This window comes from Rhineura floridana, chromosome 3 (genome assembly GCF_030035675.1).
Source record: "Rhineura floridana isolate rRhiFlo1 chromosome 3, rRhiFlo1.hap2, whole genome shotgun sequence".
Lineage (NCBI taxonomy): Eukaryota > Metazoa > Chordata > Lepidosauria > Squamata > Rhineuridae > Rhineura > Rhineura floridana.
Genome location: NC_084482.1, coordinates 110546359 through 110834716, shown reverse-complemented (window position 1 = coordinate 110834716; position 288358 = coordinate 110546359). Strand labels below are relative to the sequence as shown.

The following is a 288358-nucleotide window of genomic DNA, read 5'->3' as shown; positions in this document are numbered from 1 at the left end:
GGTAGTATTTGAATGATTGGGGGTGGGAGGTACTGTTAATGACCTCAACAAGCCTGGATATTCCCCAACACTGCCCCCCAATTTTAACCAAATTCTGGCACCCTCTTCTTCTTTATTGATAATTTTTATTAACATTTTTTGTTTTCCAGAAGTTGCATGATTGCCAGCAACATGCAGTGAGAAGATTGTTCTTGATTCAGTTCTTGCATCTTAACAACGGCAGTGCTATACTGCAAAGGCAGCGAGCTGTCCACAAACCTACATCCACAAGGGCCTGCCGGAGAGCTGCTTTTCCCGGCTGTCCCTGAATAAGGATAGAAAGAAATAAGATCACTTCAGCAGTTTGAATTTTTTCACATACTGGTGTACGTGCTCCTTAGGGCATGGGCGGAGAGCAATGCAAGTGGCAATGTTGTCTGGCTGTTCTGTCCACACTTTGTGATCAATGCTGTTCTGCTGCAGTGTCTCTGCTAATGCAGTCAAGGCGCACTCATCTGGGGCCTCGAGCACGACAGTTCTCATGCTGCTGCCCTGGGCCAGGTACTCCTCCGTGTCCGGGTGCTCATAGTGCGCATGCACCACGGCCAGGGCCACGTGGCAGGCCTGAACCACCAAGGCCCCCAGTGGCCATGAGAGGGGCTCCCGCTGCAGGTCTCCCTGCAGCACCATGTACTGCACCAGTGCCCGAGAGGCCAACGTCATCACCATCTCAAGATCTCTCCAAAACCTGACCAAAGTCAGTCCGGCTGCTGCCAGTAAATGTCTAATCATCTCTGTATACTTTAAATCTGCATTTTTGCCATCCAACAGGTTAAGGAAAGCCTATCTTTTCTTATAAAAACAATAACAAAGGGGCTATCACAAAAGATGGGAGAGGTGGGCCCTCTCTGCCCCCTGTAATTTGGCACTGAATCCAGGCACACAGGCCTCTAACCAATTAATTTTTAAAAAGAAAAATTTAAATGTTTGAAAATCAAACTTCAAGAATCCTGGAGTGAAGAACTATAGGAAATCTGAAGCCTATTCTTTCAAAGATCTGTTTTTTGCTGCCCTTGAATACCTTTAGTCACTGCCCTTGCTGATCAAATTACTTATCTGATCAAGCTCTTTCATTAAATCTTGGCTTATATATTCAAAGAAGTCCTGGATTCTAGCCAGGAAAGAAATCATAAGACAGTTCCTTGATTACATGTAACACTCCTATGCATATATAATTTGTACACACGTAGATTCTTTTAGAAGTTATGCTGAATGCATGCAGGGATCTAGCTATCGAATGTATATATCTATAGGTTGGGATGAGCAGTACCAAATTATGGGGGAGGTAGGGGCCCATAATGAAATCCATATGCTTCTCGGACTCTTTCCCCACCCTTAATTTTAGCCAAATCATGACACCATCATTTTTTCAAACCAGTAACTAAAGGGGCCATCACAAAAGGTATGGGGGGATGGTTTAAATAATACATTTGAAGCACATTACCACCCCCAAGGATCCCGAAAATTGTGTTTACACTTCACAGAGCTACAAATCTCAGCACCCTTAACAAACTACAATTCCTAGGATTCTTATGGGGAGGGAATGGGCTTTAAATGTATGGTGTATGTACACAGCCTTTGACCTCTCTGTAATTTGAGCAATGGGTGCAGGCCAGCACACATGATTCCACTTTCCCCTACTCTGGATATATCCAGTAAGCAACTGGTAACATCCATACATCCATGGGGCTCCTCCAGATTATCTGTTTATTGAACATTCATCCTGGTTTGCTTGCACCAAGTTCATGTGGAGGTCATACAATGTCCACTCTTTACTCAGCATTTGTTTCTGATTTGTTTTCAGGAGGGTATACAACAATGAACATTCACCCTGATTTGCTTGCACGGTGTTTTATGGATCTTCTCTTCAAGTGTTTATACCATTCTTAGTGCATTTCCCTGTCACTTTCCTATCAGTAAAAAACCTGCTTTTAAGAAAAGTGAATTTGTTGCACGAGAGCACTTTAATTGCACGTACCTAAATTTCCAGTATCTAATTGAATGCCTCCCACCAAATACTAAAGGAGAGTGTTCTCTCAGTACAAGGATTACTGCTTATGCAAATTAACTTCCCCACATACCCCTAAATCACGGGCTTGTGCAGGGGGGGTAAGAGGGAGGAAATCCCACTGCACTAGTGCTAATCCTTGCATTAGTACAACTATTTAGTTCAAGACTGCCCTGACAGTCTGGAAGCGACTCTGGTATGTGTAAAGTATAAATCTTGAACAAGAAGTTTATAGAAGATGCATGGCAGTTCAGGTAAACATGTAGCATTACATTATGAAGCTATGGAATGCTGCAGTCTGATACTACATAAGAACATCTAGTCCAGCATCCTGTTCTCACAATGGCCAACTAGATGCTAATGGAACACTCACAAGCAGGGCCCAGTGCAAGAGCACTCTCCTCTCCTGCAGTTTTCAGCAACCAGTATTCAGAAGTATACTGACTCCAATCATGGATGCAGAGCATAGCCATCATGGCTAGTAGCCACTGATAGCCTTATCCTCCATGCATTTGTCTGATCCTCTTTTAAAGCTATCGCAGTTGGTGGCCATCATTGCCCCCTATGGGAGTGAATTCCCACAGGAATGGGAATACTAAACTCTTCAAGCTAGAAATATATATCAAAATTCACTCTGGATTTACCTCCCCTTTTTTTTACAGTTATAAAATGGTAAATTCACCATATTTATAAAGAGAACATGCTAATAGAGAACCAGGCCATTTCTACACCATGATAATGGAATATATGCTTGAAATTCAAAATACTTAGAGGAGTTTCTTTTTTCCTTAGCAAAGAAAGTCAGTGAGTTTGTTTGGTTTGGAAAGTTCCCTTTAAAGCTTCTTCAAGTGGAAGAGAGAAGCCACCTTTTCTTTGCATGTATAATAGTTGCAACATCATCATCTTCATTACCATTATTATAATTGAATTTATAAAATGAACAAAGTGCAAAACAAGATAAATCATTACATCCTCAACTGCAAACTATGAAAATTTCCCTACCTAATGTTTTTGGTACCCCAAACATTAACTGAGGGTTAGTGTCAAGTTTAAAGCTGAATTAATACATATCTGGCCAATGGTACTTGCACTATAAATGTCTTGGAAATGGTGTATTGCAGGAGCATCTTGGGTTGGCCCAGTTCAATTTGGGGGAGGGGCAAATCTCTGCTGCAGCTTATTGCAGTGGGCTAGGCACAGTATCTGAAGAGTCTTCAAAGCCATATGGAAAGCTCATTGCAATACTGGCTAACCTATAGCCCTCTAGATGTTGTTGAACTCCAACTCCCATCAGCCTCTGCCAGCATGGCCAATGGTCAGGGATGATGGGAACTGTAGTCCAGCAACATCTGAAACATTAAAGTTTAGCCACCCATGCAATAGTTTATTCTTTGGATTACAAATGTCCATGGGCTTAGATTGTTAAAAAGTATTAGCACATCCTGGCTGTCACACTCACTGCAGCTGATGCACCCCTATCTATCAAGTCCCCTAGGGCAACCAATGATCTGGGACAAACATTACTACTATCACTTCACAAGACACTCAAACAGTGATGGATAACAGGTTTCTGCTCACAAGTCAGTGTTTATATGTAAAAGTCTCTGACTTGAACGCCTTTCTCAATGTTGCCGTGTAGCTTATTTCAGTAGGTGGATTTGCATATAGATTACTCAAGCATTCACCCAACGCCTCTAAATCTTTGATTGGCTATAGACAGAGAGATATAGATATTGAAATAGTGGAGGCTGATGGCTCCATGTCAGTGGAGCAGTGGAATCCGCTCTGGGTTTTAGTCCAAATGTTCAAGTGTTTCACTCTTTTTATCATGATTCTTTATTGTATACTGATTAACTGTAATTTGTGTTTCTTAAAAATATATGACTTTTTAAAAAGAACATAAGAAACCTGCTGGATCAGACCAAAATGCCCACCTACTCCTATGTACTGTTCTCAGTGACCAGCTAGATGTCTATGAGAAGCCAGCAAGCAGCACCTGAGCAATAGTACTCTCTCCACTTGTGATTCCCAGCAACTGGTATTCAGATTCATAGCAGCCACTGATAGCCTTATCCTTCATAAATTTGTCCAATCCACTTTTAAATCTATCCAAGTTGGTGACCATCACTATGGCCACATTTGCACCATACTTTTAAAGCACTATTATACCACTTTCACACCCATGGCTTCCACCAAAGAATCCTGGGAAATGCAGTTTATTAAGGGATCAGAGAATAGTTAGGAGACCCCTATTCACTTCACAGAACTACAGCCCCCAGAGTTCCCTGGGAAGAGGAGTTGATTGTTAAACCACTCTGGGAATTGTAGCGCGTCTCAGGCTTTCAGCTAAGATCAAGTCTAGTAGTATCTACTAATTCCCCCCTTTTTTCTGTCATGTAGGTTAGAACAGTGGTTTCCAAACTTTTCAGCCTATGGACAGCTTGAAAATTGCTGGTGTTTTTGGTGGACTACTTAGAGTACTTGTTAGACTACGACCTGGGAGACCAGGGTTTGATTCCCTACACAGCCATGAAGCTCACTAGGTGATCTTGGGCCAGTCACTGCCTCTCAGCCTCAGAGGAAGACAATGGTAAACCCCCTCTGAATACCACTTAACATGAAAACCCTATTCATAAGGTCACCATAAGTCAGAATGGACTTGAAGGCAGTCCATTTCCATTTTGTAGGAATTGTAATGCGCAGTGCTAGAGGCTGTATGATTGTTAATTGTATTTGTATTGCTTTTTGTTACTTTTATTAAATTTTATTACATTACAATTTGCATTCCACAGAACTCAGCTTGTAATAATAAAAGATATAAAAGAAAAAAGAAAAATACAATTAAAAATCAATATGAATTTTTAATGCGGACATGCTGCAGACCACTGGTGACCCACGGACCATCATTTGGGGAAACCCTTAGCTTAGAAGTCTTTGGCATTTATAGGCCCATCTGAGCTTTATTGCGCAGGGTGAGAGGAAGATGCCATGGAAGGCAGTTCAAAATTTCAACTGGCAAATTCAAAACTGTTTGACCAGGGCAGGCCACAGAGTATGTATTTTAAGGCAAATGCAGTGATTGATAGTTTCCCCCCCCAAAAAAACAACAAAGAGCTAGTCTGGGGGTCCTGTGGCTGGGGCCAATGAGAGCTGGCGTACAACATATGGAGGGCACCATGTTGACTACCTCTTTTTCAAAACCTTAACCGCTGCACATATTAGAGAAAGACTCCTCCCACCCCTCCCCACCCCTTCAGATCAACACTGAGTCCTAGCTCAGTTGGAAGCATGAGAAAACAAAAATGGACTTCCACAGACTATTCCAAGAAAGACTCCTGGCCCCATCCTTGTACTTTTTAAATCAGAAAATTAAAATATTTTTATTCCAGAAAACTTTTTAAAAAATATTACTGGAAGGCCAAATTGTTTAAAACTCAACAATAAAACAAGTATTTTAGTGCTATTGGTTTTCAGCTGCTGCTGGTTTAAAATGTTTTTATCAACATTTGTTTTTAATTTTCTGTTCTCTTGCCTGCCACTTTGGGTATTTTTATACAGAAGCAGACTACCAAGCTTTATAATGAAATATTGACTCACGTAGTATTCTCTGGTTCCCATGGCTACTGCAGCCATTCCCAGAGTTCACTAGTGTCTGAAGCCAAGTGTTGGCACATCTGACTTTCCAGATTTTTTTCCTTTGAGGATGAACACAAATGTGCCTTTAATTAAGGCACTTGCTAAGGTTTGCTCTCCAGTTCCACAATGCATTTGACAGATGTGCTTATCAATAATTCTAATAGTAATATACTGCATAATCCTATAATGTTTACTCAGTCAGAAGTAAGACCCAGTGGGACATCGTCAAGTAAGTTTATATAGGATTGTAGCTCCTAGTTGTCTGTTTGGCACCTCCTACCATGTTTCAGATGGTCAGTCCACCTTTTGTTCCTTCCTTCAGGAGGAAGGGTAGGATAGAAATGTAATTAAATAAATAAATGTCATATCTTCTCTCTTTTTTAGTTCATTTGCCATCATCACCGCCATCATTATTCGGATTTACCCAAATCTATTTTAAGAGTTACAAAGCTACTGCAGGAATTGGAGGTAGGGTTGTGATACTGCAAGTGGCAACCAATTATTGCTGTGCACAGTTGACCTCTCCTGGAAAGTGGCAAAGCTGGTTTTCTCTAAGCTTCATCTTGGACAGAACATTGTTCAGCATTTTATACACAGCAACACAGTTGGTGCACTGTTCTCCCCGATGTAACCAATTCTAACCCCTTTTCAAATGACAACTCACAACAACTCTGAAAACAAAAAAATAACAACAGAGTAATCCTTAACCACACGTCCTTATAGGTGGGCCAAGTTAAAAGCACATAGCCTACACCCCCCCCCATAACCGAATGGGGCAGCACAAAATCAGACCAGGCCGAATGGATGAGGTTGAAAGTGACTGAAAAGGAAAAGGAATAAAATAAAGAAAATTAGGCAGCAACTTTGTCCCCCTCACCCCAGGATCTAATATGAGTACGTCCAGGACCAGTATGGCCCTTTCTTAGCCAGTACCTCCCAAACTTCCACACAGTTGTTATTGCTTGTTAAAGACTGCAAAGGTTTGCCAAAAAAGGTCACTGATGTTATAATAGCGAGAGGTAAAGGTGTTTAGGGACTAGGAGAGATCCCTTTATGTTATTTGATAACTATTGATGGCTGAAAACTTAAAGGAGCTAACACTAAATGTTAAACGGCTGGGAAATGTCATTAAAAGCAGAACTGGCTCCAGGAATGCTGGGGCACTTGGGTATCAGCTTGCCCTGGGCCCCGGTGCATGTGTGTGCGCACGCACACACGGCCCACCCCCACCTACCTGTCTGTTGTCTTTTACCATTGCCCTTAACGAAGATGGTGGCCACGGTTTCCCTAAGGGGATGACGCCTTCACCACCATCTTTGTTGATGGCACGCGTGCATGCTACACACGTGCATCTTGGCCATCAACTAAGATGGCAGCAGGGGCTTCAGTACCTTAGGGAAACCGCAGCCGCCATCTTCATTCAGGGCAATGGTAAAAGACAACAGACAGGTAGGTGGGGGCGTGGGGGGCCCACGGATCACGGAATTGGACCAGAGGGGTGACTGAGGGGCCCCCTGTAGCTCCAGGGGCCATCAGGCCAGTGCCTCACCTGGCTGCCCTTTAGAACCGGCTTTGATCAGGGGACTGGAAACAAAGCCCTATGAGGAGAGACTGAAAGAACTGGGTATGTTTAGCCTGGAGAAGAGAAGACTGAGGGGAAATATGATAGCACTCTTCAAGTACATGAAAGGTTGTCACATAGAGGAGGGCCGGGATCTCTTCTTGATTGTCCCGGAGTGCATGACACGGAATGATGGGCTCAAGTTGCAGGAAGCCAGATTTTGACTGGACATCAGGAAAAACGTCCTAACTGTTAGAGCCATACAACAATGGAATCAATTACCTAGAGAGGTAGTGGGGTCTCCAACACTGGAGACATTCAAGAGGCAGCTGGACAGCCATCTGTTGGGAATGCTTTGATTTGGATTCCTGCATTGAGCAGGGGGTTGGACTTGATGGCCTTAAAGGCCCCTTCCAACTCTACTATTCTATGATTCTAGGATTCTATGACCCTTTAAGAATCAAAAAGAGGGAAAGGGAGTGTAGCATAGGTGTCCTCAGCAGGTAGGCCTTATGCACAGTGAGCCTTCCTTGTGGTAATCTTCCTGACAATACTGCTAACTAGGTCTAATTTAGAACAGGGTTGTGAAAGAAATGCTATATGACCTGGTTCTGTGCAACTTTAATGAGAAAAGGGGTGGCACAGGGTTGTTGATGCCCTTTCAGGATACTTATAGCATCTTAGGGACATACTTGGTCCTTGTGACAAGACTGGTGGTAGGGTTTTAACCCTGGAAATGTAGTGTGGATGGCTAATTTAAAAATCCTGACCAACCCTACACCAGAGTTCAACCCTGTAGCCAGAGTGGGGCAAATGAGTGCACCACCCTCCTAGAGCTGTGCTTTGCGCCCCTGGGTTGTTGTTTTTGGAAAATTGTATTTTTAATTTGTGACATGACATACCATGACAGCCTCCATTTAAAGAATGACAGCTTTTTTTTAAAGAACAGGAACAATGTAAGAATAGGACCTTCTGAAAAATTCAGTGAATAAGGCATGGCAAGTGTACAACTTAAAGCCTCATCTGGAAGAGCTTCCAAAAGTCTGCTCACTCAAGATTTTCCCTGACTGAGAGTGGATTTTTCATTATCACAATCACTATAAAATTACTTAAGTGATTCTGGAAAAAACAGCCTGTAAGAAGACTTAAATATTAGCAATTGGGCTAAAATTAGACTCACCCCTTGGACTTTCCTTTGCTCTGATTTTTGGTTCAGTTTCAGTTGTGTTCTCTACCCAGCCAGAAATAAAAAAGTGTGTTTGTTTGCCTAGAATAAGAAGTAAGGGTTTATTTATTCTGAGTTATTATGATGAGTAGAGGAAGATTGGGTACTAAAGGGTGAAATAAAGAGATAACTTAAAGTGATCTGAAAAATATCTACCTTAAGTTACCCTTTACTCTGTTAAAGCACTCGATACTCACAATCGTAGTGGCTATATTTTCTTCTTTTTCTTGAGTACTTGATCACAAAAGATGAAAACAGCCCCAGAGGATTAGAAACACTGCTGTGCACCCTATAGTTAGCTGGTTGGTTGGCCACCTAGCCTATAACAGGCTTCATTTCTGATTTTCCAGTGTGCAGCTCAGCATGAAGCATTTTATTTTTATATTTATTTATTTAAAATATTTCTATCCTGCCCTCCTACCCTACAATAGGGGAGTCAGGGTGGCTCACAATAAAATCATACACAATAAAAACATTAAAATACATTAAATACTGTTGAGAAATGTAGGGGAGTGATATTAAAAGGGACTAAACAGGTAAAACTAAAAAGGGGGGAAATAACATCAGAAAACATAAACCAAGCAACCAGTTAAAAAAAACTCCAATTGCTTCCTACAATTAGTTTCCAGTTAGTTTATTATATAGCAAGAGTTGAATAGTTTCCCTTTGATTGTCCAATAAGAAGGAAAATCTGAAGATCAGGAATAAGACTGGAAGGAGGGACTTCAAGGAGGAATTAACAAACACACACTGAAATATTTATTTTCTCTCTGCCCTTCACTTGTAGTATGGACAAGTTTGTTTTTTGGGTGGAATCTAAAACTGAGGTACCTAAGACACCCTCAAAGCCAACCTCAGGAGCTCACTGTCATTACCAAAGTAGTTCAGTTTGTTAAGAATCAGAATACAGTGACAGACCACAGGTGAAAGAGGACCGTAGGTATAGGCAAAGTCAGGTTTTTGAGTCTTTTCTGGAGATCTCTTGAAAAAGAGTGAGTCAATTCAACTTCTTAGCTATAGCATAAACTATTTTGTTTCGTTTACACCTTTTGGTATCCCCTTGTTCTAGGGTTGCCAAGTCAGAAACATCCCAAACCCTGAGATTGCGGGGGGGGGCTAGCCATGTCACAGCAGCAGGCCCTAGTGATGTCACACTAGTTGCTTGGAGCATACCAGTCAAACAAAAACATTTCTCTGATTGGAAATTAAGATAGAAATCTTAGCTAAAAGAGGGTGTTCCCAGGTCCAGTTGAAGTGATAGGATCATTCCTTCTCACCTGCTTAGGGAGCCTGGATAGGGAACATTTAATTTAGCCTACTTGCTTCTGGCAAGAAAGGTTTAAGCGCCCTCAGGGCAGGCGAGTCACCAGCAGGCCACTGTAGAAGAAGGGAGCCTAGTGTTGTGGAGATGTTAGATGAGAGCACTTGGGAGTAAAGATGAATAATCCTGAAGGGTGAAATTCTAAACACACTTAATAAGGAATTAAGCCTCATAGAACTCAATAGAACTGAGTAGATAAGGTTAGGATTATGCTGTTGGTAAGACTTGACTATGGATCCTCTGCAAATATATCCATATTCAAACTGGGTTGGCAATCCCCTGCCTGGAATGCCCTGCCCCAGCCTTTTAACATAGCTGCTCCAAACTTCTTTACAGACTTGACCCTTCACTTCAGAAAGAGGTTTGAGAAATGAGTAAGAGTAAGAAGATTCTCCCTTTCCTGCCTACCCTGTGGACTGCTATGAACTCACTTTGACAGTCAACCCAATTCCAGTGGGTAATAATTGACAGAGAGAAAGCACATATGGTTTGGTCTACCTTCATAGGCAGTAGCTTAGGAACATCAGCAATTGCAGTCTCACTTCCTAGTATGTGAATTCTCTTTTACCACTATTGGGCAAGAAACAAATCATCTTGCAACCAACAAGGTGCATCATCAGTGGGTTTAAGGGGGTGCTGAGCACATGGAACCACTCTTGTTTCTATGGATGTAAGGGAGTGAGGTCAGAGGTAAATAAAATGGAAATAGCAAAAGAAAAACAAAAGACAGTGATGATTTCCTAAAAGCAATACCATACCAACCACAACTCAGCATCCCACAACCACTCAGGATTCCTAACTAAAAACCAAAACTAAAAAACTCCTGCAGCCAGCCAAGGTCACAGAAATGCCCATGCAGCACAACCTGACCCAGAGGCTGCAGTTAGTGCAGAATCCATGGCAAGATTGCTGACCTGAGTGAGACCCTATCAGAACATAATACCTCTGCTCTGAAATCTACACTGGTTGTCAATTTGCTACCAGGCCAAGTTCAAGGTGTGATTTCCATGTTATGTTTGCCATATAGTACTTGTTCTGCTCTTGTAAGAAATCAGTCCTTTAGTGTGGCAGCCAGTACCAGTGCCAGAAGGCGGCCACGTCTGGCCCTGGCCAAGGGCCTCTGAAGGGCCTCTCCTTAAGGTGGGTGGGTAGAGCTTCTTTCCATGATCCATGGCAGCATCGGCGTCCGACCCTGCTGGGGATCATGAGAGGGAGCTCCCAGGCACCCCCCTAATACCACGCAGGCCCACAATGCCCACCTGCATGCCCCACCTACCTCTCCCTTGGTGTAAATGCTGGTTGCGCTGCGGGTGGAAGCCTGCCATCAGACAAGATGGTGGCCGAGGTTTCCCTAAGGGGCTGATGCCCATGCCGCCATCTTGGTTAATTGTAGGAATGTGCGTGCGATCAACCAAGATGGTGGCAGAGGCATCAGCCCCTTAGGGAAGCCTCAGCCGCCATCTTGGTTGATGGCAGACATGCATGCACAGCACGGGCAACATTCACCAAAGGAAAGGTAGGTAGGTGGGGCGTGTATGCATGCGGGTGCTGGGGCAGGCTGGTGCCCAAGGGCCCCAGCATACCTGGTCCCAGCCCTGGTGGCAGCACCTATGCTTTAGAACTCCCTGCCCATTGACATTAGGCAGACACCTTTTTGTTTAGGCAAGCCTACCCAAGCATGTAGAAGCTATTATGTTTTTTATCTGTTTCTAACTCATTGTAGGTTTTATTATTTTGAATGTTTTTAAATACGTGTCTAACTGTTTTTGCCAATAAATTTAAGGTTTTAATTACTTCTCTAAACTGCTTTGAAGTTTTTTTTTACAATAAAGTGATGTCTAAATGTTGTAAATAAAATACTTAAATAAATTTTGGAGTCACTGTGGCTCTTGGGTCTTTTTCCTCTTTTAGGAACAAAGGAATCTGCCTTATACTGACTCAGGCCATTTAGTACCATCCAGCTCAGTACTAATGACATGGCCTAGCATTGGGTCTCCAGGATTCTAGGCAATAGTCTTTTCCAGAGATTGGATTTTGGACCTTTGCATGCCAAGCAAGCACCCTACCACTGAGCTACAGCCTTTCGCATGTTTAAAAAAGTATATTTTAACATCATTTTTTTCAATTCACTAATGAATGAACACATATCTAGGGGAGAACCACACCATGCATGTAAAGCACATTCAACACCTGTTTGAAGCACATCAATCCTACATGAATCATGAAAAATGTAGTTTATTAAGGGTGGTGGGAACTGTGTGAGGGGGAAACTATGCTTCCCAGGATTCTTTGGGGGAAGTCATGAGCTTTAAATGCAAGTTGGATGTGCCTTACATGTATTGTATAAACATTGCCTGCATGTAAATCATTTTAATTATTTTTTTTTAACGGAAATGAGCTACAAAGTTTATTGGATGACCATGGGTTAATCCCCATCTCTCAGCCTAATCTGCCCCTCAGGAAGAAAACAACAGAGGGGAACTATGACAACCCCAAGGAAGAAGGGCACACTTAAAATGTAGAGGAAGTGATAATGTACAATGACAGTGTGAAATCAGATACTTATCGGGACATAGTATGAAAAAATATTTATATAAGCATGACTGTCAAAGATGTTTATTTTTACAAACTGTAAATATATTTATAGTGCAATCCTATGCATGTTTACTCAGAAGCAACTCCCAATGTATTAAATGTGGCTTACTCAAACAGAGAGGTGGGCACAGAACTGCAACCTCAAGTGATAAGGAACTTCACTCACCCAACCCAAAATTCAGAATCATGCCACTTTAAACTGTTTTGCAACTGTTTTATACTTAATGTTTTTATGGTTATTGGATTTTAAATGGATTTATTTCTTCTTGTGAGCTGCTTGGTTTCCAGTCGGCAACACTAACTTACAGAGATGTTGGAAAGTCTCCATACACACACACTGGAGATGTAAAATACATCCCCCCCATATAATAGTTTGTTGTCAAAATTACTTGGTCTTGCAGAACATTTTTTTTAAAAAAGTAAGATCAGTATTAGTTTCCTACAAATAAAAGCAGTGACACCTAAGGAAGCCCTGCCTAATTGCTTTTAAAATAGGATTGGAGAGGGAGAGAAAGATTTACAACACAATCACAATCCTTTGCTATGTTCACTCAAAAATCCCATTAATTTACATCACAATCCTAACAGTGTCTACTCAAATGTAAGTCCTACTGAATTCAATGAGGTTTACTCCTGGTATGTGGGATTAGCATTGCAGCTTTGCTCCCAGAAATGCGAGTATGGGATTAAAACTTCATATTGGGAAGGTTTTCAAAACACTGCCCTCTTCAACAGCCCAGGAAAATTTAAAGTTTGACTCCTCACAATTAGAAAAGCATAACACATTGTAATGGCATTTAGACCTCCTGCGCACAAGAGAGAAAGAGACTTTTGCTATTGCTGAAAGCTATAAACCCAATGCCTCGTCCAGAAATTTGGCTGCCCCACCTAACAAGGAAGGGTGACTACAGGGCTTCCAGAGTAGGAATTGCATTTTGTGTGTGCCATATGTTTGCCAGTGATGCAACAATTATTATTATTATTATAATCTTTATATCCCACCCTTTTCCCAAAACTGGAACTCAGGGCGGCTTACAACTAAAAATGGGTGCATATAATTTGGACATATAAAAATCTACATTTAAAATAGAATTAAACTCATTACAGCATTAAAGCAATTAAACATCACCTAAAAATACCTAAAACTAATTTAAGAATGATGTGATCAAACCGTAAAACAATACGGGATACCTCTAGAAGTCCTGTCCTAAACAACTTCTACTCGAAAAGCCTGCTGGAATAAATAAGTCTTCACCTGTGGACGAAAGGACAGTAAAGAGGGGGCCATTCTTGCCTCCCTCTGAAAAGAGTTCCAAACCCTAGAGGCAGCCGCCAAAAAGGCCCTATCTTGTGTCCCCACCAATTGCACTTGTGACGGTGGTGGGACTGAGAGGAGGGCCTCTCCCGAAGATCTCAGGGCCCAGGTACGTTCATATAGGGAGATACGGTCTGACAAATAGCCTGGCCCTAAGCCATGTAGGGCTTTACAGGTCAAAACCAGCACTTTAAATTGTGCCCGGAAACAAACTGGCAGCCAGTGGAGCTGTTGCAACAAGGGAGTTGTATGATCTCTGTAGCCAGCCCCAGTTAGTATCCTAGCTGCTGCTTGTTGTACTAATTGAAGTTTCCGAACAGTCTTCAAAGGCAGCCCCACGTAGAGCGCGTTACAGTAATCTAAACGGGATGTAACTAAGGCATGTATCACCGTAGCCAGATCAGGCATCTCCAAGTTATTGTAAATGGAGATTTGTAAAGTTATATAGAATAGCTGGCATTTTGCAATTACTTCTAGTTTCTTCTCAATAACTCTAAACATTCCCACATTTCAGAATACTGGTTGGGGGGGGAATCATCAATTGGTATAGCTCATTAGACACACTAAACATCATTTTGTTTGTGTCAGCAGCATGCTGTGGGAGTGAAGTATGGAATTGGAACACCAATTCTAATGGGCTCTCTTTTCATTCCTCTCTCTCCCTCTGGCTAACTATTATATCAGTAGGTGTGTACACCAACTGTATGTATAGGTTTCTTGCTTCCATAGCTGGCAAACCTTACTGTATAGCTTATTTAGGAGTGAATCCAAAACTGCATAACAAAGACACCTGCTAACCAAGAGCTACTATAGATCTCGCCGCCTGGCACTCCAAGGACACTTATTTGGTCACATTTTTGCAGAGACTGTTAATAACTTGGAGCACAGTGAACATCTCTGTTGTAATCCTCCAAAGACAAAACAAGTTCCATTATAGAGCTGGGGCATTAATTTTCTAAACTAGAAAGCATAACCAAGCACTATGCTCAACTTTTCCCATGAGCAAAACCAACAAAAAGTGTTGTGGTATATTAAAGACTAACAGATTTATTGCAGCCCAAGCTTTTGTGCACTAGAACCCGCTTCATGAGATTTATTAAGTATTACCCTATGTTTGCAGATTATACACATGTATAATACGCAACATTGGTATAAAGGAAAAAAATAAATAATGGAACCAAAAGGATATAAAAGGCAAGAGCTGTACTGTTTCTGATTCAGTGATATTTCTATGCAAAGCTAAAATATATAAAAAATAAGGCAGTGACCATTCACAACAGCGGTAATTGGCAATAACACAGCCTTCCTAGTGTTTATGTTCTCATTTAATGCTTGCAGTGGGAAAAAGGCCTTCATCTCAACTGAGTCCTAAATGAATACAATTAAAAATGCTAGTGATAAATTCTACTTCAGCAACTTCATCCTGGACTCTCCCTTTGTCTTGTCGAAGAATAATGGCATTAAGGTCAGCAACAGAGTGTTCAGGGAGAATGAAATGTTCTCCCACTGGTTTCTGAATTTTGCCAATTTTCATATCAGGTTTGTTAAGCCTCTAGTCTGTTTATCCTATACAGAGAGTAGAAGATGGTTGGCAGGTGACAGCATAAATTATGTCAGAGTTGCCACAAAGTGTTTTGTTGTTTTTGCATAAAATCTGGTCCCAGCTCCAGAGCTGATCCACGTTAGACCTGGTTTGGTCCATGTAAAATGAAATTACTTTTCTTTCTTCATGGGCAAAGTGCTCAGGATGCCTAAAATGAGGTCTGAAAGCAGCAGCACCCTTAACTGAAAGAAAAGATGGAGCGTCAACCTGAGTATAGAAAGATTTGACTAAATGTGGATGGGTTTCATCCAATATCCTTAAGAATTGTTTGCCCTTTGTTGTGAACAGTATCATAGCAGCTGAAGAATTCAACTCCACACAGACCAGAACATAAACAGAACTGCTTTTGCCTTATAAAAATAACACTGGTGGCATAATTCTAATGTTTCCATAAATTGTTATTAGAGCTGCATATGAGTGAGTGATGGATTTGCTTAGCTCTCCTAACACCACCATTCCAAAGTCAGAACCACACTGTGAACAGTTAAAGCCTTTTATCCTTTGTAGAACTTCACTTAGAATAAAGTAAATACTAAAACCTCACTGCTCAGTTCCATTGAGCTGTGACACACCTGTATTAGTGCAAGCTGAAGCATTTGGAAGTGTAGTTGCTACGGAATTTATAAGAGTATATAGAGAGCTTTGCTGGATCTGAAAAAGGGTCCATCTAAGCCAGCATCCTTTCTCCTACAATGGCCAACCAGGCGCCTCCAAAAAAGCTGGGCAGGAAGGCAATAGCTCTCTAAGGCTGTTGCCCACCAGCAACTGATATTTGGAGGCATGCTGAATATGGGTAACAGCCATTGATGTATCCATCCTCCATGAATTTGTCTAATAAATGAAACACTGGAGATGCAGGACTGTATTTCTGACATTTGTTGTTGTTGTTAAAGCTTACCCTCCCTCCTCTCTCTCTGCTGATTTGGATCAGGGGCATGGCTATGGTTCAGAGAAGAGGTTTAACCCTCCCCTCCTCCATTCCATGATCCCAATTTACAGTCAGACTCCCCAGAGCTATTAGCCACTAAGGCAGCCTTTCCCAACCAGTGTGCCTCCAGATGTTGTTGGACCACAACTCCCATCAGCCTCAGTCAGGATTGCCAATGGTCAGGAAACATGGGAATTGTGGTCCAACAACATCTGGAGGTACACTGGTTGGGAAAGGCTGCACTAAGGTGTAAACATAAAAACCCAGTGCAGGAGTAGGGATGTAGCTTGCTTGTTTGTGCTAGTTTGGTTCCCATTTCACTGAACTATTACCTAGTTCCGTTTCATGTCAGCTCACTTCTTGTTCTCTTCTGCTTTTACTACCCACACGGATAACATTCTTGTTCTTGTTCTTTCATCTAATGTTTTCATTCTTTCTACTGATGATCTATGTGTTTTTTGATTCAAATGTAAATGATGCAGGTAATTGCCTATTAAGTCTTTGCCTCAGGCTTACTGCTTGTCCTAGGACAGTCAATTAACTCCTCCCTCCAATTAAAGCAGGCTTGTCCAGTTGATTTCCCCCCCCCAGCTATGTGATGCAAATATGAAAATTGTAAACTTACCCATTCACTGGCTGCTGTTTTCATGTCATATTTAGCCTGTTTGCCAACCAAAAAATTGTTGGGGGAAAAAAAGGTGTTGGGAAAAGCCACAGAAACTCATAGCAAATGAGATCAGTCTGCAAAGATAATGAATGTGTGAACTATAGGGTAGTCTGGTGCCAAGTTTGAATTTAGCAAAATTCTCCCCCATCCCTACGCAGGAGCCTGTGTGTTTTCCTCTCCTTGACTTTGTGGAGGGGGGGAAATAGGTGTAAGTGTATGTGAAGGTTTACCCCCTCCTTCTTATCCAATGACCCCAATCCAAATTTCTCCACCTCCTAGTTGTGTTAACAAAGAGAAAAAAATATTGTGGAGAAGTATTCTGTACCTAGTTTGGCTATTAGAAAAGACATTACTTGTATCCTAAGTTGCACTAATGATGGGAGAAGGAACTTGATGACAAATGGCTGCCGTCTGAAGTAGCAGCCCCTGTGATTTTTGTAATGTGCCTTGCCACCCTTAGTGCTGCTTTGCCTGTTTACCTATGAAGAGATACACTTGACAGATGTAGAACTTTTGTCTTGCTTGGCCTCCTTCCTGCAAAGATCACAAGCTGGCCTGTCAAGGACTTTGTCATTTTAATGAGAGAGATTTACCATACCAGCTCTTTCCTGGACAGCTCGGAATCCATGTGGCATTCCATGTAGAATCCCAGTGCTGCTTGGTTCTTGGCTACAAAGTCAATATTTAGTAGGAGTATGACATGAAATAACCTGCCTGTTGTTTGTTTTATATATTATTTATACCAAATTTTGCATGTATTTCTCTGGCATTAGACAAGGCATAGACATTGCATAGATGTTGTATGTCAGGCAATGCCAGCCTCAAGCAGGGAAACCTGTAGATGAGGCATTGATTTCCTTGCACCCCCAGAGCTGTAAATAGCGTTACCAGCAATCTCATTTTCATGTAGCCAAGGGTTCTCTTGCCTGCCCTTTAAAAACCAATTCTCAAATGTAAACAGGGGAATTCTAAAAAGGTTAACTGAAAAACCATATATACAATTAGGAAACTGCTAATGTTTTTTTTTCCATGCCTTTTGGCAAGTTAGCAAGTACCTCTACTGCAATGTCTTCATGGCCACATCGTTATTGGAAGAGCAAGGGAGATGAAGAAACATATAAGGACAAGAGTAAACATAAAAATGACAAAAAGGTGAATTCGTGCAGTTTTATTTCTCACATAAGTCCTCAAGTTCTTCTTCTTTTAAATACAGGTTCCACCAGAAGCGATAAGATCCACATAATATCCCTCTATTTGGGAACTCTCTGTTGATCTGTTTGCTTTCCCTTATCCCCAAACAGTGCATGTTGAAGGAGGTAAGTGTATTTTGCTGCTTTGTCTACGGGTCTAACAGAGTAGAGACAAGTCTTTGCACTTCTCTTGGTTTCTCCCCATTTCATCTCTCATTGCCTGATTATCAACAAAATGTATGAACTGATTGCACTGGAAATTACTGTGTTTGAAATGAGCAGATTATATGAAAATCTCATCTGCAGGGTTTGATCTATGGACAGCTCATTCCTATGTGCAAGTCACTACTTGATGCTGCAATAAATGAGAAGTATATGGATGTGTAACTTGTGGCACTAATCTAGGGTTCATCCATACCTAACCACAAAATCCATATTTTCCATACTTGGTTGGTGGCCTTGAGATCCATACATGTCTTGTTTGTGGTCAGATTTATATTGTGAAAACCTGATTTTCAAGCATCCATACGTGTGGGCTTTTTTTTTTCTAAATTGCTTTAGCATTGGCCACTCCCCTAAGTCCACCCCTTTTCAGTGATTGGTCTGTTGCAGTCATTTGCTTTTTGTGCACTTTTTTGGAAGAAAGCAGAAACATATATCTTTTTTAAAATTCCCATGCATGTGCAGGTTGTGGATGTGCGCAAGGGCAAAGTTAATGGACCCCCCACCAAGTGCAAGCAAAATAAACCTCTGGGCTGTTACATATAACATAGTGCATACTAAGGATGGGAGCCGCTGGTTACTCCTGATTCCATTGAATTTGTCGAACTGAAGAGTCAAATCCCTTTCTGCGTTCGATTGTTTCCCTCTGTCTCCTGCTGTTACTGTTTTGAAAGGGCTTTCCTTCGGCCCAGTTTATGCACCAAATCTCCTCTTCATGCCTCCTCCTCTCAAATTGTATTAGTTGCTCCACTGTCCGCCATGAGAGAAAGCAAGAGATTACCTGTCATTCAGTTTCAAGTGAGCAAAGGGAGGACCTAGATTAGTCAATTTCAGGCTAGGAGCAAAATAATACAACTTACAGTGTGTGAGTGTGCACATGCATGCACGCACACACACTGTGTGTGAGGGAGATCTGGCTGCCTGGCTCTTGGCTTGGCTTCCCCTCCCATCCCCATCAGCTGTTGGGCAGGAAATGACAGGCTTTGCCTGCTGTTGGATCGGCTGCAAGATCAATGTCACATTAAAGTACTAGAACTTGTTCCTCTTCCCCCCCCCCTTTTCCCCTATCAGCCCAAGGAAGCTCAGTTAAAAACCTTCTTCTTTAAATTCCATATTTTTCAATGAATTGTTTGCATAATATCGCAAAATATCTTTTAAGTGGAAATATTATTCATGAAACATTTGATTGTACGTTTGATCGCAAAATAGTAGTTTTTATAAAAAAGCAATGTGATACAGTTAAGCCAGAAGAAGGAAGTATCTCAGTTCAGTACCAGAAGCAGGAATGAACTGTAAGAAAGGAGGAGGAGGTATAGACAGAGGGTGGATCCAACTTTAGTACCAGAAATGCAACTGGCTATTAGAGGGGAAGGAGACAGGGGACTTGGCATATGATGTAGGAATGCCCATGGACTGCCTATTGCAGGAAAGTCTCTGGCATTGCATCTGAGCATATGGACGTTAATGCGATTGATTATCGATACAGGAAAGCATATCTTTTTTTGGTGGTATTTCTAATGTGAAATTGTGAATGAGAAAATCCATACTAGCTTGCAACATCATATGGACGACGGTGAATGTCCTCATTAGGACACAAAGCAATAATATTGCAGATTACACAGTTGTATGGACGGGCCCTTAAACCGATCTCAAATCATAATTTGCTTTGAACTGTGGCTTAGGTAAATTTTCAGAAGGCTTTCTTGCTTATTATGTAAACATGGAAGTATTATTACTTTTTAAAATGTTGAGCAGATGTTTTAGTTTTGCAGCTTGTGCATCATAGCAAAGATATTGTTAGGATCCTCAATACAAGTTGCAGACAATGGTAAGAAAGAAAAAGGTCAGATATAGGGAGCAAAGATAATGGTATCCTCTTTCAGCAAGGTAATTATAATAACAACATGACAATAAAATCCCCAGAATGATGCTGTGAAGGCTCCCTACTGGAGTTATCACCATAACAACAAATCTTTGCAAAGATGGAATGAAAGCTAATAAAATAAAATAAAACAAAAACAAAGACAGCTTCAGTTAAAATGTTAGATACCCATGTCTTGTAATACCAATACACATTTGAAACAATCTGACACAATTTGTAGTCTTCCAGTCATCATATGATGATCAGCAGAGCTTGGAAAAGTTACTTTTTTTGAACTACATTTCCCATCAGCCCCAGCCAGCATGGCCACTGGATTGGGCTGGTGGGAGTTGTAGTTCAAAAAAGTAACGTTTCCAAGCTCTGATGATCAGATGAGGTGTCTCTCTGGATAAATTTAGGACCTTTGATTCAGGCCATGATACAAAGGTTCAGCCTAAGGTTTACCTTAAACAGGTTTGGGGCAGAAAATGCTCATTTATGGTGCATACAAATGAACATTTTTTGAAAGATAAACCTGCTGTGGAAGTGCACCAACTGCTTTTTAAAAAACTTTTTTATTTTTTACAGAAAAGGAAAGATCTACACTGACTCCAGAAAAATATACAGCAATCACAACAAAAGAAGAAATTTAACAGGATATACTGCTAACAAGTAATGGAGTATACTATTTTTTTACACTTATTGCTGTCAATAATCTGAATCCCTCTCTATTCCTTCCATATATTAACAAGAAATTAAACAACTAAACTAATTAACTGACTAACTGAACCCTGCAAAGGAAACCATAGGGGTAAGTATTAAAGAGACATTAAAGTTGTCAAATGCTGAGTGGGACATAACATTATCAAATTCCATTCATTTCTTAATGGCACCAAGCAAAGATTGATACCATAATACAGTAAAGGTAATCAAGCATTCCATAGCCGCACATATTGTGCTGGAGGAATCATATTATTAGCTTCATCATTAACAAAACAAATGAAATTATACCATTCTCCTATAAAATAGTCAGTTTTTACTTGCCCTCTCAATACCTTTAATTTATCAGTGATTTTTTCCACCACAGCCAGTTGCCAGATTTTTCTATGCTAATAATCAGCTGGGGCCCTGATAAGGTCCCTCCAGAACCTGGCTAGGGTTAATTGATCAGCTGTCAACAGATGCCTGACTAATTCTTTGCATTTTAAGTCTGCATTATTTCCATCAAACAGATTAAATAATGCCAGTTGAGGGGTCATGTCCAATGGCCCATTTAACTATAACTTTAATCTGGGTAAAAACCGTTTCCCAAAATTTCATTGCCCTGGGGCATGACCACCACATGTGATAATACGTACCCTTCATTTGGCATCCTCTCCAACAAATTGGAGAAGCCGACACTGTTATTCTAAACAGCAGAGTTGGAGTAGTTTACCACAGGTATGCTAATTTAAGTATTTGTTCTTTAACGTGTTGCAGGGATATCCAAGGCTGGCCTATTCCACAATTTTATCCAATCCTGATCTTCTATAGTCATACCTATGTCATTTTCCCATTGCTGTTTAAGGCCTGTAAGATTGCACATATCTTTATCTATTAATAGTGTATTAATGTTAGAGATTTGACCTTTAGCTTCAGATGTTGTGTTAACCACTATCATTTCAAAAGCTGGTAGCTTTTTCAATGCTTGCATCTTAGTTTTTTCCTTTGTTAGAAAAGCTGTCAGTTGTTGCCTTTGAAACCATCCTAAGGAAACTTCATTTAAGATTACCCCAATTTCTTCCTCAGATAACATCCTGCCATCTTTGTAAAAATCCCTTACTTTGTAAAGGCCTTTAGACTTCCAGTCTTGCCACAGAAATATTCTGTATTTATTAAAAAATTGTGGATGAAAGAACAAAGGCGTCAATGGAGAGCCCCATGAGGAAAATGATTTTACTGTGCGAGACCAACATTGATGTAAGGCTGCTGTGAAGGGATTGTCCTGTATTTGAGCTATGGTTTGTTTATTTTGCTGTGTATAAAATAAAGAGCTTATAGTATACCCTTTAAAAAGTCAGCATTCCTATACCTTTAATAGTGGTGCAGGAGAGAACCTTCCAGGTGATGCATTTTCACACCATGCAGATGAAGAGACAGGAAAAGCTTACCCTACTGGATCGCTGCCTCTCATGCAGCTGTTAAAAGGCAAAATGTGCTCTGCTTAAAAAAAGTTTCCAAAACACCACACCATTGGCAACCCTATTTTAAAATATTTCAAATTTAACATGGCATCATGCTAGCATTGAAATTACCAACATTTGTGGCATCTGCATTTGAGGAAACTGGAAAGCCTTTTCTCTCCCTCATTTCATTATTTAGGGTTATGATTTATTTTTCCTCGTGTAGTTCTCTGTACTTTATCAGCTCAATCTCTTTTAAACCTTTACCACAATATATCTACACTTTGGCACACATACAACTTTTTGTGTATAAAAATAAATTACAGTAATTTACATATCTGCCCTACAGAGTATGGCTGCCAACCCCAACATAATCCCAAACTGGTCAAACTACTGACTCATTACAAATAAAAATCACAATATCTTCAATAATCAAAATTATTTAATGTTTGTGTACAGCCAGAAATAATAAACAGAAGGTGGGCTTCATCCCTAACCAACTGTCCTACTCTGCTCCAATTTTTATTTGCATTTTGAATGAACCAGGAGGTCATCACTCAGCCCCATTTCTTTCTCTTCAATGCACAAATTAGAGTAATGAGGTGCCCCTTTGCATCTATGCTGCTGGGTCCTCTACTTTTTTCTGCTGTTCAAAAGCACATAAGGTCATGCTGCTTGTATGTGATTGCATGTGTGCAGCACAATTACATCAATTTATTTAGAGTTTGTACATAGTGGTGTTACCTTTAGTTTTCTTTTTTGTCTGCTTTAAACTATATTCAAATTGGAATCTATTTCAGTTTTGTATGCCTCTCCACCATACGATAATGGCACATGAATAACAAACAGAGGATTAGATCCTAATTGAGACCCTGAAGCACAACCACAGCACTTCCCAGCAAGAATGCAGCTTTTAGATACAAAACACAAATAAATAAAAAGGGATAAATACATTCATTTAGCCCACTCCTGAGTTATACAAGATTATCAGTAAGTACTGCATATATTATAGTGCTAATAAAAGCAAGGAGAAGCAAGCCATGTTACTATGGGACACAAAGAGGATTGCCAGGTCTCCAATTTTTGCCCAGAGACTCTAGATTTTTGGGAACCTCTCCGGGTCTCCAGGTGAGTCACTCCAATCTTCAGATTCTCCACTTTAATTTTTTTACAAAAATTAAGTTTCTAGGTGGTCTGGTTCAAGAGATATACACCAAGAGGCCAGGTGCTCCTCTGCACCTATTGTTAAATGAGCCCGTAGCTGGCTGCTCTAGCCCCGCCCTTTCAGGTTTGTAACCAATAAGTGAAGTCAGGGTTGTGATTGACAAGGGATTTGTTGACCTTCAGGCAATAGCTAGAACACATTGCAAGACCAGAAAACTGTTGTCTTTTCCTGCTGGTCTGAAAATCTCATAAATTGAGTAAATTGGTTTCGCAGTAGCAAAAGTCCCTTTCTCTGTGTGTACAGGTCAGGAGATGCAGAACAAAAAATCACAGCAGGATCTTGGTAGGCAATTGTTTACTGTAAACAATTTCAGTTATGATTATAATAAAAGTGTATATGCAGGGATTTTTAAATTACTTGCAAAAATAGCATATTATACATTTCATCTTTCAAATGATTTTTAAACTAAATTTAAGAGAAGTGTACATGCATCTTATGATTAAAATGTGTTATACTATTCTAATTATGAGGAGTCAAACAAGTTTAATTTCTTCTGGGCTGTTAAAGGGGGCAGTTTATTTGTCTAATTCATAGCCTGTTTTGAAAACTTTCCCAATATTAAGCTTTAATCCTATGCTCACTTTTCTGGGAGTAAAGCAGCAATGCTAACCCCACATACTGGGAGTAAACTTTTTTAAGCAGGGGAAAGGCTGTAGCTCAGTGGTAGGATGCTTGCTTGGCATGCAAAGGTCCAAAATCCAATCTCTGGAAAAGACTATTGCCTAGAATCCTGGAGACCCAATGCTAGGCCATGTCATCAGTACTGAGCTGGCCTAAATGGCCTGAGGCGGTGTAAGGCAGATTCCTTTGTTCCTAAAAGCGGAAAAAGGCCCAAGGGCCACAGTGACTCCAAAATTTATTTAAGTATTTTATTTACAACATTTAGATATCACTTTATTGTAAAAAACTTCAAAGCAGTTTAGAGAAGTAATTAAAACCTTAAATTTATTGGCAAAAACAGTTAGACACGTATTTAAAAACATTCAAAATAATAAAACCTACAATGAGTTAGAAACAGATAAAAAACATAATAGCTTCTACATGCTTGGGTAGGTTTGCCTAAACAAAAAGGTGTCTGCCTAATGTCAATAGGCAGGGAGTTCTAAAGCATAGGTGCTACCACCAGGGCCGGCGCCAAGTATGCCGGGGCCCTTGGGCACCAGCCTGCCCCAGCACCCGCATGCATACACGACCTATCTACCTACCTTTCCTTTGGTGAATGCTGCCCATGCTGTGCATGCATGTCTGCCATCAACCAAGATGGCGGCTGAGGCTTCCCTAAGGGGCTGATGCCTCTGCCACCATCTTGGTTGATCGCACGCACATTCCTGCAATTAACCAAGATGGCGGCATGGGCATCAGCCCCTTAGGGAAACCTTGGCCATAGTCTTGTATGATGGCAGGCTTGCGCCCGCAGCGCAACCAACTTTTATGTCAAGGGAGAGGTAGGCATTGCGGGCCTGCATGATAGTGGAGGGGTACCTGGGAACTCCCTCTCGCAATCCCCAGCACGGTCAGGAGCCAATGCTGCTGCAGATTGTGGAACGGAGCGCTACCCTTCCATACTAATGAGGGGCCCTTCAAGGGCTCTCAGCCAGGGCCAGACGTGGCCGTCCTCTGGCACCAGCCCTGGTTGCCACTTTAAAGGACTGATTTCTTACAAGAGCAGAACAAGTACTATGTGGCAAACATAACATGGAAATTACACCTTGAACTTGGCCTGGTAGCAAATTGACAACCAGTGTAGATTTCAGAGCAGAGGTATTATGTTCTGATAGGGTCTCACTCAGGTCAGCAATCTTGCCATGGATTCTGCACTAACTGCAGCCTCTGGGTCAGGTTGTGCTGCATGGGCATTTCTGTGACCTTGGCCAACTGGTTGCAGACGTTTTTTAGTTTTGGTTTTTAGTTAGGAATCCTGAGTGGTAGCGGGATGCTGAGTTTTATGCCTTACTCATAGGAATCTTGTTGTGATTGGTATGGTATTGCATTGAGGAAATTATCACTGTCTTTTTTCTTTTTCTATTTGCATTTCATTTACCTCTGACCTTACTCCCTTATACATCCATAGAAGCAACAACAGTGGGTCCATGTGGGAAGCTCAACCTCCTTAAATCCACTGATGATGCACCCTGTTGTTGTTTGCATGATAGTTTGTTTCTTGCTCAATAGGGGTAAAAGAGAATTCACATACTGGGAAGTATGGCTTCAACTGCTATTGTTCCCAATCTACTGCCTGTGAAGGTAGATGAAACCATGTGTGTTTCTCTCTGTCAGTTATTACTCACTGGAATTGGGTTGGCTGTCAAAGTGAGTTTATAGCAGCCCACAGGCTGGGAAGGAAAGGGTAGAGAATCTTAACTCTTCTCAAACCTTAATCTGCAGTGAAGGGTCAAGTCTGTAAATAAGTTTGGAGCAGCTACATTAAAAGGCAGGCAGGGTATTCCAGGGAGGCCAGGGCTCACCAACCCTGCTTGGATATGTATATATTTGCAGTGGATCCCTAGTCAAGCCTCACCAACAGCACAATCTTAACCATTTCTAGTCAGAAGTAAGTCCTGTTGAGTTCTATGGGGCTTAGTCCCTTAGTAAGTGTGTTTAGGGGCATCCACCATTACTCCTAAGTGTTCATATCTAACATCTCCACAACACTAGGCTTCCTTTTCCGTACAATGGCCTTCTGGTGACTGGCCTGGCTTGAGGACACTTAAAACCTTCTTGCCAGAAGCAAGCAGGCAGGGCCGGTTCTAAAGGGCGGCCAGGTTGGGCACTGGCCCAACAGCCCCTGGAGCTACAGGGGGGCCCTCAGCCGCCCCTCCGCTCTCTTCCCGCGATCCGCAGGGCCCCCACGCACCTCCACCTACCAGTCTGCTGTTTTGTACTATTGCCCTTAACGAAGATGGCGGCCACGGTTTCCCTAAGGTCCCCTGAAGCCCCTGCCGCCATCTTAGTTGATGGCAGAGATGTGCATGTGTGCCATCAACAAAGATGGCGGCAGAGGTGACATCCCCTTAGGGAAACTGCGGCCGCCATCTTCGTTAAGGGCAATGGTAAAAGACAGCAGACAGGTAGGTAAGGGTGTGGGGGGGCTGCCCAAGTGCCCCGGCATTCCTGGAGCCCATCTTGCAAGTAGGCTAGATGAAATGTATAAAATTCTTTTATATATGTACCAGTTCAAATACATGTCCACCCTCCACCCTTAACAATCACAGATTCATCCTAGGGTCCTATACGCTTTTCTAATTTTGTAAGGTACAGAATTGTTTCTGAATTCATGCAAGATCTTTGACATCTAGAATTCTCAACTATCTCAAGAGATTGTGAGGCTTCTTTGGAGAGGCACCTTTTCAAGACAGATGTGATTTTCCTTCAAAGCACTCAACATTTGAAAGATAACTGAGTTGTTATAACATGGATTCATATTTTAAATCAAAATGAGTTTGTGATTCTAACTAGTTATTCCAACACTTTTCAATTTGTGCTTCAACCTGGCTCAGCAAATCAACTTTTTCTGCAGTTAAAATGGTGGTATCAAAATATAGTTCGCAAATATTGGGTGAACATTTGGAAATGGAGTCAATATCCAGTCTTAACTGATTTTATGCCTGATTTCCCTGCTCTGCTTAATGAAAAGACGTCAAATTTCTTGCTAATTCTATCAATAAATCATTGAAAACGTGTATTTTTCTACCCTCAAAAACAGTTTTTTTTGGTCATGTGGTGAAAATACTAACACATTCGCCACAATTTTGGTGAATATGAAAAAAATGCTGGACAACACGGGCCTAAGAGTATCCTAGAAGAGGGGGAGATTAGAGTCTGCAATATACAGATGTATCTCGAAGAGGGTGGGGAAGTATACTTAGCGCCTACACTGAAACTTAGCAGGCTGTTCAACAGATGGCCTCTGGGCTTGGCTTCAGGATTTTCAAAGACACAAGAGCTGACTTTGGATTCTAAACTTTCTAATAATCTTCCTGTTTTGAAAATGTATTTGTATCAGTCGTTGCACAGCATTGGCCGTATCGAAAATCACGAACCGGCAACATTACTCGTAACTGAGAATCACAGGTCTAGCCATAAATAACAGGTACTGAATTTCTAGGGTGAAGAGAGAAACGTGCCGAGGGCAGCAACAGGCCATCTCTCCGCCCTGCTAGAAGGCGCTTCCAGACTCCCGCAGGCAACATTACGCAGGTGACCCACCGTTATGGCCTCGCGTTAAGTCACACGCTTAGGATCCGAGGGGCCCAGCAGAGGGGTCGGCATGACCAATAGAAGCCGAGATCGCCTTTCGGGGCTCTGCCCCGATTGGAATAAGCGGTTGTCGCTCAATCGCAGTGGGGCGGGTGCATCTTGCAGTGAAAGTGGAAGTTCGAGGGCGTTAGCAAGAAGTTCTTTTCCGGGAGACAAAGCGCAAAAGGGGGTTCAGTGGAGAAGATCGACTGCTGCGTAAGGTGCTGATGCAAAATGGGTTTGGTTCCAGGAAACCCCAGCGCAGCTCTACCCTTTGCCCGCAGCCTGTAGGGAAGGGGGACCCTAGAGAAAAGTTGGGATCCTCCTCCCGACTCAGCCTGGATCACGGACGTCTCCTCCCCGATCCGCTGTCCTGGCTACAGCGTATGGATTGACTGGGGACAGTCTGGATGTCTCTGTTTTCTCCTAGCTTCGCGTCCTCCATAGGACTGCCACTGTTTTCTGACTTGGCTCTCCTGTGCCTTAAACGGTGGCACGATGGGGAGAAGTTCAACAGGTGTTGCTTTCCTTGTGGAGATGTATTTAGGGAAAGTATTTCACGGGCTGAATTTCTGTCTGTCAGGCAACTGTTAACATGACAACTCTAGTCTAGTTATCTCTGTGAGGACTGCACTAAACAGCATTGCTGCCTCTTTTTTCTAGCAAGGTTTCTCCTGTGCTTTTGCCTGTAGGCAGAAAAACATCAGGTGCTGCTTTTCTCCTTGGAGCATCTGCTGAGTTTGCGGGGATCATTCTAAAACGGTTTTTAATGTTAATGAAGGCATAAAAGAGGGCAGCTTTGGTACAGAAGGGATAGGCATGTACATTCCAAGGGCAGCAGCTTTCTGTACCTGTCACTCTGCCTTTAGTCCAAGTGTGGAATACAACCATGCATGGAGCTGGCTTATTTGTCTCGCTCATTGTGTTCCTACTGTGGAGTTTCATGAGTGTGGAGGATAGGATTGGAACTCGGGCTGTGGGTTCAAAAGCAACACAATAACAACTACACCATCCTCTGTGGCCTGTGATTTGTGGTGGATTGAGGAATGTGTTTTGTGTCTGCGCAGGAATGGCCCACAGAAGCCAGGAGCAGAGCCTTCGGGAGGAACTGACCTGTGCCATATGCTATGATCTGTTCCAGGACCCAGTCATGCTGGAATGCATGCACCATTTTTGTAGGGAGTGCATCCAGAGCTATTGGGACAGAAGCTCAAAAGTTGCCACCTGCCCCCAGTGTCGGCAAGAGTTCCCCACCCGGTCCTTCCGCTCCCAGTACCTTGTTTCTGGAGTAGTGGAGACAGTTCGGAGGTGCACCTCTGAGGAGCACAAGGAAAAAATGCAGGTGAGCAGCTTGCTGTCAAGATTACTATTACTTCCCCTTTCCCCTGGCAGCTTGAGGTTTCGGTTGATTCATGGGTGGCGTGCCTTCCCCAGTTAATTGATCATCTCTCTCAGATGATCAAGTGCTTATCAGTTTGGAAACAAAATGGGATGGCCAGATCTGAACGAGACAGGGGCACCTTATAGAGTGGTATGAGGCTGTAAGTTTCTTGGAACTGTATAGTACCACAAAAGAATTAAAGGAAATGTGAGATGGACATGTTTGTTTTTTTTTTTTTTTTAATAATTTTTATTCAAATTTTTCCAAAAACAAACAAAACAAAGTCAAAAAAACATAACAATACATCAACAAAAAATGAAAATAAAATAGTTGACTTCCGATTTGTCGCAGATCAGCTATAAGTATATAATATACATCAAACCTGTCCCTTAATGTATACATACAGAGTCCCTTTTCTCCATAGGCTGTCTTAATTAATCGTCAAATCCCAGTATCATCATTTTATTTTGATCTTTCAACAAAAAGTCTAAGAGAGGTTTCCATTCCTTAAGAAATGTATCTGTCGATTTTTCTCTAAGTAAACATGTCAATTTATCCATTTCTACTAAGTCCATTAATTTCAATAACCATTCTTCCATTGTTGGTGTTGATTCCATTTTCCACTTTTGTGCATATAATAATCTTGCTGCCGTAATCATATATAATATTATTCTTCCATATTTCTTTTCTATTTGTTTATCCATAAAACCCAATAAAAAAAATTCTGGTTTTGACTGAATATTTATCTTTAGAATTTTTTGCATCTTCCTACCTATCTGTGCCCAAAATGATTTTGCCTTTTTACATAACCACCACATATGATAAAATGATCCTTCTTGTTGTTTACATTTCCAACAAACATTAGAAACATTACTATACATTTTTGACAACTTTTCTGGAGTCATGTACCAACGGTACATCATTTTATAAAAATTTTCTTTAAGATTATAGCATAGTGTAAATTTCAAACCTTTTTTCCACATATTTTTCCATTGATCCATTTGTATGTTATGACCAAAATTTTTTGCCCACTTTACCATACACTCTTTTACTTGTTCTTCCTCCATATCCATTTTCAATAAGAGTTTATACATTTTCGCAATTATATTTTCATCATTTGTACACAATCCTATTTCAAAATCAGATTTACTTATTTCAAACCCATACATTTTCTTGTCCATTTTATATCTTTCTAACAATTGTAAATAGGCAAACCATTGAAAACTATATCCTTCCTTTGTCAGTTGTTCTCTCTCTTTCATTGTATATTCTCCATGTACATTTTCTAATAGTTCTTGATAAGTTAACCATTTCTCTTTTCCAGCCATTTCTCTTCTATAAAACGCTTCTTGACTTGAGACACATAATGGTATTTTCGAATAAAACCTTGGTTTATATCTATTCCATATTTTCAACAGAGGACATCTTATAAAATGATTGTTAAAGTCTACATTTATTTTTACTTTGTCATACCATAGATATCCATGCCATCCCCACTTCAAATTATGGCCCTCCAAATCCAATAGTCTTTTATTCCTCAATAAAATCCATTCCTTTATCCAGACTAGACAGCAGGCAGCAAAATAAAGTCTCAGATTTGGTAATCCCAGTGAGATGGACATGTTTGGAACAGTAGATGAATTATGAACAAGTAGAAAATTCCAATAGAATAACATTGGAGAGGGGCCATAGCTCAGTGGCAGAGCATCTACTTTGCATGCAGAAGATCCCAGGGTCATCTCTGGCATCTCCAGGTAGGGCTGGGAGAGACGCCTGTCTGAAACCCTGGAGAGCCACTGCCAGTCAGTGTAGACAATACTGAGCTAGATGGACCAATAGTCTGACTCAGTGTAAAACAGCTTCCTATGTTCCCATGTATCATTTTATTATTAAAATATTTAGGAGACATTTAGCTGGAGCAAAAAGCCTCTTCCAATTCTGACAGAATCTCCTATCAAGCAAGAATCCCCTGCAGCTTCTGAAGCAAAGACAAATTGCCCTTTGGCAAAGATATATAATGTGTTTTTAAATCACGTTTCCCTGATTCCAATTCATTTTGCCAACAGATGGCCTTGCTTGTCATTTGGCTGTGCAGAGACCAGTGGGCTTCCTCTTCCCTGTATAATTTACCTACTTCCACTCCAGCCTCTAACTCCCTGGCAGCTTCAGTCTATTGGCTAATTATATTCTTCTGTAGTTGCTCTTCATTGCTTTTCTATGTCATTACAACATCGCTGTTTGTGTTGAACTATCACATCATGTGAGGTTAAGGATTTCATACTCTGCTGAAACTACATAAACAAAGTCTAAGAGACATGTTGATTCTTCTGGGAAGGCAAATTCCTGGCATAGGTGAGTCTGGGATTTACAGCTTTGTGTGTTCAAAATTTAACAATTCATGCTTTCTTAGCCTAACTTACTTTACAGGTGGGATGAATGGAGAGAGTGAGTTTGGGATTGGCAAGTGAGTAGAAAAGGATTAGGTAGCAGATGATCAGGTAGGAGTGGAAGCACAGGCAAAGTGAGGCTGAAAAAGGAAAAGAAGAACATGGCATGGCATTTAGTAGTAGTAGTAGTAGTAGTAGTAGTAACCTCCAGGCTAGATTACTGTAATGCGCTCTATGTGGGGCTACCCTTGAGGTTGGCCTGGAAGCTGCAGCTGGTGCAAAATGCGGCAGCGAGACTGCTCACTGGGGCAGGGTATCGCCAACATGTCACCCCACTGCTGAAAGAATTGCACTGGCTACCTATTAGGTACCAGGCTAAGTTCAAAGTTCAAGTTTTGGTGTACAAAGCCCTACACAGCTTGGGACCAGGATACCTGAATGATCATCTTATCTCTTATATACCCAGTTGATCATTGTGCTCTGCAGGTGAGGGCCTCTTGCAGATACCATCTTATCAGGAGGTCCATTCCGCACAACATAGGAAGTGGACCTTTAGTGTAGTGGAATTCCCTCCCCTTAAATATTAGACAGGTGCCATAAGAACATAAGAAGAGCCTGTTGGATCAGGCCAGTGGCCCTTCTAGTCCAGCATCCTGTTCTCACAGTGGCCAACCAGGTGTCTGGGGGAAGCCCGCAAGCAGGACCCGAGTGCAAGAACACTCTCCCCTCCTGAGGCTTCCGGCAACTGGTTTTCAGAAGCATGCTGCCTCTGACTAGGGTGGCAGAGCACAGCCATCACGGCTAGTAGCCATTGATAGCCCTGTCCTCCATGAATTTGTCTAATCTTCTTTTAAAGCCATCCAAGCTGGTGGCCATTACTGCATCTTGTGGGAGCAAATTCCATAGTTTAACTATGCACTGAGTAAAGAAGTACTTCCTTTTGTCTGTCCTGAATCTTCCAACATTCAGCTTCTTTGAATGTCCACGAGTTCTAGTATTATGAGAGAGGGAGAAAAACTTTTCTCTATCCACTTTCTCAATGCCATGCATAATTTTATACACTTCTATCATGTCTCCTCTGACCCGCCTTTTCTCTAAACTAAAAAGCCCCAAATGCTGCAACCTTTCCTCATAAGGGAGTCGCTCCATCCCCTTGATCATTCTGGTTGCCCTCTTCTGAACCTTTTCCAACCCTATAATATCCTTTTTGAGATGAGGTGCCTACTGAAGACCTTCTTTCAGCAAGCCTTTTAAGTAGAGACCTTGTCAGGGTCTGTGTCTGTTTGATTTATATCCTGCCCTTCATCCCAGCAGGAGCCCAGGGCTGCAAACCAAAGCGCTAAAAACACATCCAAATGATAAAAACAGACCTAAAAATATATTAACACAAAACAACTTTAATAACATTTTTTTAAAAAGCTTTAAAAACATCTTTAAAAAAGGATTAAAACATATTGTTTTTTAAAAAAACATATTAAAAGCAATTCCAATGCAGACTGCAATAGGTCTCATAATTCTTGTTGAAAGAGGAAAGTCTTCAAAAGGCGCCGAAAAGATAACAGAGATGGCGCTTGCCTAATATTTAAGGGGAGGGAATTCCACAGGGTAGGTGCTGCCACACTAAAGGTCTGTTTCCTATGTTGTGCAGAACAGACCTCCTGATAAGATGGCATCTGCAGGAGGCCCTCACCTGCAGAGCGCAGTGATCGACTGGGCATATAAGGGGTATGATGGTCTTTCAGGTATCCTGGTCCCGAGCTGTATAGGGCTTTGTACACCAAAACTAGAACCTTGAACTTGGCCCGGTAGCAATTGGGCAGCCAGTGCAATTCTTTCAGCAGTGGGGTGACATGTTGGCAGTGAGCAGTCTCGCTGCCTCATTTTGCACCAGCTGCAACTTCTGGACCAACCTCAAGGGCAGCCCCACATAGAGCTCATTACAGTAATCCAGCCTGGAGGTTACCAGTGTGTGGACAACAGTGGTCAGGCTATCCCGGTCCAGAAATGGCCACAGCTGTCTAACCAGCCGAAGCTGGTAAAAGGCACTCCTAGCCACGGAGGTCACCTAGGCCTCTAGCAACAAAGATGGATCCAGGAGCACCCCTAGACTACGGACCTGCTCTTTCAGAGGGAGTATGACCCCATCCAAAGCAGGCAACTGACCAATTATCCAAACTCGGGAACCACCAACCCACAGTTCCTCCATCTTGCTAGGATTCAGACTCAATTTATTGGCCCTCATCCAGCCCACCACTGAGTTCAGGCAGCAGTCCAGGGCTTGCAAGGGCCTGGAATTGCTTGTTAATATGTTTTTTAACCTTTTTTTAAAAAGATGGTTTTAAAGCTTTTTTAAAAAATGTTTTAAAGATGTTTTGTTTTAATATGTTTTACAGTCTGTTTTTATGATGTTTTAAAGGAGTTTTAGTGCTTTTGTTTGCCGCCCTGGGGAGGAAGGGTGGGATATAAATCCAGTCCAGTCCAGTCCAATCCAATAATTTCTCCAAGGGAGAGAGAAAGGAATTAACCATCAATCTATCAGCCAGTGATCAGTTCCCCTTGAAGATGGTCCACCTGTCTATTCCAGGAGTGGGGAAACCTTTTTGGCCAAGCAGGCCAGATTCTGATCTTCCGCAACCCTGCAGAGTTGTTAGAAACTCACCTGTCAATCATCTGACATTATAATGATTGATGTCACACAGCAGATACTCAGCACTCTTTTGGTTCTTGGACAGCTTGCGCAGCACTTCCCAAATGCCCAGCAAACAGCTGGTTGTTGGATACATCAGAAGCACTGTGCAAAGGCTTTGCAAAGCCTGTGCTCAGCACTTGCAAAATGTTTTGCACGGACAACCAGCTGTCAGGCACTTGGGAAGCGCTGTGAAAAAGGATTTTGCAGACACTGCCAACTGCCAATGACTCCAAAGCCCCTTTTAGCCAAGCCCTGCCTTTACCTGTCCCATATCTGATGTCATATATGGTGTCAGGTGTAGGGCAGGTGGTCATGGCTTGCCTGAAACAGCCTGGCAGGCCAAATGCAAAGGGCTAGTGGTTCCTTACCCCTGCTCTGTTCACTATATACGATCCTGGCTCGAAAATGGCTAGGCAGAGGCTGTTTATTTATTCTTTTTATAAAAGTATTTATATACCATCCTCTCGCAAAACATCAGGGCGGGGTGCAACAGCATAAACACATTTAAACGTATGGAAGCTCCAGACAGAATGATTCAAAGTTGCATTCATTTGTTTGTTTCATTCTTAGAAACATCTCCAAGAGGCATTTCAGTCTTACCAGGTAGAGTGTGAGAAACTGATGGGGATGAAGCATGAAGCTGAGGAAAATATCTGCAGTCTGCTGGTACGGATACATTACCTGCTTTTCCTTCTGTGTTAGCTTTGTTTTGAGGTGGCTTGCTTAGATGAGAAACGGCTGGGCTGCTAAAAACAGAGGCGGCCCACAAAGGATGTGTGGTGGGTGTTCTTTTGTCTTGCAGTCGAGAAAGGATTGGAAGAGTTGAATCAGAGAGTCTTAACTGGAGAAAAGAATGGACGAAAATAGAAAATGGCCAAAAGTCTGGACCTCGAAAGGCAGGGCCTCAGTTGGGGCATCTTGCTGTTTGTGAGCGCCCATCTTAATGGCTGCTTTAAATCACAGGCAAAAAGATAAAACCGCCAAATAAATGACAGTTCCTTTGGGGTTGGCGCAAACCAATTATCTCCCAGATAACCATTGATCTGCTGAGGCACCTCAGCAGAAGAGAAGATTAATACCTCTAATTGCAGCACTTGCACAGAGGGAGCTGATCAGTAGGGGAATGGCCTGAAAGTGTATACAGAGAGACAACTTGAAGCCACTAAGCCTCAGCAAAGTACCTCAAATCTACCCCCCTCCGTCAAGAGGCTCCACAAGTCAGACTTCACTTGGTGAAATCCAACCTGTTTTTCTTGTAAAAGCCAGCAGAATGCCTCTTGAACAATAAAAGGAGGAGGGGAGAGGGAAACTTTTGTATACCAGGGGTTTAATTATCAATCCTGCCCATACTGATTACAGAGAAATAAACATGACAAGTTAATTTTCTTCAGGCTTCTCACAGTCACAGGCAAGGAGAGAGGTCTTACTCTAAGCACCTTCAAACAAAAATGGCCAGCATCATTCCCATCAGTCTTTCCCAAGCTTCTTTGGACAGCGGCATCCAAGCACCTTTGGCCTTTTGTGGACCAGAATAGGAAAGGTCAGTGATAGGAGTTGCCTTAGCCACGCAGCTACCAAACAGCTCTCAGCCAGAGAGGTGGCAGGGATTGCCAAACAACTGCTTGGACAATCCACGCCCACCTCCACAGCTTCAGATATCAATAGCCAACAACCACAATAGCTAAATGGAAGCTTTCACGTTCAGAGATGTTTATCTCTGAATGCAAGATGCTGGTGATTGGAGAAGGCTGTTGGCTTCTTGTCCTGCTTGTGGACTTCCCAGAGATATCTGGTTAACCGTTGTATGAAATGAGATATTGGACTGGATGGAACTTTGGTCTGATCCAGTAGGACTCTTCTTAACGTTCTTATCTATTTGTTTCTGGAATGCTAAAAACATGGACAGGGAGAATAATTAGTAATTGTCAAGGGGGCAGATGCAATGTGATGAAGAGACATAAATCAATAGTCTTGTACCGGCTACTGTAACATGCGAGTATTGAAGATGGGGCAAACATACCCCACTGCAAGCTGAATTGTGTAGTATTAAGGGCAAGTGGAAGAGCTGTATGCTGGCCGAACTTGTGAGAGACATAATATTGTGTGCTTTAGTTGAGGCTGTTTTAGTGTGTTTTAGTTGATGTCTAGACAGCATTGACAGTGGCAAGTCACAAGTAATGTGCGCTTCAGAAGGAATGATTTGAATTCAAAATTAACTCTAATCACTCATAATACATACTGAGGTTCACTATGGAAACCCTCACATTCAGTGTGCAGCAAAAGCTCTCCCTTTTTTTTAAAGACAAACCAAATAATGAAAGCGAGACTGATATTAAGGCTCTTTCGATGCCATTGTGCATCAGTGATGTGTCCTTACCTGGGCCCTTTATTTAGTACTGGTCATATCATCTGAGCTGAAATAAAATTGGTCTGGAAATAAGAGGTCGGAGATGGACAATGTGAATGATTAGTTCTTTGATAAATGTTTCTGCCAGCCTGCAGCAAAAAGATCTGAATTGCTGGGTTTACAGGGAAGATGTAAACTAGAGAAAGACAATGGAATAAAGGGTGTAACAGAAAATAATAGACAATAAATAACCCAGTGTTGTCACAGATACAAAAGAGGGGAGGGGGCTTCTGTTTGTTCTTCTCTAACCACCAATGAAGCTGAAAAGCCAGTTCATTTCAACCTGGTGGGCGCTGGGTAGAACATTCCATCTTGTGAAATAGTCCTTCGAATGGAATTCACAGTTTGCAAGGGCTCCCACTGCTGAGGAGCTAGACGCTCTGCTTCAGATTCAAGGCCGTTTTGCTGAGAGGCTGCTTGCAGGGTTTGCACTGCATCTGATCTCCACAAGCTTCCCATGGGCAGAGCTTATCCTGAACTGGAATCCTATGCATCTGAATAACGGGAGATGGGCATTGATGGTGCCACTCACCAGGACAGGAGTGAGTATCGCTTGCCTCCTAGTGAGAGGGGCTCGTGGAGCCTGCAGCAGACTCTCACCCATGCAGCAGTATAGATCAGAAAAGGAAACAGCTGGCATTTTTTCTGCTCTTTTTGTCCTTATCCAAGCTTCTGTGGAAGTGAGACAAGACTCTCTCTCTCTCTCTCTCTCTCTCTCTCTCTCTCTCTCTCTCTCTCTCTCTCTCTCCTCTGCGCTTAATAAGAGGGCCCAAGGGATAGTAGGGGTCTTCTGTCACTTACAAGGACTTTGGGAAAGAGGACGAAACAGCAGGAGAAACTGTCTCCCCTTCCAGCATTCTGTGTTGGTTAGAGGGCTTGAGAGAGAGGCAAAGTCTTTTCTTGTTTGGAGAAGGAAACCTGCCTTCTCTAAAACTTCCTGCAATTCAGAAAATACTTTGTCTCTTTGAGTCCTCTATCAAGCACGGAGGAAGAGGCAGGATCTTGCTTTGGAGAAGGACAGAAACAGCAGGCATGTCTGGAACTGATTGCCTAAGGACCAGGCAAGGGGCAGTTTGTTAAAAATGTCACAGCAGCACTGAACAAGAAGCAATTAGAGAAAGAAGCCACAAAGGGGAAACTTCTAACTAAAACTGTAGTAACTCTGAAAAGCTTCATCCACACTGAAAAGACTGGCAATGCAATTGTGTTTTAGGTGAGAAACAATTGCCACCAATCAGGCCTGAAAAAAGACAGCACAACAAAACAGAATATTGTAATGTAATGAAACAACATCAGCAGTCTCTTGTAAACAATTCGTGAATGATGGATGGCAGTCCCAGATTAAATAACTAGTATGGAAGCAACCTAGTTCTGTGGCAGCACACATTGCTAAGGAGGCAGTGAGCACTGATGTGAATGTTTTGCATAAGAAGTGCTGCAGACTGCTCTCCTCTCGGCCAAGACCTTGTGTTTCCTGTCACACAGATGTACTGGCTCTTTTGAAATGTCCTGTGGATGTGCTTGAATGTGTTGCCTTCATACTCTTTCACTCTTTCTTGCGGTTTTGACATCTTCTCAGAAAACATCGGGTGAACTTAACTCCGGGATCCGGGCAGAATTTGAGTATCTTCATCGGATCCTGGAAGAGGAGGAAAGAACTGTGCTGATGGAGCTGGCCAGACAAGAGGAACAGTGGATGATGAGGCTGGAAGGAGATGCTGCACGACTCGAGATGGCAATATCTGAGTTAAAGAAGAACATGGAGCACATTCAGCAAAACCTTGACAAGCCAGGGAGCTTGTTACTGCTGGAGGTGAGACTTCTTGGGTTTCAAATGAGAGGGGGCAGAATCTAGGCAATGGGTGTGGGAGGCAGAGTTGCATTTTCTCGCTTGCTTTCTCAGTCATGTCCTTCATCTTCTCCACACTGTCAGACACACCACTTACTGACAGTACTATAGTTTTCTGTGAGTTTATTTACCAAGCAAAGTATCATCTCGTACTTCATTCTATGTTCATTAGGGAAGTGGAGCAATGCTTGTAAAAGAAAACAACACCCTGAAGTTATAGACTTGGAAGGTACCTCAAAGGTCATCTAGTCCAACCCCCTGACAGTGCAGCAGGAAGTCCACTGCTACACCATCCCTGTCAGGTAGCCATCCAACCACTTTATGAAGAGCCAATAGGACCTGGGAATGGGTCGTGTGTGTTTGTGTGTGTGTGTGAGAGAATTACGCACTTTCTTTTTTTTTTCAATAATTTTTATTCAGATTTTCATAAAACATACAAGACAAAATCATAAAACATTCAAAGACAAAAAACAAAATCAAAAATAGTTAAACAAAAAGAAAAAAAGAAAAAAAAAACAAAAATAAAAAATAAAGAGTAAAATATTGACTTCCCATTTGTCAAAGATCAAATCAGTTATAAGTCTATAATATATAACAATCCTGTCTCTTAAGTCATATTATAAAATCACTTTCCTCCAGTAGTTATCTTACTTAATCATCAAATCTCATAAACATTACTTTATTCTTTCCACAAAAAGTCAAAGAGAGGTTTCAATTCTTTAAGAAATATATCTATCAATTTTTTTTTCCAGATAAGCATATCGATTAATCCATCTCATTACTAATTATGATAATCTTATTGTCATAACCATAGTCAAAATAAACATTTCAATTAATCCATCACATCAGAATCTGTTAGGTTCAATAATTTCAGTAGCCATTGTTCTATTATCTCTATTAGTTCCATTTTCCATCTTCCATCTTCAGTAGTCTTGTTAAGTCCAGTAATTTCAATATCCAATCTTCCATTATCAGTATTCCATAATAATCTTGCTGTCAAAGCCATAGTCATATAGTAAGAGTCTGATGGGAATTACCTCTATCCCAAATATTTTCTTGCCATCCATTCTGAATAGGTTGCTGAAATACTGCTGTAAAATCATATCTCTGTTCTTTTTTTCAAAATACACTGGGTCATCTCTTAAAAGTTTTTCCATTGTCACATGGCTGCAGTTAATTCCATAGATTTTCTCTATATTGGGCTCCATCACATCATTCCAGTCCAGAAGATTATCCATGCCATTGATAACTTTATCTCTAGAATCTTCATTCATTTCTTCAGAGATAACATTGAGTTCCAAACAATAGATTTTATTTCTAAAGTCCATAGACTCCAAATCTTGTTCCTGTTCCACGTTGGTTCCAATCTCCGGGATCTCCTCTCTCACAGGGACCCCTATTCCAGTCTCCAGGGTCTCCTCTCTCACAGGGACCCCTGTTCCAATCTCCGGGGTCTCCTCTCTCACAGGGACCCCTTCCAGGGTCACCTCTCTCACAGGGACCCTTATATCTTTAATCTCCTGCTTCATTTTACTCAATTCAATTTTCATTATCTCAATCTCATCCATTATTTTCTGAAACATAGTTATTTCCAGATTTTCAGCCACTTTCTTAATTGCCATTTTAAAAGAAAAATATAGGAAAACCACTTCTTATTTCAGCAACAATTGGGTTAATTCTCCAAACTTGGTGACATCACAGTATAAACAGAGCAGACAGCCTTATCTCTCCAATAGTTAAGTAAACAAAATGCAGTTCCCAGGATCGAAACAATTAATGGCAATCGTCAAGAAACAGATTCGTCAAAATAAAATAGACCAAAAAGAGAGTAGTCTCAAAACAGTATAATATTTTTCAAAATAAAAATCTGGAATAGAAATCCCTCTTCTGTGTATATCTTTAGAATGCAAATCCAGGACAGCTTTTTGCAACAAAAACAGAGATAAGCTATTAATTAGTGCGTAGCAGAGAGAAGTTATGGCTCCCCAGTGAGATGTCAAAAACTGATCAATCTGGCAAATCTCTTTTAAACAGCAACAATTTAAGTCAAGTAAAAGAAAAATATAGAAAGAAGGGTGCTTGCCTGTTAGTGCGTTCTCTCTTAGAAGATAAGATGAACGTTCGCTTTTCCAGATAGAGCTTGCTGTTGAAAATCCGTCCCACCTTCGTCGGCTGGACCTCGTCCCATAAATTAATGAGATCTGGTCGTCCCAACAAAAATAGGCTTTGAGGTTAATCTCTTCGTTTCTCCCTACCCGGGAGAAGTTTAATCAGTCAAAAAAAAAAGAAAAAACTGACTGATATATCTGAATAAGCTTCTTTTGAGGCAGGAGCCCGTCTCAAAAGCAGGCACAGGCTAAGTCACCCTTCCCGGAAGTCCCGAGAATTACGCACTTTCAAAGAAATCTTTCCATATTTGAACTTCAGTTTGAAATTTGTCTCTATTAATAATACATTTTACTACCCTTGTAACATTGTCTAGACCAGAATAAGCCCTTGTCAATTTCTTCTAAATAACATTGTCACAGAAAGCAAATGTCTGTCTGCCTCTATAATGAGAGCTATTGTTTTATATATCATTGAAAATTTGGCCTCCTATTCCCTCTATTTTTCACAGAGGTGAGGTGTGGCCAGAACCCTTGCCTTCCCACAAAACCCCTTGCATCTTTCTGTTTCCCACTTCTGGCATAAAGGAAAATTTACAGGTGCCATTCCCCGCAACCCCCCCATGGTAAGACCCCTTTGTTTAAGATGGAACTATTACTGGTTGCTTGATACGATGTTTTTATGTAGTTGGTTGCCATGGTAGCCGCAGCATGCTTGTTCCATGAATTGACCGAGGAGCCTTTGTCAGGAGGTTTGCGAGTGTTTCTCCCGCAGGATCCTTTGGTGCATAGTCTGGGATAGGCGTGAAGAGGCAGTTCCGACAGGGATACTGGTTCGAACAATGTGGTCTTAAGAACTCACTGCTGTTGACAATGTGAGTGTAGCTCCGTAGGCATGGAGTCTGCTTCAGAAACCTGTAACAGCAATCGTGGCAGGGCCCACAGCGTTTCCTTGATATTTTGTGCCTTTCTCTTTTTGTGCTGTCGTATACACCAAAATCCTATGTTCGTTTTTCCTGCTGCCTTTTTTGAGCTTGGTGGTGAACATCCTAGACCTGTTTTGCTATTTGCATATGGTACTAAGACCACAGAAATTGCTTGCATATGGAGAGGGGAAGAGATGGAGCTGTGCATGTGGAGAGGGGAAGGGCTGGAGCTCAGTGGGTGAAAGCACAGGCTTTGCATGCAGAAGGTCCCAAGTCCAATCTCTGGCATTCACCAGGCAGAACTGGAGAAGGGTTCAGAGAGGTCTGACCCTCTGGGAGCTGCTTCCAGGCAGCGTAGGCCAAGGGTGAGTAAGCTGTGGCCCTCCAGATGTTGTTGGGCCCAGCTCCCATCACCTGGTGCCATTACGGCCAATGATTTTCTCAAACAGCCTCAGCTAATTTCATTTCAGTATGTTATGATCTTATCAATTATATAAATCTACAAGATATAAGGATCTCTGGATATGGCACTATTATTAAATGGTCCAGTAAATGAAAGAGGATAGGAATGATATTCAACAGTCCTGCAGGAAAGGGAACAGTATTAATGTATAAATTAAAATTGTGTTAATAATTCACTATGGATAATCAAAATGTAATCTTTAGAAGCAATATGATTATTATCTACATAGTGTAATATTTTGTGTTTATTTTGTTGGTTATGTTTATATTTTGTTTATTTTGAAAATTAAAAAAACTTTAAAAAAACATACTTCATTTATATCATTTCTCTTTTTCCATGGAAGTTAAGGTGGCATTCATAGAATTCCCAGGCAATCTTGAATCAAGACACTGACCAGATGCAGAGCTGCTTAGTTTAAGCAAGGTTACTGTATTATGTGCCTTCAGATCATTTCCTGTTTTGCAGGTCTGCATTAAAAAGTTACTGTTTCCTCTCCGCTATAGAACTGCCAACCCACTCTAATGACACAACTGGGAAAGATCTCATATATTCTTTTCCTTGTCTGTCTCCTTCCATCATCAGACTTCTACATGGTGGAAGATGATGGTGATATTGTATCAGCTTTTATTGTACTGATTGTAGAATTTTGAAAGTTAAAGCCGCCTTAGGGTCAATTGCTAGAGCCAAAAAGTGGATTATATTTTTTATATAAGCATAATATATTTAAGCCCTCATTTTTCAGTGAAGAATGGACCCCAGAGTGACTGAAAATTGAATTGCACAAAGTACAGAATAACTAGGGTTATGTTGCTATGTGTGTATGGCATTTTCTCCTGACCTCTGTCAGTGATCCAGTCTAGGTTCTAGCCTTTCAGTCTTGGATGATAAAAGGAATGAAGAATCTGCCTTCTCTTGAACCTCTCCTCCTTTTCACTTGCAGAAACTTGTATATATGCACCAGCACTAGCCCCCAAACCTTCAGGATTAGCTGCCTCTTCATTTGCTCATTTTCTTATGTTTATATCCCACCTTTCTTGCATCATGGTGCTCAAGGCAGTATACATGTCATTCCCAGGTGGCCACTTGAAATTGTGCTTTTAACATTTTGTTTTTAATTGTCTGTCTTTCCATACAGAGGCAGGATACAGGACAGTAGAATTTTATGTGAGCAGCTGTAATAAGGATTAAGTGAGGTGTTTTATTAATGTTCTGTGTTTTCTTGTTGCAGGTGGAAAATGTGGCTATTAGGTATGTGTCAGGAAAGGGGAAAAAGCAGTTTTTCTTTTCATGAGCCTCTTATCTCACCTTCTCAGCTGGGAGGGGGGATGTTTTAAGGTGGGGTGTTATTAAAGAGCGTTAGTTTTTAAAGCACTGAGAAATAAAGCACTGGAGAGAGGCTGACACGACACCCGAGGGAATATAGGTAGATCTGTCCCCGTGTGAACACTGACATTGTTGCATAGGTGTGCCAGGCTCAGCATTGACGATGTAAAACTAAAGGCACAGAGATGGGCTCCCCAGATTTAACTGCTTTAGTGGGGTTCTCCCACATTACCTCAAGGAAATGCTCAGAATGGACTTCTGTGGTCTACTAGCCACGATGGTTATGTTATACCTCGGCAATTAACCTCTAAACACCAGTTGCTGGCAGTTACAAGTGGGGAGAGGGCTGTTGCACTCAGGTACTGATTATGGGCTTCCCGCAGGCATCTGGTTGGGCACTGTGAGAATGGGGTGCTGGATTAGATGGGCCACTGGCCTGAACTGACAGGACTCCTATGTTCTGTAAAGAGAGATGGTGATGTAAATAAGCCTACAGCAGGCCTGCAAATTTTGCAAGTCAAGCTGGATGAACCCTGCCAGCCATATAATATTGTTTGTCAGCTGCTTGACAAACTTTCTGTTTTGGTTTGGGTTTTTGTAGGTCAGGTAGGCTGGGGGGTGAGGGTGGGGGCACAAATTTAATCAGCCATCCCATGTGGCTGGTGGGCTGCCTTAAAATCATTGTTGCTCTGTCTAATTGTGGAACTGCCAAGCTGCTTTAATAACTAAAGTTGGACAAAGCACACACATACTCCATCCCCCCCCTTGATTGATGGCACTGAAAGATCGCCAAGGCAAGTCATTTTGCCAGCTCACTCTGCTGGGGAGAGAAGAAAGCAGACTCATGGAAGACAGGGTTAAGACTGCTCTTGGGCTGCCATCAAAATTTAAGGAGAATTGGTTTCAGAGTATTTGGCTCATGCTTCTGTTGAGTACATCACAGAAACTGTTATCATGCATGTCTCCATTCTGGAATTTGGCCTTCATGGGACTTGTGGCTGCTTTTTTCTGGCTCTCTAGCCAGTAGATGCCAATAAGCCCCTCAGGCAGAGGGAAGCCAGTGGCTTGCTCAGGCCAGAATTTCCCCTGTGATGTACTAGATAACAGGAACCCTAGAAACTGCATCCTTTACCAAGGATGACTCACTCTTGAAATGCCTGCAAACGGGCCATTCACTAGATAGCATGTTGCCCTTCGACCTGGGGTCTCAGGTAAGGCTCTAAGTATGTGGGGGGGGACAGAAGAGGCCCACTGCTCTTACCTTTTGTGATGGCCCCTAATTAAAAGGCTATAAGGAAGAAGGGCATGCTTTGGCTAAATATGATGAGAGTCAAGGTGGGGCTTGTGGGTTTCATTAAGGCTCCCCCCTCAAAAAAAAAGACCACATTCCCCAATAATTTGAGCATGCTGCCTGCAGTTATGTGGACTAAACAAATTGCTCTGGCCAAGTTGCACACACAAACCAACTTATTGCCCTATCCTCATGAAACTGGGAGTTCAGTAGTCTGCTGCACAGAGCTAATGTAAAGTACATTGTGGGTATACAATTAAATGTGAACTGGCTGAAGTACTTTCAGATCTGTTGTGATTCATGTTACAAATTTGGAAGTATCTGGAAGCTTGTCTTGCTTAGCAGACTTTTTCTTTCTTTCTTCTCCAGGCCTGCAGTGCAGGTGAAAGAGTTAACTGCCTTTAATATAGAGCAGCACAAGGACTTGTATGATGGACCTATGCAGTATGTAGTTTGGAGAAGGGTGCTGAAATCCATCTGCCCAGGTGAGTTGCCCCCATTGCAAGAGGATAAAGGGACCAAACAGAGTTCATGAACTCGGGTGCACTTGGCAACACCCTACTTGGGTTTGTTGTTGTTATTGTTATTATTTATTAGATTAATCATATATTCATTAAATTCCAATATATTCTCTTCCTACAGCTCCTGCTACTCTGACCTTGGACCCAGAATCGGCTCATCCTAACCTCATCCTTTCCAAAGACCTGACTGCAGTGACAGAGAGAAAGATGCCCCAGTCTGTGCCCAGAAGTCCCAGCCGTTTCCTGCAGTGTGTGAATGTGCTAACAAAAGAGTCCTTTCAGAGTGGGAGGCATTACTGGGAGGTCTGGGTGGGCACCAAGACCAAGTGGGATCTGGGAGTGGCAGCAGACTCGGTGGACAGGGCAGCAAAAGTCAAACTGTGCCCAAAGAATGGCTACTGGGCTATACGACTGCGGGAGAAGTCTCAGTATTGGGCTGCAGATGCTCCCTGGGTGCACCTGAATCCTGGATGCTTGCTAAGAAAAGTGGGCATCCTGTTGGACTGCAGGGCAAGGAAGGTGGCCTTTTATAATGCTGAGGACATGTCCCATCTCTTCACCTTCCACCAGGTTAGGGCACGCAGGTTCTACCCTTTCTTCAGCACTTGCTTCAGCGATGGCGAGAAGAATGCAGAGCCCATGAGGATCTGCCATCTGAACGTGTAGGAATGTTGCCGAACGTGTCGACAAGACCTGGCGGAACCCTCTTGTCTGCTGGGGTAGTGTAGATTCCATCCTGTGTCTCTCAGCTATGATTAACAAAATATTGACTGGTTTAGCAAAGTAACAAAATATTGACTGGTTTAGCAAAGAGATTCCAATTATATGTATGTTTTTAAAACCTTTTTCTCATAGGAACAATGCATGTCAAATAAGCTTCGACCAAGCAGACACATAAAACAATAAAAATATAATGGTATATATTAACAGAAAAATTATTAAATTGATTATTAAAATAAATGATCCAGCTCCTGGTTCATTTTTCTAAATGTAATTACATCTTCTTTTCCAGGTCGTTTCTGCCATCGGCGAAAGATAGGAATGGGCCCAAACCCCTGGGGTCAGTCACACACACATGTACAATCACTGTGCATTTTTGACCTGTATTCTGACTTCAAAACAAAATAAACTGGAGTGGTAGAAAAGCTAGTGCTAAAAATGATAAAGGCATGGAGAAGATATTGTTCTTTAACCTGCCCCCAGGCCCTGCAAGTCACGTATGCACACAAACAGTAATATAGGACACTATAATCCTTTGCACTGTTTGTGCAGGAAATCAAGATGCAGGTTCAGTGAGGCAGGATACGTGGTGCTGAATAAACAGTGCAGGCTAATTGTGGCAATAATAATGGCAGATTGCAGGTGGCAGAGTTGGGATCGGTGCACCTTACTGGACTAAATTCATGCTGGTAGAGCTACGCTGCATAGAGGAACCACTGGATGATACAATTGAATGATGTCAAAAAGCTGGAGCATCGGAGATAGTTGTTCAGAGCAGCAGTGTGCTTGGCAGAGATGTGTAAAAGACCCTTGCCGGTGTCAGCCTGTACCAGGATGCACAATTTATTTTCATTATAATATGATTTACATCCTCTTTTGCCATTCCACATTTTTTAAAAAAGCTTGCTTCTGCCCATTCTTCTCCAAGAGTTTTCAGTTTCACAAGCTGTCATTCTATTTCCACTGTTTTTGTAGCTGTGCACTAAATGGTCAATAAATCAGTCTTTCATCTAGCGTTGACACTAAAGAATTTCTTCATAGGAGGAGTGGAATTTCCTTCTATAGCAATATTGTTTTTTCAGAAGGTATAAGGAGTTCCTGTTCTTGGTGCAGGTCCACAGTTTGCCAACAGAGGGCTCTGTGTGCTAACAGAATATGCTGACTGAAGGTGTGTGGAAAATGTGTTTCATTTTTGGCATTATAAATCAGTTGTTTGCAAGATTGTTCTACCATGCAACAGCCTGTCTTTATCAAGTTCTTTAGCAGGCTGAGTTGTAGTATGTATGTTTGTTAGTTTAGCACAGGTTAGTTTAGCAGACAGTTGGAGAGAGAGAGAGAATGAGTGTTCCACACACAGATTATTTTTCCTTCTGCTCTAGAGAGTGAGCTGTGAACCAGGGAGTCTCATTTTCAAATATCTCCCTATATCCTGAACTAAATAGGTTGCATTAGGAAAGGCTCTCTTTCTCTGGCTACTTCCTTGCAAAAAAAGATAAGGTGGTAACCCTGTGTCTCATAAAATAATAGAGTTGGAAGGAGCCTATACCCCCTGCTCAGAGCAGGAAAAAGTAAACGGTAAAAAGTAAGAGAGCCCTCTGATACACCCCTAGCAACTGAAACACTGTTTGAAAATTGGTCATTTAACCCAGCTCCAGCAGGTAAAGTCATTCCAGCATGCATCCTTATTAAGGAGGTTAATAGTTTTGAATTTATCCACTGACTGCAACTTCCTCCAAAAGCATTAGCAAGGGTTAGAGTCAAAGTTTGCTTCCAAGTCAATGAACGCCACAAAAATGCTTATCTGTGCCTGCAAGGTATTTGTTGATAAGATGCTTCTCAGAAAGAAACAGTTCTCTTAAGCTGAATGGCCATGACTCTTCCACTCTGGGTGATTAAGAGTCTGTCCCATGGAATACATCTGCATGTGCCTACCAGACACATAGATGTTGATGTGTTTAAATCTTTTTAATTTACTGTTATTTTAATTGTCTTTTTTAATGCTTTCTTGTTTTTAACTGTTTTTATTGGTAATTTTAATGTTTCTTGTAAACCCCTTAGAGGTGGGTTTTTTTCCCCCACAATCTAGCAGTTTCTAAATTTTGTAAAATAAATGTTGTTGTTGTTTGCCTTCAAGTCGACTATGACTTATGGCGACCCTATGAATCAGCGACCTCCAAGAGCATCTGTCGTTCAGCTGTAGTTCTGCTTTTGTGCTCTCCACTTTAACTTTCATCAGCATTCGTTTTAAATCATGACTGGTTTCTGCTAGTAGTATGGTATCGTCTGCATATCTTAAATAAAAATAAAATAAAATAAAGCCATTGCAGAACTGCTCTGTGTTAAGCATAGAACTGCACTAGTAAGGCTGAGAATTAATACCAAATGTGATAGTCTAAACAGCTTTAAATGAGGGCAGTGGCAATTTGAAGAAGGGACCAGAATGGGTACCAGGCCATTCCCCTAATATCTCATTATGACCCTGCAGCTGTTGCTGGACTTCATTTCCCATCATCCTTGACCAGTGGCCATGGTGTCTGGTGCTGATGAGAGCTGGAATTCACCACTGACACACAGGTGGTTTTTCTCCTAGCAGGGTTTATTTCCAGTCTTGGAACTTGGCTAGGAGAAATGTGAATGGACAGGGGGAAAGGCAGCACATGGATCAGCCAGCTTCCTACCTACCTCTTCTCTGCTTGAAATTGCCCCCACACCTGCTTTTACAACTGTTTGGTGCAGCCCATACTTGAAGACTTGAGGATGCAGCCATGACATCTAGTTCATGCAGCCTTCTTAGTTCAGCTTTGGTGACTGTATGCACAGAAGCACTGCAATTTTGCCAGTCAGCTGCTTGCTCAGGGTCAATTGTTTCTTGGTGTTTTAGAACTTTTATCCACATTTTTTGGGTTAAAAATACATGTGCTTAAAATGAAAGATAAGAGTCCCATAATTCTGAGGAATGTAATAAACGGTGCCTGATTCTGTAATTTGTTTAGATTCTTAAAACTGGGATTGAAGTGACAGGTTTGGACACTTTTTTAGAGCTGTTTTAAGACTTGGGGGTACTGGGTGTATCACCTGGCCACGAAATTCTTGTCTGTCACCAACCTTTCTAAAGGGTAAGATTATATGGAGCCTTTCTGTAGCTTCAGGCTTTCAACAAGCCTGGTGGATCCAGGCCCAGCAGGCAAGACAAACATCTTCATTGGCAGAAGCCAGCAGCTTTGAGGGATAAAACACTGGTTGAAGATACTTGAGTTGATGGATTTGTCAGTTATCTAATCTTACAGCAGCCAGGGATGGCCTGTGTCCTATTATTATGCCCTGGCATTGAATGAAGCATATCTCTTCTTTCCCAGAAGCTCAGCTCTCTGATTTAAAAGTGTTCCAGGAAGGCTAAAAGGCTTTGTGAAAATGGTCCCCTTCCATTTTCCCAGTGCATAAGTATAGCCTAAAAGGAAATATATACACATATCCCAAATAAATCATGTAAAAAGTATATGAACTTCAGCTTGATCACTCAGTGTGAACAAAAACCAAAAAACAATGGGATAGACAAAAAATGGGTTTCTTGATCCAAGGATCCTAGTGAGTCTTCAGGGAAATTCAGGGAACAGTGTTTCAAAAATCAGATGTACTACCCCTTCTATTTCTGATGGCAGCATAAGAAATAGAAGAGGTAGCACATCCAGATTTTGAATTCCTGAATTTCTGGAAGGTCTGAAACATATTGTATCAATAAACCCCCTTTTTGTCTACCCCATTGGGTTTTTTTCTTTCCAATTGCTTTTTTGGAGTTCCCATTTTTGTTGTACTCTGATCACTCCAATTTTTTTGTTAGAGGGACCAAACATTGCTGATCTTCTCTTCTCTCTCCACTGTCGCTTCCTGGGGACGCTTGAAAACATCCACCAGTTGCTGCTATATGGAGAGTAACTTTGAAGATGCAGTAACGTGAATAGAACTAGATTAATGGACACTGATTAAAGGTACAATTGGTCTGCTCCACCAGTAGGTAGTGCTGGTTAGTTGTTTAGAACTTGTTTGCTTCTCTTTCTCTGTCTGGTCCAAGCACCTTTCCCTTAAAGTTTTGCTTAAGTCAGGGGTTCCCAAACTGTGGTCCGTGAACTTTATTCAGGTGTTCCATGGCATGTCTGCATTAAATATTCGTATTGATTTTTAATTGTATTTGTATCATTGTACAGTAAAACCTTGTTATACTGTGGAGGACAGGGAACAAAGGATGCACCCTTCTTATAGGGCTTCTGCATTATAATGAAAAGCACTTAGAATGATTTTTTTTTAATAAAATGGATGAGAGGATCAGGGCAAAAGCAGAAGATGCTACTAAAACAAAAACAGTAACTGGGAGCAGAAAGAGGAAACCGGGAACAGATATAGGGTGGTGAAGGAAAAAAGAGGGGGGGAGTTTGCAAAAGGCAAACTGCCAGGACGCTGAAGTTGGTTCCTAGTTCCCAGTTCCTTATTTGCTTGAAAGTTCAAAACACTAAAAAAGGAGAAAAGTTGACAGCTACAGCAACTTCAAGCCAAACTTCACATGTCTCTGAACCCCAAAATATATGTTGGGGTACCCTGTATGATATATCACTGTGATCGGGGGACTCTCCCCGTCAAGAATAACAATATATTTATGCAATCAAAATCATCAGGCTTCTGATATAAATACATAATGATGTCATAAAATCATAAAAAATAAGTAACTGGGGGTGCCCACCCCACTCTCTGCTCTGGGCCAGGACAACTCAAATACCCCAGGAAAGGGGAGGGTGTCCTCTATGAGATGCCACTGCATCCTGCCTGGCCCAGAGCTTATGCTGGGCGCAGGGCATGGAGGAGGACATCTATGCAAAACCATAGCAGAGAAAAACAGGAAAAAATAAGTAACTGGGAGTGCCCACCCCAAAATCTGCTCTGGGCCAGGACAACTCATATACCCCATGAAAGGGGAGGGTGTCCTCTACGAGATGCCACTGTGTCCTGCCTGGCCCAGAGCTTCTGTTGGTCACAGGGCATGGAGGAGGGCATCAATGCAAAACCAAAGCAGACAAAAACATACAGGAAAAAATAAGAAACTGGGGGTGCCCACCCCAAAATCTGCTCTGAGCCAGGACAAATCATACAGCCCAGGAAAGGGGAGGGTGTCCTCTATGAGATGCCAGTGCGTCCCACCTGGCCCAGAGCTTCTGCTGGGCGCAGGGCACGGAGGAGGGCATCTATGCAAAATCAAAGCAGACAAGCATAGAGGAAAAATAAGTAACTAGGGGTGCCTACCCCAAAATCTGCTTTGGGTCAGGACAAATCATATACCCCAGGAAAGGGGAGGGTGTCCTCTGCAGTGGCATCTTGTAGAGGACACTCTCCCCTTTCATGGGGTGTATGATTTGTCCTGGCCCAGAGCAGATTTTGGGGTGGGCACCCCCAGTTACCTATTTTTTATGATTTTATGACATTATGTATTTATGATAATATCAGAAGCCTGATGATTTTGATTGCACAGATATATTGTTATTTTGATGGGGAGAGTCCCCCGATCACAGTGATATATCATACAGGGTACCCCAACATATATTTCGGGGTTCAGAGACATGTGAAGTTTGGCTTGAAGTTGCTATAGCTGTCAACTTTTCTCCTTTTTTAGTGTTTTGAACTTTCAAGCAAATAAGGAACTGGGAACTAGGAACCAACTTCAGCGTCATTCTTACTTCTTAGTAGATATGGTTTGGATTGTGCTGTTGGTAAACCTTGACTAGGGATCCTCTGCAAAGACATCCATATCCCAGCAGCGTTGGCTACTGACATTAGGCACCTGCTGAAAACATTATTGTTTAGGCAAGCCTACCCAGGTAGGTAGAAGTTATTGTGTTTTTTTATCTGTTTATAACTCATTGTTGGATTTATTATTTTGAATGTTTTTAAATACCTGTCTTTAACTGTTATTGTCAATAATTTTATTGTTTTGATTCCTTCTATAAACCGCTTTCAGGTGTTTTTTTTACAATAAAGCGGTATATAAATGTTGTAAATAAAATCACGGTGGCCCTTGCGTCTCTCCTCTTTTATACCAACTCAGGCAGTTTGATACCATCTAGCTCAGAACTGATGACATGGACTAGCATTGGCTTTCCAGGATTCCAGGCAATAGTCTCTTCCAGAGATTGCATTTTGGACCTTTGCATGCAAAGCATGTGCCCTACCACTGAGCTACAGCCCTGTTTTAAAGGGTATCTTTTAAAATTGTTCTATCCAACTCACTAGTGAATGCACAACATACCTAGGGCAGATCCACACCATGCGTTTAAAGCACATTCAACATACATCTGAAGCACATGAATCCCGCTACGGAATATTGGGACCTATAGTTTGTTAAGGGTAGTGGGAACTATCACTGTGAGGGAGAAACTACACTTCCCAGGATGCAAGTGGGACGTGTTTTGAATGTATTATGTGGATCTGCATTACATCATAAACTTTGTCTGCATATAAATCATTTCGATTAATTTTTAAAATGGAAATAAGCTACAAAGTTTACTGGGTGACCATAGGCTATGCACCATCTCAACCTAATCTGCCCCTCAGGGTGAAAACAACAGAGGGGGACCATGACCACCCCAACAATAAAAGGCACACAAAATGTAGAGGAAATATCATTTGTAAGTAATAATATCCAACCACAATGTGAAATCAGATATTTATTGGGGCACAATATGAAGAAATCTTTACATACGCATGATTGTTTATTATTTACGTAACCTGTAAAGATATTTATAGTGCAATCCTGTGCATGTTTACTCAGAAGCCAGTCCCAATGTATTCAATGGGGCTTACTCAGACAGGGAAGCATACACAAGACTGCAATTCAGTGATAAGGAACTTCACTCACCCAATCCAAAATTCAGAGTCAGGCCACTTTAAGCTGTTTTGCAACTGTTTTATACTTGTTTTATGGTTATTGGATTTTAAATGGTTTTATTTCTTGTTGTGAGCTGCCTTGTCTTGGTTTCCAACCCTACCTCACAGGGTTGTTGGAAAGATTCCATATACAAACACACTGGAGATGTAAAAATTCATAGTTTATTGTCAAAATCAGTTTGCCATTGCAGATTTTTTTTAAGTATTAGTTTCCTGCCAAATAAAAGCAGTAACACCTAAGTAAGCCCTGCCTAACTGCTTAAAAAAAAAAAGTATCGGAGACGGAGAGAAAGATTTACAACACAATCCTTTTCTATGTTCACTCAAAAGTCCCATTAATTTTCAGCACAATCCTAACCATGTCTACTCAAAAGAAGTTCTACTGAATTCAAGGCGGTTAACTCCCAGGTATGTGGAATTAGCATTGCAGCTTTACTTCCAGAAAAGCATCATATTGAGAAGGTTTTCAAAACAGATTATCACTAAGACAAATAAACTGTCCTCTTCTACAGTCCAGTAAAATTTACACTTGTTTGACTCCTTAATTAGAAAAATATAACACTGCAGCGTGTTTGTTGTTACATGCTTTCAAGTCGACTACGACTTATGGCGACCCTATGAATCAGCAGCCTCCAACAGCCTCTGTTGTGAACCACCCTGTTCAGATCTTGTAAGTTCAGGTCTGTGGTTTCCTTCATGGAATCAATCCATCTCTTGTTTGGCCTTCCTCTTTTTCTACTCCCTTCTGTTTTTCCCAGCATTATTGTCTTTTCTAGTGAATCATGGCTTCTCATGATGTGTCCAAAGTGTGATAACCTCAGTTTCATCATTTTAGCTTCTAGTGATAGTTCTGGTTTAATTTGATCTAACACCCAATTATTTGTCTTTTTCACAGACCATGGCATGAGCAAAGCGCTCCACTAGCACCACATTTCAAATGAGTTTATTTTTCTCTTATCCGCTTTTTTCACTGTCCCACTTTCACATCCATACATAGAGATCAGGAATACCATGGTCTGAATGAACCTGACTTAAGTGTTCAGTGATGCATCTTTGCATTTGAGGACCTTTTCTAGTTCTCTCATAGCTGCCCTCCCCAGTCCTAGCCGCCTTCTGATTTCTTGACTATTGTCTCCATTTTGTTAATGACTGTGCCGAGGTATTGATAACCCTTGACAAGTGCAATGTCCTCATTGTCAACTTTGAAGTTACATAAATCTTCTGTTGTCATTACTTTAGTCTTTTTGACGTTCAGCTGTAGTCCTGCTTTTGTGCTTTCCTCTTTAACTTTCATCAGCATTAGTTTCAGATGATTACTGGTTCCTGCTAATAGTATGGCATCGTCTGCATATCTTAAATTATTGATATTTGTCCCTCCAATCATCTTCACACCTCCTTCATCTTGGTCCAATCCCATTTTCCGTATGATATGTTCAGCGTATAGATTAAACAACCAGGGTGATAAAATACACCCCTGTCTCACGTCCTTTCTCATAAGGAACCAATCGGTTTCTCCATATTCTATCCTTATAGTAGCCTCTTGTCCAGAGTATAGGTTGCGCATCAGGACAATCAGATGCTGTGGCACCCCCATTTCTTTTAAAGGATTCCATAGTTTTTCATGATCTACACAGTCAAAGGCTTTGCTGTAATCTATAATGCACAGGGTGATTTCCTTCTGAAATTCCTTGGTCCATTCCATTATCCAACGTATGTTTGCAATATGATCTCTGGTACCTCTTCCATTTCTAAATCAAGCTTGGACATGTGGCATTTCTCACTACATACACAGTAAGAGCCTTTGTTGTAGAATCTTGAGCATTATTTACTTGCATGGGATATTAAGACGATAGTTTGATGATTACTGCATCGCCTGGGATCCCCTTTTTTTGGAATTGGGATGTATATTGAAGGCTTCCAGTCTGTGGGCCATTGTTTAGTTTTCCATTTGTTGTTATTATGTGCCTTCAAGTCGATTACGTCTTATGGCGACCCAATCAGTGACCTCCAAGAGCGTCTGTCATGAACCACCCTGTTCAGTTCTTGTAAGTTTAGGTCTGTGGCTTCCTTGATGGAGTCAATCCATCTCTTGTTTGGCCTTCCTCCTTTTCTACTCCCTTCTGTTTTTCCCAGCATTATTGTCTTTTCTAGTGAATCATCTCATTATGTGTCCAAAGTACGATAATCTCAGTTTCATCATTTTAGCTTCTAGTGACAGTTCTGGTTTAATTTGTTCTAACACCCAATTATTTGTCTTTTTTGCAGACCATGGTATGCGCAAAGCTTTCCTCCAACACCACATTTCAAATGAGTTGATTGTTCTCTTACCCGCTTTTTTCACTGTCCAACTTTCACATCCATACATAGAAATCGGGAATACCATGGTCTGAATGATCCTGACTTTAGTGTTCAGTGATACATCTTTGCATTTGAGGACCTTTTATAGTTCTCTCATAGCTGCCCTCCCCAGTCCTAGCCCTAGCCTTCTTCTGATTTCTTGACTATTGTCTTCATTTTGGTTAATGACTGTGCCGAGGTATTGATAATCCTTGACCAGTTCAATGTCCTCATTGTCAACTGTAAAGTTACATAAATCTTCTGTTGTCATTACTTTAGTGTTTTTGACGTTGAGCTGTAGTCCTGCTTTTGTGCTTTCCTCTTTAACTTTCATCAGCATTCTTTTCAAATCATTACTGGTTTCTGCTAATAGTTAGGTATTGTCTGCATATCTTAAATTATTGATATTTCTCCCTCCAATTTTCACACCTTCATCTTGGTCTGATCCTGCTTTCCGTATGATATATGTTCTGCATACAGATTAAACACCTTTTCCGATTGGGAACCATATTCTGTCCTTAAAGTAACCTCTTGTCCAGAGTATAGGTTGCGCATCAGGACAATCAGATGCTGTGGCACCCCCGTTTCTTTCAAAGCATTCCATAGTTTTTCATGATCTACACAGTCAAAGGCTATAAAGCACAGGGTGATTTTCTTCAGAAATTCCTTGCTCCTTTCCATTATCCAATGTATGTTTGCGATATGATCTCTGGTACCTCTTCCCTTTCTCAATCCAGCTTGGACATCTGGCATTTCTTGTAGAATCGTGAGCATTACTTTACTTGCATGGGATATTAAGGCAACAGTTTGATGATTACTGCATTCTCTGGGATCCCCTTCCTTTGGAATTGGGATATATATTGAACACGTCCAGTCTGTGGGCCATTGTTCAGTTTTCCATATTTCTTGCCAAGTTTTTGACAAGATTTGGACAGATTCTGTCTCAGTAGCTTGTAGCAACTCAGTCGGTATGCAATCTGTTCCTGGTGATTTGTTTCTTCCAGGTATTTTAAGAGCAGCTTTCACCTCACATTCTAAAATTTCTGGTTCTTCATCATATGGTTCCTCTGTAAATGAATCTGTCATCCTTGCATCTCTTTTATAGAGTTCTTCAGTGTATTGCTTCCATCTTCCTTTTATTTCATCTTGGTCAGTCGGTGTGTTCCCCTGTTGATTATTCAACATCCTTACTCTTAGTTTAAATTTCCCTTTCATTTCTCTAATATTTTGGAACAGGACTCTTGTTCTACCTTTTTTGTTGTCCTCTTCTATTTCTATACAATAATTATTGTAATAGTTCTCTTTGTCCTACATACTAGTCGTTGTATTGTTGCATTTAGGGTTCTAGCTGTGTTTTTATCTCCTGTTGCTTTTGCTTTCCTTCTCGCTCTAACTATTTTAAGAGTTTCTTCAGTCATCTGTTGAGGTCTTTCTCTCTTTTTAACTAGAGGTATTGTCTTTTTGCATTCTTCCCTGATAATGTCTCTGACCTCAATCCATGGGTCTTTTGGTTCTCCGTCAACTAAGTTTAAAACCTCAAATCTGTTCCTTATTTGATCTTTATATTCTTCTGGGATGTTATTTAAAATGTATTTTGGCATTATGATTGCTTTGTTCTTCTTCTTTAGCTTTACTCTGATTTTTGATATGACCAGTTCATAATCTGTACCACAGTCTGTTCCTGGTCTTGTTTTCGCAGAAAGTATGGAACTTCTCCATCGTCTGCTACCAATTATGTAATCAATTTGATTCCCATATTGACCATTTCGTGATGTCCACGTGTACAGTCATCTTTTCGGTTGTTTAAAAAATGTGTTTGCAAGAAACAAATTATTTATTTATTTATTTATTTTATTTTGTTTCATTTTTAAACCGCCCATAGCGAGTAGCTCTCTGGGCGGTGAACAAAACAGGATTAAAATACAATATACAATAAAATCAATGACGAACAACAGCAAATTAAACAAAAACATTAAATAGAACATATTGACATTAAAATTGAACATTATAATAACATTAAAATGCCTCACATTGGCTTCACAGAATTCAGTAAGTCTTTCTCCTGCTTCATTTCTGTCCTAGGCCGCATTTCCCCACAATTCCTGTTTCTTCTCTGTTCCCTACTTTTGCATTCCAGTCCCACATGATTATCAGCACATCCTGTTTTGGTATGTGATCAATATCTTCCTGTAGTTCTGCATAAAACCTCTCCAGTTCCTCTTCTTCTGCATTTGCCGTTGGAGCTTAGACTTGGATGATGGTTATGTTAATAGGTTTCCTATTAAATTTCATTGATATAACTCGCTCAGACCTTGCATTATAGCTCTGAATTGTTTTTGCTGCATCACTTCTCACTATTAAAGCAACCCCGTTTCTTCTTAATTTCTCATTTCCTGCATAAAATATTTTGTAGTTGCCTGATAGGAAATGTCCCATTCCCGTCCATTTTAGTTTGCTCACACCAAGTATTGTGATGTTGATGCGTTCCATTTCTTGCTTGAAAATTTCTAACTTTCCCTGGTTCATGCTTCTCACATTCCATGTTCCTATTGTGTGCGTCATACAACTCCGGACTCTCCTTTCTCATCTGTGCACATCAGTCTCTGGGCTTCCTTTCGGCTTTGACCCAGCCACATCATTAGTCACAGCGTTACTCATACTTGCCCTTTGTTCTTCCCCAGTAGCTCGTTGAGTGCCTTCTGACCTTGGGGTCTCATCTTCCAGCACTATCTCGTGTTGCATTTTGGATACTCTGTTCATAGGGTTTTCGTGGTAAGAGGTATTCAGGGGTAGATTACCATTGCCTTCCTCTGAGTTTGGGTGCATCTTAGTCTGGTGTCTCAGCTTTGACCATTCCGCCTTGTCCTGTCCCAGAGCAGATTTTAGGGTGGGCACCCCCAGTTACTTATTTTGTATGATTTTATGACATCATTATGTATTTATGATAATATCAGAAGCCTGATGATTTTGATTGCATAAATATATTGTTATTCTTGATGGGGAGAGTCCCCCGATCACAGTGATATATCATACAGGGTACCCCAACATATATTTTGGGGTTCAGAGACATGTGAAGTTTGGCTTGAAGTTGCTGTAGCTGTCAACTTTTCTCCTTTTTTAGTGTTTTGAACTTTCAAGCAAATAAGGAACTGGGACCTAGGAACCAACTTCAGCGTCGAGGCAAAACCACTGCTGCTGAGGCTGAGGGACTGAACAGGAGCGGAAGAAGCAGGAAGGGTAACACAGAGGGAAGAATAAGCTGTCAAATTAAACTCCAGATAATAACAAAAGGGCTTGAGAACTAACCAAACCTGAGAAGACTTGAGTGATAGACCTCTAGAAAAAAGCCACCAAGAAGGGGAAAGGGCAGGAAATGGGGTTGAGAGAGAATGTCAGGAGAAAAAGTAAATGAATGCTGCTGATGGGAAAAAATGGTTCAAAAACATCCAGGGAAGCAAATGGAAGGACTCACCATAGAGGACTCACCATAAAAAGGAACACTGAGGATGAATAACAAGGTAGAACAAACAGAAAAAATAAAGTAGAAAGTGAGGCTGATATAAGAGTGAAACCTCCCTCCATTGCATTTCAGCTCAGGCTCACCCTTAAGGGTTAAAGCCAGCGAGTACAGTACTGGTTCTTAACAGGCACTGAAGTGAGGAAAGTTGTTTGGAAGGACAGGAACTTTCAATAGTTTTTGATCTTGTGAGTTAAAAGATCTGTGAACTAATGTGAAAAGTATCATGAAGGAAGAGGCCACACAGAGGATCTAAACAATAACAAGAACTTTACTATGACTAATTATATACAGGCGGGCCCTGCTTATATGGCAGGTTCCGTTCCGGACTGCCACCGTAAAGCGGAAATTGCCATAAAGCGGAACCCATTGACAATAATGGGTGCGCGAAAATGACACGAAAATGCTGCAAAATGCTGCAAAAGTGCAAAACTGGCTTTAAAGTGGGGAATTGAAAGCCGCCGCATTAGCGGAACACCGGAAAGCAAAGCGCCGGTAAGCACAGCCCTACTGTACAGAGAAAAAGGCCTACAACGAAACTGCCACAGCCTGGGGCTAACTCAGCAGTTCCTGGTATGGCAAGCCTGGAGGACCAATACACTACATCCCTCCCCCCTAGATCTCATAGTCCTGAAGATACTTGGGACGAGCCCTGGTGCAGGTCGATCGATGACAGTTTTGCATTGAAGTTGATAGTGCATCCCCTAGTTCCCCATTTGGCTCTGGTTGATGCTGGTCCACTTCAAGGTCCTGGTGCAACTGCTCTTGTCAGGAGCAGCCACTGGCTCATTTTCTCTCCACTTGAGTATTTCCAGCATCCTCAGAGAGAACTGAAGGAGGTGGGCTTTGACCTCTCATCTGGTCCACATGTCGACATAACACATGGCCATCTGGTGTTTGAGCCCTGTAGGACAATGGGCCCATGCCTTGGGTCACAGTGGCAGGAGTCCACATTTTACCAGCACCGTAGTTCCTGACATACACCGGGTCACCTGGGGTGAACACCTATGCAGGTTCTTGAACTGCAATGGACTTCCTTGGTCAGTCCTCGGTCAAGTCAGGATGCAACCAATCAAGCACAGTCGTTAGTCATCTGTTCATTAATAGCTTGGCTGGGCTCCTTCCAGTTGTGGTACAAGGTGTGATGTGTCAGGAGAAAACTTGCAAGGTGTCGGTCCCAGTCACCTTCTACAATCTGTTTCAATGCATCCTTTGTTGTCCTGACCATCCTCTCGGCCTGGCCATTGGTTGCTGGATGAAAAGGGGATGAAGTGACATGCCACATCAGTCCATTATCCAGGAATGTGTGGAATTCCACAGATGTGAACTGGGCCCCATTGTCTGAGACAATGGTGTTTGGCAACCCATGTGTTGTGAAAAGCCTGCGTAAAGTCTTGAAAACAATACGAGATGTCATTGACAATACCGGAACCATTTGGAGTATGAATCAACAACAATCAAGAAAGTTCACACCCAATTGAGAACACAGGCAAGAACTGGGTCCTTGGACGACGCAGTGGCAATATTCCCAGCATGGAGGGGTGGTTCCAGTAACGACTCTAACAACAGCTTGTCCGGCAAAGGGGTTTCATCAACCCCAGCATAAGGGAGAGGAAGGCCGCTCAAAGCATCACCATAGGCAATGCTCCTGCCAGGCCTTTGTTGCAATGTGTAATTGTCCACATTCAGGAAAATCACCCACCACAACATGCATGGAGATAATATTTGTGGCATCTGCTGGTTAGGGGCAAACAATCCCAATAATGTGGTCAGTAGCAATAGTGAATGGTCAACCATAGACATAGTCATGGAATTTTTTTACGCTAGCCACAATAGCCAGGGCCTCCTTATCAATTTGGGCATAATTCCGATCTGTTGAAGACATTGTTCTGGAGTAGAAAGCGATAGGCACCTCACGAGAGTCCTCAAGTTGATGGCTCAGCTCCAATACCATATGGAGATGCATCATACGTGAGAATCAAGGGCTTCCGTTCATCATAGTGCACCAAGACACTGTCAGACAATAACAGGTGTTTTACATCATGGAAAGCCTTATCATGCCGGGCTGTCCACTGCCATGCAGCATGCTTGTCAAGAAGGCGATGCAATGGTTCAGCCACTGTGGCCTTATGTTTCAAGAATGTGTGATAGAAATTCAAGAGTCCCAAGAAGGCTTGGAGTTCCTGTTTATTACAAAGCACTGGAGCTTCATGAATTGCTTTAAATTTTTCTGGGGTAGGCCAAATACCAATGGCATCAATACTGTAGCCAAGGAATTCAATTTGGGAAACACCAAATACACATTTCTCATGCTTGACCCGGAGACCAGCAAAAGCAAAACGATGCAGTACATCCCGCACCTGTGAGGCAAGTTCAGCAATGGAGTTGCCAGCAACCAAGACATCATCAAAATACAGTATGGCACCTGGTACTCATTTGAGAATGTCCTTCATTAAGCTCTGAAAAATTCTAGGGGCCACAGAAACACCATACTGGAGGTGTTTTACTCTGAATGCTCCACGATGAGTGGTGATAGTCTGAGCATCAGCAGTAGCATCATCCACAGACAGTTGCTGATAGGCCTGGGCCAGGTCAAACTTCACAAAAACTTTTCCTTGTGAAGGTGATGCCAAAAGATGACTCACCACTGGGATTGGATATGGATGCTGATGCAGGGCTTTATTGATAGTGCACTTGTTGTCACCACAAATGTGGATGTCGTCATTGGCCTTCAATGGGGTGACAATGGGTGTCTCCCATGTAGGGTGTGTCACTGGCTCCAAGATGCCTTGCTCTATGAGGTGATCAAGTTCAGCATAAATCTTTGCTTGCAGTGCAACGGAACATGACGGCATTTCATACAGATGGGGGCCACAGTAGGATCCAAGACCTTTATCAAAAACAGCTTTGAAATCATTTAGGATGCTATCCCATAATGATTCACCAATCTGGTGGATCCCCGTGAGAGCAATGCCCAATGGCTCAAACCAGTCTAAGCCAAGGAGACTGGTACGATGCCCATGAGCAGCCAATAACTGTAAAGTTGCATGGAAAGTTTGGTAATGTACCTCAACTTCACAGACGCCCTTTATTGGAACCTGATTTTCCTGGTAATCAGTAAGTTTGGAGTGGAAAGGGACAATTTGTGGGGCCCCACAAGGAAATAATGTGGTTAATCACATCCTCTGCATTGTCATATGTGGAAAACTTCTGTACAGTGTGTGTGGTACTGCTTTGTGTCCTTGATGGTGTTTTCCCTTCCCCCGCACCTGGGGGTGGCTGCTTCTGCTTTGTCTTGGCATACTCGCTCAATATGCCCAACTTTTTGACAATACCAACACTGTGCACCTCTGAAATGGCAGGCACACTGTTCATGGGATCCACCACAGCTCTTACATTTCACTGGAGAAACTTGTCTGGATCTTGGAGGTCCTGCAGCACCTACTCTGGTTGATGAGCATTTGCACTGCAGCCTGTGGATCTCTAGAAGTTGTTGATTTGAATCTTAAGCCAGCTGGTTTTCTGAACAGGGTGAGTTTCTTGCCAAGTGCACTTCTCGGGTGCTGCTTCTTAGCCAGAGCTTCCTCTAATGCAGTCTTGAACGTGAGCTATCCTTTTGCAAACCCTTTTGCAGGTCCTCATCATGCAACCCACAGACCAGGTGATCACGCAGCATCTCCTCAAGGTTTGGGAAATTGCAATGTTTTGCCATGCATCTAAGTTCAGCAACATACAGTGACACACTCTCTGTTGGGCCCTGATTTCGTTTGTAGAAAGAATTATGTTGTGCTATTTCAAACAGTTTTGGAGAGAAATGCATTCAGGATATCCTCGCAAGATGTATTAGCAAGTTTTGCTGGTGGTAGGAGGGCCTGGGCTAAGTCAAAAGTGTCTGGCCCACAGACACTAACACAGCACGCTTCTTCTCTGACTCTGTGATGCCATTTGCTGCCAAGTAGACCTCCAGCCTGGCTGCATAACTTTCCCACTTGCTGGGATGTGCAGGGTTAAATTCTTCAAGATGCCCTTGGGTGGCCATATTCCACAAGATACACACTGACCTGGAGTGCTTTGCAGTGATTTCCACAAGGCCCAAGCTGATGTCCTAATCCAGTCTAAGGAGAAATGTTCTCTCCCTTTCAGCCTCTAATGCATGAAGAAAACACTCTGTGTGCCTCACAGAATCCCATCCTCGTCGCCAGTGAAAAGTATCATGAAGGAAGAAGCCACACAGAGGATCTAACAATAACAAGAACTTTACTATAACTAATTATATACAGAGAACAAGGCCCACAGGATGGTGCTGCTTGTTAGGCAGGCCTGGAACTGAAACTGCAACAGCTTGGGGCTGACTCAGCAGTTTGGGAGACATGATCATAATTGCAATATATCCGATTCCACAGTACATTGAGATGAGTTACATCAAAGTTCTACTGTATTCCAATTTGAAGTCTATGGAATGGAAATTGTAATATAATAAAATACAATATAAGCAATAAAAGGAGCAATAAAACTACAATTGTAGTTTTTAATTGTTTTTTTTAAGTGTTTTTAAATTTGTATATTTGTTTTTAATGTTTTTAATTGTTGTAAACCGCCCAGAGAGCTTCAGCTATGGGGCGGTATACAAATGTAATAATAATAATAATAATACAATTAAAAATCATACAGCATCTAGCACAGCATGTTACAATGACTGCGACAAGCAGAATAAATTAAGTGGTCCACCAGGGTCCGTGGGTAAAAAAGTTTGGTAACCTCTGGCTTAAGTCAAGCTATATAATGTTGTTTGCAGTCCTGTTGCTGCTGCAGTAAATAACAGTTCTGCAGTGCATGAAGCTGACTGATCTCTTCAGCTCTGTAATGTCTGCTCACAGTAGCACCATCAGTTTGTTCTGCTCAAGGAACAAAAATGGTTCTAACACTAGGGCATATCTGATACTATGAATGTGAAGTGATAATTTGCACATCATGAGATGGACCAATCACTGAGTCATGCAATCTTTGTGGCTGGCTCTCTAAACTGTTCAATATGGGCTTTATATAATCTCATGTACTGCCTTCACAAGAAAAGTCACAGAGACACAGCCATCAAACAGACCCATCAAACTGCAATTTGTTTGACTGGTTTCCATAGCAAAAAAAGTTGGGAAATCATGAGGACGCTCACCTGCTTCCTTTGTGATACACCATTGCAGAACTATCCCTTCACTCACAGATCTCTGAAGCTTAGATACGGAAACTCACTAATGCAATGCCCTGGTAATGATATTGAAAGAGGTTCTTACTGGAATATGTTAGGATTAGTAGGCTTTTTAAATAAGTTATATCTGCTTATAGAGGACAAAATGTGCTTTTGCTAGATAACAATAGCCAATCAGTACACAGCATACTGAATAGCATTCTCTGACGCATCTGGAACTGATGTACTGATGAGACATGATACTGGGCTACATACATGGTACTGGGCTATATACATGATATGAGACATGATACTAGGCTATAACGCATTATGGCTTTCCTGTTCTGAGTAACCCATCTGTTTTTTACTCCCACATGGGTAGAAAAGTCAGCCATTCAGCATTACAGCTCCCATTGGTCTATGCACACATTTCTTATTTTATTCAGGTGGTTTCCACGTTACTGTTTAACCTACCTCTGTAACTGCTGTATCCGAAAGGATATGTTTAATACCATTAGTTAACAATAGGTTTGAAGAAATTAGGGGAAATTTTAAAAAACAGTTAATAATGTTAATATTAATGTTAATAAAAACAGAAAATATATTTAGGCATGTATGTGTACTCTCATTATTTTTTTCATTTCTATATCACCGTCCTTCTCGTGGAAGCCCAGGGCAGTGAACGGATCTTTTTTTAATCTATGCAATAAATATGTCTAAAACATACATTTCTAAAATCAGAAAATCCAAAGCAATTTATTAGCCACTGAAATTTCCGAAGACATTCATGGCTCAAAGGCCTGGGTGAAAAAAAAGTCTGTCATTCACATTTAAACACAATCACATAGGGGACAGAGTCACCTCCTCGAGGAAGTTTCATAAATGCAGCATTGTCATGGAAAAGGGCCATGGGCCACACCCATTGGTGACACTACCAACAAGGACTCCCCCACTTTGTACATCAGTTCCAAAACCTTAAACTGGGCCAGGTAGCTCGCAGGCAGGCAGTGCAAAGCTTTTAGGACAGGTGACATATGGTTTCATTTTGTTGCCTTGATCAATGCCTTGTTGCCATTCTGCATTAGCTGCAGCTTCTGGACAATTTTCAAGGGTAGCCCCAATCGACTGCATTGCAGTAATCCAATTGTGAGGTTACCAGCATGATGAACTACCATGGTCAGGCTATCTTGGTCCAGGAACCGCCATAGCTGGTGAACCTGCCCAAGCTGGGCATAAGCACTCCTCACTACTGAAGCCAGCTGGGCCTCAACTGACAGTGTGGAATGAAGATATATCTCCAAGGTATGTGCTTGCTCATTCAGAGGGAGTGCAATGCAACCCAGAACAAGTTGTCACCCTAATTCCTGTACATGAGAACCTCCTACCAACAGTACTTCTATCTTATCAGGATTTAGTTTCTGTTTATGGGCCCTCTTCCAGCCCATCACTGTTTCCAAACACTGATCCAGCAGAACCTGCACAGCCTCTCCTGATTCAGGTGGAACTGAGAGATAGAGCTGAGTGTCATCAGTGTACTGATGACTTTGCACTATAAATCTCTGAATGACAGTTCCCAATGGTTTCATATAGATATTAAATAGCAGGGGGGACAGAATAGGCCCCTACAGGACCCCACAGCATGAGTGCCATGGGCTACTGTCTAGTAGAAACCCTTCAGGTAGAAGCAGAACCGCTATACTATTGTGCCCTAAATCTCAACCGTCAAGATGCTCCAACAAGATATTCAGTGATTTTGAATACGACGGAGAGAGCAAGGAGAACCAAGAGGGCTGTGTTCCTGCTCTTCCTCTTCCAAAAAAGGTCATCAACTAAGGTAACCAAGGCTGTTTCACGGCCAAAGCCAGACTGAAATGGGCCCAGATCTCCAATTTCTCCAGATATGCCTGCACCTGCAAGACCTCCATTCTCTCTATCATCATGCCTAGGAAGGGGACATTTGTAACCATACAATAATTGTCTAATACCTCAGGATCCAGAAGTGCCTCTTTAGGAGGGGCTACAGCGCTGCCTCTTTTAAAGTGATGGGTGTCATGCTCTAGCAGCAAAGCATTAGCCACTCCCTGGACCCACCCATGTGGTAAGCACCATTATGTGCTCTAATGTGTGTTTGGTCATATTTGCCAAGAAACTTGTGCCAGCTTTTCATCACCCAGAGTTTCTCCAAAAACCAAAGTGCCGCCTGAACTCCTTGTGGCCATACAGGGTGATCAGAAATTATTGTGTTCCACCATTCCACAGTAACACAAGGGCCTTGACAGAAACATCTGCCATGTTGCCTGCAAAATCCTCCAGAGCACTTAAGAATCCTTCAGATTTCATAAGCCTCCAGGGGGTGGACCATCCCAACTGGTCCTCCTACTCCTGCAAGCGGGGGGGGGGGGTAGTTGCAGCCAAACCAAATCTCACCAGGGAATAATCCATTTGTGACAACAGGGTAACAATCACCCCTCCCACCAGTTCCAGTCTTCTCTGTAGCAATGAACAGATGAAGACTATAACATGCAATATTGTTGGGTACATGATGGATTTAGACATTCCCATTGTTGTCATGGTGGTCATGAAGTCCTGAGCTGGACCAGATAAGGTGGGCTACTGATCTGGAGATACCCAAGACTATGTCAGAGACTGCCTCTTTAGAGAGGGAGGTTGTTGGGCAACAGAGTGGGTACAACAACAAGATCCACATCCCCTTGCATCCAACTCCCAGGCAGATTGTTTTCCTAGTGCGACAGATAAGACTCCCCAAACTGCTTATGCTGCACTGAGTACCCAAGCAGGCAAAGCTGAGCAAAATCCAGACCACCCAACTTGCCAGCCCAATGCATGGGTGTTTCACTCTAGCTTTCTGTTTGCCTAATTAGCTAGATCTGCTTTCCTAAATGACAGTCATTGCTACAATTTCATTCATTGGCTGAAAACACTGAAAGGTGGGAACAGGCTAGCTTCCCACAAAACAAATGCCTGCAAATTTTGCCTCATATCTCTGGTTCTGCACATACTAGAAACTTACTCTTTTTTAATGAAGGCTGAGAATGAGGCATTATGGTTCATTGAGGGTGGGGCAACTGTTCCCCCATACACACAGATCCTCATTATGGCCCCTGGACCTGTTTTGGTCTGCCTCTATCAAATGTGTGCTATTTCTAAATGTTCTAACAATACAGAAGAGTGGTTTTGGTGAGACTCTTAAACATTTTACCCACCAAGATCCTACGTGGCAGATTTGCCAAAATTCAGTTCAAGGACAGGTGGTGTCCTTGCAACTATCTAGAGCAGCCTTTCCCAACCAGTGTGCCTCCGGATGTTGTTGGACCACAACTCCCATCAGCCTCAGCTAGCATTGCCAATAGTCAGGAAGATGGGAGTTGTAGTCCAACAACATCTGGAGGCACACTGGTTGGGAAAGGCTGATCTAGAGCTAGAAACAGCTATCATGTGTTCTACTGTAGATTTTATCAAGAGATTAGAGAATGCAAAATTTACTCCATTATGAGGCAGTTTCCTGTTGGATCCTTAGAGACCCTTTTGAATATTTTCCTTGAGGGGTCTAATAAATCTGTGACTAAACAGGTGGCATTCAATATCTGATGTTGTAATTAAATATATCTTAAATCTCCTATGAGTGTTAGTTCCAAACTTGTCACTTTTATTAATTAATAATTGGTTCCACTGAGGCTGTGATTTTATACTACTTTGTATCTCATACATTGTTTAATGGTTGGTTGACCCATTCTTACGAAGCAAAGTCTCTTGTCTGTCTCTGAGCAGACAGAGACTGGGTGTGGGGATCTTACATGTGGAATAATTCTTTTGATGAATAGTAAATGATGTCAGCAAACTTGGAATAAGGCACTACTATCACCATCTTTTCAGGGCTGCTAGCTAATGATGAATTACTGCTACTAGGGTCAACAAGGAGCCCAAAGAGACTTTAGATAGCATGCCACACCTTCTTTCAAATGGAGGGAGGTTTCAAAAGCAGTGAAAGAAGAAACAGCCATCAAAAATTCTACTGGGCTAGGCCTAACAGGTCTTTGGATGCCAGCTTATGCGTCTTGAATTCGAGACAGATCATCTACACCAAAAAGAAACGATCAGCACTGTGAATGAGCTTGGAGCTCTCTTTTCAAATTAGCATACATGTGTGTAGCTAGGGATGAGCAAAACTGTCAATTTTGGTTCCTCTCAGTTTCTAATTTTTCCAATCTTAAGTTAAATTCTCCGTATTTCCACATCAGTTTGCATTTTGTTAAGTCCTCATGAAAATTTGATAGTGAATTTCTTCTAACATATACATATCTGTATGCTGTTTTACCTTTTTTTTTGCAAAGCAAATAGAATCTTTTCACCAGAAAGGCTCCAGGATGTCTGTGAGAAACCAGCCATGCAGATTACACTACCAGTGCTGATTCTGTGATCATCGCCACCATGAAAGGGAATGGATATGCAAGGGACCAGTTCAGGCTGAATCCTTAAAGATGTAAGGGCAAGATACACTGCAACAGCACAGCCTAGCCCCAAAATAACCACATGCACATCTCAGAGATAAGAACAAGGAGCATAGCAGCTTGATAAAAGGAGCCAAGACACTCTTTTACTGCTTCTTATTTTTATTGTATTTTATGTATATTTATATCCCACCTTACTGAATGGAACCCAAGATGGCATACATATAATTCTCAGGCAGTCACCCATCCAGGTACTGACCATCCCCAGACCTACTTAGCCTCAGCAAGGTGGTGGCCTCATGTGCCTTCAGACCATATCCCCTCTAAGGAAGTAAAAACAGTTGACTAGTATGCCATGGGTGCTGCTTCAAAACATCTTACATGAGGAGCTGATTGACTCTGTATTAGCATAAGTACATGGTAACATTCAGGCCATGCAATATGTTGTCATCTGTTTTCTGTTATGTCTGTTGTCTGCTGGGGGGGAGTAATCGAGTTACAAAAATCATAGAAGGAGCTGCTTTTGGATAGAAAAAAATACTCTTGGAGGCAGAGTCTCTGCTGAGCGTTTATTTGATTTTTCATCTATTCAGGCTGTATGTTAGTTTCTCTTCTTCCAAGAATCAGTTTCTTATGTGTTAAACAACAGCTCTGAGTCTTGGCCTGATCCTTCCAATGCCTCAAGCCATTTTTAGCTCCTAAGCTCTCCACCACTCAGCACTGCTTGCGTAGGACCCAGGGAGTTTATTCAACCAATTTTTGTCTGTGGATGTCCTGGAACAGAGCTAGCTCCCTTAAAGCCTGCTGGCCACAGATAAAATGAAAACAGAATAGCAAAGGGGTTGTTTGTTTGAAATCTCCTGTCGGGAAGGGAAAAATAAAGTTCCTGGGGATGTTTTGTCCATGTGCAGGCTATAAGTAAAGGTGAAGACAGTTTAATTCAATGAAGAAGCTGGCTGACCCACATGTATGCTGCAGTGGGACTAAATAACAAACCTAATCTCTCTGGAACAGGAAAATAAATCCCGTTTGTCTTTTCTTTTATTTCTTGTAAGGTTTCCTGGCTGTACCATCCCAACAGTGATACAGGTTTTTGTTGTTGTTATGTGCCTTCAAGTTGATTACAATCTATAGCGACCCTATGAATCAGCGACCCCAAATAGCATCTGTCATGAACCACCCTGTTCAGATCTTGTACATTCAGGTCTGTGGCTTCCTTTATGGAATCAATACATCTCTTGTTTGGCCTTCCTCTTTTTCTACTCCCTTCTGTTTTTCCCAGCATTATTGTCTAGTTAGGTTAGCTTCTGGCTATTGCAGATGCTGCAGCTCACTGAGAACTCTGAGCTGTATTTTGCAGACAGATTATACAGCCACAAGAGTATCTATATAGTGTTATGGGTTTGGGGCTGAGATGGATGATTTCTATGAGTCCTCTTCCAGCCTCTGCTTGGATTTGATTACATTCCACCCTGTACCTAGAGGTGATAAATCTGCTCTGCTGGCCAGATTTCCCTTTGTTAGTCTAATAGAGGGGCCAGGTGAGTTAATGGGCCTGTTGTTGTTGTTATGTTCCTTCAAGTCGATTACGACTTATGGTGACTTCCAATATCAGTGACCTCCAATAGCATCTGTCTCCTCCCCTGTGGTCAGTTTCACCTATACTAAGCATGATTGCATGGGAGTAAATCCCACTGAATTCAAAAAGCATGCAAATAATGAAACATGCCTCCTCCTCCCCTCCCGTTCTACCTGTTTCCCTCCCTCATTTTCCCCTCTGCCTTCCCCCTCTCCTCCTCCCCCATGGTAAATTTCACCTATCCTAAGAATGATTGCAGGGGAGTATATCCCACTGAACTCAGTAAGAATGCAAATTATCAATCCATTCTTAGTACACTTGCACAGGATCCAATTTCTTACCTCCTGGATTAAAAAGCAGATAAATTCACTAATTGTCAGCTTCAACGGGGTGAAAGCTGGGCCATAAACTCATTAGCCAGCAACTGGCTGGGTTGTAAATCTACCAAGGCCAGGAAGATAACGGGGAAGAGACGAGGGAAGATCAGAGGAGTCTTTCCAAGTGCACGTACCGAGTCAGTGTCCAAGAAGCAAAGTCAAGGGGAAATTCCAGGTCCAGTTAGCCAAGAGACCAGGCCAATGGTCTGGGTTCTGGAATCTGGGTCTAGCGTGGAGGTCACAACCAACTTTGTAGTCCGCAGCCCACTGAACTGAAGAACTGCCTTTTAAATCTCACTCCGTAAGACAGGTGCAGGTAATCAGCCCTCCGGGTCCCAAGAGCTTGCTATCTTAAACAACCACACTGGTGGCATTGTTGCATTACTCGCTGGTGTCTTCACTCTGCAGAGGGGAGGGGAGCCCACTGTTCACTCTCTGAATCTGACTGAGGTGCTTTAGCTGTGTCTTGAACACTCTCCAGCTGAGGGAGAGCTGGAGCTGCGTCCTCAGAGATTCCACTTGTTCCTTCTTCTGGGTCTGCTGCTCCTGCCCCCCAGTCTTCCTCATCTTCCTCCTCTGAGGACTCATCCGAAGGGCGCATGACACTAATAGGCAAAAAACCCTTGTGGCTTAAGAACGTACCTATAGTCAACAGATGAGTGAGTGGTGAATGGTGGCAACACCGCAATCAGGACTTCATCTCCAAAGATGGAGAATTACATTTTTGCATGTTTGTTGGTGTTCTTCTTATTTTGCTTCTTTCCTGTGTTACTACTGTTTCTACAGAGAATATAACCTAGAAAATTATATTTCATTCATTATTCATTTTAGAAATCTCTGTCAAATTTATTTTAATTAATTTCAAAGCCTTTTCATTGGTCAGTGTCATATTATGATGAAGACAGCCTGCTGTGTTCAGCCTGCTGTGCTTAATTCACTCCACTTAAGAAAGGGTTGGCATGAAAACATAAAGCACACCTAGAAATTTGCTAGAATATATTTCACCTCTCACTGTTTTATCTTGTGCAAACTGAGACACCTCATGTCCATTGGAAACTATTCTGCACAATAGTCAACCCTTTATTCCACAATTGATTTTGGAATTTTTTAGTGTAAATTATGCATAGTGTTGCTGTACTTCACATATTCACGGAAACAGAAGCAAAAGAAAATAATTTATCATAGGAAATGTCACTAAAATTGCAAAGTAAATCAAACATATTTAAACTGAATATCTGAACTATATCAACTGTCTTAATACTGTTGCTTCCTCCCTGTGAAAACAAGATCAGCACAGCACATGTCCTGTTTCTGTTATTTGGGCTGATTGCAGGTGTTGCCACCACTCACCATACGCTCAGAGGCATGTTACCAAATTTTTCCAAGCTGCATAGGAAGCGGATTGGACTGCGAAAGACCACCCAAATTGTGTTTGCATTTTGACAAATTTTGTAGGGCAGTACAATATCTCAGAGAGGAGGTTAGGTCTCCTGCTACCCTGGTGCATTCACTATAACTGTCCAATTTCCCTGTTTTTTAAAGTTTGATAGAAATATCTGTTGTCTATAGGTATCTTCTTAAACCACAGGTGTTTTTTGCCTGTTAGTGAATCAGTTCTATAAACAGTAAGAGTATGACTACAGAGCAGATTTGTGTAACTTTACCTTTTCAAAATACTTTACAAAACACTTTTAATTTATTTCATTTCTTTTTAAAAACCAGATTATTTCAATCTCTGCTTTAAAAAGAGATGGGATTGGAAACAGGGCCGGCTCAAGACTCCGGGCTGCCCAAAACAGAAAAGCAAATGATACACACACACCATCCTTAAATCAACATACAAAATACATGCAAGGCTGATTAGAAAATCCCACATGCACTTCTCCCTAGGAGTAAAAATACAAAATAACAATCATAATAATTTAAATAGCTAACCATTTGCTGTCCTTTCATAACACCTACAATCAGTTGTCTGAAGTGTCCACCTTACTCTGCCTAGTGGTAGAGCTGGTTCTGAATGAAAAGATGCAAAATGCTTTGTAGAATTACACTAAGTTCTGATTTATACTTGCCCATCACTTCATGACCTGCCTTTGTGGATATCCCATTGAATAGTGCAGGCAGAACTCTCATGTGACCTTATGAAATTGCTCAGACAACTTCATGGGCTTCCATTTGAATTTCTAGACACAGTTCTATGAGCTGCTGTTGACCTTTAATTTCCTACAGGAGCTGGGCCCAGGGTACTTGTATGTGGGATCACTTTCTCTCATGTGAATCTTTTCCATCAGTTTGAGATGATATTGTTGTTAAATTTATTACCCGCCCTTCACCAGTAGGTATGTTTTCTGTAGTCATCTGAGCTTAAATGAATGGTAATGAGAAGCAGGGCCTTTTTGTGCTAGCACCCTAGAGGAGCCCATCAGGCAGGGCCCGCACCAGAGGGCGGCCAGTTTGGGCCCTGGCTGAGGGCCTCTGCGGCCCAGAGGACTCCCTGAAGGGTCCCTCCTTAGGGTGGGAGGGTAGCGCTGCTGTTCTATGAGACGTAGCAGTGTCAACTCCCAAACCTGCCACAGATCACAGAAAGGGAGTTCCCAAGCCCCCCCCATATAGACTGTGCAGGCCTGCAATGCCCATCCGCATGCCCCACCTACATCTCCCGTTGTGGTGAATGCTGTGTGCACTGTGCACGCATACCAACCATCAACCAAGATGGCAGTGGAGGCTTCCCTAAGGGGCTGACATCCCTGCTGACTTCTTGATCGATGGCAGGCATGTGCGTGCATAGCATAGCACACACTCGTGCCATCAACCAAGATGGCGGTGGGGGCATCAACCCCTTAGGGAAGCCCCAGCTGCCATCTTGGTTGATGGCAACCTTGCACTCACAGCGCGCAGGGCATTCACATGAAGCAAACGTTCCATTTTGGGGCAAGGTCCTTGAAAGAGTGGTTGCGGGCCAGCTCCAGACACTCTTGGATGAGACCGATTATCTGGATCCATTTCAATCGGGTTTCAGGCCCGGTTTTGGCACAGAGACGGCCTTGGTCGCCCTGTATGATGACCTTTGTCGGGAGAATGACAGGGGGAGTGTAACTCTGTTGGTTCTCCTTGACCTCTCAGTGGCTTTTGATACCATCGACCATGGTATTCTTCTGGGGAGACTTGCGGATTTGGGAGTTGGAGGTACTGCTTGGCAGTGGTTCTGCTCCTACCTGGCGGGTCGTCTCCAGAAGGTAGTGCTTGGGGAGCATTGCTCGGCACCCTGGGCTCTCCAATATGGAGTTCCGCAGGGTTCAGTTCTGTCCCCCATGCTCTTTAACATCTATATGAAGCCGCTGGGTGCCGTCATCAGGAGTTTTGGAGTGCGTTGCCACCAGTATGCTGATGACACTCAGCTCTACTTCTCCTTTTCATCTTGTTCAGGTGAGGCTATCAAGGTGCTGAACCGATGCCTGGCTGCGATAATGGACTGGATGAGAGCGAATAAATTGAAGCTCAATCCAGACAAGACTGAGACGCTGTTAATAGGTGGTTCTTCTGACCAGATGGTGGATGTTCAACCTGTCCTGGATGGGGTTGCACTCCCCCTGAAGGAGCAGGTTCGTAGCTTGGGAGTTCTTTTAGAACCATCCCTGTCACTGGAGGCCCAGGTAGCCTCGGTGGCACGGAGTGCTTTCTACCAACTTCGGCTGGTGGCCCAGCTACGCCCCTATCTGGACAGGGAAAACCTTGCTTCAGTTGTTCATGCTCTGGTAACCTCTAAATTAGACTACTGCAATGCACTCTACATGGGGCTGCCCTTGAAGACGGTTCGGAAACTACAGCTTGTGCAGAATGCAGCGGCCAGACTGATAACTGGGACCAGGTGGTCCGAACATATAACACCGATTCTGGCCCGCTTGCACTGGTTGCCTATATGTTTCCGGGCTCGATTCAAGGTGCTGGTTTTAACCTATAAAGCCTTGCATGGCACGGGGCCACAATATCTGATGGAACGTCTCTCCCGATACAAACCTACCCATGCACTCCGCTCCACATCGAAGGCCCTCCTCTGGGTGCCTACTCAGAGAGAAGCCCGGAAGGTGATAACAAGAAAAAGGGCCTTCTCAGTGGTGGCCCCCGAACTATGGAATATTCTTCCTGATGAGGTACGCCTGGCGCCAACATTACTATCTTTTTGGCGCCAGGTAAAAACCTTCCTCTTCTCCCAGGCATTTTAGTTTCAGTTTTTAGCTTTTTAGCATCTTAGTATTTTTAGTATTTCAGCTTTTAATATTTAATATGCATTTGTATGTGTATACATACGTTTTAATTTTTTTGATATTATTAATGTATGTTTAAATTGCTTGATATGTGGTTTTAATTGTATATCAGATGTTTTACTTGTTGTGAACCGCCCAGAGAGTTTCGGCTATGGGGTGGTATATAAATTGAATAAATAAATAAATAAACAGGAGTGGTTGGTGGGGCAGGCAGGCACCATGGGCCCAGGGTAGGCTGGTGCCCAAGGACCCAGTCATCCCTGGGTCTGGCCCTGCCATCAGGCCCATCTGTTTTAGCTTCTAGGAGTGTGGTGGAAACCTGGTTATTTAGAGTTGTAAGCATTGAAAAGCACCTCAAATACAATGCTTTTCAGTGGAGTTATTTCACACACACATAGCTGCTAATCGTTCTATTTAAAAAAGCAAGTTATATTTATGCATATGTGAACCCACTTTTAAGGCCAAGCTACTTATTTGAAAATGTGGACGTTTGAACCCAGTGGCTGCTTCTTAAAGTGAAAAACAGCTTCAGGGGTGAAGATGTTTTTCATTGGAGAAATGGCAGGGGATGCCTTTCCCTCCCTGCCATGTTATCCCTGTATATCTGTGGCCCTCCAGATGTCGCTGGACTGTAGCTCCCATTATCCCTGACCAACGGCCATGCTGGCTGAGGCTGATGGAAGTTGGGGTCCAACAATATCTGGAGGGTAACAGGTTCCCCATCCCTGATGTATGGGATTGCAGGCACACTTTTTAAGGTAAAACATCTGGAACACCTTGTGGGGGAAAAAGCAGTCTGGGGAGGAAGCTGCAACAGAGAAAGGGTTACAGAAACATAGGAAGCTGCCTTATACTGAGTCAGACCAGAGGCCCATCTAGTTCAGTATTATGTACACTGACTGGCAGTGACTCTCCAGGGCTTCAGACAGGTCTCTCCCAACCTTACCTGAAGATTCCAGGGATTGAACCTGGGACCTTCTGCATGGAAAGAAGATGCTCTACCACTGAGCTATGGCTCTTCCACAAAGTACCTCCTCACTCTGAACTTCTTCACTGAAAATTGCCCTCTTCCCTGAAGCTGCCACCAAGTTTAAACACACATTTTTGTTTTTAGCATGTCACTTGACCCTTAGAAAGCAGTAAAACAGAATCTCATGGTGTTTGTTATTGTTGCATTACTCAGGTGCCATGTCAATCTCACTAATGATGTGCAAGGGTGTACCGATTTCCCAGTCCAGTGGTAAATGCCATGCCCAACAGATGTAAGATCATTATTATTATTTGTTTGATTTATTAGTCGCTTGCTACCCAAAGGTCTCCAAGAAACTTACAACATAATTAAAAGCCAAAATAATATATCATACATAAAACAAAACAAAAAATAAAATAAAGCAATAAATAACAACCCCCATACAGCCACAGAAAGCTTTGGCAGCAGACTAATACAACAACATCATCTCAGTCTATCATCCTGGGGAAAAGATAGGTCTTTACCTGGTGCCAAAAAGATGTCAATGAAGGTGCCAGGTAGACCTCACTGGGGAATGTATTCCACAGACAGAGCCACAAGTGAAAACATCCTCTCCCTTGTCATCATACTCTGAGGCTCCCTCAGAGGGGTGATCTGGAGAAGGACCTCGGAAGAAGAGCTAAGAATCTAGGCAGGTTCATATTGGGAGAGGAGTTCCAAAATATATTTGGGTCCTGAGCCATAAAGAGGTTTATGGGTCAAAACCAGCACTTTGAATTGGGCTTGGAAGTGTACAGGCAGCCAGTGTAACTGGACTGGTGTTATATGCTCTGCTTACCTTGAACCCATCAACAGGTAGCAGAAAATCTATATTTGAGTTGTATTGTGTGTTGCGATTTTTATCGTATTGTTCTATTTATTGTATTGAGTTTTTCTTGGTATGCTTTTGTACTGTTATCTTTATTCTGTATATGCTTTTGAGATATTCCTTTTCTTTTTTATGTCGCTTTGAGTTTCATTTTGGAAAAAAAGCGACTAATAAATATCATTAATTAATAAATAATAAATAAACAGGCCACACACCACTCCTCCAGTCAGAGGACCCACCCACCAACAACATCTCAGTCTTGTCTGGATAAAGCTTCAGTTTATTGGCCCTCATCCAGACCATTATTGCAACCAAGCACTGATTCAGCACATCCACTGCCTCACCAGCAGAAGATGAAAAGGAGAAACAGAGCTGTCAGCATACTGATGACAACACACTCCAAAACTCCATCTGACCCCATTCAGCAGTTTCATGTAGATGATAAACAACATGGGGACAAAACCAACTGCTGTGGGACTCCCTGCTGGAGAACCCACAGAGCCAAGCAATGCTCCCCAAGAACCACCTTCTGGAGCCAGGCATCCACGTAGAAACATAACCACCACAATATGTTGCCCCCAACACCCAACTCAGACAGTCACCCCAGAAGGATACCATGATCGATGGTACTGAAAACTGCTGAAAGATCAAGGGGGATCAACTGAATCACACTCCCCCCCCCATCTCTCTCCTACCCCAGGTCATCATACAGGGCGACCAAGGCTGTTTCTGTTCCAAACCCAGGCCTGAATCCTGAGTGAAATGGATCTAGAAAATCTGTCTCCTTCAAGAGTACCTGGGTGTGGTAGGCAACCACCCTCTCAAGAACCTTGTCCACAAAGGGAATGTTTGTCACCAGTCTAAATTAATTAGGATCTTCTGGGCAAAGCTTCCAGAGAAGAAAGACTGTAACAATTTCCGTACATAGTGACGTTTTGTTGCTGTCCCAATTCTGAGCAAATCTGATAAAAGAAATAAAATCCAGCCTTTTCATATGCTTCTCTAGTCCCATTTACCTGATATTTTCTGCTCCCCCTCACCTCTCTTCCTTAACCTCTTATTTTCTGTTCCTCTTTGCTTCGCTGATTCCTCTCTCAGCCATCCCAGCACTCTAAGGTTGCCTGAAGAAGGACTGGGCTTAAAAGAAATATCTATGGAGCAGGGACATGATGATTAGATACCTCTGTCTATGCCATGCAGCACACCAGCTCACCATTAGGATGGAAAGAATACAAAACAAGTTTTCAAATGTCAAATAATCAAGGGGCAGTTTTAAAGAGTTAAAAATGTTTATTTTTCTTCTACTACTGAACTTAGATAATTCTGGAAGAATGTTCTGGACTCAAATGACAAATTGTGATGCTGGGATACTGTCTAAAACTTTTTTTTAAAGTGTGACATACTTTATGCACATTCCCTGTGTGATGGACTTAGAAGGACTAGTTTCAACTCCCAGCATGCATTTCTTCTTTGCTCCATGGGATATGGCCTTGACCCATTTGCCTCCTGGATGAGGAAGAAACTTGTATTAGGAGAGAATGCACTTTGGGTCAGGAGGGGAGGAAGCACATTGAAGCCCCTGCTGGGGTCACTGTCAGGAAATGGATTGCTGACAAGCATTTTTTAAAAAAACTCTAACATGTCAAAATATCCATGTATTAATTTGTTGACCCCAGGTGATAACCATAATTCGAACCGTCTAGCCTGTTTGAGAGCTCGCAATGTGGATGAAACAAATAGATTGTGCTGTGTGTGTGGATTGTGCATGTCAAATGCTGTATGTGCAGCTGAAATTCTGATAAGGCAATCATATAATCTAATAACACATAGAGAAACAAACATCATTCACAAACTTTTAAGAACCAGTCCTATACTAAACAGATTTTAAAAATAACCCAACCCTTTTCTGTTTTTCCATGATATTAGCTCACTCTTTTTTTCTTCTGTTAAGCATGAGATTCACATTAGGTATCATGCAAGTCTTTTTTTTTCAGAACACTGGGTTGCCATGCAGCTCTGTGGGTTCATATACTTAAGCTAGCAGAGACAGCATAAATATGAAAAGAAAAGGACTTTTGTAAAAAAAAAATTAAAAATAATTTTTTTGAACATTTACGATTTTGCAGCTTTGAATTTCCAGTTTGGAATGATGACCGTGTCAAAACTACAGTGGAAACATCACTAAATGCTAAGGAGTCTGTGAAGAGATTTACTGTGATATTTGAAAGGATGCACTATTATGATTTATGTCAAAAATGTAAGTACTGTAAGATGATTGCTAGCAGAGGAAGAGAAAATGCAAACAGACAACGCTTGTACGGATGTTATTACTGCAAAACAACTTTAGGATTGAGTATGTTGCTCTGCTGTCCATCAGCAACAGCATTAATCACACAGCATTATCGTATAGTACTATGCACACAGGCATCCTTGGTATTTATTTGTGTTAAGATAGGAGGAACCAGGATGGTGGTACAAAGATTCTGCAGAACAGCCTTTGCTAACCTGGTGCCTGCAAGATGTTTTGGAGTACAACGTCCATCAGTCCCTGTCAGCACAGAGCTGGCTGAGGCTGATGGGAGTTGCATTCCAAAACATCTGAAGGGCACCAGGTTGGTGAAGTCTGCTTTAGAACTGCCTTTTAAAATGACTGAGGGCAATCATAATTCATCACAACATCTCCTTTGGGAGATCACCTAGAAGGATAAGTTATAAACATCTCAGCACTCTTCAGTACCTGAAGGTCTGCTAAACTGAAGAGTTCAGAGACTTGTTCTTGCCTGCCCCACAGGACAGGGCTAGATCTAACAGGCTTGTCACAGGAGAGTAGATTTTGGTAAACGTTAGGAAGAACTTCTTGATGGGAACTGTTTGACAATGGAACCAATCAGTTAGGTGGTTGTGAGCTTCAAGCATTTAGAAGGGGCAGGAATAGATGGCTGACAAAAACCCTCTGTAGCAATATGATTCTGTGATTCTAGACAGGGCAGGATGGAGCTGTTTTCAAGGGTTTTTTACACCTGAAAAACCTTGTATTATATCCATTATAAAAATTAAAAATGCTTTGGTGCATTTTGACAATGTTCTCCTTTCAAATTATTCAGAAAGAAATTGTACTGTATTTTACCAAAAATGTTTAAATATTTTCTTTTCTTCACTTTATTTGCATGCATTTTGTACATTAACAAAATTAAAAATAAATCCTGCTTACACATTTTTCTACTTTTCTCTCCAAGCTGTTTTGCCACCTTGCTTTCAGTATTAAGCCAGCCTCTTTTTTCTTAACCGGCTACTTCAAAAAGCCTGAAAGACAGCAAGGATATTATTCATCTCAGGTCCCGTGTATGGTCCAAAAGACATGAGGCACTTTGCTGAAGCTAAGTAAGTCTGGTTCTGATCAGTGCCTGGATAAGTGTGCCTGGGAACCACATGTATGCTGCTGTCTCAGGTTTCATGACTGAAGAAAGGCAGTATATAAATGTAAGAAAATAAATAAATCTAATCTCTCAAAACCCTGAACCTTAAGAGACAGCAAGAAATCAATATGCACTTTCATTCCTTTGGCTTGTGTTATTCACTGGCCATATTTGGCTATTTGTCATGGGCGGTATCCTCCAGACTATAACAATGAAGAGTTCCTGTTGTTCACTAATAGCCATTTATCTGTGATGGAAAGTTCTCATTGTACAGTTTCTGTGTAAATAAAGTCATATTCATTTCCCACCATTAGATGGCAGTGTGGTAAAGGCTGGACATAGAGAGACCTTGGCGAATGCTTGCATGGCATGCGATCCCGCTGTAGTATATAACAGATTGTAGTGCCAGGTGACAAACAGGGTCATAAGTCATGCTGTCCCTGTTCTTCAGGTAGAACAGAAACTTCTCTCCCCCCACCCTATTGAGAGTTAGATGTTACTCACCCCCCAAGGGAACAGATAAATATGTGGAACTGAAGCCAAGGTCTCATGATTCCCACCCTGCGCTTTCCACTGCTATCAACACTCTTCAATGAAATGACTCTCTGTTTCCTTCTGAGTTTAATATATGTCAGTGCCATCTCTCAGTCTGTTTATCTCTCTGCCACCACGGTGAGTAAAGTACTCACTGTAGAATCAGACTACTCACTGACAGGGTATCAGCCAACATCCAGCCTCACAAAGAAAGATTCATATTGGTGCCACTAACATAGCCATGAAGGAACTTCAGTCCCTTTACTCTTTGTCCTCACATCAACTCAAAGTGACGGGAAGTATAAAAGGGATCAGGTAGCAGGGAAGAAGTCTTTCACATCAAAAGACTTCTTCCTGAGGCCCTGGAGAGCCACTGCCAATCAGAGTAGATTGTTCTGGGGTAGGTGGACAAAGTGACTTTGTTTGTACGTAACGCTAAGCCAAATGGCTTAGTGCAAACAAGCACATGTGCAGGCTCCTGGAGAGGAGATTGAAGCTACTTTCCTCCTCCTCTGCTGCTATGCTGTGCTAAACTATGGTTTGGTGTAGCGCATTGTTAGAACCTGGGCTCATGGTTTAGCTCTCTCAGACAAACCACAAGCAGCAAACAATAGAACAAACGTTGATGACAGCTTGTGGTCTGGACTTGAAAGCTGAAAGGTTGCAGAAGGAACAAGGCTGCTGCAATCCTCTCCCTGGGAGCCCACACGTTTGCCCATTTGGCTTAGCGCTACATGCGAACAAGAATAAGGCAGCTTCTTATGTATTACAACCTGTGTGAAACAGATCAAATCCATTTTATAATTACAAGGCTAAGGCTAAGAGCTCTTCCACATGACAAAGAATTCTTTGGTCTCTATATTTGTCTCTATATTACGCGTAATGCTAAGGCTCCCCTTAAGAGAGGAAAGCCACTGCACATCTTTTGAAACATGTGTACATTTTCCTAACAGCTTTAAGGGTATTTTCCAAATAATATTCACAGTATTTATTTATTTATTTATTTATTAGATTTATATGCCGCCCTTTCTCCTAGTAGGAGTCCAGGAAGAGTTGGAACTTGCCCTAAGATACATGGACAACATTGCAAAGGGCACAGTGGGAATTAGAAGGTAGAAGTTAATTAGCTGCATTCTGTGCAAACTGGCTAACCCTGTGTTAGAATTACCATTGGGGTGGGTGTGTCTGTCTGTCTGGGCAATCGGTTTCTTTTTTAAGGAAAGCATGGACAGGACACTGATGGTCATGTTTCAGCTGTAAAACATTTTCCATTATGTATGCTTTAAGTTGGATTTCTGCATTGAGCAGGGGGTTAGACTTGATGGCCTTATAGACCCCTTCCAACTCTACTATTCTATGATTCGATGAAAGAGATTGAAGTAATCTATATGATGCAGTGACTAAAATTGGACCATGACCTAGGAGAAAAGGGTGGGGATGTCAAATCCAATCTCAGTCATAGACACAGGACCCTTTCAGTTCTTACTTCTAACAGAAGTGATTGTTTTGTGGCTTAGAAAAAAATGTAATCTACAAACCAGTTTTACACCCATGATCTAGTCTGTGTTCTCAAATGAATTCTGGAGCATCACAGATTGGGCTATGGGTGAAACCAATGGTCCAGTGATGAGTGAGGTCCTTTTTTAGGAGGTTTTCAGAGATATGAATGGTTCTTATATCTGCCATTATCTTCTAATGCTCAGATGGGCTTTTATTAGCTGGTCTTGGGCAAATAATGACCAAACTTCCCCCAACTATAAAATGGAAGTAAAGTGAACAGGCCCTTTTGGAACATAGGAAGCTACCCCATCCTAAGCCAGACCATTGATCCATCTACTCTACACTGACTGGCAGTGGCTCTCCAGGATTTCAAGCAGGAGTCTCTCCCAATCCCAGCCCTTCCTGGAGATGCCAGGGGTTGAACAAGGGACCTTCTACATGCAAGGCAGATGCTCTACCACTGAGCTATGCCCCTTCCCTGCAGACATGTCTCGGACAAGGCTCGGAGCTATTTTATGTCCATGCTTTACAGGGGTATGAATTTATGTTCCTCGATAAATGGCTGATCCATAGGTCTGTGGCTTTTCCCTACCTTCTTTTCAGCTCTCACAGCCCTGTTTTAAGCTGGCCTAGCCAGGGCTTCCTTTTCCCTGCATTATTCTTTTTCTCTACTGGCTTACTACGCCAGTAAGTATAAACTATAAAAGAAAATGCTTATAGCTTTGTACTACTTTTCCTCCATTACCTTCCTCTTCTCAAGCTTGTTAGTGACTAAACACAACAGGATTACTATGGGGATGAATACTGTAAAGCACTTTACCCATTAAATATTGAGTGTTAATAGGAAGTGTTGGTCTTATAGCAAGAGTGGGGAACCAGTGTTCAGCCCTTAGTCCACATTCCCTCATGGGCAACCTTCTGGGGTCTGGAGTAAAAAACTTGGTGGGTGGGTCCAGAGGCAAAAGTGGGTGCAACAGACGCAACCCATCTCTTTCTACAGCAGGATGCATTCCAGCTGTGCAAATGTCAGGTTCCCACACACACCTAGGCAAGCAGGAGGCATTCTCACAGTTTAAGGGTGCATTCCAGCTAGGCAACTGTAGTTAAAGAAGGTGCATAACAGGAGGACCCATGAAAGGCAATGCCTGATGAGAGGGGGTATGGCCTGGGGAGAGTTCCAAGGCCTGGATAGAGAGGCCAGAGGGCCACATTTGGCCCCCAAGTCTCGGGTTCCCCACCCCTGTCTTATATTAAGCCTTCCAAGCCTGTGCCTCCTTTATGACTAGTGTGTGTCAAAGCACTGTCCTGTCTAGCTCCTGAGCCTGCGGGAGTAGCCAAGACTATAGCTATATCTGATCTGCTATGTGAGGAATGGCAATATTGGAATGACTCAACATGGAAATGAAATCAAATAAGTTTCCTTCTACTAAATCAGAAAGGTAACTAGCATACTGGTTCATCTGGGCATGAACATCTTTTTGTGAGAGAGCGATAAGCTGAACTCATGTTTCCTAAATTCTACAGATGTATAGTGTCCTTTCCACTGTTTGTGAAATTCATATTGTTTCTTTGATCATGTTGCCTGTTGAATGGCTGTTTTTGTTTTTGTGCAAGAAACATCCCAAGAGACTCATGGCAGTCAAGTGACCTTTGTGCTGTTCTTTAATGAAGCTTGTTAGAGCAGTTGCCTGCTGACAGGCACCCTTCTAGATTGCAGAACTCCACTGTCATCTCGATTGGCACAACTGAAACCCAGCAGTGGCATACTGAATGAATATAGGTGTTGAAGAAATGTACTATCTTGTCTCTGAAGGTTTGCCTGACTAATGGCCTGGAAAGGAAATGAATAGCAAAGTGATGAAAATGTGCACAGAAGGATCTCTTAAGATTGGGAGAATGGGTAATAAAATGCAATGCTTAACAAGTGCAGAACTATATACTAAAGAAACTCCAGACTTAACTGTCTTTAACACAATTCTAGGTTCTAAAGTCAGTATTGACATGGAAGATTCTTATTTAATTGTGAATAGCTCCCTGAAGACTTGGATGTAATGGGTTGCAGCTGTCAAATAAGTAGGCAGGCCATTAGGAGAAAATATTATAATGCACAGTCCTACCAGCTATCTCACTTCAAAAAAGATATAAAAATATTGTACCAAAGAATATTTGGTATATGAGGCAGCTGCTTAGAAATGTGATGGGGGGGGTACCATAGAACAGGGACTGGGAACCTGTGGCCTTCCAGATGTTCTCCAGTTCCCATCAGCCCCAGCAAGCAAAGATAATGGTCTGGGACGATGGGAGCTGCAGTCTAGCAACATCTAGAAGGCCACAGGTTCTCCACCCATGCCATAGAGGCAGATAAGAAAGATGAAGGAAAAAGCAAATATGGAAATATTTTTAATATCTTGTGATATTGTTGTTGTTATGTGCCTTCAAGTCGATTTCATTCATAGGTGACCCTATGAATTAGCGACCTCAAATAGCATAAACCAGATCTTGTAAGTTCAGGGCTGTGGCTTCCTTTATGGAATCAATCCATCTCTTGTTTGGTCTTCCTGTTTTTCTTCTCCCTTCTGTTTTTCCCAGCATTATTGTCTTTTCTAGTGAATCATGTCTTCTCATTATATGTCCAAAGTATGATATCCTCAGTTTCATCATTTTAGCTTCTAGCGAAAGTTCTGGTTTAATTTGTCCTAACACACAACTATATGTCTTTTTCACAGTCCATGGTATCTGCAAAGCTCTCCTCCGACACCATATTTTAAATGAGTTGATTTTTCTCTTATCCACTTTTTCACTGTCCAACTTCCACATCCATACATAGAGATCGGGAATACCATGGTCTGAATGATCCTGACTTTGGTGTTCAGTGATACATCTTTGCATTTGAGGACATTTTCTAGTTCTCTCATAGCCACCCTTGCTAGTCCTAGCCTTCTTCTAATTTCTTGACTATTGTCTCCATTTTAGTTAAAGACTGTGCCAAGGTATTCATTATCCTTGACAAGTTCAATGTCCTCATTGTCGACTTTTGTGCTTTCCTCTTTAACTTTCATCAGCATTCGTCAGAATTCATCAGAAAGGCCGGGGAAGAAACTGGCAATCCCACACCATATATATGGTCTGCCTAGTAAATGTTGCAAGATGTCACCCTAAGAGTCGGAAATGACTCGCACTACAAGTGCGGGGACACCTTTACCTTTTTTAATTATATGGAAAAATAGCATACAAATTTAAATAATAAATAAATACATTGCAGTAGATTGGCCAGTATTTTTTACTCTAAGGTTGTTTCCAGATGACTTTTTTATTCAGCATTCAACCTGATTTCGTTGCAGGGAGATTAGGGCTGTAAACACACTAGTGGCCAGATCAAAGCATTTCCATTAGCCACACTGTGAGGGGAAATGGATTAATCTGCCAATCAGTTGCAAAATCTCTTTGAAGCTGAATTTTTAAAAAATGCACTCAAGCTGCTCCCAACACTCTTTACAGTAAAAAGGGGAAGGGTTTGACTAGCCTCATGTGCCCGTTTTCAGAAGAGAGAGGTGGAACTGGCAGAACAGTGAATGTGTTTCTACCCTAGGTGATGTTGGTTAATTGGGCTCCTGCTGGAAGGAAAGGCATGATATAAATAAATAAATAAATAAAATGAGCATTCATTCTGATTTGTTTGCAGATAGGCCAGGTGACTTTATGTTGAATTAAGCATTATTTCACACTTTCCACTAGGGCTGTGCACAGACACACACACTTCAATCCACAATGGCTTCAATCCAATCCAACCCATAGTGATCCCTGACTGTCTGAGCCCAACTCAGCCAAAGCCCGAAAACAGCCAAATGGGTCTCATTTGGCTCAGGACTCGGCCAAACACAGTGCTCAGCCCTACTTTCCAGTGCATTTTCTTGTCACTTTCCTTAGAGCAAAAAGTCCAATCTTTGGGGGAAGTGAGTTTATTGTGCAAGAGCTCCACATCAACTTTAATTGTGCAACCTGAATTTGCTGGTATGTGATTGAATCTGACTTGAAAATACCGACAGTCTGGAACTGCCTTCAGGTGGTTAACAATAGCAACAACAAAATGACTCTGCTTGTCCTAAATTATCTGGCTGAAATAAAGAATGCTGGGAGTGGAGGGTAACCAGGAGTGGATTTTTGTGTGGAAGGACTGCAAGCACTAGTCAGTCCTAGTACTTAAAACAAATTCCAGGGCTTGGAATTATTTCATTCTAAAGTCCTGTTCATATATTACTCACATATAGGGCATCATTGTGCTCAATCTGAAGTGGGGCCATGCTTTCAGCACTCACCCCAACATTGCATCATCTTTCTGCAACTGCATGTTGTGTACAGTTGTCTGTAAAGAAGCCCCCTATGTCAAAGCTCATGTTTACACATAGGGGCTCCGTGCAGTTGGGACATCTGGTTGTACTGGTGTACAAAGCCTGTACAAGGTGAGACCCAATACCTAAAAGAGTGTCTCGTTCCATATTATACCCAACTGATCACTGCACTCTGCAGGAGAGGGCATCCAGTAGATACCATCTTATCAGAAGATCTGTTTTGCATGATATTGCAATTAGGCCTTTAGTGTTGTGGCACCCACCTGTTAGAACTCCCTCCAAGTTACATATCAGAGGTTTCTTTCCAGCACTTGTTGAAGACTTTCCTTTTTCAACAAGCCTTCTAAGCATAGATTTTTACCCCAGTCAGTATCTGTATTGGATTTGACATTGTTTTTATATATGCAATTGTTTGATTTATGTTTTTATTGTATTGTGAAATCACTTCGAGATGCTTCCTAGGAAGCGATTTATAAATCAAGTAAACAACAGCAACCACTACCTTGGTTCCATGAGAATAATAGCAACCTGAGAGAGATCTTGTGAGCATAAACGTAAAACTCTTGTATGCACTGGGGGCAATCCTGTTTCAGTTACATGGGCTTAGGTCCTGCTGAATTCAGTCAAACAAACATACTTAAATGAGACTAGAAACTGTGCAAACAGATACAGAACTGATGCCTTACCAATAATAAAAATGGGGAAATCCTGTTTAGTCAGTTCTAACTAGTTGATAGATTTGATGAAACTCAAAGGCTTTTGAAAGAAACAAATTCCAACAGACATTATAAATATACTCATAATAGCTGTTGAAAACAGTTCCCATGTCTCTCAGACTCACTTCACTCATACTGGTTGCATAACAAGGCTGTTATCCTGAACTCAACTCGCCTGTGTAAATTGAGCTACAGGGCTGGCACCAGAGGGCGACAAGATTGAGCCTTGGCCGAGGGCCCCTGTGTCCCAGAAAGGTCCCTGGAGGATGCCTCCTTAAGATGAGATGGTGGCACTCCCATCTGGTGATCGGCGGCAAAGTCGGATCCTGCAACCCAACCCTGCCACAGATCACAGGAAGGGAGCTCCCAGGCACCCCCCGAAACAGACACCCACCTACGTCTCTCATCAGTGTGAATGCCATGCGCACTGCTCTCATGCCTACCATCACCCAAGATGGTGGTGGAGGCTTTCCTAAGGGGCTGGCACCTCCACCGCCACTTTGGTTGATGGCAGGCATACACACTATTCACGCACGTAAATCACACGACATGAGAAGTAGGTGGGGTGCATGGGCAGGCTAATTAGCCCTGCACTGTCTGTATTGGGGGGTTGGGCTATAGCACTGCTGGTCCAGGGCAGGCTGGTGCCCAAGGGCCCAATCATGCCTGGCTCTGGCCCTGTTGAGCCACCAGGATCACTTAAGTTTAAATGATATGAGTGCAAAGTGTCAGGATTGTGTCCCTTCAATGGATAACATCCTATAGGTCAGCCTTCCACAATTTGGTGCCCAGCTGTTGTTGGATTCCAAGTCTCATTGATTCCAGGCAGCATGGCAAGTGGTCAGGGACAATGGGAATTGCAAGTCAAACATCTGGAGGGGAAGACTGCGGTAGACAATGACAAAAGTAAATGAAGTTTTGTCTCTAGCATAGCCCATGAAGTCAACTGATTAGTGAATAAATTCATTGTCCACTATTATGTACCATAACAAATATAGACCATCTTTCACCAAGACCCTGTAAAATGCATTTAAGCTTTTCTTTTTCAATTTGTCCTAAGTTTTAGTATTATTCATTTGGGGCAGACTGTGGTAGAGGAATTAAGGGCGTAATGTAACTAATTCAAGTTTTACTTTCGCATTATAACACAGACCAATTAAAGAACAGCTTTAAATAAGTCCTACTCCTAAAAACAAATGCAGGAAAATAGTTTTGTTCAAGTGTGTAACTATAGAAAATGCACAGAAACCCATTGTCTTCAGTACTGTAATGACAATGGAACCAGTCTTCCCACTTCCTATTTCCATTTTGTCTAATGAATTCCTCCATCTGCATGAGAACTACCTATGCAGAGTACAGCAGGAAGGCTTCCTATGTCTATCCATCATCTAGAAAATTACTTTAAGATTCTGACACCACACATGGACAAAATCCTAAATTCAGGTAGAAATAACTAACCATTTTAATCCATTAGTCAGAGTTAAATGATTACTTACACACACACACTGTGAGAGAGAGAGAGAGAGAACATAAAGGGTGGAATCAAATTGATTGTTCTGCCGGTTCCAGTGCATCTCCACCTCTCTTTTCTGAAAACAGGGGCACACGAGGCTAATCAGAACCCATCCATTTTTACTGTAAAACCTGGCAGGATAAGCTTGAGTTTTTTAAAAAAATTCTGCTTCACACAGATTTTGCAACTGATCGGCAGATCATCCTGTTGCCCCTTCAGGTGTGGCCAAGGGAAATGCTTTGCTGTAGTCAAACTCCAGAGATGGCTAAATTGGTAGATCACCCAAGGAACAAGCAGTGGTGGCTGGTACCCACTAGACCTGGTACAGCTGCTTTGAAGGTGTGGCCAATGAGATCATGAGGAGTGGCCAAGTTTTGACTTTCTCCTCATCCTTGTCTCTTGCAAACATACTGTGGATGCTAAGCATTGCAGTTTTGTATATATCACCTAATTGAACTGTAAAGTTTCTTACTTTGGTTCAGAACGGATTCCTGCTGTCACAATTGTTTCTCTGATGGGGGACAAATTCTGTGGCCTCTTTTCCCTATCCTCCTCCTTTGCAAAGAAATAGTGGACACTTAATGCAGTTTTAGGAATACTGTGTAACAGCTAACACAGCTTTAGTCCTATGCTTGCTCTCATGAATGTACACACAGTTAAGACATATATTTTCAGCCGTAACAGAAAACCAGATGTCTGCTCATTCAGTAATATTCTGTCCTGTTTTTTTTAAAACACACAAACACACACGGGAAAAACAAGAAGCCAAAATGTTAGAAAAAGGAGTCTTACACATCAAATGATCAGTTCTAAATACTGTAGCAGGATGTTCCATAAGTTCCTCCACTATTCCACTGGTGTGGGGACTCAGACATTCACACGAAGTATATTTAAGTCTCTTGGTTGTTATAAAAGCAGGGATTTGCTTAACTCAAAACGTCTTCTCCTTTTGATCATCCATATTCACACAGGTTCTACCTCCCCTCTCAAAGTGAAATTGGAGCAGGAAGTGTGCAACAACCTGATGCATGGATTACCAATGCCAGGGTATCTGTGTTATCAGCTACTCTCCTCCTTCCCCAGCCCTCATCATGAAAGATGCACTCCTGGGTTCAGAAAGAAAATAAACATCTGGTCTTCTTCAAAGTACTCCTAAGCTTTTTGTTTTAATTACAAGAATGATAATGTCTTCTTGCTCTTATCCCTATGGAGGTTAATTATCTTGTAATAAGCCAATAGCAAAGTTTCAGATACTTTAAAGGAATAAAAATAAATAAAAAGGTCCAGTCCAACCCAGTCCATTCTTGGAGCAGTTTGCTACCAATATTTTTCTTTCCCACCCTGACAATAAAAAGGTCCAGTCTAGATCCAGCCCATGATTCCAGATTCTACACACACAGTTATGATGCCAGCCACATTTGGGGAGGGGGGGTGGACAGTTTGCCACCAAGAAGCTCCTTCCTTCACCCTGACAATAAAAAGGCCCATGTTTAGCCCATGAAGAAACCAGCTTTCCCCATCCCACCCCCTTAGGATGCCAACCAAACTTGTTTAGGGTTAATTTGCCACATAGGATCTCCCTTCCCAACCTCCTACAATTAATAGGGCCCAAACCAAATATGCTTCAGGGTACTTTACCACCACTGCCCTCATTGATGTGACTATATATGTCCATTGGCTCAGAGTATGCTCAGAACCAATGTATGATTCTGAAATAGGCTAAGGCTACCAAGCGGGCTATTCTTGAAGCAGCCTTGACTCCTTCCTGACTCCTCCCTAATATGCTGTAGTGGCTGTGTTTGGCCATATTCACACTGTACATTTATTCCACTATTATTCCACTTTAAACAGCCATGGCTGTCCCCAAAGAATCCTGGCAAGTGTAGTTTGTGAAGGGTGCTGAAAGTTGTTAGGAGACCCCTATTCCTGCCACAGAGCTACAGTTGTCAGAGTTCTCTGGGAAGAGGGGCTGACTGCTTAAAGCACTCTGATATTTGTAGCTCTGTGAGGAGAACAGGGGTCTCCTAATAACTTTCAGCACCCTTCACAAATTACACTTCCCAGATTCTTTGGGGGGAGGCATGACTGTTTGAAGTGGAACAATAGAGGAATGAATGTATAGTGTGAATGTGGCCTCAGATGTGGTTGCACATTTGCTACTGGGCCAAGTTCAAAGTTCTAGTTTTGGTGTACAAAGTCCTATACAGCTTGAGACCAGAATACCTAAAAGACCATCTTATCCCTTATATATCCAGTCGATCACTGCACTCTGCAGGTGAGGGCCTCCTGCAGATACCATCTTATCAGGAGGTCCATTCTGCACAACATAGGAAACGGACCTTTAGTGTGGCAGCACCTACCCTGTGGAACTCCCTACCCTTAAATATTTGACAGGCAACATCTCTGTTATCTTTTTGGCGCCTATTGAAGACCTTTCTCTTTCAACAAGTCTTTTAAGTAGAGACCTTATCCCAGTTTGCATCTGTGTTGGAATTGCTTTATAATATGTTTTTAAACCTTTTTTTAAAAAACCAATATGTTTTTAACCTTTTTAAAAAAAAAAAGATGTCTTGGAAGCTTTTTTAAAAAATGCTTTTAAATTTGTTTTGCTTTAATGTATTTTAAAGTCTGTTTTTATGATGTTTTAAAGTGTTTTTAGTGCTTTCGTCTGCCACCCTGGGCTCCTGTTGGGAGGAAGGGCAGGATATAAATCAAATAATAAACAAAATAAAATAAATAGATAGATAGGCCTCATAACAACAGATGGAGTAGAACTGGGGTTGCCAGGTCTACAGTTTCACCTGGAGACTATGGGTTTTGAGGGGCCTCTCCAGGTCTCTATGTCAGTAACCTTAATCTCCGGACTCTCAGCTTTCATTATAAAAAAAAAAAAAGTTTCTAGGTGGTCTGGTTCATGAGATATACACCAAAATGTCAGCCACCACCCCTGCAACTCCTGTTAAATTAGCTTGTAGCTGGCTGCTCTAATCCCACCCTTTCAGTAGCCAATAAGTGAAGTCAGGGTTGTGATTGACAACAGGTTTGTTGACTTCCATGCAGTAGCTAGACCCATTGCAAGGCCAGAAAATAGTTGTTTTTTCATGCTTATCTGAAAATCTCATAAATTGAGTAAGTATATGGATTTCAGTCTTTTCCTCTCTTGTATGCAGGAGTCAAAACCTGGGAGACCAGGGTTTGAATCCCCACACAGCCACGAAGCTCACTGGGTGACTGATTTGATTTGATTTTTATTTACGGTCATAGACCAAACTGAACATATACAAATACACAAATGCACAACAGTATTTAAAAGAAGCATTAAACATAATCACTCTTACTGCATATTAAAACAGTAAAATTAAAATATTAAAATTAAAAAGAGCATTGTTTAATCATTATTTTTCAACAGTCAATAGCTGCTGCAAAAAAGCTGGCTACTTTTATTGTGACCTGGGGGTTCTGGTCAGATAACAAATACTCCAAATAAAATATATCCGATCTACCTGGGATTTTTATTAAAATCGGAGTAATAAAAATAACTCTAAAATCACGGTAAAAAGAACAATAAAACAACATGTGACAAATTGTTTCCACCTCCCCCAACCCACAAGGGCACAGATGCTTCTGGAAGGGCACGCTCTTAAATCTGCCTTCAAGGAGGGCAGAAGGTAGGACATTAAGCTTGGCTAACATAAAGGCCTTCCTATATTTTGGAACTGATAAATTAATTAAATAATGTGCCAGTGCAAATGTCACCAACTTGTCCCTGAAATCTGGATAAGCTGTGGCCAAGCCTACATGCTCTTGAAGATCAGTGTCCCAGATACTTTGCTTAATAGCTGCTTTGGCCTTAGGGTATCCTAGGGCCAATAAGCCCAGCCTCTGTAATTTTGCTATTAACATTTTTTTCCACTTGGACTGGAAGGCATATGTAAGAGTCAAGGGGCCAATCCCACCGGGAAAAATAGCAGCTTCAGCCAATAATTTAACTTAAGCAGCCATGCTCGGGCCTCTATGGAAGTTTGACCTGTCTCTAAATGAAGAATTACATTAGGCGTACAACTTGGCACTCCCAGGATAGCTCTCAGAAATTTGGTTTGGATCTTTTCAAATGGCGCAAAATTGCTATAAACGCATAACTGAGAGCCATATAGCATTTGTGCTATGATATTGACTACAATTACCTGAACAGTTGATGGTACGTGTTGGCCCCCTCTGGTAAAAAAGAAAGGAGTGCCTTTGTATTCCTCTGGGCGTTCTTAATTGCGTTGTTAATTTGGGCATTCCAGAAACCTGAAGATTGAAATGTTACTCCAAGATATCTATATGATGTAACCTGTTCAATTATATGACCATTGATCTGCCATTTATGCCTTATTTTTTTCTTAGTGAAGATCAGTATCTTGGTCTTAGTGTAATTGATATGTAGCAGTTCCCTTTTACAGTGTGAATCCAAAGCCCTTAAGAGGCGCCTCAAACCTATTGATGTTAGAGATAAAAGAACAGTATCATCTGCATAAAGCAGAATTGACACTGGTCTAAAGGCCAATTTGGGAGGGTGGAAATTAGTGCCTACTAGATTTTCAGCCAGGGAATTGATGTAGAAGTTAAACAGGGTTGGGGCCAAAATACAGCCCTGTTTAACTCCATTAAAAGTAGATATAGGACCAGACATATACCCCAGTCAGTCACATTTTACCTGCAAGCAAGTGTTTTCATAGAGTCTGTGGATAAGTATTAGTAAACACCTGTCAATTGTAGAGGCCTCAAATTTTTCCCAAAGTCTATCCCGTGGGATCAGGTCAAAAGCTGACTTAAAATTTATAAAAGCTGCATATAGGGTATCTCCTGGTGATGATATATATTTTTCAGCCAGGTATTGGAGTATGAGAGCCTGATCAATTGTAGAGCACCCTGCCCTGAACCCAGTCTGTTCGACTGGGTGACTTTGGGCCAGTCACTGCCTCTCAGCCTCAGAGGAAGGCAATGGTAAACCACCTCTCAATACTGCTTACCATAAAAACCCTGTTCATAGAGTTGCCATAAGTCGGAATCGACTTGAAGGCAGTACGTATACATATATATATGAAGGAGTCAAACAAGTTTACATTTTCCTGGGCTGTTGAAGAGGGCACTGTTTTGAAAACCTTCCCAATATGAAACTTTAATCTAATATTCGCTTTTTCTGGAAGTGAAGCTGCAATGCTAATCCCACATACCCGGAGTAAACCCCATTGAATTCAATAGGACTGACTTTTGAGTAGACATGGTTAAGTTTGTGTTGTAAGTTAATGGGGCTTTTGAGTGAACATAGCAAAGAATTCTGTTTGTGTTGTAAATCTTTCCTCCTCCAATCCTAATCCAAATCATTTAGGCTTTACCTTCCTTAGGTATCACTGCTTTTATTATGTAGGAAACTAATACTGATTTTATTTTTTTTAAAAAATGTTCTTCAATGACCAATTGGTTTTGACAATAAACTATTATATGGGGGATATGTATTTTTACATCCCCAGTGTGTGTGTATATATGGAGTCTTTTCAACAACCCTGTGAAGTAGGGTTGCCAGTTGGAAACCAAGGCAGCTCACAATAAGAAATAAATCCCTTTAAAGTCCAATAACCATAAAAGAAGCACAAACAGTTACAAAACAACTTAAAGTGACATGATTCTGAATTTTGGGTTAGGTGAGTGTAGTTCCTTATCACTTGAGATTGCAGTCTTGTGCATGCTTCCTGTTTGTGTAAGCCCCATTTAATACTTTGGGACGTGCTTCTGAGTAAACAAACATAGGATTGCACTATAAATATATTTACAGGTTGTGTAAATAATAAACATCTTTGACAGTCATGTTTATATAAATATTTCTTCATACTATGTCCCAATAAGTATCTTATTTCACACTATGATTGTACATTATTATTCGCTAATAGGCAAAAAACTTAAGAACGTACCTATAGATAACAGATATTTCTATCAAACTTTAAAAAGCAGGGAAATTGGGCAGCTATAGTGAATGCACCAGGGGAGCAGGAGACCTGACCTCCTCTCTGAGATATTGGACTGCCCTACAAATTTGTCAAAAAGCAAACACAATTTGGGTTGGTCTTTCACAGTCCAATCCACTTCCTATGTAGCTTGGAAGAATTTGGTAACGTGTGCCTTTGAGCATATGGTGAGTGGTGGCAACACCTGCCATCTCCAAAGATGGAGAATTGTATTTTTGTATGTTTGTTGGTGTTCTTCTTACTTTGCTTCTTTTCTGTGTTACTACTGTTTCTACAAAGAATCTAACCTAGAAAATTATATATATCTCATTATTCATCCTACAAATCTGTGTCAAAATTATTTCTATTCATTTCGAAGCCTTTTTATTGGTCATAGGATGTCATATGATGATGAAGACAGCCTTTTGTGTTTCAGACTGGAGGTTATGCTCTGTTTCTATTTTGGGTGCATTAACAGTTGAATCTGAAACTGCAATTTGATGTAAAATCAGATTGATTACAATATGTTGCTACTTAAGCAATTACTCTAGCTGTTGGGAAAAACCAACTTAGCCTGCCCAAGATGCATATTTTCAGCCTGCTATGCTTAAACTATTCCACTTAAGGAAAGGTGGGCATGGTCAATTAAAAACATAGAGCACACCTAGAATTTTGCTAGAATATATTTCACCTCCCACTGTTTTATCTTGTGCAAACTGAGACACTCCTGATGTTCACTGGAGACTATTCTGCAGAATATCATATGATTGTGAAGACAGCCTTTTGAGTGGGTGTGGAGGAGGAAGAAGGAATAGGGGATGAAAGGAAGAAGGGAGCAGGAAGGGAGAGGAGAGGGAAAGGAGCAGAAAGGCAAGTCTGATTATTTGCATGCTTATTGAGTTCAATGGGATTTACTCCTGTGCAATCATGGCTAGGATAGGTAAAACTGACCGTGAGGAAGGAGGAGGGGGAGGGAAAATAGAGGGAAGGAAGAAGGGGGGAGAAGGGAGAGGGGAGCAGAAGGAGGGGGAGGGGAAGGAGGGGATTGGAAGGGGGAGGGATAAGGGAGGTGATGGGAGGGAGGAGGAGGGGAGGGCAGGTTTGATGATTTGCATGCTTGTTGAGTTCAATGGCATTTACTCTTGTGCAATCATGCTTGAAAATGAAATGGAGTGCCTTCAAGTTGATTCCGCCTTATGGCAACCCTATGAATAGGGTTTTCTAAGCGGTATTCAGAGGTGGTTTACCATTGCTGTCATCTGAGGCTGAGGGGCAGTGACTGGCCCAAGGTCACCCAGTGAGCTTCGTGGCTGTGTGCGGTTTCAAACCCTGGTCTCCTAGGTCGTAGTCCTAGGATAGGTATAATTGACCATGGGGGAGGAGGAGGGGGAGAGGAGGGGGATGGGAGGAGGGAATTGGAGGGGAAGGGAGGGGTGAAGGAAGGGGGAGGGAAGGGGCAAGAGGGAGGGTATGGGAGAGGAGGAGAGGAGTTCAGGTTTGATCATTTGCATGCTTTTTGAATTCAGTGGGATTTACTCCTGTACAATCATGCTTAGGATAGGTGAAACTGACCAGGGGGAGGAGTGGGGGGAGGAGGAGGAAGGGGAGGGGGAGGGAGGGGAGGAGATTGGGCACTGGGCAGAGGGGAAGCCCCTTTTCTTTCCAAAAGGAAAACATTGTAAACAGTATCATTCTTTTTCAGGGTTTTCCCCACCTTTTTATTCTATAGCAGGCGCACGTAGCCTCCCACCCAAATTTAGACCAAAGCTGTCCCTGGCCACATCCACACCAGACCTTTATTTCACTTTAGACAATCATGGCTTCTCTCAAAGAATCCTGGGAAGTGTAGTTAGTGAAGGGTGCTGAGAGTTGCTAGGAGATGCCCTCTTCCCCTCACAGAGCTTCAATCACTGCAGCTGACTGTTAAACCACTCTGGCCACTGGAGCTCTGTCAGGGAAATTGGAGTCTCCTCTCAGCACCCTTCACAAACTACACTTTCCAGGATTCTCTGGGGGAAGCCATGACTATCTCAAGTGAAATCAAAATCTGGTGTGGGTGTGGCCCTCTGATTAGCCAAGCCAAGCAGCTGTGAGTCTGGCTTTTAGAACACTGACAGTTGGTTCTTACTGAGCATGCCCAACATGATCACTGAGTTCAATGTTAAATTTCTTAAATTAATTAAAAATCAGCCAGGCATTTTTTAATCTTTTCAGCTGCAGAAGATGAAGGTCAGAGTGTGGGGCAAGATCAGTAATGGGATTACAGGTACTCTGTGAACATGGGTGATTTTTAATGAATTTCAACAAATTATGAGAACTCTGACAGAAAAAAGTCCAAAAGGGGTCTGATTTTTTCTCTCTCTCTTTTTACACTTTGAACTCTATTGTCTCTGACTGTTTTGTGTAACACCACGAAAATTTAGAGGGTTGTTAAGGAAGCATTTCTGAACTCAGGACTGTAAGTGTTGTAAGGTTTCGTTTTGACAGGAGCTTATGGGAAGCCTCAGAATGGCATGGGGGTTATTTTCAATTTAACATTACGGAATGCAAAAATTCCATGCTGACTACAGTATACAGCCACTCTTGTGGCTGTATAATTTCCTCTACATTCTAAGTGTGCCCTTCTTCCTTGGGCTGGTGGTCATGGTTCCCCTCTGTTGTTTTCATCCTGAGGGGAATGGTAGCAAAATTTTGTGCAGCCGCCATTGCTCGCAGGAAGATGGTTTAAAGATTTTAAAAACATTTTTATGGGTTTTATTAGTTTTGGCCAATCGTCTATTTAGTTCTAACGATACAAATTTGTAAATTATAAGTTTTTTGGGTTTTTTTGTAAACATGCATTTTATGACTATGACCTAATTATTTTGTACTTGCTGGTCTTTGACCGAAATAAACTTATTCATTCATCCTGAGGGGCCAATCAGGCTGAGAGATGGTAAGTAGCCCATGGTCACCCAGTAAACTTTATAGCTCATTTCCATTTTAAAAAGTTAATTAAAACGATCTACATGCCGGCAAAGTTTATTAAGTTTGTTTCTTGCCCAATAGTGTTAAAAGAGAATTCACATACTGGGAAGTGTGGCTGCAATTGTTGTTGTTTCCAAGCAGCTGCCTGTGAAGGTAGAGCAAACCATGTGTGTTTTCTCTCTGTCAATTATTACTCACAGGAAATAGGTTGGCTGTCAAAATGAGTTTATAGCAACCCACAGGTCATTAACTTCTGTCTGCAGTGAAGGGTCGAGTCTGTAAAGAAGTTTGGAGCAGCAGGGCATTCCAGGCTAGGGGTTGGCAACCCTGCTTGGATATGGATATCACCGTAGAGGATCCGTAGTCAAGCTTTACCAACAGCACAATCCTAACTATATCCACTCAGAAGTAAGTCCTATTGAGTTCTATGGGGCTTAGTCCCTTAGTAAGTGTGTTTAGAATTGCAGCCTTCAGGAGCATCCATCTCTACTCCTGAGTGTTCCCATCTAACATCTCCACCACACTAGGCTTCCTTTTCCCTACAATGGCCTTCTGGTGACTGGCCTGGCCTGAGGACACTTAAACCCTTCTTGCCAGAAGCAAGTAAGCTAGATTAAATATTCCCTACCCAGGCTCCATCTTTTAGCAAAGATTTCTATCATAATTTCCAACCAGAGAAATGTTTTTGTTTGAATTGTATGCTCCATACAACTGTGGTTGATGCTTAATGTATCATGCTTAATGACATCACTGGGGCCTGCCCCTATGACATCACTAGGGCCCACCCCTGAAATCTCAGAGTATGGGTTGCTTCTGACCTGGCAACCCTATGAGAATGCATGCTGTTCATACCATTTGGAAAAACTGAGCACATGGCTCTCATTCCCAGCCTCTTTTTCAATGCCCACACCGTTGTACAATTGATAAATCTGTGTAGCCCAAGCCACCCACCCACCCTCACCTCCATCCTGTGAAGGATACACACTGCAATGCAAGGGCTGGTGTCCAGATTGCCCAGGCCTGCTTGTAACTTTAGTCTGGAAATAATGACACTGTGTCCATTGATACAAAGCCATATTTAACATTTACAGACTGATAATTTGATGATATTTGTGTACAGTTCTTTGTCTTTGATTTGTAAGATTTGCTTTTGTATTGTCTCTCCTATTTAAAAAGAAATCCAGTTTTCTTCTCCTATAAACTCCATTAATTCTTTTGAGGTATCTGATACAAGACTCTGTCCTGAAAAAAAAGCTCACTTAGAGCTAGTCTTCACTGTGGGTGGTCCAGTGTAGTCAGGAGCACTGCTGTCTTTTGCAGTGGCATACAGTCTTTTAAACACTGCAGGGTCACTGGTACACTGGCTGAGTGGTGCTGTTCTACACTGCTATGTAGGGCTAAAGCACACCAGCAAGACATTTACTGGGTGCAGGACTAGCTGTGCCTCCCTGATTAAACATTTATTTGCAGTGGCAGAGAACACGCACAGGATCAGGCTGTTTGTATGCTTAAGGCTTTGTGGGGGCTAAGGTGCAAACTCAACATGATGCTAAATATGCCATTGACAACCACATCTGTGTCTTTAAAAAACTTAACAGCAGATGCAGGGGAAAGTATTTTTGTCAGAGCTGCAGGGAGGGGAAATTTAACCTTTTCCTCTCCTGCCAGGCAAACAAAAACCACTACTTCAACCTGCTTTTAGACTTAGGAGGAAAATTCCCACTAGTGCCAAGAGAAACTTCCCTTCTAGGCCAAACAGCAGCTTGTGGGGATTTAGTCAGAACTGTGGTGGGAACACAAGGGTTAACCCTCCCCTCCCTGCATTTTGCAGTCCCAGCAAAAATGCACACACACCGTGTGCCTGCTATTAATTTTTTTAAAAAACCACAGATGAGGTTGCTATAATGCGTTTAATGTAATATCTAGCTGGCACAAAATGGATCAGTCAGTTGTTTAAATTGTAAGAAACCTGCTGCAGAGTCAAGTCAGACGTAAATATAGTGTGTCAAATACAACTAATTCAGTCCATACAATTTCATATTAATAGTTTGACACATTTCTCAAGTAGCTTTCTTTCAAACTGAAGAAAGACCAACATAACGTAGGGGTTAGTGAAGTGCTACTAATGCTGAGCTTCACCAAAAGTATGTGCATACATTGTTTTACAAATAACATTTTAAGAAAACTATTTGTAAATGTAGACGTGGTTTGATGCTGCACAGCACTCAAGATTTGAAGAGACAAAAGCCTTTTAAGTAGAGTCCTTATCCCAGTCTGCATCTGTGTTGGAATTGTTTTTAAGATTTTTTAAATGCTTTTCTAAACTTTTTTTTTTAAAAGACGTTTTTAAAGAGGTTTTGCTTTTAAGATGTTTTATAGATGTTTTTAGTATTTTGTCGCTTGCTTGCCACCCTGGGCTCCTTCTGGGAGGGAGGGCAGAATACAAAGTTAATAAATAAATAAATGCCATTTCCTCAATCCCTCTACCTGAGTGCTGCTTCTTTCCGACAGAAGAGAATATACTTCAAAAAGTTTATCCACATATTAGGAGCTGTATAGGCAGCTAATTTTCTAAGAGTTTCTGAAAACTGGGAAGAAACTCTCAGAGATATGAACATATGAAAATGAAGGACACTTTCGTTGTTTTCTTAATTATAGAATCATAGAATAGTAGAGTTGGAAGGGGCCTATGAGGCCATCGAATCCAACCTCAGTGCAGGAATCCAACTTAAAGCATATCCAAGTTTGATCTTCCACTGTATACATAAAATTCAGAAATGGTAATTCTATGTGGTCAGTGGGTAAGGATATTGCAAATCTCATGGTGACACAAAACAGCTACAAGCTAAAGGCTACTTCACACTCGTTTTGCCATCTCATGTTCATGCTGCAATCACCGATATGCCTGAAAAGCCTTGTACCTGCAAAGATGTATTTATTTATTTATTATTTGATTTATATCCTGCTCTTCCTCCCAGCAGGAGCCCATATCAGGATGCTCTAGATATGCATGGGAGAGTGGAGCCAATCACTGCTCCTCCCTACAGAACCCCAGTACAGTATCCTCATGTGTTTACAGAGACATAGTTGCAAGACACATGGAGGGCACATGGGGAAACATGCCTTCCATGTAAAGTGTGAAACAGCCTTTAATCCTTTAAGCTTCTAAAAAGCCAGCATTCTGTTATCTGCCATCAGGGAATTACTTAAGAGTGATTGTCTTCTCTGCAGGGCAACCACATAAGAACGTGACAAAGCCAGCACTTCACAGGCTGTCAGCACCTGTAAGACAAAAACAAAAATCAGGAATAAACTTCCCTGCCAGAATAAGACGGCTGTATTCTTTCCATTCCAGCTGGAGCAAAAGGCTATGGGGCTCCTTGCTCGTTTCCCAGCACAACTGCTCCTAAGCAGTTACAGCCCAAGAGCAGCTTGGCTGCAGATGCCAACAAGTGGTGCTGGACCTTGGCACAGCCTGGCTACCTTTGTCCTAACTGTGCTTTGAAAGGTTAGTGGTGCACTTATTAATGTGGGCTTTGCTAAATAAGAGGGGGGGGAACAGGATAGGAAACAAAACAAAACAACAAACAGCTGGAGGAGGAAATAGCAGGTCAAGTCCCTGAGGTGCTGATTTTTGCAGATGGACAGAGATCTTTCAGTGGCTGCCATGTGTTTAAAACCTTCTTTTGTAGTGTGAGAGCTAGTGTGTGCCTATCTCTCTGTGCATGCAGACACACATATGAATCCATTTTTGTGTACTTGGGCATGCAGTGGTGATGTGGTTTACGTACTGTGTACAGCTTTGGATATGTTTGTACTGATTTGTACATAGGTATGCATGATCATATGTCTGCTCATCCATTTCTGTAGCAGGCAGTCTGTATGTGCATGTGCATGGCAATTACGTTTATTAATATGGAATGCACGCCAGGAAGCATAATTTTATAGGATCACTATGCGCCCCTGTCCAACTCCACAAGTATATGCATTCATATCTGTGCACTTGATGTGTGTTACTATTCCTACTGCATTGCAATCACATTCTTCCCTTCCTGCAAGGAAGTGAGAGTAGTCTGCAGTTGATTTTATCTTCACAGCAACCCTGAAGGTAGGTTAGGCTGAGGGATCATGACTTGCCCAAGCGCCACACACTGAGAAAAAAGGCAGAGCGGAGATTTGACATCAGCTCTACCCAATATTAATGTATCTGTATGTGTTTTATGTTGCCTTTGTTTTATTGACATTGCATTTTATATAGCAGGTGTGGGGAAACCTCAGGCCCCGGAGCCAAATGCACCTCTGCTGGCCTCTCTGTTTAACCTTCAGGACTCTCCCTAGGCCACAGCCTCCTCCGCTGCTTTTGGCTGGCTGGAAAGTGTCCTTGAAGTGTCATAATGCCTCTTGCCTGCCTGGAAAAAGGATGGAAAGGTGTGTGTGTGTGCATAGAAACCTCGGCTCTGACTTTTATGTGACTGGAATGAAAAGTACTGTGCCGAACGTACAAGTCACATTCACCGCTCTGCCTTCTTTTGCATTGGGCCCCACCCATCACTGGCATGTGGGCTCCAGAAGGTTGTCCACAAGGGAATGTAGCTCGTGGGCTAGAAAAGCTTTCCCATCCCTGATATGCAACATCTACACAAGCGTTGAAGGGCTCTTTGTGCAATGCATTCACGCCCTACAAGCAACAGTGCCCTACACGTAGGCTATCCACATAGAAAGCCACAGAATCAAAAAAGCCTGCACACAAGTTGCAGACAACCCCCACAAAAGAAAGTCCCATGTCCCACTGTACCATGGAGGAGGCTACTTCTTGTGCTTGTGAATTTACACAGTAGCAAGAGCATGTTCCAGGAGTGAAATGGATGTGAGGAAAGAAGCTTTTTATTCCATGGTTGCCACTATTGTTCTAGCAGAGTTCCTGTGCCTCGAACATTGAAGGAATTGTCAAAATTCAACAGGTGAAGCTTTCCTATCACTGAATGTCCATGTCAGGAAAAAACCTCATTTATTGCCTTTCTCTTTGCCTAGCACATTTAAAAATAAAAAAGGAGCACAAGGAGCTCTCCAAAAAGAAGCCAGACTTATCTGTTTGCCTAAGCAAGCAATTTGCCTTTATAAAGTATGGAAACTGCATTGGTCACCCTGTACGATGACCTATGTTGGTAGAGAGACAGGGGGAGTATGCCTGCTGATCCTCCTTGATCTTTCAGTGGCATTCGATACCATTGACCATGGTATCCTTATGAGATAACTGTTGGATATTGGGGACAACACACTGATTTGGTTCTGTTCCTATATGGACAGCTGGCTCCAGAAGGTGGGCTTTGGGGAGCATAGCTTGGCTCTGTAGGTTCTCCAAAATGGGGTCCCACAGGGGTTGGTTCTGCCCCCATGTTGTTTTACATGAAACCACTGAGTGGGTCATATGGAGTTTGGGAGTGCATTGTCATCAGTATGCTGATGACACACTGCTCTGTTTCTCCTTTTCATCTTCTGCAGTTGAGGCAGGGAATGTGCTGAATCAGTGCTTGGTTATAATAATGGACTCAATGAGGGCCAATAAACTGAAGTTTAATTCTGACAAGACTGAGTTGCTGTTGGTGGTTGGTTCCTCCGATTACCCAAACAGTGTGTGACCTGCTCTAGATGGGGTCACACTCTCTCTGAAAGAGCAGGTTCATAGTTTGGTGATTCTCCTGGCTCCAGTGCTGTTACTTGAGGCACAGATGGCCTCAGTGGCATGGAATGCCTTCCATCAGCTTAGGCTGGTAGCCCAACTATGACCCTATCTGGACAGGGATAACCTGGCCACAGCAACCTATGCTCTGGTAACCTTACGGTTTGGTTATTGTAATGACCTTTACATGGGGCTTCCTTTGAAAATGGCTTGGAAGCTTCAGTTCATGCAACTATGGATGGGATCAAGGCGAACAGATCATAGAACGCCTATTGTATTCCAATTACACTGGATGCCTGTACATTTCTGAGCGCAATTCAAAGTGCTGGTTTTGGCTTAGGCTGTGAACACATTAGACGCCAGATCAAAGCATTTTCATGAGCCACTTCTGGAGGGGGAATGGGTTGATCAGCCAATCAACTGCAAAATCTTTGAAGCTGAATTTTTTTAAAAAATGCACTCAAGCTGCTCCCACCAGGTTTCATAGTAAAAAGGGGTGGGGTTCAGCTAGCATTGTGTGCCCCCATTTTCAGGAGAGGTGAAGTTGCACTGGAACTGGCAGAACAGTAAGTGTGTTTTTAACCTTATAAAGCTCTTTATAGCTGAGGACCTGATATCTTTTGGAACTCCTCTCCTGATATGAACCTACCCAGACCCTTCAATCTCCTTCTGAGGCCCTTCTCCAGGTCCTCTCTCTGAGGGAAGCTCGGAAGGCGGTGATGAGAGGGCCTTTTCAGTTGTGGCTCTCCATCTGTTGAATATATTCCCCAGTGAGGTCTGCCTGGCGCTTTCACTGACATTTTTTCAGCGGCAGATAAAGACCTTTTCTCCCAGACATTTGATAGCCTGAGATGAAGTTGTTTTATTACTAGTGTGCTGCCAAAGTTTTCTGTGGGGTTGTTGTTGTTTTATTCTTATAGCTGATGCATGCTTTGCTTTTAACAATGTTGTAAGTTGTCTGGAGACTTCTGGGTCACAAGCAACTAACAAATCTAATAAATGCTTCTTCCCCCGTTTTCCCCATCCCACAACCCTACCCACTATGGCTGCCCATCACCTCCCTCAGTCATTTCTCACCCTCAATCTTCCAGGATGAGTCCATTATTCAGTCTTATTCTTGACGCGATTCCCCCTTCACCCCCCCACCTTTTCCAGCTTTGATGCAAACTTCAATCCAACAGCCGCCCCCAAGGCAACACACCTTAATGCTCCTCTCTCACCTTCCGTCGAGGAGTACCGCCAACCCAACCCTTTCTTCCATCGCAAACCGAGGGGGGGGCTGAACTTCAAGCCCCACCCCGCACTCTGTGACCGCGTCCATCCCTCCTTTACACTTTCCTTCTCTTTGCCCTCCTTGCCCCTCTCCACGCAGTTCGCCCACCAGCCCGCCCGTGGCCACCACCTTCCCTCTCCTCCTCCCTCTCCCCCCCCACCCCGCCGGCGAGTTTCCCGCCTTCCTTCCGCTCCTCGCACCGGCTCGGCTCGGCTCTTTCGCGCAGACCCGCCACCGGCCGAGCTCCTGCCCCAAGGCGAACTTGGCCAAGCTGCCCAAACGGGACTTGCTGGCAGCGGCAGCAACAGCGAAAGGCAGCGGGAGGAAAAGGAAAGGGAAGCGGGGCTGAGCCATCCCCCTGCGCCGAGAGCGCGTCCGCTCTGCTGGAGCAGGGCAGAGGGAGCCTTGCGCCACGCGGTAGGGAGAAGCCCCGGCCGCCACGGAGCGAGCGCAGAAGCAGCCGCAGCCTGCTTGCCAGGCGTAGCTTGGTCTGCCGCCGCCCCTTCCCGACGGGCCCTCGTCCTGGCGCTGGAAATGAAGGGAGTTTGCGCGCTCGCCCTCTGGCTCTGGCTCAGCATCGTCTCCGAAGCAGGTGAGCGAGCGCAGGCGCGCCTTCCGACGGAGCGCACACTTGCGCCAGTCCAGCCGAGGAGCTGCTGTCGGCAAGGGGATAGGACGGGAAGGGTGGGCATCGCTTGGCTGCAGGAGACAGGTCATCTGTACCCTGGATGAACCGGAGCGGGAAGCAGGATCCTAGTAATACCATTTCCTCTGCCGTCGTGTCTCCCATTTCCCCACCCGCCTCCCAATCCTTTGGCGCTGGCAAGCACAGGCACCCGCTGCCATTGGTTTCCCTCGCCCGTTTGCTTTGCCTCTGCAGGTTCGCCATGCCCTAAGCCCGTTTCTCTGGCATCTGCCGCACCTCTTCTCTCGTCAGCATCTCCCACCGACCTTCTGTGCTCTTTGCCTCCCTTCCTCGCTGCAGTGACTGACTTGCCACTTTTCAGCCCTTCCCCACTTTACCACTTCTTTGGATTCTGAGATCCAGTTTTGCCCTCTTCCTTTGCTGTTTTCCCTGTTCCCTTTCTCCTCCATTTCCCCCTTTTGTTCAGTCCCACCACTCTGGGCATAGCATCTGCCAGCTACCCGCTTCCTTCAGCAACTACATCTTTTTCGACTTTAGAGCGTCATTCTACCACCAGAGGGCGCTCTTAGGTGACTAATCTTTTCCTCCAGCTGCACGCAACCAAGTTATGGCAGGAAAGGGGGCTTAGACCTCCCTCTGGGTTAACCCCACAACAGGTATCAAACCTGCCCCGGTTCCTCAGGAAGTGCCTTCTGGTGTGATCCTGTACAGTTTATCCTTTGTGTTGCTGTTGTTTTTTAAAAAATGCATTGCCTGTTGCTTGTAATTGCTGCTGTTAGTGAACTCAATGGAGCTTACTTGTGTGTAAACAGAAGTATAAAGAGTGGGGAACAAAGGGAACTGCCTTATGTGAAGTCAGCCCAGTGGTCCATCTAGCTCACTGTTGTCCACACTGATGGGCAGAGTTTCAGACAGGGAGCATTCTCAGACCTACCTGTGACCTTTGGCATGCAAAGCCTGTGCTCTGCCACTGAGCAACAGCCCTTGATGCAAGAAAGATAACAAATATTTATAACACAACATCCATAACACAAACATTCATTAATGCCACCCTGGGCTCCTTTGGGAAGAAAGATGGGATATAAATTTAATGAATAACAATAATTAATCAGAGTCACTGGCTATGTAATATTTCTGAATACTGAAAGCACCACGTAAGCACTACTGTTTTTAAATCGCAACTCCAATCCAATTTCCTAGGACATTCACTTTTGCATATGGACTTTCTGGACTAATTTTAATTCTGGACAAAAGTGGATCTGCCTTAGTATGTTGGTGAAAGTAGCAGCCATCACAGATGCTGGGATGGTCTATGCAGACACAGATGCATTTCTTGGTTGAAGTGATTGAATTTGATAGCAGAGCATACTGACTGGCTCAACACAGAGAGTAAATAAAAGGCAAGTAGGGCTGCAGTCCTACACACATTCATTTGGAAGAGAGTGCCAGTGAACAAAGTGGGATATATATCGGATCAAACCGCATGAGATGCCAGTCAGACTTGAGAGTGGGAGGTGGTCTGCACGTATGTAGGAACAACTAATACAATTAAGCTGTAGGTCACATTTGCTGAGATGCAAAAAATGTTTCTGTGGAGAACTATCATGCACGGTTTGCTAGACTTCAGATGGGAGGTCATAAAGAACCCGACAGACCACAGCAAAAATCTTAGTGCAGGAAGCTTTACATGTGGTAAGATCAATTTTTGCAGCATAAGACCATTTTCTATAATCCCAGCTCCATAATTCATCATTGTTGTGGTATACTGTTTACTGCACCAAAAAGTGATGTAAAAGCAGGATATTAAGTGAGCAGCAGTTGAGAGGTATAGAGTGCAGCACCGTGGCAGTGCAAGTCCAAAGCACTGCTGCTCAGGAGTGATGCTTTTAATGCATAGTGCTTTGCAGCTGGAATTGGACATTGCAATTAATTGTATATGGGTGATGTTACCTTTTTTTCATACTAGCCTAATGGGTCTAATGCTACCTCTGAGATGGAGAGACCCAGCTGCAGTGTACAAGTGCAGGTTTTTATGCACACTTACAAAGAGAACTGAGTCAATATGATGCTTCCTTCATAAGGGCCAGAGTTTCTGTGAGGTAGGCAGTGTGAGGTGAGACTAACACATTTCCTGAACAAATAGCTAGAAGGGAATGAAGAAGCACAGGAGCATAAGCAGGTGTGATAAATGAACAGCGTGGCATGGAGGCTTGAATGGGATTAGGAAATTGGTGGTGGAGTTGGTATAGCTGTTTACCTATTAAGCTCACGAGGTGAGCTTGGGCGATGTTAGTTTCCATGGAACCTGCTTTCAAGGAAGTGTGTGTAAGATATGGATGTCTAGCACACCGATGCTTTTGACGGAAGTTGGCAGTCTACCAATCTGTTATCCTATCATGAATGTCTCATGATCAGGTCTCACTATTAGCATACATAGATCTGATTTGTAAAGATTTCCCCCCACAACCAAACAATACTAAGCAGTAATTCAGGGGTGGGGAACATTTGGCCCTCCAAATGTTGTTGAACTTCAACTCCCATACTCCCTAACCATTGGCCATGATGGCTGGGGGTAATCTGAAGGGACACTGGTTGCCCATCCCTGCAGTAGTTAAAACTGACTGAGCATTGGAATATTTCAACACTGGGGTGTAGCTGGTGGGATTGACTGCTCAGCCACAAAGCTCGTTAGGTGATTTTAGCCAGCCTGCCCTATTTCACCAAGTTATTGGGAGGATAAAATGGGGGTGAAGAGGATTTCTATGTATATTCCCTTGAACTCCCTGGAAGAATTGTGTGTGTGTGTGGGGAATATAATGAATGATCACACATTCTATTAAGAAGTGTTGTCTTGTGATTTCAAAAGAGGTGAGCTGGTTTACAGATGCCTTGTTCTTCTGTAACTGGGCTCTTTAGACTACAGGTGGCTGCAGCTCCTATAAGCCCCTGCCAGCAGGGGACAAAGCCCATTCCCTGATGCCTCCTTAATTTGTATGATTCAGCATATTGATGTGTTATATATAAACAAGGAGAAAATAATGAGATTTGCAGTAGTCAGGCCTCTTGGTTAAGGGTACACCGATTTCTCTGGCCCGCAGATCATAGTGAGTTGCCCAGCTCCATGGATCAAGTCTCCATTTACAATGAGAGTGCTAAAAGCATCCTTTTGGCACAAGGCCAAGTAAAACTCAAACCTACCGCTTCCAGGAATGTAGCTGAGGGAGGCAGACAAATCCTTGTAGCAGACGTAGCGGAGCATGCTGACATGACTGCAGAGGGCATATGGAATATATTATTGCCACACTTTTCCCGATAGATCCCCAATTGCTGCAGCACCTGCTGCAATGAGGACGCTTAACACAATGTGTTAAACAGATACGCCCCCCGCCCCCTTTCTTGCTCCCTGCAGCTTGGGACTTGGTGCTAGGCATTCCAATGGATTGCAGTGCAGTCAGAATTTCTCCTTTGTGGGCACAGAAATGCTTCTGCAGCTGCTCTGCTATCCAGTGACTGTTTAAATTAATCCCAGGATTTTTATTGCCTCTGGCTATCTTAAACCTTTGTTTCTTATTTCAAGCTGTTAATGAGGTGGGTTACATTGGTCCCATCGGTGGATTGCTCCTAAGGTTAAAACCATAATGGTGCTTAATGAATGTAGGGGAATATTATTGTTTCTCTAAAGTGCACCGTCATTAAAGGAACACAGCCAGGCTTAATGGCTAAGCTAAGTCAAGGTAGTCAACTGATCCTGTGTTTTAAGGCTGGGTCCACCCCCTCATAAAAATGGTCTTCCACAGCTTGCCAGATATCCTTAGAATTTAAGGAATCTAAGGGATGGGGAGAGAGCCAGTGTGGTGTAGTGGTTAAGGTGTTGGACTACGATCTGGGAGACCAGGGTTCGAATCCCCACACAGCCATGAAGCTCACTGGGTGACCTTGGGCCAGTCACTGCCTCTCAGCCTCATGAAAACCCTATTCGTCGACTTGAAGGCAGTACATTTACATTTTTAAGGGATGGGGAACCTTTTTCAGCCTGGGACCACATGCTCTTCGACCAACCGTCCAAGGGCCGCATGCCAGTGCCAGGCAGGGCCAGAGGCAAGAGAGGGCAGAATAACAAATATATAGTATGCTAGTTTCTACACAAACTTACACACCCCTCTCCACACTCCATCCAGTCAAGCAAGAGGCCTTATCCGAGTTCAAGGACACATTCCTTCTAGGCAAAAATACTCACACTGTGAGGTAGGGCCAGTGAAGGGTGTGGCTAGTGGAGACAGGGATAATTCTGAGGGTCAGACAGGCCTAGAGGGCTGCTGGGCACGAGATTCCCCACCTCATGGACCAATGGGCTAGACAGACACATGGACTGACTTAGTATATAGCAGACACAGTCTGGCTCAGCTCAGCTTTCAGATGCAGGAGGTTCCAGGTTCAAATCCAGGATGTCACTTCCCACTAGAAGAGGCACATTTCAGGCTCCTCTAAGCAAATTAGAACTTAAAGAGTACTGCATGGACCAATAGGTTGGCTCTTGCATGGGCCAAGTAGCCATTTGCGGAAGGGCCATAGCTCAGTGGCAGAGCACATAGTTTGCATCCTTAAGGTCGAAGATTCAATCCCTAGCATCTCCAAGGAAGGCTAGCAAAAGTCAGAAATTCTGGAGAACCGTTATTAGTCAGTGTAGACAATACAGGGTTATAAAGGTCTGGCTCAGTATAAGGCAGGTTCCTGTTGTGAGTACACATATCTTACACATATCTTACATGGTTACAAAGGAAGATTTCCAGTTCACCTTACTGTATACTTTCTTAGTCCAGCTAGTTTTTTCTTCTCCTTGCAACCCTCTTCTCATGTGCCACTTGACCAAGATATTCAAAGCCAGGACAGCACAGTTGTAGCTACTTGGAAGTAAGACTTATCAATGGACCAAATCAAGAGAAGATGGAAAATCCAAAACGGTGAAGATTCAGTTATTATGCTATAACCCATGAACACCCCTTATAAAGCACACAAAGATAATACTGCTGCAAAATCACAAGGATATCATGAATCTCCAGCTGCTGGGCTGGAGAGACAAGAAAGAATGTACAGTTGTGTAACACACAGGGCAGAGTATGATGTATTAAGTTCTTGAATCTGGTCCTCACACTCTGCAACTGCTATCATCAAGTTGCCCTTCTATCTATTTCAAATATTTTTTAACAGTATTGCTTTTTCACAGTTACTCCTCCTATATAATAATGATTCTCCGCTTATCTATGTCTGTATTATGAATTTACAACAAAGATTTAAAACAAAACAAAAAACACATAAACAAGTTATCTGATCAGACAGGAATAATAACCCAACATGTTATTCACAGGAAAGAGAAGTGAAGAGATGTGGACCTTCTGGAATTTATGTTTAGACATTAGGAAGTTTCTGAAATGCAGAGGCGATTGGCAGGGATTACCTGTTCACAGCAGTAAACCTTGGGTTGGCCAGATGCCAGTTTAGTCCCTCAATGGTTTCATAATAAGAGAGATCTTGTTCAGCATCTCGGAAGTGTATGAGAAGCTGTCAGGTAAACCAACTGTAAACATGTCTGTAAGGAGATAAAATAACCAGCTCATGTTTCTAAGACATGCATATGTTTAGATTCCTTGCCTAAACTTGATAGGTGAACACAATCAACAGTCTGCTGGTACGAATAGGTTACAGTTATGCACTGCTGAGATATGCATATGCAGAACTGAAGACACGAACCTTCACCCAATTAAACCAGGTATCTCCAGGTTTCCACCTTTTAATAGGTAGCTTGCAAAGAGTTAAGTGAAGATGCTTAGCTATGATGCCAGGCACATTGTCTTGCTGGTAGAGGTCAGCAGTGGTTCATGGGAAAGGAAAAATTGGCAGCTGGGCCGGATGTCCTGCATTTCCTCTCTTCCTGCAGCCGCCTGAACTACAGTCCTTATTTAGCTTTCCTGATGGGCAGGAGGAATCTGATGGCGGAAACTGTCATAGCCTGATAACAGCTCAGAGACCCCTTTATGATGGGTGTCAGGGTAGGCAATGGGTTAGTTTTCATTTTGGTGAGGCTTTGGCCTGCCCTCCACCCCTTCTCTTGGGCATGGTTGGCACTGGTAATTGAATAAACAACATTTTTCAGGGGAGAAGGTATTTGTGCTTCACTGTGTTGGTCTGCTTGTTTGTTTGTACACAACTTACGCTGCATTCTAGTCTGAAAATAATGACGTCATTCAGGGAGGTGGTTTTGGTTTTTTTATGTGGGTGGTTGAGCCAGCTGATTCAGGGAGGAGTTCACAGGGAGAGAGCAGAGGAGGATCCTGGAGTAGAGCCTCCTGGCTGGTGTCCAGGCCTGGGCAGAGTTTTCCACTGCACTGACTTATGGTGACAATGTGTCAGCAAGGCCAGCAATAACAATGGCATGGTACGTGGTGACGCAGGGATTGTCAAAAATGGGAGGCAGTCAAGCAGGAATCTCTGTGCAAGCAGCATTAACAAAACATTTGGACATGCATTTTCACCAAACATAGTGCTCTGACATGATCTATGTACTAAGATCTATGTTTATGGTTAGCCATATGCAAAACAAATCTATATGAGAACTAATGAAGTTCCAAAAAGTAACTCTACTATTTTTGGGTTGACTTCCACCATTTTCTTATGGAGCCACATGCCTCATGGAGTCAAGAGCCAAACAGTCATTAGTCATCATATGCACACTTTGCTATTTCCCCCCGTATTTCAGTCATAGCCATCCCAATAATCACCAGTGTTTGCCTTAACTCTGCCCAATAGTTTAAGCTTTTTTGTATTGATGGTTTCAGTTTCCATGTGGAGATTGATACATGGAAAAAAACCAATAGCTCTAAAGAAAGGCAGTTTGAAATAAAAAATAGGAAACTTGAAACATAAGTGCTTTAATTTCTATACCACTGAAGAGGGTAATGTTGCTCTGGATTCAAAACATGACAAAAAGAGGCATGCAGTTTTGCAAACATATTCAATTAGCATAATTTATGCTTTTCACCAAATGTTAGTTTTCTGGCTGCAGAACTGTAAACTGTACAGGTTTCCAATGTCATATTTGCTTAGTTCCACTAATGCAGCCTTTCCCAACCAGTGTGCCTCCAGATGTTGTTGGACCACAATTCCCATCTCTCCTGACCATTGGCACTGCTGGCTGAGGCTGATGGGAGTTGTGGTCCAACAACATCTGGAGGCACACTGGTTGGGAAAGGCTGCACTAATGCATGGAAGGGAAGGGTTTTAGCAGGGGAGTATTACTGGGCGAGAGTGTTTAAACCTTTCCAGGTCACAATTGTTTCCCTATAACCCTTCCCACACACACTTCTCTCTGTCTCTCTCTCTCTCCCTTCTTGCCCATTTGCCCCAAGACCACAAATCAGCCCAGCAGTCAAGCAAGAAGTCTAGGAAAGGGATTGGAGGGAAGGGTTAAGCCGCCTCTAATTCTCTCCTATAAATACCCACGGTTGCATCAGTGTTAACTGGCATATTTTGTTTGCTGAGTTAAACTATATATATGCATCCTGACCATATGTATTAATAGTGAACAGGATTGTTTTGGTTGCTTCAAGAAACCTAAACAAAAGGGATGTGAAGATAAGTGGGTGTTATGTCAGGCTATGTATGTGTCTTTGGAAAAGCCTACTGCCCATTTGGGTACGCTTATTTACTTCAACTGCTGACTTCTGTTTTCCTTGCTGATAAGGTTTGAAGCTTTCCTGATTTCCACCACAGCAGTTAGCATTTGCAGGAAGGAATAAGGATGATCTACCAGAATAGCTGATGGTTCTTGTCTCAGGAGATATGGACAGAACAGAAAGGAACATAGTGCCCTGCATAATGTGCCTCAGAAAGAAGGAAGGAAGTTTTTATTACTACGCTAAATCCTAAATTTGTTGTTCTGCATTCAATGACTTCCGAGGGAATGTTGCCTGATTAAAATTGGGAATAAAAATTCCAGGAATCACTCCAAGGTACTTCTTTCTAAAAACGGCCTGGCATATGTACAATACTTGGCACCAAAGGTTTGCAGAAATTGTAATCCTGTTTCCGCTTAGGTAGGTAGGTGGGTAGATCTGGGGTGCACCATGGTGAATGTGAATAATGAAGTGAGTGTGGAACTGAGATTTGTGGATAGCAGAGGCTCCTGTTGAATATATTTAAGGTCCTAAGTCTAGAAAAAAAAGATGTATTTAACTTGCCCCATCTATTTCAGTCAGAACTTGGTTAAGCTCAGGCCTATAATACCTTATTAGGGCCAAGGTATACAAGGATTTAGTGGTCCTTTCCTCAACATGTCAATGCTGCAGATTATAAAATGTACAATTCAGATACATGTACAATGTGAGAACCAAATCTTTCAGCCATATAATTCACTTTTTCTGATAATAAAATGAGATTTATTTCACATGTTGGGCCATTCTTTATGTTTCCATTTTATATACATACTTTGGATCGTATCCACACTACACTATTAGAATTCAGGACTTCCCCTCTCCTTTCCTTGCACATTCCCAGAACCTGCTCTGGGGGATTCCACAATCATCTGGAGCTGATTTTGAGAGTGTGTGAGGGGGCTGAGGAGGACAGAAGAGAAGTAGTTCCGTGGCGGAAGCAAAAGCCTGCTATGAGAGGTGGACAGCAGTATTGGATATAACCAATTATATTTAAGTAATATTTTCCCGAAATGCCTATCATTGTCAGTGATCTTTAAAACAATTCGATAAGGAAGGCCAGTATTATTATCCCTATATTTACAGATGGGAAGTGAGATTATGGCTTAACCTTCCCTATCAACAAGTGTTTTGGGTTGCCTACATTTTACTGTATTAGCATTCCAACAAATATGAAGGTAGCTTAAACATGTAGGAGTAAGAATATTTAAGAATGCAGCTGTAGGCCAAGCATGTAACTTTTTAACCACTTAAATCATTGGAACTATTTAATAATAAACAATTTGAAGATCTCAGCTTTATGTTCTCCATGACTTATAATTCCCAACTTGTAGAATACTTATTTTTCTCAAATGTTTTCTTCATTTTTCTTCAAAATGAAGACCCTAGTGATGGATGCCTTCAACTGTGATTGATAGATCTCAGTATTGAATGATGAAACAGCTTTAGATTAGGGCTTCAGTTCATTAAAATGTATAAAGACTTATAAAAAGTGCAGATGGCAAGCTCCATCTTAAAAGAGATGTTCCCCCGTTTCCCTTGCTAAGGAAGGAATGTCCTTTCTAAGATTATACCTGCTATGATACCTGTGAACATGATTTAAAAACAAAGAGTATGTTGCTTGCTACAGTGATAGTTTTTACCCATATGCAAATTTAAGCAATAGATTAACTGATTAAGTGGCTAAAGCTCAATTAAAATGTCTTTAATTGGGTTGGCACCCTACTCTAGACAATCTGACACTTGAACAGGGTACATTCTCTTTCTGGTTCACTTATGCAGCCTCTCTCAATACATCTGCCCCTACACATTCTCTGTCCTAGAAACTGGCAGTGTGTCACGCTGCTACAAAATATATTGTTGTATAACCTTACGTTTGTTATTATTGTGTATAATGAGCTACTATTTCATGTAATGACATCAACAAAGCTTTTTTTAAGGTACAAGGAGAGTTGCCCTCTGCAGACACAATGCTTTATTTAATTGATTTATTTAAACTGTGGCCAAGCATTATGCTTGAAAACTGTGGTTTAGGTCAATCTTCACCAGCCTAAAGTCCTCTAGATGTTTCGGACTGACTCCCATCAGCTCCAGTCAACTCAGCCATGCTGACTGGAGCTGAAGAAAGTTGTAGTCCAAAATATCTGGAGGGCAATAAACTGGCAAACGCTGGTTTAGCCTAAGAATTGAAGGCAAACTAGGATATTTGCAGAAACTGAGATCTGATTTGCAAACTGAGTGGGTTTGGAAATCCAGCCACTGCTATTACCCTTGTGCTAAGAAAAGAACAGGCTGGCTTGGCTGTAGCTGCCATTGTCTGGAAATCTGTAGGATGGTGGGCTGTAGGATGAGCCTGAATTTGAAACAGCTGTTCAGGGCAAGGGGCCTCGCAATTGAGTGGTATTCTGCCACCTGTGTAGGAGATATATGAGAGACTAGGAAAGAGGGAAAGAGGAGGAAAGAGAGGACCATCTGAGAGCAAAAACCAAGGGTAAAAGAGAGATGAGGACAAAGGGATCCAGAAAGAATCTCAAACCCTGGGCGCTTGAAGATTAGCATTCTGAGGCCACAAAATAGCAACAGCTAAAAACATAAGGGAGGTAAATCAATTAAACATATGCTGCAATAAAAGGGTATTTACTGCCCTCCAAAAACTGGGTAGTGAGGAGCACACAACATACATCCCTAGGCAAGCTGCTTGTGAACCAGGGGCGTCACTAGAGCGGTGCGGCGGGTGCGGACCACACCGGGTGACACCATGAGACGGGGGTGACACCACAAGCCGCCCCCACCCTAGGCACCGCTGCTGGGAAGCAGCAGGCGCGGCCAAGGAGGAGAGAGAGAGATCAGGAGCGAGCACGGTGATTGCCCTCTTCCCTCAGCGCCCACCCTGCCACCTCACAGGCTGGCTCCTTCGCACTCCCTCGAGCTAGATTTGCTCTCAAATTTAGTGACGAATGTGAAAGCAAGTGGCTCCTCCGGTGGAGGAAAAGGTCAACGGAACTCTAGTGGTTAATGGGCCAAAGGGGTAGGGTGGTCCTTAGACTCCGAAACACTTCCAGTTCCCAGACGAGAGCAGCAATGTGGAAGGGTGCCGGTCCAAAGAAACACAAGGAGGGGAGATGAAAGAGGTATGACGGCAATGAAACCAGTTCCAGCCTCCGAATGAGGACCGGAAGGCTGCATGTCTTCCACCACTTTTCTGAGTCTCTGGTTGTTGCACCTCCCTGTTCGGCCTGGTCAGTTTCCTTCACAAAGAAGGTGGGGAAAGCGGGACGGAGGAGGGGGGGAATAAACTCCCAGGCTCCACCCCTTTTAAGAACCTGAGGGCTTCTCCGTGCAATAAACTCCAATCCAATGTCATGCAAAACAGAGCCCAAACTCCATTGCTTCCATTGCCTGGTTTTCTTGCAACCTCCAGATTGTTTTGGGGGGGGCTGTCTTGGTGCAGAGTAAGCTGCCTTGCATGGGGCGGGTGGGAACAGCGGCTGCACTTTGGGATGCCAAAGAGGGTTGGACTTGATGGCCTTATAGGCCCCTTCCAACTCTACTATTCTATGATTCTATGCCCGCCAACTTGGATGGCTTTCAAAGCAGGTTGCACACGTTTCTAGAGGCTCAATGGCTGCTGACCACGATGGCGTTGTTGCTTCCTCCACTGTCGGAGGCAGGAAATGTCTCTGAATACCAGTTGCTGGGAATGTCATTTGGGGGTGAGTGTTGCTGTTGCCCTCGAGGCCTGCTTTCAGGCTTCCCAGTGGAGCCTCTGGTTGGCCACTGAGGGCACAATGCTGGGCTCTTGGCCTGACCCAGCAGCCAGGCTCCTCTGATGTTATGAGAGGGGTTGGTCTAGGGCTGGCACCAGACTTTTGGGGGACTGTGAGCCCAGGGCCAGTAATGGCCCCCACGAACACCTGCCTCCAACAAGGCCAAGGCCCGCCCTTTCTCTGCCGCTGCTTTGACATCAAGGCTGCTCACCACCTTCCACCCTCTGGATACACTTCAGCAGTGGACAGGTGGTGGTTCTTTTGAATGGGGGCTCACCATTTGGGGAACGAAACAAAGCTCATTAGAAGAGCACCTCCTTGGATGCAGAAGGGCCCAAGGTTCGATCGTCGACATTTCTGGGAAAGACCCCCTGCCTGAAATCTGCCAATCAGGGCAGACAATACTGAACTAGATGAACCCATGATCCTCAGTCTAAAGCAGCTTCCTGCGTTTCAAGGTTTTTGTTGTTATGTGCCTTCAAGTCGATTATGACTTATGGCAACCCTTTGAATAAGCAACCTCCAGTAACATCTGTTGTAAACCGCCCTGTTCAGATCTTGTAAGTTCAGGCCTGCGGCTTGTATGTGCAAAGTTCTCCAGCACCACATTTCAAATAAGCTGATTTTTGTCTTATCCATTTTTTCCACTGTTCAACTTTCACATCCATACATAGAGATCAGGAATACCATGGTCTGAATGATCCTGACTTTAGTGTTCAGTGATACATATTTGCATGTGAGTTGTCCAATAGCTGTCTGCCCCAGTCCTAGCCTAATTTCTTGACTATTGTCTCCATTTTGGTTAATGACTGTGCCAAGGTATTGATAATCCTTGACAAGTTCAGTGTCCTCATTGTCAACTTTAAAGTAGGGAAGGGCTAAGCTGGGGTTGAGGGAGGGGGGATTTGCTGCTCCCCCCACCTTGCAATCCTGTGCATGTTTACTCAGAAGTGAATCCCACCCTGTTGAATGGGGCTTACCCACTAGGACTGGCATCAGTTTTGCTGAGACGGCACCTCGGCATTGCACCTGCACTCTTTGCCCACTCACTTCTCCCTGCCTCCCATCACATCTGTGGTTCCCACTGGCCCTCAGAATTATCCCCAGGCCAGCAAAACAGTGAGTGCTTTTCTACCCTATATCTCAGTGGTAGGCTGAGCATGTGCTTTGCATGCAGAAGGTCCTGGGTTCAATTTTTTCCATGTCCTTGTGAAAGGGAAAAAATGTTCTAGGTTGTTTGTGTGATGATCCCACAGCTGGCTCTGTGTGTGTGTGTGCTATTACATTCAGTGATATATGGGAATTACAATTTACGAGTAACATTAGTACAAAAAACATTACTAAGGTTTCTGTATGGTCTGGTCCGGGAGGAGGTCCATGGGGGTGACACCATGAGTTACCACATGGGGTGACACCAACCCTAGTGATGCCACTGTTGTGAACCACAACTGAAAAAGCCTTCTCTCTTATCCCTGACAACACACACCTTCCACATGTAGAACTTACCTAGACAAGCTAAGCTCTAAGTCTTAACAAGGTTAAGTTTCATGTCTGGACCAGGCCTATGCCTGCCTAAATGCCCATCACTTATCTACACAGAAACTGCATTTTTTTTCTTTTTTTTATCATTAATTTTTATTCAAAGTTTCAAAAAAACAAAACAGAACAAAAAAAAACAAATTAATAACTAATACAATAAAATAAAATGTTGACTTCCAATTTGTCGCAGATCAGTTATAGATCTATAATATATAACAAACCTGTCTCTTAATATATTACAAAATCACTTTCCTCCAGTAGTTATCTTAATTAATCATCAAATCTCATTAACATTACTTTATTCTTTCCGCAAAAAGTCAAAGAGAGGCTTCCACTCCTTGAGAAATATATCCATTGATTTTTCTCCAAATAAACATGTCAATTAATCCATCTCATCAAGTCTGCTAGGTCCAGTAGTTTCAATAGCCATTCTCAGTGTTAATTCCATCTCCATCCTTGCACCCATAATAATCTTGCTGTCATAGTCATAGTCATATAATAAAAGTCTGATAGGAATTTCTTTCATCACAAATATTTCCTTGCCATCAATTCCGAATGTACCACTGAAATGTTGTTGTAAAGCTGCATCTCTGCTCCTCCTTTCCACAGAATGCACCATCACATCTCCCGAGAATTTTTCCATTGTCACACATCTGGAATTAATTCTGTAAACTTTCTCCATTTCAAGTTCCATCAAATCCTTCCAATCCAGGAATTTTTTTGAACCGTTGATATCTTTATCTCTAATCTCTTCACCAATTCCTTCAAGGACAGCGCTGAATTCCAAACAGTGATATTTGTCTCCAGGATCCATCACAGCCATAAAATCCAAATCTTTTTCCAAGTCCATAATTGATATATCTATTCCAATCTCCAGGGCTTGAACCTTTCCTTTAATTTTTCTTTCATCTTCTTTTATTTGTCCAGCCATATCTTTGGTCTCATCCACCTCCCCTCTCACGGAATCCTGAATTTCCTTCAGCTCCTGTCTCATTTTGCCAAATTCACTTTTCATCTCTTGTCTGCTCTGTCTCAGCTCCTGTCTACACAGAAACTGCATTTCAAGGTCTCTGCCTGGAGGGCATTGCAGTGGAAGACACTTCGCAGAGCTGGGTCTACCAATAGACAGGGTGAGGCAGCTAATAAAGACAGCTCATGTTGGGTGTCATGAAAGGGAGCAAATTGTTAGCTAAGTGGTTTGATATTCTCTTTTTACTGACAGGGCAGGGAGGAGTTGCTTTTGGGATTTTTCTGCCTTAGATGCCAAATAGCTTGGCTGGGTTTGAGTACTATGCACCTTTATGGGGAGGTGTCACCATTTCTTGCTCCACCTTAGGCAGCACAATTCTTGAGCTGGCCCTGTTTCTGCATAGTGCATTAATATTTAAGGGAAGGACTTACCAAAAGGAATGTGAGTAGAGGTGGTATTTGAAAGAGGGTTGTTGTTGTTTTGCCCAAAGTGTTATCCAAATTGTTCTTGGAGGAAAGGAAAGGGTTTTTTTAATTGTTATCCTTTCTTATGCCTTCCTCATTCCCCACAGAATGAGCACACACTGAATAATGTTGCTATCTAGTTTTGACACTCTGCTTGCTCCAGACTTTGCAGTTCAGTGGCAGTCAGACAAGGCCTGTACGTCCAGGGCTTGGCATTCCCCAGTATTTACAGCCCCCTCCCTACCCCTAGCTGGTTAGACAAATAAAATATACAGTAATGCTGACTGAATCCCTGACTGTCTGTCCTCAATAGCAAGACCTGTGTGGCATTTCAAAAGAATGTATCTGTAGGAGATGACTTGAAATTAGCAAGCTATATTTTAATGTGAGGTTTGGAAGAGAAATGTAATACTTTCTGTGTAATAGACTGCAAGCTCTGGCTTAGCTGCTGTTTAGCTGTTATAGCTATGAATGGGAATGTGAAAGATTGCTCACAGCACTTACCTCTCACTAACCCTCCCCCAAACTAAAACATGTTTTATTACAATAGTAGATAAAAGGAATCATAAATAAATGTGGTCTTGTGCAAACTCTATAGACCTGCCTAAGTGTAAAAATATGTGTTAGCACTGAAATGTTTGGTTAAAAATGGACAGCTGAAATTCCTGCTTGCATCACATCCACAGTTTCATTAAGTTTTAAGGAAAGACTGACTGGATCATCCACTTTAGAATTTAAACTATCAAGCTTTGCCTCAAAGCTTCTGCATCAGATTCAGAACCATTGTCTGCTTCCTGGCTCCTAACAGAGCAGAGCAAAGGGAGCTGTCTCAGTTGATCTACAGGTGAGGACATAAAAGCAAGCCAGCTTTCAGAGAGCGAGCGAACAGAGAGGGCAAACAGGAGTTTGACAAAGGAGCTGTAGGGAGGAAAGGAAAAAGGCAAGAGGGCTCTGAAGCCATGTACTCTAAGCCGTGTGCTCTGAAGGGCTGCATAGCAGCTTGACTGGAAGGGGTGCGGCCTGATAGCTATTGGCTGAAGGGCGTGGCCTGAGAATTGCTGAGAGCAACAAGCAGCAGCTGTGTGTGCTGGGACTCTCAGTCTGCTTCCTAACAGAGCAGAGCAGAGCAGAGGGAGCTGTCTCATTTGATCTACAGGTGAGTACATAAAAGCAAGCCAGCTTTTGGAGAGCGAGTGAACAGAGCGAGCGAACAGGGAGGGCAAACAGGAGTTTGACAAAGGAGTTCGACAGAGGAGGTCAAGGGGGAGGTCCCTAAAAAAAAAAAAAACCACCACCACCACAAGAAACCAAACAAATTACTAATTCTCCAGTGAGACTCTCAAGTTTACCCTGAAGTAGGCCAGGACAAAGCACAGGCCACTCCAAAACAAGTAGTTAGAAAGAAACAAAAGGTAGAAGAGAGTATGAACGGGAAGGATTCTTCAGTGGTTGTGACCTACAAGGTGTGTGCCATGTTTGTTTTCTTGCCTGAGAACAACATGGCGTACACCTGTAACAAGTGCAAGCTTGTGGCACTGTTGGAAGAAAAGGTGAGAGGCCTGGAACGGCAGGTGGCCACACTGAAGGCTATAAGAGATGATGAAGAGTTCTTAGACAGAACGCTGGAACAACAGCAGCAAAGAGACGTGGAGGTGGAGGAACAACAGCATGCGGTAGCAGAAGAGGAGACTGCTTTGGAGAGGAATAACGAAGTGGAGGAAACTCAGTGGGAAAGGGTGACAGTTAGGAGCAGAAGAGCTAGAACATACCCTTCACCAGTGGAGCTATGGAACCACTTTCAACCACTCGAGGAGGAGACTGGAGGACAGACTGTGGTGGAAGAATTGCAGGAGACCCCGTGCAACAACGAGCAAGAGGCTGAAGCTCAATCAAGCAGGGACAATGAAACCACACCCCACAACAAGATGAGAAGAGTACTAGTAGTGGGAGGCTCCCTACTGAGAGGGATTGAAACCCAAGTATGCTGAGAAGATCCGTGGACTCGCCAGGTATGCTGTCTACCAGGAGGACGGATTAGAGATGTGACGGAAAGGTTGCCATCACTCATCAAGCCCACTGACAGGTATCCCTTTCTCCTCATCCATATCAGAACAAATAATACTGCCAAACGGAGCTATGAAGAAATCACATCAGACTTTGAAGCTCTGGAAAGGAAACTCAAGGACTTTGGAGCCCAGATAGTTTTTTCATCCATCCTTCCAGTACTTAGACGAGGAGTAGAAAGGGAAAGAAAAATACTCCGTGTGAATGAATGGCTACGAAGGTGGTGCCGACGTGAGAGATTTGAATTCTGGGACCATGGGCTATGGTTCCTGGAAGATGGACTGCTGACAAGTGATGGGTTGCATCTCACAAGGACTGGGAAGAATGTGTTTGGCCACAGCATGGAGAAGTTCATCAGGAGGGCTTTAAACTGAATCCTAAAGGGGAGGGAGATGTAAACTTGGTGGTAAAGACTGATGAAGGCTTATGCACGGTAGCGGGATCAGAGAGATCGGCTCTAATAGGGCCCAGTAACAGTCCTCAGAAAAATGTAGTAAGGAAGCTAAGCCATAAATCACATGGTCTTCGATGTCTGTATACTAATGCGCAGAGCATGGGAAACAAGCAGGACAAACTTGAACTCTTAATACAGGAGGGCAATTACGACTTGATAGGTATAACTGAAACTTGGTGGAATGACTCCCATGACTGGAATACAGCAATTGAAGGATACAACTTGTTCAAGAAGAACAGAAGAAATAAAAAGGAAGGTGGAGTTGCGCTATATGTTAAAAATATATCTCTCTGCACAGAATACAGGAAGATGAGCTTGGTAGCTCCACTGAGAGTATCTGTATTAAAATTAATGGGGCAAGTAATAAAAGGAATGTGGTTCTTGGAGTCTACTACCAATCACCCAATCTAGGAGAAGACGAGAATGTAACTTTTGAAAAGCAAATTGCAATGTTTCGAGTAGGCATGATGGGGGTAGTAATGGGGGACTTCAATTATCCCGATATCTGTTGGGAGACAAATTCTGCCAAACACGGCCCCTCCAAGAAATTTCTGACTTGTGTTGGAGATAACTTTCTCCTACAGAAAGTGGAGGAAGCAACCAGAGGATCAGCTCTCCTGGACTTGATTCTAACCAATAGAGATGATTTGGTGGATGAAGTGGCAGTTACGGGAACTCTGGGGGAAAGTGACCACACCATACTTGAATTCTTGATTTTAACAGAAGCAAAAGCTGAGAGTAGCCATACGCGCACCCTGGACTTCAGGAAAGCTGATTTTAATAAACTCAGAACAATTGTAAGTACCGTTCCATGGCAAGCCACCCTAATGGGAAAAGGAGTCCAAGATGGGTGGGAGTTTCTAAAAAAGGAAATTCTAAAAGAGCAATGGCAAGCAATTCCAACAAGGAAAAAAGGGGGGAAACAACAGAAGAAGCCAATGTGGCTTCACAAAAAGCTTAGAGATGATGTTGTAGCAAAAATGCTACAGGTTCTCCCAGGTGGAGAATAATAACACACACGCGCACACATGCGGGTAAATCGAGTTCAAGGCTCCTTGTTGATTTATTTACTGCAGTAAAGGCTAACCATACACTTCACACAAGGGGTGAGGCATGAGAGAGCACTGAGCCCCCAAAACAGGGATTTTTATACCCTTAGCAAAACAAGTTACTCAAGTTAATCATCATGTTAGAGCCCCACCTCCTTTTTCCTTTTTTTAATTAATTTTTATTCAAATTTTCAAAAACAAAAAACAACACAAAACAAAAACAATTATACAAAAAAAAATAAAATGTTGACTTCCGATTTGTCGCAGATCAACCATAGGTCTACAATATATAACAATCCTGTCTCTAAAATTATATTACAAAATCACTTTCCTCCAGTAGTTATCTTAATTAATCATCAAATCTCATAAACATTACTTTATTCTTTCCACAAAAAGTCCAAAAGAGATTTCAATTCCTTGAGAGATATATCTTTCAATTTTTCTCCAAATAAACATGTCGCTTAATCCATCTGATTCAAATCTGTTAGGTCCAATAATTTCAATAGCCATTCCTCCATTATCTATATTAATTCCATCTTCCATCTTCAATAATCCTGTTAAGTCCAGTAATTTCAGTAGCCATTCTTCCATTATCAGTATCCCATAATAATCTTGTTGTCATAGCCATAATCCAAATAAACATATCGATTAATCCATCTCGTCAAATCTATTAGGTCCAATAATTTCCATAACCATTCTTCCATTATCAATATTAATTCCATCTTCCATCTTCAATAGTCCTGTTAAATCCAGTGGTTTCAGTATCCATTCATCCATTATCAGTATCTCATGATGATCTTGCTGTCATAGCCATAGTCATATAACAAGAGTCTGATGGGAATTTCCCCCATCACAAATATGTCCTTGCCATCAATTCTGAATATGTTGCTGAAATATTGTTGTAAAGTCACTTCTCTGCTCTTCTTTTTTACAAAATGCACTGGCTCATCTCTTAAGAGTTTTTCCATAGTCACATATTTGTAATTAATTCCATAGATTTTTTCTATGTCAAGCTCCATCACATCATTCCAGTCAAGGAAATTATCCAAGACATTGATAACTTTATCACTAATATCTTCATTAGTTTCTTCAGAGACAACGTTGAATTCCAAACAGTAAACTTTATTTCTAACATCCGTAAACTCCAGATCTTTTTCCAATTCCTCATTTGTTCCAGTCTCCATGGCTTGTATCTTCCCTTTAATTTTTCTTTTCTCATCTCTAATCCCATCAAAATCCTCTTTCACAGAATCCCCTATTTTTTTAAACTCCTGCATCATTTTGCTAAGTTCAATTTTCATCTCCTGTCTGCCCTGTCTCAGGGTTTGTTTCATTATCTCAATCTCACTCATTATTTTCTGAAACATAATTTCTTCCATGGTCTCAGTCACTTTCCTGGTTGTCATTCTTAAAACCACAAAAACAAAAAATTATTTCAGCCACAATTGGGTTAATGTTTCAGGCTTGCAGACATCAATGTAGACAATACTGCCTGCCTTATCTCTTATACAGGAAAACAAAACAAGTTTAGTTCCCAGCTTCAAACAGTTAGTGGCGTCGTGAATAAGCAGATTCGTCAAAATGAAATAGACCAAAAAAAAAAAAATAGTTCCAGACATAATACTCCAAAGTTCATAAATCAAATTTATTTATTTTTTTCCCTCCTCGAAATAAAAATCCCTCTTCCGTTAGTATCTTTAGAATGCACTTCCAGGCCCGCTTTTTGCAATAAAAACAAAGATAAGCTTTTTTCGATTTCTTTCCTCCTTAGTTTCGTGAGTGAAAGAGAAAATTTTTAACTTACCCAGCAGTTCTTTATAGCTGATTCATTGACAAATCTCTTTTTGGTGCAACAATTTAAATCAAGTGAAAAAAAATGGAAAGAAGGATGCTTGCCTGTTAGTTCATTTTTCTTTGAAGAAAAGATAAACGTGTCGCTTAATCAGCAAGAGCTTTGATGGAAGTCTGTCCGGCATTCGCTGGCTGAACTTTCTCTCATAAATTAATGAAATCCAGTCCTCCCAACAAAAACAGGCTTTGTAGTTAATCTCACGTTTCTCCCTGACCGGGAGAAAATCTTAACCAGTCAAAAAAAAAACATTCTGACTGATTTTAAAGCTGAAAAAGCTTCTTCTGAGACAAGAGCTCGTCTCAGAGGCAGCACAGGCGAAATCACCCTTCCCGGAAGTCCCCCCACCTCCTTTTTCCAATGGTTAGCATTTCTACTTCATAAGCACAAACAATATTTGACCCTTTGCCTTGCTGATCACACTGTTTCTATTTCTTGCACACATCTTGTGGTTATGCATTACCAGCTTTACAAGGCAAACAGGAGACAGATAGTTAGCAAACATCTTTAGCAAAATTCCTTAAATCGTTAGGACTTTGGACAATCCTAAGGCATTAGACTTTACTTTAGCAAATAGCATTCCCAAACAGGTACTTTGGACTACCAAGGGCTAAAATTTTCCTTTAACAGATGACCTGAAAACAAAAAAGGACATATACAGTAAGTGGAAAGAAGGCCAGGCCACAAAGGAAGAGTACAGGCAGGTATCACAGAATTGCCGGGATGGTGTCAGGAAGGCGAAAGCTGAGAATGAGCTGAGGTTAGCGAGGGATGCTAAAAGCAACAAAAAAGCTTTCTTCAGGTATGTCCATTGTAAAAGACAGAGAAAAGAAATGGTGGCACAGCTACTCAATGAGGATGGCAAAATGATAACAGATGACAAAGAAAAGGCAGAAGTGCTCAATTCCTACTTTGGCTCAATCTTCTCCCCAAAAAGGGCCTATGACCCTCCCAGGAAACATGAACTAGAAGGGGCAGGATTTGACCTTGGGATTAATAGACAAATGGTCTAGGAATACCTAATCACTTTGAACGAGTTCAAATCTCCAGGGCCTGATAAACTGCATCCTAGAGTATTCAAGGAACTGGCTGAAGAACTCTCAGAATAGCTGTCTATTATCTTTGCAAAATCATGGAGGACTGGTGAAGTGCCGGATGACTGGAGGATAGCTAATGTTGTCCCTATCTTCAAAAAGGGCAAGAAGGAGGAACCGGAGAACTACAGACCAGTGAGCCTAACATCAGTCCCTGGAAAAATTCTGGAGCACATTATAAAGCAGTCAATTTGTAAGCACCTTGAAAGCAATGCAGTGATTACTAGGAGCCAACATGGAGTTATGAAGAACAAATCCTGCCAAACTAATCTCATCTCATTTTTTGATCGGGTAACCTCCCTTGTAGACTGTGGGAATGCTGTGGACATAATATATCTTGACTTCAGCAAAGCTTTTGACAAAGTGCCCTATGATATTCTGATTAGCAAGCTAGCCAAATGTGGGCTGGATGGAACAACTAGCAGGTGGATCCATAGTTGACTACAGAATCATACTCAAAAGAGTGCTTATCAATGGTTCCTTCTCAAACTGGGCGGAAGTAATGAGTGGGGTACCACAGGGTTCAGTCCTGGGCCCAGTGCTCTTTAATAATTTTATTAACGACTTGGATGAGGAGGTACAAAGCATGCTTATCAAATTTGCAGATGACAAAAGGTGGGGGGCATAGCTAATACCGTGGAAGACAGAAAGAAAATTCAGAGGGACCTTGATGGGCTGGAGCATTGGGCTGAAAACAACAGAATGAAATCCAACAGGGATAAATGCAAAGTTCTACACTTAGGAAAAACAAACCAAATGCACAGTTATAAGATGGGGGATACTTGGCTCAGCAGTACGACATGTGAGAAGAATCTTGGAATTGTCGTTGATCACAAGCTGAATATGAGCCAACAGTGTGATGTGGCTGCAAAAAAAGCAAATGCTATATTAGGCTGCATTAACAGAAGTATAGTTTCCAAATCGTGTGAAGTACTAGTTCCCCTCTATTCAGCACTGGTTAGGCCTCATCTTGAATACTGCATCTAGTTCTGGTCTCCGCATTTCAAGAAGGATGCAGACAAACTGGAATGGGTTCAGAGGAGGGCAACAAAGATGATCAGGAGACTGGAAACAAAGCCCTATGAGGAGAGACTGAAAGAACTGGGCATGTTTAGCCTGGAGAAAAGAAGACTGAGGGGAGATATGATAGCACTCTTAAAGTACATAAAAGGTTGTCACATAGAGGAGGGCGGGATCTCTTCTCGATCGTCCCAGAGTGCAGGACACAGAATAATGGGCTCAAGTTGCAGGAAGCCAGATTTCGACTGGACATCAGGAAAAACATCCTAACTGTTAGAGCCATACAACAATAGAACCAATTACCTAGACAGGTAGTGGGCTGTCTGACACTGGAGGCATTCAAGAGGCAGCTGGACAGCCATCTGTCAGGAATGCTTTGATTTGGATTCCTGCATTGAGCAGAGGGTTGGACTCGATGGCCTTATAGGCCCCTTCCAACTCTACTATTCTATGATTCTATGATGTATCAGGTTGACAGACACATTCCTGCAACTATCTCCTGCCACTCCGTGGTCATCCTTGCATGTTAAGATTGTTGTTATTAGTGATTTATTTTATGGGACAACAGTACATGCTAAAGTACAACTCACTGCAACATGTCTTGACCTTATTTTACAGGAAAACAGAGGAGGGGGGCTTCAAACATAGGTAACAGACCAAGTCACAGGAACCCAATTAACAAAAATAAATGTGATTATTGATATAAACATATACAACATGTTTACATAATCACTTTTATTTTTGTTAATTGGGTTTCTGTGACATGACCTTGCTTTAAGCATTCACCATTCTTGACCTTGCTTTAAGCATTCACTGTTCTTTTTTTATTTTTATTATACTAATATCCTGTCTTTACTCCAAGGAGCTCAAGATGGTATACAACCCTGCAGGGCCAGCACCAAAGGGCAGCCAGGTCGGGCCCTGCCCAAGGGCCCCTGCAGCCCAGAGGGGCCCCTAAAGGGTGCCTCCTTAGAGTGTGGGGGTAGCACTCCCCTTCCGTGATCCTCGGCAGGGTCGACTCCCAACCCTGCTGCAGATCTCAGAGACAGAGCTCCCAGCCCCCCCTACAGACTGTGCGAGCTTGTGACGCCTGCCCACTCCACCTACCTCTCTTCCCTTTCTGTGAATGCCCTGCCCACTGCACACGCAGCTGCTATCAACCAAGATGGAAGCAGAGGCTTCTCTAAGGGGCTAATGCCCCTACCACCATCTTTTATGGCAGGCATGTGCGTTCACGCAGCGTAGCACACATGCGTGCCATAAACAAAGAGGGCTGCAGGGGTATCAACCCCTTAGAGAAGCCTCCGCCACCATGTTAGTTGATGGCAGCAACCTGCTCACCCAGCGTGCAGGTCATTCACATAAAGAGAGAAGAGGTAGGTGGAGTGGTCCCGCACAGTCGGGGGGGGGGGCTGGGAGCAGGGGGCCTGGGGCAGGCTGGCGCCCATGGCGCCCAGTCATACCTGGTGCTGGCTCTGCAACCCTGTGAGGTAGGTTAGGCTAAAAGAGAGAGACTGGCTTAAGGTCACCCAGTAGGTTTCATGGTTGAGTGGGAATTTGAACCTGGCTTCTTCCCAATCCTGGCTTGACCAGTGACCACGACATCACACTATTCTCCATGATCCTACATAGTTTGTTCCTGAGATTTGATCTGATTCTTGCTAACATGGCAAGTATCATGATGATAGACTCATGTATATAAAAATCATGTTAATTGATGTTGATAGATAAATGTTGTAAAATAAGCCTGGGTAAAAGGAGAAAACAACCATCCCTCTGACATGTCATTCCCAAACTGCAACAGCTGCCTGAGTCGGGGTCAAGCAAGAACACCAACTCTACCTTCTCTTTTATATCATTGTCTGATTTCACTTCTCCACAGTCATTTTACTCATAGACTTGGGCTGGGGAACATATTTCAGTGAGAGGGCCCCATTCCCTAGAGGGCAGCCTTCCAAGGGTTGTGTGCCACTGGTGGGTGTGACAAAAGGTGAAAAGTGGGTGGAGTAAAGGATGTGGTGGGCCTGTCCATACCTTCCATGAAAATCCACATTTTCAGTATTTGATTCATCACCTGAGAGTTCATACTTGAGTTGTTTGTTATTGGTTTGCTGCATTAAAAATCCTGGAGTTTATGCATCTATACAGGTGGGCATGGAATTTTAAAGTTATATTAATTTTCCACTAAGCTCCACCTGTCACTCCTTCTCTATAACTGCATTGGTCCACATCATATCGCATGTTTTACATTCTCTCACTCCCGCACAGGAACTGAGCAAAAGTGAAATAGAAGTTATATATTGTCTGTACATGCACATTCAAACATTCTGGAGTACGACCCAGAAATAGCCTAATTCAGTACCAGAAATAAAACTGGCTATTAGAAAGAAGAAAGGGGACATAGACAGTTGACAGAGGAATGCGCGTAGACCGCCTACACTGGAAGATCCATGGCAATGCATTCAAGCAACCAAACGTTGGTACAGTGAAGCTTATCAGTTTTCTGGCAGTATGCCAAAGGCAGATTCAATGCAAAAATCCATAATAGCTTGCAACGTCACATGGGTGACAGTGAATTAATGACACAAAGGAATTACATTTCAGATTAAACAGTGTTATGGACGAGCCCTGTGACTCTTACCTTTGTATGGTAGGCTGTATTTTCCAACTGTGCAAAAATCAACTTTTTCTACACCTTCACTCCCATATATACACTTCTCCAGCCTTTGTCCAGGCAAGAGGCAATATCACAGTACAATGTCACATTCCAGCCATAGAAAAGCACTTAAGGAGGGTGTGGATCAGGGCCGGTCAAGGATGTGGTCTAAGGAGGAGGTATGGTTTGGGGGAGAGTCCCAAGAGCTGGATAGGGAGGCCTGGAGGGTTGCATTTGGCCACTGGGCTTGAGGTTCCCTACCCCGACATAAACATTGCCAAGGCCAGATCCCATGCATCTCTATATTAATGTCCACAGCCCCTCCTCACAACTCTTGCCTGAGTTCCTTCTCACACCCACCACATATTACCCTGCTTCTGACTATCACTCCTATTTTGTGTGGTGATAACTCCATGCCTCATATCTAGTGGATGGATGAATTTTATTTGGGGGTTTTATTGGTTAGAGTGGAGGAAGATTGATTACAATTGCTACAACAGGCAGAAAAATCATTAAGTGCTATGCCAAGATCCTCTGCAATTTTGAAGTGGTCCATGAGGGGAAATGTTTTGGAACCACTGCTTTAGCATTATGAGAATGAGTTTAGCTTCTGCTTCTGTTTTAGATTAACTGCATTTCAATGTGTCATCTGAACCTGGACAAACTCTGGTTTGTCAACTATGGTTACTGAAAACAAGACAGCTTCATAAACCATTGTTTAAAGTTGGCTTGTTTCCATAGTTAAGATTAACTATAGTTTGTCTAGGTTTGGACAACAAAGCAAGCTGTGATTAATCAAAAATGGAAGTGAAAGATTCTGAATTCTTCCTTGCAGCTGGAGCAGGGGGACTGCAAGGGCCCAGAGACCAGGTGCATTTTTGTAACACTAAACTGTTATTTAGTCCAAACCAGCTCTCTGTTTAGTTCATCAACACAACAGATCAGGGTTTTTCTGAGACCACGCTATTTGTGGATTCACCTACACCATTCTGCTACATCATGAATACCTACGACCAACTAGTTCATGTGATTTTCAACCTCCATCAAGCATACTCAGTTATTAAATGCAATGCCTTTGTGAGTAATTACTTTCCTTAATTGAAAGTCATTAACATATATAGACATTTCCCTGCTGTTGTACTCTATTTGTGAGCATCCCTGGGGTTTGAGTTATTGTGTACAGGAACAGTTTTAAATAGGAAAACAACAATCAGTGGATTCAGCAGATTTTTAAAAGCCCTGTGGAGGTTTATAATGCTCTGCAAACCATTTGGCAAACTATTGTAAAAAAATAGTTTCAGCTGGCAGTTCTTTAGTGAACTTCTAACTATGAAAATATGATTGATTGACCACAGGTAGCCTGCTGAGATAGCCAGAATATGGCATTTCAACTGACATCTTCTTCTTTGGGAAATAAATTGAATGTCATGTCTGCAAGTTGCCTGAGATATCTATAGAAATGTATCCTCTTTGAATTGGTGTAATCATTTGCCAGTCCTACTTGGCAACTTCATTAAATGGAAAAGAAGTCTGAAGTCCTTCATGCTATATCAAATACTGGCTGCAGAATAAAATATTTGATAAATATTCCTTTAAGAATTAATTATGATCAAATCCTTTACCATATGAAAGTACTGTGCTCTGTACTGCTATAATTATAGCTCATCACTCTATCAGAGAATTACAGGAAGCTGTAATGAGTTTATAAACCTAAATGAAGGATAATGCTTGTATATTTGGGGAACATCATATTTTTCAAAGGCAAGAAATTCAGCCAGTGATCCCAAAGTAATGTAGAGAACCAAGGACCAAAGTAAGGATGGCACTCCCCCCATCCTCTGTAAGTGCGCAAGTACCTTTAATCAAGTACATCTATGATATAATACATTCAGCAGATGAAGTGTTTCCCAATATGTAGATGCTATGAAGTATCACCTGTTGAATTTCTCTATCAGGCAGCTGTTAAAGAAGGCACAGGAGCACTGACAGAAAAAGAAAACTGCCAGTCCAAAAGAAAGAGATGGATAGCCCCCTTGCCATCAGTTGTTGGCAGGCCAGATCCCAAAGGAAGCATGTGCTTTCAGATGTGCAAAGAGCATCCCTCCTACAACAACGAAAAGCAGCAAATATTGAACTCTCTAGAGGGATGGAAAGGCTGCTGACAACCCAGATCCGAGAGGAGGTCTGCAGGGTGGCCCTGGCTGACCTGCAGACTCTAGGCCGGACATGTGGCTACCTGACAGGCTAACTTTGGCTCAGGACATCTCCTGGGGGGAGGGAGAAAGGAAAGCTGACAGGGAGAAAAATGCAAACAAAATGGCCCAACAGTTATGGTGTGGGGGAGGTGTGGAGGAAAATGAAGGGTAAACCTGGCAAGAGAACTCAGGAAATCAGGCTGAAGCAAAGTAAGGGAATGATGAGATAGAGTTTCCCGGAGAGGGGCAGGGAGAAACACAGACAGATAAACAGGCAGGAGAACACAGACCAAAGCACCGGATGCTATTCCCTGAGCAGAGTCCTAGAGGGCGCTACACAGCTGGCGACTTGCCAAAGCCTGGTTTCCGTTCCTATTCTGTCTTCTTATGTCTTTTGATTTTACCTGGCCTTGCACACATGGCAAGCATATTAGCAAGAGGAGGGATCACTGCCTCTGCCCCCCTCCACACTACTGTTTTCTAAACACTAAATATTGTTCATAATTCCTGGCAATATGCCAGTAATACAGCATACTTCACTTAAAGGAAAGGTCAGGCCTTAGAAAGGTCGGGTTGTGTCCCCCAGGCACATAGCTGTCAGGCTTCTTCAAGACTATCTTGTACTACTGCCTCAATATATCGGTGCTATATTTTTCTGTAACATATTGTGCCTCAGAGCCAGAAAAGCTTCCACCTCTTGCTGAGATTGGGAGATTGTTGCAAGAGGTTACTGGTCAGACATTATTGAATTTATTGTCCAGCAAAAGCAGAACTTGATATTACTTGGTTATATACAGTATTAAATATAATTGGCTAAAAAGATATTGATAGTGGCAACATTCTGGCTGTTACCCATTGGAAAACTGAAGATTCCATCCATTAGAAAGTGGCTCAATAAAATGTGGCACATTACCAAATTAATGAATTTTATTAGTTTTGTAGAGAATAGAAATTTGTAAAGGGTTTTCTTTTATCCATATGGAGACTTTTTTGTGAAATATTGACTGAATTATAATATACATGGTATAAATATATGTAAGTGTTGAGATTTCAGCCTGCCTGTGCCTTAAGATCCACTTCAGGAGCCCTGCATAAGTACCCACCAACAAAGACAACAGCCCACCACACATTGGCAAGCAGATAGAACAGGGCCCTCTCTGTAGTGGCCCCATAGTTATGAAACTCAATTCCACATGAAGTTAGGCAGGCACCATTCTTTAAATGGACCTTAAAGACCCATCTTTTTACTGCTGCTTTTAGTGGCCAGCGTGGGTCTGTGTCTTGGCTTTTGTATTTGTTTTAATACTATTTGGTACTGTTTAAAAGGTAATGAAGTGTCTGTTTTCATCTGATTTAAACATTGTGTTATGGTTTGTTTATTTGAGTACATTTATGTCAACCACTTTGGGAAACATTTTGTCTGAAAAGCAGTCCATACATTTACAAAAATAAATAAATTGGATTATCTGCTTTGATTAGGCTTTTTTATTCTGTATTCTTATACTTTTTATTTCTGTTAATTTTATGAAGAATGTTTTGGTTATAATAGGCTTGCATGACAAAGTCTGATGTTTTATTGTAAATTGAAAATAATAATTGGAAAAAACATGTACATAAAGCTTTGTGATCTGTAGAATAGTACAGTGACAACGTGAGCATGGGCTACTATTTCCTATCAAACCCAGAACTCCTGGGTCTTCAAAAACTCTGCTGGAGGGAAGGATATCCAGGATACGTGTTCCCTGCTCCGATGCTGCAGGGCTCAGGATGCAACATTTTTCTGGGTGTGGTATTGCCAGGCTCAGCTCCACTCTACAGGAAATGAGTGACAGGAAAAGACAAGAACTCCATAGCACCTGGAGCAAGCAAAAAATGCTGGACTGACCATCTCCTTTCTGCATTGTAGTATTTAAAGCTGTTGGGAAATTGGATGTACAAGTGGGATTTGAAACAAAATGTGGCAGTATATTCTCTCTCATCCACACACCCCTAAGGAGTGCTTGTGTTATCTGCTCAAGGCTCAAGCAAGCCAATTCTCTCTCACCATTTTTCTTTTCTATTTAACACTAAACATTCTGTGGCTCCTGGTGTTTATGAAGCATGCTTAGTTTGGGGTTCTCCTGAGCATGCTGATACAAATTTGTAGGGCAGTACAATATCTCAGAGAGGAGGTCAGGCCTCCTGCTCCCCTGGTATATTCACCATAGCTGCCCAATTTCCCTGCTTTTTAAAGTTTGATAAAAAATATCTGGTGGCTATAGGTACATTTTTAAACCACAAGGTTTTTTGCCTATTAGTGAATTTCCCTGCTTTTAAATCTGGGAGGTAAGAAATGAGGTCCTGTGCAAGTTTGCTGAGAATGGATTGATTATTTACATGCTTATTGAGTTCAGTGGGATTTACTCCCCTGCAATCATGCTTAGGATCGGTAAAACTGACAACGGGATGGAGAGGGGAGGAGGAGGAGGGGAGCAGGCAGGAGGGTAGGAGGAGGGTAGGTTTGATCATGTGCATGTTTATTGAGTTCAGTGGGATTTACTCCTGTGCAATCATGCTTAGGATAGGTAAAATTGACCATGGGGAGGGAAGCCTGGAGTGGGCAACAGAGGAGGAAAAAGGAAGAGAGGAGGAGTGGAAGAAGGGAGGAGGAAGGGAGAGGAGAAGGGAAGTTGGGGAAAGGTAGGTCTGATTATTTGCATGCTTATTGAGTTCAATGGGATTTACTCCTGTGCAATCATGGCTAGGATAGGTAAAACTGACCGAGGAGGGGGAGGGGAGAGTAGAGGGAAGGAAGAAAGGGGAGGGGGAGCAGAAGGAGTGGGAGGGGGAAAGAGGGGATTGGAAGGGGATGGGGAGTGGAAGGGAGGGGTGAAGGAATGGAGTGGGAAGGGGCAAGAGGGAGGGGATAGGAGGGAGGAGGAGGGGAGGGCAGGTTTGATTACTTGCATGCTTTTTTACTTCAATGGGATTAACTTCTTTGCAATCATGCTTAGGATAGGTGAAACTGACCTGGGAGGGGAGGGGAGGAGATTGAGTGGGTGGACACTGGACAGAGGGGAAGCCCCTTCCCTTTCCAAAAGGAAAACATTGTGAACAGTATCATTCTTTTTCAGGGTTTTCCCCACCTTTTTTATTCTACAGCAGGCACATATAGCCTCCCATCCACATTTAAACCAAAGCTGTCCCTGGCCACATCCACACAGACCTTTATTTCACTTTAGACAGTCGTGGCTTCTCCCAAAGAATCCTGGGAAGTGTAGTTGGTGAAGGTTGCTGAGAGTTGCTAGGAGACGCCCTGTTCCCGTCACAGAGCTTCAGTCAGAGCCGCTGACTGTTAAACTACGCTGGCCACTGGAGCTCTGTCAGTGGAATTGGAATCTCCTCGCAGCACCCTTCACAAACTACATTTCCCAGGATTCTCTGGGGGAAGCCATGACTGTCTCAAGTGAAATAAATGTCTGGCGTGGGTGTGGCCCCCTGATTCGGCAAGCCAAGCAGCTGGGAATCTGGCTTTTGGAAGACTGACAGTTGCTTCTTACTGAGCATGCCCAATATTATCATTGGGTTCAAGCTAAAATTTCTTAAATTAATTAAAAATCAGCCAGGATTTTTCAACTGCAGAAGATTAAGGTCAGAGTATGGGCCAAGGTCAGTAACAGGATTACAGGTGCTCTGTGAACATGGCTGATTTTTAATGAATTTCAACAGATTATGAGAACTTTGACAGAAAAAAGACCCTCCACATAGCAATTAGCACAGGATAAATTAATTGTTCCTGGCATTTAGTTTTCTTTGTGGAGAGTTCCCGCAGTTTTAACTGGTACAGCCCAGGTACAGGTTTCCTACCTCACCAGAAACTATGCCTGAAGTGCTTCATGAGGTTTTGGCTGCATACATGCCATGCATTTAAAGCACATTTAAATTAGGTTACCCTTTACAGAACTACATTTCCCAGTACTCTTAACAAACTGCAGTTCCTAGCATTCTGTGAAGGGGGGATGTGCTTTAAATGTATGGTATGTATACATAGCCCAAATGGCAATTTCTTGCTTCCACCAAAGTTCTTTCTCTGGCATTTGCAAAGGTCTAAAGTGAGCTAATTAAAACCTGCACTTTAGACTTCCTAGGCAAGGAGAGGAGCAACTGTCGCTGTTTACAACCTAGATGTTCTGAAGATGTACCTAATGGTTTTGTGCTTGCTTTTATTTGGGTAAATATGTTGTTTTCCCAGACTACAATTTATTTCTAAGTTTTGTTTAGCTGGGAGAAACCCAACTCCTTCTGGGAGGAAGGGCGGAATATAAATGTAATAAATAAATAAACTCTTCCTTGCATATCTTCAAAATATCACCTATGATCAGAGCTTGGCAAAGTTACTTTTTTGAACTACAACACCCATCAGCCCCAGCCAGCATGGCGCTGGCTGGGGCTGATGGGAGTTGTAGTTCAAAAAAAGTAACTTTTCCAAGCTCTGCCTATGATGAGATACTGATCTAATTACTTGGGATTCCACTTGGGAGAGGAGCAGACATTTCCTAATGCTATCAATTATTTTAGGATAGGTCTTGGAGCTCACAGTTTAATGAATACTTCATAGAGCAGGTTGAGGGACATTAACTAATCCCCCGTTTGTTTTATTTATTATCACTTGGGATCAAGACTAACTCTCAGCATGATTAACTCTGAATGGGTGGGCAGACTTGTCCCTGTTATAATCAACACCTTGTAAATTATGGCAAAAGTGTGACTAGAAATAGTTGTAATAGCTATACATTTCTAAAGGAGAGGACATTGGTCAAAACCATGCAATTAATCTTGTTTGAGACACAAGCAAGACAGTGATGGAAAACTTAAAATTATCCCCATGTAGCACACACCTGGGATTTTGTCTGATGCCCTCACGTGAACTGAGAAAGGATATTGGTGTGGATCCTATGAAATGGCACACGGTATAAATTCTGTGTGTGCCTGTGGTGTTCATTTATTTATTTACATGTGCATTTAGTGTACTTGAAAACTTTCCTCACCCGGTTGCTATGACTCAGAACAGTTTATTTATTTATTTATTTTTATTTAAAAAATTTATACGACACTTAATCATTTGCCTTTCTAAGCAGTGTACATAAAAATCTATACATAAAACAATAAAAGCATCAAAAAACCAAATTCTACCTTAAAATGTGTGCTGGAACAAGAAAGTCATCATACACCTGAGGTTTACTGTATATCTGTATATCTATACTTCAAAATAAACTTTAAAAAATAAATAACACAGTTAAAATAAATTTATCTTCATTCCTGTCCCTATCTGTAAAAAGCTACAGCACCTCAGAAACATGTTTTGTGGAAGCATGTTTCATAGTTGGAGAGTCAACACAGGGTACATCAGTCTAGTGACTCTAATTGTATATATTTGACACAAGGGAAAAACTATCAAGAGATCAACTAAGCTGGCCGACAAATCAAATTGTAGAGATATGTAGAAGAGAGTTGCTCTGGAGACAGACATGCTATTTAAAAAGAGGGCTCATGGCATGTTCTTTAGCTGCACTTGTCTGAATTGTCAGACAAGCATGTCAAGAAATCGAGCTCTGGTTCAAGACTGTCAGTTTTGTCCTTTTCCTCTCACTCCCTTGATTACTACTGCTGCCTCTTTCTCCTGATTGCTACTGAAAGCACCAGTTACTGAAATGGAATGTAGGCTTTGTTGTTGTTGTTATGTGCCTTCAAGTCAATTATGACTTATGGCGACCTATTAATCAGTGACCTCCAATAGCATCTGTCATGAACCACCCTGTTCAGATCTTGTACGTTCAGGTCTGTGGCTTCCTTTATGGAATCAATCCATCTCTTGTTTGGTCTTCCTCTTTTTCTACTCCCTTCTCTTTTTCCCAGCATTATTGTCTTTTCTAGTGAATCATGTGTTCTCTTTATGTGTCCAAAGTACGATAGCCCCAGTTTCATCATTTCAGCTTCTAGTGATAGTTCTGGTTTAATTTGTTCTAACAACCAATTATTTGTCTTTTTCGTTGTCCATGGTATCCTCAAAGCTCTCCTCCAACACCACATTTCAAATGAGTTGATTTTTCTCTTATCCGCTTTTTTCACTGTCCAATTTTCACATCCATACATAGAGATTGCAAATACCATGGTCTGAATGATCCTGACTTTAGTGTTCAGGGATACATCTTTGCATTTGAGAACCTTTTCTAGTTCTCATGGCTGCCCTCCCCAGTCCTAGTCTTCTTCTGATTTCTTGACTATTGTCTCCATTTTGGTTAATGACTGTGCCATGGTATTGATAATCCTTGACAAGTTCAATGTCCTCGTTGTTAACTTTAAAGTTACATAAATCTTCTGTTGTGATATTCACCTGTAGTCCTGCTTTTGTGCTTTTTAACTTTCATCAGCATTCGTTTCAAATCATTACTGGTTTCTGCTAGTAGTATGGTATCATCTGCAAATCTTAAATTATTGATATTTCTCCCTTCAATTTTCACACCTCCTGTGTCTGCTTTCCGTGTGATCCTGCTTTCCGTGTGATATGTTCTGTGTATAGATTAAACAAATAGGGTGATAAAATATGCCGCTGTCTCACATCCTTTCCGATTGGGAACCAATCAGTTTCTCCATATTTTCTCCCTACAGTAGCCTCTTGTCCAGAGTATAGGACAATCAGATGCTGTGGCACCCCCATTTCTTTTAAAGCATTCCATAGTTTTTCATGATCTATACAGTTAAAGACTTTGCTGTAATCTATAAAGCACAGAGTGATTTCCTTCTGAAATTCCTTGGTCCGTTCCATTTTCCAATGTATGTTTGCAATATGATCTCTGGTGCCTCTTCCCTTTCTAAATCCAGCTTGGACATCTGGCATTTCTCGCTACATATATGGTAAGAGCCTTTGTTGTAGAATCTTGAGCATTACTTTACTTGCATGGGATATTAAGGCAATAGTTCGATAATTACTGTATTCCCTGGGATCCCCTTTCTTTGGAATTGGGATATATATTGAATGCTTCCAGTCTGTGGGCCATTGTTTAGTTTTCCATATTTGTTGACAAATTTTTGTCAACATTTGGACAGATTCAGTCTCAGTAGCTTGTAGCAACTCTATTGGTATGCCATCTGTTCCTGGTGATTTGTTTCTTCCAAGCATTTTAAGAGCAGCTTTCACCTCACGTTCTAAAATTTCTGGTTCTTCATCATACAGTTCCTCCATGAATGAATCTGTCATCCTTGCATCTCTTTTATAGAGTTCTTCAGTGTATTGCTTCCATCTTCCTTTTATTTCATCTCAGTCAGTCAGTGTGTTCTGCTGTTGATTATTCAACATCCCTACTCTTGGTTTAAATTTACCTTTAATTTCTCTAATCTTTTGGAATAAGGCTCTTTTTCTACCCTTTTTGATGTCCTCTTCTATTCTAGACAATAACTATTGCAATAGTTCTGTTTGTCCCTACATACTAGTCGCTGTAGCATTTAGGGTTCTAACCGTGTTTCTGTCTCGTTTTGCTTTTGTTTTCCTTCTCTCTTTAACCATTTCAAGAGTTTCTTCAGTCATCCATTGAAGTCTTTCTGTCTTCTTTTTGCATTCTTTCCTGATAATGTCTCTGACTTCACTCCATAGGTCTTCTGGTTCTCTGTCAACTAAGTTTAAAGCCTCAGATCTGTTCCTTATTTGATCTTTATATTCTTCTGGGATGTTATTTAAATTGTATTTGGGTATTATGATTGCTTTATTGTTCTTCTTTAGCTTTACTCTGATTTTCGATATTACCAGTTCATGATCTGTACTGCAATCTGCTCCTGGTCTTGTTTACGCAGAAAGTATGGAACTTCTCCATCTTCTGCTACCAATTATATAATCGATTTGATTCCTATATTGACCATTTGGTGATGTCCACATGTACAGTCGTCTTTTCGGTTGCTCTCAAAATGTGTTTGCAGGAAACAAATTACTGGCTTCACAGAGTTCAATAAGTCTCCTGCTTCATTTCTATCTCCTAAGCCCCCTTTCCCCACAATTTCTAGTTATTCTCTGTTCCCTACTTTTGCATTCCAGTCCCCCATGATTATTAGAACATCTTGTTTTGGTGTGTTATCAATTTCTTTCTGTACTTCTGCATAAAATCTCTCCAATTCCTCTTCTTCGGTGTCCGTTGGAGCATAGACTTGGATGATGGATATGTTAATAAGTTTCCCATTAAATCTCATTGATATGGCTCACTCAGACCTTGCATTATAGCTCTTAATTGCTTTTGCTACATCACTTCTCACTATTAAAACAACCCTGTTTCTTCTTAATTTCTCATTTCCTGTATAAAATATTTTGTAGTTGCCTGATAGAAAATGTCCCATTCCTGTCCATTTTAACTCACTCATGCCAAGTATTGTAATGTGGATACGTTCCATTTCTTGCTTGACAATTTCTAACTTTCCCTGGTTCATGCTTCTCACGTTCCATGTTCCTATTGTGTGTGTCGTACAACTCCAGACTCTCCTTTTGCATCTGTGTGCATCAGCCTCTAGGCTTCCTTTCGGCTTTGACCCAGCTATGTCATTAGCCACAGCGCTACTCATACTTGTCCTTTGTTCTTCTCCAGTAGCTTGTTGAGTGCTTTCTGACCTGGGGGTCTCATCTTCCAACACTATCTCGTGATGCATTTTGGATACTCTGTTCATAGGATTTTCGTGGTAAGAGGTATTCAGAAGTGGTTTACCATTGCCTTCCTCTGAGTTTGGATGCATCTTAGTCTGGTGTCTCAGCTTTGACCATTCTGCCTTGGGTGTCCCTGCTAAAAGTCTAGCCTCTTGGTCTAGACTCCCGATGGCATTGCTCTCAACTTCTTCAACACTCTCAAACCCCCTCACCACGTTAAGGGGTGCATCCTAGAGGAGGAATGTAGGCTACAGGATGCTTTCTTAACTGTCTCCAGGAACAGACAAAGGTGGAGGCAGTAGTGGGTAGGTAAAGGAAGCAACACAAAAGACAGGAAACAAAATGATGGGCTTGAATCAGTACTTGACTTGCTGATATGATTGTATGAGAGTGGAGTTATGAAAGCAGGCCTGAGGCATTGCAAATAGGCTGGGAGTCTACATTTTACTTCATCTTACGATATTTACAGACAATAAATTGTTACTTGATAGCTATGCTACTGCACAACCTAAAACAGTATTACAGTGTTGCCTTGCAAACATACAGGCAGTGTCATTATTGCGCCAGTGATTTGCCCCCTTTTTTGGCCCTTAATGATAAATCTGACTCTATTTTTGTGAGACGTCTTCAGAGCAGCTGAGAATGTTAAAGACTGAAATACATCCTTGGGAGATATTTGCCTCTGTGTTTATAAAACCAAATGATTTGGTGCAGGGCAGGGTGGAGGTACAATTCCATCCACTACATCTGCAAAGGAGAACACACATGCTCTGAACCAGGAAGGCAAAATCTGTGGCCTCGTCCTGACACTTCTGGTGCTGACATCACTAGTCAGCAGTAACCTCTGCTCTTGTTGACACAAGGAACAAACCCCAAAGGCTGTCTAGACATTGAATTGGCTGCCAACTTATTCACTAATTATCTGGAAATGCTCAGAGATCAACTTGGAGGCAAACAAGAGGGAGAGGGAGGATTGAGAAAGGAAATGCCATTTCCCTTGTTTTTTTTTTTTAAATGGATTTCACTCCCCAGGTCAGAGCTGGTTCTCTCTTCTCCCTCTTCCCCACCATCTGCTGACTCTCAGGCTGGAACAAACACCAATTTTAAAGCCATACTCTCACATAGCTGCTGTTAGTCTCTTTTCTGTGACATACCTTCTCTAAATTATGCCCTTCTCTGGATTCTTCCATCTAGCGAAATATGGTGGGTGGCCTCTTGGAAGAGGGCCTTTTCAGTGGTGACTCCCCAGCTATGGAATGCCCTCCCCAGAGTGGCTCAGTTGCTGCCTGTTAGCTTTTTTTTTTACACTGAATGAAGACCTTTTTTATTCTCCCAGAACTTTTCATTAAATATTTCAGTGCATTTTCAATTCTGACTCTAATAATTATTTTCACACTGGCTTTATATTGATTTTATGCTACACTATGTTGGTTTTCTGCTGGGTTTTGTGGATTTTAGCTTCTTATTTTTTTACTGTACTTTGCTTTTTTCCTGATTTTTAAGCTTTGTAAACTGCCCAGAGGACTTGGTTTATGGGCAGTATCAAACAAATGTCTACAGTAAATAAATTAATAAAATGAAATACTCCTCTGATTGGTGGTGGCTACAGCTGGCCCTGATTAGCTGATGGGCGGTGCCTGCACACCTCATTTTTTGACAAGATCTTCCTTTGTAACCCAACGAGTCTAAGCCATGCTGCAAAAGAAGTAAGGACAGAATCAAAAGCACATTTAGAGCATGTTCCCAGTCTTTCCTGTGCAGTTGAGTCACCTGCTGTTATGGTAATGCCAGGTTGGTGATCCCTTCAGCTGTCAAAATGGCACTCATGAGTGCAGGAACCCTGGATCTGATCAGCTGACCAGATCCTGTTCCCCATCCTTGTGTCATTTCAATCAGAGGGGTCATCAAGTTGGGGGTTGTTTTTTTTCTAACCCTATGACAAAGGCAACCAGAGGTTTCAGTTATTTATTGGACCGGAAAGGGAGTCAGTATGAATGATAGAGAGTGTGAACTAAGTACTTCACTGAGAGCAAACTCTGTGAATCAGCAGGTCTGGCAGTTTATCCAAGAGAGAGGGGAAGGAAAGTACAAAAACTGCTGAAGCATTTTGAGACTTACTGATGAGGATGCAGGAAAGGATTTCCTGCTGGCAGGAAGAAAAGCTTTTAAAAGTTCTCAAGTATTTCATCCTCACCTTTGAAATTCTACACACCTCCCACTTGCTTCTGTGATCTTCTCAATTAGCAAAACAAAGGGTCTGTATCGTTCTGGCTCTGACCAAACACTTGTTCTTGAAGCTTCAGAATGCATAAATGGAATTAAGTGTGAAAATCCTTTGGTTGACCAGTCATGTGCTATGATAGCTGAGTGATGATAGGCATGTGGAGCTGGGAGCACAGTAATAAATAATAATAATAATAATAATAAAATTTTATTTGTTAGTCGCCCATCTGTCCGAGTCAACAGACACTCTGGGCGACGTACAGCAGTTCAAATACAATAAAACAGTATACAATCAACAAATCACAACAGCAACATCAATTTATCTAAAACCAGCTTTCAATTAATACACCATAAAACTAGTCCACCCCAGAAATCCCATAGGTCTGCCTGAATAGCCAGGTCTTTAAGGCTCGGCGAAAACCCATCAGGGAGGAGGCATGTCGAAGGTCAAAAGGAAGCGAGTTCCAGAGGGTGGGGGCCACAATCGAAAATGCCCTTTCTCTGGTCCGCACCAGCCTAGCTGTTTTCACCGGTGGGACCGAGAGAAGGTCTTGTGAGGCTGATCTTGTTTGGCGGCATAATTGGTGATACTGGAGGCATTCCTTCAGATAAACTGGGCTGAAACCGTATAGGGTTTTAAAGGTCAATACCAACACCTTGAATTGGGCCTGGTAAACAACTGGTAACCAGTGTAGATCTACCAACACTGGGGTGATATGATCCCGGCGACGGCTCTGCTTTATCAAACGTGCCGCCGCATTCTGTACCAGCTGCAATCATGCAGTACAGTACCCCCCTCTCGTGGCAAAGCAACAACCAGGAGAAAACTGGAATGTTCAAGGGTAGGCACATAGTGACTGCCAGATGAGCACAGAAAGGCAGAAATTTACCATCAAGAAGAAAGAGAAAAAAGGCAGAAGTCTGCCATTATAAAGGGGGGTGGGGAATGACCAAGAAGAACAAAGGAAGAATTTTGTCCAGGCCAATCACATAATTTGCCTTTGGTGAATTGAACTGCCAGCAACCCTGGATCAGTAAGAAACAATTATTTTACTCTTTTGTCATTACATCAAAGGTACTTCCAACATGTACTCCAATCTCTAGCTAATGCTCTATTGTGGTATAAGAGTTTATAGAAAATAATCAGGCAGTAGAATACAAATAGTCATAGATTACAAAACACTATGCAAACGCTTTAAAATCTTTGTATGAGTTTCTGTAGCAGATTCTGCATTACAATGCTAGTCTGGACACAACCTTACCATCTATGGCAAACATTTACCCATTTTTGCTTGCAATAAGCAGCAAGTTGCATGTTGGACTACTAGAACAATGACACAGAATAATTGCCTGCTAAGAAACTGTGCTGTAACTGAGCACAAAACTGTAACATCTGTATGTTCCACAGCTAGACCAAGGAATAAAATTAACAGAAAAACGGGTACTACTGAGGGAGGACAGGAGGAGACATCCCCCTCTCCCTCAGTGATGACATTTATTAGCAATACTATCATCATCATCATCATCATCACTTATTACCTGCACTTCACCCAAAGATCCCAGGCTGGGTTACAACAATTTTAAAATATGACATTAAAACAATTTAAAAACAAGCTAAAATCCCCAAATAGGGTGGGTCCTAAAAATACATGTCTCAGGTGTCAAAGGCCAGGGTAAAGAGGTGCATCTTCAGCATTTGCCTAAAACTCTACAATGTAGTTGCCAGATGCACAACGTAGAGGCCACCACAGAGAATGCCCTCTCCTGGGCCACCACCATCTCAAGCTTCTGAAGATGGTGGAACTACCAAAAGTGCCCCTCTCTGCTGATCTCAACACTTGAGATGGTCTGTAGGGCAGGAGGAGGACTTTCAGATATTTGGGACCTAGATCATTTAGGGCTTTAAACACTAGCATGAGCACCTTGAATTAAGCCCAGAAACTAACTGGCAACCAATGCAGTTGTTTTAAAATAGGGGTTATATGGGATCTAAAGGGAATCCCAGCCGTTTATCTGACTGCTGCATTTTGGACCAGTTGAAGTTTCTGAGTCAGCCCTGTATAGAGTGCATTGCAATAATCCAGTCTGGAAGTTGCCAGAGTATGGAGTACTGTAACCAAGACATCTCTGTCCAAAAGATGCCAAAGCTGGCAAACCACCCATATCTGGAAATAGGCACTCCTAGCCACTGAGGACATCTGAGCCTCCAGTGACAACTTTGGATTCAGGAATATGCCCAAGCCGCAAATTTGTTCCTTCCCGGGGAGAGCAATCCCATTCAGAACAGGCCGTCTCCCCACCTCCCAGACATGAGAACTCTGAAAACATTACACCTCTGTCTTTTCAGAATTCATCTTCAATATCTCTCCTTATTAATCACAACAAATGCTCTGAAAGTTCAATGCATGTTTGAAACATGTTTATATTGAATATATTTTGTTTACATTGAATATATTAAATAGCAGGCTACTGAAGTTTGCTGTGCACCTTTTCCTCACTTCTACAACCAAAATCTGAAATAGTGCCCGGAGGGAGGGGACAAAATTCTCTTCAGAATATCACTTACATCATTAGCCAAATTTGGCCCCGTTAGCCAAAATTTGAACATTCTCAGACTAATGTTCATTGATTTGTCTGCCAACCACCTGCAAATTAAAGAAATGAGATTTGCTTATAATAATAAATATTGAACTCTGATTCTCATAATTTTCAGGTGGTGTCTTAAGATCTTCATTTGCAATGTAGCAGATATCTCTGTTTTTGTTTCCTTGAGCAGATTAGAGTGCTCAGGGTTGCATGAAGGAGCTATGAAAATGTGGCTGCATGTTTTGAAAGAGACAGAACCCCAACCATAAGACTGATCAAAAAACAACAGAGTCTTGTGGTATCTTAACGACAGTAACAACTGTATTATGGCAGTCTGGTCCATGAAAGCTTGTGTTAGTCTTTAAGGTGCCACAAGACTTAATGTTTTTGATGTAACAGACTGACATAGCTACCCTTCAGGAAAAATAATCCAAAGGAACTCAGATGTGCCTCCACCCCCCTCCCTTTGCATCTGATGTCCTGGGCATCTGAATTATCTCCTTGAAATGAAGAGCTTACTGGATATTCCCTCTTTTTCCAAATTGTTGGCAGCCTCCTGTGTATATGTCAGTGTTGTTTTGCTTGGACATGTGTGTGCGGGGGGGGTTATATAATGTTAAAAATCAGCTAAAACCTATAAGTGGGGGTGGTGCATTTTTGTTTTTTTCTTTATTTTAGTAAAAATAAAGTATGGAGAACAAAATAGTAACCGGACTACTAAAGCCTTTTTATTCATCTGTCAGTACACCAAGGATGCAGGCTGCGATCACTTGCAAACACTGATTTAGAGAGATTAGCTCCCCTTTCCCAGCAACAAACTATCCCTGTCAAGAACAAAGATGAATGGACAACATGGAAACATGCCAGTAATGATATAGTCACTACACAAGATTTCTTGAATCAGCAATCTCAATTAATATGATATTTGGTGACAAGCACATTTAAGCAACAACAATTTGTACAGTTCAGACAGAATCCCTTGCCTGCAGCTTGCCCCTTTAAAAATCATACAATGAAAGATCAAGAATAGTAGGAATAGGAAACCCAGTTTTCCAGAAATAGGCAAGGTGTGAGCGGCTGTGGAATCCTGCTTCCTTTTCAATGTCCCATCAATCCAGTTCTGTTTATTTTACTATCCTGCTGCCAACTCTCTTGGAAACCATCTTGAGAAAACAAATATTACCGGAGTTGCTGCATGACTTTTTAATTACGCTAATTCTTTCTCCATGTTAACTGTATGCACATATGAGACACAATGACTCACACTTTTTATAGCACACCATACGTTGTTGCTATATGTTAACACGTCATCATATATGCCTGTGATCCCACTTGGTTTCCTGCAGGAGGCTCTGGAGAAAAAGCCTAAAGGGAGAAAATGAGAGCACATAAATCTTGGAGAGAGGGGGGCATTATGGTCTAGCAGGAGTATCTCCCTCACACCTTGCTATTTTACTGGAGACACAAACCATCTGCCGTTTCACAGGAGATCTCATTGCCAAAATAAACTATCAGGAGGGGCAGTGAGAATTTCAGCCTGGTGGGGTCCATTTTTCAGGAACTCAACTGTACAATATATCAGTGCAAAAGGAAGGAGTCGGTTTGAATTACAGAGGATAGAGTTGCAAATGAATCTAGAAGGAAATGCTTTAAATTTGAAAATCAAATCCTGCCTTCATGTTTACTTCCAAAGCTGCAAATGTAGACTGTTTTGGAAAATAATAGCAAAGTTGCTACCCATTACGTCCAATGATTGCTGTTAACTCTCTGAAATGCCCTTGTGTATCTTACTGTTGCCAGACACCAATTTTAAGGGCCAACCTTTATTTTAGAGCAAAGGTGGTAACTTTTTTTCGCCTGAGGTCAAGCATACGCACATGCTCACACACCCATAGGACACACAGAGGTTCATAGCCCCCTGTCTTCAACTGATCCATGAAGGAGAGGTTATCACCCTTCACCCCAGTAATCAAATGATTAATTTGATGCCTGGGAAGGAGGCACAATGTATTTGCCATCAAGGTGCTGGGATGGGCAGAGAGGTTTGAATCTTCTCTTCTTGCATGTCTAGCTCCAGGAGAGCCTTCCTGGTTTGTTAAACCCCAGTTTCTTGTGATGGCTGAATTGAGAAACTTGTCTTGATTTGTAGGGAGCACTTAAACCAGTTTCCTGGCTTTGACATCACAGGAAACTGGGGTTTAACAAACCAGGAAGACTTCTCCAAAGCCAGGCATATTAGAGGAGGAAAAAAGATGAAGCCCACAATCTCATTACTCAGGAACATGATGTTTTAACAGGGCCAACTGTCCAGATGTGTAGTCAGAATAACAAACCTTAAAATAACAGATGCTCTTCCAGATAAATTCAATGGCACTGCACCTAGAGGCAGAAACGACAATTGTCACTAAAAAATTTGAAAACACTCTTTTACTACTGAAGAGGCCGCAGTTAAAAGGGAATTCAAGGAAGAATTAAGGAATGTAGGGCAAATTGATAGAAGGGCTGGTTCCGAGATGACTGGTCAATGTTACAGATGTTTGTGTCATCCCCTGTTTCCCATCTACCCCCTCCCCCAATAGTACAATGAATGCAGTTTATGGTGCATTCCAATGGAGAATTTGTTCCTTTTCCTGTTGTACTTGTGGACAGCCTCAGACAGGATGCATCTGCAGGAATCCCAGAACCTAAACCTGCACAGACCATACATTTTCTTTCTCCCCACCCCCAACCCTACCATGGTGTTGTTGCCTAACAGGTCATAAAGCGAAGAGAGATGTCTTCAGTTTTTATTACTTTGCATCCTTCCTTGTATCCTCCACCCATTTCTATGTGACAAGAATATTTTTCCCTGGCCATCTGATCAGTTCTCATGAACAGAATGGAGGTGTGCCCATCTATCCCCTACAATGGTTCACATGGTTTGCCTTACCTAAAGGAAGCAATATGGGCTAGTGGCTGATAGCTTCTGATTTTTTGCCTATAAATACTTGGGGTCAGATAGAGCACAGCAGACCAATGGCATACAGTCTACTACTGGATAAGTTAGGAGATTATAGTTTCATAAGATTGGTAACTCTGCTCGGGGGGTGGATCCACCGTACAGCAGTGTCAGTCTCATTTTCAGTTCCATATCCAACTGGAAAACCAATGCTACCAGTGTGGTTTCACAGTTCAAGCATCAGACTAGGACCTGGGAGATCAGGGTTCAAATCCTCACTCAGCGATGAAGCCCACTGAGTGACCTTGGACAAGTCACTATCTCTCAGCTTAGCCTACCTCACAAGGTTGTTGTGGGGATAAAACAAAGGGAAAGAAGGGTGTGCAACTTGAGCTCCTTGGAGGAAATGTGGGATATAAATGTAATAAATAAATAAATGTCAGCATTTATAAGAAGGAAAGCTCTTTCACAAGACAGCCATGAGTGAACACAGTTACATGTGCAATTGCCCTTTCCTCTTGCTGGCCTGGCTCCATTCTTTGTGAGCACCACTAAAGAGGCCCTGCCAACAAAGCCGAGAAAAGCACGGTGAGGGGCTTAGTGCACTAAGGCAGGAATATGTTGTGTCTTAAAAATGAGGAAGATGACATCTCATATATGTTTCTATGGAGTACTTAAACCACAACACTTACGCCTGTCATCCTTTAGAACTGATTGCCTGATTCTGGCCCGCTTGCATTGGCTGCCTGTATGTTGGTGGTTTTAACCTATAAAGCCTTACATGGCTTGGGACCACAATACCTTATGGAACGCCTCTCCCGACACAAACCCACCTGTACACTACGCTCAACGTCCAAGGCCCTCCTCCAGATTCCTACTCCAAGGGAAGCTGGGAGTCTGGCAACCAGGGAGAGGGCCTTCTCAGTGGTGGCCCCGAAATTATGGAATGATCTCCTTGACAAGGTGAGCCTGGCGCCAACACTGTTATCTTTTCGATGCCAGGTCAAGACTTTCCTCTTCTCCCAGGCATTTTAGCATGTGTTTTTAAATTTGTATATTTGTATATTTGTTTTTAATGTTTTTAATTGTTGTAAACCACCCAAAGAGCTTTGGCTATGGGACAGTATACAAATGTAAATAATAATAATAATAATAATAATAATAATGCATATGCATATGCATATGCATTGAATGCAATCGTATGTGTGTTTACTCAGAAAGTAATGGGACTTATTTCTTAGTAAGCGTGTTCAAGAGTGTAGACCGAGGGACCAATGTTTTAGAGTCAAGATGTTCTCTAACTCTAATGATAATGTTCTGTTGCAATTTGGGGAGACTCAACCTCCCCCCAGAAGCTTCATGATATGCTGACTTCAATGTCTGTCATGCTTATCCTCAGGACTCTCTGCTAAGCAAATATTGAGGGACAGTGAAATTGTTCCTGTGTCAAAAGAGTCTAGCCATCTGGACCCCAGAATCTGTACTAGAGACAGATGTGTCCAGCAGTAAATTGGATATTTAGATTTGTGTTCAGGATGGAATTATTTTTGTTTTAAAATGATTTTCATGGGATTTCACAAAAATGCTTTCATTTCTTTTCATTACCACAGAACACATTTTTTGTACAACATCCAATTTTTTTCCTTCTCTTTTGTCTAACACTTTGTTAAGTGATAGCTTCAGGGAGAAAAAAAGGCTTAACCCTTTCCATCTGTGCCTCTTCTCTTTCTCCTACTCATTCATTCTATTTTCTTTCATCCTATGGTGCAAGCTTGCAACAGGTTTTGATCTTGCATTTGAACTTAAATTTCCGTGTCAGGGACTCAGGACTTGAACTAGGAACCTCTATGTTCAGGGCAAGGACCTAGTTTGGTGAGCAACCACCCATGGACTGCACATGCTCAGGCCTCAGAGCTTTGTTCAGGTTCATGAAGGAGCTGTTTTGTGGGAGCTTTTCATTCTTTCCTATTAAGAGAAGTATTTATGTTCACAAGGACTGAATCCCTTTCCTGCGTGTAAAAATATTTCCTGTAGAAGAGAATGGGAAGGTATTTTCCTTTAAGGAATGTCATGTACACCTTAAGCCAACTGCCCAGTCCAGCTACTTCTTGATACATAGGAGTTTCTATGTACATGTACATGCTCTTCAATGAGAGAGGGATGATATGCCATGTGCAACCCCACTGCACATAGCCAGAGTCATCCTCACATTAAAATGAGGTGGAAAATGTGAAAGCAGGAGTTGTGTGCTGACGCCAAAATGCTCACAAACCTTAAGATCAACAATACTGAAAGTTAGAAGTTTAGCAGCATCAGCTTGGTGTGTACCAGAGTCAAAAGCAGAGCTTGGAAGTAATTCGTTACAAGTAATGAATTACTTGTAATTCATTACTTTTTTGAGGAACGAGTGGGTAATTCCTTTGCATTTTGAATGTAATAGAACTAGGAGTAATTTTATTACTTTTGTGGAGTAATTGTAATGTTTCCAGAATTACTTTTGGGCATTACTTGGGGGGCAGAAGCTGGGGAAGTCTGATTTGTGGATGAAAATCATGTGCCTCAAACTGGGCTTCTGTGCAGTGTTGCTCTTCCCACATGCTCTGTGGGTGGGTAGGAGGTGGAGAGTGAGGCGGGGTGGAGTGGAGAAAACAATTGTTTTAAAACATGGATGGTGGTGGTGAAGAATGGAGTGGAGGGAAAAAGGAGCCGGAGGGCAAGAACATGGATAAAGGAGGAGAAGGAGGCAGCAGCAGAATGGAGATAAAGAACTGTGGAGGTGAAAGATGACAACGTGTGTGTGTGTGAATACTGTGTTTGCATTTGGCACACAAAGTGGCCTCCACCACCCTCTCTGGCTACTGTGCTGCATTTGCAGTATTTTAACATTTTTGCATCACAGAGGAAAATGTTTGCTTGGGTGAGTGTCCCTTAGTTGGTGGCAGGGCAGAGTCCAGGAGATGGTTAAGTGAGAGATTATGCCTGCTGACTGAGGGGGGGGGTTCACTTGGTTTGACGTGCAAAGATCTGAGTAGTGGCCTCAGCCTCCCTCCCCACCTCTCTTACCAGCGAAGAGACCGCCATTGCTATCATATGGAGAAAAAGAATTATTCTACTATCTCTGTATGTGTGTGTTTATTTTTAATATTGTCTTAGGCTACCTAGGTGTGCAGCAGCCAAGGCCAGCACCTCGTAGGCGTTTTTTAAAAGAAGTAACTGAAATGTAATTGTACTTATTACTTTTGAGAAAAAGTAATCAGCTGCTTTCAGAGCAATTGTAATTGTAACGATAATTACAACTTTTTTGGGCCTTGTAATTGTAACTGTAATTTCTTACTTTTTAAAAGTAATCGTCCAAGCTCTGGTCAAAACTATGTGTAGAGACACACTTACTGTTCCACTGGTTCAAGTGTGTCTACACCTCTCTGAAAACGGAAGCTCATGACCCTAATCAAATCCTGCCCCCTTTTTACTCCAGATCCTGGTTGGATCAGCTCGAGTGCTTCAAACAGATTTCACAACTGATCGGCAGATCAACCCGTTGCCCCTCCAGGTGTGGCCAATTGAAATGCTTTGCTGTAGGCGACTAGTGGACCCACAGCCTATGCTTGATCAATAGAGCTGTGTATTCTGCTTGCTTTTAGCTTCAGTTCAGGCCACTAACTCACCTGGAATGTCAAGGGCTGGATTTGGGTGTGGCTTTAGTTGATGAATGATGTGAGAAATGTAAAACACAAATTAACCATTTAAAAAAAATTAAATCCTTCCTCTTAATGAATATGGTGCAAATGAAAGCCAGAAGGACTTCAAAAACAGGAAGGCAATAAAATCTCTAACCATGACCATGATTCCTTTTAAAGTTTGGGATAGAAAATGCATTTAGAGAGATAGCCCTCTTGACCCAGTGTCTTATTTGTCTTCACTGTCTTTCATCTCTCCACCTCAAACACATGCAAGGATGTGAGTGTGTGTGCGTGCATGCATATACGCTCAGTCTCACTCCAATTCTCTATTTGTTCTTCTCTTATTACAATTAATTATTTGTTGACAGCTGACTGTAACCATGACTGAAGGTTCATTCTTGCTTTGCTTTTGTAAAGCCACCGTGAAGGATTCTACCTTGATAGTTTTGCATAGTGAATATTTTCCATATGAGAAAGAACCTCTGAAAACTAGAAGTCTGAATTCACCCATACGCAGTATGACAAGTATTGGCTCTCATCACATAAGGGCATTCAAACAATGTTTTTATTATATGGTTTTTATTATATTTTATTATATTGCCTTGAGAATTAAATATGGAAGGTGATTAATAAATAACAGTGACAACAACAAGCAGTGATAGTCACCAAGCAAAATACTAACACCTTGTGTCAACTTTAGAGAGTAAAATTCTGTGGAAGTTGTTATTTATTTGCAGGATGTGCCTCCTGCCTTTCGATCAAATTATCCCCATTTGGCTTACAAGTGATTTCCACAATATATAGAAAAACAAAATTAAAAATAACTCAGCAACCATGTACTGACCAATGTCAAAGTGTCCTTCCTCTTGCTTCCACAGTCCTAATGTAAATCAATTAGAGCAGAGTCTTTCTGGTAGAGGGAGGAAGCAAATTCCCTGCGGCTACACCTTCTCTTGCCAACAGCTGGGTCCTGGCTGGTTTTGGCCTTTACCAATATATTATCTATGGGAGAGAGAAGGTACGCTGTCCCAACAGTCCTTGCTTTTTCAACCAGTGGTAGATGCCAGAGAGATGCCCTTGCACCTACAATCTTAGGACAACAAATTAGGCTTCAGTTGGAGATCTGTATAATTCTTGGTACATAATTGATGCTATGCTTGTCATCTTTTTATGGGAGATATTATAAATTATAGGATTATAAATGCTTAGTGATGATGAGGACCAAAGAAACGTTCCATGCATGTAGGCACAGGAAAACACAGGTTTCATATGTTTAATTCAACAGTTATCTTGCATAACAAATGACCAACAGTTGTCAAATTGTGCCACAGTGAGCTTCGATATGTGAAGTAAACAATGTTCAAGCCTCCCACATTGTAATCAAGGTCCAATTGAAATGATACCTCTGTCTCATGGCCACTGTTATCTATACCAGCGACGTTTCCATGTTACACTAAACCAAACTATGGCTTGCCATGAACACAGGCTCCCAAGAAGGAAATTACAGCTGCTTTGCTCCTCTCTTGGCTTTTTAGGTCAGTGTGGCAGCTAAACCAAGGATTTACTTTGCATGTTGTCCAAACCTGGGATCACCTTAACCACAATCTGCAGCCAAGGTTTGTCCTGTGGTTACAGGCCATGGTTACGGAGGAGAGACCTTAACCGTGATCCCAGATTCAAACAACACACTAAGCCAAACCTTGTCTGAGCTATCATCCCATGCTGACCTAAAAAACCAAGGGAGGGTCAAAGTGGGTGTGAGCTCCTCTCTACGAGCCAGCATGTTTGCACAATTACAGGAAGCCATACACTGGTTTATGTGACATGCGAAGTAGGCTACTGCCTGAGCTAAGTGTGCTGATGAAAGCTGTCTCTCCATTTTTGACCTCTATTTAATCAGATGGTCAGTAGAGCATAAGGGTATGTCTGTGTAGCAGCTTCCTGTGTTCCCAGTTTAGTGGGACACAGGAATAAAACAGATACTTGTCATAATTTATTTATTACACCTATATTTCATTAAGTTCAGAGAAGCTTACGTAGTTCTCCTAGGGGGATTCCTATCAGAGCACTAACCTAACTAAGGCCTGCTGAGCATTGTGTGCTCTCAGACCATGCTTTGACCCTGCTGGACAAATCTATGCCCACTGTGGGAATTGAGCTATGGGAATACAGTAAGGTTATATCCAACAAAGTCATACTCAGAGGAGACCTATTGAAAATAATGAGCCTAAGTTAGTCAGTAACTAAGTTAGAAATTTCAGTGGGTCTACTCTAAATAAGACTAGCACTGAATACCACCTACAGCTTCCACTTGTTTCATGTGTGTCCTTGTCAACTATCATCCACGCTTCTAACTTACAGCAATCTGAGCTTGCTCTAATATTTGGCTAAACTACAGCCCAAGAATTTCTGTCCATAGCAATAGGGTGGTGTAGGTTCCCCCTCTTTTGGGAAATCTCTTCACACTTTGAAATTCATGATTCTAAATGCCATGAGCAAAGGGGGAGGGGAAAACTTCAATTACAACCTGGGGGTTGTGGAAGGGTCCACCTCCATCCTGTCATTTCACATTGCTGTTGTGGCTGCAATCGCTGCTATTATTACTACTGTTACTCCAACCACTACTACAGGAAAAACATAGTTGGAAGACAAGCATGTCTGGCAGACTGCAGATGCCAGCCCAGTTTCTATAGATACACCTAGTCAAATGACCACAGTCTATATGACTTCTTGGCAGGAAGGAAGTATACATCAATTAAAAGGAGCAAGGATGTCTACATAGAGCTATGTTTTGGACAGGTCATGATATGGGTGCTACTCTGCACGTTCTTCGGCAGCCTGTGGGAAATCTGCTCCCCAAATGGATTCTCTTGGCATTTCTCACCTGCTGTCCTAGATTCTAAGTCAGCCCGAGGAAGTTGCTCCTTTCTCTTCTTCCCTGTCTTCACGCTCAGCCTCCCACTGTTGTTATAAAATATATACCGGCCAAGAAATGCCAGCATTTTAACTTCCTCTGGCCATGCTGTTACTGAACAAGAAATACTGTTTTACTTACAAAGCACCATGTACACAGATGTTGGAAGTATAAATTTTATTTTATTTTTCTTATTATTTATTAATCTTGTAAAGGGATATTGCATTGTTTAAGTAGCAGTCAAAAGTGTGCCTGATATCTGAATCAACAAACATTTAAATGCTTACAGATATTTTATCCTCTTGTAAAAGAGAATGTGAGAATTTAGGGTGAGTTTAAGAGTGTAACTATGAAAAGCAGTTCCTCTCTTTGTGAGCTATGTGTGTCCCAGGCCCTGGATCCCTCTGCTGCAATTTTAGTGCCTAATGGTTACATTGAAGTCTTTGCCCATCTGGATCAGCAGTAAAATAATTTAAGGAAACGTTTGTCCTAGAATAGCAGCAGCCATGCTAGAAGATCTCTAGACTACCCCTAAAGTAGGTTTCATCACATCTATGGATAAATGGCTTGTATTTGGATCATCTCAACTTTAAACCACACACACTCATATTCACAACCATAATGATAAGCCAACTTAACCTTAACCCAGACTGTTAAAAAAAAATCACACTTGCCTGGCTTGGGAGTATATTTGGGTCCCAATAAGATTTCCAATGGAAGAATGGAGTCACTTTGTACCCCAGAGACCTTCCCCCCCTTTTTCCCCTTTTCTTTTTTGTCACTACAAGTGTGCTTGATAGTACCAAAGCACCTTGAGCCAAAGACACTTATTCGTAGGAGGTAGAATTTTATGCATATTTATTTATTTTATTTATTTGTTTCATTTTTAGACCGCCCATAGCTAGTAGCTCTCTAGGCGGTGTACAAAACAGATTAAAAATACAATATTATAATAAAATCAATCACATATATCAACAACAATATTAAAATAAAGCATAGACATAAACATTAACATTAAAAACATTAAAAAGCCTGGGAGTACAGCCAGGTCTTAACCTGGCACCTAAAAGAAAGCACCGTAGGCGCCAGGCGTATCTCTTCAGGTAAGCTGTTCCACAGTTCGGGGGCCACTACAGAAAAGGCCCTAGATCTGGTAACAATCCTCCGGGCATCCTGGTGAGATAGTACCCGGAGGAGGGCCTTAGATACTGAACGAAGTGAACGGGTAGGTTCATAGCGGGAGAGGCGTTCCACAAGGTACTGTGGTCCCACACCGTGTAAGGCTTTATAGGTCAAAACCAGCACCTTGAATCTGGCTCGGAAACAAATAGGTAGCCAGTGCAAACAGGCCAGGACAGGTGTTATATGCGCAGACCGATTGGTCCTCGTCAATAGCCTGGCTGCCGCGTTTTGCACCAGCTGAAGTTTCCGAACTGTCTTCAAGGGCAGCCCTACGTAGAGTGCATTACAGTAATCCAGTCTAGAAGTTACCAGGGCGTGAACAACTGAAGCGAGATCGTCCAGATAGGGGCGTAGTAAACCGGGGTATTTTGGACCCCAGTGGGGTTTTTTTTGTTTCCAGAAGGACAACATCAAGTGGTAACTGGCTGAAATTTGGGGACATTGTACGGGTAAAAGTTTGTGACATTGACCTAGAAGGACACCCCGTAGGTCTATTCATGTGTTAATTATACAATAAAAGGCAGAAATTTGCCCTTTTTTGCTGGGGTATTTTTGGACCTCAGTGTTTTTTTTCCAGAAGGAAAATGGTAAGTGGCAACTAGCTGAAATTTGGTGACAATATGCAGGTTAATATTTGTGACAAGGTCTATTCGTCGTGTAAATTACACAATGAAAAGTGCACCTGAGAGCCCAGAAGTCATGACAGTGTGTCAGAATCTGAGAAGTGAAGAGGCATCCATGACAGATCTGTCCTGCTTTTGCAAACACATGAACCAAATCTAGATATACTGTTTTCCTCCAGTGTTTGTTTGTTGGTATAAAAGCATCTGTAAACTGCTTAATATTTAAAAAATCTCTAAGTGATGTACAGTCTAAATTTTTTTTTCATTAAAACAAACCACAACTACAACCAATAAAACAGCAATATAAACACACATAAATGCATATAAAAGTGAATTAAAACAGAAATTCAGACAAATCTGAAATATCAAACCAACCAAGGTCATGACAGATGATTGACAGAACTGCTGGAGTAAAGAATAATGCTAATGAGTGCATAGCTGGATATATTGTTGTGGAATACTATAAGCTTGTTTCTTTCTGTTCCTAGATCTAGTGAGTGGCTATTCTATGACCCCACCCACTCTCAGCATCACAGAAGAGGAATACATGATCAACACTAAGGATACACTGAATATTACTTGCAGGTAAGAGTCAAAAGAAGAATATCCTTCACTCTTTCCAGCTGTTGTGTCAGAGATTCTCGAAGACCTTTCAAAGATTCTCAGTGGGAGATCTTCTGGGTTTGGACCAGTGGAAAAGTTAAATATGAGTTGACTGGTTACAGATACTTAGAATAGGACTCTCCGTTTGTGATGGGGGGAAAATGGGTCTTGAACAAGTAGGGAAGGAAGGAGTTGCATGGTTGAGTACCTCACTTTCCTTCCTTCTCCACACACACACAATGCTTTTCCACTGCAAATTGCCCCTTCCAAACACTGCACAGAAGAAGCAGTCATCAGGATTCTAGAAGGTTTAATAGATCCAAGGTGTACTGACAGAATAGTGGATGAAAGAATGTGTGTGAGAATGAGAGAGGGGTGGGGAGGAAGAAAGGGAACACGTGTGTTCTGGTCTCTAGCTAATTTGGCAATGTATCGAATATACAGGATAAGGTTTTATATCCTTGATATAGGAAACTGAAATGGGAACCTCTGGATCTCTGTTCCACCTTAGGAAAGCTGGATTAATATGTGTGGCAGGGACCTGTCAGGTTCTTGGCATGTCAGGGCAGCCAAGATCTGTCACTCATAGCCTATTATTCATTTAGGGGGAACAATATGCATTATGATTATATCCTCCACATTTTCTGATTACAAATCCTTGGGGATTTATATTCATATTTGTCCAGTGGTTTTTAGTGCACTTTTAAGAGGATGTGACTGGCCTATGAAACATTACCTCATATTGAAGATTCATGGAATTAGCAGTATTTTAACCATTACTCACAAATTTAAAAAAGCAACAATGAAAGCAAGTTCGGGGACATATATTAGCTGTGGCCGAGCTCCAAAGAACATTGCAACTCATTCTGCATGCTGAATGAGTTTGTGTTTCTTCAACAGTAGTTCCCCCAGTGTCACATAGCAAATCACTTTGGAAACTAAAAGGACTTTCAAAAGTGGTTTATTATATGGCAAAGAGCAATCTCATCTTAGTAATGCTTTCATTCCACCAGCTTCCTTGGAAGAAACAAAGTTAGGTTTGCAGACCTACACTTTGATAGACAGCCATGCGGACAAGACCTGATCATTAGTGCCCATTCAAGTGTATGCTGCAGGCATGCTTGGCTGGTGCAACATGGTCATGCAGCTGCATTTTCTGCAGACTTGCACCTTCCAATAAAAACCTGTGTTGCCAGGCCTCTTTCCTCCCAGGAAACTTTGATCTACATCAAGAAAGATGTAACATAGCTTACTATGGTTGAGTATACCTCACCAATTTACGATGTACCTACTTACACATATGTCCTTATCCTAAACATGCTGAGTAAAGTCTTTCCTTTAATGTCTCCTTCCAAGGACAGAACAGCCGTTATGCTAACATTTTATCTTTAGTTCAAATCACATTAAGTCCTTATTTATCTGACAGAGGCGTACGGGGAGCAGGAAAGTGTCGTATTTCCAGCCTGGACCCTTATGTGGAAAGCTGCCCTTGCCAAAGCAAAGAGGCTGATCTGTTCTCTTGAATTATCCAAAGGAATCTTCCCAAATTGACTCTCTCTTCATTGTTGATCCGGCTCCTCTTTCAATCTCAAGGGGAGATGACCAAAGACATAACTCATGCTGGGATGAAGATAGCAGGAAGGAAGCATTCCTGTCTTCTGCTTCCAGACCACGTATTCAGTGCAACTTAATGCTGGTCAAATGATCACTGAAAAAGAATGGGGCCCATATCCTTGGTCAAGAGCATGGCTGTCGTGCCCCCTCATGCTTATCTCCCCCAAAGTTCAGCTCCCCCCATTCTGCAATAGCTATAGAATTACTTTTCTGTGAAATGGAAGAGCTATAGCTCAGCGGTAGGGCTCATGCACTGCATATAGAGGGGCCAGAGTTCAAATCCCTGGTATCTCAACTCCATGGACAAAGGTACCTGCAAACCCTGCTTGTTCCGCCAGCATGGTTTGAAATCCAGTGATGCAGGCAATGGCACAGCTGATCAGTACCACTTGCGGCTTCCTGCTAAAAGTGGGGTTTGCATCTTTACCTGCTCCATACCAGATGTTGTAGATGATTCCAGATGTAGGACAAGTGGGCATGGCTTAGGAATAAAAGCCTTGTGGGCCAAATTAGGACCCTTGCTAGGCCTAACCAGGTCCACAGAGATTCACCACAGCTATTGTAGTCCAACAACATCGGAAGAGTACCATGTTGTATATTTTGGGGTAGGCCAGTGGTGGAAGCAACTTTTGTCCAGCAGGCTGGATCCAAAAGTGACCAGCCCTCCACAGGCCGCTTTTGACAGGCGGGCAAAGCCACCCACCTGTTAATCACTTGATGTCATATGATGTCAGGTGGATCTGAGCCTGTCAGATAAAAACAGCAGGGCTTGCATTCAGCACAGAATTTATGTTGCACCAAATCCAAGCCTGTTGCAAAGGACCAGTAATGGCTCCTTGGTACTGGGGCTTGCATTTGGTGTTGTTTAAATTCAGTGCTGAATAAAGCCCCTCTGCCTTCAGCAGGGATCAGCTCTGCCTCGGAACAATCTCAGATAAGCTTGCCTTTGGCGTTGAATTTAAACAGTGCCAAATGCAGGCTGAGCTGCCAAAGAACAATCAGTTTAGGATGGTCTGCCAATTGTTCTTTGACAGCCTCAGCTATCCTGGACAGGCTTTACCTCTCCCATACATGACATCAGGTGGGTGGGTATACCTGGCAGAAAACAGTCACACAGACCAAATTGGCTGGCTTGGCCAGCTTAATTTGGCCCGCAGGTTGAAGGGTCCCCACCACTGGTGTAACTGAGCTAGATGGACCAGTGATCTGATTCAGTATAAGACTGCCTTCCTATGAAATAAACTTTTCAGTGAATGCAGTACTGAATGCAGTATTTATCTTGGCTTTCTCTGCAAAACCTAATTTGACACCTTATTGACTATCAGTTGCACATAAACTTTTCTCTCTCTCTCTCTCTCTCTCTCTGAAGACCTAGTTTATGTTCTCCCTCTCCTCACTTGTAAGTTGTGGGCTTTTATTTTTGTAATACCTTGATGAAATAGTTTCACCAAGGAGGACATTTACCTTACCATTCTTCCTTACCTACTACCACCATCTCCACTACTTTCTTCCCCCAATAGCTTCTTCACTTGAATCAAACTCCTACTTGTTTAGGCATTTTTAATCTTGCCCAGTTGCATTTCAAAGTCTCCTCTGAACATGGACCATCCTGAATAGACATGGTTCACATTAGTGAGAGCTGGGGGAGTTGAAATGCAGAAATATGCAACATCCAGGCCACGGGGGGAAACATGGTGAGAATGCTTGGATGAGCAGTAGGAGATTTCTGAAATAAAACAAAATTATTTCAAATTAGTATGAAGCAAACATGCTCCTCATATTTCACTGGAAAACTGGAGATAGATTTGTTTGTTGACCATGTTGTAACTCTAGGAAGAATGTTCTGGCTGCTGCTTGTGAGCAGTGTTAAAATGTACCTTACCCATCCCAGTTTTCTCTGCAAACCTCTGAGGCTTTTGCCTCTTTGCACATTTGATATAAAGTTGGATTCCATTTAGTCCCAGGAATATGAACCACCCCTGAGTTCTTCATGCCTTGATAATCAGTAAATGAAACTCAGTAATAATAGGAGTAAATGCACAGTGCACCAGTTGCTAGTTCCAGTCCAAATGTAGAATTGAGACTGACTGGATGTCCCCCATTCTATTTTGTTATTATTCTGCCTCCCACTACAACTTGGAGAATTTATAAATTTAGTTTCAGAACTTGCACATGTGCAGTTTTCTGTGGTTTTCAGTTTGTATCTCCACACATACACACACACCATGCTAGTTATTTATGTACAGAAACTTATATCTGCATTGATTACATCACAAGATGAAAAGGAATGTTGATGTGATTGCACGGTTGCATTAGGATTTCTTTTTGTGCTGTGGTTTTATCTATGAACATATGGACGCAGTAGCACTGATAAAATCACAGTGCAAAGAAGAATTGTGATATGTCCATGCAGCCACATCAGGATTTCTTTTTGTGCTGTTTTCATCAACATGAGTTGCCGTATGTTGAAAAAAGATGTGGAAGTGAAAACTGCAGCCGTGCACAGCCATTTAAAGTCATGAAATAAAAAACAGGAGATTAATCACTCATTGGTGCTGCTATGCCAACAAGATTAAGTACTGTAATTTGGAACTCCCAAATATCTGGAGAAATTCTGATGAGGATAACTTCATAAGAATCCCTAGATTAACTGAAAGGATTTAAAACAAATTCCTATATAAACATGCTGTGGGCTGCTTCATTGTAGAGAGGATTTAAAAGTGTTATGGAAATATGCAGAAATACTCAGCATCTGAGCTGCATGTGTGCCATTGTGTGTATCTACCTAAGTACCAGGCTTTTACCCTGCATTGGGACTTAAGACTTAGTAAAATAAGAAAAGCTACTTTATTTATAGAAATACATAGTAGATAGGAAAGGCATACCTAGTTCTAATTAAGTTGGAGGTGCAAAGCCCAGACTTGGGTATTGCCCTCATGGCTCAGGAAAGAGAGCAAAGACAAAGATGTCTCCTCTCTCCTTGGACAGTCAAAGAAGAAGACAAAGGAAGGAGGGGCAGGTCAGCTTCCCTGAGCATATCAGTTTACAACAGAAGGGAGTTAGGTAAAGAAGAGCACAGGTAAAGGTAGGCAAGCCTAGCCAGCTGGAGGAGCCTAACTCTATCTTCCTTCTGGAATACAACAAACGAACCCAAACAGGAGTTGCTCTTGCCCAATTCCAACAAAAAGATCCATGAAGTTCTTGTTCAAGAACTGAGAAGTAGAACATAAGGAAACTGACAGCAGAGCTCCAAAAAGTTGTGCATACAAAATTGGTACTGCCAGCCCATACAACATGGATGAAGCAAGTACCAGACAGCCTAATCAGTAAACATTCAGAAAGAAGTGTGAAGTATTGCTATCTACAGCTTGATAATATGACTGTACAGTGGATTCTTGTAATTGCCATTACAAAAAAGAGGGAATTTGAGAACAGCTAAGACAAGCAGTAGCCAAATATAATTAGTGGCTTAAAATACAAGGATGAACCTACAAAAGTGCCTGAGAGAATTTTGCTGTTGGGGATTGTCAATGTTCCAAACTATCAGCATCTCTAGAAGCAGGGAACCTTTAACTGGGATCCTTCTGGGAGTGACACACAAATGACAAATGTACTTCCTTCAAGTCGTTTCCGACTTATGGTGACCCTATGAATAGGGCTTTCATGGTAAGCTGTATTCAAAGGGGATTTACCATTGCCTTCCTCTAAGGCTGAGAGGCAGTGACTGGCCCAAGGTCACCTAGTGAGCTTCATGGCTGTGTGGGGATTCGAACCCTGGTCTCTCGGGTCATAGTCCAACACCTTAACCACAACACCACACTGGCTCACTAAGGGAGTGACACAAGGGCTGGTATTATATTTGCCTTGGTAGTCAGACAAAAGTTGTGGTAACCACCACTTTTCCCTCTTCCTCTCAGATGAGGGGTAGACCTTCCCTGTGATACCCCACTGTGCTTTTGTAGTGTGGAGTTAACCACCTTCCCAGCACAGCTGCAAGGACAAGACTACCCTCCTTTCCCAACTCTGAGCTGAGAGACAGGTTTGACCTTGTAAGCACTGAACCGTGGAGAAGCTTGCAAAGCACTGAGACATCTTGCAGCTTTGCACAGCTCTCCATGGCTGTACTGCATCAGTTCCTATCTAGTACCATAGAGTCTCTGTGACTCTTTTGAACCCTCCTCAATATAAATATATATTTATATATACTATACATATATTGCATATGTAGAGTTGCTATGTGAAATTATCTAATTTTTTTGTAATAGTGGTTATTGTTTCTATAGCATTTTAAAGTTACTGAAATTATTTTAATGAGCTGTGAATCAGTTTTAGCATAAACCGATGATTCTGCTAAAAAAAAGCAGGATATAAATTCTTAAACAAATAAATGCCAAGAAACATACACTAAATCTATCTCGCTTACACACACTTAGTGTGCTAGATTGAAAGGGCCAGATTAATGTACTAGACTGAAAGGTGAGAATTATCACAACCAATACTCAAATTGGTTACCTATTCTGCAGGAAAGCGAAGAGCAGTGTAAGCAATATCATGAAAGAAGTTTGAAGTAGGCTAGGTTAATGAAAGTGGTTTAAAATTATGTTTGGATAGGAAAATGTAAGTGGGACAGAGATAATAGACTAACGTATTGGAGGAATGCAGTTTACTCCCTAAATTTGCAGGAGAGGAAAGGGAATTTTAGAGCACAAGACCTACTGCAGAAGGCCATAATCATCTATCTAACTCAGCTTCTGTTATTCCTTTTGTTCTGGTAAAGAGGGCAGCATCCCCTGGAGTGGTCGTGGCCTGGAGGCCAAGAGGACACTGTCCAGATTGGGAAGGAGAGCAAATCAGTGGTGTTGGTGAGTCTCGACGGTATCCGAACAGTCAAGGAAGAGGAATGTGAGGGCACTGACACAAAGCCCTACTGCAAGGTCTTGACACTGACAGGGACTCAGGCTAACGACACGGGCTACTACCGCTGTTACTACAAGTACATCAATGCCAAAATCGAGGGCACCACTGCAGTCAGCACCTATGTATTTGTGAGAGGTAAGAGGGTAGAAGACCTGCATGGCCAAAACAGATTGAACTCCAAGTGGAAGAGCTCATTGGCCAAACTGCATTACAGCCTTTAAACAACTTTAGTGAAACTCTGTATTATGTAGCAGGTTGCTTAAGGAAAACCTATCTGGAGTTAAAGTCATTGCGAAGAAACAGAGGCTATGCTGCTTTCTGAAAGGGAAATACCCACACAATTTCAAATGATGTAAGATGGGAGTTCCTATGTGCAATTTTGCCAGCCTACCACTGCCCTGACCTACTCCATTGTTGCACTGCAGTCAACTTGGAGTGTTACTGCCGAGTTTCTACACTATGCTGTTAAGCCGTCTCTGTTATCTAGGTCAGTAGTCTTCAATCTTTTCAGACTCAGAACTTACCTTTAACCTTAACGTGCATATGGAGACCCCTTCCTTAATTTTTTTAACCATATATTTGCATGGTGATAGTGCTGCTGTTGCAACCCATTTTGGATCAGGTCGTGACCTGATAGTAGGTCCCAAACCACCAATGGAAAACCAATGATCTAGGTGAACTGGAACTACTTTTGAAATACATAACTGCAAATGTTGTTTGTAGTTACAGGTAGTATGCTAACTGTATCTTTGTGCATCAGATAGATGTATAGTGTTAAGAGCAGCAGCTGTACAACCCATTTGCAGCAAAACTCTGTGCATGTTTACTTGAAAACAAGTCCTACTGTATTCAATAGGGAATAGTCTCTAATTTAGGACTGAAACTCAGAATCTCCACATGCCTACGCAGACACACTACATTTGTTGGAGTCTTGTGTGGAAACCATCTGCAGGGCTCCGGTCTGGGGAAGTCTGCTCTAGCCTACTCTGAGGTTGCCTGTGCCCTGGACATAAGGAACCATGGGGAGTGGGCAGCACAAAGAGATAGAGGCTGAGGATATGAAAGAAGACATACAGTGCCTTGCGAAAGTAATCAGACCCCGGACCAATGTTGTCATATTACTGAATTACAAATGGTACATTGTAATTTTGTTCTGTATGATATTTTATTTTGAAACACTGAAACTCAAAATCAATTATTGTAAGGTGACATTGGTTTTATGTTGGGAATTGTTTGTAAGAAACATAAAAAACTGAAACATGTTGCTTGCATAAGTATTTAACCTCCACACATTAATATTTGGTAGAACCAACTTTTGCTGCAATAACAGCTTTAAATCTTTTGGGGTAGGTATGTACCAGCTTTGCACACAGTGTCGGAGGGATTTTGGCCCATTCTTCTTGGCAGATTCGCTCCAGGTTGTTCAGGTTGGTTGGATGTTACTTGTGGACCGCAATTTTCAATGAGCTCCGCAGATTCTCAATGGGATTCAGATCAGGACTTTGACTGGGCCACTCTAGGACATTCACCTTTTTGTTCTTGAGCCACTCCAAAGTTGCTTTGGCCTTGTGCTTGGGATCATTGTCCTGCTGAAAAGGGAATTTCCTCCCAAGCTTCAGTTTTTTAGTGGACTGAAGCAGGTTCTTTTGCAGCATTTCTCTGCATTTTGCTCCATCCATTGTTCCTTCAGTTTTAACAAGATGCCCAGTCCCTGCTGATGAGAAGCATCAGCGCTTTGAGTTTTGCCCAAAAAGCTCTATCTTGGTCTCATCTGACCACAAAACCTTTTCCCACATCACATCTGGGGCACTCTCGTGCTTTCTTGCAAACTCTAAGACATGCTTTCAGTTTGTACTTTTTGAGTAATGACTTCTTTTTTGCCACCCTCCCATATAGGCCAGTGTTATGCAGAGCTCTTCATATAATTGACTGGTGCACCATTACTCCACTCCCAGCCACTGAACTCTGTAGCTCCTTCAAAGTGATTATTGGCCTCTCTGTGGCTTCTCTCACAAGTCTTGTTTGAGCGCTGACTTTTGAGGGACGGCCTTTTCTTGGCAGTGCCTGGGTGGTGTGATGCAGCTTCCACTTCCTAATTATTGATCCAACTGTGCTCACCGGGATATCCAAACACTTGGATATTATTTTGTGGTGTTGGAGGAGAGTTTTGCAGATACCATGGACGGCGAAAAAGACAAATAATTGGGTGTTAGAACAAAATAAACCAGAAATATCACTAGAAGCTAAAATGGTGAAACTGAGGTTATCATACTTTGGACACATAGTAAGAAGACATGATTTACTAGAAAAGACAATAATGCTGGGAAAAAACAGAAGGGAGTAGAAAAAGAGGAAGACCAAACAAGAGATGGATTGACTCCATAAAGGAAACCACAGACCTGAACCAACAAGATCTGAACAGGATGGTTTACCACAGATGCTATTGTAAGTTGCTGATTCATAGGGTGACCATAAGTTGTAATCAACTTGAAGGCACATAACACACACACAACCTTTCCCTAATCTATGCATTTGTATTACATTATCTCTCACTTCTGTAGAATGCTGTTTGGTCTTCATTTTCCTTCAGATCCACAGCCTGACCAATGATCCTTCAACAGTGGGGGTTTTATCCTGACAATGTGACAGCAACTTTAATAGTCCACAGGTGGAGGCCAATGGTAAGGTAACTGGGTCTTTGATAGGGCAATTTCTTTCATCTGTGTAAACTGGGAGCTTCCACAGCACAGGAGGTGAATACTTATGCAAGCAACTTGTTTCAGTTTTTTATGTTTCTTACAAACATTTCCCAACATAAAACCAATGTCACCTTACAATAATTGATTTTGCGTTTCAGTGTTGCAAAATACAATATCATACGGAATGAAATTACAATGTACCATTTGTAATTCAGTAACATGACAGCATTGGTCAGGGGTCTGATTATTTTTGCAAGGCACTGCACCTATGAAGTTGTTTTACTGTGAAATCGCTTTGAGATGTTTTATAGGAAGTGATTCATAAAGGAAAGGAAATAAATATTGGATAACAAATATAAAATAGAGTATATAGAAGAATCTGTAAGAGAAAACTTTTTTAAACGCTGCCCTATTCCCCATCTCCACTGGTTCTGAGGCCACATAAGTTCCTCCCCCCTCCTGCTCCTCTTCTTCTCGCTCTCCAGCACTTGGCCAGAGCTGAGTTCATCCTTCATGCTCTGCAAATCTTTCCGTGTACTCTGGTTTCATCTCTCATCAGCATAAAGATGATTAAATCCAGGGGAATTGAGGAGGGAGGGTAAGGGTGTTAAGTCTTCTCCTGCTGAGAACAAATCAGTATTCATCCTCTTGTGTGGGACTGATGAAGGTAGGCGCTGTCTGGGGGATTCAGTTACATTGGTGCCTGGGGTGAATGTTTCTGTTGGGCTGGAATGCAGGAATTTTCAGTTCCATGGCACCCCAGAACCACAGCTGTGGCCCTGTCTAGGGGTTTTTGTTGTTTAAGAGGGAAATTAAATCCATTGTTTGGGAGAGAATAAAACTGAAGCAGAAAAGGATGAAAAAATGTAGGGCCAGAGTTAGAGAGGATATAGGAGGCAAAGACTCTCTTCTCCCCAGTCACATACTGTTTTGCCTCTGGCACCTGAATCATAATCCGTGTTGGACATATCTGGATTTTCCAGACTCATTTTTGGCAATTAATGAAGTCATGATGTGCTACGGGTTCTGCTGTTAAAAGTCTTTAACTGTCCAATTAACACATCTTAGTTGTCAATCAAGCAGAATTTTAGTTTAAAATCAGGAAAGACTGTGCACTGAGGGTAAAATCTAGACTCTCTTGCTCATATGATCAAAGCTCACTATTTCTTTGTGATTTTTGTGACTATGACAACATATTAATTATCTGGATTTCTTAAAAACTCAAATACTGCAGGATTCTGAGAATGCTTTCTAAAACTTATATTCAGCTTATCTGAAAAACAAATCCTAACCTTTTGTCCCATTTTAATGACTCAATCTGTATAATCAAAAGTGGCTAGGTAATGTAACTTGCGGGAGGAATTCTAATACCCAGCTGGGGAGAAGTGAGGCTGAACAGAACAGCAGAGCCTCTGCCACATCCAAAGCCTTGCAACTCAAGCCAAACAGGATGGAACCGGGACAGTTTCCTTCAATTTTTTGCTATGCTAGCTCCTAGCCCAGATTAGGCCCATCACCCCCTCCCCACACAGGAATGCCCCATTCCAGGGGCTTACACTAGCTACCTCTCACTCACACTTTTGGCGGGCGCAGTGGTGACCCAGTGGGTGGAGTAAAGCCCCCTCCCCCCAATGAAGGGGCACCTCTGCCACATCCAAACCCACTCTAGTGCAGTAGATTGAGTGGTCAGATTGTTCTGCCATCTGCCATGTGAACTAAGTTGGGAGTGAATTCCAAAGTGGGATAATAATTGACCACCTGGTGTGCGGTGGCTAACTGAAAAGCATGCATGTGTTGTGCAAAGTGGTGAGCTGGTCATATGTATCTGTATCAGCACATGTTGGCAAGTGCCAGAAAAATGACAATGCAGGATATGATTACATCTTGGTGTCCAAAATATACCTGTATGAAAACACACATCAGATAAATGTGTACAAGCAGTAATGAGAAACGGAGGCAGCCCATAACTCTTCATTCAGTGTCTGACTTTGGCCCTGGTGTTCTGCCCCACCTAATTTCCTTAAGAGTCTTTGCTGACGAACGTTGTGAAACTATATTTTATAATGGAATGACAAACTGTTACTTGCAAGATCTTTACATAAACATCACTTGCACTTTTCATGCTGGGTTACCATGGCACACAATTCAGGCCATTTACTAGTTTTCAGTTCTGTGGTAGTGCCACTTACAAGCATCAACAAGGAGATGCACTTTTCCTGTAATGTCACTAGGCAGGGCTCTGGAACCTCCAGATGTAGTTGGACTGCCAACTCCCATCCACCCCAGCCAGTGTGGCCAATTATTATGGAAGTGTAGTCCAACATCTAGAGGGCCACAGGTTCTCCATCCTTGTCATAAAAGGAACCTGTGAAAGCGTTGCATACATCTGAATATAGCCATCTCCCCTTTCATATTGTAGGTAGAGTTCAAAAAGCTTCTAAGAGTTTATTGTTACATTCACAGTTAACTACCAGGTATACATGTGAAACAGTCCAAATGCTAGATTGTTGTGGGTTTTTAAAAGCAGCTTCTGGGGAGAGATACCTGGTGCAAGGAAGAAAGGGGCTTTTTATGCCCTGTCACTTCTCCACTCCAAACCACCCTCTCCTAACTGCTTTCACCCTGCAAGTTTCCAAGTGCATTTTTTCCCATGCCAACTTCCATTTGGAACTGCAAGGAGAAGGGAGACAAAAAGTGCCTGTTGGGGCAAAGAAGCCACATGCAAGAAAAGACTACAGCTTGCTGGTCCTCTTCTCCAAATTCCCCTCCCCCACTGTTGTTTTTCTTTATAAAATAAAGTGTATTCATGCCAGCTCATTTATCATACAGTTCACACTAGCAGCTGTTCACATTTCTTTCTTTCTTTCTTTCTTTCTTTCTTTCTTTCTTTCTTTCTTTCTTTCTTTCTTTCTTTCTTTCTTTCTTTCTTTCTTTCTTTCTTTCTTTCTTTCTGCATGACATTCCATTCCTGGATCGTCTAATTTTTCCTGGCCACAATATGTGACCAGAATGTATTGAGGGTCACAACCACATAGTAGACTCCCATGCTGCTCGGGCCAACTTTCCATGCCAGTATTGCTGGCCCCAGGGGAAGGACAATGTTTTTGGTACTCAGATGATTCTCTTCCTACCATTGGAACTAATGGCATTCCAATAATGGGTAAATTGGCCTAGAGGATGTTTGAAATTATGTGAAGTGAGCTGATGGGTAGGGTCTTACTGGCCCCAGCCCTTGCCCCACACCTCAGCCCCCAAACTCAAAACCACACTTTAGCTTTCTCTTTCATAATAGTATTCATCATTGCTCCTTCTCATTTACCTATATGCATACACAAACATAGCATCGTAGTACTGCCTTGTACTGAGTCAGACCATCAGTCTATCTAGCTCAGTATTGTTGACAGCAACTGGTGGCGGCTCTCCAAGGTTTCAGGCAGGGGTCTCTTCTCAGCCCTGCCTGGAGATGCCACTGGGGATTGAACCTGGGACCTTCTGTAGATGCTCTAACATAGCCATGGCTTTTTCCCACCATCTCTTTCTCTTACCCATGTCTCCCTGCCAACCTACTCACATGTGACCCTCAGCTATAGGCCACCCTTCCTTTGGGTAGAGGCATTCAAACCCTTAGAAAACAGGGAGCCACTGTTGAAAGGGAAGTTGCCATTATGTAGATGATGGACTCTGAATATTTAGAATATGGACTAAATATGATATGGACAATTAATAGTGAGCCCCTGTGGTTTGCCAGCTGAGCAACTGTTGCTGGTATTTTAAAATAAGTCATTCTCCGATAACAAACTCAAAATAACAATAGCCAGAGGCATTAGAAGTTTGGCAGGAATTTCCCCTCATGAATGTTAGTTCTCTCTTAATCTAATCTGCCCTTGGTCTTTGCTATGAACATCTGCGGCTGCTCTTCAAATACATCCTGGAGGAATATTTATATAAAAACAGAGAGGTGGAATAAAATCCAAATACTCTAGTCAGGAGCATTTAGCAACAAAGAAGCTGATGTACAACACTGCCCATGAAAATATATCTCAATCATGCATGACCTTGTGCTACAATTGTAGGATGGCAAAATAGGTTTCTTCTCATTTAGTTCTTTTTGTGTTTTGCTATGATAATGGGGGCTGAGCTGGGGATTTGTGGATATGTAATGACCTTCTGAAGAAGAACTGTGAGAACCCATGTGGTGTCATGATCAAAATGTCAGGCTAGGATTGAGGAGTCCTGGGTTCAAATTCCCATTCATTAAATAGCCTTAGGCCAGTCCCTATCTCTCAACCTATCCTACCTCACAGGATTTTTGTGAGGATAAAAGAGTAACCAGGAAGAACTGTGTATATATATATAAAAAACTAGTCTGAGTTTCTTGGAGGGATGGGCAGGTTATTAATGTAATAAATACATAAACTGGTCCAATATCAGGGTTATATGGATATGAGATGGCTAATCTATTGTTACTGATCTCTTAGGATATCTTCCACAATTTGCATGATTTCCTTGCACTTTATTTCCCTGCATTTCCCCACTTCCCAGGGATGTCATTGTTGAGAAAGCGTTGAGTGTTTGCAACCAAGATACACTTGTGTATCTATACACAGAGCACACACCACACCAAATGGCCATTTAAAAAAAAATTATTCAGAGAAGCTTTTGGTTTGCTACACTGACTTTTTTATTGTTTAGTTGTTTTAATTTGTCGCTATGGATATTTTACTACTTGTTTTAATCCTTGGATTGATGTTTATGTGCTCTTTTTAGCCATTTTATTTGTTTAATGTAGTTTGTTGCCACTGTTAGCCGTTTGAGTACAACTGCTGAAGAGTAGGATACAAACTGGGGGAATAAATATATAATAATTAAAAATCAATTTAACAGCAACACAAACACCCTAAAATTGATGCACAATCATTTTTCCTCTGAGTGTATGTGAATATAATCAACAACATGGTTTATTATATGGTAGGTCACAGACCTGGTAAAAACAAATTAAAACACTAATATCATACAATTTCTAATAGCCACTAAGTTAAAATACAGCATATAGTATTTCTAAATTAAGGGCAAAACAAATAAAGATATAATGAAATTAACACAATCTCTCTATGGGTCTTTGCAGCAGAAAAAAGAAATCAAGCAGTTGTTTCATAGAATCATAGAGCAGTAGAGTTGGAAGGGGCCTATAAGACTATCGAGTCCAACCCCCTGCTCAATGCAGGAATCCAACTTAATAGGATTGGTAGGAAGCCCTGCATAAGAGCCTGCTCCCGTCAGGGCCAGCTGAGCACCAGCGCCACATATTTTGTTAATGTCAGCTGATTAGTAGGTGAAAGACCATTCAGATGTACTTCCTTGGTATTTGAGCAATAAAGGAGTGAATAATCTATTTCATTCATGTCTATAAGAATATATTTACGATAGCAGTCAATTCACACTAAAAAGGGTCTGAGACTTAGCATCAGTCGGTTGTGATGATGCGGCCAGCAACTTGTCCTCTGGACCCCTGCCCTTCTTGGCTTATTAAAGCTTGTCGAGGGGGTTTAACCGAGTGGATCCAGAGTGGGTCAATGCATCATTACGGGAGGGAGTGGTTCCAGGTGCCTTGAAAGAGGCAGTGATCCACTCCTGAAAAAGCCCACCCTGGACCCATTGGTTTGTGACAACTACCAACCGGTTGCAAATACCCCCTTTTTAGAGAAGGTGATTGAGAGGGTTGTGGCGTAGCAATTGCAAGTATTCTTGGGTGAAACAGATTATCTTGACCCATCCCAGTCTGGGTTCAGGCCTGGTTATGGGACTGAATCGTCCTTGGTTGCCCTGATGGATGACCTTTATCGGGAGAAGGACAGGGGGAGTGCGACCCTATTATTCTTACTTGATCTCTCAGTGGCTTTTGATACCATTGACCATAGTATCCTTCTGGGCCGACTTGGTGAGATGGGTATTGGAGGGACTGTTTTACAGTGGTTCCAATCCTATCTCCAAGGTTGCTATCAGAGAATAGCATTGGGTGACTGTGTTTTGGCCCCCTGGCAGTTGTGCTATGAGGTGCCGCAGGGTACCATCATGTCCCCCATTCTGTTTAACATCTATATGAAGCCCTTGGGAGCAGTCATCAGGAGCTTTGGGGCGAGGTGTCAGAAGCGGGACAGGCCATGCAAGCCCTGGACCGGTGCCTGGCCTCGGTGGTGGGCTAGATGAGGGCCAATAAACTGAGTCTGAAACCTAGCAAGACGGAGGCGCTGTGGGTTGGTGGTTCCTGAGTTCGGAAAATTGGTCAGTTGCCTGCTTTGGATGGGGTTGTACTCCCTCTGAAAGAACAGGTCCGTAGTCTAGGGGTGCTCCTGGATCCATCTTTGTTGCTAGAGGCCCAGGTGACCTCCGTGGCTAGGAGTGCCTTTTACCAGCTTCGGCTGTTAAGACAGCTGCAGCCGTTTCTGGACTGGGATAGCCTGACCACTGTTGTCCACGCACTGGTAACCTCCAGGCTGGATTACTATAATGCACTCTATGTGGGGCTGCCCCTGAGGTTGGTCCAGAAGCTGCAACTGGTGCAAAATGCAGCGGCGAGACTGCTCACTGGGGCAGGGTATCACCATCATGTCACCCTGCTGCTGAAAGAATTGCACTGGCTGCCCATTTGCTACCGGGCCAAGTTCAAGGTTCTAGTTTTGGTGTACAAAGCCCTATACAGCTTGGGACTAGGATACCTGAAAGACTGTCTTATCCCTTACATACCCAGTTGATCACTGCGCTCTGCAGGTGAGGGCTTCCTGCAGATACCATCTTATCAGGAGGTTCGTTCTGCACAATATAGGAAACGGACCTTTAGTGTGGCGGCACCTACCCTGTGGAATTCCCTCCCCTTTAATATTAGGCAGGCTCCATCTCTGCTATCTTTTCGGTGCGTTTTGAAGACTTTCCTCTTTCAACAGGCCTTTTACGTTGAGACCTGTCCCAGTCTGTGTCTGTGTTAGAATTGCTTTTAATATGTTTTCTTTAATAAGATGTTTTCAATAAGATGTTTTTAAAGTTTTTTTTAAAATGTTTTTAGCATTTTGTTTTAATGTATTTTGAGGTCGTGTTATGATGTTTTAAAGTGTTTTTAGCGTTTCTGTTTGCTGCCCCGGGCTCCTGCAGCGAGGAAGGGTGGGATATAAATCAAATAATAAATAAACTTAGGAAGCTGCCTTATACCAAGTCAGACACACTGGTCCATCTAGCTCAGTATTGCCAACACTGTCTGGCAGTGGCTCTCCAGGGTTTTAGGCATGGAACTCTCCCAGCCATACCTGGAGATGCCAAGGATTGAACCTAAGACCTTCTGCTTGCAAGGCAGATGCCCTACCACTGAGATATTGTGCCCAGGCATCACAACCTCTCCCCCATCTGCTTCTATGGACAATGCTAGAGCATCAGATGGGCACCTATACAGTTCTTCATAGTGGAGGATGGACAGAGTAGTGATGGTGGTTAGGTGGGGTGCTTCATTGTGGCCAGTGAATGCTGGACATTCTTTTTAAAATCTTTTTAAAAGGTTTTAAAACCTTTGTTTCTTCCACCTTTTGAAGCCAGAGTTGGGATTTGGAACACTGACATTGGGTGGGGCTGTGTGGGTTAAAGATGATTGCCAGCCAGTCTGCATGTGTGGAAAAGGTTCTCTGAAAGAGTTTTAGTGTCTTTGTTTTAGCAGTTGAGTTTGTGGTTTTTGCACTGGAATTTGGGGAATAAAGGTTGTGTTGTTTCTGCTGTACTAAGATCATTGCCACAACTGCTTTGTATAGATCAGCCTTAACTGCAGCATTTCTATGAGGTGAACAGATCCATAAAATCTGAGTTGCCACTGAGCTATCATATGGCATTTCTTACTCTTATTCCTTGTTTTAAAATCCTGTTCTAAAATTCTATACTGCAAAGTTATCTATTAATCCTAAATATGCTGAAAGAGAAAAGAGCAATAAAATTCTCTTGAATGCTGCTGGAAAAAATGGTTTGCTCTTAATGTCAGGAAAGACAGTAATCAGAAACATCCTTGGCCGCTAATGAATTGGATTGACAAAACAGAGATGAAAGGCAGTGAGCTTGTTTCCTGAATCATGTTATTGCCCCACAAGCCAGGGTATAAGAATTGCTGAGTCATGAAGCTGCAAAGATTGAAAGAAAGCATTATTCAAGCTAAAGAAATGAGCAGCAGTATCCAAATTCAGGCTTGTAGCTTATCAAATATGCACCTTGTTCTTTCTCTTATGGTATATATTGGGCTGTCCTGTTTTACCCTCAAAACAACCCTATGAGATTAGGGTTGCTAGGCTCAGGGCCTGAGAATGATTCTGTATCTTTAAGAGAAGAGAAAATTCAGCCAAGTGCAGGTGTTCTTGCAACACTGTAATGGGAAAAAAGCGAGGTGAAATTCCCCCTTCCCCCTGCACAACTTTTAAAGATATAGCAGACCTCTTGGAGGCTGGGCCTGGCAACCAAGAGGTCTGCTGTATCTTTAAAAGTTGTGCAGGCGGAAGGGAGAATCTCATCTTGTGGTTTTTCCCATTACAATGTTGCAAGTACACCTGCACTTGGGTTAATTTTCTCTTCTCTTATACAGAATCATTCTCAGGCCCTGAGCCTGGCAACCCTTTATGAGATAGGTTAGGCTGAGGTAGACACTTTTGTTGGCAGAGTTCTGAACCCTTTCAAATCCAGCACTCTCTCCGTTATAATTCACATTTGAGGTGATTTAGGGACAATGTTAAAACACACTAGAACACACAAGAATAGAACACATTTATTTTAAAATTAAGCAGACAACCCAAATGAACTAAAATAGTTAAAAATCGTATCGCTATATAGAGGTCTGCTGCCTGAGTTAATGGGAAAATAGGCCATTTTCTAAAGTCTCCCATCATCCCTGGGTAAGCATTTCCTTTGCTTTCTTGATTATTAAGTGCAAGAGAAAGTGGAGCCCCGAAGGTAGCTTAAGGTTGTAATCCTATACCCACTTTACCTAGGAGTAAGTCCCATTGAACTCAGTGGGACTTACTTTTGAGTAAACATGAATAGGATTGTGCAGTAAGAGTGTATTTTCCCCATCTTTTCCTCATATTTGTGCCTGGTACTAAGCTATTTGCCTGGCTTATTACCATTTCCTGCAGACCGCAGGTAACTTTAAAAAACAAATGAAGGGAAAAATAATAATACTTTCCTTGTTTTCTCCAATCTGCTGCTTTTCTTCTCTGCTTTTCTCTGTACTTCTTTCATTCTCAGATTTTGAGCAGCCATTTATCAATAAACCAGAGACTCTTCTTATCTACAAGAAGGAGGATATCTGGGTCCCATGCCTGGTATCTGTTCCAGACCTCAACATCACTTTGCTCTTGGTAAGAAATCTCTCTGTGTAATGGCCCAGGAATCTGTCTTGTTTCAGCCTTACCAGCTGGAAGAGGAACAGAGAAAAGATACTGGGGGGATGTGAGACAAACAAACAAAAAGGGAAACTACTAAAGGTGTTATCTTTGAAAATTCCTGTTGGATGTTTCCCAGTAACATTTCTGTTTTTCCTTCATTTTGATCTCTCTTGCATTGCTGTCTTCAGAGTACCTGCGGATTGATCTAAAACAGGAATGGGTAACCTGTAGCCCTCCAGATGTTGTTGGACAACTCTCATCAGCTTCAGCCAGTATGGTTAATGGTCAGAGATTATTAGGATTGTAATCCAACAGCATCACAGATTATCCATCCCTGCTCAACAGTGTTAATGAGCTTTCTGTATAATAGGCAACTATTATACAGAGATTCTGGAGAAGGGGTGGAAATGCTTAGGGGGAATGGGAAACATTTTGTGCATATTCAGTTCTCTCTAAGGCTTCTTTATCTGGCACATCAGCAGCAGTTTAGGCCACTTTCCTTTTCTGAAGGTTGTACTGCCGTTCTGCAGTCTGCAAGAGCCATTTCACACACATTGTGCCACCACGTGTACACTCAACAGGGAGCTGCAGCCAAACATGGTCCCTGATGAGTGTACCTGTATGATGCATTATTTGGAAACGCGTTTGCTGTGTTCTCATTTAACAGTTTTAAAACATCTCTAGTGTACACTTAAATACAATGTGTGAAATTGCATGGGCTGCAACCTCTCAAGGGGTTTTCCAGTTCTTAAAGATACTGGAAATCCTACAGGAGTCATAGGAAACTGTGGAAAGGACCAGCACACCGCTGCATTTGCTGCTGTATCTGCCCTTCTCATCAAACACAAAGAGAACCATTACTCCTGGAGGGTCAAAACCAAGAATACATCCTGCAAGTCCCATGTCTGAGGAGAATGGCAACTTGTGCAAAATGAACAATTCATTCAGGATATGAACAATTCATGCCTTGTGTAATGCTAACACCTTCACCTTCCTTTTCAGAGGCCTGCTATTTAACATCCCTTCTGTCCTCTCAGACACTTCTCTTGCCTCTTGCCACATGGAAGCCATTCTAGAATCAGAATAGTCACACGACAAAAGCTTCATCTGGAAGCACATTTGAATTTATGTCGGGGGTGGCTGTGGCAAAGACTGTCAAAGATACACCCTGGGATAGCATACTATAGCAGAACTTTTTCAATGTTTGAGGGGTTTTGTTTTTGTTTTGTCAGAGGTGAAATATTGGAACTGGCCCTGAGAAGCCCTTTAAAGAAATGGAGGAGGGAGCGTTAATGGTATCACCAGCTCATTTCTAAACATAATTCCTCTGTTTTGTAGACGACCTCTGCTATCTATCCGAATGGGAAGAACATTCTATGGGACAACAAAAGAGGAATGCTGGTTCCCACCCTCCTGATCAAGGACTCCTTAATTGTTCAGTGTGAAGCTTTCATTGATAGGAAGCCCTTCAAATCCAATTTCTTCCTTGTCCACATTGCAGGTGAGCTTTAGAACAGAGTTGGTCATTCTGACACCGGACCTCTTAAACATGCTCAGGTGGTATGACAACCATTTTGCGCACACGCACACACTTCCAGCAGCACTTGCTTCAGTGGCTTTGTAATGAAAATGTAAAGGCTCTCATTTTGCATTATAAATGCCTCTCCTTTAGTTTGTCTGCCACATCAGCAACAAACAGAGCTTAAATTGTCATGTCCCCAGCTTCAAGCAATGATCAGGACATGGATTCAGAAGGTAAAGTAGGCTATGGAGGTACTAGGCACAGACCCAAACACCAGTTCTGGACCTAATCACCCAGGCCACCCCCCCAATGTCCCCTAAGCCACAGTTCCCTAGGGCAGCATCACTGACCTTGTACTCAAGGATCTCTCCCTTCCTACCAGGTAAAGATGCCAGCAGACATGGCTAATACAAGGTTCTAGGCATAGGGACAGTCTTTTAAACCACTCCATCCATCCAGGCCATAGATAGTCTTTAAGATTCAATTGGGCTTCAGATATCATCAGAACAAGTTATAACTGTGGAACTGGCTGAGGTGCTGCAGGTCCAACTTCACCTCACCCTTCCTGCAAGTCTGATTCAGGCCAACCTTCCTTTTTTATGATTGCCTACTACTGGGACACTTCTTCTCCTTCCCCTTACCCACCAACCCCCAAACCCTCCTTTTGCACTCATGATGAGGACATAATCACCTTTGAGCTTTGTTATCTGCTTCCTGTTTTTTCCTATTTAAAAAGTTTCTCTTTAAATAACTTTTGCAAATACAACCTAAAATCATACCTTTTCCTAGGTATTTTCCTTCATGTCTATTCACAACTGAGCATATTTTCTTTATTAATATTCACTTCAGACTCTTCCTAATGGGTGCCCTACTCCTTCCCAAACATTGTTCCCTTTGCTTCTGCACACCAGAAGATCTTTTTCAACTTTTAAGTGCAATTGTGCAAATGCTGAATTTTACATATCAAAAACCAAAATACACATGCATTCATAATTTCGGGAACAGGCAGCTGATGTCAGCAGGAAACATTTCAGAATTAAGTAGGACAAAGTGAAATGAAATTAAAATTTAAAAATAAGGAAGTGAAATAAGGAATGTTTGGGTGCAAATAAACCATCACATTCTATCCAAACACAGTGGCAGTCATAATTGCTCTTTCAAATGGGTGCATCTTATAGGCATATTCCTTGTCCACAATGCACTCTTTGATATGGCACACCTTCATTCCTAATCTCTGTTTATAACCCACTATATTTTGTAGGATGTCAATCTAGAATAGTTGAATAAGGAAAAGGTCAGCAAGTTTCAAGGCAGGTAGTGGGACCATCCATCCCACATTAGTTTGTTAAGACAGGCAAATGGCCACAAAATAACCAACTCTATTCTGTGAAGGTGGGGGGAATCTTAGACTAATGAGCCTGTGAGATGTGGTGTGGTGTAATTTTATTTTATTCCAATTTTGCACAATTGTAGCAAGAGTTCTATTTTCCCAAGGAAAAAGATGGATTTTATTTGCTTAAGTAGTTGTCTTACTACTTTTTATAACAGGAAATGAACTTTATGACATCCAGTTATTCCCAAGAAAGGCCATGGAGCTTCTAGTGGGAGAAAAACTATATCTCAACTGCACAGTATGGGCTGAATTTAATTCAGGAGTTGATTTCCAGTGGGATTACCCAGCAAAACAGGTAGGAATTAGCATTTGTCTTACTAAGTTCTAGTTTCTGTGGGTGGTTTGTGCTCATCGGTTTTATTTCTAATCCATGAAGTGGAAGGGAAATCCACAAATTCATGCATACTTGACAAACCTAATTGCACTGGTATAATCACATCTAATGTTTTCTGCAGTCCTTGCCATGTTACTTGGAGCCTTCCTTTTCCCCTAAATTTACTCCCTGCAGAAAAAAATAAAATTGCAATGCCTTCCCTGTAGTTTTGAGCATGTTTACCCTCACAGTATTATTGATATTCTATCACTGTACGTACTGGAAAGGGCCATAGTTCAGTGGTACAGAATGCAGAAGGTTCAGGTTCAATCCCTCACATCTCCTGGGAATTGTCCCCTGCCTGAAACCCATGGGGAACTGCTGCCAGTCAGTGTAGACAATCCAGAGCTAGATGGACCAATGGGCCTGATTCAGTATTAAACAGCTTCATACATCCCTGCAGTTCTACTGATATGTTTAAAGCAGGTGTGGGGAACCTTTGGTCCTCCAGATATTGCTGAACTACAACTCTCATCACCCCTGGCCATTGGCTGTGCTGACTGGGGCTGATGGGAGTCATAGTCCAAACCTCTGGAGGCTACCATGCTGGGAGAGGTTATTTAATAGAAGGACTAAATATTTCTATTTGAGGGGGAAATTTCCTCCAAATTTTGTCTTTCTTAATACCTTATGTGCATTGCCTTCTTCTGCCAGATGAACCGGAAAGTCACAGAACTGCCTGAGAGACGCTCCCAGCAGACACACACTGAGCTCTCCAGCATCCTGATCATCCAAAATGTGAGCCAACAAGACCTGGGAAAATATACATGCAAGGCTAGCAATGGGGAGCAGGACTTGAAGGAGAGCATAGATGTCATCGTACATGGTAAAAACCAGCTAAGAAAATGTTTTAGGTGCTTCTGGTGTGTTAACACAGTAGAAAACAATTTAAAGGCAGCTGATCTCTTTATGAAACAATGGAGAAGATTTCACAAGCTTGTTTAACAAAAGGATCCCAAGATAAAGGAGGCAGTGGAGAACTTCCTATGAAGACTGCCCTTTTGTTCTCTGTCGCCTGTCATATAAACGTGTGTGTGTGTGTTTGATATTATCATGTGACACACCACACTCCATAAGATTATGGTCTAGCAGAGCAAGGGACCAATGCTGCTGAGGGACAGCATCAAAGGATGAGATCCTGGGAGTGGACTGACATGATTCTGAGGTTAAGTCATACCATCAGGTGGTAACCAGTGTTGATACTGTTCCCCTTATAAAGTGGAATGGAAACATCCTACCATAGAGATGTCAGAACAGATGTTGCTTGTTAAAAGAGGGAGGGGAAGGACTGCTGCTTTTTATAACAGCTGAATGACAGATATGTTAACTGTGAAACTAGTCACTTGCCCCTCCTTATGCTTATGTCACTTTATAGGAGATTTGTAGTATAAACTAGCCACCACCAACTATACAAGGCAATCTTTTGCTTGAGTTGAGAGTTCTAGCAAAAGTAGCAGTAAGTGTCCAGTTAAAGTCTTCATCCAATGAAATGTTATTTGCAGGGAAAGGCACACTAGCATTCCCAGTGTGTAAGCAAGAGAGGCCCCTATGGCTTGGTGTGAACATCTCAGACTCTTCTCATGTCTGTACAAAGACACAGATACACAAATTCAGTATCTAATAGGTGTCTGCGCATATGTGATGTTTATTTTCTGAGAAGTGCATACCTCTGCTATGTTTATGGATTAATGCTATATAATCTCTGCTTTAACTTCAGCATGCTCATTTCACAGCTTTCATCTTGAGTTTTTCTTCTTCTCTCTTATCTGACTGGTTTTTACAGATAAACCCTTCATAAACGTGGAGTGGAGGAAGGGCCCGGTGATTGAAGCAACAGCAGGAGATGAAATTGTGAAGCTGCCAGTGAAAGTGGTTGCCTACCCCCAGCCTGAGTTTCAGTGGTAATGCACTCCTCTTAGCATATAGCAGGCTTTGGAGCTATCCTTTATAGAGAAGGGAATAAGAGGAGAAGGAGGAAGGCCACTGTTGTTAAGGAGGATCTTGCTGAAATCTATTTTGAGAGGAGAGACATAGTTTGAGGAGTTGGCTTTGGAGGTCTGTTTCAGAACCTGAGCAATTTTTGTTAGCTACTGTGATCCTTAAGCTTGACTCGTTAGCTAGCAGCTTATGTTGTATAGAGAAGCAAGCTATTCTTTTCACCAGAGACATTAAAATTCTTCCTTGTCTTTCTCCCTATTCCAGATTTCTGGCAGACATTACAGAAAGAGGGAAACAGTCTCTCATCGTCATTAGTTCTGTTGGCAAATATACACACACACGCTCTCCACTCACTCGCAAGTGCTATCTCACATTCCCTGTGGCTGTATAAACACCTGTTAACACTTTCAGTAAGCTGAGTCCCTTCTTACTAAGGGAAAGTAATGGAATCTGGTACTGAAGCGGCAAATGTTTTGGTCTAGACTTGCACCTCAACCCCAGTCTGAGGGGTTGATAACTGCGCTCCTGTGAGCGTCACATACGTCTTGATATCATTCTGATCAGCCAGCTATAGACAGGATGGCAGGAAAGTTAGGGAAATGGATTCTACCTTACCCCCACTTTATTCTGTCATATTCAGTGTACGCTGGATAATAAATAAGAATCAATGTAAGACCTGCCGTTCAGTCTTAGCTAAGTGGCTTGCCATAGACAGCAATTCTAAAGATGCCACAAGGCAGTGAAGTGTCATTTCATTAGGGATGGACGCATCTGTCAATTTTAATGTGTCTCATTTCTTTATTTTTCCAATCTGTTCACATCTCCATATTTCCACTTCAGATTGCAATTTTTTTAAAAAAGTCCTCATGAGAATTTATCAGAATATTAGTGCTCATTTCTCCTAATAGGCACATTTTTGTATGCATTTACCTAGTACACACAATTTTGCAAGCAATTTTCTCTAACATATGCATTTTTGTATGTTATTTTCACCAACATATGCATTTTTATACACACTTTCCCCTAATAAATGCATTTTTGTATGCATTGTTTGGTTGGAGAATGCTTTGCAACATTCAGAGACGTGCAAATTTTGAAGGAAAGCTGTGTTTCGGTTCTTGCACTGTTTTAGGATTGCAAATTAGGTAGTTTCACATTCAAATGTGAACCAAGCCAATTTCCACTCCATCCTTACATGTTATACATGTGTGCTTGTTAGTTGTTGTTTTCTTTTGGCCAGTAAACACAGTAACCTTTTCCTGGGGGGGAATTGGCAAGCAAGGCCTTTTTGAGGAAGTGCCCTCTTATTGGCTGAAGCCCTTTGATTGCTAATCCATACCCACACACTACTCTCTCTGCTTCTGCCTAGGTTTAAGGATGGCAAGTTAATTTCCAACAGACAGTCTCAATATTCCCTGCAGATCAAGGATGTGGCAGAGCAGAACTCTGGTTCTTATACATTGGTTCTGAAGAATGGGCTGGCTGGACTGGAGAAGAGCATTACTCTCCAGTTGCTGGTCAATGGTAAGGGGCAGCAGACTGGACTAATGGGAGGAATGTCCTAAGGCACTGAAGTCTGACAACCATTTGTACCTGGTGGATAGCTGATATTCATAAATATGTCCATGAATCAGAGCATTCTCAGGACCAAACTAGATGTCTTTTAATTATTAATGTCATTTGGCCTTGTGTGGTTTTTTTAAAACATGGAGTAGGACTAAGCCAGACTGTGCTATGAGAGATGGGAATCTTACCCCTTTGCCCTCACCACAGCCCCTGTCCCAATTGTCCCCTCCCCACACACACACTATTTGCAATGGGAGGAAAGTTCCCATTAGCAGGAGAAGGCCCAATTCTGATTGGGAACAAAGGTTGAATCCCCTCTCCCCAAGTAAGGTCAAACAATATGAATAACACTGTATCTAGTATGACTCTCAGTCTTTGTTACTATCCTTCCGCATCTGGGACTTTTCTGTCCTTTCAGATCAAGAAAGATAATGAAATTAATGTAAGTGGGGCAAGTTCAAGATTTTTGACTATGCTAAGTAGAGCAAAGATGGAGTGTCAGGTTTGGATTGGGAGAACTTTGGTTCAAATCCCTGTTCAAACTACATGTCGTGGCAGCAGGAACTCCTGTGTGTTAGGATTGGATTGTCACCAAAATACCTATAAGGGGAAGGGGGAGCTGTGTGGTTCAATTGCAGACAGGTGGGAGAAGCTGAACTCTCCTCCCAGCCCCAAGTTTTTCCTGCTGACAGTGCATTCTAAACAAACAAAAGCTATATTTCATTGTACTCTGTTACCGTTGCCAAAAAAATAATGGCTAAAAAGTAATTAAGACCATAAGAAGGGCCTGCTGGATCAGGCCAGTGGCCCATCTGATCCAGCATCCTGTTCTCACAGTGGCCAGTCACATGCCTATGGGAAGCCCACAGCAACGTTTGTAGCCAGAACTCCAAATATCCAAGGACAATTCAGAGAAGGATCCCTGAGAGTCCAGGTCTTGTGAACATTCACACTTTGGATGTGGCATTGAAATGGAGCCATCATGGCTAGTAACTTTTCATACCGTTATCCTCCATGAATGTGTCTAAATCCTCTTGTAAAGCCTTCAAGGTGGTGGCCATCACTGCCTCCTCTGGGAGTGAGTTCCATAGCTTAACTATGTGCTGCGGAAAGAAGTTCTTTTTTGGTCTGTCCTGAATCTTCCATCGTTCAGCTTCATTGGACGTCCACAAGTTCTGGTATTATGAGAGAGGGAGAAAAACCTCTCTATCCACTCTCTCCATGCCATGCATAATTTTATAAACATATCTTGTCACCACTTACACACCTTTTCTCTAAACTAAAAAGCCTTCAAAGCTACACCCTTTCCTCATAGGGGAGTTGCTCCATCCCCTTGATCAACTTGATTGCCCTTTTGGGGGTGGGGAAAACAGTTTTGCACACACCCCTTCCCACCCTGCATATGAAATCTCCCCTCTGCCCTTTTCCACTATGTAGGGATTCAGCACCACCAGGTTGGGTCACATTGTGCTTGGCCCTCAACAGAAGCAGATGGGAGAGTGAAATGTGGAAGAGATACGAGGAGCAAATTGAGGGGCTCATTCTGGCCACCAGAGTATCTGCAATCTTATGACTTCATGATGCCAATGCACAGGAAAGAGCTGCAATATGTTAAGTTGCCTGGAGCCAGTCAGGCATCCATAGGATCCTGGCAGTCACATCACTGTTATGCTTATAGAGGAGGGGAAAAAGCCTTCTGGTGCTTTAAATCAAAATTGGGCAGAAGGTAGACTGGGATCTGTTGGCAGACTTCTGGATTATTTTCAGCAGATCAGTAAGAACATCTGATTCCCAGCTGTTTAACAATAGCAACAATTGAAAAGCTCCCTGCCCGCCGATTTTTGCATGAAAGGACTTGTGACCTTGGTTATTGTACTGTCCATGCATTCCTAGGCTGAGCATGTGCTTAGAGGCACCCTGCTCCTTAGTTCTTAACATTAAGTCCACTTGTCTGAGCCACTATTTTGTACCTCGCTCTGGTTGGTAGGCTTCAGGGTTGAGTAGAAAACAAGGTAGACCTCCCAAGCCTGGAGCCTACCTACCCCTGCTTTAAATGTACCTAACTTAAGCTCATCTCATTTTATCCATCATGTTCAACAGCCGATATCTAAAATGAGAGGTGTATCAGATAGCTATACTTTACCTGCTGGTAAGTTAGCACTTCTTTGCTCTTCTGTAGCAATAATAGTTGCCCTGAAGCAATTATGTGTCCTCCTCCTTATCCTCAAAACCATAACTTCCAGCAATAGCAGGAAAGACCAACATACACCATCTCCATAGTGCTGTGCTGTAGTGGCCTGTGTGGAGGGGCGGAGCCACGCAGCCACCCTAACGACACCAGAACCACTTCAGCTTGTACTGAACCTTACCTCCTTGCCCCTTCCCTTCTCCCACCCAGTAAGCAACAGCAACCCTGCTGTCCAGAAGCTAGTATTGCAGCTCCACCCCACTGGGCCAGCTGCTTTTGGCCAGAACAGGGCAGTGGTGAAGTTGGGGCTGAGACCTGACATGGCTGCTGCCCTGCCCTACCCCAACCCCATCCAGATAAGTTGCAGGAATACCAGTGTCTCTGGGACGTAGAACAATTCTCTAAGGAGAAAGGAGAGTAACTACTAGCAGCAGTAGCATGAGGTTGGGAGGGAGGGGGGGAAGATGAGTTATGGATGATAGTTATTACCAAGGCTGACACATTAACACTCTTCTGATTTCAGTTCCTCCACATATCCATGAAAAAGAAGCATCTTCACCAAACATCTATTCCAGTAAAAGCCGGCAGGTACTCACCTGCACTGTGTATGGCATCCCATCCCCAGAAAAGATCCAGTGGCAGTGGAGGCCTTGGACACCCTGCCCAATGTTCTCCCAGCACAGTATGTAAGTGGCTTTCCTCCTTAGATCTTTGCTGGATTCTTCATGCTGCAGGCAAGGGAGGAAGACCTTGGTATGGCTCTTTATGTCATTGCGCTTGATATGATTACCACATGTGCATGAGATCCAGACAAATCCCAAAGCAGGCCACTTTGCTTTGGGAACTGAAGTAGGTAACTTTGGACAGATTTCATGCTTCTCTGGGCCAAAGTGGTATCTCTTCAAAGTGTCCTAATCCAAAGTGGGGACCTCCAAAGAGATTTGGGTCAATTCATTTATTTGGGAGTTTTAAAAACTGTGCAGACAATGTATTTGCAAAAATTGAAATATTTCTCCCTAAGCTAGCCATATAAGGAAACCATCAGGGAAAGGGCCACGTCTAGTTTCAGATCAGAGGAAATGATTTTATGAGGTTTCTCCAAACCTCAGTGCTTTGGGGAAGGGATGTTGAAGTCATGTTTGATCTTGTTCTTGTCTGCTCTGCGTTCTTTGCTAGTTGTTTGCTTGGAAATTGCTGGACATTCAAGTCCTTCTGCTTCTGTGCCACAAACCCAAACATCCATTCCTGTCAAATAAGCTTTGCACTTATTTTCTTTGACCTTTGCTGGCAATTGAGAAGATCATAAAGCTGAAGCTGTTTGGGGTTTTTTTTTTTCAGTTCATAAGAACTCCCTAGTCCCTGCCCCCTTCCTTCTGAAATGTTGCCGGTTACTTTCCTAGGGCCATCTCTACAGTGTATGTCATTTTCATAATAAAATAGTTGCCCACAAATCCTGAGGGAGGGAAGCAGATCCTTTTTAGTTCTCCCACTCATCTTCAAAGGCACCTGAAACAAAAAAAACCTAGACCTATTTGTCTGTAATTTTCAGGTGTCTTACCAAGGGACACCTGTATGCTATTTTCATACAGATTGCCCACAAACCAATAAGAGAGAATAAGTGAACCCTTTTCTAAATATCCTAAAACTGCAAAGGCTGCCCTTGCAGAAAAACCATTGTGGATTTCCTTCTGAAAACTGACAGCATCCATCCTCTCAGAAGAAAGCCTACAAATTTCATTTAGTTCGGCCAACAAAAATAAAAACATTATAGACGGTTCTGTTGTTTTTTAAAATCAGATTTTAAAGGTGCCCAGTGCAAAAACACATGGACCTGTTTGTCTGTAATTTGGCAGGCTTTATTCACTCAGGAGAGGCTATTATGCCGAAAAATGTCATGCAAGTCTGTCAAAAAATTTAAAAGTTACAAATGTTGTTTATTTCCCTATAATAGCAGATAGGGGAAGAATAAAGTTTCTGATTTCCAGATTGGGATTTAGATTTGGACCTGAACCAAATTAGGCAGGCTTCAATTGCTTCTGACCTAATTAGGCTGTTTTTCATCAAAATGTTTGGTTGGTGCACACCTTTAGATGCCACTTTAAACTGCATCATGTGGCTGCTTTCTCTGCACATGGAGCCATTTGTATGCAGTGGTTTCTTGGTCATATCAGGCATTTTTTCTCTACACTGCCTTTTGGAGAAAATTTGCAGTGGCATGGAGAAAATGGCTCATCTATGTGGTGTAAGCCACATTGTCATACCAGTGCATGGGAAGGAAATGCCATAATGTTGGCCAGGAACTAAATGCAGTCTGTTCATGCACTTTAAGACCCAGGACAAAGATCTTATTCAAATTTTATAATAAGCTGATATTACTACCTTGATCACAGAGAATAAGAAATGAAAAATAGGTCCGGTCAGCCAACATCTGTAGATGTATAAAGTATAAATGGAAGTCTAATTCTAAAAATCAACCTATTCCTGTGTTTGTAATTTGTTTTAAACTGTTTTTAATATTGAATTTTAAATTGTTATAATACACCCTGGGACCTTAGGATGAAGGGTGAGTAAGAAATCAAATATATGGTTGCCCATTAGCTACTGGGCCAAGGTTCTGGTTTTGGTGTACAAAGCCTTATACAGCTTTGGACCAGGATATCTGAAAGATTGTCTCACCCCTTATATACCCAGTCAATCATTACGCTCCGCAGGTGAGGGCCTCCTGCGCATACCATATTTTCAGGAGGTCCATTCCATACAACATACGAAGTAGACCTTTAGCGTTGTGGCACCTACCCTTTGGAATTCCTTCCTCTTAAATATTTGACAGCCACACTAGCTCTGTTATCCTTTCAGTGCCTACTGAAGACTTTCCTCTTCCAAAAAGACTCTCAAGTAGGGATCTTATCCCAGTCTGCAACTGTGCTGGAATTGCTTTTTAAGATGTTTTTAACTTTGTTTTTTTAAAACAATATGTTTTTAAGATATTTTGTTTTAATATATTTTAAAGTCTGTTTTTAAGATGTTTATTTTAAATGTTTTTGTTTGCCGCCTTGGGCTCCTTCTGGAAGGAAGGGCGGGATATAAATTTAATAAATAAAATAAATAAATAAAAATTATTATTATTGAGAACCCAAATCTATCAGTATTGTGGGCCCAACTCTATGGAACACCCTCCCACTAGAAGTTAGACAGGCACTGTTCCTACTGAGTTTCAGATGCCTAGTTATAACCGTTTTATTTCAGGGTGCCTTTGCATCATGAATTCTTCCCCACTGTTTTAAATTTGCTGCTGGTTTTTGGTTAATTGTTTGATAGTTTAGTTTTCTGATATTTTAAATATTTTAGGTTTAATTTATGTTTTAAATTTTGTACATTTTATATTTTTATTATTGTTCGAGACCCAGATGCTGAAAAGCAGGATAATTTTTTTAAAAAACAAATTAATAATAATAATAATAATAATAAAGTAGTAATAGTGGTCTTGTGCAAGTGCATCAATTTGTGTGGGGTAAATGGTGAAGTTCATTCTCTTGCCAGCATCTTCTAGCCCCAAGAGAGGGGGGCATGTGACCTGATCATTAGAAAACAGCTTCCATGGTACTCCCGTAATGAATGAATTGGCCCTTGGGCCGCATGCTAAATTTCTTAAGGAGCAACACAAAGCAGTGAGTTAAAATCACTGCTTTTCTTCTGGTAATGGACATGTAAACCTGTTGCTCATTAAGCCTGCATAGAATTATCTTGCTGGAGCTTTTTCTTTCTGTGTTTTCATTGCATTTCTCTGGTCACTGGGGTCTGAATTACTGGCTTAAGTCCAAACTAGGCACAGCATGGAAGATTCAAGAACTGGATGTCTCCTTTTTCTAAAAAGAAAAGCAGCTCCAGAGGGTTCAGTTTTGAATTGAAACTGCTGTGCTTGGGGGTGGGACCCTTTGCCCCTGAAGCTGCTTTTTTCTCTATAGGGAAAATTTAGAAGTACTATATGGGTTCATGTGCATTTTGCCCCCAGGATTGATTTAAATCATGGAGAGGTCAGTGATCGCGTGTGTGTGGGGGGGGGAGGCTTAAAAAACCTTCCCATAACATTGCAGTGCCCATCAGAATCAGGGATCCTGGAGCCACTTGTACATATTTTTAAAAGCTGAAGAACCTGATCACATAACTTCTGTGTCATTTCAAGTTTGGCCCTTGGTGTTTGAAAACTGGTTAATCTGTAGGTCCAGTTTAAAGCAGAGCTGAATTGTACACAAACATGAATAAGATGACCTAGGCCAACAGCTGCATGAAAAAGGCAATTTGTAAAATGGGCTCAACTCAGCCATTTGACAGGTTGAATGGGCCAGAAAAAGAATGATGAATGCAATGTTCCAACATGAAGAATTGCCTATTAATAAGTGGTTCTATCTCAGTCTTTACAGACATCTAGCAAACCAGATGCTGCTTTGCTAGTGGTGCCTGCTGCAATTTGTATCACTATTAGGCAGCTGTAGAGTGTTGTTGTGTTGTCAAGAAATTTGCTTCTGAACCTGCTAGTGGTAGAAAGAACTCAGAACTTCCTTGCTGTTTGTATACAGGGACAATGCAGGCAGAAATTACTGCAATGGCAGGCCTGTGAGGTTTTCTATGTTTTTTTTAATCTGCAGAAAGTGTAAGTAGTTGCCAGAAAATTCCTAGGTAGGGAGTGGAGTCTCTGCAGTTTAATATCTTCTGTAACAGAAACAGGCTTAGAAGATCATTGGGAGTCTGATACAAAGTTTACAAAGATATGTTTCAGTACCCTGTTGCTTACCAGAACAATATCATATAAAACCAAAATTGTATGGGTGTCATCCAATAATTCATGTACCTCAGACATAGGGATGGAAGGTGTAATGTTCCTCCCACTGGCACCACCTGTCAGGCTCCCACCCGTGGCTACCAGCAGTTAGAATCACACTTTTTATTTTTCTTTAGCTCACCCTAGCACAGATCTCACAAGATCCCACTGCTAGGCAGCACCACCAGCCACTCACTGTAAACAATACTGCTAGAGACTTCACCTAGTCTCCCTATGGCTTATTGTTACTTTGTGTCTGGGTACCCTTGCCGTCCACAACTCCCTTGTATCTTTGTCTATAAAGCATACAATCCTGCGTTGCTCTGGATACTTGACGATGTTACAATATCTCCCTTCACCGCTGCCACCGTTTATTTGATACTGTTTCCCTCCAGCCTTGGTAATTACCCTGCCCTCCCTTCTGGTCTGTGTATCCCCAGCCAAGGATCAGGCTTTTAGTAAACCAATAAAAGTATTTATTTGATAACACCAGGAAATAACAAGATTACTTTAGGAATGTTCAACAAGCGTATGGTTTCATATAGTGTCACTCTTTATGTTTCCAGTCTTATATATTCTGCCAAATACTAGCCAAATATAATCCAACCCACAACCAACTCCAATCCACACTCCACAACCAACCACAACAACTCCCCCACAAAACAGAACCCTGAACCAGCTGTCATCCTCTCATTTATACCTTCACCCACTCAAACGCTCAGCCAATCATCATACAGCATTCTCTAGCATTCTAGCCCATGTACTCCCCCCTCTCACTCAGTCACTTACCATATATCGCTTAATAAACCCGCACTTACCATATTTACAGATATTAAAATACAGGGACATCACATAAGGAACTGTCAATTTTGGTTCTCTCAGTTCCTTATTTTTCTAAACTTAAATTCAGTTCATCACATTTCTGCACCAATCTGTATTTTTTTTAAAAAAAAAATCCTCATGAAAATTCAGCATTTTGGTGTGAATTTCTCTTAATAAACACATTTTTGTATGCAGTTTTGACTAATGCACACATATTTTTGCAAGCAATTTCTCCTAATATAATTTTAAATTACTATTATTAGCATTTATTGCCCACCCTTCATCCAGAGTTCCCAGGGCAGGTTACAACAACCTTAAAATACAGTGTTAAAAAAGAAATAAAAACAACCCAAGTCACAAAATAGGGTGGGTCCTAAAAATATCCATCTCAGCTGTCAAAGGCCAGGGTCAAGAGATGTGTCTTCAGCATTTGGCTAAAGCCGTATAGTGAGGATGCCAGACACACCTCACTGGGGAGGTGCAATTTGTTTGTATGTTATTTTCACTAAGATACTTATTTTTATGAACACAGTCCCCTAATATATGCATTTTTGTAAACATTTTTTGGTTGGAGAATTGCATCACAAAATTCAGATAAGTGTAAATTTTGAAAGATGGCTGTATTTTGGTTCTCAGATTGTTTTGGAAAGTGCAAATTTGATAGATATGGCTTTAAATGAAAACGGTATTGCATTTCTTCCCCATCCCTACTCAGAAAGTTCCAGTAGCGCTAAGGAATAAAGTTTTTGAAAATAGTCAAAACAGAATACAGAATGAGTGATCCAATTGCTGTTGAAAACAAGATTATATAAGAATTTATTTGGATCCCAACAGAACCAGTGTTGTTTCATTAAATTCCGAAAAGAACTTGGCAGAAACTTGAAATAGGGTTTTTTCCATTCAAAGGAAAAGATTATGTTCTTCTGCTTAGTTACACTTTAAAGTACTCCTCCTGAAGGAGCAGGTTCGTGGCTTGTGGGTTCTCCTAGAACCATCTCTGTCACTTGAGGCTCAGGTAGCCTCGGTGGCATGGAGTGCTTTCTACCAACTTCGGTTGGTTGCCCAGCTATGCCTTATCTGGACAGGGATAACCTGGCTTCAGTTGTCCATGCTCTGGTAACCTCCAAGCTAGATTGCTGCAATGCGCTCTATGTAGGGCTGCCTTTGAAGACAGTTCAGAGACTGCAGCTTGTGCAAAATGCAGCAGCCAGATTGGTAACAGGGACCATACGGTCCAAACATATAATACTGATTCTGCCCCACTTGCATTGGCTGCCTGTATGTTTCCAAGCTCAATTCAAGGTGCTGGTTTTGACCTATAAAGCCTTACACGGCTTGGGACCACAATACCTGATGGAACGACTCTCCCAATACGAACCCACCCGTACACTCCGCTCAACATCAAAGGCCCTCCTCCTGGTGCCTACTCTGAGGGAAGCTGGGAGTCTGGCAACAAGGGAGAGGGCCTTCTCAGTAGTGGCCCCCAAATTATGGAATGATCTTGTTGACGAGGTGCGCCTGGCGCCAACACTGTTATCTTTTCGGCACCAGGTCAAGACTTTCCTCTTCCCCCAGGCATTTTAGCATGTGTTTTAAATTGTTTTAATTTGTGTTTTAAATTGTTTTTAAAAGATGTGTTTTTAAATTTGTATATTTGTTTTTAATGTTTATAGTTATTGTAAACCGCCCAGAGAGCTTCTGCTATGGGGCGGTATATAAATACAACAAATAAATAAATAAATAAAGTATGCAAAGGCATCTTTGCTTGAGGACAGCACAAGTACATCAGTAATTAAACACTTCAAATTTTATATATGCAAGTAAAAGTATAAGAGATTGTGAGTTACAACATCCGTTCATGTCGCTCAAATATGAAAACTTCAAAAATGATTCCAAAACAATGCAACTTTGTTCATCCTACATCAGATTGATGTGTTACTTCATCCAATGGGGAAGAAACAATAATTCAAGCATGCTGAGGATTCTGAATAAATCTGATCAGAATCGCACAGTCCTACATCTTAAATGACTAAGTTAAGGACTGAGTGCTAGTCGTAGGGAACAACAGTGGAAGAGGGCTTGTTGCCCTCATGTGCTGCTTGTGTGCTTCTCACAGGCATCTGGCTGGTCACTGTGTAAAACAAGATGCTGGGCTAGATAGGCCTTTTCTTATCTCCTTAACTATGTCTATGGGAGATACAGGTTCAGCTGCACAGCTTTCATCATCAGCACCATGCCGTACAATGTGAACTGATAATATTAAAAATACGCAGATACATTTGAAACTGAGGCAAGAGAAGCGGAAATATTGGTATGACAATGTGCAAAGCCTTTCCCCCCTTTGCTTGTGTGAGACCAATTGCTGTCTGTTAAAGTGTGGGAACCTGCAAAAAAAAAAGTGACTGAACAGTATATGACCCCATGAACGTATTTGATTCAAAGTAATGATGCAGCTGTCTTTGGGAGAAACAAAATATAGCACTAAATGTCTTCAGCAACTGATGAAATAACTGAGAATGTAGATGCACCTACCTCTGATGTAGACAAGCTAAAGCTTCAAGACAGGACACATGAAACTTTTGCAGTACAAAGTGCTAGAGAGACTCAGGAAACGTTTTGTACACTGAGATGCTTTTGACTACATCAAGAAGCTATGTGATAAGAAAGCCCATGAGATAGAGAGAAGAATGTCAGAGAAAAAGGTAGAAAAGCAGTAGGAATGGACCACAAATAGATACATGGAGGGAAGCAGTTCTGGGGAACACTGGCAGAGAATTTAAACAGAGGGCAGCAGCAATTTAAGAAACAAAAATTTTTACTGGCTTTCAGTATCCAAAAACAAAACCTGTCCCTTAGAGTCATGGTTTTCAGAGTGTGAAGCAGCCCTGCCCCCAAGGAAACTCAGGCAGTTTGCTAACCAAGGCTTGGACTCCTAGCTGATGTCTCCCACCCTACTTTGTGTTTGTGCTTCGAGTGGCTGAGCAGCAGGGTGCCTCTCTGCCCTTTCCCAGTCAGCGTTGTACAAACAGCTGTGGAGGTTGCAACGGCTCATGCTGTCTACCCACTGTCGCCTACCCAGCTGTGGTGGTTGTTACGGTATTTGCAATTTCCTATAATTTTTCCCTTTGCCCATCAGCTCTTGCTGGTTGGTTGGAGGAAGCTTACATGGATTGCAGTGGGATTCAGCATGCACCAATTTGGAGGAGGTGGCAGTTCTATGAATTTTTTTACTCATGCAGGCACTGTTTGACAAGGGATGATAGACTGTGAATGTAGTAAAGGTAGTTGTGGAAGTGCTTTTAGAGAAACAAGGACAATTTATATGACCTCCTCTATCTGAGATGGTTAATGTGCAGGAGACAAGCTGCCTCCTCTGCCTTTGGGGAGTGTTAGCAGGACATTTTACAGGGAAGGTCTATTATTACTGAGAGAGAAAGAGGCCTCTAAGTGAGAGACAAATGTGACAGGGAAGCATTATTGACCCAGGAGGAAGTGGGGTGCCTATAAAAATACTTATGCCATGAATGTGCTGTTTGACTGGCTGAGGAAACAAGGGCATTTCCAGTCCCATCAGAATGCTTTGTGGCCTTGTCAGGAAGAAGAGGAGCTATTGAATTATGAGCACTGTCTCCCAAGGCCACAGTCTTTCTGCATCTCCCAGCTCCAGGGGATGCAAGAGACTTCATCATGATTTCCTGTTGTTTAAACAAATTCTCACTCTTGTTATGATAGGCTAAGTGCAGTTCTGTCCCCTCATCTTCTCTAGTGAAGGCATATTCTTTGGGGGTGGGGGTAACACACTATATGCCAGATGCTAGTTTGGGCATCAGAAGTATTCAACCATCTCAGAGATGTTTTGGGCCAACAGTTGCCCATACTTGCATACCCATAATGCAGGACATTGCATTGCATTTTGATCCTGGTTTTTCATCAGGCACCTTCTCTGACACATGCTGCAGGATAATACACCCCGTAGTATACTCTCTCCAATTCTCAGACAGTGGTCCTCAGATGCCTGTCAGTTGGTCAATCCCCCAGCTTCATGTTAAAAACACTTTTACTCTCACACTGCACCTGTGTTCTTTGCCCCTCTGAACAAAGTCCTCAAACTCTTAAAAACTCGTAATGGTTCTCAATCACTTTTAAGAACATATGGAGAATCCTGCTGGATGAAACCAATTTTCCTGCTCCCCACAGTGGCCAGCAGATGCTTCAGGGAGGCCCACAAAAAGGGCATAAAGGCAGTAACCTTCTACTTCTTCTTCCCAGATACTGGCAGATACTATATGGAACGCCAAGGTTCCATATAGCAGTCATAACTGATAGCTATGAATGAATGAACCTTCCATGAACTTGTTGAGCCTCTTTTAAAACTATCTCAGCACATGATCATCACCACATCATATGCAGCAATTTCTACAAACTGAATTATGCACTGTGTGAGGAAGTGCTTTCTTTTATCTCATCTGAATCTCCTGCCAATCAATTTCACTGGATGTCCCTGTCTTCTAGTATTATGAGAGAGAGAGGGAACTTTCTCTGTATCCACTTTCTCTACAATATGCACAATATTATAAGCCCCTCATGCTCTCACTTCGATGTTCCCCCCAATAATTATATCATATCCAGTATTGTATGTTAATACCCTGCACCCTCCTCAGTTGCTTCGCTCTCTGCTAACAAGTTCTCCCCTTTCTCTCCATCTCTTCCTCTTTCATGGCTTCTGGATAAACAGTAGCAAAAGGAGGACTGTACGACGCCATCAGCGGGACCGGATGCCCGAGTGTAAGGACTGGAAGGATGTGTCGCAGCTGGATGCTGTGAACCCCATTGAGAGCATTGACACCTGGACAGAGTTTGTGGAAGGAAGGAACAAGGTGAGGCCATTTATTTTGCTATTTCCTTTCTGTGTTGGAAGGAGGTAGAAGAGAAGCACCTCAAACACGTGAGATGGAGCCTTCTCAGAGCAAACCATTTTTAGCTAGTTTTTAATATGAAGTCAAACGGAGTTGACTTCTCCTTATGGTCAGTTAGTTATGCAACTGTTTCAGCACATCTCCAGATAGAAGCTCACTACATCCTAGGAAAGGCAGCAGAACTGGACTGAGTGAGGATTTGTTGAGTTTCAAGTTTCCCAGCTTGGTGGGAAAGTTAGCATTTTTATTTTGTGGTGAAATTATGTATTGAATATCCCATGGTAAAATGGCTGTATGGGTTTGCTCCAAGTTGGATCTGAAGTGAGCCATGTACAAATATGCCCATCTTTGGCATATGTGCTGCCTGGAAATCGTGCAAGATAGTTTTCCTGCTGGTGTATTATATTATTGACTGTAGGGGCTACAAGACCAAGAGACATGAAGCCATGGAACCTCCACGGTAGCAGACATGGCAGTGGCCAATGGGAGAATGAATTGCATGGTTTCATTGTGGGAAAAGGAATTTCTATTCCAAGTCACTGTACTTTCCAAGTACCAAGAAGGATTCTGGCAAGGACTGCTTCTACACTACAGCCCATTAGCACTGCTGAGGTTTTGCTTTTCCACAATTAGCTGGAGGTGGAATTTAAATGCAGGTTTCACACAGCACTTTAACATACCATACTATCCAGCAACAGTCTTCCCCATGGCAAAGGTCCTCCTACAATATTTACTCACAAGTAAGTCCCACAAGTAAGGTCACTGGCAACTTTAATTAAACATTTATTGCTTACAGGTTCAACCCATTTTATTGCTTCCAGTTAATCCTGGCTGCGGTAATTAACGTTGGATACATTGCTAATTGCCCCATTAATAGTCACTCTGAATTACCGCAGTGTTGATTTCTGTTCCTGGGATAGCGGGAGGCCTTAATTATGTTTCTCATCCCCTCCTTTTTAAAAAGATAGCAAAATATCTCTATTTAACTATTTCAAAAACTGACATGAGGAAATCAGTTGTTAATGTGTTTCTGAAACAGAAACTGACATTGGGGTAATTAAAAGAGGCTATTCAAAGTCAATTAACAGCAAATTAATTACTATTCCTCCAACTGGGATAATCAACAGGAATCAATGGAATGGGCTAAGCCTACAAACAAGAAGTATTTAACTTAAAAGCAGAGGAGCCTTGGAAAGCCTTAATAGCATGTTGTCTGTACACATGCAGCAGGCTGGTACATTAGTTGCATTTTCTTCTCCCAAAATTGCCACAAATGGTCTTAAAAATCTTTTTACAACTACTTTTCTTACATTTAACAACTGTAGGATGGTTTTTGGAATTATTATTATTCCTATATTATTATATAATATTATTCCTATTGATGCAAACATCAATTAAGGAGTAACCACGGGAGAAGATATACATTTTGAGATATCAATAATTTAAGAAACTGGCTGGTGGAAAATCTCAATTAACCAATAGGAAGTACTCACAGTTGATTACTGGACAACAAAAAAGGGCCCAGCACAATGGTCAGGAATAACAATATTGTGAATCAGCAGAACTTGTGACATTGAGAGGAACATTCTGCCAACATTAGTTTCTCAATTTACAGTCATTCTGTGGGAGTACTAATAAGCAAAATAGCGTGTAAGTAGAAGCCTGCAAAAATGTGCACATAGTTTTTCTGATTGTAATACCTTTTGTATGCATTTTCCATTTACTTTCATATGCCCTGTACATACTTTCAAACAATTGACTATCATTCTGATCAAGGGCTGTTCCAGACGGCCTGTTTATTGAGCATTCATCCAGATTTATGCAGTGGTTAGACTGTATCTGGTCTTTATTACGGCAATGAGCATTCATCCTAATTTACTTGTGCAGTGTTTAACGTCTTCCTGTTAATAATTCATTCATCCTCTCCTTTTCAGTTCATTTACCCATCACTTTTCCAATGGCAAAAAGTCAGTTGTTGTGTTTTTAATGGATTTGTTATGCTAAGGTGACAGAGTGCTTTGATGATCCACTTTAATTGTGCAAACCTAAAGTTCCAGTATGCACTTGAATGTGTCCCACAAGGTAGTGTCAGTCTGGAGGCACCCAGTGTTATCTCTTCTCTTCTCTGCTTTCCCTACAGCAGTCTTTCTCTGGTCACTAGGTCTAATTAACATGGAAGGATGGAGTATGCATTTTAGAAATAAATGAATGGTATGCTGATAGGTTGTTTGCTTGCTTTTCAAACTTCTGACAGCTGGAATATGCAGAGTCATTCCATAACACTTCAAGAGCTAAGTCAATAAATAGAAAGATTTCATTTCAATATACTAATGCCTAGCTATGGCCTATAGCTATGGAAGTCTCAAAGTCTGCAGCCTGCATTTCTTCAGGGTTTTTTCTTTTATAGTGAAATATATTTTTCTTTCATGTGATTTTAAAGTCATACTGTCAGAAATACTACTTTACACATTTGATACCTCATCCATATCTCCAGTATCATAATAAGTACCCTAACAGATTATCTAAAACTAGATTTGACTTTTCATATAAACATATGGATAAGGCAAAAGCTGGTTACTAAATTTCATGGTTAGGAAAACTTCCAAGTAAATGCAGACATCGTGCAATAACAAAAGGAGGGTTGGGCTTACCCAGTATTACCTCCTATAATTATGAAACTAAACTTATTTAAATCAGTTAAGCACTACTAAAATGGCTGTCATTTCTTGAAGTAAAAGAATGCAACAGATTTCTGTGAATGGCACTGGCAAATTTGGAACAAATGTTACTCGGGTGTACAAAGACAATTAATATTAAATACAAGTGAAAGTTATAATATTGATCCAAACTTGCATTGCTATCAATGAATTCAATATTAACTGCATGTTTATTCAAAAGTGTAACTTTTAAAAAGTGAACATTAAAATAAAAGGTTTGTCCATTGTGGTTGTTCAAAGACAATTCCATGAGTGAAATAATGGATTTCTCCATTGAGGAGTGAGATCATATATGAGAAAGTTCATGAGATCATCTGTGAGCAAATTGAATGGATGACACAGTGCTAAGGAACATTTTAATGCAGTGAATATTTATTTTTATTTATTTAAAATATTTCTACCTGCCTTTCATTAGTCATGGTTCTAGGATGGTGTAGAAGGAGAACATAATAATGAACTTGAAACTATAAATATATCTAATTCCAAACTACTATCAATATCAGGAGGGACTCTATATATATTGTTATTGACACAGTAAATAACAGCAGTCTTCAAGAGAACAGAGCAGCTTCATTCTTCAAAATCCTATAAATGCTGTGTAAATAGATGACTTTTGAAGTGGCACCAAAATACAAGAGTCAACCATATTTCAAAGGGGAAGGCATTACATAAATTGGGCACAACCACAAAGAAGGCCCTATAATATTCATTTCAAATACCATTCCATAAGAACATATATATCAGAACTGTCTTTAGGATGCAAGGCAGTATTCTAATTAAACTCTCCTTTTTCCAGAATTAAGCTAGATTTGGTCAAATTGCTGAGAATGAAATTTGATGGCATAGTGGTAGAACAACCCTGTTCCTGCTAAATAAAAGGTTGCATGTAAATGGGAATTGGCAGCATTTATTTATTTATACAGTAGGGCCCCACTCATATGGCGGGTTATGTTCCGGACCCCCACTGTAAAGCGAAAACCGCTGTAAAGCGGAACTCATTGAATAGAATGGCGCGCGATGCCCGAAAACTGCCGTAAAAGCAGAACAAGCGCTATATGAGTGGGGCTTTAGTCTAATTGCGTCTAATTGAGACCACTGTATTAGCGAGGCGATGTAAAGCGAAGCGCCATAAAGCGAGACCCTACTGTATCTCACCCTTCCTCCTAGTAGGAGCCCAGGGCAGCATGATGTAGATGGGCAGGGGGAACCGCTGTCTATGTCCCCCCCCCAACTGCTGTGCTTCAGCCATTCTTCTCCTGGTGGGACTTTCAGAACACCACAGCGGGTGGGGGTGGGCAGATAGCTGAGACATTTAAGGAATGAAAAGCACTGGCAATAAGACTACAACTCTCCCCTCTTGCACATCCTGCTCTTTCAATCACCCTACTCACCTGCCCCCCTGCTTTCCATGGATTCAGCCACAGACTCAATGGGCGGTTACTATTATGACTAGTTTGATCCTGAACATGATGCCAGTACTAATATGTGGATTCAAGTGTATGAAGTATCACTTTGAAGTGTGAGAAGTTCCATTGGATATTACAGTATATTTCCTTTTCTGGAAGGATTTTTTCTCTCTCTCCTGATACATGACTAGCCAGTATTTAAAGGCTGTTTCTTTCCATTGTCCCTGTATATGTGCCAGAGTCATGTGTGCTTTTCTAAGACTAGTTTCCTGTTCTGGGTGACAATGTCAGTTACCAAACACGCGTGCATAATAGTGATGCAGGCTAAACAACAAACAAATGGTTCTGAGTTTCCTGAAGTCACTTCCTGTGTTCATACGCCCTCCAAAATCACTTCCTGTTCCAATTCCAGAGTCAGGAATTTTTGTGGAAAGGGACAGAAAGGATGATAGGAGGGAGAAAAACATTTTTGCGTTCTGTTTCAGGCTGCATTAATGGCTTACACCAAGAGACAGACTGTTTTCTGAAACTATTCTAATAATAAACAAGTCATTGGTGATACTATTTGGAATAGTAATTTAGCATATATTCCTCTCTCTTCTCTTACTTTCCTTTCTCTCCTTCTAGCCTCTTTTTTCCTGCTTTGGTTTTTATTTCCTTGCCCTACCAGTTACTAATAAAGAAAGGATGCACAGAAAACATTTGTAAATTGTGATTCAGTTGGTTAGTCCCTCAAATGGTTGGGCTCTGAAAAAGAGAGCCCTAATTTTCATCCACATTTTTTGTATGGACACTGTGAAGTAGCATCTCCAAAAGCTGTCTCGTATTTCCACTATGTATAGCTGATGGCTTTTTCTATTTATTTATATTATTGTCAACCTTGGGAAAGGTGGGATATTATCTTTAATACTATGACTATGGCATTATAAGAAAACAGCTGGCCTTTTGGCCTTCAAATGTTTTGTTAATGGTATTGATACTCTCTTTCCAGACCATTGGGAAGATCTCTCTATGGACATGTCATTAGGTACATCCCTGCGAACCACTATTTAAACTTGTCTGTTTCATTTGATGTGGGTGGCAGTGTCTTTTCAAACTTTCTACCTTTAGAGAAACATTTACACATCAAGTTGTCTGACAAGGTATCCTTGCCTGTTACAGAGGATTCTGGGTAATGTTTGAGGGTGCATGCCTGTTCACATGGCGAGCTGGCCATTTCCATTGGACTCATACTTGTCCTGCAAGTGCCCTATAACACACCCAACACTCTCCTGGGCCTGTACATTGCAGGAAAATATCAGTAGTGATGGATTGCCCACCATTAATGATCTCATTGAGGAATCTCTGATACATTTATTTAAAACACTTTTACCCCACTCAGCTGATAAGGCTCCTAGTGGAGCTTACAAAGAAAACAGTTGCTGCTCTCTTGTGTACAGTTTGAAAGGTAAGACACAAAAGGAAGAGGAATTGGGAGGGAGGAGTAGGAAAGCAAACTCATGTAGTACTTGGCTACAACGTTCTTACAACTGCGCCTGGAATAAATACAGTTCAAGGAGAGGTTGGAACCCAAAGTTGCTAGTCTCGCACCTGAGCTGAGTGGCCCTGCTTCCTTTTTTCTTCCTCTGTGGCAGTCTGATGGAATGGCTGTGATAGCTGATGCTGGGGGTAGGTTGGGGAAGAAGCCTGATGGAGTTGATTCCTCAGCAGAGCTGATGGAATGGCTCTGCTTCTTTTCTTCATTGCAGCCTGACGGAACGGCTGTTACAGGATGACACTGATGAGGAATAAACTCCCCAGGATTAATTGATCATTTCTAACCTGCTTTCAGGTCTCATTGTCCTCACAAGGCAACTTGCCAAAAGGATTGCCCAGAACACAGATTGAAAACCACCACCATATAGTTTCCAAAATGGGAGGAAGCAAGAATATAAGGATAGGTACAATGACTTATAGTGTTGGAATATTTAATTTCAAAACATAGGTTCTAAAACACAATGTTTCTGAGACAAAGCCAATTTTTGTTAAGCCCTGGAACTAAACTCTAAAGAAGGACTGCTCAATCAGTCTGTACCCAGGAACATAGGAAGCTGCCTTTTGCCAAGTTATTTGTCTGTCTAGCCCAGTGTTAGCTCCTCTGATGAGCAACCTTCCCAACAGAGGGCTTTCTTTTTTATCACCATCTACCTGATCCTTGTAACTGGAGATGCCAGGGATCGAACACGAGACCTTCTGCACTCAAAGAATGTGCTCTAACACTGAACTCTGGTTCCTCCCCAATATCTTTTTCCTTTGTGTTTCAAGCTCCTGAATACTGAGATTTTAAGCACACTTGTAACAACTTTCCTTAGTCATGATCCATTCCTTAACATATTTGGGATGGCATTGTGCAGGTTCTTATTAAAATTCATATTTTATTTTTTTTAATTGAGCAGCAGTTCCTAGAACTTTGTGGGAGAAGCTGATTTTACTGGCCAAATCTGTCCTGTGTTAGGGATCCATGGACTTCAGTGGGTTCCCACTCCTGAATGATATGGTAAATAGTACTGCAACAAGAATGTTCTGTTGACTATAAGTAAAAGGTGTTGGTAGTGCAAGAGGGTTTTTCAGTTGGGTTAATTGTTGTTTTCACTTCTACCAGACAATTAGAAATTAAAACAAAATCTGAAGGGACTTTGAACTACATCAACATGAATCAGTGGGCAAAACCTCACTGAGAATGTAAAATACTCAGGGCTGTATTCAATGTAGCACTAAGGCAAATGCTCCATCAGCACAAGGATTTCTCCTTGCACAATGGAATGTTCTCTCTCTCCCCCCCCCACGCTCTCTCCAAATCTCTTCTGGAGATACTCCCAGCCTTCCAGAGCAAATCTGGGGACGGCATGGAGTGTGCATGGGGAGAGGATCAGGAAGAAAGTACCATTGTGCATGTGGAAGTTGTTGCGCTGACACAGTTATTTCTTTTAATACCTCCCTCAGTGTTATCTTTTTCTGGACATTAAGAGAATACTTAAAACTGTGGGACTAAACCGAATGCTGAATGTTTTTCAGCTTTGAGCATATGGAGGCACTGGTATCAAGTGAGCTTCCTGATTACTTGTGTAATCTATGAGAGAGTACATTTATTTGTTTTATGCGTTGCATCTTGGAGCTCTGTGTGAAGATGAAAGGCAGAATAATTGGATTTTTGATAAATAAATAAATCTGTCTCTTCCTTTGGGGAAACAGTGACCCAGCTCAAACATCATGGTAAACTTTAACATTAACATGCCAACCTGCGTTGCTTTGCCCATTTCTCTAGTGGACGAAGGAAACAAGCCATGATCGCTGGCTTAGAGTTATGTCCAAACTGGGTATCATGGTCTATTTTGCTCCAACACATCACATTCAGTCAGCCAATAACAAAAATTGGCTACAGATCATTATTTGTTGGGAGCAAAACAAACCATGACCCCTGGTTTGGATGTGACACTAAGCCAGGTATCATTACACTAAGCCAGATATTATGGTTTGTTTCCTCTGTGCATTAGTTGGGAGGAGAAAAACTGCACTACAGTAATTCATTACTATACTGTCTAAAGCCATATCCCATCCAGATACTTTCCTGGATGAAACCTCCTTAGCTTCATCAGTAACAGCCTCATGAACGCTCAGAGCCATCCTCTAGACTTCTGTTTATTCCTTTGGTAGAGTGTTGTACAAACTATGCTGTTTCTCACCAAATCAGTTCCATTTGCTGCTAGTGGAGAAACATTACACAAAAGTAGCAAAAGAGGAAGCACAGGTGACCTGCAAATCATCTTCTCATACTTCCAGTGTAATATGTGAGCAGGAGGTGGGGAGGTGGGGAACTCATATATTACTCCAGTGGCAAGATGTAACATTACACCAAACACACAAAAAGATGAAAAATCACTTGTGCTTCTTCTTTTGCTGCTCCTGTATAAACTGTAAGGCAGCCTTTCCCAACTAGTGGGCCACCAGATGTTGTTGGACCACAACTCCTATCAGCCTCAGCCGGCATTGCCAATGGTCAGGAAAGATGGGAATGGTGGTCCAACAACATCTGGTGGCCCACTAGTTGGGAAAGGCTGGTCTAAGTGAATCTCCAGACTTACTATTTTGCAGAAGGGGTTCAAGTGCATACCAGAACTTTAGGTTTGTGCGATTAAAGTGAGTTAAAGCACTCTGTCACCCTACCAAAACGAATCCTTTTTAATTGAATTTTTATCATTAGGAAAGAGATGGGGAAATGCACTGAAAAGTATGGGATGAACAAATAATAATTAATGGGAAATCATATGAACACCCTGCAAGCAAATGTGGATAAATGCAGAACCAATGCTCATTGTCATACAACCACCACATAAACAAATCAGAGTAAATGCTCAGTAAAGATCAGATATAACCTAATCTCGGTATAAGCTTTGTGCAAACAGGTCATCTGGAGGAGCCATAAAACTATTCAGACTGTGCAGCATTAACTTAATGTGTCTTGCTATCTAATCTGCCTACACCTGTAGATCCACACCAGTTCAATGCACATCTGGAGCAATACAATGGAAATTGAATCTCAATGACGGGCATTGTGCATGTGTTTACATTGCACATTTAGTCAAATATGATATTGGTTTAATTGGACTGGTCAGAAACTATGTAGACATTTTGTGGATCTCTACAGTTATAATTAAAGGTGCCTAATGAACTATTCTTCCACATAAGATCTGTAAAGGTCAACAGAACAGACCCAGCTTGTTCTCCTACCCAGTCATTTTTCATTTGTTGCTTTTCCTTTTGTTTGCGTTACATCTGTAAATCCTGTCTTGAAATAGCGACAAAGGATGGTATTTATCTGGTGCACACATCTTTGTTCTTGCCCTTGGCTTCTCCTAAATTCTATGCACCATATAAATGACATCAATTCTATGTTATTATGCACCATCTGTTTGTGTATGTATGACTACTAAACCCCCTTTCATCCTACTTCCTTGTAAGTAGGAAGCAGTACATAAATAAAATTTGCTGCCCCCCAGTTAACCCTTTTTATTGAGGGGGAGCATCTCAGTGCAACAGCAGCATTTCAGTGGCGGAAAGTAGTGAATGAAGGCCATTGGACAATACTGAATGATAAGGAAATGATCAGTGGAAACAAAATGCAGAGACATGAGAAACCAGGCAAACCTGGAACAAGTGGTACACACACTTGTAACACACTCGTAAATCTTTCATTATGCAATTCCCTACAGATGTAGCTAGAGCATCATCCTCCCTCCTGAAAGGTTGGTAAGAAGCTGTGAAGGACCTGCATCTCCACATTTTAAATGCCATTCATGTTGCCCATTCTTTCTTTACCAGACGGTCAGCAAACTGATAATCCAAGAAGCCAATGTTTCTGTCATGTACAAGTGTGCAGCTTCTAACAAAGTTGGTCGCGATGAACGGCTGGTCTATTTCTATGTAACTAGTGAGTATCATAAAGCAGGCGAGGGGTGTCACTCCTTTGTCTTTGCATCTGACATTAACTCAAACAGGCTATTTGGAAACATTTGAAGGATTCAGCTTTAAAAAAAAGTCTTAGCTTCTTTGGAAACCATGAAAGGTTCATCAGAGCATTACTGGCACCATATCCTGACAATCAGACAACATTCTGTGTTAGTACATACAGTGCATATATGGTTTCCACAGAGAACAAAGGCACAGACCACTGGAAGACACTGATACTTTGATAATGTTTAGTGCTGAATTCAAATTTCGTCCAGATTCAAACTAGTTTCCTACATTCAGATTTATCTTATATGACTTGCCTCAAACTTTGACGAAACTTTAATTTTGATGGTAGATTTCTAATTTTGATACTTACATTTTCTTTTTTGTCAGCAGAGCCACACATTTGCCACCCAAAATTGTACATCACCATCATGACCAAGATCTGAGTTTTATAGATGAAAAATGAATTTTCTAACTGCGAATTCATAATTTGAATTTTGAAATTTTCACTTTACAGATGTTTGTATTTGAGCATTCCTAGTATGATTTGGGATTTCATATTTCAAACTGGCTTTATCTGCAGCAAAAACATATACCTCCACCTCCTTAATAGTGTTATTCCAGAATAAAATTGGAGTAGCAGAGTATAAGAGATATCCTGGAGTTAGAAAATATAAACCCAGTTCCCCTCTCAGGCTTCCTGTGAACAGACACTTGCTAGTGAACAGATCAAAGCTCTCTTCCATAAAAAGCTGGAGCCTACAGTTCCCAAGTGTTCCTGGTACCATAGCACCCCCTAGTGTCGTGCCTGTGAATAGACACTCTGGGCTGTGCCAGTTTCATTATTTAGAAAGGTAGGGCTTTATCTCTTTAAGACAGCCTTACCCAACCGGGTGTTCTCCCAATGTTTTGGGACTACAAATCCCAGGAGCACCCAGTGCGGGGGGGGAGGATTGCTGCAAAGTCACACTCCTGACACTGGTGTCACAGGCACTTGTCAGGATGAAGCAGGACAGGGCGGCAGTGAGACTGGGGTTTCATGATCGCACCAGTAGGAGTGCCAGAATGTTTCTCCTGGTGTGCCAACAACGCCCAACCTCATCACTGCCCTGCCCTACCTCATCCCAATAGCCAGCAGCAATGTCAGTGGCAGGAGGGCAACTCTACTGCACTGCACCACCATGTCAGCTGTTCCTGACAGCTCCCATCAGCCCAGTGGTTACGAATGATGAAATCTGGAGCCCAACAACATGTGGAGGGCACCAGAGTGAAGAAGGCTGCCTCAAGAGGTTGCATATGCGTGTGTAAATGGGGTTGGGTGTAAGGCCTTTATCTTTCCAACAAACTGCATGACTGCTGCATGTGCAGAGAGTAGCACGTTTGTTGGCCAATGAGAGCTAGTTTGAAACTTGGCCAAGTTGTCAATGAGATAGTGGGACTTGATTTAATTCGAGCCTAACCTTCAGTGCATTGCCCCTCGCCTAAGTAATTCAGGTTGACATCATATAATGGAATCATAGTAGTATAATAGTAGTAGTGTGAACTGCAGTTTTATTCATAGATAGCTTCTTTTCATCCTTTTATGTGGGTGAACAAAGCCAAAGGTGCTAAGGCCACTTTTTGGACAGGATATTTGAAGCTTCCATTTTGCATGCATTTAAATAAATGCATACGAGTAAATGTTTTTCCCCATTCCTTAAGTACACAACCATGAGCGCATAGAATAGAGTTCCATAAGCATAATCTGAGACAGATATTTAAGTTTTAAAGTCTCAATCACACATCTGTTTCCTTATCTTGCTTTCCTGGCAGCCATCCCAAATGGCTTTGAAATTGAGTCACAGCCTTCAGAGGAGCCCATTGAAGGACAAGACCTGATGCTAAGCTGCAATGCTGATAATTATACCTATGAGAATCTGCAGTGGTACCGGCTCAACCTCTCAACTCTGCATGATGAAGAGGGCAACCCGCTGGTCCTAGACTGCAAGAATGTCCACCATTATGCAACTAAGATGCAAGGCGAACTGCACTTCAAACCCAACTCCAATTATGCTGCTTTGACACTCACCATCCCAAATATCTCACTAGAGGACGAGGGAGACTATGTGTGTGAAGTGCAAAACAGGGAGAATAGTGAAAAACACTGCCACAAAAGATACATCTCTGTACATGGTAAGGACTGCTTTGAAAGTGCTAAGTCAGGTTGGTCAGGAGGACTTTGTGTTTCTGGAGGAGGTACAGAAAGCAGAGTGCTTGGCCAGGAAAAAGCAGTAGCAACACTTGCTATAGGAAATTCTAATCACTAAGGCTGAGCCTAGATAATTTGGGGGCCATAATTTGATCTACAAAGTATTTCTTTGTGGATCACAGATTCTTGTTGGAATCCTGAGACACAGTTTTCACTTGAAGAAATAACAAGGGCCGCACTAGCCTTCATAGCTGTAGCAACATTGAGAAAAGGAGAAACTGTAGAAACACTGAAAATATGAGAAAGTAATGACCTCAATGGCAAATAAAATGATTTCCATGTATATGTCTAGCTTATTATGTCTAAGTGAGACTTGTGCTTTTGTGAGGCTGACTCATGATTTAAAATATCCAGAGTAATGAAGTTCATAGATGTCCTGACCACATTGGCAGTCTCACGCTGGTAGCATGTTAAACATCTTACTAATATTTCAAATATTGCTTCATGTCACAGTATTATATTCTTGTGGGCAACATGTGGATTTGTGGACAAATATATTACCCATGGACTAGTGCACAGGGCCAGGTTTAGGTAACATTCCTATTGCTTAACCATGCTCACATCATTTCTAACATTAAGCATGGCTGGCGGTACAGAATTCCTACTTAGCCTAGGATCACAATTCAAAGTCACTTTCAGGTCTTCATCTAAGGAGGAGAACCAAGGTTAACTCCATCCACAGTTTATGTTGGTGCTGCTGACGTAACAGTTTGACTCAGCAGGAAGAATTCATACTTCAGAAAGGAGGAGGTAGGAGAGGGAGCATCCCGGCCACTCACTGCAGCCAGTTCCCAGTTGCTTATTCCCATAGTTAGGTATTTGGGCATCTTATGTCTTCATAATCTGAGGTCGTAATCAGTTTGAAGACATACTGGAAGTTGCACAAATAGAGAAGTGCAACACTTCTACTAACTGGGGTCAAGTTCCACTATAGCTGTGCAGTTTTTGTGCAATTTGCAATAATAAAAGCTGCAATTCTTTGTGGCTCTCCTGCTATTGAGGCATTTCTGTGCCAGACACACATACACATCCCTGAAGACCAAAGTCATATTCATCCTTATTGAGCAGGGATGGGAACAGGACCTCTAGCCTCTAGATGTTTTTGGACTCCAGCTATCATAAGGTTAACCCACATGGCCGATGGTTAGGGATGATGGGAGTTCTAGTCAAGCAACATCTGGAGGGCCATAGGTTCCCCACCCCTGCTATAGAGTGTTTCTTCTTTACTATCCCACCAAACTTGTTTTCTTGTGGTTGACCACCTTCATAATCTTCATGTTACTCCTCTAGCCCTGGAGGTCCCCAAGTTGAAGCAGAACCTGTCAAACATCTTGGTGAATGTGAGCGATTCCATTGAGATGCGCTGTAAAGTGGATGGTACACACATTCCGAACATCAACTGGTATAAGGATGAGAAGCTTGTAGAAGAGGTCTCAGGTATAGTTGGCTGAAGATATCTGTGGGAAAGAAGGAGTGGGACATACATTTTCCTGCTTCCTTGTGCAGAATACTTGCTAGGCTCTGCGTTGGGATATGGTCTGAAAGTTCAAATTTAGGCTGAGGTGTATGCCCAAGTGGAGGTGCATTGGTGCGTTCAGTTCAAAAGTGTTCCAAGTGCCATTCCAAAACTAGTACTTTGGTGTAGCCAGTGTGGTGTTGTGAGCAGAGTGTTGGACTTGTACAAGGAACTCTTGGAAGATTTTAGATCAGGTGCTATCTGTCAGCCTACCCTGCTTCACAGGGCTGTTGTGATGATAAAATGGGAGGGAGCACTGCCCATGTGCACTCTCATGAGCTCACTGGAGCAAGGTTGTAATTCAGTAATAAAACTTTACATACTTTTGCCTTTGCTATAGCTGTGTGCATATATCCACAGACCTACACTCTTGTGCAAGAGGAGCCACATAATTAGGCTACTGTAAAGATTATGAAGATGCTTCCAAAGAACAGACAAGCAACTCATATTTTATTCCTGCAGTTTGATTTAAGTCTCCTCTCCCCCACAAAAATAAATATGTCTATTTGAATTTAAAATGTTAATGTCATTACATTTATATCCCAGCTTTCTTCCATTGGGGCACTCAAGGTTACTCACCCAAGCAGGCACTGACCAGACCCAGACCTGCAGCCTCACATGGCCTCATAGGCTTTCAGACCATACCCTGGGAAATATGGGCAGCAATCCAAAAGAACCACTTGTATGCATGTAAAGGAACCACAGGCAATGCTTGAGCAGTAGCTTTTCTGTTGTTTTTGCTACTGAAATTCCTATAACGATGAAGGATAAATGTAAGATTAAACAGCTTGCCTCATCAGTTATGCGCTTAAAAGCTAAAGGAAAATCTCTGACTGCATTCCCATTCACGCAAGTAAATGGCTCCTTTGAATTAAAGTTTCATTCTATTGACCTGCAGTAGCAAACCAGACCATATTAGAATGTATCCCGGAGAAGGTTTATGCTATAAAGCAAAAGACTGAAGAAAAATATTTGTTCTATAGATTAATGTGTGTCATATTATACAATATATCTATATATGAAGAAACTTGGTAAAATAAATTCCAAAAGGAAACTGGGAATTGTGAGAGCTGTGGAAATTACAATTACAATTCACCAATAGGAAAAAAAAACCTTGTGGTTTAAGAACGTACTTATAGCCCACAGATATTTCTATCAAACTTTAAAACGCAGGGAAATTGGGCAGCTATAGTGAATGCACCAGGGGAGCAGGAGACCTGAACTCCTCTCTGAGATATTGGACTGCCCTACAAATTGGTCAAAATGCAAACACCATTTGGGTTGGTCTTTCACAATCCAATCTGCTCCCTGTGTAGCTTGGAAGAATATGGTAACATGTGCCCCTGAGCATATGGTGAGTGGTGGCAACACCTGCCATCTCCAAAGATGGAGAATTATATTTTTGTATGTTTGTTGGTCTTCTTCTTACTTTGCTTCTTTTCTGTGTTACTAATGTGCCTACAGATAATCTAACCTAGAAAGTTATATTTCTCTCATTATTCATCCTAGAAATCTGTGTCAAATTTATTTTTATTAATTTCAAAGACTTTTTATTGGTCAATGTGATATGATGGTGAAGACAGCCTTTTGTGTTTCAAACTGGAGGTTATGTTCTATTTCTATTTTGGGTGCATTAACAGTTGGATCTGAAACTGCAGTGTGATATAAAATCAGACTGATTCCAATACGTTGCTACTTCAGCAATGACTCTAGCTGTTGGGAAAAAGAGGATGCATGTTTAAACCGCTTTATTTAAGGCAAGGTGGGCACGGTCAATCAAAAACATAGAGCACACCTACCATTTTGCTAGAATATATTTCACCTCCCACTGTTTTATCTTGTGTAAACTGACACACTTCTGATGTCCACTGGAGACTATTCTGCAGAACAGTCAGTGCCATTATTCCACAATTATTTTTGGAGACTTTTAGTGTAAATTTTGCAAAGTGTTGCTGTACTTCACATATTCATAGAAATAAAAACAAAAGAAAATGATTTCCCAAAGTAAATCAGACATATTTAAAGTGACTATCTGAACTATATCAACTGTTTTAATATAGTTGCTTCCTCCTTGCTAAAACAAGATCAGCACAGCATGTCTTTCTGTTATTTGGGCTGATTGCAGGTGCTCACCATATGCTCAGAGGCACATGTTACCAAATTCTTCCAAGCTACACAGCAAGTTGATTGGACTGTGAAAGACCACCCCAAATTGTGTTTGCATTTTGACAAATTTGTAGGGTTGTCCAATATCTCAGAGTGGAGGTCAGGTCTCCTGTTCCCCTGGTGCATTCACTATAGCTTCCCAATTTCCCTGCTTTTCAAAGTTTGATAAAAATATCTGTGGGCTATAGGTACATTCTTAAACCACACAGTTTTTTGCCTATTAGTGAATTTATCTGCTTTTTAATCCGGGAGGTAAGAAATGGGATCCTGTGCAAGTTTGCTGAGAATGGATTGATCATTTGCATGCTTATTGAGTTTAGTGGGATTTACTCCCATGCAATCATGCTTAGGATAGGTGAAACTGACCACAGGAGATGGGGAGGGGGGGACAAGGAGGAGAAGGGAGGGGGGATGGGAGCAGGCAGGGGGGAGGGGAGGAGAAGGACAGGCTTGATCATTTGCATGTTTATTGTGTTCAGTGGGATTTACTCCTGTGCAATCATGCTTAGGATAGGTAAAAGTGATTGGGGGGAGGCAGGAAGGGCTGGAGTGGACAGGGGAGGAGAAAGGGAGAGGAAAAGGGAAGGAGGGGAAAGGCCGGTCTGATCATTTGCATGCTTATTGAGTTCAATGGGATTTACTCCTATGCAATCATGCTTAAGATAGGTAAAACTGACCATGGGGGAGGATGAAGGGGAAGGGGAGAAGGGTATTGGAAGGGGATGGGGATGGGGAGAAGGGCAAAGGAAGGGGGAGGGAAGGAGCAAGAGGGAGGGTATAGGAGGGAGGAGAAGGGAGGGTGGGTATGATCATTTGCATCCTTTTTGAGTTCATTGGGATTTATTTCTGTGCAATCATGTTTGAAAATGGAAATGGACTGCCTTTAAGTCAATCCTGACTTATGACGAGCCTATGAGTAGGATTTTCATGGTAAACGGTATTCAGATATGGTTTTACCATTGCCTTCCTCTGAAGCTGAAAGGCAGTGACTGGCCCAGGGTCACCCAGTGAGCTTCATGGCTGTGTGGGGATTCGAACCCTGGTCTCCCAGGTCATAGTCCAACACTGAACCGGGGGAGGGGCAAGGAGGGGAGGGGAGGAGATTGGGGCACTGGGCAGAGGGAAAGCCCCTTTCCTTTCCAAAAGGAAAACATTGTGAACAGTATAATTGCTTTTCAGCATTTCCCCCACTGTTTTATTCTACAGCAGGCACATGTAGCCTCCCACCCAAATTTAAACCAAAGCCGTCCCTGGCCACATCCACACCAGGCCTTTATTTTACTTTGGACAGTCATAGAAGCATAGAATAGTAGAGTTGGAAGAGGCCTATAAGGTCATCAAGTCCAACCCCCTGCTCAGTGCAGGAATCCAAATCAAAGCATTGCCGACAGATGGTTGTCCAGCTGCCTCTTGAATGCCTCCAGTGTTGGAGAGCCCACTACCTGTCCAGGTAATTGGTTCTATTGTTGTATGGCTCTAACAGGAAGTTTTTCCTGATGTCCAGTTGAAATCTGGCTCCCTGCAACTTGAGCCCATTATTCTATGTCCTGCACTCTGGGACTATCAAGAAGACATCCCAGCCCTCCTCTATGTGACTTCATGTACTTGAAGAGTGCTATCATATCTCCCCTCAGTCTTCTCCAGGCTAAACATGCCCAGTTCTTTCAGTCTCTCCTCACAGGGCTTTGTCTTCAGTCCCCTGATCAGAAGTTTAATATCTCCTTTAACAGACACAGGTTTAGAAGATCATTGGGAGTCTGATACAAAGTTTACAAAGATACGTTTCAGTACCTTGTTGCTTACCAGAACAATATCATATAAAACCAAAATTATATGGGTGTCATCCTATAATTCATATACCTCAGACATAGGGATGGAAGGAACTGTCAATTTTGGTTCTCTCCGTTCTTTATTTTTCTAAACTTAAATTCAGTTCATCACATTTCTGCACCAATCTGTATTTTTTAAAAAAACAATCCTCATGAAAATTCAGCATTTTAGTGTGAATTTCTCTTCATAAACACATATTATTGTCCTGCACTCTGAGACAATCGAGAAGAGATCCCAGGTCTCCTCTATGTGACAACCTTTCATGTACTTGAAGAGTGCTATCATATCTCCCCTCGGTCTTCTCTTCTCCAGGCTAAACATGCCCAGTTCGTTCAGTCTCTCCTCATAGGGCTTTGTTTCCAGTACCCTGATCATCCTTGTTGCCCTCCTCTGAACCTGTTCCAGTTTGTCTGCATCCTTCTTGAAGTGCGGAGACCAGAACTGGATGCAGTACTCAAGATGAGGCCTAACCAGTGCTGTATAGAGGGGAACTAATACTTCACGCTTTATTATTTGGAAACCATACTTCTGTTAATACAGCCTAATATAGCATTTGCCTTTTTTGCAGCCACATCACGCTGTTGGCTCATATTCAACTTGTGATCGACAATTCCAAGATCCTTCTCACATGTCGTATTGCTGAGCCAAGTATCCCCCATCTTATAACTGTGCATTTCTTTTTCCTAAGTGTAGAACTTTGCATTTATCCCTGTTGAGACGTCATGGCTTCTCTCAAAGAATTCTGGAAAGTGTAGTTAGTGAATGGTGCTGAGAGTTGCTAGGAGATGCCCTGTTCCCCTCACAGAGCTTCAATGAGAGTGGCTGACTGTTAAACCAGTCTGGCCACTGGAGCTCTGTCAGGGGAATAGGAGTCTCCTCTCAGCATCCTTCACAAACTACACTTCCCAGGATTCTTTGGGGGAAGCCATGACTGTCTCAAGTGAAATCAAAGTCTGGTGTGGGTGTGGCCCCAATTAGGCAAGCCCAGCAGCTGTGAGTCTGGCTTTTAGAACACTGACAGTTGGTTCTTACTGAGCATGCCCGACACTATAATGCTAAATCTCTTAAATCAGCCAGGCATTTTTTAACTTTTAAACTGCAGAAGGTGAATGTCAGAGTATGGGGCAAGGTCAGTAATAGGATTACAGGTACTCTGTGAACATGGCTGATTTTTAATGAATGTCAACAGATTATGAGAACTGACAGAAAAAAAGTCCAAAAGGGCTCTGGGTATTTTCCCCTCTCTTTTTATACTTTTGACTCTCAATTCTCTCTGACTGCTTTGTGTATTGCCATGAAAATTTAGAGGGTTGTTAAGCAAGTGTTTCTGAGTTCAGGAGTATAAGTTTTGTAAGGTTTTGTTTTGAAATGAGCTTATGGGAAGCATCAGAATGGCATGGGGGATATTTTCAATTTAACATTGCGGAATGTGAAAAATCCATGCTGGCTATAGTATACAGCCACTCTTGTGGCTGTATAATACTGTGAATTATGAAGCTGGGCCCTTTGATTTTTTTTTTATCACGTGCATGTTTCTATCTCCTCAATACTGGCACACTGCCTTCCGTGGGAACTGTGTCTTGCTGTATTGCATGTGGGTGCTACTGTTCAACAAACATTAATTCATTGCTGGGGGATGATGAGACATATCTCCTAGAAAGTGACCATGTGCCAATGGTACAAGGGACTGATCTCAGTTTGATAACCATGGTCTAATTTTAGTCCAGGCTTCTGCTCTGAACTCGGGCCAAAGGCCTGAGAATCCAAGCCCTTCCCAAGCACCACTGGTTCACACCTGAAAGCCCTTGTCCTTCTGCATGTTTTAGGGATTGACCTGGCAGATTCCAATCAGAGACTGAGTATCCAGAGGGTGAGAGAAGAGGATGCTGGTCTTTACCTGTGTAGTGTCTGCAATGCCAAGGGTTGCGTGAATTCCTCCGCCAGTGTCTCTGTAGAAGGTACTATTACTAACTTCAATCTCCTAAGCCTGCAGAGGGAAATGTTATTTGGAAAGAAAGCAGAAGAAAGGAAGAAGTTCCATCAGAACAAAGGCCCTTTACCTTGCTGAGGCAACAATACAAACCTCATCTTCCTTATGTCAAACAGCAAAAAATACTCCTATACTTGGCCAATCTGAAGGAAATCGAGAATATTCCCAACAGTGTTTCCTCTGCTCTCTCTTTCAAGTGTTCTAAATTTTCTCATATGCCGATTTTGACATTTCTTTTATCGCTAACTCTACTGTTGCTGTTCCTGAATTGTAGGCTCGGATGACAGGACCAATGTGGAGATTGTGATCTTAATTGGGACGGGTGTCATTGCCATCTTCTTCTGGATTCTCTTAATCCTCATCTTTTGTAATATCAAGCGAGTAAGTCTCCTCTTCTGCCTGGCTTCTAACAGAGCCTGGTGAACAACAAACAAAATCATGAGCTAGAGAGGACTCCATAGGACACCCTTACATGTCTCCCACCTCTACATTCCCACTCCCATCCCTTTAAGGTAGAGAAGTGTCTGGTTTTCAGCAGAACCAGAAACAGCCTTGCAACTTCAGCTGAATACCGATCGCATTGCCATAGAAGGATAGCCAAGGATAAATTGCTTTGGGTGCCTTGGCAGAAAGGCAGTTTATAAGTGCAATAAATAAATAAATAGTAGCCATTAGGGCCCCTCATTTCTAGATAACTGCAGACGCCCTTTGTCATTTGCTCTTAACAACAAAGCAAAAGATGATAATGCCCTCTGTCTCATTAGCCAGATTAGTTTAACTGAAGGATGAAGTCATAGTGTGTGAAATTCCTTGTGAAGGAACTGATTTAGAGGCAACTGGAGAAAATTGTAATATATCCTGAGTTAACAGTGTCAGTTTTCTTTCAAAGATGGACCCATTTGTATTGGGATAGGGTACAGCAGTACTGATGTTGAAATGTCAAACCATCCACTTTCCCCTTTGTTCTGCCAGGTTCACCACATGAAGAAAACTGCACAGTGATAAGTGCCCATTGCAAAATGTCAGAAATCGATTAACATTTCCTTTCCCTCCACCCCTTCTCTCCTGTAGCCTGCTCATGCTGATATCAAGACTGGCTACCTTTCCATTATCATGGACCCAGGTGAAGTTTCCTTGGAGGAGCAATGTGAATACCTGCCCTATGATTCTAGCAAATGGGAATTCCCTCGGGAGCGACTTCGACTCGGTAAGGTGCAGCATGTTGTTTGTTCCTGAGTGTCATTTTTTCCCAGCTTACAATTGTGAATCTAACTGCCATTTCTGGTGGTCGGTTTTCACCACAAAATATACCTTTAGACGCAATTGTGTAGTCGGTCTCAGAACCCAGCGTTTGCCCTCACCCAATAAAGCATCCGTCTCATTCTAGAACAATCCATGCTTCCAGCCTCTGCAGGACTGCCAGAAATGCAGACAAACAATGGATAGAACAGGGATGAAGTGATCCTACCTATGCAGTCTAGTCTCACCTTTCCCACGCACTCTGCTCAAGGGCAACAAATGGCACCTCATTTTCAGCTAGCTGTTTCCTTCCTCTGCTTTGTCGACACTGGGTCTGTCTCACTTCCTCCCTTGCCCCTTTCTCTAAAAATACAGCCACCTGGAGATGGCAAAAACGCCATTCTTTCCTCTTCCTTTTTTCACACCTTTTCTTCTTTTTTGTCCCAGTTTCCTGTTTTGTTTTTGGTCCCATTCAATAAATTGTTATATAAAAACAAGTTCCTTCAATTGCACCCTGACTTCTTTTCTTTTTTTTTACTGCTGTTGCTCTCTCCCCCATCCTCCACCTTCTTGTTCAGGTAAAGTCTTGGGCCATGGAGCCTTTGGGAAAGTGATGGAAGCCTCTGCATTTGGAATTAACAAGAGTAACAGCTGTGAAACGGTGGCAGTTAAAATGCTCAAAGGTAGGCAAGATAAATGAAATCAAACTATTACTTGCTTCACTAGAAGCATCCTTCTGGTTAATATTTGTTTCTGCCAGCTTTCCCACAATTTAAACAAGTTCATCATCTCTCAACCCCACACCCCACCTGTGCTTCTGCCAGCAGAATCCACAAATGATCTTCCATCATAGAAGTGAATAATAATTACCTATTGTCTTTTCTGAATCTTCAGTTTCTTGGCCTTTGAGTATGCTTACCAGTCAATATCTGCTATGCAGTGTATTCCTCCCAATACAGCTGACAACTATTGGGGAGGTAGTAGCGGGAGGGCAGTCTTCTTGTAGTTGACTTGTCAGTGTTTAGCCAATCAATCAATGTAATGAACTGATTGAAATAAATAACATAGGATCTAAATGATATTTTGATGCTGCTTATTGAAGATATGCTTCACGCAGAGCTCTCTAAAAGTCAGATCCAGGTAGGATGCAAGACAAGATCAAATCCAAGAACATGAGGGCAGGCAGGATGAGGATCTTGGGATTTCATATTGAAAGCTACCCCTGAGAAGCACAATCTGGTTCTTTAACAACAGGTGAATATAGATGACTGTTTCCAAAATGGTAACTTACCATAGTATGAATGGAGCCAGCTGGTGTTTGTATTTGTAAAAAACATTTTGTTATTCTTCCACTTCCACAGAAGTGTGGTAAAAATTTCCTCATTACTTGGTAGGATGATAGAGATGATTGGCTTACCAGGTGGCCGCTTGACAGCATGGTAAGTTATCACAAGGTAGATGGTCAGGTCTACCTTTTTTTTACGGGGCCTGCTAGGTGTCTGGGGCCAAGGAAAGCAGAGTAGCCTAAGTAGTAGTCCCAACTGTAACTTTATTACTAATCCCTGGTCTGGTACCTTGAAACAGGTATCTAGAATATTGTTATTTGTAATATTGACTTAATATTTTCCTGAACCAAGACAGTTACACAGAAAGTTTTTTTAAAAAACAACAACCAGAAAATATCAGAGGATTCTATCGAGGGGATATCTCTGATTAAAATTCTGTTGAAACCTGTGTTTTTTGTTTACTTATTAATTTTCTCATTTTTCATCAAATTGACTTAGCAGAGCCAGCCCTAAATCTAGGTTCATCTAGTTAAGATTGTACTTTGCAGTTGTACAATACGATGAAAGGCCCTTTCCTTTCCAGTGCTGCTTTGGGAGACACTATGTGGTTTATATTTAAAGGCTGACCAGGCACAGTGGAACAAGAAGTCTTTTCTGTACTGTAAAGCTAAAAGGAGGATTGGCTGAAGACCTGAAAAAGCTAAGAGGAAATTTAAAGAGAGGGAAAAAAGAGAATTATTCAGCCAGCTGTTTAATAGGAGAGCAAACATTACCTGGGAGGGGGTGAATACATGAGGAATCCAGTGAGACAATAATGATTGATTCTTTGGGGCCTAGCACTGTCATTGAGCAGCCTATAAATGGGCAAAAGGAATGGGAGCAAGAGTACCTAGGTGGGCTCCGGGGGGAAAGGGGAAGCCATCAGTAGTGACACATAATAGTGCAAAGGAAAAAGGGGAGATTTTAATATTTTGCTAAGAGTATAAAAATACCTAAGGCTAACTTCTCTGTTAATCACATTGATTAATGCTTCTAGCCTTAATCATTATTCACTAATAGGCAAAAAACCTTGTGGTTTAAGAATATATCTATAGCCCACAGATATTTCTATCAAACTTTAAAAACCAGGATATTTGGGCAGCTAGAGTGAATGCACCAGGGGAGAAGGAGACCTGAACTCCTCTCTGAGATATTGGACTGCCTTACAAATTGGTCAAAATGCAAACACAATTTGGGGTGGTCTTTCACAGTCCAATCCACTTCCTGTGTAGCTTGGAAGAATTTGGTAACATGTGCCATTGAGCATATAGTCAGTGGTGGCAACACCTGCCATCTCCAAAGATGGAGAATTGTATTTTTGTATGTTTGTTGGTGTTCTTCTTACTTTGCTTCTTTTCTGTGTTACTGCTGTTTCTATAGAAAATCTAACCTAGAAAATTATATTTCTCTCATAATTCATCCTAGGAATCTGTGTCAAATTTATTTTTATTAATTTCAAAGCCTTTTTATCAGTCAGCGTTATAGGATGGTGAAGATCATAGAATGCAAAGAGATAATACCTCTAGTTAAAAAGAGAGGAAGACCTCAATGGATGACTGATGAAACTCTTAAAATGGTTAAAGAGAGAAGAAAAGCAAAAGCAAAAGGAGATAAAAATACAGTCAGAACCCTAAATGAAATAATACAGTGACTAGTACGTAGGGACAATTATAATAGTTATTGTATAGAAATAGAAGAAGACAACAAAAAGGGAAGAACAAGAGCCCTATTCCAAAAGATTAAAGAAATGAAAGGGAAATTTAAACCAAGACTAGGGATGTTGAATAAGGGCAACACACTGACTGACGGAGATGAAATGAAGATGGAAGCAAGACACTGAAGAACTCTATAAAAGAGATGCCAGGATTACAGACTCATTCATGGAGGAACCATATAATGAAGAACTAGAAATTTTAGAATGTGAGGTGAAAGCTGCTCTTAAAATACTTGGAAGAAACAAATCACCAGGAACAGATGGCATACCAATAGAGTTGCTACAAGCTACTGAGAATGAATCTGTCCAAATGTTGACTAAAATCTGTCAAGAAATATGGAAAACTAAACAATGGCCCACAGACTGGAAACGTTCAATATACATCCCAATTCCAAAGAAAGGGGATCCCAGGGAATGCAGTAATTATTGAACTATTGCCTTAATATCCCATGCAAGTAAAGTAATGCTCAAGATTCTACAACAAAGGCTCTTACCATATATGGAGCAAGAAATGCCAGACGTCCAAGCTGCATTTAGAAAGGGAAGAGACACCAGAGATCATATTGCAAACATACGTTGGATTAATGGAATGGACCAAGGAATTTCAGAAGAAAATCACCCTGTGCTTTATAGATTACAGCAAAGCCTTTGACTGTGTAGATCATGAAAAACTACGGAATGCTTTAAAAGAAATGGGGGTGCCACAACATCTGATTGCCCTGATGCACAACCTATACTCTGGACAAGAGGCTACTGTAAGGACAGAATATGGAGAAACCGATTAGTTCCCCATCGGAAAGGGTGTGACACAAGGGTGTATTTTATCACCCTATTTATTTAATCTATACGCAGAACATATCATACGGAAAGTGGGATTGGACCAAGATGAAGGAGGTGTGAAAATTGGAGGGAGAAATATCAATAATTTAAGATATGCAGTCGATACCATACTCTTAGCAGAAACCAGTAATGATTTGAAACAAATGCTGATGAAAGTCAAAGAGGAAAGCACAAAAGCAGGACTACAGCTGAACGTCAAAAAGACTAAAGTAATGACAACAGAAGATTTATGTAACTTTACAGTTGACAATGAGGACATTGAACTTGTCAAGGATTATCAACACCTTGGCACAGTCATTAACCAAAATGCAGACAATAGTCAAGAAATCAGAAGAAGGGTAGGACTGGGGAGGGCAGCTGTGAGAGAACTAGAAAGGTCCTCAAATTCAAAGATGCATCACTGAACACTAAAGGCAGGATCATTCAGACCATGTTATTCGTGATCTCTATGTATGGATATGAAAGTTGGACAGTAAAAAAGCGGATAAGACAAAAATCAACTTATTTGAAATGTGGTGCTGGAGGACTGCAAAAAAGACAAATGGGTGTTAGAACAAATTAAACCAGAACTATCATTAGAAGCTAAAATGATGAAACTGAGGTTATCATACTTTGGACACATCATGAGAAGACCTGATTCACTAGAAAAGACAATAATGCTGGGAAAAACAGTAGGGAGTAGAAAAAGAGGAAGGCCAAACAAGAGATGGATTGATTCCATAAAGGAAGCCACAGACCTGAACTTACAAGATCTGAACAGGGTGGTTAACGACAGATGCTCTTGGAGGTCACTGATTCATAGGGTCGTCATAAGTTGTAATCGACTTGAAGGCACATAACAACAACATGAAGCCTAATGTAGACTCCAAATCTATCTGTTCTACACAAAAATGGCCACATGAAACAAGTTGTGGCAGAAGAACCAATATATACCTCAACCTGACTTATAGTAAGAAATGCGTAGCCCAGTTTTTAAGATCAATTGTAGCTACCAAGCTACAAAATATGGCTATGCATAGAAAAATGATTTGCCTCAGAACTTGCCTCATTGGCTCAGATAAGGGGTTGTCTCAGTTCTGCGGCTCAGATTAAAATTCCACTTTGCCTCAGATCCAGTCATCTTATCTCATTATCTGAAACCTCAGATGTTTTCCCCATTGAATAAAATGGAAAATCAACAATGCCTGTAATTTTTTTAAATTTTTGGCAGAATTCAAGAAATTTGCAAACATAGTTGCTCATTCTGTGGGGATGAACATAGCCAAATTGGTGCAAAGGAGTTGTGCAAAATTTAAATGTTGAAGGTGGTTTATTTTAAGGTTAGCCATTCCCTGTGGTCTTGTGGGGAAATTGTATTAACAATATAGAAGTGCCGCTTGGCAAAATTTCAGGAGGATAGGTGTAGGGTTTAGGGAGTTAAAAGAAGTATTTGAAGCTATTAAAAATATTTTGTTCTCTGCTCAGTTGCATCAAAATCATAGAAAGTGCAAAGCTGTTTAAGCTGGCAGTGGAGGTGGGCATAACACAGAGGCAGGACTTGCACATCCAGCATTCCAAGCAAGCACCAAGCTTGCTACACTACTAAAGTTTTTTAGTAAAGGTCGTATTTTTCATTTCCTTGTGTAACAAATACACACAGGGATGAACGCCGAATTGGAGGGGAGGGGCTTCCAATTCCAAACTGACTTATTGCTATAAGTCAAGGCTGGGGAACTTATGGACCTCCAGATGTTGTTGGCAGAAGAGATTCTTCAGTTCAGCCATCCCAGCAGATGTAAACGTGCCGCTTACTGTGAGGGAGAGGGACAAGGCTGCAGGGAGGTTAGCATGATGCAGGCACACTGGCATAGCCAATCTAGTGCACCCATACGACACTGATCTTCCTGCTGCCTTGTCCACTCCTCCTCTCCCTCCTGGTAACTGATAGCAGCATACCTGTCAGAAAGCTAGCATTACAATTCCACCCCACCAGGTGAGCCCCTTCTGGTTCCGGGACTCCAACTGCCATCAGCCCCAGCGAGGATGGCCACTGGTCAGGGCTGATGTAGTCCAGCAACATCTGGAGAGCCACAGGTTCCCCATGTCTGCCATAAATTAATCTGTTCTTCTACTGATAGCTGTGGCCCATTGTGGTGACACAAGATAGCGCCTTTTCTATGGTGGCACCCTGATTACAGAACTCCCATCCTTTGGAGATATATCTATCTTTCTCATTCATGATTTTTATTCAACAACTGAAACCACATCTTTTCACAAAGGTATCTGAGGATGAACTGTAAGCCTAGTATGACTTTTTGCATCTGCTGTTGAATTATTGAATGGCTATCTCTGAATATCGCTTACCATGAAAACCCTATTCACAGGGTCGCCATAAGTTGGGATCGATTTGAAGGCAGTCCATTTCCATTTTCATAGAGGTTTGAGGAGAGCCAGTGTGGCATAGTGGTTAGAGTGTTGGACTACGACCTGAGAGACCAGGGTTCGAATCCCCACACAGCCATGAAGCTCACTGGGTGACCTTGGGCCAGTCACTGCCTCTCAGCCTCAGAGGAAGGCAATGGTAAACCACCTCTGAATACCGCTTACCATGAAGACCCTGTTCATAGGGTCACCATAAGTCAGAATCATCTTGAAGGCAGTCCATTTCCATTTTTCATAGTGGTTTGATGTAGTGTTTTAATTGTGATTTAATTTGATTGTTTATTTTGTTTAATTGTGTTCACTGCCCTGGGATCCTTTGGAATGCAGGGTGGTCTAGAAATGTAAATAAATAGATAAGGTAAATAAATAAATAAATCTAGCCATAAGCTAAGCACTTCATATTAAATATCATTAGTTTCTGTGGGACTTAATTCTCACATTGAAATAAAGAGGAAGTACTTGGGATGCATCAGCCCTGCTTTTTTTACATATTTCCCATTAACTTGCATAATAATTAGACTTTAAAACCAAAACTCAATTTTAAAAAGATAAAAGGAAACTACATTCATCAACATGTTATTCATTATTGACAAGTTATTTTTGCATATGAGATAAACACACAAGAAGGGTTTGCCGTAGAATCACATTCTCATATGTGCACAGGTCTGAGACTATAGTAAGCCCCCTTGAACTCAATGGGACTAATTTCTGAATAGGCATATGCAGGATTGCATTGTGAGAATGTAACATCTGTGGATCCAGATGCAGTTCTGTGGTTTTTCTATAACACATTGCTATGTTACAAAGCTAGTAGAGTAGAAAAAACAGTAAATAGCAGTAAAATGTTATAGTACCCAGAGATTGATTACAGGAGAGATAAATTTAGTCAAGATAGTGCAGATTATGATAATGAGAAAACAGATGTAAGTGACATGTTCTAATGGAGCAACAATAGAACCATTATCTTACTAGACAAGGATGGTGTTGCTCAGATTCTCCAGGTATCAACATTTGTACAACAGCTGTTCAAAAAAACCTTTGGGTATTCCGCATGCTGTTTATCAGAATTACCCTCTGTGTTATAATCAGCTATGAAGCTGTGGTCCCATCTGTGTGAATCAGAATCGGAAAAAATCCAAACCTCTTGAAATTATAACTTTCCAGAAATAAGGCCATAAGAAGGGCCTGCTGGATCAGATCAATGGCCCACCAAATCCAGCAACCTGTTCTCACAGTGGCCAACCAGACACCTATGGGAAGCCCACAACAGTGTTTGTAGCCAGAACTCCAAATTGCCAAGGGCAATTCAGGTGAGGATCTCTGGACATTTCACAGCTTGTAGACATCTGTACTTTGGATGTGGCATTGGAATAGAGCCTCTGAGCAATCCCCAACAGTATTGAGGCAGACACGTTTTGAAGGCAGGACAGGCACATCCAGTGGGCAAGGTAGGTGAGTGCAATCCCACTCTCCCACTTTCATAGACTCTTCACAGTTAGAGATTTGTTGAATTGCCCTCAAGCCGTAATATGATCTTTTGTATCTGTACCTCTTACAGGCGGGCCCCGCTTATACGGCAGGTTCCGTTCTGGACTGCTGCTGAAAAGCAGAACCTAGTGAAGATAAAAGTGCGCGTTGTGTGAAAATTATGCAAAGATGGCGCGCGATGAGAAAAACCACCGTAAAAGTGGATCAAGCACCTTAAAGCGGGGACTTTCCCTAATTGAAAGCCACCACATTAACGGAACGCCGAAAGGCAAAGCGCCGTAAAGCGGGGCCCGCCTGTATAATAATTAATTCTTGTGTAAAAGGGAAAGGGTCATAGCTCAGTGGTAGAGCATATGCTTTGAATGCAGAAAACCCCAGATTCAGTCCCTGACATCTTCAGACCCTGTCTATAACCCTGGAGAGCCCGTTCTGAGCAGTGTACATAATACTGTGCTAGGCGGATAAAGGAGCTAACTTTGTATAAGGCAAGTTTCTATGTTCCTAACAGGGATGTAAAAGTGATACTTGCAGTCCATATTCATCATTAATTTTCTTCATTCATATTTCTTCTGCGGTATTAGAGCACAACACATCTTCATGTAGTGGGACTGCCATACAGGTCCAGTGAACATATGATTATGGCTACATTGTATGGCATTCTTACAGTTCAATCCTATGCACGTTTACTCAGAAGCAAGTGCCACTGAGTTCACTGGGGCTTACTCCCAAGTATATGCATATAAGATTGTGCTGTAAAAGGCAAATACTTTAATGACAAAGTCTCTGGTGTGCTGGCATGATATTCGTGTACAGTATAAACAAAAAGGAACATACTATGCTATGTAGTTGCAGAGATTACTCTTTCCTCTCTCTTTAGAAGATAGGATGCTGAATGAAGAAAATTATCTTTTGTTCAGTGTGGATTATATTAAGCTCTAACTGTGCAATGTAACATTTGTAATTTTTTTTAAAAAATGCAAGCTTTTTATGCTTTCCTTTTTATATATATATATAAAAAGAAAGAAACTAGCTTGAATGGCTTTGGGAGACTAACATGGATATGTGTAAGTGATGCTAGAAGTAATAATTAAGGGATATTTGTAACATTGTTTTCAGAGGGAGCTACTGCAAGTGAACATAAAGCACTTATGTCAGAGTTGAAGATCCTCATCCATATTGGAAACCATCTTAATGTGGTTAACCTTTTGGGTGCCTGCACCAAACCTAATGGTAAATATTCTTGATCAGCTTGGATGACAAATGGGAGATGTAAAAAATAATGCTACAAGAGCTCTTACTCGATGATGCAGTGGTCCCCCATCCTACATTGTCCCTGTACAGCAGGGATGGGGGGACCTCAGGCCCAGAGGTCAAATGTGGCCCTGCAGGCCTCACTATCTGGTCCTTGGGACTCTCTCTAGGCCACAGCCCTTGCTGGTACTGTTTTGCACCCTCCTTGGGTATTTCTGTTTGGATGGAATGTGTCTTTGAACTTTGATAATGCTTCTTGCTTGCCTAGATGGAAGACAGAGAGGGATGTGTCAGTAAATTAACATGTATTGCTCCTGGCTCTGCCCGCCACTGGCATATGGCCCTTGGAAGCTTGCCTAGAAAGGAATGTGGCCCTTGGGCTAAAAAAAGTTCCCTACCCTGCTGGAAAGTTTTTAGTAGTGTGTATATGTCATGTGGATAGTACAGTGGGGAAGTCAAGACAACACTTATTTTCTTTAATTTAAATTTTATTTTAAATGGCATTATATGTTACAGCAAAGTACAAATAAAATACATAGCTTCAACAATTCCAGATGCGAGACAAAGGATTTTCCAGTTTTGCAACAATTCCATCTCCCATTCTAGTCCTTGTCCTATGTTTGTAATTAATATTAGAGGGCAACCCAAAGTTTCATACACTTAATTCTGCCTTTCAAACACACTTTCTTCTCGGCTTCTCTACTTCAGGTCCCCTCATGGTGATTGTAGAATTCTGTAAATATGGAAATCTCTCCAATTACCTACGGACCAAACGGGAAGGATTCAGTCCTTATAGGGTATGTGGTTGACATTATCTTGGCAATATTTCTAACATGGTTTTCATTGGACAGGTTGGTTGGATAAACAAACAAACAAATAAAGCATAATAGTTTTAGCCTGGTTTCAAACTGAGAACATCATCTAAGGAAAGTCACTTGCTTAAGCATGTTCAGTCCCACTGACACTATTGCTTGGTGTATGAATAAAAAGGCTGAGGGCTAACTAGATGTCATGGTGGCATTAGTTGTGTCTTATGGGTTGTGGTGTGCAACTGTAATGTGGCAGAAGCAATTTAATGCACAGATGCAGCAGCTGGAGGAGTGATGCTGCTTTCCCTGCCCAGTGCCCACAGGTTTTGTCCCCAATCACTTGTTTTCCAGGCTAGGTCCAAATGCAATCTAGGCCCAGTCTGGAGAAAAGCAACTGGAGGAGTTGTGAGGTAAAGAACAGGAAAAGGCATAGTGCAGCTTCCTTTTCCTCCCACTCTGCTCCTCCACTTTAAATTTTCCCCCTGCCATGAGGTGCAGAGACAGCATGCCTCTGAATATCAGTTACTGGGGAACAACAGTGAGAGAGGGCTGTTGCCCTCATGCCCTGGTTGTGGGCTTTCCAAGGGCATCTGACAAGATGCTGCAATAGATGGGCAGAGCATTTTTCACTGCAGGTTTTACAGCTCTGTAAGAGATCGGTATTCTAACGCATGGGCCTGCTGTCTCCACATTTAGACAGTCACTAATAAATGAAGGTCAGAGTTTCTGGGCTGCTTAACCTGAGTTGAGAAGGAATGTTCATGGGAATGTTCATATTCATGAATCACTGCAGCAGTTAGTATATCTCAAGATAATTTTTGTGATTTGGCCTGCTTCCTAGGAAAAATCCCCCAGATTGCGCATCCAAGTTCGTTCCATCGTGGAAGCTGTCAGAGCAGACAGAAGGAGCCGGTCTTGTACCAGTGACAGTGCAATTCTTAATAGACTTCTGATGAACAAGAGCCAAGCAGCACTGCCACCCCCACTCATACGAGAAGGTAAAGAACTGTAGCTTAGCGTCTCACTGAATTTTCATGGGGGAAACTGCCCTTTCAGGGAGCTTGGACTGAAAAGAATGTGTGCAGAATTTCTTTGGGCCAATGGCAGAGTGTGTAATGTTCCTTTTCATCCGGGATCTGGAAGTAGACTAAAAGGGATGGAGCAAGACTTCATAGGTATTCATCATACTTTACATGCAAGGTGGGAAGAGCCCAAGGCACCCAAAGAGAATGCAATAAAGAGGAAGCTGGGGTATTGTCCTGTAGCAACATCAATCAGTATACAAAGTGAAGGGGATTACACCCTGCACAGCAGCCTACATTATATTTATTGAGAGGTAAGTTAGTGCTCTACTCCTTAACCAGAAAAATTAGGTGAAGGAGTATGGGTCTAAGGCTGCAATCCGATACACACTTACCTGGGAGTAAGTCCCATTGAACCCAACAGAGCTTACTTCTGAGTAGACATATATTGGATTGCAGCCTAAGTCAAGGAGGAACCTGGACCTTCCCTTGGAAGGGTCAGAGCCTCCTTTAGCAGGCTGTTGTGAGGATTTTTTAAAAAATATATTTTTTTTAAAAAAAAATTGAATACTAATAGTTGTAAAAGTTAAAGTTATAAATCTGTGAAAGAACTGCACAAATGTTATAAATCTCTGTAAGAACTTCACAAAGATTAAACGTTATTATTCTAAGCCACACACTGGGTAACAATCACAATCATACAAAATGTATGTGCTTTAGCATTGGTTCATAAACGTAGATCCAACTTTCAGACCTTTCCTGTTTCTTGATTAAGACTCCCAACCCTTTTGTATGAGACAAAGGAATCTCTTTTAAATAGAATGATCCCCAGATTTTCCTAATAGGCCACTGTTCTTACTCCAAGAAGATAGAAAACGTTCTGCAACTAGCTACCACCTAGCTAAACACAATTAGCCTCAGGTCAAATGGCAAGTTTATACATCTACAAAGGTCAGCACCCTGCAATGTCTTCATCAGGCAGCACCTTGGGGAAAAAATTCACAAAATGATTTTCCTAGAAACGCATTTCTCCTACCTCTCTGGTACTGAAGTTTTTTCTGTCAGGAACCAGATGCAGAATCCCAGACAGGGACATACTAAACCAGTCTTTTTTCTCTTCTACAGGCATTGCATCTGTTTGGTGTGTCTCCTATAATTAAATTCATAATTCTGCAAGTGTCAGTACTACCTTTCCCTTTATGCAGAGACAATGTCCCTAGTGCTGAGAGACCTGATTAGTTCTATCTAGTCAAGTCATGCTTACAGCAACACAAATGATAAATAATAATGGTATTTATAGTTGCAGTCCAGCATAAAGCTACACCTGCTTAAGTCTGATTGAATTCATTTGTACTTACGCAGCTATAACCGTGACATCGACTGCCATCATTGATCCCAGTTATCTCTCCCTACTTTGTCAGCAAGCCTACAATTTCCCTGGGACATTCCAAAAAATAGCATTAGTATAGGCTGTTGATTTTTTTTTCTGCCACTAACCTTCAGCATGTAACTTTCTTTCTTACACATTTGTACAGTGGATGACTTGTGGCAAAGCCCTCTGACAATGGAAGATCTGATCTGCTATAGCTTCCAGGTGGCACGTGGCATGGAGTTTCTAGCTTCCAGAAAGGTGAACACTCCACTTCGTTACCCTGACGTTGTTTTGTTTTTTTCTGCAGTCTTGACTGAAAGGATATAACAGAGATTTATACAATAATGCATGGCATAAAGAAAATGGACAAAGAGAAGCTTTTCTTCCTCTCTCATACTAGACCTTTGGGTCATCCAATGAAATTGACTGACAATAGATTCAGGATAGACAAAAGATAGTAGTTCTTCACAAAGTGCATGATTAATTCCTGGAATTTGCTGCAACAAGGTGTGCTGGTGGTCATATATATATGGCATTAAGAGGAGTTTATACACATCCATGAAGGATCAGTCTAACAATGGCTATTCGATATGATGGATGTTATTAGTATGCCAGCCCTCTATATACTAACTGAACTTGTTCTCTGAGTGTGGAACCTTTTGTAGTAAAACTGCACCATCCACATTCCACACACAAAGGGGACATATCAACATGCTTGGGCAACCACAAGGTTGCAGAAGTACACATTTAAAAACAATTCATAACGTGGAGGAAGGATCCCCAACAGTCCTGTATGTACTGAGCATAGTCAATGGATACAACAGAATGCAGATTTGCTGCTGGGAGGTGCGGAATGGAATAGAGTATCCTACATAAGGACATGGCCAGCTAGAAAACTGATCAGGAGTTCTCCATAGTACTGCAACATACAGTACCACTGTATTCCAGTTGCTGGGGGGCTACAATGCTAGAGGGATGTTGCCTTTAAGCCCTGTCTGCTAACACAGGGTGACTTGTGAGCAACAGATCAGGAAAGTTCCTCTCCCAGGAGGAGCTAATTGCTTGTCCTGAGCAAGTGGATAACTGGAAAGCTGACAATATCTTCATCGTATCAATGTCCTGCATTTGACTTTCTTTGAGAGAAAAAGCCTGAAGGAGACTTCTGCACTTGTTCAGCATTTCTAATTCCCCCTCTGTCTTTTCCACATTGGAATCCATATCTAGGTCTCTTTCTGATGATTTCCCCCACCTTTCTTTTTCCCCTGTAGTGCATCCACAGAGACTTGGCAGCACGCAACATCTTACTATCAGAAAACAACGTGGTGAAGATTTGTGACTTTGGTCTGGCCCGGGACATCTATAAGGATCCTGACTATGTTAGGAAGGGCAGTGTGAGTTGTGGGTCATGGATATGGGGAAAATGGTTTTAGAAATGTATAGTTAGTCAGTGCCTTCAGTATCCATTTGTTTGCTTATGATCAGTGATTATTGAAATACAGTGGGAACATTTATAGCCTGTTCTGATACACATAGGAATGAAGCAGAATGGTTAAGAGGCTTTGTCTAATGCACTTCCTTGGCACAAAATATACATTTTGTTCAGTATAAGATAGACAGTAGCTTTTAGCATTGGCATCTGTAGTATAAGTCTACTAGATTACATGTGTCATCTGCAATAAACATCATGCCGTTAATGCAACATACCCAGATTAGAAAAAAGTCTGATAATGGTACATTTTAATTTTTCTCCTTCAAAACTGTTTTTAACATGCCAAGGCTGTGAACTTAACTATTTTTTAAAAAAATCTACTCTGAGGGCAGATCACACTCACAAAAGTATATAGCCTTTCAGGCTTTTCTGATAACCAGAGTGTTTTGAATTATGTGTGTGCCAAATGTCAGCTTTCTAGCTCTCGTGGAAGCAGTTTTCATAACCTCCTTGAGTTAGTGAGTGAACGAAGCCAAGCATCTAGATCAGAGATGGTTACCTTCTGGTCCTCCAGATGTTGCTAGAGTACAACTCCCATTATTCCCGACTGCTGGCTGTATGGGACTGGTGGCCACAACATAAGGAGGGCCACAAGTTAACCGTCCTGATCTAGATATCTACCTAGATAATACCAGACTGCAGCTTTCTGGTCTGTTCCTAAATAGATACTCACTTGAATTGTTGCATGTCCATATGAGTCACTATAGGATCTTTTGGATTTTCTTCTTTAGTTGCTATTAACTTTTTTTCTGAACTATAACGGCCATATACATCCATTTCTCTCCCATAGGCCCGTCTCCCACTAAAGTGGATGGCTCCAGAAAGCATCTTTGACAAAGTCTATACCACCCAAAGTGATGTGTGGTCATTTGGAGTCCTCCTATGGGAGATCTTCTCACTAGGTGAGTGCTGAATAGTTGGCCTCTTCCCAGAGCCATCCATGTGATTTTGAAGGCAGGCTGCTGCAAGAATTCCCTAAATCTGCTTCTTTTTCCTACCTTAACACTCCAGTTTTATCCCTTCTGCTAGTTACTTTGGGTTGTATGCAAGGAAGTCATCACATTTAGTGCCAGGACTTCCACCTGTGCAACGAAACTTCATCTTCCTCTCCCCACATGCCGCCACATCTCCCCAGATCTGTTCTGGGAGGTTCCTCCAACCCTCCAGAGCAGATTGCACAGGTGGAAGTCCTTGCACTAAAGGGACAACTTTGTTGGATACAACTTTTGCTACATTTGACCTGGACCCCACCTGCTTAATGCTAGATCTCAGCAGTCCTGACTGTATTGCATCCCTGCATATTCCAGTAACGTCTCTCCTCAAATTAATCAACTAGCTTTTGATTTTGTAAATTTTCTTTATGAGAAAGTTAGCCTTTCCTTTTTGTGCATACTTCTAGTTTTATAGATGCTGCCCTGGGCTCCTGCTAGGAGGAAGGGCAGGATATAAATCAATCAAGGTCTGAACCAATCTTGACTAGTTCTCGAGCTCCATTTGGATTCCAGTCCTTGTGGCTCTTGCCCTTTCTAAATAAGCTATTTAGATTATTTAAAGTTCTTGTGAGTATAAAATAACAGCTGAGACAGAGGATCAATCACACAATATAAAGAAAACAGGGATATCTCCATGAGTTTTCTCACAGTTTAAAAGGGCAAATGGGGCATTCTTCCAGGTGCACCTATGCTTTCCTCCTTCCTTCCTGATAATATGTAGATTATCTTCTTCAGGTGCCTCCCCATACCCTGGAGTCCAGATCAATGAAGAATTTTGCCAAAGACTTAAAGATGGCACCAGGATGAGAGCACCAGAATATGCCACTGCAGAAATGTGAGTAAAAGTACTTCAAAACATGGCCAACAACATAAATACTATAGGTCAATAAAATATAGATCCACAAGACATTTCAGAGTTCTGAAGGTTTTCTCTTCCTCTGCTTCCACTACTGTGTGGGAGGCATGAAATGATCTATTACTGAAATAATTTAATTTACTTCTGTAGTAAAACTGGTGGTGCTCAGCATTTACTTAAGGATGGTCTTTTCCTTTGCAGGGGTTTTCAAATTTTGTCTTAGCAGCTTTGTATTTGATTGACAGTTATAGGATGAAGACGTTTATTGGCTTTATACAAAAGCTTATCCTGTTACTCTTTGTAGTTATCGTATAATGCTGAGCTGTTGGTATGGAGATCCCAAGGGAAGACCAACTTTCTCTGACTTGGTGGAGATCCTGGGGGACCTTCTTGAAGAGAATGTCCAGCATGTAAGTTCTCATTCATTATCATTGCACAGAAACCACTTTCAATAGCCAGCTATGTGTGGGGAGTTATTTCTTTGTTGAACAGCTGAGTAGACATCTAGATATAGTGAGGGACCCTGTGGGCCAATTTTGAAAGGTGTGCAGAACCATCCACCTGTCAATCATCTGCCATCATAATAATGTTAGCTGATTGGCAGGGGGATTGTCCTGTCCGTCTGTCAATTTTTGCTTGCGGGAATAAGGGCAGATACTGCCCAAGCAGGATTGAACTTCCTGTGCTTTAGCTGAAGCATGGGGAGTTCAGTACTGCTTTCTGCAGCCACGTTTCTATATCCCCACATCTAACATCACATATGACATCAAGTGTGGAACAGGTGGGCATGGCTTGGGGAAAACAGCCTCACAGGTCAAATGGGGAGGCCTGACAGGTGAAGTTTGGTCATAGGTTGGAAATTCCCCACCGGTGAGATACAGAATACCCGTGATTGCCTAGAATTTTGAGTGTTACGATCACAGCTCTGCTGCTTTAACTGGACCACACTCATTCATATCTTCTTGTCTTTGTGTGGGTGGCATTTGTACAGTATATCAAGTATATGCCCTGCCTTCAAAGGCAATTGTAGCCAAGCAGCCTGAGTTCAAATGTAGTTTGAACTATCTGTGTCCTGTTACCCAAATACCTGCTTTCAGGAGTGAAAACTATTTCTTAGTTCTGTGGTTGCAACTCAATTAGAAGGAATGAAGGCCTACATTCCAACCTCTGGACTCAGACAGAACCTTCTATGCTCCAACTCCATTAACAAATCCATACCATCATGTGCCACAAGCAGAGAGCAAGTGAATTGCATAAAGATATTTATAGGTCAAATAGTTCAAGATGGCCTGGTTTGCACATTACAATAAACCATTCTTAAACCATGGTTTAATTAAAAATAGTTTATTGAACAAACCAAGCTTAAGCCAAAGGATGTTCTGCAGGCACTCAAAGTAACTACGGTTTGTTTCATCTTAGTTTGCCTTCCTCTTCCCACCCTCAGCTGTCTGTCCACCCAACATCCCTTAAGCCCTTGCAGCACCCACTAGTTGCTAGCATTGCCTCACCACATCACAATTTCTCTTTCCATTGATTGGATGGAAGAGCAAGAGTGGAATGTTCTCTGCGGTCTTCATCATCTGTTATGAAACAGCCATTCTGCTCTTTTTCCCCAAGAAAGGAACACCTGTTTTTAATCCTTTTCTTGCACTCCTCCAGTCTGCAACTGCACTTTAAATGTGTCTTTTCCCAACCAAAAATTGGATGTTACTGTGAATTTATGCTTTGAGTTTTGTAAGCATCACTTATGTTGTAGCCACCCCTTACCCTACCCATGTGCACGAGTGTCATGCGATTCTCTTTCTAATAAATCTAAATGGTTCAGCAACAATTGCCCCAAATATCCACAACTTTAATGACCAATTATTTCTAGTTTTAGTAAGGTTTCAAGCAACTTTACACATAAATGAATAGCTGGTGATGTGAAGGAATGTGGTGGGGGGGACACACAACTTTTTTAAGAAGCAGTATTTGCTACCTGTGCTTTTTCTTGAAAAACTGCCAAAATTTAAGGGAGGTGTTCCCAAAAAAATCTTTCATTCACCAAACAAAACTACTCAAGCACCCAGCAGTGGAAACATCTGCAAAGTGATATTTCAAAAAAGTTCCCTTTAAATTTTCAACTCCAGATCCAGGGAGAACAGGGCAGAGTTGGGTGGGGGAAAGACTCCTCTTACTAGGCAGAGTTAAGAGTGGCATTAACTTCTGGAAAAGCGCCAGTGAGAGGAGCTGGGTGCTGGCAGCTTTGCTTTCTAGCCGCTCTTGGCTAGCAGCTCCGTTGCTTGATAGGCGATTTGGGCAGGGCAATGAAACAAAGTACATTTAAACCATAATTAAGGAGGTTTTTGCATCTGCACGTATCACTAAATCATAGTTAAGCTCAGAAAGCCAACAGGAACCCATGGTTTATTTCTGCTAACAAGCCATAGTAAATAAACCATTGTTAAAGTGTTGGGCTGGATTTGCACATCACATAATAAACCTTAGGTGATCAACCTTAGTTAATAAAAACCATGGTTTAGTGCTACATGCAACCCAGATTGATGACTCATGCGAGTGAGCCAAGGCACAAAGCAAGAAATGCCACTGTACTGCTGCCAATCGTATCCAGTGGGAAATATCCTTCCCAGACCCAAAGACAAAGATTGGTCAGACCTTGTGTGAGCAAAACCTGTGTACTTGTCTCTCAACCTGAGGGAAAATGCATTGACAGCATCGCTGTTACACTTGGTATGTAGCCCCTGGTTGTAGCAGTTCCTGATGCTCCACAGGCAAATGGGAATAGGGGGAGAACTCCAATAGGCCACAATGATGCTGCTCAATGCAGGAATCCAACTTAAAGCATACCTGACAGGTGTCCTGGAGCCTATGAAGTTTTTTGCTCCCCCAGGATTATTGCAGAGCTTTCATCTTTTGAGGTTTTAAAGGCCTTCTTCTAAATTAAAGTAAGTTACTGGGCCAAATGGAGGCCCTTCTTCCTGTCCATGGGCTCATGGGCAAGCAAAGGGGACATCATATGACATCTCAAGGTTTCAGGAGAGCTGTGGAACACATATTGTGCAGATTCAAGACACAGACAAATTCGGCTGCATGTCCTGCTCTCCCGTTTTTATGTTTGTGTTAAAATGTCAAGAATCCTTCAGCTGAATCAAGCTTAGCATCTGTTTGATTCTAGTCAGGTGTCCTGCAGTGAAGACAATGAACATGGTAAGTTTTTAAAAGTTTATAGATTTGTGAAATATATAACTCCTTGCATTTTTAAAAGAGTCTTCATAGCACAAATACATTATTTAGATGCATCAGCTGAATATGGCTATTATAGATGGTCCATTGGACTTGAGTGACACAGTGTGAAAAAGCTGAGTCTTTGGGGCCCTGTCGAGTTCTTCTTTAGTGGCCTAAGAAAAGCTTCCTGCATGTGATGAAGTTAGATGAGTAATATCAAACCTCTCTCTCTCTCCCTCTCCAGAGAGGTTTCTCCAGCCCCCTTCCCTTTACCTTATTATCTTTATAATGGCATTTGAAAAATCTTTATAATGGTGCTTGAAGAAAAGCATTCCGAAGCTTGGAACCAGAAATTAGTCCAGAAACATACCTCCTTGCCTGTTTGTGTATCTTGTACCCTGGGACATCTGGTGCAGTATATTAAACTGCATATGTTGATGCAGACTACACACAGTTAAATGGGTTGGATGACTGCAGAGGGTGTCCTTACACGGCTTGTCTTTGCTATCCAGAGGATGAAAGGTGTGAAGGTGTTGTATCACCTTCAGATACAAAATGGTTTGATCGACTTCCTTTCCTCGTAAAATTCATCTATCCGTTATTCCTCAGAAGTGTGTGTTTTCACAGCTGTAAGCAACCACCCTATTTTTTTCCTGGAGGAGAAAAGAGAAAGGGGGGGGGGGAATAGAGAGAGATGATGATGATGTTTGTTTGTTTATTAGATTTATTAGTCGCCCCTCAGGCTGGTTGTCCAGCCATTCTGGGCGACGTACAGAATAAAAACATACAAATACATTAAAATATTAAAATCTCAACAGTAGTAATAAAACCTAACCCACCCCAAAAGCCTGTCTGAAGAGCCAGGTCTTCAAGGCCCAGTGGAAGTTCATCATAGCAGGGGCATGGCAGAGAACGTTTGGGAGGGAATTCCACAGAGTGGGAGCCACAATTGAAAAAGCCCTCTCCCTAGTCCTTGCCAGTCTAGCTGTTTTAACTGGTGGGACAGAGAGGAGGCCTTTTGAGGCTGATCTTGTTGCACGGCATCCTTGATGAAGCTGGAGGTGCTCTTTCAGATAAACTGGGCCAAGACCGTATAGGGTTTTAAAGGTCAAAACCAACACCTTCAATTGGGCCCGGAAAATAACCGGTAACCAGTGCAACTCCTTCAGCACTGGAGTGATGTGATCTTGCTGGTGGCTGCCTTTGATCAGACGAGCTGCCGCATTCTGTACCAGTTGCAGCTTCTGGACTGTTTTCAAGGGTAACCCCACATAGAGCGCATTACAGTCGTCTAGGCGAGAGGAGACCAGGGCATGTACCACCGATGGGAGCAGATGATTGGGAAGGTAGAGGCGCAGCCTCCGTATCAGATGGAGTTGATACAGTGCTGCCTGGCTCACAGCCGAGACCTTAGCCTCCATGGACAGCTGGGAGTCGAGAATGACCCCCAGGCTGCGGACCTAGTCATTCAGGGGCAATTGTACCCCACTGAGCACCAGGTCAACATCCCCCAACCTTCCCTTGTCTCCCACAAACATATCTCGGTTTTGTCAGGGTTCAGCCTCAGCTTATTCCTTCCCATCCAGCCACTCAACGACTCCAGGCACTTGGACAGGGTTTCTACAGCCAACCTCGGTGAGGACTTGAATGAGAGATAGAGCTGCGTGTCATCCGCATACTGGTGACACTGCAGCCCAAATCCTCTGATGATAGCCCCCAGCAGCTTTATATAGATGTTGAACAGCATCGGGGAGAGGATAGAACCCTGTGGCACCCCACAAGTGAGAGGCCAAGGATCCGAAACCTCATCCCCCAATGCCACTCTCTGGTACCTACCAGAGAGGAAGGAACAGAACTACTGCAATACAGTGCCCCTTATACCTAACCTCTACAGATGGTCCAGAAGGATACCGTGGTCAACGGTATCAAAAGCCGCTGAGAGCTCAAGGAGGATAGGGAAGGTGCATTTGCCCCTATCCAGCGCCCTCCTCATATCATCCACCAAGGCACCCAAGGCTGTTTCAGTCCCATGTGCAGGCCTGAAGCCTGATTGAAATGGATCCAGATAATCCGCTTCCTCCAAGTGCGTTTGCAACTGCTGCGCCACCACCCGCTCAACCGCCTTGCCCAAGAATGGCAGATTTGAGACTGGGTGAAAGTTGTTCAAATCTTGGGGATCCAAGGAGGGCTTCTTTACAGTGCACGGAATAGCACTCTTAATACGATCAATTTTATCCACAAAGTGCTTTGCAAACTCATCACAGGAGGCCTTAACATGTTCCATTGGTTCCGGGGCAACTGGACCGACCAGGCTCCGGACCATTTGGAACAGCCTCCTGGGACAACACTCTGCGAATACAATAGAGGCAGCGTAAAAATCCTTCTTTGCTGCCCTTATCGCCACATGGTAGGCTGCTGCAGCCACTCTAACCCGTGTCCGATCATCATTAGAGCGAGATTTCCGCCACTGGCGCTCTAGCCGTCTCACCGCCCGTCTCAGGGTTCGCAGCTGTGGAGTATACCATGGTGCTGTCTGAGCTCTATTCAGGGGGAGAGGGCATTTCGGAGCCACCCAGTCTAATGCCCCAGTGATTGCAGCATTCCACCCCTCCACCAGGGTCTCAACTGAGTGGCCGTGTGCCTGCTCCAGAGAATCCCCAAGAGCATTCAGGAATCCATCTGGAACCATCAGGGCAGGCCATCCTAATGGGTCCTCTACCCCCACGGAGGGTTGTGGCACTGAAAAGTCCACCCTCACCAAATAGTGATCTGACCATGCCAAGGGGGTTCACTTTTCAGTTCACTTTTCAGTTCCTTCGTCTCCCGAGACAAACACAAGGTCGAGAGCATGACCAGCTGCATGGGTGGGCCCCGTTGGAATAAGGTGCAGCTCCCAGGAAGCCATGGTTTCCATGAAGTCCTGAGGTGCCCCTGTGAGGATGGCCTCCAAATGTACATTAAAGTCCCCCAATACCAACAAGTTTGGGGACTGCACACGGACATCCGAGACCACCTCCAGCTCCTCGGCTAGGGAGTCTGTCTTGCAGCGGGGTGGACGGTACACGAGCAGAATCCCTAGATTGCCCTGTGGGCCCAACCTCCAGTACATGCAATCCGCAACCTTGGTCTCACAGAGAGGAGACCTGGTGAGAACCAGAGACCTTCGGTAAATGACCGCCACTCTACCTCCCTGACTACCGGCCCTCGGCTGCTATACATACAGGAGCCCAGCAGGACACATGGCCGCAAGGATAGGAGCATCCAGCCAGGTTTCCATAATACACGCCAGATTCTATTCACTCTCATTGTTGCTGCTTTTTAGGTGTAAATCCCTCTGTTCTCCTTAGACATAACCACTTTTCTACATCTTCCTTAGGAAGGGAAGGATTATATCCCATTGAATGACTCTCAGAGTTCTGAAGATGATGGCTTCTCCCAGGTGGCTTCATCCATCCAGCAGAATTCTGATGAAGAAGAATTCGACATGAGGATACACTGTCACAACACAGCAGTAAGGTAAGTCCCTGCTGGGAACCATGACAGGAGGAAGAGTCTAGCAGAGAGCCAGCCAACTTTCAAACAAAGAAAAGCGGTGCATGTGTCTCACATCAAACATTTCTGTAGCAAAAGGCTCCAAAGAACAACATTTTGAGCCACAACTGTTTCTAATATCCAAAACCTCATTTCTAGTTATTTCAGCATTCTATCCCACTTTGTTGATGTTGTTTTAGAAAAACAGCAAGATTTGTTAGTTTAGATTAGGGTGCACAGGGTGTCCTTACACCAGAGCTTGGAAAAGTTACTTTTTTGAACTACAACTCCCATCAGCCCAATCCAGTGGCCATGCTGGCTGGGGCTGATGGGAGTTGTAGTTTAAAAAAGTAACTTTTCCAAGCTCTGCCTTACACACCATACCTGTCTGTAGCTACACAGATAGTATACAAATGCTTAGCTCCTGTGGGAAAATGAACACTTTTTCATTTTCATGTCAAGACATTAGAGAGCTGTTGCTGGTCAGAGTAGATAAAAGTGAATCAGATGGACCAAAAGTTTAACCTAATATAAGTCGGCTTCTTATGTTACTGTGTTTGAGTGCAATGCTACACACACACACAAAAACACACACACACACAGAGCAGAGGTTGATAGGAGTGGGAGGTGGGGAGAGGATTGCACGTAGTCTTTCTGCCATTCTCCAAAGCCTCACAGATTCCCTGAGAGGCCCAGTCTTTGGACTCCCTCTGTGTCAGCTGGTATAGCAAAAAAGATGACGTGAACCACAACACACCTCTTCTTCACTGGCTAAAGCAAGACCACAGGGCTTGGGGTGTGATGGTTGATCCACTGCTCTGCTCTGCTGCTACCCAGCCCATTAGGATTGCTCTGCCCTGAAATGAAAAGCAGCATTGAGAGGCTGTGATCAGGAGAGGAAGAATGGCAGGAGGAGGGAGTTCATAACATTTCCCTGCCTTCCATTTTCCTGTTGAAAACCACCTCCTCAACCTGCTTTTCCCCCTTGTAGACTGGGAAAGCATTAAGCATCATTTTTTCCATGCTGCTTTTTCTGTCCTGATCACAGTCAGGGGAATGCTGCATAAATCTGTGTGTAATGTCTACTTAGGCCTTAAATGTACTTCTTTGGGGGAAAGGGCAACAGCACATTCAGACTGTGTAGCTCCTGTGCTGCAGAAATTTATAACTGACCCAACTTGACTGACAGGAAGAACACAAAGACTCCCTTATCTGACATGTATGTCCCAATGGTAGTGTCTCTGATTTACTACTTACTTTATATCCTCTCCCAGATATTATAACTGTGTGTCTTTCCCTGGCTGTTTGACTGGTGGGAATCAGATAAGATGTCCGTCCAGAATAAAGACTTTTGAAGAATTTCCTATGACACAAACCATGTATAAAGCACATCCGGTGAGTAGATCAAGATGGTAGGGAGACAGGAGGAAAACTAAAAATAATCAGCTCAACATGTATTTTTTCTGTTACTGCAGTCTAAACTGTATTCTGCCACAGTTCAATACTCACACAAATTGCTAATACTGTGATTTACAGTCTATATATGGTGCATGGAGGAAAATCTTCTAAAAATAGAATATAAGCACTACCCAGGCTCATTATAGTCAGGCAGGTACATCCCTGATTATAATATCTGCTGAATTAAAGGGGGAAATTTGTTTTTTTCCAGAAAAAAAGATATTGTAGTTGAGGTTTTATATTGAGATTGTTTTTAATGGTATTGTATTATACACTGTGTTTTATTGATTTTTGTAAACTACCCAGAGGACTTGATTGCATGGTCTAGAAATATAATACATAATAAATAATAAATCTGTAGTAGTAGTGATAGTTATTATTGTTGCTGTTGTTATTATTATTTATTCTGTGCTGGGAAAATGTAGGAACTTGCAACAACTCTCGGCAGGTAATACCTGAGCTGTCACCTCTCCTTCAGGCATGGTTAACATAACCAACAACAAGCTGATGCTTATCCTCACTCCTCCAGTTAGAAGGCAGACATGAACACACACATGTGAGCTCCCCTATATCATCTTCTGATGTGCTGGATGTCTCGGGGAAGATGGAATCTAGCTATTTCTGGCTCTCAGTATCTGAATGGAAGTGCAAGGAAAGTTGACCCTCTCTTCAATAACCCCCTACATCACCACTGATCTGGGACAGCCCTCTGTAAAACTCTAGCCAAGAATAACAGTAACAAGGACTCCAGACAATGGTGTGAACTGCCTGCATGACCAGCAGACTGAAATGGAGATTATTCTCAACGCCGGAGGGCAGGCCATTGCCTGACAAGGCACCTGCTCCTCCTTGATTTCTTCCTGATCAAACCTTTTCCTCCTTCTCAGTAATTTTAATTTATTTATTATTTGATTTATATCCCGCCCTTCCTCCCAGCAGGAGCCCAGGGCGGCAAACAGAAATGCTAAAAACTCTTTAAAACATCATAAAAAGACCTTAAAATACATTAAAACAAAAAAAACATTAAAAACATTTTTAAAAAGCTTTAAAAACATCTTTAAAAACAAAAAAGGGTTAAAAACATATTATTAAAGAAAACATATTAAAAGCAATTCTAACACAGACGCAGACTGTGAGCTGCCTCTAGTGGGGGAAAGGGAAGGCCTGTGTTATGATATTTCCTTGGACTAAAAGCAAAATTATCTCATGCCATGGTAGCGGATATATGTAGAGAGACCTCATAGCCCCCAAGCCACAACGTGCCATTGCTTATAGAATGAAAATAGTCATGCCTGGGGAAGGTCCAAAGAATATCTCTCCTTGACTTAGACTAGAACTACATTTTACCTAAACCCATTTGCTGAATGAAGGGGAGGAGAGGCACTTAACAGGAAAGAATCACAAGGAGAGTGGAGTTCTTAACCCGGCTATGCCCACTGTTTCTCTCCCTGCAGTGTCTTTCCCTTTCAGTCTTTCATTCCTTAGGCATGCTGGCTTTGGAGGGAAGCAAAGCAAGGGAAGAGTTAAGTCAGCTTTCAGTTTAAGTGCTAGCCAGCAGCTGTAGGCGACTAGGAATGGAATGCAGGCAAGTGAGCAGGCTGGCAGAAGAAGAGAGATGGAGCACTGTTCACTCTCTCTATGCTCAGCATAGAAACCAAGGCAGGTACTGAAGCCCCACTCCTGCATGCCCAACAAACACATGCACCATTCTTACCCTTCTCTGACTCCAGCAAAAATGGAAATGGACTGCCTTCAAGTCGATTCCGACTTACAGCGACCCTATGAATAGGGTTTTCATGGTAAGCGGTATTCAGAGGTGGTTTACCATGGCCTTCCTCTGAGGCTGAGAGGCAGTGACTGGCCCAAGGTCTCCCAGCGAGCTTCATGGCTGTGTGGGGATTCGAACTCTGGTCTCCCAGGTTGTAGTCCACCACTATACCACACTATACCACACCAGCAGGCTCCTAAAAAAAAAAGGCTTGTAACTTTTATGGGCATATTTCAGGTGTGGGAAGTCTTTGGGCCTCCAGAAAGTTGCTGAACTACAACTACCATCAGCTCTAGCAAGCACAGCCAACGGCCAGGGATGGTGGGAGCTGTAGTTCAGCAACATCTGGAGGATCAAAGGTTCTGCACACCTGGTGTTTTCACAAGGCTGAGTTAAGCCCTGCTGTTATACATCACTCGTGCACACACAGTTTTCAGTTTCCACCGATCGGAAGAAAGTTCCTCATGCGAAAGTTTCAGAATACATGCTCAACAAGGCTGGCACTTCTAACACTTTTTTGTTTCTGTTCCCTTGCAGGACAATCAGACAGACAGTGGGATGGTTCTGGCATCCGAGGAGTTTGAGAGGATAGAAAATAGACACAGAAAAGAAGGTGCATTCAGGTATTTCATTATCTAGTTCTCCTCACTGTATCTCACAGTCCTCAGCAACATACAATACCTGGCAGTGCCCTCTGCAGCAGCTCTCACTGCAGCCTCCTGGAAGTGTGCTGGGAACACAGAAATGCAAGCGCATCCATTCTCCTGTAACCTGCTGCTGGCGGCAGCATTCCTGATGACATTTGTAACAAAAAGGGTTGATTGAGCTTAATGGCTTTTGAGTGGAGTCAGTTGACTCTGTGCAAGGAAGTAAAAAGAGGAAGGTTATTACACGGTAATGAAGTACAACAGGACATTAAGGGACTTTCCAGACAACCAAGCAGCAAAAGTGCAGTTCTCTCAAGGAAACACTTTTCTTTGGAAATCACGTTTCCAGAGCTCATTATATTGTCATTGGGAAAATGTGATTCTTTCTCCAGCAAGCAAGGATATCGCTATCGTATGTGGAATCTCTGCATTAGCCGTGCATTAGATAGTGAAAATGACATCACTAGTAGCGTAGTGGCAAATTCAGAAGTGCAAAGTTTCCTCATGTTAGTCACAGCCATGCCCCTCCTTTGCTACTGGATTGAAAATGAGATCCTTGTTAATGCCTTCTCTCACAACAACAGACGTCCCTAGGAACCAATCACATGAAAGAGGAGAGTGTTAGCTATTGAGAAAAGTCTTCTCACTGGCTGACTCACCTTCTTTCACTCTGATTGGCTCCAATCAGCAGAAAACAACAAAGAAGCAGGTTAGAAGACTCTTCTTAGTGGCTGACACACTCCTCTTTTGTGCTGATTAGCTCGTAGGATGCTGGAGACATAGGGACCCTGCTGGGACCCTGCTCCCAAAAAAGTAAGGGGTCTAAGACCCCTGAAACCCCAGACAACTATACCCCTGGACATCACTTATGAATAACAACTCTTTTTAATCCCCAATACACTAATTTGTACCTTTATAATGAAGTTGGTCTTACAGGTGCCACTGATTTCAATGGGAGAGTTAGGGAGCAATCCAAATCAAAGATCACCAGGATGAGAGAAGTTTGGAATAGGCAGATCTCTGGCTGAACTTGGGACCAGCTGGTCCCCCATCCCAGCTCAGCCAGGGATACACCAGCATAAATCCTCCATCCTGGCTCAGCTGGAGCTCAGCCGAAGCCAGCTGAGCCGAGATCAGGGTAGATCTAGAAAAAAAGGGCATTCCAAGGGAATGGCGGAGGCAGAATTGGGCAAGGGGAGATGTAGCCCTTTCCAAACTCCTTTTAGCTCAGTCACATGACCTAGCAACCCTGCAGAAATTACACTGGCAAAAAGGGTGGTGTAAGTCAAAAAGCTTGTTTTTCCTCTGCCCGGTTCAAGCCAGCAGTAGCCCTGTTCCTAAATAGAGTTTGGAACAGGGATAAATTACACCAGCATAATTTACCCCAGTGTAATTTATGGCTTCCTATAATTTGAATTGCTCTGCCCATCTCTCTCTCCCATTGAAATCATTGAGACTTAGGCTGCTGCCAGACAGGTGGCTCCTGTTTGGTTCAAATGGAATAGGAACAATATGTAGTCCTATTTCTTAACAAAGTATATATGCAACAGCAGAATGAGAATAACCAGTTCCACACCTTCCCTCAGACACACTAGTTAATCAAATAACTCACAGAGACAATCTTCTTAGGTAATGTCCGGCATGCTCAGTAAGAACCAACTGTCAGCATTCTAAAAGCCAGACTCACAGCTGCTTGGCTTGACTAATGAGGGGGCCACACCCACACCAGACTTTGATTTCACTTGAGACAGTCATGGCTTCCCTCAGAGAATCCTGGGAAGTGTAGTTTGTGAAGGGTGCTGAGAGGAGACTCCTATTCCATTGAGAGAGCTCCAGTGGCCAGACTGGTTTAACAGTCAGCCATTCTGATTGAAGGCCTGTGAGGGGAACAGGGCGTCTCCTAGCAACTCTCAGCACCCTTCATTAACTACCCAGGATTCTTTGAGAGAGGCCATGACTGTGTAAAGTGAAATAAAGGCCTGGTGTGGATGTGGCCAGGGACAGCTTTGGTTTAAATTGGGGTGGGAGGCTACAAGTGCCTGCTGTAGAATAAAAAGGTGGGGGGGCTGATGATGGAGAAATTATTTTTCTCCTGTGGGATCTTTGCTGGGGGTCCTTTAAGTAAATTGAAGACACAGGCTTAAAGCAAAAAGGTAGGCCTTTATTAAAAACAAGCATATGCAAGGTCAGTCCTCCATAAATCTAGGAGGGACTGCAATGAGATATGGTGTGTGCAGATCCTTTATACCTTCAAATTACAGCATGTGACAATAATTAACCAATCCCCCAAGTTCTTTTCTATGTAACATAACAGTTTCTTTCCTCTTGAAATATTTCCAACCAACCAGATAACTTTATTAAAATGAATACATGTATATTCATAATCAAGCATCCCCATTGTATTCATTGATGTCAATTGGTCCCCTTGGCTGATATTACCACTATTGTACTGTCATATATTACTGATGATCTTGTACTGTTCTGAAACCAATGTGTACCATTACATTCCTTTCTGTCATGGCTCCTGATCAGCCAAACTGGTCAAGGAATATCTCTTAGGTCATAACAGCATGTTCCTTGGGTGAAGCCATGACTACAAGCCAAATCTGGCTCTCCCTAGAGTGACTGGCAGTTTCTATGTGAAATTCTGCTTATTACTACTTTGCTATAGAGAAAGATTAATTTAAATCACCATGTTATAACCAAAAGCCACATAATATAAAGAATATAATATAAAGAATGATTAGGGAACACAGAAAAGGAAAAAGGGTAAATCTGAGCCAGCCACTTCTCCATAAAACACAGAGTCATGTGAGATCAAAACCCTCGTTTTTCCAAGATCACATAGTGGAGAATGCATTAAAGAAAAGGACTGCATGCCCTTTGTTTGGAACAGAATTCTCATTAAGGGTAGTCACTCACAAATCAGGTGAACGTGACCCCTTTGCTAGTTAACTGATTTTCATTCCCAAGCTTCTAGGATATTTTAATCCTCGGGATATATTTTCTTAAAAATATATTTTCATATAAACAAAAAGATATATTAATTCCTATAATCTTAACTAAAATCTTCATTTTTACCATTTTAACCCGCTTCCCCGGAAAATTGCTTTTCCCTGCTAAGCATGCATGCTTGCCCATTAACAATGCATCATCAATCATAAATTAAACATATACTCAGGCCTACCTGCTATGAACTGGAAGCTGAATTTGCTTTTCTTGTAATCCAAAGGCCTGTGGCCTTTTGCTTAATTTTATTATATATATGTATGTATGAATTATAGAAAAATCCATTTTTTCTTCATCACTGAAAAGCAACGATACTTTCACAATGTTTTCCTTTTGGAAAGGAAAGGGGCTTCCCCTCTGCCCAGTGCCCACCCACCCAGTCTCCTACTCTCCCCCCTCCTCCCCTCCCTTCCCTTCCCCTCCCCCGGGTCAGTGTTGGATCCTCACACAGCCATGAAGCCTACTGGGTGACGTTGGGCCAGTCACTGCCTCTCAGCCTCAGAGGAAGGCAATGGTAAAACCACCTCTGAATACTGTTTACCATGAAAACCCTATTCAAAGGGTCACCATAAGTCCAGTTGACTTGAAGGCAATCCATTTCCATTTTCAAACATGATTGCACAGAAATAAATTCCACTGAACTCAAAAAGTATGCAAATGATCAAACCCACCTTCCCTTCTCCTCCCTCCTATTCCTTCCCTCTTGCCCCTTCCCTCCCTCTTCCTTTGCCCCTCCCTCCCCCTCCCCTTCCTCCTCCTCATGGTCAGTTTTACCTATCTTAAGCATGATTGCATGGAAGTAAATACCATTGAATTCTATAAGCATGCAAATAATCAAACCTGCCCTCTCCCCATTCCTTTGCCCCCCTCCAATACACTCCTTCCCCCTCCCCCTACTCCCCCATGGTCAGTTTTTCCTATCCTAACCATGATTGCATAGGAGTAAATCCCATTGAACTCAATAAGCATGCAAATAATCAGACCTGCTTTCCCCCTCCTTCCCCTCTCCTCTCCCTTCCTCCTCCCCCTCTCCTCTCCCTTCCTCCTCCCCCTCTTCCTTCTTCCTCCTCCCCTTCCCACTCCAGCCCTGCCTCCCTCCGGTCAGTTTTACGTATCTTAAGCATGATTGCACGGAAGTAAATTGTGCTGAACTCAATAAACATGCAAATGATCAAGCCTGTCCTTCTTCTCCTCTCCCCCTCCTGCCTGCTCCCATCCCAGTCCTCCCCTCTGTCTTTCCTTCCTTCCCTCCTTCCTCCTCTTCCTCCTCCTCCCCTACCCATCCCCTGTGGTCAGTTTCACATGACTCTAGCTGTTGGAAAAAAGAGGATGCATGTTTTAAGCCTGCTATGTTTAAACCACTTCATTTAAGGCAAGGTGGGCACTGTCAATTAAAAACACAGAGCACACCTAGAATTTTGCTAGAATATATTTCACCTACCACTGTTTTATCTTGTGCAAATTGAGACACTCCTGAGGTCCACTGGAGACTATTCTGCAGAAGTCAGTGCCATTATTCCACAATTATATTTGGAGTTTTTTTAGTGTAAATTTTGCAAAGTGTTGCTGTACTTCACATATTCACAGAAATAGAAACAAAAGAAAATGACTTCCTATAGGAAACTTCACTAAAATTGCAAAGTAAATCAGACATATTTAAAGTGACCATCTGAACTATATCAACTGTCTTAATAATGTTGCTTCCTCCCTGCTAAAACAAAATCAGCACAGCACATGTCTTCTTTCTATTTGGGCTGATTGCAGATGTTGCCACCACTCACCATATGCTCAGAGGAACATGTTACCAAATTCTTCCAAGCTACACAGGAAGTGGATTGGACTGTGAAAGACCAACCCAAATGGTGTTTGCATTTTGACAACTTTGTAGGGCAGTACAATATCTCAGAGAGGAGTTCAGGTCTCCTGCTCCCCTGGTGCATTCACTATAGCTTCCCAATTTCCCTGCTTTTTAAAGTTTGATAGAAATATCTGTGGGCTATAGGTACGTTCTTAAACAACAAGGTTTTTTGCCGATTAGTGAATTATCATAGCAGTGCCCCCTGTAGGAATTTAATTTCTCCTACACCTCCTTTCATTTATGAAACTTTTGTTTGTTTAACAAAAAGTTATGTATAATGTATTTGAGGGATGTATGCTGTCCCTGCCTATGGTACAAAATGCCATCCCCCTTGTTTGTAAAAACAGTGGCAAAATGTCAAAACCCCTTCCATTGTAAAACTGTCTATACAAACAAACACATATTACATGAGGACAAGATGTGCCCTTGAAGAAGCATGTTTAGTACAAATGCAGCTCTATGGAGAAAGCCTGGGTGACTCATCATCTGGATAGTGCCAAGGACACCTTTACAGATTTTTGAGAGAGCTCAGAAAACATTTAAAAAGGTACTGCTCTGTGAATTGAAACTGATAGACCAATGAAATTGTACAGTGAAGGTGGTTTTTCTCACATGCACGCATGCACCCCATTAAAGTGAATATAGGCACAGCTTCTTGGTGCTGGTCCTTGTTGCTAGGTAAAATGCCTTCTAGTGCCCACATATCACCCAACTTAGATTTGTAGCTCTAAACTGGAATAGCAAGAAGAAGTATTAGGATTATAGCTGAAGGTTCTTAAGGAGCCTGGAGATCCTAAGAGCTCATTTCAAATTAGATGAGACACCATCCATGCAATTAGCAATTGTATGATTTTTTTTTTTAAAGCAGGCACAAGCATCTTGTGGGGTGAGGGGGAATTTTAACCCTTTGTTCTCTGCTACAGTCCCTATTTGCACTGAAATAAAGTTATTTTAGAAAGTTAATCGGAGCATTGCTTGCTCAGAAAAACTGACTTCCCACCTTTCTCTTTTTTCCCACCACCAGCAGTCGAAATGCAGAGTCAATAGCGGATCGGTCAGACCTGAGGGGTAGGTGTCGGCCATCATATCAATCCCAGCTCAGAGGCCAGACTTTTTACAACAGTGAATATGGGGAACTGTCAGAACAGTCAGAGGAAGGCAGCTGCACTCCGCCCACCGAGAGAGCCAGTCCCTCCCTCCTTCATGCTTCATTCTTTTCAGACCAATACTGAAGTGAAGAATAGATTGTGGAGATACCACCCTTCACCCTTTGTGCAGCAGTACCCTTGTACGGTGGAGCCCACCTCCCCTTCCTCCTGAAGAAGCCACATCGGGGAACCCCTGTGGAACAGATGGAGAACTCCTTGGATGTGAAGACAGGGGCCAAGCAGATCAACGTGGGATACAATCATTGCATTTGGCACTAGCACATTTCCTTGATCTGGTGCTGTATTCTCCCAACCCCTACCACCCTCATTTAGATCTTGGATGCAGTCCTCTGGGTGAAACAGAACTGTTCTGCCACCAGATGGATGTCGTGTTGAGAGCTGCAGCCACCACTCAGTATTCAGCCTCCATTCAGATAGTTTGCCATAATAAGCTCTATTTCAGGTCAGATAAAAATAGATGTGTCTTAGCTGAGTTTCTTCCTGATATGCAGCTTTGTTGGTTTCTGCTCTTGTTTCAACTCAGCTATCAGGAGAGGATAAAAGAACCAAATGAATGAATTTGGGCAATGGAAGAGTATCCATACTTGGATAGTCCAGCTTCACTGGATATAGACATTCCCTATAGGCACATCAATACACAATTATATATTACATACTCAATTCTTGTATGGTGTTACATATTTTGTTTATGTTAGACACTAAGATAGCTCCAGCCTATTGTAGATTTTATTCCATCACAGTTCCCCCATCTATGCTGACATTGTCTGCTCTAATGCAAAAGAGAACTACTTTACCTCTGTGTATTGGAGAATCTGGTGGTAACTGGTTCAAGCTGGAAATTCATTTTCTTCTTCTCTACTGACACGTAGAGAAGTACAGAAGTACTGAGAAGCATGTCTAAAGGTGAGGATTCACAAACACGGAACCCATTTATGTGCCTAGATTCATCTTTTTCCCCCCTTTAGTACAATCAGCAAGGATGGTCTGTATTTACTGCATGCCATTCAAGCAAACTGTCATAGCTGACATAGCTATGGCTTTGACACAGTTTCTCCATAAAACAGTACCCTTCCAGTTTCTGTTTCTTTATTGACAACCATCCATATAAAAAATCTAGTGTCCCCTGTGACCCCACTGCGAATCATAGAGTTGAATGCAAAATTATTATACTTAGACAAAGAAATATATTTCTTGCCCTTATAATAACAGAGAAGAATGTATAACAGCTTTCAGAAAGAATCTAATGAAATTCTTACTTGGTGTTCAGAGCTCTCTCCTTCTACTTATTCTTCCCTACAGCCTTCAGTCTCTGCCTCCCTGTCCCCTACACACTTACTTGCTCTTCTCAAGATATCGTATGTCAGAATAAATAATCCAAAGTTAATTTATGCAAATTTATTTAATTTGCATGATTTATTCCGATTCTGGGATTTAAGGATATTACGAAACTCATACACACACACTTACCTTCTACCCCAGACACAGTCTTTAGTACAATCAGTTTTTCTGTTTCTAACTGTAAACCATTGCATCAATGAGCTTTTGTTTTTGTTTTTTACATAAATGGAGGGTGAATATAAAGTCAATCTGATCTTGTTTGCGTTATTGTTCCCTGACATACTTGACCAGCCTTTCCCTCCCAGCTACAATTCTGAAGGACGCTGCTATACAAAAATTTATGTGAAAGCTTTATAAAATGGCTTTTGACCAGCTTGGGAACTTCCCTTTGGAATCCTGTAGACACCTTGGTGTCAGAAGCTCCCCCTCTCAATTGTATCTCCATATCAAAGGATTTCTGCTTGCAGGCCAGGCTTCTGTTTATAGAACTGATGGTTTGGGTTTGGCTTATTTTATTGTTTTCATACTGGGCATATTTTTTTCAGATTATATATATTTTTCCTTCATAAGAGGGCTTTATGTATTTACACATTTGTACCTGACATTGTCCATGCATTTTCCAAATTGATTTGTACCTTTTGTGAGTGCACCCAATGTCTTGTCCCTTTTTGATTACATTTCTTGCCTACACAAGTTTACAGTTGTGGTTTAGTTATTAGCAGAAAGTGTGGAGGGGATGAAGTTATCATTTACTGTTAAAAAGGAGGGGCCAAAGTGGCATATAAACAATGTACAAATGGAAAACACAATCCTACATGGAAGATTTCCTTCCTCATTTCTGTTAGTGGAGTTACATTGTCCTGAGTAGCTGTGAGAACTTCACAAACGACCAGTTTCAAATGGGCATCTCACTCTGTCACCACACAGATGCAAACAGAGTCCATTGCTCAGAGCCTTGCCCTGAACAATGTAGATACACATACAAGCTGTTTCATTGGTGATCACTCGTGGCCGAGTAAGATCGTGGCCGAGTAAGATTGTCTTCCAAGATAAAGATAAGGTCTTTGCTAGGAAGACGCCTGTGCATGAATTTGTTTTATGTGGGGAGATCGGGGCACGACTATCAACACACAGTCTTGACAGAAAAGGCTTTGATCCAATGGCATGGATACCACGATAATTGGAAGTCTTTTATCTGCTGCAGTCCACCTTCACAGCCTTTGTAACATACACATTGTTATCCACCACCAGATTATAGCACTCCAGGAAGGCTGAAGGATCAGGTTGCAGGTGCCTCAGTAGACTTCCAGATAACCTGTTTATTGAGCATTCATTCTGCTTTGTTTGCAGGGAGATTAGACAAGGTTGATTATTTAATTAGCATTCATCCTTATTTGTTTGCAGGGAAGTTAGATGACTTTGTGTCACAGCAAGTGTTATCCTTTATTTTCCAGTTTGTTTTCCTGGCACTCTTCCATTGCAGAAAGTCCGATTTGGGGGGAAAGTAGGTTTGTTGAACAAGACCTTCCAATTAACTACAATTGGGCAACCTGAATTTGCCAGTATGTGATTGAATCCCACCTGAAAATAGCAACAGTCAGGGAGTGCCCTTAGTCTTAATACTTGGTAAAAATTTAAAAATAGGAGACAATGTGGAACCATAGCAAGGTGAGAGTTCTGTAAGCATAAATCTGTGACTTGCTTCTGTTGTATTGTCATTGGCTTCAGATGATCTTTAAGGGGATAGACTCGATTAACTCATTTGTGGGGTGCAACTGCACAGTGTCCAGGAGCTGGCGTGTTGTTGCTTTTATTATTAGCTGGAATATTTTGAAATGTGACATCTTTCATGCAGTGTTTACACAAGAACCTAAGAAAAGCCTTGCTGGATGATGCCAAAGGCCCAGCTAGTCCAACATCCTCTTCTCACAGTGGCCAACCAGATGTTTCTACATAGTGTGGATGAGGAGTGGTGTATGTATCTGCCTCTTCTCCATAGGTCCACACGGTTAACCATTAAAAAGTCCCAAGGAAAGCAGCCCTCAGTGGTAATGTGAGAAAAATTGACATACAGTCCACTTCCAGTTTTATTCTCATGTTTTGCGAGACTAAACCAGCAGAAGTACTTCCACTTTGTTGAAATAACTTATTTTTAAAATTACTATCTTTTCTTTTTGGTCACATTCCTTTTTACCCATATTACCCCTACTGAATTTCACATAGCTGTAATTGCTTAAAAAAAAGCATTTGAAAAAAATAATTACCAATATAATAGCAAACTCTGTAAGGTTTTAAAGAAACTGAGTAACGGTAGAAGGCCTTCTCCATGCTCCAGATGAAGATATAATCCCATTAAATTCATCTGGTTATTTATGATGAATAATTGTGAACTGGATTTTAAAAAACACAACACAAATTATTGATATCTTGGGGACTATAACAAAGACATTTTGCTAATGGTAGATCAGCAACCCAAGTGCTTCACAATATGGTCAGTTCTAGGGTTGCCAAGTTCCTGACCTGAGACTGATCCTGTATCTTTAGGAGAAGAGAAAGTCAGCCAAGTGCAGGTGTTCTTGCAACACTATAATGAGAAAAACCACACGGTGGAATTCTCCCTTCCCACTGCACAACTTGTAAAGATACAGAAGACCTCTTGGAGGCCGGGCCTGGCAACCCTAGTCAGTTGTCTGTTGTGGGGTAACAGTTTCTTTGTGCTTTTCTGCTGTTTACAAAAGGGCTGGTCAGATAAACAGTAGATCAGATAAACAGATTATCCACAAAGAGGAATTTTCAAATAATTACAGTATGGTGGGAGCCCACTGCATGGGGGCCCTCAAGCATGGCACCATCAGTGGGGTCTCCTAGCCTGGAAGAGGCAGGACATGCCAACTGAGAATTATCTTTTGCTGTATCTGATCATCTTGCATACTCGGTTGAAAGCAGAAATGATAGCATTGTTAAAGCAGTTAACCTTCTGCTGGTCTGCGGCCTGAGCAACTGCCAACCTTGTCATCCTCTGGAGCAGCATGTTATTTATTCTTGTTCTGAGCACAATGGCATTTCACTTCCTCTTCTGCTTGCCTAGGGCTACCAAGTTATTACTTTTTGTCTGTTACTTCCCCTGTTGTGTTTGATGGGTTAAGTAACTGATGCACCCCCATTCACCTTGCTCCTATAATGGCACTGTTATCTTGCTACATTTAATGGCACTGTTGTCTTGCTACGTATTGCAATTCAAAATGCCCACCCAACGTGCAGATTCTCCAAAGAGAACCCCCCCCCCCATTTCTCAGTTTCTCTGTTTAGGACACCAGCTACATACGCACAATTACTGTAAAGCAGAAAATAAAATTGGGTTACAGAAAGAATGGTGGAGGGAGATTCAAGGTGGACATAAAAGCAGGAACAGACATGCAAAATAAAGCATTAAACTTTTATTTGTCAATATACTGTTGTTTAAAAGACCGTCTTAAAGTGTATGCTATCTTCCAGATGCAAGGATTAATCTCTCACTTCCCCATTTCCCCCATGATTTGATGAGACAAATTCTGAAACCCAGGCTATGTTGTCACTTTTCCAGACGACAAAAGAATATATATGTTTATGGACAACAGGACAACACTTCTGCTCCATAAGGCAAACCCCAACACCATAATTGCATCAGGGATCACAGCATTCTGTATTGCAGTTTGCCCAAATTGTTAGCATGCTGCATGCGAGATTGGCCTGTGGCTCATTTGTTTGTTTGTAGCTACAGCCTCATTTTTTTATGCATCAGGGGTGGGAAACCTGTGGCCCTCCAAATACTGCTAGACTACAGCTCCCATCATCCCAAATCATTGGCCACGGTGGCTAGATCAGAGCTTGGAAAAGTTACTTTTTTGAACTACAACTCCCATTAGTTCAATCCAGTGGCCATGCTGGCTGGGGCTGATGGGAGTTGTAGTTCAAAAAAGTAACTTTTCCAAGCTCTGGCCGAATTTATGGGAGTTGGAGTCCAGTAAGATCTGGAGGGCCACAGGCTTCCCACTACTATTCTGCAAGATAAAGCTTTGCTCTCTTTGTAGCTTTTCTCTAAGTTGGATTTCTCTTTTCTGCTGGATCTTCTGCCACTGTTGTAGCCTCGTAAAGGCATTGTAGAAATACATCAGTTTTCTGACTGGAGTATATGTGTTCTTTATCCAGCTAAGATGTGTGAAGACTCCTCTGCATGGAAAAAACACTTCTAGTGTTGTTGAAGTTGGCTGGTTAGAATCAAGAATAATTTCTCAGGCTCCAAATTCACCTTTGAGAGGGAGAAGAATGAGCTACTCATAGAGTGGCTATCTTGCAAGATCTTTGCCCTCTTTGGTGCCAAAGACTCTCTACCTGATTTTGGACAGGTCTCTTCCTGTCTCGTTTTCCAGTCTGTAAAATGGACAGGATGCACCTCCCTAATCTTGCATAATATAACCAGATATGTGTGAAGTTAAGGAAAATTAAGCATAGGCTCCACAAAACACAGCTGGAAGCCCATTATTTCCATAGTATTCAATATGATACCAAGCAGTTTCCTAGTATACCTTGTTTTACTGCTATGTTAATTTTGATACAGCAATTCTATATTATTATAACCAGGAACCACACTTTACTATGCAGCAATATGCAAATGTGCTGCACGCATCAATCATCGCTATGGTTTCACTGAAAGGCGGAGTGGACTAATTTCTCACAAAGCAATTGGTTAAAATAGTGTTTGCAGATTTTGCTTCATAACTCTACTTCTAATAAGGGCTTGAAACTTAATTTAAACAAAAACCATGGAAGCTTTCTGCCCCCCCTCCCCCCACATGTCTTCAGTCTGCTGATGATATTCAGCTATATTTCTCTCTAACTTCTGAACAGGGAGAGGCTGTGCAGGCTCTGGACCCAAGTCTGGATGGAGCAGCGGGCTGGATGAGGGCCAATAAACAGTCTGAATCCTGGCAAGGTGGAGGCTTTGTGTGAGTGGTTCCCAGGTTGCCTTCCCTGGATGGGGTTGCACTCTGCTAGAAGAAGCAGCTACACCACTCTCGAATCTAGCTTTGTCACTGGGGGTCCAGTGGCTAGGAGTACCTTCAACCTTTCCTGGACTGTGATAGATTGACCACAGTAGTTCAGGCATTGGTAACCTCAGAACTGGATTACTGCAATGCCTTCTATGTGGGACTCCCCTTGCGGTAGGTCTATAGGTTGCAGCTAGCGTAGAACGTGAAGGCTGGGCTGTTTGTGGTAAGATAATAAATAATGCTATCCTGTGCATGACTACTATTCAGAAGTAAGCCCCACAGAGTTCAATGGGATTTACTCCCAGATTACAGCCTAAAATTATGCTGCAATTCTGATAATACCTTTTACAGGATTATGAGCAGTTGGTATGGCCTGTGCATTTTGGAAACTGCTGGTGCAGTGACATATTGCATATAGTAAAGAGAGCAAGCATATTAGTGTTTCAGCTATTTTAAAAAAATAGGGGTTATGAAATGTAGGCTTCTTGCATTGGGAGTGGAGGAAATTAGTTGTTACAGAGAACAGCAGTAATGTGTTCAGTTGGGTCTTGTAAGGGAGACAATGGAAAATTTGATGGTTTCTGACAAATAAAGAAATTGAAAGCCACCCAAAGAATCTTGCACAACCGAGAGTCTGTACAAACTCTGCCTGAACACTGATTGTTTTTCTGCAATTGGCTAAAAACATAAAGTGCATACTTAATATTACTTAATATGTTTTATTTAGACTTAGCACACTTAAAGCTGGTTACAGAGTGGCATTTACCACTCTAACTGGCCTGATCTGGTGTGGGGAAACTTTGGCCCTCCAGATATTGCTGAACTACAACTCCCATCAGCCCCAACGAGCATCACCAATGGCCAGGGGTTGCAGGGCTGGTGCCAGAGGGTGGCCAGGTTGGGCCCTGGCCAAGGACCCCTGCCGCCGAGAGGGGCCCCTGAATGGCCCCTCCTTAGGGTGTGATCCACAAACTGCAGAAACATCAGCTCCCAACCCTGCCAGGGATCTCAGAGAGGGAGCTCCCATGCACACACACTCCTGATACAGTCAGCTCGGGCTTTAATAAGCTGGCACTCATGCCCCATGTGCTCCTCCTGTCCCGATGAATGATGTCACTGACACATCTCCCCAGGAAATGGTAGCATGGCAGCACGCACATGCCTGCCATCAAACAAGATGGTGGTGGAGGCTTCCCTAAGGGGCTAATGCTCCCACTGCCATCTTATTTGATGGCAGGCATAGTCATTCACACGGAAAGGAGAGGTAGGTGAGACATGCAGGTGGGCTGATTAGCCCTGTGCAGCCTGTATGGGGGGGGTTGGGCTATGACACTGTGGGCACAGGGCAGGCTGGTGCCCAAGGGCCCAGTCATGACTGGTGCCAGCCCAGATTATGGAAGATGTAGTTCAGCAACATCTGGAGGGCAAAGGGTACAAAAGCTTGGGTATTGTTCTCCTAGTCAGACCTGTTAAAGAGTAGTAAATGCATGGATGCTTTCTGTCCTTTCAAACCATATTTATTGATGCAGTGGGGTTCTTATTCACTCATAGTGCAATCCTACACATTCTATGGAGAAGTAACAACACAGCCCTAACTGTATCTACTGAGAAGTAAGTCCTACTGAATTCATTGGGACTTACTTCCAGATAAATGGGGTTAGGAGTGTATCCTTATTAGCTCTGAACATAAAATCAGTGAGCCGTGATTATTCCAAATTCATTCATGCAGAGTAGAAGGGTGTGATTTTGTGTGTGAGTTACACAAGATAGGTTTAGTGACAGATCAGTTTTACAATCTCTGGAACTTAATTGTATTTTACCAGACCAAAATCTGGACTGTTATCTGCCCCAAAATAAACTTCCAGGGCTTAACTCATGTCCTTTCCAACTGAAATAAGTTAGTTTTTAAAATGCATACTGTTTCTGAAATATGGTTGTTCTTGTTCAGAAAACCTAAGAGATTATGAACAAAGCATTTTTCAACAGACCTAGATGAAAATGCAATGACGCACAAGTAACTGACATATTTTCACCCCAATCCAGTAGTAGTGGTGGGTAAGCAATCTTCTTTTGGGCTGGGTCTCCTACACATGCCAAAGGGTGGAAGAATAAGACCCTTTATCCAAAACAGAGTTACAATTGCTGGATTATTTTGCACTGTCAACTTTGACTAGTCAATCAGCAGTTTGGGGTAGGAAACTTCAATACACATAATTTCTCCTTCCAACAGGTGAGCTATATGGTATCAAAGCTGGCAATTGTCTGTTTAGAAGCTACATCAGCCCTGTAGCCAGCCAGCCTTATGAGATGGGGCAGCCGCATTTCTAGGTGGGGCACTTTTGGTAGGAGGTGCATAGCTCCAGCCAATCCCCTGCCACTCACTGGTAGAGAGGATGTGAGGGCCAGGCAAGGGGAAGGGAAAGGCAGTGACCTTCCCCTTCACTTGCCCTCCATGCAGAGAGTGTTAACTTACATAATGGGCTATGTCAAGTTAACAGAAAATTGTGTATGGACCCCAAGAATGACTGGCATATTTTTTTGTTTCATAAGAAAAAAGGATGTTAAGGATACTGTGAACAAGGGGATACCAAAAGGTGTAAAAGAAACAAAATACTTTATGCTGTAACTAAGAAATTAGTGTGGGACTTGTTTTCTCAAACAGTTTTAATCTTGTATCATGACAACAGCAATAAAAAAAGGTTTAGGAACAAAATAAGAGCACAATATCGTTCAATCACAGTCAAGTATTTAGGGAGGAGGTGCTGAGAACAATATACATAACTTTCTCATTGAAGTCAATGAGATTGACTCCTTAACTTTGTAAAATATTTACTGCATAATAGACTTCCTTTCGTAAACTTACAAAAAATTATTTATTTATTAAATTTATATCATGCCCTGCCTCCCAGTAGGATTAATATGCAAAAAAGCTTTCTGAATGATAGGTTTTCAATGCCCCGTTCCACAGAGAAAAAAATGTATAGCACCTAAGAAAAGAATACTTTAGAACAGTTCCAGCTTTCCTTTTTTCCTAGAATTAAAGTAATGTAAACATTTATAAAAATTAAGGTTAACTGTCTTTCTTTTTCAAATTCAAGAAAAAACAATTGGAAACTGATCACAGGATCACAAGTAATTATAAGGTGATCTTGATCATAAAAAATCTGCCCTAAGTCAGGGACTTTTGGGGGCTCCTCCAGATGAGGCCTTTGTTGTGCACTCGCCCTGCCTTATTCACTTAATTTTTCAGGGGCTCCTGTTCTTAAATTGCTCCTGGTCTTAAAACAAGCTGTTGTTCTTTAAATTGAGGCTGTCATTGTCTGTCATGTCACAAATTAAAAAGACAATATTCCAAAACATCCTACGTGGGGCGAAGCATAGCTTGGGGGATAGGGGCCGTGAACCCTTTTGTCCCATCCTGGCTACAGGGCTGAGCTGCATCCACACAGATCATCATGCACAGCACACTATTGCTTGTCAACAAGTGTGAGGTATGGGAATTTATGATAAAAAAAAAATTCTTAAAACTGTATTTTAGATTGTCAGTAATTAGAATGTACATGAGCCACCCCTGGTTCAAGACCAGGCAGGAACTAAAAGCAGGTTCATTTTATTTTGCAGTTACTGTATTCTCAGCTTGGATATGAATGAGACAGTTCTATCACTGCAATAGACCTCATTTTCTTCTTTTTGTTGTTGTTTATATTTGTTACTCACTTTTCTCACCGAAGTGACCCAAAGTGACTTACATTAAAACCAGGTAAAAACAAAAACAGTCAATAAAACCTAAAAACATATCTATACATGAAAAACCAGTTTAAAACACACACACACAAACTATAAAAACCTAAAAAATGCATCAAATACAAATTGGAGTCTGAAGGACAGGTCTACTAGTCCTGCCCCAGTATAAGAGGCTAGGAATAGCCAGGACCTCACACATTATGAGCCAAAAACCTAAAGAGGAAGGTCTTTGCCTGGTGCCTAAAGATAGATAAAGATGGCACCACACATGCCTCCTTGGGGACAGCATTCCATAGCCAGGAGGCAACCACTGAAAAGGCCCGTTCTCATGTTGCCACCCTCCGAACCTCTGATGAATGGGGCATACAAAGAAAGGCCTCTGATTATGACTGCAGGGTCCAGTCAGTAAGTCTCCACCTCTGAAGACAACCATCCAAGTAAGACTGGAACCATTGCAAAGCAGTAACACCCACCCCCAACTTGGACAGTTGCTCCAGAAAAATATCATGGTTGATGGTATTAAAAGCTGCTAAGAGATCAAGGAGAATTAACAGAGACATACTCCCCTTGTTTCTCTCCTGACAGGAGCTTGGAAGATTACTTTTAAAAAGTAATAAATTACAGTTACAGTTACATGGCCCTCAGAAAGTAGTAATTACTGTTACAATTACAATTGTTCTGAAAGTAACTGATTACTTTTACTCAAAAATAATTGCTACAATTACATTTTAGTTACTTTTTAAAAAAAATTGCCTACAAGGTACTGGCCTTGGCTGCTGCACATCTGAGTAGCCTAAAACAACATTAAAAATAAGCACACACAGAGGGTAGTAGAATAATTTTTTTATCCATAAGATTAACAGCATGGCATAACAGAATCTCACATCCCCTCAACCCACCCCCAGCAATGATGATACCCCAACACACATATTTTTTGTATATATATATTGCCTCCAGCTCTTTTCTCCTTCCACTCCTGTCAATGTTTAAACAATTATTTTCTCCACCCCGTCTCGCTCTCCACCTCCTTCCTCATCGCCTCCTAAGCACCCATAGAGCAGGAAGGAAGAACGCTGCATAGAAGCCCAATTTGAAGCACATGATTTTTATTCAGAAATCAAAGGAGCAGAAGACTTCTGCTGCTCCCCCCCCCAAGTAATGCGCAAAAGTAATCCTGGAAGCATTACAATTACTCCTCAAAAGTAATGAAGTTACTACTCGTTCTATTACCAGCAAAATGTAATGAAGTTACCCACTCATTACTCAAAAAAGTAATAAATTACAAGTAATTCGTTACTTGTAACTAGTTACTTCCAAGCTCTGCTCCTGACATAGGTCATCATACAGGGCAACCAAAGTAGCTTCTGTGTGAAAACCTGGCCAAAACCCCAATTGAATTGGATCCAGAAAATTGGTTTCATCCTTGAGAACTAAGGTTACCAGACCTCTGGCTTCCCGCCTGAGATTCCAGCTTATTGGGGTGCTCTCTGGACCTCTGGCCAGATGCCCCCTGTGTGCCTGGATCTCAGGGTTTTTTGGACTCCCGCCCAGCCGCACATGCGTGTTATACCTTCCAGCCACTCATACACCAAATCCCCTCGGGCTGCTTCCTTTGCCGCCTCCTTCCTTTGCCTCAGTGGGGATGGCGGGGGGATGGGCGCCAACTGCCTCCAATAGTCTCTGCCTCTCTGTTTTGTGTAAGTGCGCATGCGCACATTGTGCAACCCACCCTGGTGCGTGTAGAGGGCCTCATGGTGGGAGAACCCACCAAGCAGAGGATGGCATAGAAGAACAGAAAATGCAGTTAATGCCATGGTATCTGTGGGGGGAAATCCAACGGAGCTCCCCACACACCACTTTTCCCCAAGTAGGTCTTTTTAAAAGACACTGCAGAGCTAGCAACAGAGCAACCAGTAAAAAAAAAAAGTCTATGCCAGCTTTTGCTGAAGGTTTGTCTTTAACAACAGTTTAAAGAAATACCACTTAGTCTCCCTGAGTCCTCTTGTTTAGTGACTAAAAAGTTCTGCCAACAACAATTTTCTAAGCAGAAAGAGAGAGCAATTGCAGGGGGGGGGGGAATGTCTCCTGCTGCTTCTGTCCTCCCATCAGATTGTACTGATGCAGAAAACACACCAAATGCCATCAAATGATATATTTCAAAGGCTGCTTTCAGATAGAGCTTTGACCTCATGGTAAACCAAACCCTGGCACATGAGGTCACCCGCTTGGGTAGCTTCTTTAATCCTTTTAATTTGATGGTAATAATGTTGCAGTGCTTTTGCAAAGTGTGATGATGAAGCAGGGCCAGGAAAAGGGAAGCATACCTTTTGATAGTGGTGATAGTGTGAGGAAGTTATGGGAGCCAATCATAAGAAAATAACACTAAGCTGGACAGGCACACACTAGTACTCCCCTCCTCCTGATCTTTAGACAAGGCATACTGCCTCTGATAGCCATCTTTAGTAGCATTGATAGCCTTATCCTCCATGAAAAGTGGTCTGAGCACTGTACCAGAAGCAGTATGTATGTATGTAGTTAAATGTTTGCCCAATTTTTCTTGGAAGAGCTCAAGACAGTATACATGTTTCTCCCTGATTCTTTGTTCACAATAACCCTGTGAGGTAGGTTAAGCTGAGAATGTGATTTGCCCAAGGTCACACGGGGAGCTCATGGCCTGAGTGGAATTTTGAACCTAGGTCTTCTAGTTCGACATTCTAAAAAGGTAAAAAGAGTCTTTTCTGACTCTTAGGGTGACGTCTTGCAACGTTTACTAGGCAGACCGTATATATGGGGTGGGATTGCCAGTTCCTTCCCCGGCCTTTTCTTTACCCCCCCCCCAGCATATGCCAGGTACTCATTTTACTGACCACGGATGGATGGAAGGCTGAGTGGACCTCGATCCCTTTCACCGGAGATTTGACTTCCTCCTTCCTTTGGAATCGAACTCCAGCCGTGAGCAGAGCTTCTGCTGCGTTACCACCGCTTACCACTCTGCGCCATGGAGGATCTTAGTTTGACATTCTACAACCCCTATATCACATTGGTATGTGACTTCAGGTGTTCAGTTTGGGATTCCCTCCCTCCTTACAGCAGCCTTTTGCATTTAAGACATGGCCAACCTGCATTTGGAAACCTATTTCTACACATAGATTGGATTTTCTCAACAGGGGTATTTGTTGTTAGCTGCCATCCTTGTACCCAGCATTGCTATTCCATTCTCTAAGACAAACTTGGGGAACCTGTGACCCTCCAGATATTGTTGGACTACAGTCTCCATCATCCCTGACTATAGGCCATGCTGGAAGTTGGAGTTCAACAGCAGCTATAGGGCCACAGATTCCTGACACCTGCTCTAGGAATAGAGAAACTGAAAACATCTAGTTGGGTCTTGCCTTCTTTCCTACTCGATCTCTTGCTGGAAGAATCAGGAACTGATATAGCAGGCAGCATTTCAGTGGCACTATGTGGATACAGGTCAAGGGTATAGGTCCCGTGGTGTGGTCTGAGCGTTCATCATCCAGAAATCTTGCTGTAGCTAAGTAGGTGTGGGCCTGGTCAAGAAAGGAGAGCTCTTGAGAAGATCATGTATGCCACCTTGAGTTCCATTATGGAAGAAAGGTGGGATATAAATGTAATTAAAACACTGTAAAAATTATATATGAACACTAGTAAAGGCAGCATGAGGTAGTGGTTAGAGTGTTGGACTTGAAAACCCAAGTTAAAATTCTCACTTAACCACAAAGTTCTCAGTGGGTGATGTGGGGGCCAGTCACACAATCTCTTGGCCTCACCTACCTTATGGGCTTTTTGTGAAGGTAAAATGGGAGAGGGGAGGGAGAACCATATATGCCACCTTGAGATCCTTGGTGGAAACTCAGGATCAGAGCTTGGAAAAGTTACTTTTTTGAACTACAATTCCCATCAGCCCCAGCCAGCATGGCCACTGGATTGGGCTGATGGGAGTTGTAGTTCAAAAAAGTAACTTTTCCAAGCTCTGCTCAGGATATAAAGGTAATAAATTAATCAATAATGAGTAAAATAGACATTGAGGATGCCAGTTAACACATCTGAGGGAGCCAAACTATACAGGAAGCTGCTTCAAAAAGTCATCCCAGAGACTTCTGTTTCTATAGCATAATCTGTGATAAAGAGTTTTTTTGTTCTGCTCATCATGGAATAAAATTCAGGCCAGTCCAAGCCCATAATCACTGCAAATCAAACAGGGTTCCTGCTTCCAAGGAAAAGCTCTGGCATTATTGTTTGCTCAAAAGAGTGGAAGAGAAATTAAAGCCACCCTCAGCCCCAACAAAAGATCTCAGCTGCTCCTTTCAGAGATGGGTAAATGGAAAGGCCCAGAATGGTTCCAGCAGGCGGTGGGGCAGGCCCTCTGGAAGTGTATGAGAGAGGGGGGGAGGGAGGGAGGGAGGAGAGAAAGAGAGGAGTACAGAGTGGGAGTGGAAAAGAGACTCACAGAGGTTCAAAGAGGCGACAGGCACAAGTCAAGCTGCGAGAGATCCAAATTGGATGTAGACCCAAACGGGGGTCAGAAGCCCCCAAAATATAATATTGTCATCATAAAAACCATACACTATAGAAGCAGACCCAAAAGTGAAGACAGGCAAATGAATGGTGGGTCTCTGCACAGATAAGGCTGATACTTCTTCTTTTATTGATAATTTTTAAAACAATACAGTAACAACAAAATATAACATCATACAACAAATACACAGTCCCCCTCCAAGAGCCTTCAGTGATTAATCTCCAAGATTTATTATCCTGAGATTATGATGTAATCTACAATCCCTTATCTTCTTCATAAAGTCCCATGTATGGAGTAGGGTTGCCAGATGTGTGGTGAATGTGCTTTAAATGAATGGTGTGGATCTGCCCTAGGTATGATATGCATTCATTAGTGAATTGAAAAGAACAATTTTAAAATATAATTTTTTAAACACAGGAAGGGCTGTAGTTCAGTGGTAGGGCATATGCTTTGTATGCAAAGATCCAAAATTCAATTTTTGGAAAAGACTACTGCCTGGAATCCTGGAGAGCCAATGCTAGTCCATGTAATCAGTACTCAGCTAGATGGTATCAAATGGCCTTAGCGGTATAAAGCAGATTCCTTTGTTCTTAAAAATGGAAAGAGGCCCAAGGGCCACAGTGACTCTTAAATTTATTGATGTATTTTAATTACAACATTTATATACCACTTTATTGTAAAAAAAAATCTTAAAGCAGTTTACAGAAAGAACTAAAATTATTTTTGGCAAAAACAGTTATAGACAGGTATTGAAAAATATTCAAAATAATAAAACCTACAATGAGTTAAAACTAGATAAAAACAATCACTTCTACATGCCTGGGTAGGCTTGCCGAAACAAAAATATGTTAAGAAGGTGCCAAAAAGAGTACAATGAAGGCACCTGCTAACGTCAATAGGCAGGGAGTTCCAAAGCGTAGGTGCTGCCACACTAAAGGATCGGTTTCTTACAAAAGCAGAACAAGTATTATGTGGCACCCGTAACATGGAAAGCAAACCTTGAACTTGGTCTGGTAGCAAATCAGCAACTAATACAGAGTTGTATTAGTTTCAGAGCAGAGCTGAGGTATTATTTTCTGATAGGGTCTCACTCATGTCAGCAATCGTGCCACAGCATTCTGCACTAACTGCAGCCCCCAGGTCAGGTTGTGCTGCATGGGGATTTCTGTGACCTTGGCTGACTGACTGCTAGGATTCTTTTAGTTTTGGTTTTTGGTTAGGAATCCTGACTGGTTGTAGGATGCTTAGTTTTCTGCCTTACTCATACGAGGAATCTTGTTGTGGTTGGTATGGTATTGCATTTAAGAAATCACCACTGTCTTTTTCTTTTTCTGTTTGCATTTCATTTACCTTTATCCTCACTCCCTTTCATCTATAGAAGCAACAACAGTGGTTCCATGCGCTCTGCTCAACCTTCTTAAACCCAATGATGATGCACCTTGTTGGTTGCATGATGATTTTTTTCTTGCCCAATAGTGGTAAGAGAATTCACCTTCTGAACAGTGTGGCTACAATTGTTGTTGTTCCCAAGCTGCTGTCTATGAAGGTAGACCAAATCAAGTGTGCATTCTCTCTGTCTATTATATTCACTAGAATTGGGTTGGCCGACAAAGTGAGTTTATAGCGGCCCACAAGGAGACAGAAATGGGTAGAGAATCTTCTTACTCATTTCTCAGACCTCTTTCTGAAGTGAAGGGTCAAATCTGTAAAAAAAACTTGGATGTTAAAAGGTACGGGCAGGGCATTCCAGGCAGGGGGTTACCAACCCTACTTGGATGTTGATATCTTTGCAGAGGATGCCTAGTTAAGCTCTACCAACAACACAATCCAAACCATATCTACTGAGAAGTAAGTCCTATTGCGTTTTATGGGGCTTAGTCCCTTAGTAAGTGTGTTTAGAATTGCAGCCCTTCAGGGGCATCCATTTTTACTCCTGAGTGCTCCCATCTAACATCTCCAAAACACTAGGCTCCTTTCTTCCTACAGTGGCCTTCTGGTGACTGGGCTGGCCTGAGGGCACTTAAACCCTTTTTGCCAGAAGTGAGTTGGCTAGATTAAATGTTCCCTACCCAGGCTCCATCTTTTAGCTAAGATTTCTGTGAATTGTATGTGCCAAGCAACTGTGGTTGATGCTTAATGTATCACGCTTAATGTCATCACTCAGGCCCACCCCATGATGTCACTTGGACCCACCCATGACATCACACAGGCATGCCCATGACATCACTTGGGCCCACCCCCAAAATCTCAGGGTTTGGGATGCTTCTGACCTGGCAACCCTAATGAGAACCTGGATCTCGTCCACAACCACGTGCTCAAGAATCTTGCCCAAGAAGGGGAGATTAATGACTGGTTGATAATTGCTTAGATTTTCTGAATCCAAGGAGGGTTTCTTAAGGATTGGTCTAACCACTGCCTCCTTTAAACAAGCAGGGATCACCCCCTCTCACAAAGAGAGGTTAATCACTTCCCTAGTCCAGCTAGCTGTCCCCTCACTGTTGGTTTTTATAAGCCATGAAGGGCAAAGGGCAAGAGTACAAGTGGCTGCATAGACAGAACCAAGCACCTTGTCCATATCCTCGAGACTTATTAATTGAAACTCATCCAATACAACAGGACAAGACAGTGTTCCTCTGTAACTGTGGACTCAAGGTCCTGGTAGATGCAAGCAATTTTACCCTCAAAATGCATTGCAAACAAGTAACAGTATGCCACCATAGGTTCTACTACCTCCTTTGAGGCAGAGTGTAAAAGGCCTCAGAAAAGCTCTGCTGGATGGCAAAATGAGGATGTTATGGAGGCAGTGAAGCACTCCTTCTTTACTGCTTTCACTGCCACTGAGTAGGCTCCATAATGAGCATTATCTTTAGCACCATCCTTAGCTTTGCTTCAAGGAAAATGTTTTCGCCCTATAGTCTGTTCTACTTTTCATTAGAAATTCTCCTTGGAACAGATCTGTTCATAAAGCATATCGTGATTATAATGCTTCTCATACAGAAAATACTGCAGAGTCATTTTTTTTGTGCCGAATGTCCTCGCGTGCTGGTATCAGGGCATTTAGGTGCGTTCGTGTTCCTCCAGTGAAAATGATACTACGGATGAGGCGCAGAGAATCTGAGCTCATGCAAGCTAGAGAAAATACGATTACGGAAAGATTCTTGGATGATGAGGTCTTAATGGAAATAAAAACTGTACCTGGGGAAAAGAAGAGAGGCAAGTGGAACAAGGCGTCAGAGAAGAAACTGGATCCAAGAGACTGGGGTCTGCCCTTTTCTAGTACAAAAAGAGTAGGGGGTCTAAGAATAAATAAGGTGTTGTAGGTTTGAAGAATTAAAGGGCGGAAGGGTCAAGAGTCAGATTGTTTTGTTCTGCCAATGGATCTGCCCCTGATTTGTGGGTTTTATTTCCTGACTGAGCACTTTAGTCTGTTCACCAGTTAAAGTGAGGTAATTAACACTTACAACTGAGAGTGACTTCTTGCCTGCGTTCTGTAGAAATAAACCTAGTTGGAGGGTTTAATCCTGCTTCTCTTTGCCTACTCAGGAGTCTTTGTGCTTTTGTATACTTGAGGTGTTCAAGAATGTACCTGTTCTTATTGTTTTAATTGACTTGACTGACTGATAAGGTGTTTTCACTCTTTTGGAATAAAATAGTCAAATAATTATGTTTCATGGATATATATCATGAGAGCCAGTGTGATGTAGTGGTTAAGATGCAGGACTAGGACCTGGGAGACCAGGGTTTGAATCCCCACACAGCCATGAAGCTCACTGGGTGACCTTGGGCCAGTCACTGCCTCTCAGCCTCAGAGGAAGGCAATGGTAAACCTCCTCTGAACACCTCTTATCATGAAAACCCTATTCATAGGGTCATCCATAAGTCGGAATAGACTTGAAGGCAGTCCATACACACACACCAGAGCTTGGAAGATTACTTTTAAAAAGTAATAAATTACAGTTGCAATTACTTGGCCCAAAAAAGTAGTAATTACCGCTACATTTACAATTGCTCTGAAAGTAACTGATTACTTTACTTTTTCTCAAAAGTAATCACTACAATTACATTTCAGTTACTTTTTTTAAAAAACTCCTACAAGGTGCTGGCCTTGGCTGCTGCACATCTAAGAAGCCTAAAGCAATATTAAAAATAAACACACACACACATGGGGTAGTAGAATAAAAAAAATTATCCATAAGATTAACATAATGGCATAACAGAATGTCACATCCCCCCAAGCAATGAAGATACCCCAACTCTTGAAATCAAATTTTACACTTGAAATGCTTTTATAATATGTTTCTGTTATGTCTCAAAAGAACAAGATGCTCAAAGAGCATGTCAGACAAGGAATGTCTTTTTACAGTCATTACGTTGCCACCAGTACTGAACAGGCGTTCTACTGCGGCGCTTGAAGGCATGCCTGTGTTGTGCTGCAAAAAACACCGCAGCACACGTGGAAAGCCATGGAGTGATGACACTTCCCTGCTGGGAGACCTCAGGTACCTCACCAGTTCCTCCTCAGCAGTGTCCACTGCTGACTTCTTGCCCTGGGGCAGAAAGTTAAAGAAGTCATCTTCTAAGTCATCTCCTTCCTGGTCTTTATCTGAAGACTGATCACTGTCCTCATTAAGTACATCCATCTTTATTTCAGCTTTCAACAAGGCTTCCATTGTGTATCTAAGAAAGAGAGAGGATATGTTAACACATATATGTTAGGAAACCATCATCTGCTCTTCATTTCCTGATGCTTGTCATGTCCCCTGGTTCAGGGTCCAGCCTGAGCCTGTGGATGATGACATGGAAGGTAGGAAGGTGACCAAGTCACCACACTCATGGGGCAGCACAGCAGACCCTTAAGGATTACCTGCAGCAACCCAAGGTTGTGATGAGGAGCCCCAGGAAGAAAAGGCCCAGCCCCTGCCTACCACCTTAAGCCCTCTGATGCCTCCCTTGAGACAACATTTCCCTTGGAGTAATCCACCCAAAGGGCTTCCCTAATGTTCTTACTTGTTGGTATGGGTGGTGGCCTGACACGATTCCAGCCAATCTAGTTTGAAGCGAGGGTGTAGGCAGGCTGGCAGAAGAAGCCTCTTGTCCTCCCAGATAGCTGCAAACCGCTTTCTTAGGGCTTCGCGCACACCTCTCAGCAGCTGAAAACAGTATGTGTACTTCTCAGGTTTGTTTTCCAGTCCTTCTAACTTGCGGTCCAGATTGCAGAGCGTTGGTAGCAAATACCCCATGAACATGCCGTTCTCCCGTTGCAGGATATCTAGGGACTGGGCTAGTGGCTCCATAATCTCTGTGTATTCCTGTACCACTTCAATCTCAGCAGCTGTGATCCTGGACAAGGAGCAGCAGTCCATTATGGCATGCATTTTTAGTGGCACAGTTGACAGGAGCTCATGTAGTTGCTTCAATGCATCAAAGGTGGAATTCCACCTGGTCTTATTCGGTACCTTCAGATACACACCACATTGCGCATGGATATACTCAGCAATCTTTGCTGACTGGTTCTGCTTGGACCACAACTTGCTGCACTTTCCCATCAAGGAACGAAACTGTTTCTTGAAAGGACCAAGAAGACTACTTTTGGAGGAGTCAGAAAGCATGGCCTCTATGTCTTGTGTTGCCACAAGGTTGAGGGTGTGGCTAGCACATCTCTGGTGTGGTGGTAAAACAAAATCCTCTCCTGAGTCTGCAGCTTCTTCCTCTGCCTCAGGTCCTGTGTCCAGGATCTCACAGATAGGCACAAACTCCACCTCAGCCTCCTCCTCCTCCTGGTTATCACCATCATTGTCACTGGTGCCTGCAGCTTCCACTGGTTCTTTGCCCATGAAAACTCTGAACGCTTTCACAAAGTTGGAGCCATTGTCTGTAGTAGTGCACATAACTGTTGTGGATCCTGTACTGCACATGTACATCATGCAGTGCTTTTGAAAGGACATTGTATGTATGGCGCCCCTTCTGACGCTTACAAGCCAAGGCCCCGACTTCACGTTTCAGGGTAGTTGGGTTGATCCAGCGGGCTGTTACCCCAAAGTAACTCTTCTTGCCATTGGTCCAACAATCTGCAGTGGTTGCTATATATGCCACAGCACCCATTCGGTTTGCAAGAGTTTCTCTCATGTGGCATGCTCTCTTCTCAATTCTGTTTCTCAGAGTCTTGGCACATATGATGGTGAGATCTTTGGGGAGTCCAATGCGAACCAGATTAATGAATGATGGTTTGTCCACAGTCTGAAGTGGTAATGTCTCCTCTACAATGAAATCAATGATTCTCCTGTCGAGATTGCTCTGGGTGACAGGCTCCCTGCCAGATCCCCACCTCTCAAGGGTTGTCTGCTGCTGCTTCAGCATTTTGGGAGGAGGGGTGTCATGCATTGGTTCAGGAAGGCCACATCTTGCCTTTATTGCTTCTTCAATTGCTCTCTGCTTCTCAGGGTGTGCCCTCTGAGGAAGAAGAACAAAGCATGAATCCAAGAAAAAATGGAAGAGGAACTTCACAATTTAAACATAAATAGACAATGGACACTCTTTGAGGACCAGCATGACAAAGGCTTACCTCAAAATGTTTCTTCACATTGGATGAGGAGGAAACAGCTGATCTCAGATTTTTGATCCTTGGAAGGCAGTAATTGCATCGTACGACAACATTTTCCCCACTCCAGCTCACAAATGTACAAGCTTTCTCAAAGCCAAACCATGGTACTTGCTGTTCTGCAGATGTGGCTGTGGGCAACTGGCACTGCTTCATGCCCTCCTCCTCCTCATGCACAGGGCCTCCTTTCTGAACCTCACTTTCTAGTTTTGCCTCCTCAGGATCAACAAGCTGTGACTCAAGTGGCCGCACTAACTGACTGCTGCTCTCAGCAGCAAAACCTGCAACAGGCGTCTCTGTAATAAACAAGAGATAATGCTCCTATATGGGTGAACTTCAGCTGTGATGTGCCCCCATCTCTTCCCCATGCTGCAAGATCCCCCAGTCAGAGTCGAAGTAAGCAGGTCGATAGCACAATTAAAAGAGATCCTATTTGCATCAGTTTTGCTCACTGAATAACCCTGCCTGGGCCAGTCTAACCTACTATCTCACAGGGTTGTTGTGAGAACAAAATGAGACTAGGGTTCAAATCCCCACATAGCCATGAAGCTCACTGGGTGACCTTGGGTCAGTCACTGCCTCTCAGCCTCATGAAAACCCTATTCATAGGGTCACCATAAGTTGGAATCAACTTGAAGGCGGTACATATATTTTTTATTTTGAATATGATGATGATGATAATAAATATGCAGCATTTCAAATTAATTCTGTATGAGAAGCATTCCATGCCAAGCTTGGAAAACCAAGGATGAGGTATAAAATGTAGACAAAAATACTTTTGACAAAATGCTGTTTATCTTTTATATCTATATCTATAATTAGCAATACAGCTGAATGATGTATGTAAAGTATTTTTTCTTTCCCTTTTCTTTTTTATTAATATTTTAGTACTACTGCTAAAGTTCTGATGAAAGAATAAAGCATTCATTAGCTAAATTCAAATGATTAGAACACATCACATAAATTCCACTGAAGTTGGAGTTTTTGCCATAGAAAATGAAAAAAACATATAACCTATGATAGCCCAATAGACAATCAGAACTAATATAAAACCCTATTGCTTCTCATTAGCAAATCTCGCAAGATCTAAGGTAACTCTAGATCATGTGAGTTCAGGTGATGCATGTTATGTACATTTGTATAGATATTAGCAGAGATTGTCAACAGTCTATCTCTCTCTGGGACTGGGAATCTCTCTCTTTTTCACAGAACATGAGTTTGAGAGCTGGGGGACTGAGAGGAGGAGCTGCAAGGACCCTACTTTTCACCTCATCTCTGCCAAGGACAAAAAAATCAGCCTTAAGCCATTTATTATACGCCTAATGATTTATTATTATTATTATTATTATTATTATTATTATTACTGAGACAGTTTTTGTCCCACATACAATTCAGTCTTGTGATTAAACAGGACAAAAATACAAATAAAAAGAAAGATGGAGTTCAAATAAATATACAATAAAAAGCTAGCCGGCATTTTAAAAGGCAGGAGTGCTCTGTCTGGATAAATACAGCACACAGCTATGCATGGGAACAAGGGGGAGAGTTCAAAAAGGGGGGGAAGGAAGAGAAGTAGGGTGGCCGAAGTTTCAGAAGTGCCTTGTGATTGATGGAGGGGGCGACAATGAGGCAAGGAGAGGCAGTGGGGGGGCAGAAGGGGCTGCCGGGGGGCAGGGGGGAAATGACGTGGGGGGCGGAAGGGGCCGCGGGGGGGCACACACACACACACACACACACACAAATCATTGTCACTCACCTCCACAGCTCTTCACCATTCTGCTGCTGCCTTCTCCTCCATTGTCCTTCCCCTGGCTTTTTCCTCCGGTGTCCATTTTTTCCTCTCAGACGCTAGCAGGCCCTGCCTATTCACCTCTTCCCTCGTGCCTCCTAACACAGATCACGAGGGAAGAGGCACATGTCTTGTGTTAACCAATCACAGCCAGGAGCTGACTTCCCCTTGTTCCCGTCCTCAAGTAACGTCCAACCTAATGTGGAAACGTTAAAGTTGCAGCTGAAAAGTAGGGAAATTACTAGTTGTTCCGTTACTTGCCAAATGTAATGGAATTACCCACTCGTTATTTAAAATTGTAACAAATTACAAGTAACTCGTTAAAAATAACGAGTTACTTCCAAGCTCTGACACACACACACACATACATATACAGTATATACATACATAAATACATACATACACACACACATATATATCTATTCACTAATAGGCAAAAAACCTTGCAGTTTAAGAATGTACCTATAGCCCACAGATATTTCTACCAAACTTTAAAAAGCAGGGAAATTGGGCAGCTATAGTGAATGCACCAGGGGAGCAGGAGACCTGGACTCCTCTCTGAGATATTGTACTGCCCTACAAAGTTGTCAAAATGCAAACACAATTTCGGTTGGTCTTTCACAGTCCAATCCACTTGCTGCGTAGCTTGGAAGAATTTGGTAACATGTTCCTCTGAGCATATGGTGAGTGGTGGCAACACCTGCCATCTCCAAAGATGGAGAATTATATTTTTGTATGTTTGTCAGTGTTCTTGTTACTTTGCTTCTTTCCTGTGTTACTAATGTGCCTACAGATAATCTACTAGGACCCAAGTATTCTATATTTGAACACATTTTGTAACGGTAAAGCTTCTAATACTTATTACTTACTCCAGTCCCCCTATGACATTAGGACAATTAACTAGGGATAAGCTGATCAGATAGTGAGGGGGTGGACAAGCAGAAGATCTAGAAAAGAAGCAAAACACAAATCCTCCTACTCATTTAGTGATAAATACAACTCCTCCAGTTTGCAAGCTCAACCTGTGTAAATTCACTAATAGGCAAAAAACCTTGCGGTTTAAGAACGTACCTATAGCCCACAGATATTTCTACCAAACTTTAAAAAACAGGGAAATTGGGAAGCTATAGTGAATGCACCAGGGGAGCAGGAGACCTGAACTCCTCTCTAAGATATTGTACTGCCCTACAAAGTTGTCAAAATGCAAACACAATTTCGGTTGGTCTTTCACAGTCCAATCCACTTGCTGTGTAGCTTGGAAGAATTTGGTAACATGTGCCTCTGAGCATATGGTGAGTGGTGGCAACACCTGTAATCAGCCCAAATAATAGAAAGAGGATATGTCCTGTGCTGATCTTGTTTTAGCCGGGAGGAAGCAACATTATTAAGACAGTTGATATAGTTCAGATGGTGAGTGGTAGCAACACCTGCCATCTCCAAAGATACAGAATTATATTTTTGTATGTTTGTTGGTGTTCTTCTTACTTTGCTTCTTTCCTGTGTTACTAATGTGCCTACAGATAATCTAAACTAGAAAATATTATTTCCCTCATTATTCATCCTAGAAATCTGTGTCAAATTTATTTTTATTAATTTCAAAACCTTTTTACTGGTCAATGTCGTATGATGGTGAAGATAGCCTTTTTTATTTCAAACTGGAGGTTATGGTCTATTTCTATTTTGGGTGCATTAACAGTTGGACCTGAAAGTGCAGTTTAATGTAAAATCAGACTGATTACAATATGCTGCTACTTTAGCAATGACTCTAGTTGTTGGAAAAAAGAGGATGCATGTTTTCAGCCTGCTATGTTTAAACCACTTCATTTAAGGCAAGGTGTTCACGATCAATTAAAAACATACAGCACACCTAGAATTTTGCTAGAATATATTTCACCTACCACTGTTTTATCTTGTGCAAGCTGAGACATTTCTGAGGTCCACTGGAGACTATTTTGCAGAAGTCAGTGCCATTATTCCACAATTATGTTTGGAGTTTTTTTAGTATAAATTTTGCAAAGTGTTGCTGTACTTCACATATTCATAGAAACAAAAGCAAAAGAAAATGATTTCCTATAGAAAACTTCACTAAAATTGCAAAGTAAATCAGACATATTTAAAGTGACCATCTGAACTATATCAACTGTCTTAATAATGTTGCTTCCTCCCGGCTAAAACAAGATCAGCACAGGACATATCCTCTTTCTATTATTTGGGCTGATTACAGGTGTTGCCACCACTCACCATATGCTCAGAGGCACATGTTACCAAATTGTTGCAAGCTACACAGGAAGTGGATTGGACTGTGAAAGACCAACCCAAATAGTGTTTGCATTTTGACAACTTTGTAGGGCAGTACAATATCTCAGAGAGGAGTTCAGGTCTCCTGCTCCCCTGGTGCATTCACTATAGCTGCCCAATTTCCTTGCTTTTTAAAGTTTGGTAGAAATATCTGTGGGCTATAGGTACATTCATAAACCGCAAGGTTTTTTGCCTATTAGTGAATTTCCCTGCTTTTTAATCCGGGAGGTAAGAAATAGGATCCTGTGCAAGTTTGCTGAGAATGGATTGATCATTTGCATGCTTATTGAGTTAAGTGGGATTTACACACACACGGCAATCATGCTTAGGATAGGTGAAACTGACCACAGGGGATGGGGAAGGGAGGAGGGGGAGGAGGGAGGGGTGGAAAGGCAGAGGGGAGGACTGGGATGGGAGCAGGCAGCAGGGGAAGGAAAAAAGAAGGACAGATGTGGTCATTTGCATGTTTATTGAGTTCAGTGGGATTTACTACCGTGCAATCATGCTTAGGATAGGTAAAACTGACTGAGGGGGGAGGGACGGCGGAAGAAGGAAGAGGGGAGGAGAAAGGGAGAGAAAAGGGGAAGGAGGGAAAAGGCAGTTCTGATCATTTGTATGATTATTGAGTTGAATTGGATATACTCCTATGCAATCATGATTAGGATAGGTAAAACTGACCAGGCTGGGCCTGGCAACCAAGATGTCTTCTGTATCTTTCACAGTTGGGCAGGGGCAAGGGACAATTCTACCTTGTGGTTTTTCCCATTACAATGTTGCAAGAACACCGGCACTTGGCTGACTTTCTCTTCTCCTAAAGATACAGGATCAGTCTCAGGCCCTGAACCTGGCAACCCTACCTCCCACCCAAATTTAAAACAAAGCTGTCCCTGGCCACATCCACACCAGGCCTCTATTACACTTTGGACAATCATTATTTATTTATCTATTTATTTAGTCTATTTATATACCGCCCCATAGCCGAAGCTCTCTGGGCGGTTTACAATAACTAAAAACATTAAAAACAAATATACAAATTTAAAAACACATCTTTTAAAAACAATTTAAAACAATTTATCATGGCTTCTCTCAAAGCCATGGCTCAAAGCCAATCATGGCTTCTCTCAAATAATCCTGGGAAGTGTAGTTAGTGAAGAGTGCTGAGAGTTGCTAGGAGATGCCCTGTTCCTCTCACAGACCTTTAATTAATCAGAGTGGCTGACTGTTAAACCATTCTCTCAGGGGAATAGGAGTCTCCTCTCAGCACCCTTCACAAACTACACTTCCCAGGATTCTTTGAGGGAAACCATGACTGTCTCAAGTGAAATCAAGTCTGGTGTGGCCCTATTATTAGCCAAGCCCAGCAGCCAGCTGTGAGGCTTTTAGAACACTGACAGTTGGTCCTTACTGAGCATGCATAATAGGCTTCCAGCCAAAATTTCTTAAATTAATTAAAAATCAACCAGGCATTTTTTTAACTTTTAAACTGCAGTAGATGAAGGTCAGAGTATGGGGCAAGGTCAGTATTAGGATTACAGGTACTCTGTGAACATGGCTGATTTTTAATGAATTTCAACAGATTATGAGAACTCGCAGAAAAAAGTCTAAAAGGGCTCTGAGGTTTTTTCTCTCTTTTTAGACTTTGAACTCTCGATTCTTTCTGACTGTTTTGTGAATTGCCATGAAAATTGACAGGGTTGTTAAGCAAGCGTTTCTGAGTTCAGAACTATAAGTTTTGTAAGGTTTTGTTTTGAAATGAGCTTATGGGAAGCCTCAGAATGGCATGGGGGGATATTTTCCATTTAACATTGCGGAATGTGAAAGATCCATGCTGGCTATAGTATACAGCCACTCTTGTGGCTGTATAATACTGTGAATTATGAAGCTGGGCCCTTTGATTTTTTTTTTATCACGTGCATGTTTCTATCTCCTCAATACTCTCGTGGCTGTATAATATATATACACACCCTCGCTGGATTTTCACCTTGTAGTGGTGAGTGGGCTTGTGTGTTCCAATGAACCCTGTGAGCGATGCCGTCAGGAGTCATGTACTCTCAGCAGGGTCACTCATGGTGGTAAGGTCAAGGGAGAGGAACCAGATGAAGAACGATCCAAGAAAGTGCTCAATGGCAGAACAAGCGGAGGATAGCAATGTGTATGTTACAATGGCTGTGAAGGTGGATGAAGGCTGCAGCAGATAAAAGACTTCCAATCATTGTGGTACCCATGACATTGGATCAAAGCCTTTTTCTGTCAAGATTGTGTGTTGATCGTGGTGCACTGATCTCCCCACATAAAACAAATTCATGCACAGGCGTCTTCCATAACAAAAGTCCCATGAAGATTGGCAAATGGCGACGGGGGCAGGACTGTGAAATCCAGAAGCCCCTGGTCATGGTCTGGTACATCGGCAGTGGATACAGATTCAGACGGATCCATTGTTAAAGACTATATTTTGAAAGACAATTTTACTCGGTCACGAGTGATCGCCAAGAATACCCCCCCACACATACATATATACACACACATATACATATATAGACACACACACACAGATATATATATATACACACACACATAATTATGATTAACAAAGCAGAGGGTTTTATTGTATTACCAAAACGTTTTGGCTTCCACCTTCATCAGCTGCTAACATACAAATGCTGTTACCAAGGCGGCAGTTATAGAGCTTTGAGGATGGAATGCTCAGAGGGGCTTCATTTGCAGAAGCTAAGTAGTGCTGGTACTGTCCTCCAGGTGCAGGACATGTGGTGCCAATGTGTCCAGAGAGTAAATCCAAAAGCTCTCCCTCTTAGTCAATGCTGCTGGATCTGCTGGCATCTCTATCGCTGTTATGGAAAAGTCCAACAGGCTGTGACCCTCGATTTTAAAATGCTTTGCAACTGGTTGCTCCACTTTTTTTGTTGCCAATTTGTGGTTTCTGAAGCGTGTGCATAGGTCAGTTGTGGTTTTTCCTACGTATTGGATACGACATCCTGGTCTTTTGCTTTCGATGACATAAATTATATTGCAGGACCTGCTTGTTTGATGTAATATGTCCTGCCTGTCCTAGTACTTGTGAAAGTAGCTGTCTCCCTGAGGTAAACACAGGTGATACAGCATTTGGAGTGACAAGGATGAGACCCAGAATTGTTGATAGGTGGCTTAAGCACATTTCTCACTAACAGTCTGCGCAAATTAGGAGGCTGGCGAAATGCTACAACAGGAGGCCTGCTGATGGCTCTAGCAAGATGTTCAGAGTTTGCCAGCAATGGGTTGCTCTCCCTGATTGCTTGGTGATAGGAGATGCTGGATGGAAATCTACCATCTACTCTTTGATACCTCATTATGATGGAGGAGGTTTTCTCTGGACAGAATGGAGGCTTGGTGGATGTTGCTTTCAAACTGTTTGTTTCTGTTTGTTGCTTTCAAAACTATGTGTATATATATATGTATATATATATAATTCTATACATATAGAAAACTCCCTGTTCTGAAATTATGGTAAATACTCACTCGTAATAGCAAATTCAGCTGTGAGTATAGGCTTGATTATAGCCCAACAGAGCCACTGAAGAGCAAGATGGGGGGGAACCAGAAAGATTACAGAAGTACAAAACATCTTGAGGCAAATCAACCAACCAACTCCATCCACCCAATGACAGGTGACCCTATGCAGTGGTCACAGGGAAGGGCTGTAGCTTAGTGGTAGTGCATCTGCTTTGAATGTAGAAGGCCCCAGGTTCAATCCATGGCATCTCTGGGTAGGGCTGGGGAGAGCCCTATCTGAAAGCCTGGAGAGCCACTGCCAGTCAGTGTAAACAATACTGAGCTAGATAGACCAATGGTCTAACTCAGTATGATGTTGTTATTATTGCATATTGTCTGTTGGCGGTGGGAAAAGAAGGGAATGGAAAATCAGAGCAGGGGGTGAGAATCAAAAGGAGTATTGAGGAAGAGAGCATAACTGCCTGACTGGCTGAAACACTGTACAGGAGTGTAACACTTTGTTGCGTCTTCCACTTGCTGCAAATTATAGTGTTTCAGCCATGTTATGCTATTGTGCTAGGTAAAGAGCTAAAGCTTCCTTTCTAGTTTCTAATATTGTCTGCTATATGCTTTTCTTTGGCTCATAGCTGCTAATTGTCAGTCAAGCTGCCCTTTATTTAGTCTACTATAGGTAGATATACCTACTTGGAGGGAGGTTGTAGGTATAATTTGCTCAATCTGAGTGAAAAATGGATGTGCTAGGACAGCTACTTTTGACTTTGTCCCAATAAATGGATAATTTAAACTGGCTAGGAAAGTTTACTAGAAAGTGCCGACTAGTAGAGAGCTGATTTTTAGTACAGAGTGGTGTTGGGCTGATAATGTCTTGGACCTAGAAGTGTGTGTGTGTGTGTGTGTCCTTGTGTGCGTGCTTGTTTGTGACTTACTGGCTGCTCAGCTTGTACATTTATAAATAAGCTGTTTATTACAAATGCCACAGTAAGTCCCCAGTGTTATTTTAGTCAAAAGGAAACTGCACTATAGAATAAGATTGCCCTGGAACTGATCAGGGAATTGTGGCACAAAACAATATTGAACATCTACATCTTCAAATAATTGTTAAAACGTTAGCAGTAGTCTAGCAGAACATCCTAGTGAGCCACATGCAGGGAAAACTATCTTATATGAAAGGTTGTGATCTTCATTGTGCCCTCTCTAGATATTTATAGGCTGTATGTTCTGCTGCTGATATTATAGGCAGATTTAATAAATTCTGCATATGGAAGAATTTCAATATGGAGAAAAGGAGGCAGCTTTTGCTGCTGAGTTTAGCTCTGGTGTCATTGCTGGTATCGGGGACACAAGGTGCTATCATGACATCTACACGTTTAGAAAAGCAGCATTCTTCCCAAATATTTTCTTCTTCACGGAAAGTGACACTGTCAGCTCCACTGATGTGGTGTGACTTTATAGTACAGCTGAGCTGTCAATAAACCTGCACTTGATCAGAGAACATTATTCATGGCAGAACTGTGAAATTTCTCCCTAGCAATGAATTCACATGACCAGTCCTGAGCAGCCATAGTGGAGCAACAAGGCATTTTCTGTATAATTGGTACTTTAGTTTTGGTGCTTGCAACATAGGCTATACTGCGTATTTTTCCTTCTGGATTGTAGTCTTGTAACACTTTTATATTGGCTCAGTTTGATCAGTTCTTCCCAGCTTTGTAAACCATGGTTTGTGAAGCCAGCAATAAGCATCAGGGATGCGTGCTTCTCCTCTGCTCCTCCTCTCCTCCCATCGTGCACTGGCTTCTTTGGCACAAAGGTCACATTTTGTATTAAGTCAGAGTTTCCTGTGATGTCTGAACCAAGGAACTCTGCCTTAATTTCAGTTTAGCAAAACAAGCAAGGTTGTGATGTTGACTTTATTTTCCTGGTTTGTTAATACAGTATAATGGAGTATCCTGGAAGAAGGCATGTCTGGAAAACTGAACAGGAGCACTCTACACTTAACCATCAGGGGAAAAACAATCTAAAGCCAGAAAGGACTGGCAGGAGAGATTTCATGTACTTATTTAATTATTGTTGATGGTACATTTCACAACACAAATGGCAACAGCAAAGGTGCAGATATAGTTCTGCCAGGTCTAGCACACTATCTCCACATCAGATATCATGGATGCCCATCTATAAGCAGAATAGAACAAAGGAATTAAACTGTGTTATGTGAACTGGGCTGGTTCCAGACTTCAGAGTACTTTAGCTAGGTCTGTTTCTATGCCTGCCCAGCATCCATGTCTATTTCTGGGAAGGGCCACAACTTAGTGATAAAACACATGACTTACATGTAGAAGGTCCTTGGCTCAGTCCCTGGCATCTGTAGGTTAAATAAATAAAGTGATGGGGAAAACCTCTTCATGAGACCCTAGAGAGCTTTTGCTAAAGAGGCTAGTCAATAATGGACTGGATGAACCAAAAGTCTGACCACCTATGTGACAGGTGTAGAAAAATCTTCCATGCAGTCAGAAGGATTCACAAGGTGAGCTCTGCTAGACATTAGAGCTGGGGCATGGATGGGCACAATCGCCCATGTGCATTCAGATATTAGATAGCATGTACACTGGCAACCACTGATTGTAGAATATGGTACAATGATAGAAAAAGGCCCATTCCATTATTGCTCTGTGTTCTTTTCCTATAGCTTCAAGTAAAAGCAAATGTAAGTGGGCTGGGTGTGACCTAATAAGGTTGATCTAATTTTCCTGTAAAATGCAAGCTGTTTCCCCATAGTGTCTCCTGATACCTATAACAGAACATATATATGAATCCAGTTCTTTTCTGTTTTAAAAAGAACTATTTTCAATAGCAAGGATGCATGGAATACTTTAAACATTGTCAAGCTATCTGCCCATAAAACAAAAGCTCCTCTCTCTATTCTAGGCATTGCAAGACGCAGTAAATATTTATTATGAAGGACACTGGTGAAATGTGAACATTTGTCATTTTTGTTGTCTCATAGTCCCTTGAGTAAAAGATGAAGAGGTTAGATTAGAAGCCATTAGTGGACTCATTGTGGTTCATCACCTAGCATTTCCCAGGTACAGGGGGGCAGGGGCGGGGGAGAATGTGATGTGAAAGCAGAACATTCAGCTACCACTTCAGAAACATTTCCTGTATTGTATTGACATTTCTATAGAGCTTCTCATAAATGACATATCTGAGGATTTTACAGATCCACAAGTTACCTGCCTTTAGTGGACTTTGCAGGTTAGCGTCTTCTCTCACAAGCACACACAATATATACTGCATTTGTTCAAAGCCACCCAAGAAGAGGAGCAAAATTTGGCCCTCGTTAAAGGAAACACTGTGCTAGCACAATGCCATTTTCTTCTAGATTCCTCACGCTGGTGATCAAGTGTATCACAACAATCACATTAGCTGCTCCAAAAGGAAGCATTTAACCAGACTGCTTAAGATTAATCGTTGCTCTCCTTGTGCGGCCTTCTATTCCTGCCCTGGACTGCTGCTGGGAGGAAGGGCAGGATAATAATCCAATAATAAATAAAATAACTAGGGAGGACATATCTCTGCAGAATGGACAGGTAGTTAGTTATTTGTTCCAAAACACAAATACTTTCTTGAACAAATACTTTTTAAAAAGTACATTTAAACAGTCATAAATGTTGGAAGGCTGCTATGGAGATTTCTTTTTGGACTATTTCTGTGGCATGAATTTATGAGAACACAGATGATGACCCTGAGTGGTTTCATGCATTTTTATTTTATTTGTTTGGCTACTTATATCTCACATTTCAAAGCAAAAAGCCTTCACAAAGCAGCTTAAAATAACAAATTGGCATAAATAGAAATTAAATGCAACAAACAATACATACAATAAAAACAGCAGCAGTATAAAATAGGAGTCCAATAAAACAAGTCAGTTAAAAGCCTTCAGACTCAGGAAGGTCTTTGTACACACCTAAAGTCCATGAATAAGTCCTAGGTAGTGAGATACACAATCAGGGAGCAACCCCTGAGAGAAGTGTCTCTCTAGTCCTCACCAATCAGATATTTTGTGTTAATGGCAGGTCCAAGGCAGGGCCTCAGATGATGATCTCAAGGCTCAGATAGGTGAATGTAAGTGTGATGTTCACATTATGCCTGAACAAACTTGCAACTGCTTTATGACTGCTTTCATATTCATTTATGTGTATGCCACCCTTCTCTAAAGAACTCAGGAGAACAGCTGTGGGATTATGTAATTTTATCCTCACAACCCTGTGAGGTGAGTTAGACTGAAATATAGTCCTTTGCCCAAGGCCACCCAGTAAGCAGGGAGGAGAGGCTTTGTTTCCTAGATCAGGGGATCTCAAACTGGTCTGTGGACCGCTAGTGGTCTGCACGCTGGGAGGAAGGGCAGGATATAAATCAAATCAATCAATCAATCAATCTCTCTCTCTCTCTCTGTTGGTGAGAGCTGTGCTTAAGCCACCCATCACCAATCCAGGGTCTCAATCTTGTCACTCCAAACGCGGGCCTCCCGTACGCCCCCCCACAGCCCCCCTACCTGTCAAGTCTTTACCATTGCCCTTAATGAAGATGGTGGCTGCGGTTTCCCTAAGGGGAATGAAGCCTCCGCTGCCATCTTTGTTGATGGCACACGTGCGTGCTACGCGCGCACATCTCTGCCATCAACTAAGATGGCAGCAGCGGCTTCAGTACCTTAGGGAAGCTGCGGCCGCCATCTTCATTAACGGCAATGCTAAAAAGCCGGCTGACAGGTAAGTGGGGGGCACGGATCGTGGAAGGGGAGCAGGGGGGCCCTCAGGGGCTCCTGTAGCTCCGGGGCCCTTGGGCCAGTGCCCAACCTGGCCGCCATTTAGAACCAGCCCTGAGTCTAACCTAGAGGTTATGACAGCATAGAAAACAGAAGTTAGCTTATCCCTGTCCAGAATCGGATGCAGCTGGGCCACCAGTCAAAGCTGGTGGAAGGCACTCCATGCCACTGAGGCCACTTGAGCCTCAAGTGACAGTAATGGATCCAGTATCCCCAGGCTATGTATCTGCTCCTTCAGAGGGAGCAGGCCACAACCCATCCATCCCATCTAGAGAACCACCCACTAACAGTGCTTGTCTGGATTATGCTTTAGTTTATTGGCTTTCATCCATTCTATTACCAAGGCAAGACAACAATTTAGCACATCCACTGCCACACCTGCAGATGCAAAGGAGAAGTAGAGCTGTGTGCCATCAGCATATTGCTGACAAGATACTTCAAAACTCTTGATGACCCCACTCAGTGGTTTCATGTAGATATTAAATAGCATGGGGGATAGAATCGAAAGTTGTGAATTGTGCTGTGCGTCAAGCCAGGAAGGACTGAAGACAGAGGTGCTGTGGATGGGGAAATCACCCACTCCAGAAGGAGGCTTACTACTAGTTTTAGATGGGGCTGCACTCCCCTAAAATACCATGTACACAGTTTGGGAGTGCTCCTGGATTCTGTGCTAACCGTGGATGCTTAGATGGCAATGGTGACCCAGAGTGTGTTTTACCAGCTTTGGCTGGTGCACCAACTGCAACCCTCTCCGGAGAGGTCAGACCTGGCCACAGTAATCCAAGGCCTTCTCATGGCCAGGCTTGACTACTGGAATGCACTGGATGTGGGGCTGCCTTTAAAGATGATTCAGAAACTTTAACTGGTTCAGAATGTAGCTGCCTGAGTCCTGATGGGTGCTAGGCAGTCGGATCATGTAATACGATTATTGTACCACCAGCACTGGTTGCTGGTCTGTTTTTGAAGCCCAATTTAACTGCTCTGAAGCCTCAAAGGGAATGGATCCAAGTTCTGTGAAGGGCCACATTCACTAATAATACTAACCTGCCTTCATGTTATGGTCAACAATGAAGGTTGTTCTCACTTGTATGCCATCAAGATGGTGGGCACAGGCTTTCTTTATGGTAGCCCCATGACTCTGGAATTCACTGCCAGTTGACCACCATAAAGTTACTACAGATCTTCAGAAAGGCCTCATATTTATGAATGATACCTAATACTGCTATGGTGATCTTTTGGGTTGACAGACTTGAAAACTGTTTTATTTCTGGGATGGATGTGTATTTGTTATTGCTGGTATTATTAATGTTGTGGGTTTTATTGGAGGTTTTTGTATAGTATTCTCTTTTATTATTGTTGGAGATTTTTTAATCTGTTATCTGTATATTTTTCAATAAGTTGCAGGACAAGAACAGCCAGAATTCTATGAAGAAGGCTTATAAAAACTCCACCAAAGACTGTGCTACAGCACGAGTAATTCCTGCAGCCTCTCCCCCTTTAGTAGCAGCACAGGTGACAGCCACTGGTTTTCTTCTTTTTTCTAATACAACTTCTGGCCTTCCATCTATGATATCTTGATCCGCATGTTACTGGGTTGGAGATTAATCTTTAACACCAGCATTTAAGTGTGCACCCATAATACCCAAATAAGTCCTTTGTATGCATCAAATGTGTGCACATAGATGAAAAACACACTAAGGCTGCAGTCCAGTACACCCCTACCTGGGAGTAAGTCCCATTGAACCTGATGGAGCTTACTTCTGAATAGACATGTACTGGATTGCAGCCTAATCCTGCTATTCTGCTGTAAAGTTAAGGCCTTGTTCTCACTTTACATTTAAAGCAGTATCACACACTTTAAACAGTCATGGCTTTTCCCCAAAAACCCTAGGAACGGTGGTTTGTTAAGGGCAGTGAGAGTTGCTAGGGGACCCCATTCTCCTCACAGAGCTACAATTCCTAGAGTTCTCTGAGAAGAGGAACGGTCCGTTAAAAATATATCTACTCAGAAGTTTCATTGAGTTCAGTAGAACTTACTCCCAGATAAATGGGTATAGTATTGCAACCTTAGGCTTGTATTGTTTTCTTCTTCTTCCGCCCTGTATAGTTTTTCTGCATACTTCTCTTGCTAGATTTTTCTTCTATTTTGTTTTTGTGCTCCTTGCATGCAGCATTTTGTTTTAAACTTTGTGTAATTCAGCCAGTCATTCTTCAAACTCTTGATAGTGACATTGAAGGACTAATAAGAACCAAAAAAAGGAAAACCTAGTTGATGACACAAAGTGTAACAGGAATGGGGCATTTATATTTAGCAGAATGAGTCACAGTGCAATCCTATCCATATTTACTCAGAAGAATATTCTGCTGTGCTTAATGGATCTAACTCCTAGGTGAGAATTCCTTCTAAGCAAAATACAGAGGACTGCACTGAAAAAAAATGAATTTATTCATGTACCGCTTTTCAGCCAAGATTGGCTCCCACACCAAGTTACAGTTAAAACCCACACAATTATACAATATAATCAAGGATGTATTTGACACATGGCAGGAAGTCTCTTCTGATTCTTGGTAGCTGATGATGCAGTCTAGTTTCCTCCCTATGAATCTAGAGCAACAAAGCAGAAGGAACTATATATATATGGACTGGCTGAAGATAAAGGGGCAACTTCTGGGCTTGGCCTTTATGTGAATCTGCTAAGTGGTCAGCATACTGCCAGCAGGAGAAACAGTTTCTCTTCTGTAAAGATGGGGTTAGCCCCATTTAGCCCTAATGAAATGTAACTCACCATATGACATTGTAACCAGCAAAGGATACAAAAAAGATATGTTTATAATGTCAATCACTTTTCTTATCTTGGCAGCCATCTCTCTGTAAAAGCTGACATCAACGCTGAAATTCAGCATCGTCTGAGCTCTGCGAGTGCCGCATTCTCCCGAATGAAGCGGAGAGTGTTTGAGGATTGGGATATTCGCAGGGAGACCAAAATGCTTATTTACAAAGCCATTGTACTACCGACCTTACTGTACGCCTGTGAAACATGGACCATCTATAAACGCCACTCCCAACTTCTTGAAAGATTCCACCAACGCTGCCTCCGGAAAATTCTGCAAATTACTTGGGAAGATAGATGGACTAATGTTAGCGTATTGGAAGAAGCAAAGGCCACCAGTGTTGAAACAATGATCCTCCAACATCAACTTCGCTGGACCGGCCAGGTTGTTCGAATGCCTGATCACCGTTTTCCAAAGCAACTACTTTATTCCCAACTTAAGGATGGAAAACGGAATATTGGTGGACAGCAAAAGAGGTTTAAAGATGTTCTCAAAGCTAATCTAAAAAAATGTAACATAAGCAAAGAGAACTGGGAAGCCTTGGCCCATGAACGTCCCAATTGGAGGTCGGCCATTATCAACGGTGCAATGGACTTTGAAGAAGCACGAGTACAGGGCGAAAGGGACAAATGAGCTAAGTGGAAGGCACATCAAGCAAATCCTCATCGTGATCATTTTCCATCTGGAAACTTATGTCCTCACTGTGGGAGGCTGTGTGGATCCAGAATTGGCCTTCACAGTCACTTACGGACCCACCGTTAAAGACCTTATCTTGGAAGACAATCTTACTCAGCCACAAGTGATCACCAATGAATGAATGAATGAATGAATACACTTAGGGTTGCCAGGTTCAGGGCCTGAGACTGATCCTGTATCTTTAGGAGAAGAGAAAGTCAGCCAAGGGCAGATGTTCTTGCAACACTGTAATGGGGAAAACCACAAGGTGGAATTCTCCCTTCCCTCTGCACAACTTTTAAAGATACAGAAGACCTCTTGGTTGCCAGGCCTGGCCTCCAAGTGGTCCTCTGTATCTTTAAAAGTTGTGCAGGGGGAAGGGAGAATTCCACCTTGTGGTTTTCCCCATTAAAGTGTTGCAAGAACACTTGCACTTGGCTGACTTTCTCTTCTCCTAAAGATACAGGATCAGCTTCAGGCCCTGAACCTGGCAACCCTATATACACTTACCAACAGAATACTGTTGCATGCCACCCCAATCTCCAAACGATGAAAGATATCCAGGGGGCCCTGCACTTATCCAGGGTTTGGTTTCCTGGGAAAGTGGAGACTGTACTGTCTGTATGAAATATGGTTTGTTTATTTACACACATTCCAACCTGAGCTTAAGATGGAGGGGTTCAAAGCATCAGCAGTCCAATATCTTGCTTTTCCATCAGACTTACAGGAGGCATCCTAAAGCCATGGTGCAGGGAGCCAGCCTCTCTGCCTGTCTCTAGTTCCCAACCTTTCCTCAGACCAACAAAAAACACAATCCTCTCTTTCGACCCAGGAGAGAGGGGAGGCTTTCCTGACAAGTTTCAATAACAATAGGATCTCCCTGCCCCATTTGCGCTTGATAGACCCATTAATTCACCTGACCACTCTGTCAGATTAAGAAAAGAGACTCATCTGACCAGAGAAACAGGTTTCTCCACTGCAGAACCCACCTCCAGGTGCAGGGTTCCAAATCAGAGGCTGCAAGGGGACTCATAGAAATTATCCATCTCAAACCCATAACAATACACAGAAATATATGAAGAAGCTGCATAGGAGATGAGGCAGTTGATCCATCCAGCTTTGCCCTCTCTGCACCACCTTTGGGCAATCTGTGGCTCACAGGCCCCCTCCCCAGCTGATTCAAGCTCATTCACCTTCCCCCTCTTCACTACCCAGCTGACTGATACTGGGAACAGCTGAAGACCATGCCAATTGGCTAGGCAGCAAGGTTGAAGGTAGGCACAATTACATCTGAATGGGCTGGGAATGGGGAGGGGTTAAATATACCCAGCTCTGGGTGTTGTGATGAACAGGGGGAAGATACATAAGAGCATAAGGAGAGCTTGCTGAATCAGGGCAAAGTCCCATCTAGTCTAGCATTCTGTTCTCACAGTGGCCAACCAGATGCTCCTGGGAAGCCTGTAAGTCTAACTTGAGTACTATAGCACTCTCTGCACCTGGCATTTGCAGCCATTGGTTTTCAGAGGCATCCTGGCTTCACCTGTGCAGAACACAGCCACAGTGACTAGTAACTAGCCATTAGTAGACTTATTCTCTGTCAATTTCTCTAATCCTGTCTGAAAGACATTGACTTTGGTGGCCATCACTATCTCTTATGGGAGCAATTCCACAATTTAATTGTGTGCTGCATAAAGAAGCACTTTCCTTTGTCTGTCCTGACTCTTCCAACATTTAGCTACATTATATGAGGTTCTATCCCCACATAGCCATGAAGCTCACTGGGTGACCTTGGGCCAATCAATGCCTCTCAGCCTCATGAAAACCCTATTCATAGGGTCGCCATAAGTCAGAATCGACTTGAAGGCAGTACACACACACACAGTATTATGAGGAGGAAAATGCTTCTCTATCCACTTTCACCACACCATGCATAATTATGTACACCTCTATTATATTCCCTCTTGCTTGCCTTTTCTCTAAAAAGCCCCAGATGTTGTAACCTTTTCTCAGAGAAGAGTTGCTGCATCCCCCTGATCACCTTGGTTGCCTTTTTCTAAATCTTTTCCAGCTCTACAATATCCTTGTAGACCAGAACTGTACAGAGTATTCTACATGCTGTTCCACCATAGATTTGTATTATGGCATGATGATATTAGCAGCATTATTTTCAGTCCTTTTCCTAATGATCCCTTGCATGGTATCCATCTTTTTCACAGCTCCCACACACTGGGTCAACATCTTCTTCAAGCAATCTATTACGATCCCAATATCTTGTTCCTGTTCAGTCACCACCAATTCAGACCCCATAAGTGTATATGTGAAATTAGGGGGTTTGCCCCAATGGGCATCACTTTGCTCTTGCTTACACTGAATTGCATTTGCCATTTTACTGCTCATTCATCTAGGCCACACCATGCCATACATTTAAAACACATGGCTTTCCACAAACAATCCTGGGAGACCCCAATTTGGAGAGTTCATTTTGGAGATCTTTGTGGTCTCTTTCTGTTATAACCATCCTGAGCAATTTGGTATCATCAGCAAACTTGGCCATGGCCACCTCACTGTTCACCCCTAACTCTAGATCAGTGGTTTTCTGCCTGTCGCGGCTATTGTAAAGTGCTGTGCTAGATGCTGTATGATTTTTCATTGCTTCTTTTTTTTCTTTTATATTACATTTCATTGTATTATAAGATCAGTTCAATATAAGCAGTAAAAGAAGCAGTAAAAATACAATGAGAAATCAGTATGAATATTTAATATGATTGATGTGCCATATCACATCTTTCACCACAGATCCACAGACAAGCAAGGGATCACCTGAATGAAACTGGCCCACCACCGTTTGGGAACCCCTGCTTTAAATCATTGATGAACACTTTCTACACCCCTCCATTTATTCCTACTCTCTGCTTTCTGTTTCTTTACCAAGAGCACGAGGGGAATTTTAGGTATCAGAAATGTGAATTTTGTTTGGCAGTTTCCCCTAGAATTGTGGAACGAAG

General features: G+C 42.2%; 3 protein-coding genes and 1 long non-coding RNA gene across 15 annotated transcripts; 2 read left to right on the top strand and 2 right to left on the bottom strand.

Moving 5' to 3' along the window:
- Positions 1-322: 322 nt before the first annotated feature.
- LOC133382252 (putative peptidyl-tRNA hydrolase PTRHD1) lies at positions 323-702 on the bottom strand. The gene has a single exon (XM_061621940.1). It carries the CDS (start codon positions 700-702, stop codon positions 331-333), a length of 372 nt encoding a protein of 123 aa, XP_061477924.1. The 3' UTR covers positions 323-330.
- A 27206-nt stretch (positions 703-27908) lies between these two features.
- Positions 27909-46217, top strand: LOC133380308 (nuclear factor 7, brain-like). 3 transcript variants are annotated; one of them, XR_009761420.1, is made up of 8 exons: positions 27909-28015; positions 28862-29136; positions 34822-34917; positions 38238-38471; positions 43230-43249; positions 44985-45100; positions 45258-46052; positions 46149-46217. XR_009761420.1 is itself a non-coding variant. In XM_061617347.1 (7 exons), the coding sequence occupies exons 2-7, from the start codon at positions 28945-28947 to the stop codon at positions 45800-45802; spliced, it is 1203 nt and encodes a 400-aa protein (XP_061473331.1). In that variant the 5' UTR covers positions 27909-28015; positions 28936-28944; the 3' UTR covers positions 45803-46119. The 3 variants fall into 3 exon arrangements, 2 of the variants coding, with proteins under 2 accessions (XP_061473331.1, XP_061473330.1); XM_061617347.1 differs by lacking the exon at positions 46149-46217 and having other exon boundaries at positions 28936-29136; positions 45258-46119; XM_061617346.1 differs by lacking the exon at positions 46149-46217 and having other exon boundaries at positions 45258-46119.
- A 58232-nt stretch (positions 46218-104449) lies between these two features.
- Positions 104450-250170, top strand: FLT4 (fms related receptor tyrosine kinase 4). Of its 9 annotated transcripts, XM_061617341.1 has the most exons (31): positions 104821-104874; positions 118977-119070; positions 157052-157148; positions 163558-163832; positions 175661-175773; positions 177139-177301; positions 178871-179010; positions 179743-179914; positions 180872-180989; positions 182396-182550; positions 185304-185466; positions 195157-195298; positions 204819-204927; positions 206763-207122; positions 208489-208635; positions 214537-214668; positions 214975-215081; positions 215772-215907; positions 216518-216622; positions 224844-224957; positions 225687-225775; positions 226629-226785; positions 228345-228439; positions 229450-229572; positions 230461-230572; positions 231398-231497; positions 231823-231928; positions 238120-238259; positions 239549-239669; positions 242038-242123; positions 248039-250170. In XM_061617341.1, the coding sequence occupies exons 3-31, from the start codon at positions 157072-157074 to the stop codon at positions 248244-248246; spliced, it is 4065 nt and encodes a 1354-aa protein (XP_061473325.1). In that variant the 5' UTR covers positions 104821-104874; positions 118977-119070; positions 157052-157071; the 3' UTR covers positions 248247-250170. The 9 variants fall into 9 exon arrangements, with proteins under 9 accessions (XP_061473323.1, XP_061473320.1, XP_061473325.1 ...); XM_061617339.1 differs by lacking the exon at positions 118977-119070 and having other exon boundaries at positions 104450-104874; positions 242038-242113; positions 248039-248154; XM_061617336.1 differs by lacking the exon at positions 118977-119070 and having other exon boundaries at positions 104461-104874.
- Positions 225542-243807, bottom strand: LOC133380307 (uncharacterized). 2 transcript variants are annotated; one of them, XR_009761419.1, is made up of 9 exons: positions 243760-243807; positions 242182-242357; positions 239532-239637; positions 237965-238207; positions 235114-235396; positions 234366-234702; positions 231311-231487; positions 228307-228494; positions 225542-225739 (listed from the first exon to the last, which is right to left on the bottom strand). It is a non-coding gene; the product is annotated as an uncharacterized LOC133380307 (long non-coding RNA). The 2 variants fall into 2 exon arrangements; XR_009761418.1 differs by lacking the exon at positions 237965-238207.
- Positions 250171-288358: the final 38188 nt, after the last annotated feature.

Bases quoted from the DNA above. Each gene is read 5' to 3' on its own strand.
- FLT4 (XM_061617336.1), top strand. From the start codon at position 104,817: ATGAAGGGAGTTTGCGCGCTCGCCCTCTGGCTCTGGCTCAGCATCGTC. The intron at 163,833-175,660 runs GTAAGAGGGTAG...TTTCATTCTCAG, and splicing joins CACCTATGTATTTGTGAGAG to ATTTTGAGCAGCCATTTATC. The intron at 226,786-228,344 runs GTAAAGAACTGT...ACATTTGTACAG, and splicing joins ACCCCCACTCATACGAGAAG to TGGATGACTTGTGGCAAAGC.
- LOC133382252 (XM_061621940.1), bottom strand. From the start codon at position 702: ATGACGTTGGCCTCTCGGGCACTGGTGCAGTACATGGTGCTGCAGGGA.
- LOC133380308 (XM_061617346.1), top strand. From the start codon at position 28,864: ATGGCCCACAGAAGCCAGGAGCAGAGCCTTCGGGAGGAACTGACCTGT. The intron at 34,918-38,237 runs GTACGGATACAT...ACATCTTCTCAG, and splicing joins AAAATATCTGCAGTCTGCTG to AAAACATCGGGTGAACTTAA. The intron at 45,101-45,257 runs GTGAGTTGCCCC...CTCTTCCTACAG, and splicing joins GCTGAAATCCATCTGCCCAG to CTCCTGCTACTCTGACCTTG.